Source organism: Molothrus ater, chromosome W (genome assembly GCF_012460135.2).
Source record: "Molothrus ater isolate BHLD 08-10-18 breed brown headed cowbird chromosome W, BPBGC_Mater_1.1, whole genome shotgun sequence".
NCBI lineage: Eukaryota > Metazoa > Chordata > Aves > Passeriformes > Icteridae > Molothrus > Molothrus ater.
This window is the reverse complement of record NC_050510.2, coordinates 2,534,784-2,823,141: the sequence shown is the minus strand read 5'-3', so window position 1 is coordinate 2,823,141 and position 288,358 is coordinate 2,534,784. Positions and strand designations below refer to the sequence as shown.

Genomic DNA, 288,358 nt, shown 5'->3' with positions numbered 1-288,358 from the left:
AGTTGAGGTGTTAGGGCATGGGTTGGACTCAATGACCTTGAAGGTTTCTTCCAATCTAGTGATTCTGTGTGATTCTGTGTGTGATATTTAAGGTCCCTTCCAACCCAAACCATTCTATGATTCTGTATGATTTTGTTTCATGAGATCTGGGACTGAAGAGTAGCCCATTGGCCTGTACCTAGCACTGAACATTATCTTTTAGGCTCGCTTCAGATGCTCTTTAAACGGAGTAATTGTTCTGCAGTGAGCTGTTAGGTAAAACCAAAAGCTTTATGTAAGATGTATGAATTTCTATCCATTTTCAGTATAAGGTGTTTCCCTTTAACTCTCCATTCCTAGTCCTCTCTTCAAATCAGAAGAGTTCCATTACTTTGTTTAAACTTCCAGCTTGTGTACTTTATTTATACTCCATTCTTGATATCTCTTTCCTAATCCATATACATTTACCTTCCCCAAATGCTTCCTCAGATATACTTTCTCCCATACTTCCTTCTGTTTTATTTTCCCTAATCTGTACTTAACATCTTTAACAACTTATGGGAAGCAAAACTAAGTGAAATGTGCCATGATCTGTTGGTTTTGATTTCTGGAAAACACTTCTTCCCAAATTTTACATTTGATCCTTATACGTGCTTACTGTAGATTAGTATTACTGGTTTTTTCAATAGTATTGCATTACAAGTTCATGTCCAGTTTCCTATAACAAGTCAGTGTACCTCAAAATTGTTTCTTCTTGATGGGAAGTGGAGACATGTCCATGTGATATAATCTATTGCCTTAGTTGTGTCATTTAACTTTATTTGCAATTAATCTCAACTAACAATAAACTAATTCTTGTGATACATTCAGGCCCTTTATAAGGTTTAATTTACACTGTTTTTTCAAACTTCTACATCAGGGACAGTCATTTGTCATACACTGTTTTGTTTCAGAAAATAAACTATTAACACGTTTGTTGTTTGCACTGTAATAATATTTTGTGGAATTCAGTGCAAGCATACAAATAAAATATTCAAACCATACACAACAGCTATATTTAGGAATCAACTACAGTAATAAAGATATCCTGACTTACTGTGAGAATCACACTGATGATGACTCATTAATAAGTCTTCTCTAGATTGCTAATGAAATTATTAAGTAAAAGGGTCCTAATACCCTTCACAGTGATAGCACCGGAATTTGTCAAAGATGGATTTCCAATTAATTCCCTGATATGAGTGTGTCAAAAATCTAACACACCTTGAAATAATAATTTATTTGCATAGAGTTTTTCATACAGTCTATATTAAAAATATTTTAGAGTTACGTAATCCATTTGCAAACACAAGAAAAAAAATAAAGCAGAAGGAAAAAGAGTGAGATGAACAGATATGGACTTTAGAGACGATCACCCTGAAAATGGATGATGAATCAACTAAGTGAACAGTTATGAGATGGTTAGTCTGGAGCTACAGAAGAATACACCATTTTTTCAATGTCACAGATGTAGGGTGAAGTGGCTTAGGGAAAGCCAGTATTATCAAAGCAAGAATTCAAGATCTTTTAGATGGGCTGCATTAGGTCAGTAATAAGCTTTAAGCTGAAGAAAGACGACTTCTAACTTGGATCCTAAGACAGCTATAAATTTATTTTAATAGAATCATATAGAACCATTTTCAGAAACTGATCACCTACAATGTGACATAAAGAAATATAAAAATAACATATCCATTTGGTTACTAAAGAAATAAATATACAAAAAAGGAAGCAACTGACTATTTAAAGTGCAATTTATGATAAAACCTTAGCATTTTCTAATTCTAAAACATCTTTCATCTCTTACTAGTCTCTCATAATTCTAAGGATAGCTAATTCTCAGCTCATTATTACTTTTCATGTAGTCTTACACTGAAATTATTGCATGTGCTAATGCTAGAATAATTCACAACTTTCATTATAATCTTCCTTTTGAGTATCTCAGATGAGTTCCTTTTCATCTGAAAACTCCTATGCTTAGTCTAAAGCCAGCAACAATTTTTGGAATAGTGGATTAGGTGAGCTCAGGTGTAATCAAAACATTCTTTAAAAAGCACCATAATATACTTTTCCCAAATAATTTGACTTAAGAATGGGGGAAAATGAATAAACTAATTTTGTTCTTATATTGTTTATTCTGTTGTTAAAATGAGAAAATGAGATTCAAGGAAGTTCCAATTAATGCAATACATTTCAAAGAATATCTGCTCAACTATTTTTAAGGTGTGGGTAATCTGACAGGGCTTGTTTTCAGTGTGATTTAGGATAAGCTGCAGAACAGCAAGGGTCACCTTTCAGCACTATGGATTTGGAGCTATTTAAGGCCTGAGTTTCCAGTCCTATCAAAGCTCGGAAGTCCGAATTCAGAGTTTAAACCCAGTTAAGCTTTGGGTCAGCCTCATCCAGAACACAGGTTTCACAACGGAGGTGTGTCTGTGCTGGCTGGTCAGGCCAGTGACAGAAGGACGGGAGCTCAAATGTAGCAAGTGAGAGCATGCCAAAGGGGGCATACTGCTTTTAGTAGACTGAGGTATCTGGCTTTATGCACAGTATAGAAACAACCCAGAAAAAACAATAAACCCACAATTATTCTAATTCCAAGAAAATTTTAGAGTGTGTTTCTGAAGTCTTTACTACATAAGAATGTTTTAACCTTTACTTTCCAAAGCACATTTAAAAGCTGAATACAAACTCATCTCAACATGATGATGGCACAGCCTGATAGTTCAGTGACACACAAGACCTATGGGAAGATACTGCAGTGAAAATGAGACCACTATGGCCTAGAACATGCATCAATGAAGCACATTGAGCATATTCTGTGGACTTGTAAATGAAATTTGGGTCCATTTCCTCAGAAAAAATGATGAATTACAGCAGGTGGAAATTTTGGTAGAAATACCCTAGGAGCATCCTGACCCACCACTTTGCAACACAATGTAACTTACATATTTATTTGGCACCTTCAGTGAATATAGGACAAGTTGCTGATGTGAACTGCTCACTTGATAATTTTTCCCTTCTGTCTAAATTAAGATGATACACTATAGCTCACCTGTAACTTTTGGAACAGAGAATTCCTCTGTGCCTGGAGCTCTCTGGCACTGTCGACTTCTTGTTTCAATCTTTCTATTTCCTAAGAGAGAAGAAACCTTGCTAGCAACACATTATCTAACTTGGACTCAGTGCAGGTAAACTGGCTGCTGCTTCTTCTCCTGAGCAAGCTATTGCAATGATGTAAAAACTGGCAGTTAGATACTGCCCATCATAGTGCATGAAGTTTAAGCATTGCTTCCAATATTCCTAAATCACAGTCCCAAAACAGCAATTCTGTTCTGAATAAACAATACAGATAAGTATTTTCTTTGCTATAAAAGTACAAGTCATTCTCTCCCACAGAAAAGATCTGAAATAATGTTTTCCTGGAAAATTGAGTCCTTGCAATTAGAGAAACAATTTTATACTTTAAATTCTATTATAAACTATTCTCCATTTTTTCAAGAGAAAAATACAGTTTTCACCTTTGAGCTGCTTATTATGTCACTAACAGCAGGGCTGACCATCAAAAGATTGCCTGCTTTGACCATTGATATCTGTAAAAAGAGAATCTAAAAGGAAAAGTTTCTTTAATTTAACAAGAAGAAAATATTAAAGCATAAAAAATGTAGATAAAATAATGAATGGAAGAGAAACCTGTTCTTAGCTTGCTTTCAACACACAAGAATAAAAATAGCTAATGAACCTAAAAGATATCAAATTTAAAACTAGTACATACTTTTCCCAAAAAGGACATAGTCACCTCACAGAACTCCTTTCAGAAAGATCTCTTTGCATCCAACAGCCCAGCATAATTCAAAAGCACATGGACACCAAAATGGGAAACATTACCAACCTGGGGCTAATCTCTTAAGTATGAGGTAGTTTGGAAAAGACTTTGGTCCATTTTGGGAAGATATTCTGTAACTGTTGCATCGTCTCATGCATCCTCCTCAGAAAAACCTATCAACAGCCCCACAGGAAGCAATACCCTGCAAGATACACTGCTCCTCTGAACATGCACACCAGTGCACACTGTGTCTACTGTGTCTGTTCAGAGGGATCAAGGGGTCTGGTCCTACAGAGGGCAAACAATCCTTCATACATGGCTCCTTGCACTTCCTTTTTCCCATACATAAAGGGGTGAGTCTTGATCGATCGTTCTGCAGCACAAATATGCTTTCCTTTGAGACCCATGCCAGAGCAGGTGTTACTCCAATTCCTTGTATTTCCATGCTGCTGGTCAAGCTCAAGGCAGATGGCCCAATAACTAATAAGTTACAGGCTGGGGTTTTTGGCATGTGTTTAAGAAAAGGGCTGATCTTGAGTATCATGAAATTCATCTATATTAACATAGCCTGAAAAACAAATTGGCCTGGAAAGTCATTGATCAATTACTTGCTCCAAACCTTGCTCTCCAGAAAAAGTAAAGTGTGCAATGACTGCTTCCCTTCTAAGTGAATTTGGACTGCATCACTGTGATGACTGCTCTGTAGAAACTACACATGCTTCAACTGCAGACCTAATTTTGCAAAGAGAGATGCTTGGTAAAAGCAAACATGAAAAAAATTATACTTTTTTTTGTTGTTCAGATACCCAGCTCTATACTGGACTAATGTAATTATAATGCACAGAAAAAAATATTAATCTTTCCAAAGAAGCTGAAAAATGGATTTTACTTTGTAACATCTATATGAAATAATACAGTATTTACCAGTCATCACAAATTTAATATTGAAAGCCTTTAGAAATTATGTAGCACAAATCCAAGAATAAATGTTAGCAGATACCTCTTCTTTTTTCTTCAGTGTAGACTCTAACTCCTGTATTGTCTGGTTTAATTCTGTTTTATGAGTGTGGACTTCATTGGCTTGACTGCTCATGCACTCTAGCTCAGTCACCTGTTGAAATAAGTAGAAGCAACATATACAGAATTTATTGCAACAAATTCAAGGAGGTACTATTACTTCTTTGCATTTAAAATATACCCTTAGTGCTGGGTGACATGTTGATTAAAATGGTTAAGGAGTTCTTAGGAAGTTAGCATAAAATTCCTTTAAAAATTGTTTTGCATAAAATGGTTGCTATGGGTTATCGTATTTGCAGGGAATGCCCCGATGAAGGCAGGAATGATGCATCTGACTCCATGTTCTCAGAAGGCTAATTTATTACTTTATGATACTATATTATATTAAAGAATACTATACTATACTAACTAAAGAATACGGAAAGGATACTTACTGAATGCTAAAAAGATAATAATGAAAACTCATGACTCTTTCCAGAGTCTCGACACAGCTTGGCCCCAATTGGCCAATGAGTCCAAACAATTCACACCAGAGTCCAATGAGGCAATCACCTGTGGGTAAACAATCTCCAAACATATTCCACGTGCGCAAAACAGCGGAGAAACAAATGAGATAAGAATTGTTTTCCTTTTCTCTGAGGCTTCTCAGCTTCCCAGGAGAAAAATCCTGGACGAAGGAATTTTTTCAAAGAATGTGAATGCCACTATAGATTTTAATGTTTACTGTAATATCTTGGAAATGTTAAATGTAGTATGGTGCTGGCTGAAAAAAAAATTAATCAAAAGTTATACTTACTGTTATAGATGGGTAATGTGATGGTTGGCTCTTGCAATTAAGGGATGAATATTATGTGTATGTTAAGAGAAGTTTTATTGATGTATAGTTATGTTATTGTGATTTGTTGTTTGGATGTCCTCTGTTCTCCCCATAGTCCCCTTCCCCCCCCCATATGGTTGCCAAGGGACAGCCTTGGTAGTCAAGACGTGGAAGGAGGGCATGTACTTGTGACCCTTGCATGGGGCATTTGGGAGGAGGGAAGTCTTGTTACTTGGAGGTGTGGCATGACAACACCTGACTTCCAATCAAGTTGGAAGAAAGTAGCCTCCACCAATAAATGGCAAAGAAGAGTTGACTGACAGACTTTGGGAGGGGCCAGGGTTGCCTGATGCAATCCCAGGGGTATAAAAGGCGGAGCATCCATCTTAAAGATGAGCAACCCATGTGGTTGGCAGCCAAGGTGGGGGTGTCCTCATCCCATCCCAGGCCTGTTTTTTCCTTATTTAGTCCTTTTGTTGTATTTTTTGTTAAGGTTTAATAAACCTTTTAAAATTTTTAAAGCGAGCCATCATTTCTCACAACCTTATTTTGCTTTAGAGCAAAACCAGCCTTCAGGACAACCTGCATTATCTTCTCCCCTTTCTCAGAAACTTCTGTTGTGTTGCCCCACATGATGATGTCATCAATATATTGCAAATGTTTTAGAGCCTCCCCCTTTTCCAGTGCAGTCTGGATCAGTCAATGGAAAATAGTGGGGCTGTGTTTTGAGCCCTGAGGCAGTTGGTTCCAGTTGTACTGGATGCCCCTCCTGGTGAAAGCAAACTGTGGCCTGCACTCTGTTGCCAAAGGAATGGAGAAAAATGCATTAGCAATGTTGATGGTGGCACCACTTTGTTGCCTTGGATTTAAGTTTGTACTGAAGTTCCGGCATTTCCAGGACAGCAACACTCAGTGGTGGTGTGACATCATTCAGGCCACAACAGTCTACTGTCAGTCTCCACTCTCCATTGGACTTATGAGATGGCCGTATAGGGCTGTAAAGGGGTGACTGAGTCTTTCTGACCACTCCCTGGCTCTTCAGTTCCATGAATCATCTCATGGATGGGGGTCACAGAGTCCTGGTTGTGTGGTATTGTTAATAGTGCACTGTGGTAGCGATTGGTATGTGTTTTTCTTCAACCCTGAGCAGTCCAAGAGCAGAAGGGTCCTCTGAGAGACCAGATAAGGTATTCAGCTGCCTACTTTCCTCTGTCTCCACAGCATTTATTTTTTTTTAATATTCTGCCACTTTATTAGGGTCCTGTAGCTGTTCAGGGGTGAACACTCCCAAGCCCTTGGAGCAGAATAGTCCTTCAAAGGTGGCTGAATTTCTCCCACATTCCATGCCAGTCAGGATTATACACCCTCTGGGCAGATCTCTGAATGACCTTCCTAGAAATCTCTTCTTTGACTCTAAACATGGTGTGGACCACACTGAGGAGACCTGGCAGATTTAGCTACAAGAACATGCTTTCCCTAAAATCTAAAGGGAATTCAAAATTCTCAAAAGCTGTTCTACCAGGCCTGAAGGAGGAAAAGGGGATAAAAGGCTGGAGAAATCCATCTTCCCCTGTGGATGTGACAGCCTGGTCAGAGAGAGAGAAAGCTAGAGAAGCTTTCCCATGAATCGGCCTGGGAAGCTTTAGGAAGCTGGAGATGAACAATTATATTCAAATATTAAAACAATCTGCAGGTGGTGTTTTTTAACAATCGGTTTTGCTGTTTTTCTCATAAAGTTGTTTACAGATGGGTGTCCTGGTTTAGGGCAAATTTGGGAGAAACCCTCCAACAGGGGTCCCCCCAGAAAACCAACACACACGGCCCCTCCCCCAACCAGTTTGGGAAAGAATTTCCTCGGAGAGAGGTGGAAAAAACCTGTTGATTTAAACAGGCAAAGCACTCCCCAGCACAAAAAATGAACAATACCTGATGACAAAGCTCATTCGTCACTGAAGAGATGACAAATTCAGAAAATCTCTCCGGTGGGTGGTTGCTCTGATATCAGTCCGTCCAGCGCTGGGAAAGGCTGCAGAGTAGGCCCTGGTAGGCCACAAAGTGCAAGCTCTCAGTGTTTCCCGAGGTCCCAGTCCGGAGAAGGTTCGAACAGTTCCATAAGAAAAGGGAAAGAAAACAGTCCAGGGAAACTTCTCTGCTTCAGCTAACTAAACTAACTAAAAAGCAAAGGAGTGCTGTGTTCTGTCCCGTCCGTGCCCAGACAACACAGTCCAGCAGAATGTGGAGGAGTGAGCGAGTGAGGCTGATAACAAAAAACTCTGTGCTTCTTCTCCCCGCCTTCGCTCTGAGAGCCAGTCTTGAAGGCACAGAATAGAATATCCAGCATAAACAGAAACACGACTGGGCATACAAGCATCATAAAGTCTCCCTAGGACAATGGGTGTCTTCTTAATTAGCCAATCATGTGAAATGTATTGATTAAATGACCAGTCAGGTCCACCTGTAGGGAACTAAGGCATAAAATAAGAGAGGAACAAATAAATGGGGCTTTTGCCATTTGCCTTCTGATATGACTCCGTGTCATCTCTGACTCAACAATGACATCTTGTGACCACGCCGTGGAATTGCATCTATCAACCCTTCGTGGATCATGGGACAGGCGGAAGTGCATCAGACCCCCGGCAGGACCTCGCAGCACCTGCGCAGTCTGCTTGCAACTGGACACCCTTTGTTCCCCCAGAGAGGTAACAGTGTCCTTTCCCTGCATCTTTCTGACGAGGACTCATCCCTTTGGGACTGCGGATTTGGCCTTAATGGCTTAAAAGCTAGGGCGGGAACGAGTTCCCCAGCAAAGCAGTCAGTACCCCAAGGTAGTCATGCTGGAGGTTGGGGACGGTGCCTTCACGATGGGAAGTCACCTCTCTACAGAAGAACATGCCGTTATTTCTGTGTGCAGAGACATGATTCCTTTTATTGGAATTTCTGTGTTGGATGACTCACTTTGCAGTCTGCTTCCCTGAGCCAAATCTCATTTTCCAGTAGATGTGGACACTGCTTTTAGTCCACAGACGTGGGATGAATTAGGCTATCATCTGTGGGAAGAGGTTGCTAGTGGAGATACGACTGTGGCTCGATTAATACCTGTGTGTGGAGTCCTGTCCAGAGCCTTGCAAGGCCAGACCCCGAGGGAAAGCAAAGCGGAAATGGGGACCTCGGAGGGCAAAGATGTTGTCTCTGTGGGCACTGACACCCCAGGGGCTGGACAGGCGGGCCGGGCAGTTGCCAGCTTTTCCCTGGCTCCACGCGAACACGCGGGAGACATGGGAGCCCCCCACAGAACCTATCTCTTGCCTACAGATTATGTTCCGCCAAAATATCCTCATCCCTATGATTCTGTGAAGCCAACATATCCTTCTCCTGCAAAGCTACCACCACTGAGGGCTATAGCCGCGTTCCGGCTGCGCCTGGGGGATGGCCCGTCTCCATTTGTGCCACTTTCGGCCCCTCCGGCACTGCAGGTGGCGCTGGGAGTGTCACTGCCACAGCCAGCAGATCGGGCTTTCCCTGCTCCGCAAAGAGCGGCTGGTGACCCTCTGCGACAGTTGGATCCGCTCCAGCCACCGGCGATGCCCATCTCTTCTACGCGGGAAGCAGCAGACGTCTTTGTTTTGGCCAGCCTCGCCCTGCCCAGTGAGGCTGCCTTTCACTGCTCCACAAGCTGCTTGGCCCTGCCTGCCAGCCCCGATTTCCCCCCCTCTGCAGTGAGCCGGGTACCGACTCTTTTACAGCCGGCAGGAGCTACTGCCCCCACCGCTGATTCCCCCTCCTGCACCGTGGGTGAGGGTGGAACCACCTCTGTCATTGGCAGGCTCCGCAGCCAGACCGACCGCTCCATCAGCTCCCTTGTCATCAGCTATGGAGCCTGCGCAGATGTACTGGTCACACGCCCTGCCATTGTCAGCGCCTGCCAGCGAGCATTTGTTCCAGCTAATGTTGCACCCCCCACTGGTTCCTCTCTCCCTCTTCTATGGCGCCTGCACAGATGACAGCAACAGCAGCACTGGCAGTGACAGCGACACTGGCACTGTCTCTCCTATCAGCAAATGACACAACAGGGGTTGTGATCTCTTTCGCCCCCCCACCTTTAGCTGTGGAACAACTGCCTCCTCCTCCTCCCTGCGCGGCGGGTGACTCGGCTGACTTAATGTCGTTTGCAGTTTTAACCATTGCAACTTGTTGCCACTCCAGATCCGGGAGAAGGGGCCACAGATGACAGTCAAATAGTTAATCCAGCATCCTAGGAGGGGACACAGGTGGTTCTGGGAGACAATGTTCCGCCACAAGGGGGAATCAAAGCCTTTCCCATGTATAAAGCTGTCCCAAATGCAGGACAAACTGACAGGCACAATGTGACTGGTGGGTTTTCCAAGATTTACAAGATAAGGTAGCAAAATTTGGCCTTGGTTCTACACAAGTTATGCAAGTTATCAGAGTACTAAACACAGACCTACTTGCTCCATTTGATATTAGACATATAACTCAAGTATTGTTCCAACCTGTGCAATTTAAAGGTTTTCAGGAAAACTGGAGGCAGGTCGCTCAAAGGGTTGCAACAGAGAACATGCAATTGCCTCAGAGGGATCCTAGGTATTACGTGGGGGTGGATGTTCTCATGGGGGAACATGCTCTTTCTAATCCTGATCCTCAGGCTACCTGGGACCCTGCCGTTCTTGAGCAGAGTCAAAGCGTATGGTTTTTAGCATTGCTAAAAACTATAGAAATGGCCACTCCCAAGCCACTATATGTAACAATAACTCAAGGAACAAAAGAACCATTTCTACCATTTGTTGAGAAAGTTGCAGCAGCCCTGGAGAAATAGGCTGAGGATGATAACTTGAGGCAGCTTTTATGGAAGCAGTTAGTGAGGGACAACACAAACAATGATTGCCAGAAGATCATAGATGCTCTTCCAGGTGACTCAACACTAACAGACATGGTCCAAGTATGTTCCAAAGTAGGTACTGTAGACTACAAAATGTCTGCTCTGGCAGCTGCTTTACAGCCAGGCCAAAAATCCTCAGGTTGGACAACAGAAAAAAGGAAAAAATAAGGGCAAGAAAAAGCAGGGAACACACAAGCAGACAGAAACTAATACCAGTTTCTTGTGCTCTAAGTGCCTAAAGACAGGTCATTATGCAACCCAATGTAAGTCTAAATATCATGCCAATGGCCAGCCTTTGGTAGGCCTGGGAAACGGAGGGATGAGCGCACAAGGGAACTGCGCTCTGACACAAGTGATTCCTCAAGGCACAGTACCGGTGTAGCAGGCACAGGGCCTGCAAGGCCTCCCTGCCAGTCAGTTGCCTAAGATAAGAAATGCCTAGTCATGATGACTGAACCTAAGAAACCCCTCTTCAACCCTCAGACCCTCATTATCTCTCTGTAAGATGATAGGTCATATTCGCCTTGACCCTTACTATTGGACTGTTTCCCAAAACTCCTATACCCTATATAAACCCCTATTTCTGCCCAGTTCAGCAGAAGAGCTGTCACTGGGACCCTTCGCAGAAGATACCAATAAAGACATCTCTGTGGAACCTCACACAGTGCTTCTCCTCTTTCTCCCTGTGTCTGCTGCGGCACTTAGCAAGCAAAGAGCTGAAATCACTAAAGAGCTGAAAATCACCAAAGAGCTGAGCTTGCTAAGATGCCCGGTGGCTAGGAACCTGTTTGAGGGGCCTGGACAGGTTGTGCTTAACTGGACTTCACTGTTTGGGACACCCACAGCAGCCGGGGTCGGGGAGACTCCGTAAACCCCAGAGCCGCATTATACCGGCACAGGCTTGCTCAGCCAGCTCAGGGGCGGCACCCATGGCTCCACCAGGGTGGATGTACATACCGCAACTGCAGTCACCTTAGAATCCTGTCGTGAATATAAGGTTCCTTTGGATGTGTTTGGACCTTTAGGGCAAAAACTGAGTGCACTGCTTGTGGGAAGATCTAGTGCCACCCTCCAAGGCATCTTTCTGCAGCCAGGTGTCATTGACTCTGGCTTTACAGGTCAAATTTGTGCCATGGTTTCCACGCCCACACCTGCTGTCACTATTGCGGCAGGGACTCAGATTGCTCAACTTGTGCCTTTTCAGTCATATGTCCTCAGAACTGACCAGAGGACTTGTGGAGATGGTGGCTTTGAATCCACCGGACCACCACAAGTCTTCTGGTCTGCAGATATTTCTTCTCAGTGACCACAGATGACATGTATCCTGATCCTACCTGGTGCCTGCCTGCTGAAGATCTGGCTTCGAGGTTTGATTGACACAGGGGCAGATGTGACAGTCATCTCCTTCTCTGAATGGCCTCCTCCTACATGGCCTTTGGCTTCCATAGGGTTGGCCATCGAAGGGTTGGGGGGTTCAACACAGACCTTTGTAAGCCAACAGTCTGTGTTGATCAAAAACATAGATAAGCAGATGGCTGCAGTTCGGCCCTATGTCACCACAGCTCTGATTAATCTCTGGGGGTGGGATGTATTAGCAGCCTGGGGGGGCACGAATTGGGATGGATTTTTAATTGGGGCCACTGCACTAAAGGGCAGAAAATATCCTACACTGCCTTTATGGTGGCTGGTGGACAGACCCATCTGGGAAAACCAGTGGCCCCTGACAAAAGAAAAATTGGTCGCCCTTCATGAATTGGTTCAGGAACAACTTCAATAGGGACACATTGAGTCCCTGGAATGCTCCTGTCTTTGTGATAAAGAAAAAATCTGGGAAATGGAGGCTCTTACAAGACCTCCAAAAAATTAATGCAGTGATGGAAAGTATGGGGGCATTGCAGCCTGGTATGCCCTCACCCACCAGGCTCCCCATGGGATGGGAAATCTTGATCATTGGTTTAAGGGATTGTTTCTTCACAATTCCTTTGCATCCTGATGACAAACCAAAGTTTGCCTTTAAAGTGCCTTCAATTAACAAAGCTGAACCTGTGCAGAGATACCAATGGAAAGTTTTGCCACAGGGCTGTCACAACAGCCTGACTATTTGTCAGTGGTATGTGGCTCAGGCCTTGTCCGGAGTCTGCGAGCAGTTTCCTGACACATATTGCTATCACTACATGGACGACATCCTGGTGGCAGCATCCACCCAGGATGAGTTGCTGAGGATACAGCCTCAGCTGTTTGCTGCTCTGCATTCTTATGGGCTGCAAGTGTCTTTGGAGAAGGTTCAACAGCATCCTTCTTGGAAATATCTGGGAGTCAAAATTCTGGACCAAACCATTCAGCATCAGGAGGTGCAATTCACAGATTCTATTAAGACTCTGAATGATGCCCAGAAATTGCTGGGTGTCATCAGTTGTTTGTGTCCTTATTTGGGACTAACCACAAAACAATTGTCCCCACTGTATGATACTCTAAAGGGGGACCCTGACCTGAGATCACCTCAGAAACTGACTCCTGAGGTGCAACAAGCGCTGGAGGAAGTCCAACATGCTGTTTCTGCTTGTCTGGTTCATTGAGTAGATCTTTCCATTGATATCACTGTCTTCATTACCAATCTAGATTTTCATCCTATGGGTATCATTGGCCAATGGAGTGACAAATGGTCTGATCCCTTGCCCATTTTAGAATGGGTCTTCTTACCCCATCAACCAAAAAAGCACCCACGTTGTTTGAATTGATCGCTCATTTGATAATCAAATGCCATCAACAGTGTGTGCAATTAATGGCAGCTGATCCTGCAAAAATTATTCTTCCAGTACAATGGAAAGACTTTGAATGGAGCTTTGTTAACAGTGCTCCTTTGCAAAGTGCACTGCAAAACTTTTCAGGGCAGATTGCCTATCATATGCCCAGTCATAAGTTATTGCAGTTGGCAAAAACAACCAATCTCTCTTTGCAGCCAAAAAGTAGTCAGGTGCTGGTGCGAGGACCCACTGTCTTTACTGATGGTTCCGGAAAAATGGGGAAATCCATTGTTACTTAGAAGGATGAATCTGGGTGGCAAATGTTGGAGGGCTGTGAGTCAGCCTTGGCCCAACTGTTTGAGTTCAAGGCCATTGCCATGGCATTCCAGAAATTTTCTCAGGTGCCCCTGAACTTGGTCACTGATTCTGCCTATTCACTTCTGAAGGAAGTCAATAACGCAGTTTTGTTTCAGTTACTGAAAGCCTTGTGGTGTGCAATTCAGGCCCGAGTTCATTCGTATTACATCCTGCACATTCGGAGTCACACCAATTTACCTGGTTTCATAACAGAAGGCAATGCCAGGGCTGACAGGTTAGCTAACCCTGCGTGGGTAGCGCCTCAGCCCAACAAGATTGCGCAAGCCAAAGTGTCGCATGATTTTTTCCATCAAAGTGCACATACCCTGCAGAAACAATTTCACTTGACGTTAACTGAGGCTCGTGACGTTGTCAGTTCTTGCGCTGACTGTCATGGACTTGCTGCACCTTTACTAGGGGGGTGAACCCCAGAGGCTTAAGAGCCTTGCAGCTTTGGCAAGCAGATATTACTCACATTGCTGAATTTGGCTGCCTTAAGTATGTGCACATGTCTATTGACACCTTCTCCTCTGCTATGTGGGCATCTGCTCACACTGGAGAAAAGGGTCACAACGTGATTGCCCATTGGAGAATGGCTTTTGCAATTTTAGGAATACCTTCTTGTGTGAAAACTGATAATGGCCCCACCTACATCTCACAGAAGAGGCAGCAGTTTTTGTGCTTGTGGGGAGTCTCACTCAAGCTTGGTATCCCGCACTCTCCAATGGGCCAGGCCATTGCTGAATGCACTCATGGTACCTTAAAGCATGTTCTGGATAAACAGAAAAGGAGAATGCCTGGAGAAACCCCGTAACAGTCGATTGGAAAAAGCTCTATATACAATCAACTGTCTTATAGTGCCACAAAATTCAGACAATCCTGTCATCCTAAATTGTTTTCTCTCATTGCACTCTTCAGGTGAGACACACCTGCCTCGAGCAAAAGTCTGGATATGGGACCTAACCACCAATAAGTGGGATGGCCCGTGTGACCTTATCATTTGGAGCCATGGGTATGCATGGGTTTCCACAGATACTGGGGTATGGTGGATACATGCAAGGTGTGTTCACCCTGACTTGTGACACCAAAAACAGAATGTGGCCAACAGGCAACCTAAGAACGATGATCAAGATGCCAACCATCAATTAGATGGCCCCTCTATGAGTGGGAAATGAACATACTATCTTTTCTTTGTTTCTGGAAAAGGGTTGTTGACAAGTTAGACTGCCAGTTCTTTGAGCAGACTAATGATGTTTTGTTACTGTATTAGAATTAGCATTGATATTGTATTAAAATAGGTAACTGATTTTAGGATTAATAGTGTATTTCTTGTAAGAGGGAACCGCAAGACTTGATGTTGGTAAATATGTTGGAAATCTCTCTGACCATTTTAAGTCAGTATCCAAATGAGGTTCTGATTGATAACTGGCAACTACTAGAGGAACCTCTGGAGTTGTGTTTGTTCTCCTTTCTGCGAGGGGCCCCACAGAGGATTACAAACACCACTTCCTCCTTTAAACAAAAAGGGGGACCTGTGGATGTGACAGCCTGGTCAGAGAGAGAGAAAGCTAGATGAGTTTTCCAATGAATTGGCCTGGGAAGCTTTAGGAAGCTGGAGATAAACAATGATAGTCAAATATTAAAACAATCTGCAGGTGGTGTGTTTTAACAATCTATTTTGCTGTTTTTCTCATAAAGTTGTTTACAAATGGGTGTCTTCTTAATTATCCAATCACGTGAAATGTATTGATTAAATGACCAATCAGGTCCACCTGTAGGGAACTAAGGTATAAAAGAAGAGAGGATCAAATAAACTGAGCTTTTGCCATTTGCCTTCTGATATGACTCCGTGTCATCTCTGACTCAACGGTGACATTCCCCTGTTCCCCAACTCCACAGGCTGCATACAATTATTAATGAATTCCCAGAGGTAGCAGCCAAAGCCAGGGCAGGAGAGCAGCTATGAATACTCGTCCCAAATGACCCTCTTTCCCCTTGATGTTGCCATGTCATAAACTGATATCACACAGTACAGGAACAAACCAACCCTGATCCCTCTCCCTGCTCTGAAAAAGAGCACCATGATCAGCACATAGCGCATATACGAGAACATATACAGGGTTAGTGCTACGAATGAGAGGGAATAGTTTAAAGAAGTACTGACTTTGACTCAGATTTCTATCAATAGCTTTGTTTGAGGTGGCCTGCACCCCAGATTGCTCTCATTTGAAAGTTCTTTATAATGGCCAATTAGGTCTATTATAAAGTGAATTATTTATTGAATAGACACAAAATTAACAGACATAAGACTTTAAACAGACTACTTACTACACAGGAATAAAACAGAAAGGACTATTCTCAGGACTTTTGCGTGTCAGAGTGACTTTGAGATGCGTTAGAAAGTCTCTTTTCTTAGTTTGGCAGTTGAAGAAGAAGTCAGGACTCTCTTGTTTTCGTTCTTAAGGTTGTTTATTGTTTCTTATCTATAAAATTCTTTCTTTGGTTTGTCGAGGTCTGTTTAGCAGGTCAGACAGAGGCACACTGACCGCCCTCAGGGCGGTGTTATCTTTTTATACTAAAAACTACATGTACATTATGTACAATGACTTCTTAATATTTATCACTTATGTTAGACAGTGAGTTTCTACTTTAAACTAATCTAAAACTGCTAGCATCACAGCAGAAGATGAAGGCTAAGAAGAAGAAGGAGAAAGGTTGGACACACTCAGATTTCTCTATCTTGCTTCTTGAACTTCTATTCTAAAAACTCTAAAAATCTATTTTTCACTTCATGACAAACTAACTATTATTTTACTTAGACTTTTGTGGCTTGCAGATCTTCATATAAGGTTGGTAATTTTTTTTATGGGTCATAATCAAAGTCACAGGTGTCGGGCTTTGTGCTAAGGTCTTTGAGCTTTTTGGCAGGGGTTCGAGCTATCTAGGACAGCTAGAGGGATGTCTGAATTCTGACAGACTACTAGTAGGTAAAATACAGTGCATGATAAAAGCACCTATGTTACAGCTAGTGAAGAAATAGTATAGATTAGGATTCAATGTAACTCACCACTGAACTGATGATGGAGTATACATAGAATTCTTTCACTTCTTGAACTCAGGCTTGGTGCTGTGACCACTTCCCTGGGGAGCCCATTCCAGTGCCCAACCACCCTCTGGGTGAAGAACCTTTTGCTGATATCCAACCCACACCTCCCCTGACTCAGCTTCATGCCATTTCATCAAGCCCTGTCCCTGGTTACCAGAGTGAAGAAATCAGTCCCTGCTCCTCTGCTTCCCCTCATGAGGATGTTGAAGACCATAATGAGGTCTCCCCTCAGTCTCCTCCAGGCTGAACAGACCAAGTGACTTCAGACACTCCTCATATGGCTTTCTCTCCAGACCCTTCACCATCCTTGTCGCCCTCCTTTGGACGCTCTCTAATAGCTTAAGGTCTTTTTTATACTGTGGTGCCCAAAACTTCACACAATATTCGTGATGAGGCTGCACCAGCACAGAGTAGAGTAGGACAATCACCTTTGACTGGCTGATGATGCTGTGCCTGATGCACCCCAGGACACATTTGGCCCTCCTGGCTGCCAGGGCACTGCTGACTCCTATTCAATGTGCTGTCAACCAGGACCCCCAAGTTCCTGTCCACAGTGCTGCACTCCAGCCTCTCATTTTCCCCAGTCTCTACACACAACCAGGGTTGCCCTGCCCCAAGTGCAGAATCTGGCACTTGCCTTGTTAAACTTCATTGCCCATCTCTCTAATTTGTTGAGGTCTCTCTGCAAGACCTCTCTGCTCCTCCCAATTTAGTGTTGTTGGCAAACTTAGTATTCCTTTGAATCCTGTGTCCCAGTGGTTAATGAAGATGTTGAAGAGAACCTGTCTGAGGATGGAGCCCTGTGGAACCTTAGCTGCATTGTCCTCTGGGTGTTTTTCAATACCTCCCAGAATAATCTTCATGATTTTACCAGGCACTGAAGTGAGACTGACAGGCCTGTAGCTTCTGAGGTCCTCCTTCTTGCCTGTCTTGAAAATCAGGACAATGTTCACCAGCTTCAAGTCAGCTGGGACCTCTGCAGATTCTCAAGACTACTCAAAAATCACTGAGAGAAGCCTTGTGATGACACCAACCAGCTCTTGGAGGATTCTCAGATGAATCCCATAAGGTCCCATAGATTTGTAGGGATCCAGATGGAGCAGCACTAGTTCAGGGTCATCTGGGAGTTGAACATTCTCTCAGTCATGGTCTTCTAGCTCAGGGCACTGACACACCCTTGGTCCATCACCCATGTTGAAGACAGAGGCAAAGAATGCATTAAACACGTCTGCCTTGTCCATGTCCCTGTTTGTGAGGTGACCATCCTCATCCTGTAACAAGCAGATGTTATTTCTACACTGCCTTTTGCCATTATTGTATTTGAAAAAACACTTTTTTTTTTGTCCCTCATGGTTCTACACAGCTTCAACTCCAATTGAGCCTTGGCCTCATTAATTTTCTCCCTATAGTGGTGAGCAGCATCACTGTATTCCTCCCATGTCACCTGACCTTGCTTCCACTTGGCATACACCTTCCTTTTTTGCCTTATTTGCAAGAGATCCCTGTTCAGCCAAGCTGACCTTCTACCTCATCTGCTTGACTTCTGACATCTGGGAATTGCCTGCTCCTGTCCTCTTAGAAGGTGCTGCTTAAAAAGTGACCAGCACTGATGGACCCCAGCATTTTCAAAAGCATTTTCCCAGGAGACCTTACTCACTAGTTCCATGAGCAGCCTGCAGTCTGCTCTCCTCATGTCCAGAGTTGAGGTTTTGCTGGCACTTTTCCTCCTGTCAACAGAGATTTTAGGCTCAATCACTTTTGGTCACTGTGGCCAAGACAGCCGCCAATCACCACCTCACTCACAAGATCTGCTCTGTTGACAAGCAGCAGATCAAGGAGGGCATCTTTCTGAGTCAGCTCCCTTGGAACCTGTTCCATAAAGTTGTTATCCAGGGTTTTTTTTAGGAATCTTCTGGCCCAGGTTGTACCAACTGTTTGATGCTCCCAGTTGACTTCTGGCAAGTTGAAGTCCCCCATAAGGACAAGGGCAGTTGACTTGCGAGTGTCCCTTAGTTCCTCAAAGGAAACAAGTTGGTATCATTGTCCTGGCTAGGATGTCTATGGTAGACTCCCATGGTGACATCTGCATTATTTGTTTGCCCATTGATTCTTACCCAGAGGTTCTCAACTGTGCCATTGCCAGCTGTGAGCTCCATACATTCTAATCCTTCTATTACATACAATGCCACCCTCTGCCTTTTCTGCTCTGCCTATCCCTCCTAAATAGCCTGTAGCCATCCAACATCACACTCCAGTCACAGGACTCATCTGATTGCATATAGGTAAAACCTTATAAAATAAGGGCCTTGTTAACCTTGTAAAATCATGGCTCAGGCCTGCTACTTTGGCTAAGTAGAAGTGGACTATGGGAAAGTGACTCAGATGAATTAGAGGTAGAAAAATAAGTTATATAACCATTACATGTTCACATCATGGTGTATGTAGGTTGGTTGGGTTATATTTGTTATGTTTTAAAACTATGTAAATTATAAAGGTCTAACTGCTTTAAAAGGCCTGGTTTTTGCAATAAAGGGCTGTCCTTTGTACCTGCCTGGGAACTCTGTGTTGCTCTGCTTTAACATCATCCCACCAGGTTTCGCTTATTACAGTGATGTCAAATCTCTGTGACTGGGCCAAAGCCTTGAGCTTCTCTTGTTTGTTCCTCATGCTGCATGCATTAGTGTAGAAACATTTCAGGTGAGGTTCATTGTAGCCAACAGCCCATGGAGCAGATTGAGGGATGTCACTAGCACTCAGTTCCTCAAGTTCTGGCACATTGTCCCATTGCTCATAACTGGCAAGCCTGGTTTTGCTCCTTTCCCCCTTCCAAGCTAGTTTAAAGCTCTATCAATTAGCCCTGATAGCTTCTGATTTGCAGAAAAAACTCCACAACTAGTAAAAGTCCTGAAGTAGGTATGTATCTTTATTCAGTGCTGGAGAACTGCAGGATAGCTCCTTAAGGAACATGAACACCCTCCCAAACTCCCCTTTGTCCCCCAACCTGTTGCATATGCATTAAGTTTTGAAATAGTTTTGCGAGCTACAGGCTTTTTTACAAGCACAGCAAATTAACAGACTAAACAAGTTAAACAATTCAAAAGAGCACACTCCACCTAAATCGGAAATGGATTTCTAACCCAAGTTCATTCCTAATCCCATGTCTTATTCCCCCCTTTTCTAAAGAAATGAGTAAATTTGTTTACTTAATGCAAATCTCTACGATAATATGTATCCCTCAATGCCTTACCATGTACATTTGACAAGGTGGTTAACACCACCACTTGCTGTAGTATTCTCCAATTCCAACTAAATCTGGATAGAGGTACCCTCTAATGCTAGGATTTCAATTGCAATTACACACAAAACAATTATCTTAATTAAACTCCTGCAAATAAAATTATTAACTATTCCTGGTCACAATATACTCATTCTGCTCAAGTAAGTTTTAGTTTCAGTTCATGGATCCAGGTGCCCTGCTCCTTGATCTTAATCATGGTGAAGTACTAAGAAGCACCTGGAATGACCCTTCCCACTGTGGTTCCAAAGTCTTTTCTGAAAGAGACTTAACATCTACATAATCTCCAGGCTCTATGTTATGTACTGATCCATATAGCCCTGTGCCCAAAGTTCCAGCCACATGTTTTCCCATTTCCCTGAGCTGTTTACTTAAAGCCACCATGTATATGGCCAATATCACCTCTCCAATGTGGGTAGACACTGATATTCCTTTTTGTAATCCATATGGTCTCCCATAAAGCATTTCAAAGGAACTCAACCTCTCTTTGGCTCTAGGTTTAGTGTGAATCCTCAACAATGCCAGTGGAAGAGTTTGGGACCAGTGAAAATTTGCTTCCTACCTCTCCAGGTTTCGGGCAAATTTGGGAGAGAATCTCCAAAGGGGGCCCCTCCCCCCAACCGGTTCGGGAAGAATTCCTTGGAGAGAAGTGGAAAGAACCTGTTTATTTAACAGGCAAAACACCCCCCAGCACACAAAATGAACAATACCGGATGACACCCATCTTTCACTGCTCTGAAAAAAGATGACAAATTCAGAAAGTCTCTCTCGGGGGTGGTCGCTCTGTTATCAATCCCTCCGGCACTGGGGCAGCTGCTGCAGGCCACAGGGTGCAAACTCTCTGTGTTCCCAGGTCCCAGTCCAGAGCAGGTTCGAATAGGTCCAAAAAAAGGACAGGAGAAACAGTCCAGGAAGAAATTTGGACTGTTTAGCTAAACTAGCTAATGAGCAGAAGCAAGAGCAAGCAGAAGCAAAGCAGAAGCAAGAACGAGAGCAAAGCAAAAAGCAAAAGCAAAAAAGCAAAAGCTGCACTATGCACTGCCTCATCTCTGTGTCCCGCCAGCCATGGGGGGGTGGCTGATAAGAAACCAAAACAAAACTTTCACTCTTCAGAGCCAGTCTTAAAGGCACAGAACATAATATCCAGCATAAACAGCACACACAAATGGGGATACAAGCATCATAACGTCACCCTAGGACACTGCCCCAGCATTACAATTTGCTGCTTAATCAAATAATTAATTTTCTCCACCTGGCCACTCGATTAGGGTAGTATTGATGCAGGGCGACCCCAAAGTAGGGAATAATGTGCTCTGACTCCATGATTTCAGAAGGCTGAACAAATGCTTTATTAAGCTAGGTTATATTACACTAATACTATATTAAAACTATACTAAAGAGATACTATACTAAAGAGTTACTATATTAAAGAGATACTAAAGGAAAACCGTGGGTGTCTCCAGACAGTCACAACACAGCTTTCATCCAATTGGCCAATCAATCCAAACAACCATCAACAAAGTCCAATTAATAAATCATTCTCAGTAAACAATCTCCATAACACATTCCACATGTGCCAAACAACAGGAGCAGCAAGTAGAGATAAGAATTGTTTCCCGGGAAAAATCCTGGGAGAGTGAATTATGTCTCTCTCTGTTCAGAGAATGTGAATACCACAGGGTGGTATGGGGTATGAAGTTCCCAATCTATGCCCAGGTGGCTGATAATCTGCTGCACTATTTTAGAAATAAAATGTGATCCTCTGTCTGAAGATATTGTGGTTGGAACTCTGAAGCATGGTATTATTTCTTGTAATAGCACCTAGGTGACCTCCTGAGATTCGGCAGTCCTGGGGGGAAAGGCTTCTGGCCATCCTGAAAATGAATCTGTCAATACCAAAAAATACCAATACTCCCCTTTTCTTGGGAGTTCTGTAAAGTCGATTTGCCACTGCTACTCAGGTCCATGCTCCCTCCCAATTTTGCCAAGTTATGGTTTGGGGATATTCTTAGGGCATCAATTCCCCAGTTGGTTTTCTGGTGTTCCTCCCTCACCAATGACCACAACAAATGAGAAGGAATAACTAGCTTCTTGTTAATAGTAGCCCACCCCTCTTTGTCAAATATCACTTCCTGATCTTGGATTAACTTTCTGTCTTTCTTATTATATTCTGGCTTACCTTCAAGAGCCATCTGGAATTAGGGCTCCCTCAGTGGCAATCTCACCTTTTGTTGATTCTTTTGCCTCTCTGCTAGATCATTTCCTTCCTCCAATTCTGAGCTCACTTTCTGGTATGCCTTGATATGCATTCTCAGGTAGCTGGAAAGCTTCTAACAGTTTAATTCTTTCTTGTGCATCCAAATCGCTGTGTGTATGCACAACCTCAAATGCATACCTTGAGTTTGCCAGTTCTCAGTCTTTTGTGCAGAGGTGTTTGTTGGTAGCATTCCAGACACTATTACCTCTCTGCAAGTGGTGACAGCATACTCAGCATGTCTCTTTTCACTGATGACATAACTGCTTCCATCGGTGAACCAGGTCTCTACATTATTGAAGGGGTACCCTTCAAAACTGGACAACTGGAGTAGGTAGCCTCAATAGCTTCCAGGCAATCATGAATCACTGGTTGTCCTGTATCCCACTGAGAAAAGTGGCTGGGTCCACAAGGTTAGTGACTACAATCTCTACATCATCTTGTTTTACTATTTAAGGGCAAGGCTCAATCAATCATTCAAGCCTTTGCACAGGAACACTAAGCAATGTACCGGTAATTAGGTCTTTTTTCCAGTAGAAAATGCAGACTGAGAAAAAAAGGCTTTGACCAATAACTGATTAAACAAGGTTCTTCTATTGTGTTATTGTAAGACTGACCTGACTTGCATATCTGAAAAAAAGTCAGTACTGTGGCTTTGTATTTGAGACTAAAAATGAAAGTAAATATTGTTCTTAGCTTCTGCTGCTTCATTTTGCTTTTATCATCCAGATAAAGACAATAATGTGAAAGGAATTTTTAGTGACTATTTAATGAGTAAAGTATCTAGTATATGGCCATTATTATACTTAACTGCATACTTCAGTGTGAAATACATCAGCCGAAATATGATGGCAAGGAAACTTGTTCTGGTAGAGCCTAGAACTTCCCAGTAGAAGCCATTTGAGAGTCTTCTAGAAATTTTGATCTAGGATACACAACCTATAAATAGAGGAGGATTTCAAGCAGAAGTCTTCATTGTAGCAGACAGCTAGCACACACTTGACTGCTGAGAAGACTGGGGGATTGAGGCTTTGGGCCAATGAAGAGTTACAAAGTTGATGTAAGCTTAAGACAGTGACTGCTCAGAGCTTCAGAAGACTGAAGAATCTCTCAAAGAAAGCAAACCAAAATGAAAGCACAAAGGAATCAAGGGAGGAGATTGCACAAAACCTCAACATAAAATACTAACTTCCTTGACATTCCCTTCTCTGCAATCTAATTCGCAAATTTTTTTTTCCCAGCTATCTGGACAGCTCATTAAATACATGCAATAGCAAGCACAGTAGAGATATGTCACCCTTTAATCCTAAGAATTTAACTCCAATAATTTCCTCATTCTCCAATGCACTTTTGGAATTATAAGATATATTTTATTCTACAGTGCTGTGACTACATAAAAATGTTATGACATGTTTGTGTAATTTTTTTAAAATTTTCAGATAAAAGGATCTAAAAGCATTTCTTAGGCTTTTTTAGAAAGATTAAGATTGGGAAGATGGATCCTACAGTGATTTTTTTCCTTTCACAGAATGACAGCAGTTTTTCTATTTATTTTTTATTATTTCTTTTCCAAATTATAATCTTGTATATGATGCTTTTATATCACCTCACATTAAGTGAAAACAGATACCTAGGGAAAAACCTAATGAAATTGTCTTGAGTCCTAAAAGCAAATCAAGGCAAATACAAAAAGACAGAAAGGACTTGCTTTCAGTTCACCATTCATACAAAAAAAAAGCTGAATTCACATTTTGATTTCAGAAAATAAAACTACCATAACCTAATTCACCTGCTATGCCTGAAAAGGGACTGTCTTTTTAGCAAACTGCAAGTAGGAAGTGACAGTTTGTTATACCTCAGACACTTAAATCCAGAGATTAAACTGAGGTTCCTTTACTCTAGTTTGGCACAATGAGAAACACCAATCAGATAGCCTCAAGAGGTCACAAATACACAAAAGTTTACTGGCAAAAAAAAAGGAAATTAAGGAACTTTGTCAAAAGATTAAATACAACACCAAATTCAACATAAAATGCTTATAACTTCACATAAACTTAGCATTAATTTAGTAGCAACTTCATTAACTTAGCATTTATTTAGCCTATTTAACCTAGAAACCTTTAAAACCTTGAGATGCTATGTTATCCAGAATGTTTTATGAAAGGGCTTTAAGAGAAGAAGAGAGAGAGAAAGACAGAAGAGATATACAAAACCACATTTAGCTACCAACTCCGAGGGTTCCAGCATGAATGAAAGGAACGAGGAATTTGTCTTTACAAACTGTGGGTCTGCTGATAAATAAAATTGGATACTGAGAGATAAAAGAAACATTGGGAAGAACCATAAATTTCATAGGAATTCCACTGATTGACACAAGGAAAGGAAAAATGGGGAGGGGGGTATACATTAGAAGGGGGTCGTAGGTATTAGGCGTTTGGAGAAGTCTGTACCTCTCAAGTACCTCAACCAATGGGGAAAGAGAGAGGGACATGTGCTCAGGAAATTAGGATAAAAAGGAGGCTGTGTCCTCTAAAAATTTGACAGACTCCAGGGGAAATGCCCCATGGCCTCTCCCTTTATTCAAATAAAGTTACAGGACTCCTCTGTCTCCTTTTTGGACATAAACCTCTGGTGTTTGTAGATTAATTTTCCTGACAATGAGTGAAATGAAAACTCAAAAAAACCTAGCAGGGTCCAACAGCACATGGTTCCTTCATGGGGGCTTTTAAGCCCCAGGGTCTCAGTGGGCCCACCCCTCAGGTGGGACTTCCTGTTGCTCGGCCTATCCAGGGCTGAGTTAGCAATGCCCCTGGTATGTGATTGATTGACAGTTCTTCCAGGCTGCAGGATCTGGGGGCGGGGCACTATCTCTCCAGCAGCAAGGCTTGAATCACCCCCAACCACACACACACACATATACATTGTTTCAAGACATCAAACTTATCCAGTCTCTGACACGGTTGAATCTTGATAAAGGCTAGATGTGTATTATTTATATTAGGAATCACACATAGAAAGGGAGCTGAGAATACATGGTAGATTTCAGAAATCCTGTTCTAGGAAATTCTCTGATATGCTAATGTCAAGACTGACAACATATACCATTTCAAAATTAATATGGATCTTAGAATAGCTGAAATGGATATTGGACGAGCAAAAATGTACATATGAGAGAAAAATACATATTCCCTGAAATAAAATGCTCATATTTTTTTCTTTGGTATCCCTTAATTCCATGCAAAGAAGGTAGTCAGCCTCTGCAGTAGCTTCTCTTCTCAAAGATTTTTAAAATATTATCCTAGATTTCTTTTTATTAGAAATTAGTTCCACTGTAAGAGGGATAACAGACCTCATGCAGATAATTGCAGCCTACTCTAAAACATAAACCCTTTTAAAAGGTGGGATTGTAATTTGAAAAATAGAAAACAAAGTCACTATATTCCCATGTCTTCTAAAAACTCAACTATTACAGTTAGAACACTTAGACTTTCCAAATCTTACTCTGTTGTAGAAAACCCTAATACTTCCCAGAACATCTCTCTTCACATTTGTTCAGTATTTAACATTATAACCTAATTTGGGCATGAACTGCTTTTTTTTTGCCTTTTCAGGAGTTTCTAGAGCAATGAGAATTTACTTGCAATTCCAGGGGAAAGGACTACATATGTAAAAATAAGGATTTAGTCATCCATTTTTTTGTGCACTCGGGATTACTCCATTGGCACAAACATTTGTTTCAATACATGCATAGACAATGCAAGCAAATGATAATCCCACTGTTAAGATTAAATTTTCAAACTAACCATATTTACCCTGCAAAATGCTCATCTGTTATCTTTATTAAACAAATGGTACCAAGCTACTATCTAGACACATGCTAATTACAATATCTTAAAAACGAAGTTATACTTGGATAATTTTCTTTAATCATTTAACCAAATTTAGACATAAGTTTAGATTTTTTTCAGTGGGGGTAGGAGGGACATAGTCTTAAAGGGAGGATGACAATAGATAGGCATCAAATAAAAAAGATACACTGCCAATACATGTTTTGATCAAGACACCAATCAGAATTTTATTTTACCAAACTTTCTGTCACCTTATTTCATAAATCCACTTTTAGAAAATATTCTTGCTTGGTCATATAAAAGCAGTTATTCACAATAGTCCCAAGGTGCTGCTAATAAGTTGTTCAATAAGCAATTTTTTAGCATGTAGGGAGCCCATATTGTGGGCTCTGATTCAGCAAACAATTTTATCACACATCTGCATGTTCAAAATTGAGTTTTGGTTATTTGATTATTAATGCAGCTGGTGGAAATGTGGAGGTGACTGCTAAGGGGTCTGCAAAGATTTTCTATAGATATTTTTTGGATAATCTTAGCAGACGGTTTATATGGCGTCTCATACTTCCTGTGGGCTTTCACTCAGAATCACAGAATCAACTAGGTTGGAGGAGACCTTTGAGATCATCAAGTCTAATCTATAACCTAACACCACCTTGTCAACTAGACCATGGCACTAAGTGCCACATCCAGTCTTTTCTTAAAGATCCCTAGGGATGGTGACTCCAGCACCTCCCTGGGCAGCCCATTTCAATGCACAATCACCCTTTCTGTGAAGAACTTCTTCCTAATGTCCAACCTAAACCTCCCTGGTGCAGTTTAAGACTATGTCCTCTTGTCCTATTGCTAGTTGCCTGGGAGAAGAGACTGACCCTTGTCAGGGACTGAAATGATTCATGCCTTAAACATTGTTATGAAAGAGTTTTGCCCATTATAAAAAAAAACAAAACTGTATAAAGAAGCGACAACCAAAGAAGCCTCCCTGAAGATACCTGACTGGAACTTTGGACTGTAAGTTAAACCACCCAGATAAGATAAAAGGGACACTATTGTTCAATCATCTCAGGCCTAGGGAAAAACAAGCAAGGTTGAGGGAAAGGAATGCATCCACAAGAGAACCAAATGCAGCAGAGATTGTCTCTTGGCTGGGTTTGGGGTGGGGGAGACCACAGTCCACAGAAGCCAGCTTTACTCCCCCCTAAATGGAGGGGGAGAAGGTTTTGGGTGTGTGATGTAGCCTCTGGTCAGAGGCAGTGAACACCCATCCTCCCTTACACAAACTGGCCCAGCTGTGGAACCTCCAACCCCACAGGCCACATCCACAGGAGCTTCATGTGAGATGCAGCTGAGGGCATGTCATAATTCATCAAAGACCCCTCAAAGCACTCCTCAGAGGTCTTGCACCACAGGATTGCACTTGATGCAACAGATCCAGAGTCCAGAGCCGCCCTCCCTGGCCCCCGGGGGGGGGGGACGGGCCCTGAACATTCCCACCTGGCCTGAGTGTATATTAACCCATCGGATTCTGTGCTTTTCAGGGGAACCTTCACCACCAAGAAGACCAGCTGGAGGGGATCAACAGAACATTGTTAGGATCCATGGAGTGGTGATATTTTCTTTATCTCTGTCACTCTCTTTCTGTCCCCTCCACCTATTTTCTATTTCTTTGTCTTCTGTCTCTCTTTTCTCTCTCTCGGTCTTGAATTTACTATCAAATAAAACCCATACTACTAACTTTGGCATATGGTCTTGTTTGCACCTTAATTCAGGCAGAGGTATTTCTAATAACTTTAAAACTAGATCATGACAACCCTCACCTGGCTACAACCTCCTTTCAGGTAGTTGCAGAGTATAATAAGGTCTTCCCTGAGCCTCCTCTTTTCCAGGCTAAACACCTCCAGCTCCCTCAGCTGTTCCTCATAGGACTTGTGTTCCAGACCCTTCACCAGACTTATTGCCCTTCTCTGGACATGTTTCAGCATCTCAATGTCATTCCTAAATTGAGGGGCCCAGAACTGGACACAGTACTCAAGGTGTGGCCTCACTAGTGCCGAGTACAGAGGAAGAATGACTTCCCTGGTCCTGCTGGCCACACTATTCCTGATCCAGGCCAGGATGCCATTTGCCTTCTTGGCCACATGGACACACTGCTGGCTCATGTTCAGCCAGCTGTCAGTCAGTACCCCCAGGTCCCTTTCTGCCTGGGCACTGTCCAGCCACTCTGTCCCCAACCTGTAATGTTGCATGGGGTTGTTGTGGCCAAAGTGCAGGATCCGGCACTTGGACTTGTTAAATCTCATATAATTGGATTTGGTTCCTGGATCCAGCCTGTCCAGGTCTCTCTGCAGAGCCGTCCTACCCTCCAGCAGATCAACACTCACACCCAACTTGGTGTCATCTGCAAATTTGCTAATAGTGAACTCAACCCCCTCATCCAGATCATTGATAAAGATATTAAACAGGACTGGGCCCACCCACAGATCCCCGGGGGACACCACTGTTGACTGGCCGCAAACTAGATGTCGCACCATTCACCACGACTCTCAGGGCCCAGGCATCCAGCCAGTTCTCAACCCAGTGAAGAGTGCACCTGTCAAAGCTGTCGGCTGCCAGCTTTTCCTGGAGTATGCTCTGGGAGACAGTGTCAAAGACTTTGCTAAAATAACTGTTTCTATAGATTTCTCTTTTTTTAAGTAGCACAGAAATAACCCAGTAAAATGACCATGGTTTATTTCTGCATGTTAATGCATTTTTCCCAAAATATCTACTTTTAAGTTTTATTTTGATAAGAATGAAAATAGGGTCCATTATTAAATTGAACTAAATATAGCAGCTAGCATTGCCAGTACAATTCTTCATTTTGGAGGCTGGTCTATTTTCTAAAACACTATGATCATGTAATTGAGAGTAACTATTCAATGTATGCATATCTACACACATTCTTCTTTTCCTGTGGACAAGATGCTGGGACAGTCAACTTTTCCCCATAAAACAACAACTACATCAAAATGGAATATGAAATTAATTTCCAAACTTTTGTTTTTCCTTGAAATAAAAGTTAGGAGCATTTCTATTCAGCTATTCTCAATAAAGGTTCTTTTGGATCAAACCACATTTTTCTTCTGAACTGGCAATAGATGTGAATTGCAGCATGGCAAAATTGAATTATGTATTAGGAAAAATAATTTGACAAGAAGGATGGTCTAACATTGTGTATTGGGTTTTCATGGCCTGTTTTTGGTAGTTGGGGGGCTACAGGGGTGGCTTCAGAGAGAAGCTGCAGGAAGTTCCCTCCATGTCCAGCAGAGCCAATCCCTGATGGATGTGCCGCTGGCCAAGTGAGCATGGGTTAAGAATTAACTTGAGTTAAAAATCCATTTCAGATTTCGGTAGAGTGTGCCATTTTGAATTGTTTAACTTGTTTAGTCTGTTAATTTGCTGTGCTCATTAAAAAGCCTCTAGCTTGCAAAACTGCCTCAAACAAGGTGAAAAGAATGCGAACTTCCAAGCTAGAGAAAGATAAGAGGAGCCCCTTAGACCTTAAAACAAGAAGCAAGCCAAAACTGAAGCTGCAAGAGACAAAGGGACAACCAGAGATCTCTCTGCACAAGAACTGATAAGAACGAATTGTAATGTGATGAATATGCATGAACGTCTTTTGAAACTTAATGCATATGCAACAAGTTAGAAGACAAAGGAGAGTTTACACTCTCTGGAAGGTGTGCACGTTCTTTAAAGAGCTACCCTACATGCACCCCTGATGCTGAATAAAGATAAATACCTACTGCATGACTTTTACAAGTTCTAGAGTTTTTTCCACAAATCACAAGCCTGAGCCAGTTAGAAATTGTGGTCATGCCTCTGTGATAACATATTTAAGAAGAAATCAAAACAAAAAGTTGGGGCACAGTTGCAATTGTGCTCTGAGAAGAGCAGAGTGAGAACGTGTGAAAACAACTATGCAGATGCCAAGGTCAGTGGAGGAGGGGAAGGAGGTGCTCCAGGCACCAGAGCCAAGATTCCCCTGCATCCTATTGTGAAGTGCATGGTGAAGCAGGCTGTACCCCTGCAGCCCATGGAGCTCCATGGGGATGCAGAGATCCATCTGCAGCCTGTGGAGGAGCCCCACGCCGTAGCAGTTGAATGCCTTAAAAAAAAGCTATGACCCTGTGGGAGATCCGTGGAGAGAGGGGCCCTGTTCCCATGCTGGAGCAATCTGTCCTTGAAGGACTGCACTGAGTGGAAGAGTGACCCACCCTGCAGCAGTTTGAGGGGGACTGTTGCCCATGGGATGGACTCACGTTGGAGAAGTTCATGGAGAACTATCTCCTGTGGGAGGAACCCCATGGTGCAGCAGGGGAAGGACTCCTCTCCCTGAGCAGCGGGGGGAAAAAACGAGTGATGAATGGACCATAACCCCCATTCCCTGTCTCCTTGCGCCACTGGAGGAGGAGGAGGGAGGGATGGGGGGGAAGGTGTTTGTAAGGGTCTTACTGTTGTGGTGTGTTTTATGTTTGTTCAGTTTCCCCCCCATTGTTCTCTCAGAAGGTCCTGCCCTGTTACCAGTTTGTGTCAATCCCCAAACCCCTCCCCAGTTGTCTTGGTTACTAAATGTATCTTTCTTGTTCCCCACCCCTGGCTGCCTGCCTGTCACTCGACACCCCTGCCTCTTTTTCTAGAAAGTTCGGGCCAGGGTGTCGGGTGATTGGGTTAGGGGCCAGGGTCCCCCCCACAACCGTGTTTGATTGGTTCTCCGATTATGCCAATCCTTAATGTATCCTTCTCTGATTTGCTATCTTTCACCCCTCCCACCCTCTTTAAAACACGAGGCTTTCCCTGCCTCGGGGCTCTCAGCTTCTTCCTCGCTACCCCCCGCATCCCCTACCAATAAAACCTCCTACCCCGAAGAGACTGAGAGTCGCCTCTTCCTTTCGTCCTGCGACCTTGGAGAATCCCAGCGGCCGACGTCCGCAAGGCTTGGCATCGCCTTGGGCACAAGGCCCTGACTTCGTGTTGGGGAAGTGCCTTACTGGCTGGAGGTTGGCTGGACACTCATCTAGCCTGGGTTTTTTGCCTTTTATTCGGCCACCGCTCCAGTCTTACTTTACTTCTCATTTTCCTGCTCTGATTTTCTTAGTAATAAATTCACTTCATCTCTCTAAGTTAAGCCTGTTTTGCCTGTGATGGTATTTGATGAGTTATCTCTCCGGGTCCTTCTCTCAACCCATGAACCCTTCTTTAAATTTTCTCTCCCCTGTCCAGCTGCAGAGGGGAGTGAGTGAGCGGCTTTGGTGGGTGTCTGGCATCTGGCCAGCATGTCACCCCATTTTTTTAAGTTTTTCTAAGCCTTCTGATGTTTACTTTCTTGTAACGAACTTCCTCACACATTTTATGTAAATAACACACTGTTTTGCATTCTTTTATGGAGGAGGAGAAATTTGATGGACTGTTGGTTTGTCTAGTGTCATTGGAGAGGTGTCACTTTCACCCTCCAATCCACTGTCACTTTTGGAAATCTATAAATGCTGGAGTCAGAAATTGAAAGTTCTCTTTTTTACCTTGGGAGACCTGCGTTTCCACATCATGTTATTTCGTGTCCCATAGCAACACCAGCATCAACCCACAACACATTGGAACAGGTTTTTCAGAAAGGCTGTCAGATGTCTGTTTTTCAAGAGTTGATTCACAGCCCTAAGTAACCTGATCCAACCCTGGAATTGGATCTAACTTTAAAGCTGGCCCCTATTTCAGTGGCAAATTGGACCAGGTAACCTCCAAAATTCCTCTCCATGATAAATTATTTTCTGATTCCATGAAATAAGGATGGGTGTTCTATGTGATATATTCCCCCTAACTCTGCTCTTCCCCCTTTAGTCCGCTCTCGTAAAGACCCTACCTGGAGTGCTGCATCCAGCTCTAGGGTTCTCAGCACAAGGACATAGACCTGTTGGAAGGAGTCCAGAGGAGGGCCATGAAGATGATTACAGGGATGGAGCACCTGTTCTGTGGGGAAAGGCTGAGAGAGAGTAGCTTGTTCAGCCTGGAAAAGAGAAGACTAGAGTGACCTCATTGAGGCCTTTCAATACCTAAAGGGGGGCTACAAGACAGAGAGAGGGACTTTTCACAAGGGTATGTAGTGACAAGACAAGGGGCAATGGCTTCATACTGAGAGTAGGTTTAGATTAGATATTAGGAATAAATTCTTTACTGTGAGGGACTTTAGGCACTGGTACAGGTTGCCTAGAGAAGTTGTGGATACCTCATCCCTGGAAGCGTTCAAGACCATATTGGATGGGGCTTTGAGCAATCTGGTCTAGTGGAAGGTGTCCCTGTCCACAGCAGGGAAGTTTGAACTAGATGATCTTTAAGGTCTCTTCTAACCCAACCCATTCTATGATTCTATAATTATATGATATCGGCAATCCCCAAGGTCACAGAAACATTTAATAAAGGCATGTAAAAGGTGATCAAAAGAGCATAGTGAAGATAATCCTATATTATTAGATTATGCGTTCCCTCAGCAATACAAAATAATTGCAGGAAATTTGTCAGGGAAGGGTTAAAGAAAATAATCAGATATTAATAAATGTAGCTACAAAGACTCAGTTACTAGTTCTGTTAACTGTAATATCAAGTACAAGGAAAGTGACATGCTAAGAATTTCTATATTCCTTGAATTGTATTTTCCAATAACTGATTTTAAATAAGATTTTACTAAGAGTGAGAGTAACATCAGGAAAAAGGGATCTTCTACCAGTGTCTTTTCCATCTTGTCTGACTGGGTTTCCCCTCAACCCAATTTTTGGGTAAATAATCCAGCTGCTATATTGTTTCAGCTTTGCAACAAAAGCTGTTAATACATTTTAGTATGAAGAATGTTACCTCATTATGTCCATGTTTAGTTCTTCAGTGTAAAAACTGAATTTGGTGATCAAATCAGCCTGTGCTTCTGTACTACAGTAATTATGATATCCGGTTATACTTTTAATAATTTTATCAATTATTACTTTTATTGTCTATTTACAAATCTGGAACACAGGTTAGAATTTCCACCCTTCCAGATGAGAAGCTTAAATGAGATGATAAAGTGAAAATCTCTCTCTGTACAAACACTCAAAACAAACTTCTTTCTCAATGGAAAATTTCTGAAGCAAAGTAATCTTGGCAGCAACTGACAGATTTTGAAATCAAAGCATTTTGCAAAAAGCATCAGTTTAATTACACTTCATGCATTTTTTCCAGCCAGCTCTGGCACATGTTACAGTCTAATGGGAATTGTCATTCTTCCCTATCAATTCATTTGTCTGGGACTTCAAGATCCTCATCTGCAAGTCAGTCTAGGTATAGGACAGACCCATCAATCTCCCATTTCTCCAGGTTTCTCAAGCACAGAGAATTCTTGCTATTTTTCCAGACCTCCAGTTTAAATGAAGTCTGATGAATTTCTCCTCCTCAGATCAATATGGTCCTTGTTCCTGGTACTAATACCCTCTGGTTAGACAGATGCAGTGTTGGGTTAACAGATATTGGTATAAGGAAAGAGTTAAACAGAGAATGATGGCAGCAGCGTCAGCAGCACCAGCAGTAAGTCTCTGAAACAGACTGTACCTGAGACAGAACTGGACAAACAAGTTTCTACTTCTATGTCAACATAGATGCACAGTCTTCATGCACACTCTTCACGTGCCATAACCTTTGGAGAGAACAATGGAAAATGTCAAGAGGACAGATTTATTGTAGGACTGTGATCACTTGGTTAAGTTGTAACCAAAAAAGCTCTTAGAAGTAAAGATATATATACTGATGCTTCCAAATAAACCTTAGATTCACTCAGAATCACAGTCCCTTTGCTGGTGGGTCTCAACTCTTCATGTATAACAATCCAGCACAGGTCTGAAAGAACATTGCACAATTTGCTGGATTTGGCTAACTGTAATTGCCATATGTTATTTCATTTAAGACAGTGTCCCAGCCTCCTGCTGAGAGCAGGTTTGCCCCCGAGCAGGCTGCACGGGCCGGATAGCTCAGTCCTTTATGTGGACAGACTGCCCGAAACCCAAGCAGCTCTCAGCTGCTGGCTACCTTTAGCAAGCATAAGGGATATCAGCTCTTTAGTGATTATCAGCTCTTTTGGGTTCAGCTCTTTTGCTTGCTAAGGCGCCACAGGCTGGCCGGCAGACGCAGAGAGAGGAGAAGGCTGCTCTGGAGTTCCACAGCAATGTCTTTATTGGGGGTCTGTGAAGGGTTCCAGCAATGGATCTTCTAACCAGAATCGGGCTAAAACAGCCCATTATATAGGGTAAGGGGGGATCAGAAATTGTCCAGTAGCAGGGGTTAAGGACAAGTGACCTATGGGGTTACAGAGAGATAAGCAGGGGTCCAAAAGGCGGAAGACAGGGGCTTGCCATGACTTGGCATTTCCTGTCTTTAGGCCTCTGCTCTCCACGGGGCCCTAGCAAGCCTGGAGCCTGCTACAACTCCACTTTCTGTTTTTAGAAAAAAGGCATTCCCCATAGTTCTTTTGAAATAGTGAACAAGGCATGAGAAAATAGCTAATACAATAACAACTACAAGGAGAATCCACAACATTCCCTTAACCAAAGATGCAACCCATCCCGTTAATCCCCATTGACTGAAAAGGTCATTAACCCAGTCTGGGTTTTTTTCTATTTCAAGTCCTTCACAAGTTTTTTCAGTTTCTGGATGTTTGCGTGGATCGATTCCGAGCGTGAAGAGAGATTGAAACAGCATATCCCTTCAAAGTCTTCACAGCTGTGTCCGTGGGCAAGCAGCAGGAAGTCAATCGCTGCTCGATTTTGGAGTGAAGCCTGTCTTGTGGTTTCTTCTTCCTTTAAGAGATTGCTCAGGGCAGCAGATGCAGCGCTAGCTTGTTTACTGAGCCAGCACCTGAGATGATTTATTACACCAAGGGCTTTAGCAGCAGCTACCCATGGTAAGAATAGGGAGACAGCAATCTTTTTTGGTTTGTTCAATCGTATAATTTAAGATCACAATTTTCATCAAATTCAGTGTAGGACCTTTTGTGGCGTTTTAATTGACTTTCTTTTTTCCAATTATGTAACAGGGTGATATTTGGAGTGAGGGTAGAAAGTTTTCCAAGGGTACAGGGGCCTCCCTGGAGTTGGGAGGGGATCTCAGCCCATACTCTGTCACCACAGATGAGAAACGTTCCCTTGGATAATACTTTGGGGTGGAGAGAGGACACAGAGATCACACGAGCAGTGTAATTACACCATTCTGGATAGTTATAGGCTTTGTTAATTGGTGATATCTCTTTTCGATATGTGTTTTTTGTCTGGTCCATTTCTGGCCAATTGTTTTTTGGACGTCTAAAGTAAAATTTGACACAGTATGTGGCCTTGGAGGACCCCAACAGGTCCAATTCTTGGCGTTCCTCTAGAGCAATGGGCAACATTTTTGTCCACTTGTCCCAAGTATCTACCAGGTTGGGTCTCTTACCTGTGGTGCGGAGGAGCTCTGAGTTATAGATGGGACAGTCATCTGCTACGAAGGGAATTCCTACTAGACATGTGCAAAGTGGGTTATCAATGCTTCCCATGGATAAGCACATGTTATCCTGTTTTAATGTCTTTGCTAAGGTTACCCAAACATTATGGCTAGGCTGTGGGCTAATCCAGCCTAAGGCATGCGGTATGGTGAAGAACATCCAGGCAGCAGTGAGGACAGCACCAACGGAGATATTTTTCATCTTTGGGCAGGAATAGGGCTTCTGATAGGGAATATAAGAAAAATTTGTTATCTTTTATGATGGGAGGGGAGGGTTTTCTCCCTTGTTCTTTTCTCTGTTCCTTCCCCTCCTCCCCCCCCCTTTTTTTTTTTTATTTCTAAGCTAAAGGAGGGGGATTTGGTATAAAGTTAAGGGGTTTTGAAAAGAGCTAGGAAAGGGAATAATAAGGTTTTTGGGGGTAAAAAAGGGGTAACAACATATAGTTCAGAGAACACTTTTGTGTTCAGGCTATCTTTGGCTTATGGTTTGATGCAGCAGAATGTTATTCAGCTTTCTATTTTGCCTGCTGTCGCGTGCTGGGGCAGTCTGTTCTTCTGTTTGTGGGTATTCGGCGGCGTCTTCGTCTCCAGGCAGAACTGGTTTGGTTTTGAGGAGGTCTTGTGTTTGACTCAGGGGAATTCTTGTCACTGTTGGTAGGAGTAGTGTTTGCAGTGCCTAGGTATGGTTTTTTGTTTTTTCCTGGGTACCATCTTGGACCAGATGGTAGTAGCACGCACGCATATCCTCTGCCCCAGGTAATCAACTGGAAAGGCACAGAAATTTGGTGTGTTTCAGGGTCCTTCACAAGCACAGATGGTTTCTCAGAGAGCTTTGCTTGGGTGGTATTTGCAAAGTGGCAAAGTATTGGTGGGTCAGGCTCTGATGCTGTACAGTTCAGGAAGCTGATGACATAGAGAGCCTTGCAAAGTCTTTCCATTGGAGATGTGATTCTCGTGTCTATGTTCTGTTGATTGAGGACTCTTTTGAGGTTTTGATGTGTCCTTTCCACATTGGATTGTCCTGTGGGGTTTGCAGGTATGCCTGTCTTGTGTGCTATTCCCCATTCATTGAAGAACTCCTTTAACTTACAGGAGGTATAGGCAGGTCCATTATCAGTTTTGATCTCCTTTGGTACTCCTGGGGTGGCAAAGGCGAGGAGGAAGTGTTTTATTGTGTGCTGCATAGTTTCTCCTGGATGTGATCATGCAAATACTGCACCTGAAAATGTGTCAACCGATACATGCACGTATTTTGACCTTCTAAAAGGTGTGAAGTGAGTCACATCTGTCTGCCACAGCTGGCAGCTGTTCAGACCTCAGGGACTGACTCCTGTCCCCATAGATGGTATCTGATAGTTTTGACAGTTCGGACATGTAGCAACAATAGCCTTTTGCCTGGTCTTTTGAAAGCTTGAACATTCTGAAAAGGGCAGGTACATTTTGATGAAAATATGCGTGTGACAACTTTTCCTGGGCAAAGATGTTAGGGACATTGGCAGTTTCTACTGCCATGGCTAATGCATCCGCTTTCCTGTTCCCTTCTGCGATGAAACCTGGGAGGTCAGTGTGTGACCTCACATGCATTATATGGTAAGGTTGCTTTTTGTGGGAGATTAAGTGTATTCATTTAGAAATCAATTGGTACAACTTTGGATTGGAAACCTCTTTGAGAAGAGCATGTTCTGCTCTCATAGCTATACCAGCAACATAAGCTGAATCTGTGACCAGATTAAAGGGTTCATTTTTGAACTTTTCAAAGGCTCTGACAACAGCTGCTAACTCCACAATCTGTGGAGATCCCTCCACTATTTTTATGTCAGATTCCAATTTTTTGTCCGAGGGTCTTTCCATGTCATTACAGACTTGTGGGAAGACCCTGAGCCATCTGTAAAGATGGTTAGAGCTTTGAGAGGTGTTCTACTTTGGATTAATTTTGGGGTCAGATGAAAGGTTACATCAGGGTTAAAAAGTTTGTGTTTTGGGATATGAACTGAAATTTGGACTGTGTAGCTATCTAGGGCAAACTGGAGATTTTCATTGGTCTGGAGCAAAATCTCCAAGTAATCAGTGGTCAGTGGCAAGTATATGCATGTGAACTCACACCCTGCAAGAGAGTGGAGGCAAGTTCTAGCCTTTTTTATTAAATATGCCATGATTTCTTGGAAGGTGGTAATTGTCTTTGTAGGTTGGTTGTTTGTAAAAAATCCATTCCAGTGTCAGCAAAAGGTCTTGAAGCTGAATCTCCCATTGGAAAATCAGTCCATAGAATCGAGGTGCTTTTCCCAGAAAGACGAACTGGAAAGGTAGCCTGGGCTCGAAGCAATGGGCTTTGCATGAAGACAGGGCTTCTTGGACCCTGGTGATGGCGCCTCTGGTTTCTGTTGTGAGACTGCATGGAGAGTCCAGGTCTTCATTTCCACAAAGAAGGTTGAACAGGGGAGCGAGGTCCTCTCTTGTAATTCCTAGCAGTGGATGTACCCAGCTGATGGATCCGCACAGGCTGTGTAAGTCTCTCAGGGTTTCTGGGTCATCTCGTGTGATGGTGTTCACAGGGATCTTAGGATGAGGGAAGAGACGAGAATGTTGACTCTGTGTTTCAGATGGTTTGATTTATTATTTTATCATATATATTATATTAAAACTATACTAAAAGAATAGAAGAAAGGATTTAATCAGAAGGGTAGCTAAGAATAGAAAAAGAATGATAACAAAGGCTTGTGACTGACCGAGACACTCCGGACAGCTGGAATGTGATTGGCCATTAATTAGAAACAACCACATGAGACCAATCACAGATCTACCTGTTGCATTCCACAGCAGCAGATAATCGTTGTTTACATTTTGTTCCTGAGGCGTCTCAGCTTCTCAGGAGAAAAAATCCTAAGCAAAGGATTTTTCAAAAAACATGTCTGTGACAGTCTCGGATGGCGAGCTGCTGGAGTACGATGGTCCTTTCCCGGATCTGGACTCCAAGGTAAGTCCATGGGTTGGTGTACTGGATTTTGTCCTCACAGATCTCAAATCCTGCCTTTTCTATGGTTTCAATAGTCTTTTTAACTGCTTTGTCTAAGTAAGCTTTTTCTGATGCACAAACCAGGATATCATCCATATAGTGGTGGATGATAGCATTTGGAAATAAGTTCTGAACGGGAGACAGGATGTGAGCAACGTACCACTGGCATATAGTGGGCAAGATTTTTAGTCCTTGGGGAAGAAAATACCAATGATATATTTTGAGTGGGGTCTCTCTGTTAAGAGAGGGAACAAAGAAAGCAAATTGCGGAGCGTCCTGGGGGTGCAGTGGAATGCTGAAGAAACAGTCCTTAATATGTATGATAGCAAGTGTCCAGTCTCTAGGCAGCATCGATGGGGAGGGCAGGCCAGGCTGGAGGGGGCCCATGTCCTAGATGACCTCGTTGATTTTGCGAAGGTCGTGAAGGAGCCTCCACCTGTCTGTTCCAGGCTTTGGTAGTACGAAGGCTGGAGAGTTCCAAGGGCTGGTGGTCTCGACGATGTGGCCTTTGGCGAGCTGTTCATCCACGAGGGCTTGTAGTGCACACAGCTTGACTTTAGAGAGGGGCCACTCTTCAATCCAGATCAGGTCATGGCGTTTCCAGATGAGATGAGGTGTATCTGGCAGTGCGCGCTCCTCAGTGGCCCCGATTAGAAATCCCGAGTGGGAATACGTAGGGAAGCCCCCCATTGGGATAGAACGTCCCTGCCCCAAAGGGTGATGGGGGCCCTTACCAGAAACAGGCGGATGGTTGCCAGCTTGCCTTCAGGCCCTTCCACGAGGATGTTGTTCTTGCTTCTCATGGACACTGTAGCTCCGCCAATCCCTGAAATCATGCCTGCAACAGGTTGTAGATCCCAGTGTGCTGGCCATTCTGAGCGGGCGATGATGGTCACATCAGCACCGGTGTCCAGCATCCCTGGCAGGTGGGTCTTCTCGCCTTTGCAGGTGAGGCCGCACTCGATGGTAGGCTTGGATGGTCCCACAACTTGTGCCCACGTAGCTGTAGGGTTGAGAGGAATCTGTTCCCTGTGATCCTTTGGGAGTAAAAAGGCTTGTGCTATTGGAGTTCCCTTTGAAAGAAAAAATGGTGAGTCTATGCAGTATACCTGGACAAGAATCTCTTGTCCTGGCTGCACTGTCAGCACTTCTGGAACAACGAAGATTTCCTTTGGGCTATGGAGAGTGTCACCTATAATTCAGATGTCAGAAGGACCACCTTTTGGCCTATATTTGCCTGTGGGAACACAATAAACATTCTCCTTATTAAAGTCAATGGACAGACCAGTTACCAGTTGGAGGCAGGTTCCCATCTGTATCACCCCGTGTGTTGGATCCTCTTCTTGTGGTCTGGAACCTCCTGGGATGGTCCGTGGTTGGGTCTGGGTGGCCTTTGATTTGTTGTCATAGCCCGGGTCTCCACCGGGCTGTGTGAGGCATTTCCTGAACGCTGCTGGTAGCGCTGCTGATTCTGGGGTCTTTGATAGGTGTTGCGGGGGTATCAGGTAGGTGACCTGTCTGGACGGTCCTTTATAAAATGTCCAAAATCTCCACAGTGAAAGCAGCGGGCCTGGTCTTTAGAAGCCGTTACTGCATATGCACCAGAAACTCCTTCAGCAATACCCTTAGCAACTGCTTGGGCCACTGTATTTTCAGTGGACAAGTGACGTGTACAGCATTCCAGCATTTGCTCTATGGTAGGTTCTGTATCCAAGGGTAGAGACCTCAGAATCGTTTTACATTGTTCGTTTGAGTTACTCATGGCAAGCTTGCATAAAAGTTCCTTTCTTGCCTCTGTGCTCTCTATCTGTTTTTCCAGAGCATCTTTAATTCTGTCCACAAATTTGATAAAGCTTTCATCTACTCCTTGTTTAATAGTAGAAAAATGCATAGTAGGCATTGAATTGTCGTGAATGAGAAGTAAGGAGGTTTTTGCTGCAAGTGCCACATCTTGCAGTGCCTCCTTGGACAGATTGTCAACTTGATCAGACGGTTTCTGTAAATCCCTTTCCCCAGCCGGCTGTTCGACCGTAAAATCTGTCTCATCAGCATCTACAGAATATGAATCTGATAATGTTTTTAATTGTTTTTTCCAATGCCTTTCCCATAACATATATTCTGCTGGGGAAAGGAGGCAGTGGGCAATATTTTTAATATTGTGGGGAACTAAAACATATGCCGAGAACATAGTTTCTAAGAAATTTCTAAAAATATGTGAGCTTCTGCCATGTTCTTTGGCTATATTTCTTAATTGTATGAGTTCCTTATTTGAGTTAGGTTCCCACATCTTTGTAGTAGATTCCCCGCCTTTTTTTTCCTTTTTATAGTCTACTGGGAAAGCATTAATCTTTTGCGCCATCTGCCAGTCACCGGCCTAAGTCGCTTCTATCTTAATTAGAGCTCATGGATCAATGTCCACTGAATCAGAGTCACTGGAAATGCTGTCGTCCTCCGAGGAGGAGTGAGAGCGAGCAGTCTGTGTCCTATGCTTTTTACGACGTGTTGAAGCGGGATTTTTCAGGGGCTTTGGGGGCTGTGAAGAGGCACATGGCATGGCTTGGCCAGAGGGAGACAGTAGTGGGACTGGGATGGCAGCACAGCATGCACAGGACTGGGGGAGTGGGGTGGTACCATGGGGGGTCTCTGGGATTCCGTTCGGGTGACATTGAGGGTGGGTTGGCGGCTGGAAAACCTGGGGGTGGGGGCAAGGGGGGAGCGGGGGAGCGAGGGCAGTGAGACCGGTCTGGGGTGCCGTGGATACAGGCTGGTGTGCTGGGGCTGTGGCGTGCCGGCACGCAGGGGGACCTCCTGCTATAATAGGCTCAAGGGGTGGGGGTGAGGGTACACGCGGGGACGGGAGGGACGGCAGCGGGGGTTGGGGCTGGTATCGGGGGACCGGCGGCGGGGGTGGGGGAGACCGGGGCAGGTATGGCGGGGGCCGGAGGGAGGGTGGGGGAAGCCACGGCCAACGCAGCGGGGGGAGCTGCAGCGGGGGCGGGGGAAACGGCGATAGGGGTGGGGTAGAGGCGGGAGGGGTGGGGGGACCCGAGCCAGCGGAAAAGGGTACGGATGGAGTGGTAGATAAGGGGGAGAATGCTGCGGAATTCGTGTTTGCCGCGTCCGGGGGGTTGGGCGGGGGAAGAAAGGACGGTGCAGACCCCACAGGCGGCGGGGGGGGGGGGGGGGGGGGGGGCGGGGGGGCGGGGCGGAGGGAGGACGATGCGACCTTTACAGGGAGAGGGACACAGGCTGCGGCAGCGCTAGGACCCAGGGAACCCGAGACCAGGGGACTGCATTCCAAGGAAGGGCTGTTATCAGTGTAATTAGCATTTGAAGGGACATCTGTCCTTGCAAAATGCGAACTACTCTCTCTGTTAGCTTTCTCTACCGTTTTAGTTATAATGTGAAACAAAGGCATATACTGAGTTACAGAGAAATCTTGGTTAGTTTGCAAATTATATATCGCGGTCCCAACTTTGTGCCAAAAGAAGTCTTTAGTGATAATATCTGTGTTAGTATCTGGAAACTGAGAAAAAATCAATTTTATAATTTTTTTAGGCTAGTTTTCGAGAGTTTACCTTTAGAGAAAGAAAAGTTGTTTGAAGATAAGATTTCTAGGATTAGTAAATATAAATCTCTCTCATTCTAAGATCGTTTCAAAGTAATAAGTTTTGACCCCATCTTATCCCGTCCCTTCCAGCAGACAAAAACAAGAAAAAAAAGAAAAAAATCAAAAAGGGAATTAGGACTCAAAGAAAAAAACGCACAATAGAGGCTGTTTTAAAACTTACACTTCTTCAGCCGTGGGTCAAGGTCTGCGGAAGGTGGTCTGCCTTGTCAGATTCCTCGAAAAATTTCATTCAGATGTAAATTTCTGAGGGTTGATCTGACACCGCCTGCAGAGAAGTCCTGCTAAAACAAAGGGCTCTCTCCACAAGGGCCGCGGCGTTCCGAAAGGCAGTTACAATCTTCTGAAGAAAATGCTGCTCTGAGTTGTCTCCTGTTCGGTGCACCACGTGTCTCGGCCTCCTGCTGAGAGCAGGTTTGCCCCCGAGCAGGCTGCACGGGCCGGATAGCTCAGTCCTTTATGTGGACAGACTGCCCGAAACCCAAGCAGCTCTCAGCTGCTGGCTACCTTTAGCAAGCATAAGGGATATCAGCTCTTTAGTGATTATCAGCTCTTTTGGGTTCAGCTCTTTTGCTTGCTAAGGCGCCACAGGCTGGCCGGCAGACGCAGAGAGAGGAGAAGGCTGCTCTGGAGTTCCACAGCAATGTCTTTATTGGGGGTCTGTGAAGGGTTCCAGCAATGGATCTTCTAACCAGAATCGGGCTAAAACAGCCCATTATATAGGGTAAGGGGTGTGAAAAATGCATGTATTTTATGATTGGCTTTTCGCAAATATTAAAATGAATATTATATGTGTTGTGTTAGAGCTGTATTAATTCTCTTAAGTACTGTGTTAAATATAGTTTTAGGTTATAAAAATTGTTAAAATAGAAACGATGCTATGTAGGATACTTTTTTAAAAAGAAAGGACTCGCAGCGAGATAGCAGCCACAGGACACCTAAATCTTTCAGAGAAGAAGAATTTATGGCCCTCTTATCAGAAGAAACAAACTTCTTCCCGCCTCGAAGGCTCTGTTAGGATTTGGAGGAAGAAGTTGACGATGACCAGACAGAATCCTGTGTTTGAATGGAATTTATGCATCATGTATGAATTGTATGAATATGCAACAGGCTATTGTTTTTAAGGGTTAATCCTTTGTTAACGGGTGTCCTTTTTCGGGCTCGTGCTGCCCAGAAAAAGGTACCCGGACGTCCGTAACTCTTTGTCTTTATTGTCTCATATTGTCCTAATCCAAATTGTCCAAATTATTATTACTCTAATTGTATTACTATTTTTATAACCATTTTATTACTATTAAACTTTTAAAATTTTGAAAACAAGTGATTGGCGTTTTTAACAGGGGGGATCAGAAATTGTCCAATAGCAGGGGTTAAGGAGAAGTGACCTATGGGGTTACAGAGAGAGAAGCTGGGGTCCGAAAGCAGAAGACAGGGGCTTGCCATGACTTGGCATTTCCTATCTTTAGGCTTCTGCTTTCCATGGGGCCCTAGCTAGCCTGGAGCCTGCTACAAGAGAGTACAATATATAAAACCAAATTGTCTGACATGTCTGCTTCTTGACTTTCACTCCTGTCAGCATATTCATTAAATCAGTCTTCATCCAAAAAAACTTATAGGGCTTTTGTTTGGTTTTATTTCTTAACTAAGTTCATGTCCTTGATATTTTCTAAGTTAACTGTAGCTGGGCATCTTATGCCCCACAAGAGCTTGTCTACTGTTTGCTAACCAGTCAGATAACTCAAGCAGAACAAGCTGTCTTTTAGTGAGTTATTTTGGCACAATGGGGTTAACACTCAACTGGCATCTCCCAACTGCCAATAAACACCTTACTGCTGAAGTGAGATCTGACAAGATAAGCTGAATTTCTGACTGACAGACACTCATTTTACAACTATAAAAGCCACACCAAACTTTCACAAAGCATAAATCTTCTGTACATTTTCCTGGAAATGTGTGGAGTTTCTTCCATGAATAGGGATGCCTATTCCGAAGTTACTCCCCAGGGCTTAAGTGAAGGTATCTGTGTACATTATCGTTATTTCAGTGGTAAGTTAAATTAGACTCCTAATCAATACTAATTCTTTTGCTAGATTTAATCTAGGTACCTTGATATTGTGCACTGTTTTATGCTATGCTGTAATCTACTAGTGGTTCTTTATTTTTATACTGTGTAGTAAGTAATTCTGATTGTTTTGTCTGTTATCTCTTGTCTGTTAGTTTGTCTTAATAAATAATTCATTTTTATATAAAAATACTGGATTTGCCATCATTAGAGCTTGCAGGACAAAGTGATTCCTTAAATTTAAACTGTTGCCAAAATTGGAGGCTAAGGAAGGATTTGTATTCATTTAAACTTCTTTCTATGAAGGAGTTTAAACACACGGAGGAATCCTTTCTGCACCTCAGATTAAGCTTCAGGGCTTCTTCAGTAAAATTTGCCTGAAGCTCCCACTGTCCCGATGACATGAACTTATATTAAAAATATTAATACAACTCCTTACTATATGTTTGCCTTGGGTTACAATGTAAGATCTAACTAAAGTATGTATTCTACTGCCATCTACATCACCTGTTAAAATCGTTGGAGCAGTGTTTCTTTATCTTTGCCATGACTCAACGTGATAACTCCCTCAGGGGAAGCAGCAGCCATGCTTGAGGAGGCCATCTCTGCTAATGGGCCATGAAGGACTCCCCAGAATGACTCATAGAATTACATCACCCCCCATTGTGAAATTCCCTGCCCTGGCGGAGGTACCAAACATTCCCACCTGTATATAATCTGGGGCTTGGGATACCACGATACTTCAAAAAGAGTGAATAGTCACCAGCACTTCCACTTTAAGGATCCTGGCTGTTTACTTCGACTTACTCGCTTATGAAGACGTTCCACTTTCTCCTGATATGCAGCAAGCTGTTGCTTCCATTGTTTTACATTGGCAGTGGACTCCAACAGGGCGGCAGTGAGCTTAGCATTATTACCCTTGAGTGTGGCCAGTTCTGCCTCCCAATGTTTGCTGATTGCCAAACTGCACAGACAGAAAGAGAATGGTCAGAGCCCTCTTTATATTTTTTTTTTTCTTACAATGTCTTATAATTTTTTTTAAATATCCAGGAAAAATAGAATTGTGAAAAAATCCTATGACTGAATGCTTAAATGAGAATCCAGGTGCTCAAATCATCAAAACTTTAAATTCAGAAAATATTAATGAACAGATTTTTTTAAATAGATATAATCCTTATTGGAAAACAACCTCTACCCTACCAGTTCAACAGGGTCCTTTTTTTAAATAAAATGTTCAGGATGATGAAATTCACATCAGCTTCCCAAAAGCAACAGCATCTAATTCTAGAATATGTATATTCTAAGTTATGATTTTAATATATCCATATGGAGAGCAAGTATTTTTTTAAGGTATTACTTTTTGAAATATATTGTAAATAAAGACTTGTCACCAGCCTGATGAAAGAAAGCTAATGCAGTGCTTTGGAACTACAGCTTAGTTGCCTAAATGCAAATCTTCTATGCCTGAAATATACTTTCTTTATTAAATACCATATTTAATTTCTACTTACAAATACAAAAGTCTTGAATTTCAACACCATAATACTGTCAATGTGGCTTTCTTCAGTAATATCAACAAAGAGACCAAAGACTGAGGAGCATAGAGATATTGCTTTAACACAAAGAGGAAGCTGATGTTGGGGTCTCTTGAAGTAGCCTATGGAGGACCAATCCTTGCATACACTTTAGCTATTCTCTGAGGAAACATGGGGGTTTATTTTTCACAGATATTTGGTCTGGCATCATCCAAAGACCCAATCTTTGCAGTCAGTATACAAGGGAAAACATCTTAGACACATCAGTTGAATGTATTAGCAGGCAAATAGTTCATTAATGTTTACTTGTATAATGTCAACAGCGTGTGAGCTGCACACCTATATGGAAAATACATATAAAAATAATTTTGTTTAATTAGCTTACTATTAAAGGCATCATTAGTGATCTGTGACACTGGCCAAAATAATTTTGTATATAGGTTTTTGAGTAGTAGTAATTAATATAATTATTTATTATAAATATATTTTACGCTGCTTTAATTACAAATCATTATTATTTTGTATGCAAGTTTATAGTTTAATTTGAATTTTGTATATATGAACAATTAAACATTTTGTACACCAAGTTTCTTTTGTCCACTTCATGCACATGCACAGCTCATTCCATAAAAGCATATTTCAAAAACATTGTGATTCCCATAAAAGTTCCAAAGGTGTTCAAAGCCAACTGGTCATTCAGGAACATTCATTACCAGTTTAGGTCATATCTACTGTTTCACCAAAACACATCTGATTCTTTTAAACTCCAGTATTTCCTTCCAAATACACCATTTCATGCCTTTGAACAGTGTGAAAAATGCATATTATATGATTGGCTTTTCACAAATATTAAAATGAATACTATATGTGTAATGTTGGAAAGTTATGTTGTATTCATCCTTTTTTTTTGTAGTGCTGTACTAATCTTTTTAAGTAGTGTGGTGAATATAATTTTAGGCTACAGAAACTGTGATGTAAGATACTTTTTCTAACTAGCTCAAGGAGAGATAACAGCAACAAGAGACCAATAAACCCAAGAAAAAGAATTCTTGCCTCCTTATCGGGAAGAACCAGACTTTGAGAGACCAAGACAATTGATTTACAAGATGGGGGGGGAAGTTGACAATAACCAGAAAACACCCTTTGTTTGAAAAGAATTTTTGAATCATGTATGAGATATATGAATATGCAACAGGCTATTGCTTTTAAGGGTTAATCCTTTGTTAGCAGACAGGCTTTTTTGAGGAAAGCATCTGGACATCCGTAATTCTTTGCTTTTTTATTGTCCTTTATTGTCCTAACTCTGATTGTCCAAATTCTTATTTCTCTAATTTGTATTGCTGTTTTTATAACCATTTTATTACTATTAAACTTTCAAAATTTTAAAACAAGTGATTGGCGTTTTTCACAAACAGGAATATAAATTCTTTCAGAAGAGGAATATGGGTTCTTTAAATTTCTCTAACATTTAATTATCTATTCAACCAATTATAAGTTCACCACTGGAAATTTTAAATCTTAAATGACTAAACAAAAATAATGATAATCCTATTTCCTCAAGGAACACTGACTTACATATGAAAAATAAGACAGTAACTGTGTCTTCTCTTCTGTTTCTCTGATCAGATTTATTTTTCATTTATAGTAACATAGCAGATCAAAAAATTCCATAAAATAACATGCTAAAAAATCTAGTGCATTATCATATTCACAATTCCTCATTGATGTTCTGATCCAGCAAACAAATATCCACACCAGCAATTTCATACACGCAAGTAATCCCATTTAATAGTTCTGTGATAGTAGGACTAGTAGCTGTGTGTGCATGACATTTATACATGTTTACAAAATGTGCCTTGATGCTAATTTTTCCTCAGAGAAAAAATATTTTATATTGATATAATGAAGCAGATCAAAAGCTTAATATCCAAGACAGTTACAGAATGAGAACTCTTTGGTCACTTAATATCCTAATTTAAGTTGCAAAAAGGATAGTGAATTGGGTTTTGTCAGTTTAATAGTTTATATACTCACAATGATACAAGGAAAACTTTAAGTCATGAAGATCACAGAAGTCAGACTGCTAGCTAGAGCTGAATAATAATGTGAGCAGGATTTGTGCAGTTTTTCATCTTCACCTTTGCCCAGTGCCTGACTGCCCAGCTAAGAAAACAGTCAGGAGCTCTGAAGTTGTATACTGGAATGTCATAATTAAATACAAAACATGAGCTTTCTATCACTACTATGGCTATCCTGGTTCTATCCTTGGGTGACTGTATGATACTGTATCCCCTATCATCTGCTTTATGCCCAGACAGGAGTCCTGTACCTTTAAGCTAGGTCCGGGGGGGAGAGGGGGGGAAGCCGGTGAAATTCTTTCAGCAGCCTGTGTTCAAAACACAGATAACTCCCTCGTTTTTTTTCACAGCTCTCGGCTCTTTTTTTCAGGAGAGAGTCAGAGAGTTAAAATGCTTTTAGCTAGCTTCTCGTTTGTTAGCTGAGACAAGAAGGTTCCCCGGGACTGTGGCTTTTTCTGGAACTCTTCAGCTTTGCTCCAGTCTGAAAAAACCAGACCAACACCAGGAGCCCAGGCCACAGCCGGGCGGGAAGACGCTGCAGGGACACCGCATCCCAGCTCCAAGCAGGACTCTAAAAAGATCCACCATCTTTCTCTACAACAAAAAGGTTTATTATTGTTAAAAACGCCAATCACTTGTTTTCAAAATTTTAAAAGTTTAATAGTAATAAAATGGTTATAAAAATAGTAATACAATTAGAGTAATAATAATTTGGACAAACTGAATTAGGACAATATGAGACAATAAAGACAAAGAGTTACGGACGTCCGGGTACCTTTTTCTGGGCAGCACGAGCCCGAAAAAGGACACCTGTTAACAAAGGATTAACCCTTAAAAACAATAGCCTGTTGCATATTCATACAATTCATACATGATGCATAAATTCCATTCAAACACAGGATTCTGTCTGGTCATCGTTAACTTCTTCCTCCAAATCCTAACAGCGCCTTCGCCTTCGAGGCGGGAAGAAGAAGTTTGTTTCTTCTGATAAGAGGGCCATAAATTCTTCTTCTCTGAAAGATTTAGGTGTCCTGTGGCTGCTATCTCACTGCGAGTCCTTTCCTTTTAAAAAAGTATCCTACATAGCATCGTTTCTATTTTAACAATTTTTATAACCTAAAACTATATTTAACACAGTACTTAAGAAAACTAATACAGCATTACTTTCTAACACAACACATATAATATTCATTTTAATATTTGCGAAAAGCCAATCAATAAATACATGCATTTTTCACATTATCTAACATTATTGTTTTTTTTTTCTTCTGCCTGTTTGCACCCTGCTTGTTAAATAAACAGGTTTTATTCACTTTCCTCCAAGAAATTCCTTTCAAACCTGTGGGGGAGGGCCTGCTGAAACCTGCCTTCCATTAGAGGACACGTTCATCTCATGAAACTTTTCCTCCTAACTTGTCTCAAAACGAGACAAAAGTTTAGAAGGTTTCTTTGAAGCTGGTTGTTTTTGGTTGTTTTCAATAGGATTGCACCAGTATTATTTCTCAATAATATTTTTATCCCTAAGACATCTACATAGTGGGCATGAACATGTCTGCTGTAATGCAGAGGTTAACTGTTTGCAGCACATATGTTTTATTTTTCTACAAATAATTCTCCTGTATTTTCTACTGATTTTACTATGGTTTCATAAAATTGAAATATATAATGTAAATTAGTCTTGTTTTGTATCTGATAATGCACGACTTCCAAACCATTTAGACTTATCCTGTTTATTCTTAGAGAGCTGCACATTCTCTGACATAAATGCAATAACGTGATGGATATCACACTGATGCCTATATAACTTAGGTCAAAGTTACAAGGTGCTTATATAGCTTGAGTTATAAGCTGTCAATATAACCTGATATATCTATATAACCTGATACCTATATAACCTAAATCATAGCTTTTTTATACCTATATAACCTGAATCATAACTTTTATACCTATATATCCTGATATAAATAACATTTTATATAATGTAATGGCTAGTATATGGTTAACTAGTTGCTTAATGCTGAATAGACAAAAAAATAAGAAAAAATTCACCAGGTGGATAGCTTTAGAGATACATAAATATAGTGCTAATAAAGAATTGGCAAGTGCAAAGCCAATTAGCCACAAAACAAAGAATTAAGGCCTGTGAAGACCAGACAGACCAAGGAACACCATAACTGCACATGCTCCAAAGACAAAGTTGAAAAGTTCAGATGCAAAGAAGACCTTGGAAGCCTTCATCGAAGACCCCTAATGACCCCTGAATTGGGGAGGTGCAAGAGCAGTGCTAAATAATTATCTAATAACCATGAGAACATGCAATGTAAATTAGTTCTGGTGTGTATGTGATGATGTTGTAGGGACATAGAGATACTGAGCATTACTTACTGCATAAATATACCACAGCACTTGACAAAGGTGGGTGAGTTAGGAGGAGAAATCCCCTTCACCATGAGCACTGCAATAAACAAATATCTGCTCTATAGACATCAGTTGTGAAAAATGCATATTTTATGATTGGCTTTTCACAAATATTAAAATGAATATGTGTTATGTCAGAAAGTTATGCTGTAATAATTTTTTTAGTGGTGTGTTAAATATAGTTTTAGGTTATAACATAATGTTAAAATAGAAACTATGCTATGTAAGATACTTTTTAAAAGAAAGGACTTGCAGTGAGATAGCAGCCACAGGACACCTAAATCTTTCAGTGAAAAAGAATTTATTGCCCTCATCAGAAGAAACAAACTTCTTCCTGCCTCGCTCAGCCATGGAGACGCTATTAGGATTAAGAAGAAGAAGTTGACGATGACCAGACAGAATCCTTTGTTTGAATGGAATTTATGCATCATGTATGAATTGTATGAATATGCAACAGGTTATTGTTTTTAAGGGTTAATCCTCTGTTATCGTGTGTACTTTTTCAGGCTTATGTTGCCCAGAAAAAGGTACCCGGACGTCCGTAACTCTTTGTTTTTATTGTCTCATATTGTCCTAATCCAAATTGTCCAAATTATTATTACTCTAATTGTATTACTATTTTTATAACCATTTTATTATCATTAAACTTTTAAAATTAAAAAAAAAAACAAGTGATTGGCATTTTTCACATCGGTCTATGGGGATTTATTTCCAGCCTATCTTTCGGGCATCAACACCATGAAACAAAGAACCAAAGATGTGAATTTTTGTTTCATAAAAACATACTTTGATTAAAATAGCCCATAACCAATCCTGGAAGTGCTGACTTACTTTTTTCAAATACTTTCTTGACAGACTAAAATTTTAAAAAAGAGACAAAATTATGCTTTGTGGATTATTTTGGTTAAAACTAGACTTATTTGGATTCAAATTAATTATTGCAAGGAACCAATTTAATTTTTATTTATGTCTTAACATAAATCCATTTTCTGACATCAGGTGAAAAATTACTATAGGGGCTGTACATGTGCTGGGAGTCTTAACACATGCCATATGTTAAGGAGGTGCCTAGGAGAAAATGGAGGGAGGCTCTTGTCTCTGGGGGGACTTCACCTGACAGCCAGTCAGGGGAGAGAAAACTTCCACGACTGAGCTGCAAGTGGCGCCCCCCTTGGAGGCGGGGATGAGAGACCCCCAGATGCCCGGGGAAAAATGGCCAGGAAATCAGTCTATGGGAGGAGTCTTAGCACATAAAAGTAGTTAACCGCGCCATAATTTAGCCTGTCGTTTTTGATTTCTTGGGAGCAGGGACTCGCCCAGAGGTTCAGCTTACGCCCCCGCCCCGCTCGCCTTTTTCTCCCTGCGGTCCTGCTTCTTCCTTGCCTTTCCTGTCTGCACCCCTGAGGGAGCCCGTCGCCGCGACAACCTAGTGCTCCGCTGTTTCCCCGACAGAGCAGCTGCCATGCCCCGACCTTGACAACCTGCAGCTGCTCCACAAGTTCGCCCGTAGCCACAGCAACCTGTTCTTCGCTGACGGAAGAGACACGCAGCTTGCTGCTGGTTGGAAATCGTGCCTAGCCACCCGCGGGAGCCACTCACATGCGAGGTGGCTGATTGCACACACACTCCATCTGCCGAGCAGACGCTGACAGGGCACTCTGGAGTTCTAGTGGTAATGCTGTCCCTGTCTTCCGTTTATCTCTCTGTCTCTCTTTTTCCCTCTCTGCTCCCTTTTCTATCCCTCTCCGGTCGGGACAATACCCTTTTTTTATTAATAAACAGTTGTCAGATATAATATTTGCTGCAATTTCCTTTATTTTTGTCCAAGAAATCTATAAAAAAAAAAAATCCCCCCCAACTCTCCTTACAGTGGGACAGGATAATTATCTTAGGACCAGATAAAAGCACACCTACAGCAGATTGTTCTTAGGCTAGACTATGTGCATTGATGCCTATATCTGTAGATCTACCTTTGTTCAAATTTATCAACAATTCTAAAGCAAACACTGAGAAACATATGACACAGGCACAATGTGGTAAGGACAGAATTTTACTCACTTGATAAGGATAATAAACAGAACAACATTTACTCTTATCAAGGACAGTAGAACACAATAGCACAGCCTTGGAGAAATAAAGGATGTAACTTAAATGATCCATCCTTCACACTAAACGAGGGAAGATACACCTGAAAATCTAGCATACAATCAAGTTGAAACATAGAAAGAAAAAAAAGACTTATAATGGAGAACACCAATCTGGATTTTCAAGCTTCAAAACAATTTAACTTTGTTATGAACTTTTGTTCTGCTCTTTTTTTTCAAAGAAGGAATCTGCAGAGAATTCAGATGTCCTACTCTAAAAAGCCTTTGCTGAGCACATTGAATTTGGTGGAGTTTTTTCCTTTTCCTCCCGTACACTTGTCTCTTGCCTAAAGTTCTACAGCAACAGCAGAAATGTAACATACAGATGAGACATCTTGCATTTTTAATGTCTTCCTCCTCATAAGGATAGCAGAACAGAACAGCACAGCCTTGTGGAAACAGATAAAGGATGTAACTTGGGCAAACAGAAGTCATGCAAAACAAGCAGGATGCCAGCTCAGCTCTGCAAGACTGACAAAGTAGAAGTTATGCAAAACAATGATATTGTGCTTACTCAAAAGTGGGGATTGAGGAACAGCCACCTAAAAAGGACACTGGACATTGAAGAGCACTGAAGAAACCCCAAAGAATCCTATAAAGACTTCCGATAAGGGGTGCAACTATGCCAAATGAAGTCAAAGCAAGTGAGGATAGCTAACGAATATGTAATCAGTGTGTACAATAAAGCTGTTTACTCGATGATCAGTGTACTTGAACAGAGGAAGGATCCCCTGAGTGCCCAGCACTGCAATAAAGAATGTCTAGTTTCTAATATTCTAAATATTGTTAGAAAGTTTCTGTCCAGCCAATTTTGGTATCAAATGAATATTCTTCCTCAGAAGAGAAGATGCTGGGGTTAACACCCAGGACTGGAAATGCACAGGTCTAGAAGCTGAAAGTCCACACATGGAGCTCCCAACAACTGCTAGAGCCCATGGTCAAAATTTTGATTGTGAAGCAGCTGCACTACACTTCCTCAGGATAGGTACAGGAGGGTCGAATGTAACTTTCTCTCTTTAGAGAGAAATTCCTGTTTGAACTTAATTCCTGTTTGAAAGGTTTTTGCCTAAAAGGAATTGATTTTGCCCTCAAAGCATTGGATTGTGTAATAGGAAATAAATGCACAGCTCTGTCAGGTTATTTTAACAGTTGTAAAGATCTAAACAAAACCCAAATAATTCTCCATGTCTTCTTAGATTATTTTCTCTAGGAAGCACATGAAATATGAATACTTATTTGGTGATCAAAATGATCCAAACTGCAATCCAACTTCTGCCAGAACACCTTTCAGTTTTATATCATGGCACAAAGAACAGAGCTGTACATATACATTGGGGGCACGTATATATATACACAGGCACACATATGTTTGCAGTCCTGCAGTGTGATAATGCAACTTGCACATGTATTTTATTTTGTTCTGAAAGCTATCTATCCCTTTGCTGGCAGTGTCATAATTTTAACAGTTATATCTTCAGCCCTGTCAGAATTAACATCAATTGAAGATGCAGCAGCCTGCTGGGGCATACTGACATTGCTGAGAGCTCAGTGTAGAAGAGCGGCTTGTCACATTTATCTTGACTTTGATAAAGCTTTCTGTTCTCTTGGGAAAGGTACATAGCAGAGGAATGACTACAGCCATAAACACCATGTGTGAATGTTTTTCTTTTACCACCCAGAACACTAGGAGGTGGCATGTTTGAGTGAATGGCTGATAAGGGCAAAAAACGTCTGTTCTAATGAATGCTTGGGCATGTAGGCTGTTTTGTCTTTCCTTTTGTGCTTTCCCAAAACTTCTCCAAGACTTTCCCCAAACTTTCCCATAGTAGAAACATATACATACTGAAGTGTGTGTAATAAAGATGGATTCTGCTAGAAGAAGCAGTGGTCTGTGGTGTTTTCCAAGCTGCTGCATCAATGACTGCCAGGCACACTCAAAGTTTCAAGACAGTCTTTCAAAAAAAGAGACATCCTTAACACTCCTATTTGTTGCCTGTTTATCAGCATGAAAAGCTCCACTAAGCTTTTAAAAATATCATATTGTGAGAAATGACTGCTTACTTTTTAATATTTTAAAGGTTTATTAAACTTTAACAAAAATACAACAAAAGGACTAAATAAGGAAAAATTACAGTGCTGGAAGCCCCCGTGATTATCAGCCACACATGCTCATCTACAAAATGGATGCTCTGCCTTTTAAATCCTTAGCTCTTTCCAAAGTTTTGCCAGTCAACTCCTTCTCTGCCGTCTATTGGTGGAGATTACTTTCTTACATCTTGATTGGAGGTCAGGTGTTGTTACACCGCAGCTCCTGGTAATAAGGTGGTTTTCTCCAAATGACCTGACTACTGAGGCTATTACAAGGGGGAGGGGAAAGAGGTCTATGGGAGGACATATTATAATAACATCACTATACATCTTAACACACACATAATATCTATCTCTTAATTATGAGACCAAACTATTGCATTACTTATCTATAACAATATCATAAATTCTGAGCATCTGAAAATAACAGAACAAGCTGCTTTGCAAACATCACTACATTGCTGCCAAATACAAGAGGGAGAATGGGCCTTGTTTGAATGAACACATACAGGTAACCAGGGCCACCACCAAGCCACCGTCGAAATGCAGAGTAGATTTATTTCATTACCTCACTAACAACGCTAGGTGGCAGAGATACATGTCACACGGGCTTCATTAGGCCTAGGTCATCCTGGTGGGCAGCCAGGGGGCCCACTGACAGCCCCAGTATATCAAAGGGCTTCACGCACATGCAATATACCACTAGACTGTGCTTTTATGATTTCTCTCCCTCCCAGCAGGAGGCTCAAGCATGTTTGAGAGAGTGTGTTATCTCTAGACAGGAATTCTATGTCTCAAAACAGGCAGAGGATAAACAACACTGGGCATAATAATGGTAGTTTTCCCACCCCACATCTACATTTTTTATCATTCCCAGATGAAGGTCACTTTGAGCGAAACTATTCCTCCCTCCTCCTTGACAAATCTTCTGGTTTTAACCCTTTCCTCCCAACAGGCCTGTAATGAATAACAGCAAAATATGAGTTTTATTGGTTCAACTGATCATGCTGTATAAAAAATACTTCCATAGCAGAGGTTTAGATAATATTACTTATGTGAAAAATTATCTTTACAATGGCAACTGTTCACAGGCAATAACACTCCCAAAAGTGAGAGACTTTAGTCCCAGCAGTTAAAGTCCCTTTGCAGTGGGTGTCCCGCTTGACTCCCTACACACCTAACTCACATGCAGTCACACCAGGTTTCCTTACTGGTTCAACCCCAGGTTTCCCATAGCAGAGTCTCAGATGTCTCATTCCAAAAAGCAATTTATTCACAGTGCAGTAACACAGAAACAGCTCGAGCTGGTGCCTGAACAAAGGAATCCCTGGACTTTTATACCCTCACAGTCCAAATGCCCACAAATCTTGTTCTTTGTCCCCAGTCTCCTGCTATGTCTCTCTATGTCCATCCACCTGACTGGTGCCACCAGTCTTCATGCCTTTTGTTCTGCAAAGGGTGACCAGTTCATGGCCTCTTGTCTTGGGCTCCCACTCTGAGCTCAATCTTCAGCTTGCAGACCCAGCTACCTGCACCAGATATATTCTTCAACATACACATAAGAATGTAAAGCAGTTCACCTGTAAATTCACACTTTGAATTGGTATGAATTAATTTTGCTGAGACCTCTTTGTTAACAAACAAGTTATATTTCTTTAAAAAGTAGCCTAGGGAGCAGTGGGGGGAAATTGCTGAGAAAAAATTTAAACCGTGAAGGGCTGGAGAGCTGAGAGGGGATGGAGAGGCACAGGGTTTGGAAATCAATGAAGGGTTTAGTCCGATAGCACAGACTTATACGGAAGACCCAAATAAAGTTGTGAAGGCACTTGATGCCTGTAGTATTGGATAAGTCGTTGGTAGGAATCTGAGTAAGTTGTTAGAAGCAGCATGAAAAGTGTACAATAATCAGGAGTGAAAGCTCATAGCTCCATTAGTGGAATGAAGCCCAAAAAGGGGGGGGGGCACTGCGGAGGAATTAGTATAGGCAGACACAGAGATTGGTGTGCTATTTGTAAAGAGAGGGGCCATTGGAAGCAGGAATGTGGGAGGGGGAAAGGGACAAATAGGAGCTGCTGGAACCTGCACTCTCCCCAGGGCTCCTGCTCAGACAGAAAGGCTCTTAATGTTAGAAGATGTACGATGGGGACCTGAGGTGTCATGCCCAGCTGAACCTCTGGTTACATTAACACCAGAGAGTGAGAAAATGGATTTCTTACTATGTGACAGTGTTCACAGGGGTTCTTGGATGAGGCAAGAGATGAGAATGTTGACTCCATGTTCAGAAGGTTTGATTTATTATATTATGATATATATATATTACATTATAACTATACTAAAAGAATAGAAGGAAAGGTTTCCTCAGAAGGTTAGCTAAGAATAGAATAGAAAAGAATGATAACAAAAGGCAGCTCTCTTGGACTCTGTCCGAGATAGCTCAGCCTTGATTGGCCATTAATTATAAACATCCAAGATGGGCCAATCACAGATGGACCTGTTTCATTCCACAGCAGCAGATAACCATTGTTTACATCTTGTTGCTGAAACTTCTCAGCTGGAAAAATCCTAATGAAAGGATGCTAATGAAAAGATGTCTGCGACATTACTAGATACTGGAGTGGTATATTGGTTTTAAATACATGTAAATGAAAATTTAGCCAGGAAAAGATTAATGCTGTTGGTGCCAGTGGGCAAAAGGAACGTAGGCCTTTCTTTCAACCATTAAAATCTGGAATTGGTAAGCAGCTGCTAGTCCGTCAATTTCTTTATATACCTGATTGTCTGTGCTGGTTTGAAGGCCAACCAGTAGGAGGAATTATCCCCACACAAATATCTTTCAAGAAATTCCAAGTCAGCACTAAAATTTATTAGGAAAGTTGCAATAAAGTGAATAGTACAGGAACACTGGCATAAATTGACAAAGTCAGAATATGACCTGACACCCTGTTGGTCAGGATGGTGGCAAGAGTCCAATTAAACGGTGGTTGCAGTTCCATTGGAGTGATGGATGTGGTCTTGTCAAAGTGGTGATCCTGTAGAAGGGTCTAGTCCTTCTCCAGAGGTCAACTGGTGGTTGTCAAGAGCTCTTGTCCTCTGGATATCCAGTGGTGGTATTGTGGTGTCCCAAGCCCCAGATTATATACAGGTGGGAATGTTTGGTACCTCTGCCAGGGCAGGGAATTTCACAATGGGGGGTGATGTAATTCTATGAGTCATTCTGGGGAGTCCTTCATGGCCCATTAGCAGAGATGGCCTCCTCAAGCATGGCTGCTGCTTCCCCTGAGGGAGTTATCACGTTGAGTCATGACAAAGATAGAGAAACACTACTCCACCCATTTTAACAGCTCATCAGAAAGTAATGTAGATGGTGGTAGAATACATACTTTAGTTACACCTTACACTGTAACCCAAAACATTATCCACCCCTTATTCTATACCATCTACATCATACCCAAATACCCTCCTTTAACTCTACTTATATATATATATATATATATATATACACAAAATGAAACATTACACACAGTTCTCACTTAAAAATAGGTCCCCTTGTGGTACACAACTGGTTTCCCCATCATTCTGCATTATCCACCATCTTAGGGATGGTTTATTATCCCATACACTTTTTGGGGTTTTTGATCTGTTCTATTTTGTTTGTGCCCAGGGTGACTGCTGTCCCCACCCCAACCTTCAACCTCCCTCGCTCCAGGACTATCGCAGTGTTTGGGAACCAAGCCAGAGTTTGTGGAGGGAATTGGGGGCAGAGCAAGAGGCTGCCCTTCCTCTTTTGGCATGGGCTGTTTGACTGGACACATGCGGCCAATATCTCTGACAAGGGATCCTGCTGTTCCTGTGGGTTTTGCCTGCTTTGACTGCTTCTTTTTTTTTTTTTTTTATTTAAACTTTGGCACTGTGAATGAGCTTTCCAGCTTGACTTCTTTTGCTCCTCTGCTGTGGGAAAACCCAGAGCCAGTGTATACCCTGCCAACACCCAGGAACACCCTCATTTCCCACCAGGGGGCTTCCCCCCCCAGCATCCATACAGCCCAGACCTAGGGACCAGCCAGCGTTGGTGAGAAGATTACGAAGAGTCTTTTCTCTACTGTGTCCCACAGAAAAATGTGCCAGGACAAAAACATGTTCTTCAATTGCCCTTCTCGTTGCCCAGACTGTGGTACTGTGTCAAATGTCTTGGATACAGAACAACTAATCCAGCAAGTGCTTCTCTCCTAGCACATTTTGCTGAACGAGAGCTCCATGGACAGTTTGGATGCTTCGAAACAGAAAGGATATGAGTGTACCTAAAGCTGAGGAAAAACTGTGCACAGCACACTGTGGATGTGTGCAGCACACACATGTGAAAAGCAGAAAAGCTGAATGCCAACGCTAGGCTTCAGTTCTGTCCAAATCACATAAGGTGAAGAATGAAGCAACAGAGCACCGGGCTTGTTTGCACAGTGTACCGAATTGCAAAAGTCCAGCAAAAGCTCGTTCTCAATCCAAATCAGTGTAGAATGCTCTTGCTGCTTGAAAAAGTAATATGCAGTTGTTGGACTTCATCACAAAACATGGAGAGAAGCTCTTACATCTTCACTGTTGCAGAATTCTGCAGAACAGAAGGCATTCTTAAAGTACCCCTTCTCCAAACAGCCTTAAAACCACACACAATACACTACCTCTCTGTACTTTCCTTCTCTGATGGACATGCCATCACAATTTCCACTCTATGTTGCCTACTTTCAGCAGCTGCTCACATAGCAAAAGGCTCTAGAAGTAAAAGCCAGTGTGAGGCTGCACTTTCCCCTTGCTCCATGTAAGCCGCAGCAAACTCACCCGCACACTGTGTCCTTCCCTTCTCTGTCACATCTACCATTGTGTTGTCTGCATCTTGGAGCCTAAAGGTAAGCACAATTGTTTCCACAGAGGGCTGGAAGAGGACTATGTAGCAGCAGTAGCAGCGCTTGTTGAACTGCCTACTTATGAGTGGCCACCGTGAATTCAGCTGGCAGGCCAGCAGTAGCCATGCTTGTCTTACATGCAGTACGCTGCACACAACAACCCGGTGCTCTGCAGCTTCATTCTTTGCCTTTTGTAACCTGACGCGCTTTCACTCTTCTGGAGGTGAATTGTCATCTACTTCTCACACAGAACACTCTGCTGGCAGTCAAGTGCTCCTAAGTATTGCTTCTGCTGAAACATGCCTGGGCCATGCACTTTCCTTCTAAGTGCTACGTACCATCCAGTGGTTACTTTCCACCATGGTCAGCATGTAGCACTTGCCTTGGCAGGTTTGGGGAAGGGTGATGTAGTCAACTTGCCATGCTTCCTGAAACCTATACTTTGACTATTGCCCACTGTACCATAGTAATGCCTTAAGTTTTAGCTTTCATATTTTTCAGATTCTGTACTGCATTAGTATATAACTCTGAACTTCATATAAATTGTTAGCAAGTTCTCTTCACATTTAGTTAGACAAAACAGTCCTTTTCCAGCCTGAGAACCAAGGACACTGTTGCAGCTTCAGGCCCAAAAAGTATAAAGAACAGCGAATTGAGGAGAGCAATCTGGGAGGATGGGACTTCATAACCTGAAGCTGTAATTGGACAATTAAGTCCAATATGTAAATGGACCAAAACTTATAAAAGTGTGTGAAAACTCTTGACCTGGTGTCCATCTTGGGTGTAGCCCTGGCCAGGCTCTTGTACTGCCCAAGGTGTATCCTTTGAAGGCCTTTTAAATAAATACCTACTTTAACTCTGTCTAGCCTCTGTTCTAGGTAGCCTCTCAAGGCATCAATAGAGGCTTCACCTGCTTGGCCTGCTTGATTGCAGAGCACATCTCACAGCTATGGATGACTTGTGCGATACTGTCCATGGTTGTCCACCCCTCAGTCATGATCCCATCAGTATGTCACATGTCTTCCCAGAGGCATCATGGGCCCAACAAGCTAGAAATAAATCTCCCTTGTGCTGTCAGTCCATATCCACCAGCTCATTGTTACAATGTTCTTCGTTAGCCCAACTTTTGGGTACATGCGCATCTACATGTCGGACCTTCACAGTCAGCTTCTTTACCCAGGCAGCGATGCCCTGCCGAATCTCAGCAGCCCAGATTGGTTTCCCTCTGTGCTGCCACTTGGCCTTTCTCCAACAATCCAGCCATCCCCACAGAGCATTAGCTACGATCCATGAGTCCGTGTAGAGATAGATTCTCAGCCGTTTCTCTTGTTCGGCAATATCCAAAGCCAGCTGGACAGCTTTAAGCTCTGTGACCTGACTCGATCCACCTTGTCCATCCGTAGCCTGTGCAACTTGCTGTGTGGGTCTCCATACAGCAGCTTTCTATTTCCGGTTAGTGCCTACAATTTGGCAGGAACCATCAGTGAAGAGGGCATATAATCTTTCAGTTTCTGATAGCTTGTTATATGGTGAGGCTTCCTCTGCACATGTCACTTGCTCCTCTTCTTCTTCAGAAGATAATCCAAAAGTCTTATCTTCAGGCCAGTTTGCTATGATATCCAGAATCCCAGGGCAATTAGGATGTCCTATCCAGGCTCGCTGTATGATCAGCACAATCCACTTGTTCCATGTGGCGTTGGTGGCATGATACATGGAAGGAACCTTCCCTTTGAACATCCAACCCAGCACAGGTAGTTGGGGTGCCAGAAGCATCTGTGCTTTGGTGCCAATTACTTCTGAGGCAGCTCGAACACCTTCATAAGGTGCAAGAATCTCCTTCTCAGTTGGGGTACAGTTGGTCACAGACCCTTTATATCCCCGACTCCAGAACCCGAGCAGTTGTCTTTGGGTCTCTCTAGATCCCTTCTGCCACAGGTTCCAGGAAGGATGATTCTCCCCGACTGCAGTGTAGAGCACATTCTTCTGATCCTTCCCTGTTCTGACTGTCCTGAGGGCTACTGCATGGGAAATCCCTACTGGAAATTGTTTCTCTCTTGTGTCATGAGATAAAGAGTGCTTACAATTGTGCTGTACTTCAGGATATGCATTCTCCAAAAGTCAACGGCTCCTAGAAAAGCCTGGGTTTCCTTCTTGTTGATAGGTGGGGACAGAGTCATGATTTTGGTAATTACCTCCATCAGGATCTGGCAATGACCATCTTACTACTTGACTCCTAGAAACTGAATTTCATAAGTAGGTCCCTAAACCTTACTTCACTTACTGGCAAAACCAGGTTCCAGGAGAATCTGGATAATCTTTTCTCCTTTCTCAAAGACTTCCCCTGCTGTGTTCCCCCATACAATGATGTCATCAATGTCCTGCAGATGTTCTGGAGCCTCACCCTTTTCCACTGCAGCCTGGATCGTTTCATGGCAGATGGTGGGACTGTGCTTCCCCGCCTGGGGCAGCCAGTTCCAGGCATATTGCACACCCCTCCAGGTGAAGGCAAACTGGGGCCTGCACTCTGCTGCCAAAGGAATGGGGGAAAATGCATTGGCAATATCAATGGTCGCATACCACTTGTCTGCCCTGGACTCCAGCTCATACTGAAGCTCCAGCATGTCAGGCACAGCATCACTCAGTGGTGGCGTGACTTCATTCAGATCACGGTAATCTACCATCAGTCTCCATTCTCCACTGGACTTACGCACTGGCCACATAAGGCTGTTAAAGGGTGAACAAGCCTTGCTGACCACCACTTGAATCTCCAGTTCACGAATCATCTTATGGATGGGAATCACAGTCTCGGTTGATGCGGTATTGCCGACGGTGCACTGTTGCTGTGGCTATTGGTACCTGTTGTTCTTCAGTCCACAGCAGTTCCACAGCCAAGGGGTCAACTGAGAGACCAGGCAGGGTATTCAGTTGTCTGATGTCTTCTGTTTCTAGAGCAGCTATCCGAAAAGCTCAGCTATGTCCTTTTGTGTCTTTGAAATACCCATTTCTGAGATAGTCTATGCTGAGGATGCATGGGGCCTCTGGGCCAGTCACAATGGGGTGTTTCTGTCACTCCTTCCCAGTTGAACTCACTTCAGCTTCCAGTACTGTCAGCTCCTGGGATCTCCCTGTCATCCCAGAAATAGAAATGTATTCCGCTCCCACATACCTTGATGGCATCAGGGTTCATTGAGGGTCAATGTCAACCAAAGCCATATACATTTGTGGGTGAGATGTGTCAGGCGATCCTATCCACACAGTCCAATAGATCTGATTGTCGCTTTCCTCTACCTGGAAAAAGGCAGGGGCCCTCTAATCCTTGTCATGGTACACCTTGCTCTCTTCCTATAAATATGTTCTTGAGGTCCTTTCAAGTGTACCAGTCATATTATCATTCCTATTCTGCCTCGAGTTCTGTCCACGAGAAACTGAAGCAGTGTTGACCCTACTTGAGCTTCTTGTGGTAGATGTTCTTCTTTTCAATTCATGTACCCTGGCTGCTAAGGTACCACATTTCCTCATGTCTTCTCCATGTTCCTGAAGGAAAAACCAGAGGTTACCTCGTGGCATGTATCCTTTCTCCTTGGCTGAGGGATGTCTTCTCCTAATGGCAGAGACTCTTGTTGGTTCTGGCAAGATGTAGTAAATTCCTTCCTTAAGCTCCTTTCTCAGTTTCTGGTGGCCCTCTTCAATTTCCTCTTCCAAGCTCCAGACATGGTCAGCCAGCTTTGTTTCCATGGGTGCATAACAGGGCGGTGACAGTGTCCTCCTATATTCTTAGTTTGTTGACCAACGTGCCCACTTCGTCTACCCCTTCCCTCCATTGCAGCATTGCTAGGTAACAGGACTATATCTCTGGTCCAAGACATACAAATCTCAACTACATTTGTGACGTGCACTGGACACCATCTGGGCTCTTCGGGAATCTTTTGTCTTCTGAAAAAATGTTTTCCAGCACAGCTAATTCCCTTAGGCATGGATTCCTTGCTCTATTATGTTCCATTTTCCTTCTTGCACATCGAGGTCCTCTTGACCAAGGTACCTATCCCTTACACTTGCCAGCAGTTGCCACCAGGGGCTGAGAGTTTTCTGAGTTCTCCTGATCTCCTGGTCAATGACCACATCCCAGGACAGGGATCCCAGTTACCTGGCCTCATTTCCATCCAGAATGGTGTCATCAGCTGTGGTGTCCCAGATGTGGAGCATCCAGGTCAGGATGGACTCATTCACCTGGCGGGTGAACACCCATCACAGCTCATGCAGCTCACCCAGGGCTAGAGAGCGAATGATGACCTCTGGCTCCATCTCTTCTGCTGGGTGCAAAGGTCCTGCTGCCTCCTCGTCAGCCACTATGCAGACTGATATGCTCTTCAATTTCTTTTTCTGAACAGGGGCAACTGCTACCTGCTGAGGCTGTCCTTCCAGCTCAGTGATGGTTTGTGTGGATGCAGTACCTGTTCCTTTGGTTTCTTTTCCCTCTGACTCAGTATGGGGCTACATGGACATAGTGCCTGTTGCTGATTTGCTTCCTTTCTCGTCCTCCTCCTGAAGATGCTGTACCACACCAAGTGCTGTCCTGACTACAGTCATGATGTAGATGGTGCAGGCTGTACAGAGAAGACAAAGCAAAACTAACAACAGGATTATGATGTCTTTGACATCCAGAGGGAACTCACTATTTTCAAAAACTGCTGTGTCAGGCCAGAAGGGCTAGAAAACACCATTCTCTACTCTTGCCCCCATGGGCTGGGAGAAATTATTAAGGAGGCCCCAGAGGGAGCAGCCCAGACTAGGACAGGTGAACAAAGCTGAATATATATACTGAATGAGGTTCATTGTCTCTGAAGTTATCATGTGATAAGACATAATAAAACAACAAAGAAATTTTCATATCACTCCCTGGTTTCAAATGGAGCATCACAACTGGCAAATACTTCTCCACGTGCAGAAAAATATAGAGAGCAAGCTACAAGACCCATGTAAACATGTCAAGCATCATGATGAATAGGCAGTTTCTGTAATACAATGCAAAATTGCAATCTTGACTTCTCTCAGGCACCAAAAATATGTGCTGGTTTGAAAGCCAACCAGTGGGAGGAATTATCCCCACACAAATACCTTTCAAGAAATTCCAAGTCAGCACTAAAATTTATTAGGAAAGTTGCAATAAAGGGAATAGTACAGGAACACTGGCATAAATTGACAAAGTCAGAATACGACCTGACACCCTGTTGGTCAGGATGGTGGCAAGAGTCCAATTAAACGGTGGTTGCAGTTCCATTGGAGTGATGGATGTGGTCTTGTCAAAGTGGTGATCCTGTAGAAGGGTCTAGTCCTTCTCCAGAGGTCAACTGGTGGTTGTCAAGAGCTCTTGTCCTCTGGATATCCAGTGGTGGTATTGTGGTGTCCCAAGCCCCAGATTATATACAGGTGGGAATGTTTGGTACCTCCGCCAGGGCAGGGAATTTCACAATGGGGGGTGATGTAATTCTATGAGTCATTCTGGGGAGTCCTTCATGGCCCATTAGCAGAGATGGCCTCCTCAAGCATGGCTGCTGCTTCCCCTGAGGGAGTTATCACGTTGAGTCATGGCAAAGATAAAGAAATGGGGATATTCTCAGTTCAGTCGAAGAAAGAACAGAGACAATTTCTCCCAGGCTGAGCCTGGGAATCTTAGACAAAAGAATTCAAACAATTATTATCTCTCTGTAACCATTGTTTATAGTTATGGTTCTCCACAGTGTGCTATTCATAGTCACCAATAATGTGAGATGTTTCTACTTTGAGACCAATCAGGTCCCACTTAGCAAGTGAGACTACAAAGCTCACAACTTCTTCTAATAAATTATTATTCATTAGCCTTCTGATCCACCTGAAGACTAGAGTCTTTCTTTCCATTCCTGACTCAACGGCATCAAAGAAACACTGCTGCACCCATTTTAACAGGTCATGTAGATGGTGGTAGAATACATACTTTAGTTAGATCTTACATTGTAACCCAAGACAGTGTCCCATACTCTTACTTGGAAGACGTGTATTGAGTAAATTAAATGCACAAATTACATTTGAAAAAAGAAAAATCCAAGCTCATATTTCTGAAGTAAAGGCCTTGGAGGCCCAAGTCACTCTGTTGTTTCAGAATACTGAACCTGAAGCAGAAATACCCGAGGAAGGGGACAGTACAATCACCCTGCTACTATAGGCCACTGGAATTACAGGACAAGGTCTGGATGCAGAACCTGTAAAGATCCTTTTAAAACATAATGCCAGACTGGTAAGACATAAATTATCCCCTTTGAAATTGGAAACTAGGAAAGGACTTGAATTGTTAATAGAAACTTTTCTTGAACACAAACTGCCAAGACTCAGTGGATAATACAAAAAGGAAGTATCAGAAATGGGGCTCATGAGGGCATCTTGCTGGACTTTTAGATAAAGGCAGGGTCATACAAGTGGCATAATCACCAGTACCAAGTTTAAGCTGGCTGTGGGCTCCTCTGTGCAATAAGCTGGTTGAGTTTATCCTGCAGCCAATGGAATCATGCAGCACTGAACTGGCAGGGCCTACTCAGGTTTCCTGGTTTAGGGAAAATGTGGGAGAGAACCCCCGAAGGGGCTCCTCTAGGAAAGCAGATTCAATCAGCCCTTCTCTCTAACCAGTATGGGAGAAAATACTTCCTTGAAGAAAAGTGGAAAAAACCTGTTTATTAAACAATAAAACCTAAACAATAATAATCAATAAAATCCTTTTCTGCTCCAAAAGAGATAACAAACTCCCGAAGTCTCTTCTTTGGGTTGCAGTTCAGCTCACTCAGTCTCTTATCAGTCTTTCTGGTGCTGGAAATGCCATGGCCCAGGCCTGGCCCGGTGGGCCACAGGTGCAAGCTGCCAGTGCTCTTCTGGGTGTTCAGTCCAAAGCAGGTTTGAACAGGTCCAAAGAAAAGGGGAAAAAAGGAAAAAAAACACAGTCCAGGGAACTTCTTTGCCTCAGCTAACTAAAACTAACTAAAAGCAAAGGAGAGCTCTGTCCCGCTGTCTGTCCATCTGCAGACAACACAGTCCAGGAGCAGGAATGTGGAGGAGTGAGTGTAGTGTCTGAAAACAAACTGCACGCTTCTTCTCTCCCCCCTTCACTCTCTGGAACAAGTCTTAAAGGTGCAAAACTTATTATTCAGCATAAACAGAATGAGATGATTGGGGATAAAAGCATTGTATAGTCAACCTAGGACATCAGGTTAACACATTATGTAGAAAGGCTTTACCTTGGAACTAGAAAGGTACTCACACTTTAGGAGATTTCCTATTGCACAAGGACAAAGGAGTCTCAGACAGGAAAGAGATGAGGCTATCTGTCAAACTCCTGAGTCCCTTTCTAAAAGAACAGTTAACAGAAAAGACATAGTCCTCATCTGGGCTCCTCAGGGCAGGAAAGACTTTCAGGAATTGAAACATGTTTTCATGATTGCTCCTGCATTGCAACTATTTGACTTAGAAAAACCTTTTAAACTGTGCATGAAAGATTCCATTTGACATTGGGGGTATTGAAATAACAGCTGGGATCCTGGGAGAGACCTGTTGCATACTTTTCTAAACTTGAAGATGTCAGCAAAACATGGCCATCCTGCCTTAGGGCAGTAGCAGCAACAGTCCTAATCCAGGAAGCAAGAAAATTAACCCTGGGACAGCAATTGATTGTTTTTGTGTCCAATACAGTTACAGTGGTGGTGGAACAAAAAGGAGGACACTGGTTATCACTAAGCAGGATGTTAAATACCAGGCAGTATTGTTAGAACAAGATGATGTGGAGTTAAAAGTAACTAACCATATGAATCCAGCACTGTTCTTAACAGTAGATCCAGAAAAAGGGGAACTGGCCCATGATTGTTTGCAGAGCATTGAACAGGTGTACTCCAGTTGAGATGACCTACAGGACATTCCCTTGGAAGAAGTGGATTGAGAACTCCTTGTGGATGGGAGCAGCTTTGTGAAAAATGGAATCCAAAAAGCAGGGTATGCAGCGGTAACTCAGCATGAGGTAATAGAAGCCAAAGCTTTAACCTCCAACATATCAGCTCAGAAAGCAGAACCGATTGCATTGACAAGAGCATTAGAGCTCTCACAGGATAAGACTGTAAATATATGAACTGACTCGAAATTTGGTTTTGGAGTGGTCCATGCCCCTGGAGACATTTGGAAAGAGAGAAGACTGTGAACCTCTCAGGCATCCCCCATGAAACATGGACAAATAATACAGAGATTGTTAGAGGGAGTGCAGCTACCTTGAAAGGCAACAATAATGCATCGTAAAGCTCATTACTTTGGAAAGACCCCAGTAAATATTGGAAATTGCCTGGCTGACAAAGGGGTCAGGGAGGCCGCTGCTGGGGACATTCACAGAATCACAGAATGACTAGGTTCTAAGAGACCTTCAAGATCATCAAGTCCAACTCATGCCCTAAACACCTTAATTAACCATGGCACCAAGTGCCATATCCAGTCTTTTTTTGAACACATCCAGGGATGGTGACTCCACCACCTCCCCAAGCAGGCCATTCCAATATTTTATCACTCTTTCTGTGAAAAACTTCTTCCTAATATCCAACCTATATTTCCCCTGATGCAGCTTGAGACTGTGTCCTCTTGTTCTGACAGTTGTTGCCTGGAGAAAGAGACCAACCCCCACCTGACTACAATCACTTTTCAGGAAGTTGTAGAGAGCAATAAGGTCACTTCTGAGTCTCCTTTTCTCCAGGCTAAACAACCCCAGCTCCCTCAGTCATTCTTCATAGGGCTTGTGTTCCAAGCCCCTCACCAGCCCTGTTGCTCTTCTCTGGACATGCTCAAGCATCTCAATGTCCTTCCCAAACTGAGGGGCCCAGAACTGGACACAGTATTCAAGGTGCAGCCTCACCAGTGCTGAGTACAGGGGAAGAATTACCTCCCTGCTCCTACTGGCCACACTATTCCTGATACAGGCCAGGATGCCATTGGCCTTCTTGGCCACCAGGGCACACTGCTGGCTCATGTTCAGTCTGTTGTCGACCAGTATCCCCAGGTCCTTTTCCGCCTGGGCACTGTCCAGCCACACCATCCCCAGCCTATAACATTGCAGGGGGTTATTGTGGCCAAAATGCAGGACTTGGCACTTGGACTTATTAAACTCCATCCCACTGGGCTCTGCCCATCCATCCAACTGTTCTAGGTCTCTCTGCAGAGCCTTTCTCCCTTTCAACAGATCAACACATGCCCCCAACTTGGTGTCATCTGCAAACTTACTAATGAAGAACTCAATACTCTCATCCACGTTGTCAGTAAAATTATTAAACAAAACTGGCTCCAGCACAGACCCCTGAGGGACACCACTGGTGACTGGTTGCCAGCTGGATGCTGTACCATTCACCACCACTTTCTGGGCCCAGCCATCCAGCCAGTTCTTAACCCAGCAAAGAGTGCTCCTGTCCAAGCCATGGGCTGTTGGCTTTCCCAGGAGCATGCTGTGGGAGACAGTGTCAAAGGCCTTGCTGAAGTCCAAATAGACAACATCAACAGCCTTTCCTGCATCCACCAGGCAGGTCACTTGGTCATAAAAAGAGACCAGGTTGGTCAAACACGACCTACCCCTCCTAAATCCATGCTGGCTGGGTCTGATACCCTGGCTATCCTGTAAGTGCTGCGTGATGGCACTTAATATAAATTGCTCCATTATCTTACCTGGTACTGAGGTCAGGCTGACTGGTCTATAATTACTAGGGTTCTCCTTTCTACCCTTTTTTGAATGGGCATCACATTGGCCAGCTTCCAGTCATCTGGAACCTCACCAGTGGGCCAGGACTGATGGAGAGCAGCTTCACAAGCTCATCTGCCAGCTCCCTCATCACCCTGGGGTGGATCCCATCTGGTCCCATAGATTTATTAACACTCAAGTGGCTCAGCAGTTCTCTGACTGCCTCCTCCTGAATAACAGGGGGACCATTCTGCTCCCTGATACCATCAACCAAGCCAAGATGGCAGTTTTCCAGAAGACAAGTCATCTTCCCACTAAAAACTGAGGCAAAGTAGGCATTAAGCACCTCTGCCTTCTCCTCATCTGCAGTTACTAAGTTCCCTCATGTATCTAATAAAGAGCAAAGACTGATCTTACCCTTCCTTTTATCGCTCATATATTTGCAAAAACATTTTTTATTATCCTTTACCAAAGTTGCCATTCTAAGTTCAAACTGAGCTTTGGCTTCCCTAATTTTCCTTCTACATGCTCTAGTAGTCCCCTTAAATATTTCCCGAGAGACCTGACCCTCCTTCCAAAGACGGTACATCCTCTTTTTATTCTTAAGTTTCTCCAAAACCTCCTTGCCCATCCAGGCTGGGTGTTTGCCTCATTGCCTTGTCTTTCAGCACACAGGGACAGTCTGTTCCTGTGCCTTCAAGATCTCTGTTTTGAAGCACATCCACTTTTCCTGAACTCCTTTGCTTTTAAGGACTACTGTCATTGTTGTCTTACTGTAAAACTTTCATACCTTCTTTGTGAGTTCTCATGGGCATCTCCTCAGGGCCAGCTGACTCCTTCCTCCTCGCCACAGCACCACCAACCAACTCCAACTCTCCCTCAACTAGCTAGTCCACCCTTTTATAACACTCAGCCTCATTGGCTATACCTGTGGCCTATGAAGGGCAGGCCTGTTCCTAATCCTTGGTAATTAGTACAGCTGCAACTCCTCAGGGGTGAGATTGCCTTTAGCACTATCTCTTGCTCTTCTACAATCCATCCTCCCACAGACTGCTTCCCAAGAAACTCTTTGAATAAGCCTCCTAAATAGGCCAAAGTCTGCCCCCCAAAAGTCCAGTATAAAAGTCTTATTAATGTTCCTCCTGACTTCACCAAATATCGAGAATTCTATAATCTCATGATCACTCTGCCCCAGGCGACCTCCAACCACCACATCTCCCATCAGTCCACCTCCATTTACAAACAACAGATCTAACATAGTCCCTCCCCTGGTGGGCTCACTCACCAGCTGCGACAAAAAGTTGTCCTCCACAAACTCTAAAAGTTTCCTGGACTGCATTTTTTCTGCTGTATTAAGTTCCCAGCAGATGTCTGGCAGGTTGAAGCCACCTACAAGAACAAGGGCTGATGATCCTGAAACATTCTCCAACAGCTTATAGAATAAGTTGTCCACCTCTTCTTCCTGGTTGGGTAGACTATAACAGACTCCCAGTAGGATATCAACCTTGTTGGCCTTGCCCTTAATTCTTACCCATAGACATTCAATTTCATCATCATTAGTTTCAACACCCATAGCATCAAACCCCTCCTTAATATAAAGGGCCACCCCTCCACCTCTTCTCCCTTTCCTATCTCTTCTGAAGAGTTTCTAGCCATCTAATGCAGTGCTCCAGCTATGTGAGTCGTCCCACCATATTTCTGTTGGTCTTACCCAAGAAGTATTGTCATTTGGACAAGGAGGCTGCTTGTTGCAGCCAGAATTGCTTCTAATAAAGTCCAGGGTAAGGAAACAAAAATGGCCTTTGCATGGTATCCACAAATGTTTAATTCAGACATGCAGTAAGATGTTCAGGGTCCAAGAGCACACTCATGGGCAGAGCCCAGGTTTCCCGAGAGAGAGAGGCAGGGACTGAACAGCGGCATCGTGGCAGTACAAACATGAGGGCCAATGGGGGAATAGGGAGGGAGGGGCTGAGGGACATAGGAACAAGGGAAGGAGCCAAGGGGGCCTTAACAGCTTTTGAGGGAGGCTTCTTGTGTCTCCCTAACCCAGGGAATGCCACTCACGGTCTCCAGAGTTGCTGATTATCAGGCTGAAGATGAGATATTGGCAAAATTGTTAGATGCTGAAAAGTGCTTTGAAGGATGGTGGATTACACCCAGCAAACAGGTAATAATTTGCCAACACCTTATGAGGAGAATCACAGAGGAACAACATAAGGTAACACTGGGGAATAGTCTATGGTAGAAGCATTGAAGCCTGAAGTTCTGAGCGTATAAATGACTGGTATCATAAAAAGCATTGTTAAAAAGTGTTAAACCTGTTTAAAGAACAATACATATCAAATTAGACAGCCTACACCCATGACTAGTAAGAAAAGAAATTGTCCAGGAGACTACTGGCAGATAGACTTTGCAGACCTTCCACAGCAAAAGAGGTGCAGATATTTATTGGTACTGGTAGATACTTTTTCAGGATGGCCAGAAGCTTTTCCATGTTGCACCAACAAAGCTAGGGAGGTGGTAAAGGTTTTGTTGAAGGAAATTATCCCAAGGTTTGGAATGCCAGTGGGAATGTCATCAGAGGTTCACACTTCATTGCTGAGATAGTCCAAAGCCCAGATAAAATGTTAGAGGTGAAATGGGACTTGCACACCCCATGGAGACCTCAGTCAAGCAGGAAAGTAGAGAGAACAAATCAGAGTATAAAGAGACAAATCAGCAAGATTTGCCAAGAATCATATTTAAAATGGCCAGATGCCCTTCCCTTGGTCTTATTGAGGGTATTAATTAGACCTACATCCAAGGAATAGGTAAGCCCAGACAAAATACTCAATGGGCGACCACATGAGGTTACAGAAAGCAAAGGGAATATCCAAATCATTGGGGGTCAGAGCCTAACAGAATACGTTATATCCCATGAGAAGGTGTTGTCTTCTCTCCACAGATACATTGTGCTAGAAGCACCCACAGCATTGGATGTCACTGTCCATCCGTACCAACTTGGAGACTGGGTATACCTCAGAACCTGGACTGCAGAACCTCTCTGTGAAAGGTGGAAGGGACCATATCAAGTGATCAAGTGGAAGATGTGTTTAAGTGGATGACATCATGAATCCCAAATTTAAGTGCGATCACAAGAAAACTGATTGGCATTGTTTTGATATTAATTGTTGGTTTATGGATTTATTCCAAATTTGCAAATTAGAATGTAACAAAATGTGTAGACCAGGTTGGTATAATAAGTGGATATGAAACTTTAAAGAAATTCTATTAAAGTCACAAAGGGGGGATTTGTTACTGAACAAATTATATTTCTTTAAAAAGGAGACTAGGCAGGAGTGGGGGGAAATTGTTGAGAGGAGATTTAATCTGTAATATACATAACGGATGACGGGCAAGCTATGGGTGATGTCCATGTGTTAGAAAAACAAATAAAAAGTTTAGGGCCTGACATGCTTCAGTGCTCTTAGACCTGTGAGAGAAATTTATTGTTGAGACCAGGACACCAAGAATGCAGAATTTATAAACTGCACACACATACATGTTACAGAAATCAGAGATGAAGAAGAAACAAAGACAATTACTAAGACTCTCCCTAACAGGGAAAAAGAGAATAAAAAGACTGAAAATGTGGACTAATTAGCATGAGAAGCGAGAAATTAATAACCAATAGTTAATAAAATGCTAATTAATGAAGAGAACTGAGTAACTTGTAAGCCAATGAACACTAATTTCTTGGTTTGCTAGGATGTATAAATATTCAAAAGTTTTGATAATTGAGGCACGTTTTGTGGAGCAATTCCCATGTACCTCAATGTTGAATAAAGTAATGTCAACTTTCTAACCTAACAAATTGGTTAGAGAGTTTATTTCCCAGTTTTCGGTGAAAACTTTGAGAGACAAAACCCTCTGTTTCTTTCAGAAATCCTACCTATAACAACAATTTATGTGTACATTGATACAATCCACTCTGTCAGCAATGAGGGAAGAGAGTATTTGACTGCCTTACAGTTCTCTGAACTTCAAACCTGCTGTGGTAGTAAGAAAAAGGAACAACTTTTTTCCCTGTGACCACATCTCCACCACTAAGTAAAATGGCCAAAAAGGCCCATGCTTCTAAAGGGCATACAGACTAGGGAGTTCACACTCTCCCCAAACTGCTCATGTCCATGCCAGCTGCCTGTCTTGGTTTGAAAAGATAGGTGTCTGCTAAGGAAGGCAGGAGCCTTTTTTGAAATGGAAAATGTAAACCCACTCTTTACGAATTATTATAATTTTGAAATTAATGGGCTCTCAGGCAAAGATATGGGAATAGGAATAACAGTTCTTTACTAGGAAAATTAAAAATATAAATGCAATAGTACAAAAAAAAACTATTGACAAAGTCAGAATATGACTTGATACCCTGTGGGTCAGGGTGTTGGTAGTAGTCCTCCTGGAGTGACAGATGTGGTTCTGTTGAAGCAATGATCCTGTAGAAGGGTGTAGTTTTCCTCTGAAGGTCCAGTGGTGGTGTCGATGGGCCTGGTCTTCCTCTAGGAATCCAGTGAAGAAGAAAGCTGCTCCTCAGGGAATCCATTGGGAAAAGGCTGCCTGTGGTGTTCCAAATCTCAGATTATATCCAGGTAGGAATGCTTGGCTCCTCCCTCTGAGTGGAGCATCTCACAATGGGATGATGTAATTTTATCAGTCATGCTGTAAGACTCAATGGCCCATTAACAGAAGATATCTCCCTGCAGGGAGAATTGGTTGTGGAAGTGATATAGAAAACTGCCCTACTTGGTTTTATTAGGTGGCCAAATTAACAGAAGATAACTGCCCACCTCTAACTGATGGCAATAGAATACACACCCTTAGCCACATTTTGCAACCTAAGGCACTGCCAGACAGATCCTGAGCAGACTTTGTACATACTCAGGTTTAGCAACCTTCCATCTCTACAGTCTTCCAAAATCACCCAACCAGGCTTTATGCAATCTGCAACCCTCCTATGTCCAGCTGAAACACTTCTGGGCATGCAATGCACATACTTGTTTTTGTGCCAAGAGAATACCACTCTGCTGGGTGGCAATGCAGCCCTCAAAACATTGCAGGCATTTGGAACTGGAAAAGAACTCCACACAAAACACTTACTGTGTTTTATGGCCACAAGGACACTGCATAGGCCCAGAAGAGATCCAGTGTTATTGCTATAATATGTAGATATGATTCAGACCATGGCCCTCCGTGACAAGTCCTGTTTTATTTTTCCATATAGATGTGACCCATGAGGCTGTTGCAGATACAGCTTGAGTCTATGGAACTCATCAGAGATCCTCAGCTTTGCAATGACAGACTAAAGACAGACACAGCTACAATCTGAGCAACTGCAGTCACATATAGAGCTGTGAGGTGGCTAAAGGGACCTCTCCCCCAACCCTGTAAATCTGACACACACCACATGTAAATGTGGAGATACTTGGCATGAGCCTCTTCTCTGCATTTCTAGGTTGTCATATTTTAAACTAGGGTGTGTTTTGCCTCTGATGAAGACAGCAGCTGTTACAATGGGTTAATGTGAGAGATTTACAAGCATTTTTTTTTAGATCTTAGTTGAACCTTCTGTCGGTGATACCACAGCATATGTCAGTCTCTAAGACCCCTTAATGCTGGCTCATCTTACTTTCATCACAAACACTGAATTTAGAAGAACAATCATTACAGTTGTGGCCTCACAACTCCATTATTGGAAACAGGAAGACATGCTATAGAATGTCCTACAGACATATGTGACGAAGCAGTTGCACAAAGACTCTGAATCATGACTATGTGGCCTCTGCCCAGCTAGTATATTATGCTATCTTATAATATCAAATAACTACTGGTACATTTCATTTTTTGCATTAAAATTATGAATTTGGAACTACTTGAACCTGCTCTGGACTGGGACCTGGGAAACACCAAGAGTTTGCACTCTGTGCCTTGCAGCAGCTACCCCCCACGCCAGAGGGAGTGATAACAGTGCGACCACTCCCAAGAGAGACTTTCTGAATTTGTCATCCTTTTCAGAGTGGTAAAGGGGGGTTGTTGTCATCCAGTATTGTTCATTTTGTGTGCTGGAGGGTGTTTTGCCTGTTAAATAAACAGGTTCTTTCCACTTATCTCCGAGGAATCTTTCCCAAACCAGTTGTGGGGAGGGGCCCCCTTTGGAGGTTTTCTGCCAAATTTGCCCTAAACCAGGACAAAATTTGGTGCCCAATGCGTGGGGCTCAAGAGAGAGTGGAAAAAACCCTGTTTTGAGTGCATTTTGGTTGCCATTACTCTGTGTTCATATAAAGCAGTTAATAGCCATGTTTTTTGAATCCATAATGTCTCTTGGGGTGAAGGCTTGCATGCATTTCTGGTCCCTAGGTTTCTTTGAGATCCTAATAACTTTATAGTCTAGTTTTATTTTCTTAATCAGAAATTGCTCTAGTATTGTCCCTAATATGTAGTTTTTACAGCAGAGGGGCAGTGACCAGAAGAGCTATCCTGCTTGGGCTTGGTGCTTGGACTTGTAAGAAGTTTATAAACATGCTGGGGTCTGCTCCAGGTATGAATGGTTCATGGCCATGGTTATGCACCCAGTTTGTTAGAGGAGGAGCAGGGGATGAGGCTTTTCAGCCTTTGCTTGCCTTCTTCTCCTCTGAATCTGTTACATCATTATTGGAGAATGTTCAGTTTCCCTTGAATGTTAGAGACCATCCTTCTGGTATTTAATCTGGTAAGCTTCCTCTATACAGTCTGCAGCTTCTCTCGAATGAGGGCTGAGATGTCCAGAGAAGCTGATGAGACCCCTGACCCAGAAGTAGACCCAGGCATGGAAAATCCTGAGTGGTGTGGGAAATGGGAGGATATGGGACAAATCCTGAATGAATTCTCTGACCCTATAGTCTGGGACTTTCCCATGAACAAATTCAGAACCCAGGTGAGATGGGGAAATACCTGAAAGAGAAGTACCAGGATGACCCTAAGGAGAAAAAGATCGTTGCAGTGAGTTGGGCCTTGGCATATGCTTATCGTACACTGCTAGATACTGTCAGGCAGGAGACAGAGGAAGGGGGCCAGGGAGTTAAATTAGCAGATATACCAATCACTCAGGCTGCAGCCAACACGCCAGGCTCGAAGCCAGCAGCCAAACCAGATAGTGAGCCGAAGCCAACAGCTAAACCAGACAATAAGCCTCAACAAATGGCTGTTGCTTCCAGCACTGGAAGTGGAAAGTGCACAGACAATACTGATTGACCAGTGGATGATGATGATGATAATGATGCAGGAGAAGGACCCTCAATGCTTCCTGGCATAAAATCAGGAGTCAAAACATCAGGTGCAAGATCAGAAGCAAATATTGAATCCTTTTCCCTGAAGGACCTTCGTGGCCTATGGAAGGATTACATTCGACGATCGAATGAATCCATAATTAGTTGGTTAGTCCATCTTTGGGATGCTGCAGGCGAGGCTACACTTCTGGATGGCACTGAAGTGAGGCATTTGGGATCCCTGTCACATGATCCTGTCATTGACCAAGGAATGATGAGGGGGGCTAGTCTCTGGGCACTGGTCCTAGGAAAGGTGGCACAAAGATATCTGTTTGCAGGCAATCTCTATATGCAGCAAACCCAGTGGAAGACTATAGAACAAGAGATCCAACGCCTGAGAGAAATGTCAGTGGCAGAGATTATCTTCTCAGATGATCTAAACATTATAAATCCAGACTTGGTACCATGCACGTCTGTGATATGGCGAAAACTTGTGCGACTTGGGCCACATGAATATGCTTCTGCTTTAGCAATAATGAAGCAGGATGACAGGGAGGAGACCGTGCTTAATATGGTGAAGAAGCTCTGAGCATATGCAGATGCCCTGCATGGCCCAACACATGCAAGAATCGCAGCGGTGGAAACACGTCTGCAGAAATTAGAAGACAAGATAGAGGAGAATGACAAGAAACTCAGGGAGAAGATTAGAGAGGGCTTTCTCCAAATCTTGGCAGTACAGATCAGAAGTTCTAGTACCAAACACAGATGTCCCCCAGATAGGGAGAGAAGGTATACCCCACAAGTTGAGCTGTGGTTCTTCCTGCGTGATTGCGGAGAAAACATGAGGAGATGGGATGGAAAATGTACCGCTGCTCTGGCACGACAGGCACGTGAATTGAAGGAAGACAGGGCTCAGAGAGGAGGTAGTTCCACCAAAAGGAAAGCAGCTCCAGTTGCCCGTAGCTGCACTGCCAGGTATGATGATGATGATGACATGTCTGATCCCCTTGAAGGAACCTCCTGGACATATGTCCAAGGAAAGAAGGATAACCAGGCTTAGAGGGGCCCTGCCTCTAGCCAGGTAGAGGCTAGGGAAAACCGTGTTTTCTGGTCTGTGTGGATTCGTTGGCCTGGCACATCTAAACCACAAGAATATAAAGCTTTAGTCGACATAGGTGCGCAGTGTACATTAATCCCATCAAGACATGTGGGGGCAGAATCTGTGTCTATTGCTGGTGTGACAGGGGGATCCCAGGATTTCAGTTTGGTGGAAGCTGATGTGAGCCTGACTGGAAATGAGTGGAAGAAACTCCCTATTGTGCCTGGCCCAGAGGCCCCATGAATTTTAGGCATCAACTTCCTTGGAAGTGGGTATTTCAAAGACCCAAAGAGACTCAGGTGGGCATTTGGAATAGCTGCTGTAGAGACAGAGGGCATCCAGCAATTGAACACCTTGCCTAGACAGTCAAAAAACCCATCTACAGTAAGACTCCTGAAAGTGGAAGAGCAACGAGTGCCGATTGCCACCTTGACAGTGCACCGCCAACAGTACCAAACGAATCGAGATGCTGTGATCCCCATCCACAAAATGATCCATGAGCTGGAGAGCCAAGGGGTGGTCAGCAAAACCCACTCACCCCTTAACAGCCCCATTTGGCCTGTGCGAAAATCTGAAGGAGAATGGAGATTGATGGTGACTACCATGCATTGAATGAAGTGACTCCATCACTGAGCGCTGCCGTGACAGAAATATTAGAGCTCCAGTACGAGCTTGAGTCCAAGGCAGCGAAGTGGTACGCCACTATGGATATTGCCAATGCATTTTTCTCCATTCCTCTGGCAGCAGAATGCAGGCCTCAGTTTGCTTTCACATGGAGGGGAGTGCAGTATACCTGAACTGACTGCCCCAGGGGTGGAAGCACAGTCCTACCATCTGCCATGGACTGATCCAGATCGCACTAGAAAAGGGTGAGGCTCCAGAACATCTGCAATATATTGATGACATCATTATGTGGGGGAACACAGCCACCGAAGTGTTTGAGAAAGGAGAGAAAATCATCCAAATCCTCCTGGGAACTGGTTTCACCATCAAAAAGAGAAAAGTAAAGGGACCAGCTCCTGAGATCCAGTTCCTAGGAGTAAAGCGGCAAGATGGCGGGCGTCAGATTCCGACAGATGTCATCAACAAGATCACAGCAATGTCTCCACCAACCAATAAGAAGGTGATACAAGCTTTCCTAGGTGCCATAGGCTTTTGGAGAATGCACATTCCTGAGTACAGACAGATCGTGAGCCCTCTTTACTTGGTCACCCACAAGAAGAAGAATTTCCAGTGGGGCCTTGAGCAGCAACAAGCCTTCACCCAGGTTAAGCAGGACATCGCTCATGCAGTAGCCCTTGGCCCGGTCAGGACAGGACCAGATGTGAAGAACATGCTCTAATCTGCAACTAGGAACCGTGGCTTGTCCTGGAGCCTTTGGCAGAAGGTGCCTGGGGAGACTCGGGGTCGACCACTGGGATTTTGGAGTCGAGGCTACAGAGGCTCTGAGGCCAACTACACTCCAACAGAGAGAGAAATCTTGGCTGCCTATGATGGAGTCCAAGCCACCTCAGAGATGATTGGTACAGAAGCGCAACTCCTCCTGGCACCCCAACTACCGGTGCTGGGGTGGATGTTCAAAGGCAAGGTTCCTTCCAGTCACCCTCCCACCAGTGCTACATGGAGCAAGTGGATTGCTCTTATTACACAGCGCGCCCGTATAGGTAAACTGAATCGCCCTGAGATTTTGGAGGTAATTACAAATTGGCCTGAAGGTGAAAATTTTAGTGTCACAGATGAAGAACAAGAACCAGTGACACGGGCTGAAGAAGCTCCTCCATATAACCAACTGCCCCCAGAGGAAACACGCTATGCTCTTTTCACTGATGGTTCCTGTCGCATCATAGGGATGAACCGGAAGAGGAAAGCAGCCATATGGAGCCCCACACAACACGTTGCAGAGGCCACTGAAGGAGAAGGTGGATCAAGTCAACTTGCAGAACTCAAAGCTGTTCAGCTGGCCCTGGACATTGCAGAAAGAGAGAAGTGGCCAAAGCTCTACCTGTATACTGATTCATCGATGGCAGCCAAGGCTCTGTGGGGATGGCTGGAGAGGTGGAAAGAGGCTAACGGGCAGCGTAGAGGAAAACCAATTTGGGCTGCTGACGAGTGGAAAGACATTGCTACCATGGTAGGGAGGCTACCTGTGAAGGTCCGCCATGTAGATGCTTATGTCTCCAAGAGTAGAGCTAATGAGGAGCACCAAAACAATGAGCAGGTAGACCAGGCTGCAAAGATAGGGGTGTCCAAGATAGACCTAGATTGGGAACACAAGGGAGAGTTATTCCTAGCTCGACGGACCCATGATGCCTCAGGTCATCAGGGTAGAGATGTCACCTATAAGTGGGCACGAGACCGAGGGATGGATCTAACCATGGACAGTATTTCTCAGGTTATCCATGACTGTGAGATGTGTGCTGCCATCAAGCAGGCCAAGGAAGTGAAACCTCTATGGTATGGTGGGTGGTGGTCCAAGTACAAGTATGGGGAGGCCTGGCAGATTGACTACATCACACTGCCCCAGACATACCAAGGCAAGCGCTACATGCTCACAATGGTAGAAGCCACCACGGGATGGTTGGAAACCTACCCTGTGTCTCATGCTACTGCCCGTAACACCATCTTGGGCCTTGAAAAGCAAGGCCTGTGGAGACATGGTACCCCTGAGAGGATTGAGTCAGACAATGGGACTCATTTCAAGGACAGCCTTATCAACACCTGGGCTAGGGAACATGGCATTGAGTGGGTGTACCATATCCCCTACCATGCACCAGCTGCAGGAAAAGTAGAGAGGTACAATGGACTACTAAAAACCCAGTTGAAAGCCTTGGGTGGGGGACCTTTCAAAAATTGGGAGCAGCATTTAGCAAAAGTCACCTGGTTAGTTAATACCCGAGGTTCCACCAACCGAGCAGGTCCTGCCCAGTCTGAGTCCCTGAATATAACAGATGGAGATAAAGTCCCAGTGGTACATGTTAGAGGTTTGTTAGGGAAGACTGTGTGGATCAATTCTGCCTCGAGTACATACAAACCCATTCGTTGGCTTGTCTTTGCTCAGGGACCAGGTTGCACATGGTGGATAATGCAGAGAGATGGAACAACACGATGTGTACCTCAGGGAGATCTGATTGTGGGGTGAGAATGATATGCAAATATCACTGTTTGTTGGATGTTACTGCCATTGTCTGTACATTAAAAACCATACAGACATGAGATAGAAGGAAATATGCAAGTGTTGAAGGTCTGAGCAAGTGAAAGATGAAGTTTTGAGTGAGTAAAATGAAAGTGGGGAGTCCTGCAGCTCTGTAGTATTGGGCCTGGATTCAGTGGTCCGGTGTGGGGATGTGATGAGGGCATGGTGGGTATTGCTTGTAATTTTTGGGGGGAACAATTGGAAGTTTTTACGTGAATAAAATGCATAATGAGTGGTAGTATGTTGACGATATGGAGATAAGTGGTGGAATGTCCTAGGATGATGTTATGATGCTTGTATCCCCATTTGTGTGTTCTGTTTATGCTGGATATTATGTTCTGTGCCTTCAAGACTGCCTCTGAAGAGTGAAAGTTTTGTTTTGGTTTCTTATCATCCTGCTCCCCCATGGCTGGCGGGACACAGAGATGGGGCAGTACATAGTGTGGCTTTTGCTTTTTGCTTTGCTTTTCACTTTGCTCTTGCTTCTCTCTTGCTTTTTGCTTCTGCTCATTACTTAGTTTAGCTAAGCAGACTGAATTTTTCCTTGTACTGTTTCTCCTGTCCTTTTTTTGGACCTACTCGAACCTGCTTCAGACTGGGATCTGGGAAACACCAAGAGTTTGCACCTTGTGGCCTGCACCAGCTACCCCCCACTCTGGAGGGACTGATAACAGAGCGACCACTCCCAGGAGAGATTTTCTGAATTTGTCATCTTTTTCCGAGCGGTGAAAGAGTGTTATCATCTGGTATTGTTCATTTTGTGTGCTGGGGGGTGTTTTGCCGGCTAAATAAACAGGTTCTTTCCACTTCTCTCTGAGGAATCTTTCCCGAACTGGTTGGGGGGAGGGGCCGTGTGGGTCTGCTTTCTGGAGGGGCTCCCTGTTGGAGATTTTCTCCCAAATTTGCCCTAAAGCAGGACAGCCATCCACTGACCAACCTGTCCAAGTGATAATCGTGACACAAACCAGAGCACTGGAGGGCAATTAGAGAATACCATGTTAAAATTAAGGAGGACATACTAAAATCTTATCAGAGGATGTCAAACAGCAGGATGGAGACACAAGAAGAAATAAAATATATTGACCTGATACCCATGATATCATGAAGATAAGCTGGAGTGTGAAGAAGGCAGACAAAGGACTTCCCAAAACATCAGAAAGTTTGAAAGAATGTTTGAATAATGCATGAAACACATGGATATGAATATGCATGTATCTTAGCAATGTAACAGTATAAAGACAACATTATCTGTATCGCACTCCCCCCCCCGGGATGTTCTTTGGCTGTTGGCCAGGAGCAACCCAGCGCTGGAAATATTGTCCTTTTTTATCCTATTACTATTATTATTATTATTAAACTTTTAAAAACTCTAAGCAGTGAATTCTGTTCTTCACAATTGCAAATAGGGAATCAATGCAAGTAGATTAAGTGAAAAAATAACTCTTTACTAACAATCAGAACAACGTCAATAAACAACAGCAAATAACCATCAGATACAAACTGTCCAAAATCCTGGAGACCCCCCCAGATGATGCCCAGGTTTTCAACTGTGTGGATTGGGGGGGGACAAAGGGAAAAAACAGTACCAGTCTTTTTCCACACTGCCCCTCCTCTCTTTTCTCTTATCCCTTGCTCTGCTTATGTCCTGATGGCTTCAGCTCCAACTGGAGTTCTTTCAGGCCCAGGGGCTGGAGAATTCATGGAGACAAATTCATTTTTCCTAGAGGCAGGGGTAGTTGAAAATGGGCGGCTGGGCTGGGTCGTCCCGGCTGGGAGCCCCTAATGGTGGCTTAAGTGGGAGCAGGTGTCGTCACCCTTTTCTTTTGGTGAAGGTGCCAGCAGTTTCCTGGAACCACAAAGAGGAGGAGAAATCGAGACTGTCACTAGAAAACGGCTTTTGCAGCTGTCCTCTCCCTGCAGGATGCGGGGACAGTGATGTTTCTGGGGCCGGGGGCTGTGGACACAGCGAGCAATGGATGCACTCGTTCCTCCTCCTCCTGTTGTGCCAAGCGAGAGAGCACTCCACCTCTGGAGCCGGCTCTGGTTGCTGCTTCTCCTCCCGCAATATCTCTGCCCCCCACCCACTGCAAGGGGTGAGAAGGGTTGCCTTGGCAGTTTTTTGCATGCACTGAGGACCAAGGCAAACATTTCCCCCCTGACACACACAAGGCTGCCAGCTGTGTGTCCTAGGGTGACGTTATGATGCTTGTATCCCCATTCATGTGTTCTGTTAATGTTGGATATTATGTTCTGTACCTTTAAGACCGGCTCTGAAGAGGGAAAGTTTTGTTTTGGTTTTCTTATCAGCCTGGCGGGACACAGAGACTGCAGCTTTTGCTTTTTGCTTTTGCTCTCGCTCTTGCTTGCTTTGCTTCTGCTTGCTTTTGCTCTTTAGCTAGTTTAGCTAAACTGTCCAATTTCTTCCTGGACGGTTTCTCCTTTCCTTTTTCTGATCATTTTGAACCTGCTCCAGACTGGGACCTGAGAAACACCAAGATCCTGCACCTTCTGGCCTGCAGCAGCAGCCCCAGCGCCGGAGGGACTGAGAACAGAGTGACCACCCCCCAAGAGAGACTTTCTGAATCTGTCATCTTTTTTCAGAGCGGTGTCATCCGGTATTGTTCATTTTGTGTGCTGGGGGGTGCTGTGCTTGTTAAATAAACAGGTTCTTTCCACTCCTCTCTGAGAAATCCTTCCTGAACTGGTTGGGGGGAGGGGCTGTGTGGGTTTGCTTACTGGAGGAGCCCTAATTTGGAAATTCTCCTCCAAATTTGCCCTAAACCTCGACACTGTGATATCTTAAAGATACAATTGTGATAGATGAGTAATGCAATGATTGACTCTCACAATTAACAGACAAATATCATGTATATAGGTTAAGAAAAGTTTTATAGATTTATAGTTATGTTTTACCCCCTTCCGTTGTTATCAAGGGACAGCCGGGGTTGGGACATCTGGGAGAGTCGGCTTGTCACTATGGTGACATCTGACCTCCAATCAGGATTTGAGGAAGTGATCTCCACCACGGGACAGCGAAGAAGGGGTCGATGGACAGAACTTTGGGAGGGGTTAAAGGGTTAAAAGGTGAAACCGCCATTGTGTGGGTGAGCACATGGTGGGGAAAATCCTTTGCTCCCAGCACCGTAACATTTTCTCTATTTAGTCTTCTATTGTATTTTTTTATAAGATTTAAGAAACCTTTCTAAATTTATGAAAAGTGAGAAGCATTTCTCACACAATGACAATTTTTTGGGCACAAATGATCATGGGAAACCTTATCATTATGGGTCACCCCCCCAAGACATTCCACCCCTTATCCCATATAATTTGAATAACGCCCAAATTAATACATTTCAACTGTAAACACTCATATCTATCCATATAACTATATACAATGACTATATACCAGTGGTCACTGACCATCTCCAGCATATGGATTGAGTTCATTTAGTTTGTGACTGATACAACTGGAGCGGTCCATTTTCATTGTTCATGGTAGTTAAAGCCATAGCAGTGACATTCAGCAACCAATGGTGCACAGGCATTCCAACATTACAAGCTGTTCTCACCCAAAATCAAATCCTCCTGAGGTACACAATGTGTTTCCCCATTTCTCTGCATTACCTACCAAGTGCAACCAGGTCCCTGAGCAAAGACAACCCCATGGATGAGTTTGTCTTTGCTTGAGGCAGAATTAATCCAAACAGTCTTTCCTAACATACCTCTCATATGCACCACTGGAACGCTATCTCTGTCTGCTGCATGCAGGTGTTATAGATACATATTATAATATTGGCTCTTTGCAAATATTAAAATGGATTTTATATGTGTGATGTTAAAGTAACTTTGTTATAAAGTTTGTATTTCTACTGTTAATTAAGCTTAGACATAGTAGTGAAATAGCTATGCTTGTGTTAAAATGCCTGCTCGAATGGGATAGTGTAGGAAAGACATTCTGAGCTGTCCTTGTGAGCTAGCAAGGCCTCCTGAAGATAAGGAGAAGCCCCATATCTCTCCTGAAGGAAGACCAAGGTTGTTACCATGGAGACGGGAGGAAGGAAAAAAAGTTAAGAGATATGGACTCTGGCTGGCTTGCAGAGTGATGTGGCTCCCTGGTCACCTACTGGGAACTTTGTTTCTCTCTTATGGCCAATGGGCACTGAATGTGTATGTTGGATGGGTGTAAATATCTTGAAGTATAAAAGCAACGTTGCTGTAATAAATCTCTCTCTTGCACCCTTTTGAGGGAGTTGTGTATTATTGTACTGTGTCGTGCTCTATAACGACAGGATAGCATCCAATGAACATAGGATGAGGACACCTGCTACAGATATGGCAACTATCCGCACTCACCATCTGAAGAAAGCATGGACCAAGGCCCAAAAACTGGAAGTGATAAGGAGAAGGAGCCAAAACCACAGCCAAGAAACACACATGCTCTAAAAAGGCAGATCCCAAACAGGGACCATGTAAAATAGTTCCTGGAAAATGTAAAACAGTTTATGGATATGCATAACGGTCTATGAATATGCAACAGGCTGATGTAATGGATAACGTATTTAAGGGGTATCCTCGAAGGTAACAGGGTGGTCTTGGCTAAGTGCCAAGATGCCACCCGGCCGTAATAACCTTTGCTCTATGGTCGTTGTCTCCTATTGTCCTTTATTAAACTTTTTAAATTTTCACAGGAGAGTGAACTTGTTTTTCACACGGGCGTTTGGATTGGGCAGGGCCAGCTCAGTTAGTGGAACCTCTGGTGTTAACTAACCATGTAGCCTTTGTTAAATGCAGATCCCACTGCTTGAAGGTCCCACCCCTTATTGCCTTCAGTGTTGTTTTTAAGAGTCCATTCTGATTTACCTGGTCTAGATTTCATAGAATCATAGAATGGTTTGTTTTGGAAAGGACCTTAAATATCAGTTAGTTTCAACCCACTGCCATCGGCAGGGACACCTTCCACTAGACCAGGTTGCTCAGAGCTCCATCCAGCCTGGTCTTTAACACTTGCAGGGATGGGGCATCCACAACTTCTCTAGGCAACCTGTGCCAGTACATCACCACCCTCATAGTAAAAAATTTGTTCCTAATATCTAATCTAAACCTATTGTCTTTTACTTTGAACCCATTCCCCTTATCCTGTCACTACATACCCTTGTGAGAAGTCCCTCTCTCTTTCTTGTAGGCTCCTTTCAGGTACTAGAAGGCTTCAATTAGGTCACCCCTAAGCCTTCTCTTCACCAGGCTGAACAATCGCAACTCTCTCAGCCTTTCCTCATAGGAGACATGCTTCATCCCTGTAATCATCTTGGTGACCCTCCTCTCGACTTGCTCCAACAAGTCCATGTCCTTCCTGTGCTGGAGATCCCAGAGCTGGATGCAGTACTCCAGGTGGGGTGTCACCAGAAGGCAGTAGAGGCAGCACTTACCTCTATCTGCTGACTGTGCTTCTTTTGATGCAGCCCAGAACATGGTTGCCTTTCTGGGCTGCAAGTGTGCATTGCCAGCTCATGTCCAGCTTCTCATCCACCAGCACCCCTGAGTCCTTCTCCCCAGGGCTGCTCTCAATCTGTTCATCCCCCACCCTGTATTGATAGTGGGGGTTGCCCCTACCCAAGTGCAGCACCCTGCACTTGGTCTTGTTAAACCTCAGGAGATTTTCATGGGCCCACTTCTTGAGCTTGTCCAGGTCCCTCTGGATGGCATCCTGTCCTTCAGGTGTGTCAACTGCACCACTCAGCTTGGTGTCATCTGCCAACTTTCTGAGAGTGCACTCAATACCTTTTTCTATGGCATTAATGAAGGTATTAAATAACACTGGTCCCAATATGGACCCCTGAGAGGCACCACTTGCTACTGATGTCCATTGGGACTCTGAGCTGTTGACCACTACCCTCTGGATGTGAGTGTCCTATCAATTTCTTATCCATCTAATAGTCCACTCATCAAATCCATCTCTCTCCAATTTAGAGAGAAGGATGTTGTGGGGCTCCATGTCAAAGGCTTTACAGAAGTCCAGATAAATGACATCTGCAGCCCTTCCCTTGTCCATTGATGGAGTCACTCCATCATAGAAGGCCACTGGGTTGGTCAGGCAGGATTTGCCCTTGATGAAGTTTTGCTGGTTGTCCCAGATCATGTCCCTGTCCTCCATGTGCCTTAGCATAGCTTCTAGGAGGATGTGATCCATGATCTTCCCAGGCACAGAAGTGAGGCTGACAGGTCAGTAGTTCCCAGGGTTCTGCTTTCTACTGTTTTTACAGATGGGTACAATGCTTCCCTTTTTCCAGTCACCTGGGATTTCACCTGACTGCCATGCCTTTTCAAATATCATGGAGAGTGGCTTGGCAACTACATCAGCCAAGTCCCTCAGGACTCTGGGATGCATCTCATCAGGTCCCATAGACTTATGTACGTTCAGGTTTCTCAGGTGATCATGAATCTTATCTTCTCTTACAGTGGGAGGGACTTTGTTCCCCAGTCCCCATCCTGCTGTCCATCCACTCAAGTGGTATGGGAAGAGAGGTTGCCATGGAAGACTGAGGCAAAAATGTTGGTTTTTACCTCAGCCTTCTCTTCATCTATTGTTACCAGTTTTCCAGCATTGTTTATCAGGGAGTTACACCTTCTTTGATATTCCTTTTATGGTTAGCACACCTGTAGAAGCCCTTTCTGTTATTCTTTGTGTCCCTTGCTAGGTTCAGTTCCAGCTTTGCCTTGACCTTCCTCACTCTATCCCTACACAACTGTACTTTATCTCTACACTCTTCCCAGGTCACCTGTCCTAGCTTCAACTCCCTGTGCATTTATTTCTTTTCCTTTAGTTTGACCAGAAGGTCCCTACTCAGCCATGCTGGTGTCTTGCCTTCCTTGCCCATGGGATCTAAGTGATCTTAGGTTTTGATTTGTGAGATCTAAGTGATCTTAGGTTTCCTTCAGCTTCTTTTCAGAATAATGCATAGGGCAGATGCTTTACAGTTGGACTCAGTGATCTTAAAAGGTTTTGCCAACCTAAATGATTCTATGATTTGGCTCATAAGTCAACTGAAAGTTAAAAAAAAAAAATTACAGACCAGTTCTTCCTAATTCAATACTGCATTGAAACAACAGTTTCAAATAAGAATATAAAGCTTTGGTCCCTGTTTGTCTTCCCTCCAGTTTACAGAACTCATCACAAACCCAACAGGGATGCCAAGAGTATGAAGTTACACACTGTCCTGGGGTGACTTTATGATGCTGAATTGTATCCCCATTTGTCTGTTTAGCCCAGAAATAAGTTTTGCACCTTCAAAACTAGATTTGAGAGTGAAGCGGGGGAGGAGGAGAAGCGGTGGAATGTCTGAGGCGGCTGTATTCAAAAACATAGAGATAAGAGCTTCAGCTTTCCTTCTCACAGTCTCTGTTGTCTGAAGCACAGACAGTGGGAGAGAGCTCTCCTTTGCTTTTAGTTAAGTTTTTTAGCTAGCTCAGCTAGAGTTTTGCTAGTTGTGATTTCACAGACAGCAGAACAGATGCTGATCTCCCATCCTTTCACAAGGTTATGCCTATGTACCACAGCACCATTAGAGCACATTTGTTTTCTAACATTGTGAGCTCTATTACACTTTCTCTGATAAGGCATCTAGACAAGGAAAAGGGTATGGCAAACAGCATGATGTGAAGACCTTTAAAGTCCAACTTTCCTGAGCCTACCACTGTACTGAATGTTAAATCCAGCATAAGTGATTCCTAAAGTGCTAAAATAGAATTAAACAAAAATACTAAAATCTCTGGAGAGTTTCAAAATGGAACCTTTTGTATTTCATGACAAGAGGGCAGAACATCATTGCACCACAGTGCCAGAGAGTAAAATCTGCAAAGGAAACAACCCTACAATGGAAGTTCTTCACAATGAATGGGCCACTAGTAATGTTTCATTATTGCGTACTTAAAAAACAGAGCCCTAGACATCCCAGACATTTTATTTCAGCACCTTCATCCAGCTCCAGTTTCCTTCATTTGCCAAATTGTTTAGGAGCTGATAAAAAAACCCAAAACACATCTTATATTCTACTTCATTACTGACAAAACTTGATGTCTGGTATCACTGTGAAATACTTCAATGCTGCTTATGAATTGCCACTTGTGACCAGGGTAGCCCAAAAATATCTATTGTTGTCCATATCTTTGTTAGGCCAATCTGCCCAAGATTGTTACTGTCCTTTTAAGACCTGGGGACCAGAAGTTGAACCAGAGTGTCTTGCCCCAGGTTCATGGAGGCATGGGGGGCCACAGTCCCTTTAATAGTCAGAGAACATTAATGCAGTCTCTTTCTCTTTTGTTCCCACCAGCTACTGAGAAGCTGAGGCAGCGCAAGGCTGAAGCTCTCCTTTGGGTTTTTTCCCAGGCTTTGGACTACTTGGCAACACTAGAGACTCAGGGGATGAATAGTTCTTTTCCTAGTAACTTCAGATGTTATTTGCTTTATGTTTCTGTAGACAGTATTTCTTTAAATGGGTGGCTGAAAAATATCTGTAAGTATACACTGAGGCTTCCAATCCAAACAAGACAAGACATTTGTACTCTTAAGTAATGTCTTTCCACAGATTACTTTAAAATAAAAATCAATTCCACAAAGTAGCTATTTCCTCTCAAAAATTTTCACTGTGCTTCTTTCTGGAGAACAGAGGATTGAGACCTATAGCATTTCTTTGGTTTCTGTTCTTGTTGAGCCTAATGACACTTCTCAATTTTGAAAAAATCTTTCAAAAGACTCTGGTGCAAGAGGTTTCTCTTATATTTGGAAATGCTGACCTAACTTCAGTAAAATTTATTGAGATTTCTAGTATAGTAAAGACAACACCTTGGACTCCATGGTGTTTGGGGAAAGTTCAGTTTGCAGCTTATCCTTACCTACTGGTTGAAAGGTTTCTTATGACTCAGCAATGTCAAGGACAATGAAAAATGGAAGTATGTCTGAAGAAAACATGAAGTATCAACTGTCTACATATGATATCCTATAACTATAATTTGAATTCTTATTTTTAAATGGTTGTGTATTTGAGTTTAGAGCTAAAAAAATAGCAAATATTCTAAATAATATATGTACAAATCAGCCCAAAAAAGAAAACTCACAGACACTGCTCACAAATTTAAACAAGAATAAACACCTGGTATCAAAATGCATTACAAAAAAAGTAAATTATTCAACTAAATTACTAGGAAAATCTAGAATAAAGAGAATAGGTCCTCCACCAATGCCTAAAGATGGCAATAAAAAGTCACTGTGTCACAAGACTAGACTCCTAAACGGCATAACACATTTGAGAAAACTGTATTATTGAAAATGCTTAACAAAATTCACCAAAACAAACCCAAACCAATATGCCCCACAGAATCTGATTTAATGTGATGTATCACATTTCCCAATTTATAAAGGCAATTATTACAGTTGCTGAAGCATTAAAACACAATCTTTTAATGTCATCCATATTTTGGATTGGTTGAACACTATGGATATATTCTTTTAGAAAATAAAAGTTCCTTCCTTATGCAAGATAGTTCATTTTTTTTTGTTTTTCTTAGGTTTTACTGTTTTTCTTTTAATTCTTATGCATGGGATTAAAGATGGAAATAATGACATGTTACAAGTTGCATGCTTTTTAAAATAAATTGAATATATTCCTTTTCTAAAAACATACTTGACAGATATGTTAGAAGAGTGCTCACTTGTCTCTGAGAGTGGTATTTTTATAATCTAATTTCAAACACCCAGTTTGCATTGTCTGAATCATCCCTTGGAGTTCTTGATAAACAAACAGCAGGAATTAGGCAATTCACATGTTCCAAACTAGAACTTCCTTAGATGCACTAGGGAGGTGGTGAAATTATTCTCTTAAGTGTTAGACTATTTTTAGTTTTGTCTCTCATCCATTGCCCCAGACATTAAAATTAGTTCTACTAGTTACAAAGTTGCTTCATTTTAAGATAAGCAACATGGTCCCCTTGACCATTCTTCTAATAGCACATATAATTCCTCTTCACCTCTCCTTCCCTTACTAGAGATCTCTTATGAAAATGTTACAGTATGAGCTGTATTTTGCTGTTTGACACAATAACAGTTTAAAACCATGTGATGGGCTTACTATGTTTCAGAGATTCCCTACACAATTTTCAAAACTTGTCACAGTCCGGAAAATCAGACATGAAAAAAATTTACATGAACACAAAGTAAGATTTTCCTTTCAAAGTAATAGTTTTCTAGAAAGAACATTTATTTTGAAGGATAGTCTACATGAGCTAAATCCCAGAAATTTGTGCAAAAGTGCAAGAGTTCAGGAAGCAGTAAGAAATAGAACAGGGAGGAAGAGAGGACAGAACAATCCATCTCTATGTACTTCTTCCTCAGACTAACAGGTTCTTGCTGGTGGAGCACAAGAGGCAGAAAAGCACGGTTAAGACATTCACATCAAACAAATGTTGGTTATGGGAACTCAAGAGCTACTTCCAAGTTGCAATATTAACCAGCTTTTGCTAACACTGACAGCAGGAACATATCACCTTTGAATTTCTTCTCTGAATGTACCTCAAGAAATAATCTTTTCTCAATAGAGTAATTGAATTTACTGGAGTTCCTCCAGTGTGCCATAAAATGTGACTGTTTATGAAAGTACTGTGCACTGTGAAGACAGTTACTGCCTTTTATGTTATAGAGAAACCTTTTTAAAAAAGCCTAGCCTTAGTCTCTCTTCTAGCTTAGAGCAGCCTGGTCTAATCTCATAGCTGACCTTCTCTGAGCAGGAGCTTGTATTAGAGACTTCCTGAGCTTCTTCACAACATGAAATTATCCAGTCATCAGACTAAATAGCATTCAAAACCAAGAATTAAAAAACCCCCAAGTAATTTACCACCATTTGGTTTGAAAGACAGGTGTCTGCCAAAGAAGGCGGGAACCTCCCTTAGAATGGAAAATATGATCCCTTTCCCTCCAAATTATTATAACTTTGAAGTTACAGGGCTTTCAGGTAAAGATATGGGAAAAGGAATAACAGTTCTTTATTAGGAGATATACATATATGTATAACAAAGCAAACAAACAACAATTGCAGCAACAACAAACAAAACCAGAAGCCCAATAACAGCTTTCTCTTGGCTATCAATCACTTTCCCCCTTGGTGTTGTTAATTGTCACAGTCGGCAGGGGTGCTGTTGGCTCCCAGCCGGGCAGGGCAGGTGTGATGATTCCCCATGGCTGCAGGGGGCACTGTGGCGCAAGCTCAGCCACCTTTTCTATGCGGTAATGGTGGGTGAGCTGGCGGGAGAGGTAGAAAAGGGGCTTCCTTTACAAACCTTCGGGGCATTCAGTCTCTGTGTCCCTCCAGATAGCAAAATGGGCTGTAGCAGGAACCTTGGAGTGGCAGCTGGAATAGCAGAGGCGGGCACACCTGGGGTGACAAGTCAAATGTGGCAAAAACTCCGAAGCCATAGCGGGAGCCACGGGAGGTCCAGGCAGACACGGGGTGTCGAGTTAAAGTGTAGCAAAAAGCCTTAAGCAGCAGCAGAAAACAGTGGGGCTGGGCAGTGGCAGCCAGGCTACTCTGTAGCAGCTGCTGCATGCAGCCAGGGAGATGCACCCTCTGGGAAGGGGAAGGGGTTCAGGATCCCAGGTTTTTCTCCGGAGGTACCCAAGTAGATGGTGAGGGTCCTTTCCAGTCAGATCGGGTGTTAGTTAATAAGGTCCCAGTTCAATGACTGCTCTTAGGAGCAAAGGCTCATTCACAGCAAGGCAGAAAGCAATAATGGGCTGGACTCCATGGTGGCAGCAAATTCTCCTGCTGTAGCAGGAGCTCAACCACTCCCCTCCGATCCCAAGAGCAAGAGACAGAGCCAGGAGTCGAGCCCAGCCCCTTGAACCCCCAGCCATAATCTCATGGTATCTCTGCACTTTCCAAGAGAAAGCCCCCACCTGCTAGGAGGGTAGTCAGCTGCACCCTTTTGAAGCACAGACAGATGACTCTTTAACTAATTAAGTTGAAAAGATAGTATATTTATTACAGTGCTGGACACATGCAGAATCATTTCCAAAGGCATGTGTAAAAAAGTCACAAATTCCTGCTCTCTATTCAAAACTGTTTTACATATTTAAATAGTTTCCAGGATGGTTTCTACAATGCTTATTACACAAACATTAGCTCTCACCTAGTATTATAATTAGCTGAATATCCATTACGGCTGCACAATTGGCCTCTTTATTGGGTCGGTGGGTTTCTGGGGAGGAAGTAAGACGTCTTCCTCATGGTAAACTCTTCATCCGTGTCAAGTTGGCAGGGCTCCTTGACTTGCTGGTCACAGTTCAAACCACTTCTCATTCTTAGAAGTCGGTGGTATTTATGGTTCCTGCACTCTTACAATGCTTCATATATCACCTGTTATTCCCAACCTTGTTTCAGTTATTCCCACCTGGTATAAATTAATTTCCTTGTTCTTTGCTAACTACATTTCTAACTTAACCCCTTGACTCACTTTCACCTCCTCCTGCTCCCAGACACTTCTTTTTTCCTCTTAAGTACTGGTCCTCATCATCTCTTAGGCAACAGACGGGACAAAATTCTCTGAGAGAAAGAAAAAAAAAGGAAAAATGCTAACCTCCAACACCCCCCCAGAACTTCTTGGTAAGGAAACTACACATAACACTATAAAGAACATCCAAATACTAAGATTTGAGTATAAATTTAAATTATAAAATGCTACATAAATTATTTACCCAAAAATGTTTATAGCCAACTTAAAAGTTCAACATGATTCACAAAGTATATTTACTGTAACATAACTAAAATATTTAAGCTTGTAGAATTGAGTAGTTGTAATACACAAAAAGAAAAATCTACTGAAGAGATTTCTGCATATAACTTTTAAGGAAAACTCAGTGTGGTGGGTTCAGTGCTGGCCAATCACCAGTGCACTTACTAGATTGTACTTACTCATTTCCTGCTGTGAGTCAGGATTAGGAGAAAGGCAAAGCAGGCTCAAAACTTTAAAAGGGTATAAAGAAAGTTTATTAACAGTAACTAAAAGAAGGAATAATAGGAATCAGAATAAAACTTTTAGAACACTACTCTTTCTCCGACAACCTTTTCCTTTCTTACTCACAATGCACAGGAACAATTCAGTCAGTTTAGCACTTCTAAAATAGTCTTTCTTCAGTTCACTTAGTAAATTAATGGAGACTTCTCCACAAGAAAACAGTTCTTTCGTGGCTTTTAATTTCCATTAATAGCAGCTGCCTGGCTATCTGCAATCGTGAAGTCCTTCCTATTTTTCCACAGCTTTTCCCACAGCTGTGTTTATGGGCTATGTTAGTTATAGGGCATTTCAGTCTATCCTAATTGATGCCATTTTATTAGATAAGTGAATATAAAGCGTCTGTTCTGTTTTGGGCTTTTGTTTCTTTTTAAATGCTGCAGTACTTAAGATTATTAAATCAGCATTTCTATGAGTATTCGTTTTGCAAAACTCAGTATTGGGTAATTGTTATAAATTAAAACAATAACATTCCTTTGTATAAATTAAGTCATATATTAAAGAAATGAGTAGCCAGGAGTTATGTACAAAAGGATCCAACAAGCATTGTTAAAAATGAAATGCAAATGTTACTGCGAATCTTGCTGTTTGAAATACCTTTGAAATAAATTTAACAAGACCCTTAGAATGTATTTGCAGGTTTACAAGTTAAGTTTTATAAAAAATCAAATCATGTCAAAGGAAATTCTATAAAGCAGTGCAAACAATGAACCTTTTTTTTTTAAGTTTTAATATTGAGTTAGAATTAGTCAGTGAAAATAAAAAAAGAAGATGTTAATTTACAGTAGTTAATTTACAGTATACATGGGCTAATCAACAATTCTAATTAATTTAAACATGGGTTTTGGGATGATTATGCATCTTCAATTAATATATTTCCTGCAGGACAAATCATTCTTGTTAATTGCAGGTTCCTGTTAATACTTTCTCATGTATAGTTTTTAACCTTTTTGTAATCTCAAATGACTTCAGTTTTGTGATTATTGCATCTGCATACTTAGCTGCAAAAACCCAACCTTAAAAGCCATGGTCATATTTATAGTAGAGGTGGCCTTTGAGTCATGGAAAAATGCATGTATTGTACTTGAATATCTGTATATAGGCTTTGCCCCGGAAGGTCCCGGTTGTCCTTGATGGGCTGCAGCTGCGATGTCCTTAATTGGGCTGCAGCTCTGACTAATGAAGATAACTGGGATAAAAGGGGGTGGGTTAGCCAGTCAGGGAGAGCATTGAAGGAGTCCTGAACTGAGAAAGAACAGTATGCAGAAGAAGGAGTCTGTGCTGTGAAGATCTACAGCTATAAGAACACACTGAGGAGGTATGGGACTTTAGAAATCTAATAACAACAGTATGGGACTCCAGAAATAGAACAACAACAATACAACAGTATGGGACTCCAGAAATAGAACAACACCACATATTTTGGTTCAAAAATAAGAAAACATGCAAATTAGTATTTTAGTGAGAGCAGTGATAGGCCTGCTATATTCAGAAACCTGCTATTGACTTCAACAGGAGTTGGCATGAGTGTTTAACTATGAATAAATATGAAAGGTAGTTGTTAGTGATTTTCAATGTGAAAATGACTTCATAGACATTGTAAACAGAAATGACAGATGGCAAACCTCCGGTCAGAAAACACTGCAACTGAAATTTGCTGTTGCAGACATATTTTATGAAAAATCTTTTCGTTAAGATCTTTTCTCTTGAGAAGCTGAGAAACTTCAGAAACAAAATGTAAACAATGATTATTTGTGGCTGTGGAATGCAACAAGTACATCTTTGATTAGTCTCATGTAGTTGTTTTCAATTAATAGCCAATCGCTGTCCGTCTGTCTTGGACTGTCTGGTCAGTCACAAGATTTTTATTATCATTCTATTCCTATTCCTTGCTAGCCTTCTGATGAAATCCTTTCTTCTATTCTTTTAGTATAGTTTTAATATATAATTTTCTTTTAATGTGATATATATAATGAAATAATAAATCAGCCTTCTGAAACATAAAGTCAAGATTCTCATCTCTTCCCTCGTCCAGAAACCCCTGCAAACATGACCACAATTTGCTAACGAAACACTTCTCTTCTACACCAAATTAGTATCTCTATGTTTGCTTTTATGAACTTAGAATGTTCTTCTCAGGACTTTTAAAACAAGCAGTGTCTTTGAATTCTAAAATTTCACAAATATTAGGAAAGTGTCCTGGTTTAGGGCAGATTTGGGAGAAAACCTCCAAAAGGGGCCCCCCAGAAAGCAAATCCACATGCCCCCCCCCCCCCCCCCCCCCCAACTGGTTCGGGAAAAATTTCCTCAGAGAGAAGTGGAAAAAACCCTGTTTATTTAAACAGGCAAAGCACTCCCCAGCACACAAAATGAACAATACCAGATGAAAAAACTCATTTGCCACTCTGAAGAGATGACAATTTCAGAAAATCTCTCCTGGGGGTGGTTGCTTTGTTAACAGTCCCTCCAGCACTGGGAAAGGCTGCTGCCCAGAATAGGCCCTGGTAGGGTACAGAGTGTGAGCTCTCTGTGCTCCCCAGGTCCCCAGTCTGGAGCAGGTTTGAACAGTTCCAAGAAAAGGGAAATAAAAAGCAGTCCAGGGAAAACTTCTCTGCCACAGCTAGCTAAACTAACTAAAAAGCAAAGGAGGGCCCTGTTCTTCCCTGTCTGTGCCCAGACACCACAGTTCCACAGAATGTGGAGGAGTGAGTGCAGGCTGATAACAAACTGAGTGCTTCTTCTTCTCCCCACCTTCGCTCTCAGACCCAGTCTTGAAGGTACAGAATATATTATCCAGCATAAACAGAACACCCGACTGGGGATACAAGCATCATAACGTCACCCTAGGATGAAAGTCTATGTCTCAGTGAAGCTGTCTTCTGTCTGATGTAGGAAGGTAACCACATGCACTGTCTTTAGACACTGCAATAAATTTTTTACTTTGTTCTACCATGCTCTAATATATTTGGGAAAATAATATTTATGCAAGCTTGTGTGTCAGTTATAGTTAATTATAGTGGTATCATGTGGATGGATATATGTACAAAGGTTTGAGATAGAAAATAGAAGTTCAGACTTTGTTAATTATTATTAGTGGATTAGGAGTGCTTTGGTTGATTTGATTTTGTGGGGTTGTGGTATCTCTTATTTTTAAGTCAGTCTATAGGATATAAACTCTCTACCCCACACATAATACCTTAAAATGCAAAACAACTCATACTTGTGAGTGAAATACAGCAGAGCACCTTTGTATATATTTCAGGTTATAATTTTGAGATGATTATTAGAGAAGACTGAATTCTATTTAATTTAAACTTTAAGTATTATATATGCATATAAATTAATATATAGAGCTGTATGTGACTGTTGAGACTTATTTTAAGGACAGCAGGTCTAGTAGAAAAGTTCACACATTTTCAGAATTATCAGGGTGACAGATAAGGAATGTTACTGATGCTATGTTAAACTTCAAATATAATAATAGACAAATATATAAGTGGCACCACCTGTATATACAATGCAGCTGATAATTTTCTTTAAGTAGGAAAAAAGCACTTTAAAAAACCACATCAGTTAATTTCTGCTTGAAAGGATAGCTTACAAATTAGAATTATTACATGAGCATCTATTCATAAAAAACAATCTTAAATGAAGGTTTGGGATAGTGGTAACACAGACATAACAACAGTACTGACTCCCTAAATCGTGAAGCAATCACCACTTGAATAGTAAAACCAGAAAAGTTCCACAGACTATCTGTAGAAACTACAGATTTAGCCCGCAGCTGCTTTTGCACAAGGCTGTGCAAATGCTGCAGATCCCGTGAGGACGGAATTTCCCATCCAGCCAGGTTTTATTTCCAGCACAGTATCAGCTCACAAGGGTCTGCAGAAGACGGGAACTCTGGCTGTTGCAGGAGTGGCTTGCAGGGCTCTGCCAGCGCACAAGATGCTGGCCGTGCTTCCCCAGGCACATCCTGCCATGTGCAGGGAGTAGGGACACGGCGCAGCCCCTGTCAGCACTGCCAAACTCTCTGGGTTGCTTCCTCAATGCCTACATGTAGAGAGTTGTGGACATCTTGCCAGACCCGCCCAGAAGGTGGCCTGCCGCTTGCTGCCATCTCTCAGTTGTGTCATGTGCTTGGCAGTGGGCGCTCACCATAGAGGCCCCTGTGACTCCCCGTTCCTGCCGCCTGTGCCACCTCCTTGCTCTTGCAGAGGGGAGGCTGAGAGGCAGCACCCTGCTAGGAAGGGTCCACCCAGCCCCAGCCTCTCATCGTGACACGGCTCTAGATGATGTTGCCTTGTGCAGGGAGGTGCAGGTTCTATTGTGATACTGTCAGGGTCCCCTCTAGTATTAAATGGATCAAGGGACCAGGGGCCATCTTCTGGTTCTCCTCCCCCAGTCCTGGCAGACTTACGGCTGTTCGCTGGCAGCACAGAAGGGGTCGACATGGCTGCTTTGGGGAAGCTTTCGGCAGTGGGCAGCCCTGCTCCACTCTGGAGCTCCCCATGGCTGCCCGTGGCCAGCAGGGCTCCCCAGCTCCTCAGGCGGTGACTGCTGTGGCATCTTTCAGGCTTCTTGAGCCCTGGCTTTGTTATGAAATGGTGTTCCATGGTTCTGGGTTTCAGCAATTTTTCACTGGCACTTTCGGGTTTTGGTGCGCACAGTTCCACACCAGCACTTCCAGCATCACACGCTGCTTCACTTCAGGCTCCCGCCTGCACGCTGAAGCTGTAAGTGGGCATGCCAGGCCTGTCCATGGTGATGAGGGGCGTGTAGCAAAGCAATGGTTTTTGCAGCTGAGGCACGGGTGGTCCCGGGCACTCTGAGGATGCCCCCAGCAGTGGCTCTACACATGGCATGGGCACACGCGGCACTGGGACAGCTCCAGTGGCAGGGCTGCCAGCTTCTCTTCCGGCTTCTGGCGCTGTGTCCTGGGGTGACTTAATGATGCTTGTATCCCCATTCGTCTGTTTAGCCCAGAAATATGTTTTGCACCTTGTCCTGGTTTAGGGCAAATTTGGGAGAGAACCTCCAAAGGGGGCTCCTCCAGAAAGCAAACCCACACGGCCCCTCCCCCTAACCCGTTCGAGAAAGATTCCTGGGAGAGAAGTAGAAAGAATCTGTTTATTTATCAGGCACAGCACCCCCCAGCACACAAAATGAACAATACCGGATGACAACACTCTTTCACTGCTCTGAAAATATGACAAATTCAGAAAGTCTCTCCTGGGAGTGGTCGCTCTGTTATCAGTCCCTCTGGCACTGGGAATAGCTGCTGCAGGCCACAAGGTGCAAACTCTCGGTGTTTCCCAGGTCCCAGTCCAGTGCAGGCTCAAGTGGTTCCAAGAAAAGGAAAGAAAAAACAGTCCAGGAAAATTCAGACTGCTTAGCTAAACTAACTAACAAGCAGAAGCAAAAGCAAGGGCAAAGCAGGAACAAAGCAAGAGCAAAGTGAAAGCAAAGCAAAAAGCAAAAGCCACACTATGTACTGCCCAGTCTCTGTGTCCTGCCAGCTGTGGGGGAGCAGGCTGATAACAGAACAAAACAAACCTTTGCTTTTCAGAGCCAGTCTTGAAGGCACAGACCATAATATCCAGCATAAGCAGAACAGACGACTGGGGATACAAGCATCATAACGTCACCCTAGGACACACCATTAAGACTAGTTCCGAGAGTGAAGGGGAGAAGAAGCACAGAGTTTGTTATCAGAAACTGCACTTGCTCTGCTGCATCCTTCTCCTAGACTGTGCTGTCTACAGATGGACAGGGAGAGACAGCTCTCTTTTGCTTTTTAGTTAGTTTTTAGCTAGCTGAGGCAGAGAAGTTCCCTGGACAGTGGTTTTTCTTTTTCTTGGAACTGTTTAAACCTGCTCTGGACTGAAAACCCAGAAGAGCACCGAAAGCTCACACCTGTGGCCTACTGGGGCCTGGCCTGGGCCACAGCATTTCCCAGCACCGGTGGAACAGATAAGAGACTAAGTGAGACGAGCTACAGCCCACTAAGGGGACTTTCTGAGTTTGTAATCTCTTCAGAGCGGCAAGAGGTTATATTATTTAATATTGTTCTCTTTTTTTGTGCTGGTGAATGCTTTGCCTGTTAAATAAAAAGTTTTTTCCCACTTTTTTCCCAGGAAGTATTTGTCCTGAACTGGTTGGGGGAGGGGCCTCTTAAATCTGCTTTCTAGAGGAACCCCTTTGGAAGTTTTCTCCCAAATTTGCCCTAAACTGGGACAAATACTTTTTTTGGTGCCCAACGTGCGCCTCGAGAAAGTGGAAAAACCTTGTACTGATTGCATTTTGGTTGTACTTATTCTGTATTGGGATAAAGCAGTCAGTAGCCATGTTGCTTAAATTCATAATGTCTCTCTGGGTGGAGGCCTTCATGTGTTTCTAGTCCCTAGGCTTTTTTGAGGTTTTCATACCTTTCTGGTCCCTAGGCTTATGTTCTTATCCAGAAATAGCTCCAGCATTGTCCCTAACATGTAGTTTTTACAGTAGAGGGGCACAGATTAGAATTGCTGGGCTCAGTGATAATGATTTATAGGGAGTTTACAAAGGTACTGGAATCTGTTCAAGATATGTATTGTTTATGGCTTCTTCGTCCTACCCTGCGTCCCAGTTCCAGTAGCATATTTTGGGGGTTTATTAGTAATTGCACCCAGTTTGTTAGAGGAGGAACAGGGAATGAGGCTTTTCAGCCTTTCCTTCTTCTCCTTTGAATCTATTAAGTCACTTTTTGAGAATGTTCAGTTTCCCCTGAATGTTAAAGATACAACCTTCCTCGTATTTAATCTGGTAAGCTTCCTCTATATGGTCTGCAACTTGTCTAGAATGAGGGCTGAGATGTCCAGAGGAGCTGATGAGACCCCTGACCCAGAAGTAGACCCAGGCATGGAAAATTTTGAGTAGAGTGGAGAATAGGAGAGAATGGGTCGAACCCTGAAGCAATTTTCTCATCTCCCAGACTGGGAATTTTCGCGTGAACAAATTCAGAACGCAGACAAGGTGGGGAAATATCTGGAAGAGAACTGCCATGATGACTCTAAGGAGAAAAAGATTATTGCAATAAGGTGGGCCCTGGCCTATGCTTATCGCACACTGCTAGATACTGTAAGGCAGCAGATAGAGGCAGGGGGGCAGGGAGAGAAATCTGCAGCTATCCCAGTCGCTCAGGTTGCAGCCAACACCCCAGCTACTCAGGTTGTAGCTAAACCAGACAGTGAGCCTAAGCCACTGGCAGTCACCACGGGAAAGAAGCACACAAGCAAACCCAGTAATCAACGATGATGATCTGGGGAAAGAACCCTCGATGCCAATTCCTGACACAAAATTCAGAGTTAAAGCAACTGACACAAGATCAGAAGTCACTATTGAGTCCTTTTCCCTGAAGGACCTATTGTTTAATATTGTTCAAATTTTTTTTTGTGCTGTTGAATGCTTTGCCTGTTATATAAACAGGTTTTTTTTTCCACTTTTCTCCAAGGAAATCTTTTCCTGAACCGGTTGGGGGAGTGGCCTCTTGAATCTGCTTTCTAGAGGAACCCTGTTGGAGGTTTTCTCCCAAATTTGCCCTAAACCAGGACAGACTGCAATGCTTCCGGGATCTGGTGGGCACCCTGGAGGGAGTCCCAGGTGCCACGGCAGGGGCGATTCCAGCTGCTGCCCCCACATGCCTGGCGTGGCATCTCCTCCCCATGGGCTGCCTCCCCTTCTCTGCCATTTTGGTATGTTTTAGCGGGCTGTGCCTGCCGCATCTCCACTGCTGTCCTTGCGTCCCGCTTGGCTTCCAACTTCCCCAGTAAGTCCAAAACAAGCCTCCATGGCTTTATAATGTCTATAGCATCCCTAGCGTCTTCTAAAGCCTGTTCCACAAGCCTCCAGGTTTTGATAACATCCATAGTGGCTTCCAGATCCTGTTGCTCATGCTTTACTCCCCCTTGAAGTAAAAAGAGGGTCCATACCTTCATAACTGGGTGTTCCACTGACATCCATCCTCCCATATTTACAGTGGCTGTTTTCTTCTATTTAAAAGGGTATATACAAAGGCAATCCAGACTTTTTGGCAGCTCTCCACACCATAAATGGTTCTTCTCACTGTATTTTTGGCAGCTTTTTCATTGCAGGCAGGCTCTACTCGCCCTATTTGGCAGCTTTTTTCGCCACAGTCAGGCTCTCCACACCTCCATTTTGGCAGCTTTTTTTGCTGCAGGCAGGTTCTACTCATCCACCCTCTGTGTCCCCGCTTTTCCCGCAGATGGCTGTGTCAATCACTTCGGGTTTCATGACTTATTACGTTAGGGTTGTAGTTTTGAAGACAGGCATACAACTGAACGCACTGAGATCATGAGACAAACAGCCAAGATTTATTATGGATGCAACCCTCCTAAAGGGGATTTAAAATTCCCGTGCTTGAACAACTGATTGGTCAGGGTCTCAGCACTGCCCAGCTCCCTGGCCAATGACATGTCTGCATTCAGGGTTGAATGGGATTGGCTGGGGTCCCCTGTTGATGTTAAATCCAACCTATCATTGTCTGATCCAAGGACTTGTTTACATCTAGGCTGGTCGAGTTTGGGGGTCTGTTATAGCCAAATTTATTGGTGCAGCTTCAGACTAGCTGCCACTGTGATATGCTGTGGCACCTCGTCCTGCCCACTGTCTTGGTATGAAAAGACAGGTGTCTTCTAAGGAAGGCAGGAGCCTCCCTTGAAATGGAAAATGTAAACCACCTCCCTCTGAATTATTATAATTTTGAAATTAAGGGGCTCTCAGGCAAAGATATGGGAATAGGTATAACAGCTCTCTGTAGCAGCCACAGGGCCTGCAAGGTCTCCCTGGTGGTCAGTTGCCTAACATAAGAAATGCCTAGTCATGATGACTGGACCAAAGAAGCCCCTCTTCCACCTTTGGATCCTCGTTATCTCTCTGTAAGACAATAGATCATATTTGCCTTGACCCTTACTATTGGACTGTTTCCCAAAACCCCTATACCCTATATAAACACCCACTTCTGCCCAGTTCTGGAGAAGAGCTGTCACTGTGACCCTTCGCAGAAGCTGCCAATAAAGACACCTCTGGAACCTCATACAGCTCTTCTCTCTCATCTCTGCATCTGCTGAGGCACTTAACAAGCAAAGAGCTGAAATAATTAAAGAGCTGAATTCACCAAAGAGCTGATGTCACTTAGGAGCTGAGCTGCTTGCTTAGATTGCCTGCGGCTGGGAGCCTGCCTGAGGGACCCAGACAGGTTGTGCTTAGCTGGACTTTGCTATCCGGACACCTATGGCAACCAGGGTCGGAGAGACCCTGAAAACCCCCGCTGTAATAAAAATTTGGCACACCAAACTGCTTGCACCCTAGCACAGCAGAGGAGCAGCATTTGTCTTGAATAGTTTCTGCCTCAGCTCGCTACGCCCTGCTGAAGAGAAGTTCTCCGTTATAGAAGAAGTTATCTGAAAAGGCATCCAACAACCCTCCACATCGACATCTGGGACGAGATCCTGAGGAGTCGGACACGGCAGACCACACACCAGCAGTTTTTGACCCACATTCAGCTGAAGAAGTGTAAGTTTTAAAACAACCTTATTTGCGTGCTTTTACCTTGGGTCCTTTTGGGGTTTTTTTTCTTTTTTTTTTTTTCTCTTTTTGCTGCTGGAGGGGAAAAGGGACTGGGATCAAAACCTAGTTAATTATAATTATCCTAGAACGAGAGAGACTTATATTTACAAATGCTAGAAATCCTATCCGCTAAGAGCTTTTCGTTCTCTAAAGGAAATCTCTAAAAACTAACTTGAAAAGATTTATAAAATGAATTATTCCCCAGTTTCCAGATACTGACACACACACTATCGCTCTAGATTCTTTTTGGGACTCAGTAGGGTCAAGACTATACACTCTCCAAACTAATGAAGATTTTTCTGTAACTCGGTTTTTACCTCTTTTTCATTCTATCACCAAAGCGGTTTAAAAAAACGAATATAAAGAGCTCAATTTCTTTGCAACCTTCCCCTGCTGAGGGCATTCTGACCTTATCTCTCCCACCAGTCTCTCTTCAAATGCTAATAACATTCCTCCCCTCTCAGCCTCTGAATCCTATCCTCCGCTTTCTCTGGGTCCAAATGCCATCTCTGGGGCCGCTCCACCCTCAGGCCCCCTTCCTGAGACAGGGAACACGGAATTTGCGCTGCGCCCACCCACCCTCTCAGCGCCCGCAGGGTCCGTGGGGCCCGCCCATCCTTCAACTCTCCTCCGACAAGCGTGGATTCCGCTCTACCGGTTAAGCAACCCACATCACGCTGCTTGTACCTTCCCCCCGCGCACACACCTTCGAGTGTAACTGCGCCGGTTTCTATCAAGTTTGCTCCCCCTCACCCCAATATCTCAGTGCAGCCCGCTGTGACCCCCCCCCCCCCCCCACCCCTGCCACTGCGCCCCCACCCCCAATCCCACGCCTCTCACCCCTGCTACAATTCCTGCCACAGCAGGAGGTCTTCTCCCTGCCTGCCTACCAGCCACTTCTCCCTGCCTGCCTACCAGCCACAACTCCAGCAAACCACGCTGTACGCCCCGTTTTGCCAGCTGTGGCAGCAGCAGCCCCTCCAAATCCCACCGCCTCCTCTCCCCCACTTCTCCCTTGCCCGCATCCCCAGGCTTTGCAACTACCCACCCACCCTCAGGGTCCCCGGAACGGCACCTCCAAGACCCCCCCACAGTGGCACCCCACTTCTCCACGTGCCTCAGTCCTGTGCAGGCTGCACCACACATGGCGCTGCTATTGCCACTCCACTGCTGCCTCCCTCTAGCCAAGCTCTGCCATGTGCCCCCCCCCACACCCTCTTCAGTCCCCTACATCCCTGCAAACTCGCTCCAACACACCAAAAAAAGCATACTGCATCACCTGCTCACTCTCACTCCTCCACTAAAGACAGTAGTGACAGCAAGTCTGATTCTGATACAGAGGACATTGATCCATGGGCTCTAATCAAAATGGAAGTGACTCAGGCAGGGGACTGGGAACTAGCTCAGAGAATTTCTGCCTTCCCAGTAATTTATATAAAGGGAAAAATAGATGGTGCCACCACTAAAACAATGTGGGAACCTAACACAAATAAAGAACTTGTACAACTAGGAAATATAGCCAAAGAACATGGTGTAAGTTCACATATTTTTAGAAGTTTCCTAGAAGCTATCTTCTCGGCACGTGCTTTAGTACCTCACGATGTTAAAAATATTGCCCACTGCCTTCTTTCCCTGGCAGAATATATGCTATGGGAAAGGCATTGGAAAAGACAATTAAAAACATTATCAGACACCTATGCTAAAGATGCAAATAGGCCAGATTTTACAGTCGAACAGCAGGCTGGAGAAGGGGATTTACAGAAACCCTCTGACCAAGATAACACCTTACCTGAGGCAGCACTACAAGACTTGGCTATTGCAGCAAAAACCTCCTTACTTTTTACCCCAGATGACTCTATTCCTACCCAACATTTCTCTAATATTAAACAAGGAGTAGATGAAAGCTTTATCAAATTTGTGGACAGAATTAAGGATGCTCTGGAAAAACAGATAGAGAGCACAGAGGGAAGAAAAGAACTGTTGTGTAAACTTGCCATGAGTAATGCTAATGAACAGTGTAAAACAATTCTGAGGGCCCTAACCTTATGTCACAGACATCCTTTCACTAAAAATCCTTTCTTAGGATTTTTTCCCTTCTGAGAAGCTGAGGCCTCAGAAACAAAATGTAAACAATGGTTATCTGCTGCTGTGGAATGCATCAGGTGTGTCTGTGATTGGGCCATCTTGAATGTTTACAATTAATGGCCAACCACAGACCAGATAGCTTGGACTCTCTGTCCAAGCCACAGATCTTTGTTATTCATTCTTTTCTATTCTATTCTTAGCTAGCCTTCTGAGGAAACCTGTCCTTCTATTTCTTTTTAGTATAGTTATAATGTAATATATATATATCATAATATAATAAATCAAGCCTTCTGAACATGGAGACAACATTCTCGTCTCTTCCCTCATCCAAGAACCCCTGTGAACACTGTCACACCCTTAGATACAGAATCTACCATAGAGAAAATGGTGGAAAGCTGTACACGTCATTTATCCACTGAAAACACAGTAGCCCAAGCAGTTGCTAAGGGTATTGCAGAAGGAGTTTCTGGTGCATTTGCAGTAGTGGCTTCCAAATATCAGGCCCGCTGCTTTCACTGTGGAGATTTTGGACATTTTATAAAAGACTGCCCAGACAGGTCACCTACCCAAAACTCCTGTAACACCTACCAAAAACCCCAGAATCAGCTACCAACAGCGTTCAGGAAACTTCCAGTGCAGCACGGTCAGGCCCCGTGCAAAGACAACAAATCAAAAGCCGTCCAGACCCAGCCACACCTCAGCCCAGGAGATTCCAGACCACATGAAGAGGATCCAACACATGGAGCAATACAGATGGGAACCTGGTGCCAGCTGGTAACTGCTCTGTCCATTGACTTTTATAATGAGAATGTTTATCGTGTTCCCACAGGCAAGCATGAACCAAAAGGTGGTCTTTTTGACATCTTAATTATAGGTGACACTCTCCATGGCCTAGAGGAAATCTTTGTTGTTCCAGAAGTACAGTGCACCCGGGACAAGCAATCTCTGTCCAGCTGTGCTGCACAGACTTACCATTTACCTTTCACGGGGAACTCCCATCGCACAAGCCTTTCTACTCCCAAAGAATCACAGGGAACAGCTTCCTCTCAACCCTACAGCAATGTGGGCACGAGTTGTGGGACCAAGTAAGCCTACCATTGAGTGTGGTCTATCCTGCAGAAGAGAGATCTACCGACCAGGGATGCTGGACACCGGTGCTGATGTGACCATCACTGCCTGCTCAGAATGGCCAGAAATCTGGGAACTACAACCAGTAGCAGGCATGATTTCAGGGATTGGTGGAGCTACAGAATCTATGTGAAGCAAGAACAAGATCCTCATTGAAGGGCCTGAAGGCAAGTTGGCAACCATCCTTCCACTTGTGGTAAGGGCCCCCATCACCCTTTGGGGCAGGGATGTTCTATCCCAATGGGGAGCTTCCCTACGTATTCCCTGTTGGGATTTCTAATTGGGGCCACTGAGGAGCGCACACTACCAGATAACCCTCGGCTCACCTGGAAACGCCATGACCCGATCTGGATCGAACAGTAGCCCCTCTCTAAAGTCAAACTGGGTGCACTACAAGCCCTCGTGAAAGAACAGCTTGCCAAAGGCCACATCGTTGAGACCACCAGCCCTTGGAACTCCCCAGTCTTTGTCCTGCAAAAACCTGGAACGGACAGGTGGAGGCTCCTCCATGACCTTTGCAAAATCAAAGAGGTCATCGAGGACATGAGCAGCCTCCAGCCTGGCCTGCCTTCATCATCGATGCTGCCTCGAGACTGGACACTTGCCATCATAGATATTAAAGACTGTTTCTTCAGCATTCTGCTGCACCCCCAGGATGCTCCAGGGTTTGCTTTCTCCATTCCCTCTCTTAACAGAGAGGCTCCACTCAAAAGATATCATTGGTGTTTTCTTCCTCAAGGAATGAAAAACATCCTGACTATATGCCAGTGGTACATTTTACACATTCTGTCTCCCGTTCAGAACTTATTTCCAGATGTAATCATCTACCACTATATGGATGATATCCTGGTCTGTGCATCCGAAAAAACTTACTTAGACAAAGCAGTTAAAAAGACCATTGAAACCATAGAAGCGGCAGGATTTGAGATCCGTGAGGACAAAATACAGTACACCAACCCATGGACTTATTTTGGATTCCAGATCCGGGAAAGGACCATCACCAGCTCGCCATCAGAGACGACCCAAAAACCCTGAGACTTACACAGCCTGTGCGGATCCATCAACTGGGTATGTCCCCTGCTAGGAATTGCAACAGAGGACCTCACTCCCCTGTTCAGCCTTCTCTGTGGCAATGAAGACCTGGACTCTCCACACACTCTCACAAAAGAAGCCTGTGACACCATCACCAAGATCCAAGAAGCCCTGTCTTCACACCAAGCCCATCGCTTCGAGCCCAACCTGCCTTTCCAGTTCGTCATTCTGGGAAAAGCACCTAGACTCTATGGACTGATTTTCCAATGGGATCCTCAACTTTGAGACCCTTTATTGATACTGGAATGGATCTTTACAAACAACCAACCTACAAAGACAATTACCACCTTCCAAGAAATCATGGCACATCTAATAAAAAAGGCCAGAACTCATCTCTGCTCTCTTGAAGGATGTGAGTTCACATGCATATACTTGCCACTGACCACTGGGGACCCGGAGCATTTGCTCCAGACCAATGAAAATCTCCAGTTTGCCCTAGATAGCTACAGAGGCCAAATTTTCATCCATCTGCCAAAACAGAAACTTTTTAATTGTGATGCAGCCTTTAATCTGACCCCAAAATTAGTCCAAAGTAAAACACCTCTCAAAGCTCTAACCTTTTTTAAAGACGGCTCAGGATCATCCCACAAGTCTGTAATGACCTGGAAGGACCCTAAGACCCAAAAATGGGAATCTGACATCCAAATAGTGGAGGCATCTCCACAGATTGCAGAATTAGCTGCTGTTGTCAGAACCTTTGAAAAATTCAAAGACGAACCCTTTAATCCGGTCATAGATTCAGCTTATGTTCCTGGTATAGCTATGAGAGCAGAACACGCTCTTCTCAAAGAAGTTTTCAGTCCAAAGTTACACCAATTGATTTCTACATTAGCACACTTAATCTCCCATGGAAAGCAACCTTACCATATAATACATGTGAGGTCACACACCCACCTCCCAGGTATTATCACAGAAGGGAACAGGAAAGTGGATGCATTGGCCATGGCAACAGAGACTGCTAACGTCCCTGACATCTTTGCCCAGGCAAAGTTGTCACACGTATTTTTTCATCAAAATGTACCTGCCCTTATCAGAATGTTCAAGCTCTCAAAAGATCAAGCAAAAGCTATTGTCGCCACATGCCTGAACTGCCAAAACTACCAGATACCATCTATGGGGACCGGAGTTAATCCCTGAGGCCTGAACAGCTGCCAGCTCTGGCAGACAGATGTGACTCACTTCCCACCTTTTGGGAGGTCAAAATATGTGCACATATCGGTCGATATGTTTTCTGGAGCAATATTTGCATCAGCTCATCCAGGAGAAACTACACAGCACACCATTAAGCACTTCCTCCTTGCCTTCGCTACCCTGGGAGTGCCAAAACAGATCAAAACAGATAATCGACCTGCCTATACCTCTCGTAAGTTAAAAGTGTTTTTCAGTGAATGGGGAATAGAACACAAGAAAGGTATACCTGCAAATCCCACAGGACAATAAATTGTAGAAAGGACACATCAAACCCTCAAAAGAGTCCTCAATCAGCAGCAAAGAGAAACAAAAATCATATCTCCAGTTGAAAGACTTTGCTAGGCTCTCTACATCATCAACTTCCTAAATTGTACAACATCGGAGCCTGAACCCCCAATACTTTGCCACTTTGCAAATACCACCCAAGCAAAGCTCACTGAGAAACCACTTGTGCTAGTGAAAGTCCCAGAAACACATCAAATTTCTGGGCCTTTCCAGTTGATTACTCACAAGGGGATGATGTAATTTTATCAGTCATGCTGTGAGACCCAATGTCCCATTAACAGAAGATATCTCCCTGCAGGGAGGATTGGTTGTGGAAGAGTTAGAGTAAACTGCTCCACTTGGTTTTAATAGGTGGCCCAATTAACAGAAGATAACTGCCCCACCTCTAACTGATGGCAATAGAATACACACCCTTAGCCACATTTTGCAACCTAAGACACCCACTAAGCTCCAACCTTTGCCCAATGGCTGCCTGGGCTCCTCCCAGATGGCCCCACACATGCCTTTCCCTGTGCTCCAGCCTACACTGAGTACCACTCCTTTTGAACCTTTACAGGGTCAGCATGTACTGTCATGCCAGAGCAGAATATAGTTTTCCTAATCATGAAAGAAATTCAATTCTTATGCTAGTGTTATTTCAGTGAAGTATAGCCAGCCTCAGAAACCAAGAAACACTTTAGCCTGGTACACCCCTCTTATCTACTACTAGTTTTTCAGGTGGGCAACCATGAAGTCCAAACTAGAAGTCTGAGGACAATCAAAAAGGACCTCAGGATTTGGGGGCAACTGGCTGAGGGATCTGGAGCAAAAAGAATGTTCTCTTCTATCCTGCCTGTTGCAGGGAATGACGGGAGTAGAAACAGGAAAATCATACAGGTCAGTATCTGGCTCCAAGCCTGGTGTAGCCAGCACAATTTTGCATTCTTTGATCACAGGTTGGTTTGCACAACACTGAGCCTGCCGGCAACAGATGGGCTATATCTGTCTCTAAGGGGGGAAAGGATCTTTGCACAGGAGTTAGCAGGGTTTATTGATAGAGCTTTAAATTAAATTTGAAGGGGGATGGGCATAAAACCAGGCTAGCTAGAGATAAGCTTGGAGGCAGTAATGATTGAGGGATGGTATGCTAGTGAGGTCCTCCAGTCTGCCACCTCAACGGAGGTAGAGGATGGAGATCCATGTGGCTGCAAAGATGCAAGGGTTATTGATGTATTAGAAACTATAGAAGCATCTGAGAAGAGTCGCACGGGAATTAGGGCTACTTCCCCAATAAAGGTGGCAGGAACAATGGCCCAACTGAAGTGCATCTACACCAATGCACGCAGCATGGGAAACAAACAGGAGGAATGGGAAGCCATGGTGCAGATGGAAAACTATTACATAGTTGCCATCATGGACACATGATGGGATGAACTGCACAGCTGGAGAGCTGAAATGGATGGCTATAAACTCTTCAGAAGGGACAGGCAAGGAAGGAGAGGCAGTGGGGTAGCCCTATATGTTTGAGACCATTTCAATTGTCTGGAGCTTAATGACACTGATGATAGGGTTGACTATTTATGGGTAAGAATTGGGGGGAAGGGCAGATATCCTGGTGGGAGCCTGTTATAGACCACCCAACCAGGATGAAGAGGCAGATGAAATATTCTGTAAACAGCAGGGGTAGTCTCACAATCATTAGCCCTTGTTCTTATGGGGAACTTCAACTTACCAAATGTCTGCTAAAAATACAACATAGCAGAGAGGAAACTGTCTAGGAGGTACTTGTAGTGTGTGGAAGAGAACTTCCTGACACAGCTGGTGATTGTGCAACTAGGAGAGGCGCCCTGCTGGACCTGCTGTTTGTGAAATGAGAGGGACTGGTAGATGATATGATGGTTAGAGGTTATTGGGAGGAAAAGGTTGAAAACAAAAGATTGGTGAGGAGAAAGTTGTTTTCAGAATTATTTTTGCTCAAGATAACCCTGCAGCTGAGGGATGCTAAGAATATTCACTGCTTGAAATTTCACATTGTTTTCTGTCATGAGAAGTGGAATTTCTGTAGAAGATAACAGAATACTATAAAAGACCTATAAAGCAGTCTTCACTAGGCCTAGGATCCCCAGTAGGGGATGGGGGTGAAGAGATAGGGAACTCTGAGCTTGTAAAACACAGCCTTGTGAAGATTTTCGTTTATGCCAGGCGTTTTTGATATGTGACCTGGAAACAGTCCAAATGCTTTTTGCCCCCGCTAAGATGAAATAAGCTTAGCAGTGTATGTATCCCTGTTTTGCCAGTGAAATAATGGAATAAATCTTTCCTTCACACTTGAACTGTGGATCATGGCCATCTTGGTGTTACCTGCATATATTTGGTTCACACATTTGGCATAGTCAGGGACTACCAAGAACAACCATGGAAAAAGCTGGGTACTGGGGAGGCCATGACAATGACTTCCCGCATTTTGGGATGGCCCAGCACTGAGTGCTGGACTCCTGTGGCCACTTTCCTAGTGACAATGGCTCTGCTGGACTCATGGCTTGAAGCTGATGATGCAACAGCAGTTACTCTGCAGAAGATCAGATTGGCTATGCATCAATTATCGTGGAAAGTGAAAAGCAGCATGTAAGTCTGCTCACAAGTTACCAGGGAGATTGGAATGGTTGTTAGTCACTGGATTCATGGCTCTCAACTATGAAGTTACAGCCTTAGTGGTCAAGGGGGAGAGCTGAAAGAGGGTTGCTTTAGGGATGCAAAGGAATTTGTGCAAGAAGTGTTTACTGCTCAAAAGGAGTAGTGTTGTCAGCAGCAACGCACTATAGAATGGCTGGTGGCGCATATTGCTAATGAACATAGGCAAAAATATGGGAAAAGTAAGGTCTCGGATTCCCAGGTTCGTGCTCTTATTAAGAAACCTTCATGGGATCCAAAGGAATGGTATGGATATATTTGGATGGGGTCCTTGGACTTCGAGATTGAGTTTGAGCCAAACTTGGCAGATAAAGAGGTGGTAAAAGCAGGACCCCTCATGCAAATGGAGACTCAGCAGGATCTGCTGGATGGAGGGGTACAGGTCACACAAACCTACATGCCACAGGAGTTAGAGGAGTTTTTAGAATCTTATTGGCAGAAGAGTAGGGAGAGCATACTGGCATAGATTTTACGAGCTTGGAATGGTGGTACTGTGTTTATTCACTTATTAGTGGGTGAAAAGGATCTATTAACTTCTTTAGCCACTGATAATAAGGTCCAACAGGGGTATGCTTGGCTACGGATTACCAGAGGTCCTGATGGATGGGATATTGTTGCACTTAAGCTATATCAATGGCTGTGTACAGCAGTTTTAACAGCACACGAAAATGCTGCTGAGTCAGTGTCATCCCTTGGGAACTGGTGTACAATGGAAGAAGGTATTGGCTTACTGTGGCAGATGGAGGCAACTCATGCCCTGATCACAGGAACTAATCCTGATGAAGTAGTAGTAACAAGAAGTATTAAAATGCAGTTTGTGAAGGGGGCACCTAATAAATGGAAACCCCTGGTTATATTAGCAGTCACATATGCTACTGGTAATATAGGTGCCTTAACAGATGCCCTGAGGGACATTGGAACTATGGCCTCAGAGCCAGCTGTTAGGGTATTGAGAGAGAATAAGTCAGCAAAGCCAAAACAGCAGGAGCAGCTGCATGGCGGGTGCCCCGAAATTTCTGCCACTGTAGCCTCTCATCAGGAGGGGCCATGACGCCTCTGTGTTCCTCTAACTATAAAGTGACAATCTGGAGGGACTTTGCATGTGTCAGCTCGGGTGGATACAGGCACAGAAGTGACCATATCATATGAAGCTCCTAATGAAGCTACTTTGCAGACCTGCAGCTTGGGGGAGGTGGTTCCACCCCTATCCTCCAAGCTAAGGTTACTTTAACAATAGGAGATGCCACCCCAATTGTCATGCAGATGTTAATTGCCCCAGTTGAAGAATATATCTTGGGCATTGATGTGCTGGCAGGGTGAAAAGTTGAAAACACTGAATGACCGTTTTGGGACTCTATAAGTGGGATTTGCCATTCGATCTGTAACTGTTCTGCATGGGTTCCCAAAGTGGTATCCTGCTACGTTGCCAGCACCTGGCAAGTTGGTAAATGTAACGCAGTATCATATTCCAGGGGGGAAAAGGAAATTACTGAAATGATTCAGGTACTCCAAGGAGTGGGAATAGCTAGAAATACCACTACAGCTTTTAACAACCCTATTTGACCTCTCTGAAAATAGGATGGTACTTGCAGAGTGACTGTTGATTACAGACAACTGAATAAAGTCTTCCCTCCCACTTACAGTTGCAGTACCAGACATAGTTGCCCTCATGGGAAAAATTAGCCAAACTTTACATCCCTGGAAGGTGGCAATGGATCTTGCTAATGCTTTTTTTTCCAATAGCTATTGTTTCAGAGAGTCAGGACCAGTTTGCCTTTACCTGGCAAGAAAAGCAGTATACCTTTCAGGTATTGCCTTGGGGATGTAACCACAGTTGCTCCATTTGGCACCAAATGGTGGCAACTGATGTAGTGCTGTGATTGGGTGCTATCACTGTTCACCATTATATTCATGATCTAATGCACGCCTTGGCCGGGTTTCGGGGTATCCCCGGCTGGCTGTCGCAGGTCCGGATAGCGCAGTCCTGTTCAGCACAGCCTGCCCAGGCTCTCAGGCAGCTCCCAGCCGCAGGCAACCTTAGCAAGCTCAGCTCTTAAGTGAGATCAGCTCTTTAGTGATTATCAGCTCATTTGTGATTTCAGCTCTTTGCTTGCTAAGTGCCTTTGGCAGCCGCAGGGAGAGAGAGGAGAAGGCTGTGTGAGGTTCCACAGAGATGTCTTTATTGAAGTCTTCTGCGAAGGTTCTCAGGGACAGCGTCTTCTGCCAAACTGGGCAAAAGTAGGGGTTTTTATAGGATACAGGAGTTTTAGAAATTGTCCAATAGTAAGGGTGGAGGCGAATGTGACCTATAGTCTTACAGAGAGATAAGCAAGAGTCTGAAGGCAGAAGAGGGGCTTCTTAGGTCCAGTCATCATGACTAGGCATTTCTTAGGCTGCTGAACGCCATGGAGGCATTGCAGGCCCTGTGCCTGCTACAATGATATATTGATTATGGCAGAGTCGCAACAAGAAATTGAGGCAGCTGCTGAATCACTGAAAGCCCACTTAGGGGAGCAAGTCTGGGCAATTAATCCAAAGAAAATAAAGAGCCCTGGTGCTACTGTGCATTTTTGGGGGGTAGCTGGGCATGGGCAGTTTAGAGAAATACCAAACAAGGTACAGCAAACAGTCCAGCAATTCCCTGTACTGAATACGGTGACTGTGGCAGGACTTCCCCCTTACCACAGAAAAGCTCTTCTGTTCTGTCCATCAGCTGGTGCAATAGTTCTGTGCATTCTCCCCCTCACATGAATGGATTAAATAACCCAGGCCAGATAGGTGTACAGTAAAGGAGTTATCTCTGACACCAGAGAGATGAGATACAATAAACATCCCTGCTGACAAGGAACAGCTTGCCTTGAGAACAAGATGTGAGGAGATAAGCTGGAATTTCTGACTGACAGATACTTCACTTTTCAAACTATAAAAGCTACACAAAACTTTCATGGAGGCAGAAGTCTCCTACACACATCCTAGAAACATAGGGCTTTTCCCTGAAGTTTGGATGAAATTCCTCAGATACTTACCCGGGAATTGAGTGAAAGGACTTTATGTGTACTCCATCATCAATTTGGTGGTAAATTACATTGACTCCTAATCTATACTATTTCTTTGCTAGCTGTAATATAGGTACCTTTTATAGTGCACTGTATTTTTTTATCTACTAGTAGTTCATTTTGTTTTATCCTGTGTAGCAAGTAGTCTGTTTAAAATCTTATCTTTGTTAATCTTATGTCTATTCAATAAACAATTCATTATCTAATAGACCTAATCAGTCAGTCTTAAGAACTCGGGAGCAAGAACCATTTGGGGTGCAGGCTGCCTCAAACAGAGCTACTGCCAGAAATCTGAGTCAAGGGCAGGACTTGTCTAAGCTCTCATCTCCATTCGTAACAGTGACACAGCTGCAAACTTTCCTGGGGCTTTCAGGGTACTGGAGAACTTCCATTCCACACTTGGCAGTACTGATGTGCTCTCTGCAGAAATTGACTGGGAAGGAAGTTGTTTAATGCCTGCAAGAATGCTTTGATTGAGTGTGCCTAATTGTACATAGCTGCATTTAAGGGCATTACATAGGCCCTGGGGGAAAGTAAAGTGGGGTCAGTGGGCTTTGATCACTTGGCAGGTTGTTTACATTGGCCCCCTGTTCTCATCAAGGGGGTGGTGATATGTATTCACTACTGTGGATACAGTGTCAGGATTGCTCTTTTCTAAAACCACCAAATATGCTACATGCTCTGTTAATATCAAATTCTCAAGTTCTTGTATTTCTAGTATCTTCAGCAAATGCTCAGGCCTTGTCTAAAGGGGACAGATTTGGAACTCTCTTATTGGTGCCACGAACCCCTCACCAAGGTGAAGCTCAGTCTGAAAGGGTGCAAACCAAACATCTTCAATCTGTGTGGGCAATCATCTTGTCTCCAGCTAGCAGGCCTGGAGTAATTCTAGCTGAAGAAGCTGGAGTCACAGCATAGGTATTACTGGAAGAAGATGACACACCTATTTTTCTTCATTGTCACAAGTTGGCTTGTTGTGCTTTATAGACTTGCACAACATGCAAACATTTCTGGATGTATCTTTGCAGTATTACTATGTACATCCTTGTGTGTGATAACCTTTTTCCTTTTTCCTCTCCACATAAAAAATATAAGGCACTTGAGGTATGCCTTCACCTGAGGTGAATAGGACATTGAAAGCAATTGTTACCCAGAATGCAGGAGTAACTGCACTTCACCTGGAACCTTTACCATTCCAGCTAATGATGAACTATCTCCTGTCTCAACATCACATATGCTGTGCTGAGTTTGATGACATGTACTGCTTCAATGTGACTGCTGGATCAACTGCCTTGACAAGAGGACTAGGACATTTAGAGCATTGATTGTTTGTTCCTTTGTTCATGTATACTCCATTAAGTGCCTCTGCAAATTACCCTGTCCTACTCTTCCATGCCAAGCAGGAGTGGTCTTTTGAGTGAGGAGGTGGAATATTGGAAGAAAAGGGTTAAAATCAGAGGACTGATGAGGAAAAAGAGTTGGTTTTAGAATTATTTTCACTCACAATGACCTTGGAGCTGGGGCATGATAAGAATATTCACTGTTTGAAATTGCATTGTTTTCTGTCTGTCTTGAGAAGTGGAATTTCTGTGGAAGATAACAGAATGCTATAAAAGACCTATAAAGCATTTTTACTAGGCCTAGGCTGCCCAGTGGGGGTGGGAAGGAGAGATAAGAAGCTCTGAGATTTTAAAACACAGCCTTGTGAAGAATTTTGTCTGTGCCAGGTGTTTTTGATATGTGAGCCAGGAATGGCATGAGGACTTTTTGCCCCTGCTAAGATGAAATAAGCTTAGCAGTGTATATATCCCTGTTTTGCCAGTGAAATAATGTAATAAATATTTCCTTCACACTTGAACTGTGGATCATGGCCATCTTGGCGTTACCTGTATATATTCAGTTCACACAGAGGCCATCTTGGACAAAGCAATCATGAAATTATAGTTTTTTGGTTCTTGGAGAAGTAAGGAGGGAGGCCAGCAGAGCTGCTGCCTTGGACTTCCAGAGGGCAGACTTTGGTCTGTTTAGGACACTGGTTGACAGAGTCCTTTGGAAGGCAGTGCTGAAGGGCAAAGGAGTCCAGGAAGACTGGATATTCTTCAAGAAGGAAATCTTAAAGGTACAGAAACAGGCTGTCCCAATGTGTATAAAGACAAGCTGACAGGAAAGATGACTGGCCTGGCTGAACAGAGATCTTTGGCTCAAACTCAGGGAAAAAAAGAAAGTATATCACCATTTGAAAAATGGGCAGGAAACTCAGGAGGACTACAAGGATGTTGTGAAGTCATGCAGGCAGAAAATTAGAAGAGTCAAAACTCAAGTAAAACATAATTTGGCTACTACCTTAAAGGATGTAGTGGGTTGACCTTGGCTGAGTGCCAGGTGCCCACCAAGCAGCTCTATCACTCCCCTTTCCAGTAGGATAGGGGAGAGAAAATAAGATGGAAAACAACTCATAGGTTGATATAAGGCAGTTTACTAAAGCAAATAAAAAAGACAAGTGAAAGTTTGCAAGCGCATAAATTAAGGGAAAAGTTAATCTCTACTTCCCATCAGCAAGCAATGTTCAGACACTTCCTGGTAAGCAGGGCTTCGACACATGTAGCTGTTCCTCTGGAATGCAAACATTGTAGAATAACGAATGTCCCCCGTTTCTCCTCTCTCTGTTAGCTTTTACACCTGAGCTGACATCATATGGTATGGAATAACCCTTTGGTTAATCTGGGTCAGCTGGTCTGGTTGTGTCCCCTCTCAGGATCTTGCCCACTCCCAGCCCCTTGATGGGGGAGGGAGGAGGATGTTAGAGACAGCACTGCTCAGCAGTAGCCAAAATGCTGGTGTGTTCTCAACACCCTTCCAGCTACGAATGCAAAGCAAAGCACTGTGAGGGCTACTAAGGAAAAAGGAACTCTATCTCAGTCAGACCCAATACAAAGGACAATAAAAAATGTTTTTACACATACATCAGCAGCAAAAGAGGGACTCGGGACAATCTTCATCTTTTATTGGATGCACAGGGAAACATAATGACAAAGGCTGAGAAAAAGGCGGAGGAACTTAAAGCCTTCTTTGCCTCAGTCTTTAACAGAAAGATCAGTTGTCCTCAGGGTACCCAGCATCATGAGCCAGTAGACAGGGATGGGAAGCACAATTAAACCACTATATTCCAGGAATAAAATGGTCAGTGACCTGCTATGCCACTTAGACACCCATAAGTCCAGGGGACCAGATGGGATCAACCCAAGGATACTGAGGGAGCTGGGAGAAGAGCTCACTAAGCATCTTTCAATAATTTTCCAGCAGTCCTGGTAAAGTGGAGAGAGCCCAGTTGACTGGAAGTGAGGAAATGGAATGCCCATCTATAAGAAGAGTCAGAAGGAGGATCTGAGGAACTACAGGCCTTTCAGCCTGACCTAGGTTCCAGGGAAGGTCAGGGAGCAGATTATCTTGAGTGCAATCATATGACACGTGCAAGAAAAGGGGATCAAGCCCAGCTAGCATGTGCTTAGGAAACGCTGGTCCTGCTTGACCAACCTGATTGTCTTCTATGACAAAGTGACCCACTGAGCGGATGAGAGAAAGGCTGTGGATGTTGTTTACCTAGACTTAATTAAAGCCTTTGACATTGTCTCCCACACCATTCTCCTGGAGAAAATGGCTGCTAATTGCTTGTATGGGTACACTGTTCACTGGGTAAAAAACTGCCTGGATGGCTGGGCCCAGAGAATGGTGGTGAATGAAATTAAATCCAGTTGGTGGCCAGTCACAAGTCCTGGTCCTCAGGGTTCAGTATTGGAGCCAGTCCTGTTCAGTATCTTGATCAATGATCTGGATGAGGGGCTCTATTGCAACCCTCAGTAAGTTTGAAGATGATACCAAGTTGGGTAGGAGTGTGGATCTGCTGGAGAGTAGGAAGGCTCTGCAGAGGGATCTGGACAAGATGGATCAATGAGAAGAGGCCAACTGTTTGATGTTCAATAAGGCGAAGTGCCAGGTCCTGCACTTGGATCACAACAACCCCATGCAATGCTACAGGAATGATGAAGAATGTCTAGAAAGCTGCCTGGTGGAACAGAATGTGGGGGCACTGGTCAACAGCCAGCTGAACATGAGCCAACATGTGCCTAGGTGGCCAAGAAGGCCAATGGCATCCTGGCTTGTATCAGAAACAGTGTGACCAGCAGAACCAGGGAAGTGATTGTCCCCTTGTACTTGGCACTGGTGAGGCCGCACCTTGAATCCTGTGTTCAGTTTTAGGCTCCTCACTACAAGAAAGACATTGAGGTGCTGGAGCATGTCCAAAGAAGGGCAGCAAATCTGGTGAAGGGTTTGCAGCACAAGACATATGAAGAGTGGCTGAAGGAGTTGGGGTGTTTAGCCTGGAGAAGAGGAGGCTCAGGGGAGACCTCATTGCTCTCTACAACTACCTGAAAGGAGGTTGTAGCCAAGTGGGGATCAGCCTTTTCTCCCAGGCACCCAGTGTCAGAACAAGAGGACAAGACCTCAAGCTGCACAAGGGGAGGGTCAGGTTGGACATGAGAAAGAATTTCTTCACGGAAAGGGTTGTTAAACATTAGAATGGGCTGCCTAGGGGGGTGGTGGAGTCACCATCCCTGGAGGTATTCAAGAAATTACTGGATGTAGCACTTAGTGCTATGGTCTAGTTGACAAGGTGGTTATCGATCAAAGGTCTCTTCCAACCTAAATGATTCTGTGATTTTCTTCTGTAATTCTTGCTCTCTACAACTATCTGAAAGCAGGTTATAGCAAGTTAGGGGTTGGACTGTTTTCCCAAGTAACAAGTGACAGGCCCCAGGTTGTACTAGGGGAGCTTTAGATTGAATATTAAGAAAAATTTCTTCATTGAAACAATGATCAGTTATCGGAACAGGCTGCCCAGGGAAGTGGTAGAATCACCATCCCTGGAAGTGTTCAAAAGGCATGTGGATGTGGCACTTGGTGACATGGTTTTGTGCAAAACACAGTGGTGCTAGTTTAAGAATTGGACTTGATGATCTTAGAGGACTTTTCCAGCCTTACTGATTTATGATTCCGTGATCTTACCTTTTGAAAAGCACCTAGCAATTGATAAACAGCTCCAAAAAAAAGGCAAATATGTGTAAAAAGCATTACCATCCACAAGAAAACACTCACATGCCTTCCAGCATTTTCCTTCACACACAGAAGCACTGGTTAAACTTTATTTTTGCTGAAACACAGGGCACAGAAGAGGCTCAGCAATCGGCAGAAGTTACCAAGGCACACAAGGAAGGTTTCAGTGTGGCAACTTACAGGCGGAGTGTGGACTAGTTTGAAAGCAAACCAGTGGGAGATCTCAAGCCAGAATTACAATTTATTAGAAAAATTATGATAAAGGCAATAATACAGAAAAACTGGCTTAAACTGACAGAGTCAGAATACAACCTGACACCCTGTTGGTCAGGGTGGTAGTGGCAGTCTGATAAAATGGTGGCTGCAGTCCTATTGGAGTGATGAATGTGATTCTGTCGAAGCAGTGATCCTGTAGTGAAGCTTGTTCCTTTTCTGGAGGTCCAGTGGTGATTATAGAGCTCTTCTCCTCTGTGAATGCAGTGGGTAGTGCTGTTCATGGTGTTCCAAATATCAGATTATATCCAGGTGGGAATGCTTTGTTCCTCCCCTTGGGTGGAGCATTTCACAATGGGATGAGTCATGCAGTGAGACTTGATGGCCTGTTAGCAGAAGATAATCCCTGGAGGGAGTTATCAGGGATGTCATGGAAGAGATAAAGAACACTACCCCACCTATTCTTAACAGCTTATGAAGATGGCAATAGAATACATACTTTTGGTTACATCTTACATTGTAACCTAAGATATTATTGACCCTTTATTCTATTACCATCTACATCATACTCAAATCAATACCCTCTTTAAACTCTACTTATATACATATTCACAATGAAGCCTTACACACAGTTCTCACTTAAAACTAGGTCTCCTTGTTGTACACAAGGAGTTTCCCCATTTTCTGCATTACCCACCAAGTGTAACCAGGTCCTTGAGCAAAAACAATCCCACGGATGGGTTTGTCTTTGTCTGAGGTGGGACTAATCCAGTCTTTCCTAAAATACCTCTCATGTGTACCACAGGGACTTTATCACCACCTACTATGTGCAATAGTTCAGATTCGGCAAGACTAGCTCAATTGATGGAGTCTCTGGTGTTGACCACCCAGGTGGTCTTTGCTAAATGTAGCTCCCAGTCTTTGAATGCAGCTCCTAGTCTTTGAAGGTCCCCCCACCAAGAGCCTTCAAGGTGATTTTATGCAGTCCATTACACCGTTCAACTTTCCTTGAAGCTGGCGCATGATAGGGAATATAATATACCCACTTGATACCGTGTTCTCTGGCCCAGGTGTTTCTAAGGCTGTTCTTGAAATGGGTCCTGTTGTCCAGCTCAATTCTCTCAGTGGTGCCGTGTCTCCACAGGACTTGCTTTTCCAGGCCCAAGATTGTTGCGGTGCGATGTCATAGTTTGCCTCAGATACCTTGGGTTTCTCCCGGTAGATTCCTTCCCCAGGTGTCAATCACCTCTCCTTTCCCCCACCCTGACCCCTGCTGAGTGCTGTCTGTCAATCCTGGCATTCCAGAAGGGCGTTGAGTGATTGGCAGAGTTCAAAAGATGCCTTTCAGCCCTGGAGGGACATTGGGCCATCCAGGTGTCATTTGTCCCCTGAGACTTTCCCCCCCCTTACCTGGTTGGTGAGATCCCTACCCCTTCCCTCCCCCTCTCCCTGGGGTTAAAAGACACAGCAACCACGTGGTTCAGCAAGCTCTGTTAGAGCTGTTGCTGGATTCAGAGGCTTGTGGGCCAGGAATAAAGCTCTGGATCAAAACCCTCTATCAGAACCTGACTCCTTTTCCTTCACCTTGCCTTAAAGCTTCTCCGCCAGAGGTAAACCTGAGCTCCTGCATGCCTGGACTTGTCCCAAGTGCCCAGCTGCAACATCCAGCTAGCCAAAGGTGTCTCTGAGGTGAAACCACCACAGTTGCCGCCTTTGGTCAAGCAGCAAGGGCCAGACGGGCCCAGGCACGTTCCATCCAGCTATATTGGCTTTAATTCCAATATATTGGCGCCCAAACGTGGGGCTGCTTCGACCCTGCAGCCCCGAGAAGACACTCCGGGGCTCCCAGAACCTCAAAGACCATGCAGAGACTTTAAGGCAGCTTAGCATCCACTGGCAGAGCTTTGACAGCATAGCTCTCCAGCAGAGACTTTGGGACTTATCCCACAGAAGCCTCGAGGACGTTTTGCGCCTCTGGAAAGTGCAGCTCCTTTCTGGTAAGTGACTTTCCAGAGGGAGAATAGGGTAGCCCCTTCTGCCCTGGAGGAGTCCTAGTCAGGTGAAGAGAAGACCCTGCTAGACCACGCCACCAACAGCATCGATTTGGGGTGAGTATATTTGCTCCATAGAGGAGTAGAAGCTCAAATACAGTCTGCTGAGAGATCTGTTCTTTTTAGCTCTTATTTATAGCACCAAAAGGCTGCGCAGCCCCGTGGGGGGGGGGGAGTGATAGTGCATAGGGCATAGCCAACAGTGGTGTGGCACCACGGATTTTAGAACTCTCGTGGCAGTGGGCTTGCACCACGGTGCCAGCTAAGAGGAGCAGGGAGTCTCTCCCTGCCCCTCCCCTTCACGGCGACATGGCGCCAGCTCAGCTTTCGGGCTTTCTTGGTGCGGTGCGGGGCGGCGCGGCTCGTGCGGCTCAGGGTTACAGCACGGCGCGGGGGGGCTCTCGGCGTGAGGTGGCTCTGGTATCAGGTTTACTGTGCGGTGCGGGCCAGGGGGAGCTCTGTCTATACCCCGGCGCAGCGTGGTGAGATCCGATTCCGTGCTGCTGCCAGCAGCACTTTTAAAAGCACTACAAGCAGCTGCGTTGTGAAAGGCTAAAAGTCTCCATGTCTTCACTTCTTAATCACGGTTTTTGGAAATCGGTAGCTGATTTGGGTTTGTTTTCGGTTGGCGGGAGATTGTACTGTGCCTTTTACATCTAAAATGGGCTCTAAGTTAAGCACAGAACAAAAAGGAGTGTATTATCATATTGTTGGAATTTTAGTTAGTGCAAATGTAAAGTTCTCTAAAGGAAAATTGAAACAGTTTATAAGGTGGCTTTTTCTACACTTCGCACAAATTTGTCCTGAGGAAGTCCACAATATCCAATTCTGGGACAAAGTTGGGCATGGATCGATAACCTTGGGAAAGTCCAAGGACACGTCCTCAGCTAAATTTGTGTTTTGGAGCTTACAAGTTCTATCAGCCTTGCTCAAACAAAGGGAAGTGAAGGAAAAGCCTAATAACAAGGAATTTCCCTCTGCTCTTCCTGTTTCTCCCCCCCCCAGCTCTGAACCCTGTACTCCAAAACTTGGTATTTTAAAGAGAGCAGACTCTGCTCACGCCCAGGGAAGCCAGCTCCCTGAGCTTGTTAAAATGCCTGAGTTCCCTTGTCCACAAGGTCCTAGCCAGACTGCGTGGAATTGTCCCCAAACCCCTGTGTCCCCTGCTCTGAAACCCAGAGCATGTGTTAGCTTTTCAGAGAGCAGTGACCCCCAAAATGGCTCCCATACCCCAGGAGCCCAAGAAAATGGAGGATGCCACATGGCACCATCCCATACCTGGTCTCCTTCTTCCCATGATTCCCCTAAGCATCCCAAAAATCCTTCCCCATCCCCCACCCCCACCCCCCCCCCCCCCCCCCGATCCTCGTGATACCTTCCCTCCCCCCACATTACCTGCTACTCCCTCCCCTCTGCCCCTCTACCCCTCCCAGGGGGCATCTGCCAACATGATGTCACCAAGTGTCCCCACCCCCTGTTCCCACGGTGTCCCCGCCCCCTCCCCGAGTTCCCAAGGTGGGGCCACGCCCACTGCTTGTCCCCACAGCTGTACCTGTGATCCCAATGCTTCCGATTCAAAGGATACAGGGCAGGGAACTGCAGACCCAATACAGGGTCCCACTTTGTCATTCGCCCCTGTTACATATCAGCATGCAGGGCAAGGGGGAGGAGCCACAACTGCTAATTGGAAAGTTTTTTTGCAACAAATATTGAAAGAGGTCTGCAAAGCACACAAAGAGTATGGCCCACATAGCCCATACTTCCGTGGCCTTTTAAATGCCGAACTGGGTAGGACTGTAGTAGTCTCACATGATTTAAAATAGCTTTTTTCATGCCTCATGACCTCTACAGAATTCAAATTAATGGAATTGGCATGGAAACAACTGCTAAAAGAGGCTGTCCCAGACCTGCATGCTAATCCAAACACAGCAAAAGATGCCAATGGCATGCCAATCACCATTGAGCATCTCTCTGGTGAGGGCCAATGGTCCTTAGCCCCAATCCAAGCTACAGTAATTCCTGTAGAAGCACTTGAGAGAGTCAAAGAAGCAGCTGAAAAAGCCTTCTTTACCCTCCAACCTGAAGGCCCATTTGAGCCATATGGTAAGATCAAGCAGCTACCATCAGAGCCTTTTTTGAAATTTGTAGAAAGGTTAACTAGAGCTATTGAAATACAAATTAAAAAAGAGAATGCAAGGGAAGAGGTTTTAGACGAAATGGCATTTACAAATGCAAATGAACAGTGTCAGGCAGCAATTTTAGGCTTACCTCTAGAACCCCCCGCCTACACTAAAAGAACCCCCCCCTACACTAAAGATATGCTTCTAGTTTGTAACAGGTAAGTGCCTCTGATGAGTGTTGCTGAAGACACCAGACCAAGGCTGCTGACAAGACCACCACAGTGAATTGCTATTGCCAGCCCTGAGCTGATTCCCTCAGCACAGCAGTACCCTGGGCAGCAGCGAAGACCAGCAATGGTTGACCCCACAAAGCCATGCCTGCTTTGTAACAACCTTGGGCACTGGACTAACCAGTGCCCCCTGAAAAAGCAATTTGATGAATTTAAAAATAGCAGAGGAGGAGAACTAGATGCACTCCCAGGGGGTCAACAACAACAAAAAAACTGAAAGGGGAGTGCCGGCCTGCCAGGCGCACAGACACAAAAAGAGCAGGCCAAGGGAATGAGGGAAACAAAAAAGACCAAGCGCATGGTAATATCCCTATTTCTCTAAGTGAAGCAGATGCTTCAAAGACCACTTCTGCTGGTCCACCACTGAAAGTGAAACCAAGTAACCTTTGCTATGACTTAGGTGAACCTATGTTCACCACAATTTCTGTCAATGAGCCTTACAGGTTGCAGCTGACAGAACCACTACACCTGAAAGACACTGACTGGCATTTTGTCTCTGTCAACCCACAACAGCAGGGTACTTGACACCGAATTTGCTGTAAGTACACCGTCATTGGGGACCCCAAACACACACCACAAGAGATTGAAATTGCTCCAGGAACGACAACATCAGATCCTGAGCAATTAGTTCTTGGGCTGCACTGTTTCCACCCACCCCTGTTTCTTCCCAAAGGACAAATCGTTGCACAAGCTATCCCGGTGCCGAGTTTGCCTGAAGGCACCAAAAAACAAGGGCCCACAGTCGCCCGGGTCCAATCTATTGAGAAGGACAAACCCAAAATCTGGTGTAATGTCAGTGGGGGTGGGGAGTCAAAACACATTGAGATGCTCATAGACATGGGTGCAGACTGCACAGTGATCCCAGTACAAGACTGGCCTGCACATTGGCCTTTGCAAAATGTGGCTGGTAATGTTCAAGGTGTAGGGGGCATGCAATTGGCGAGACAATCCAAGAGTGTCATCCAAATCAAGGGGCCAAACAGACAATTGGCAAATGTACGTCTGTTTGTGTTAGATTATCCAGAACCATTGTTAGGAAGAGATTTAATGGCCCAGTAGAGTGTCACAATTGACATTCCAGATTCTCCACAGGATTTTTGGGCAGCGGACACTGAAAAGTGCTCTCCTCAAAAACTGAATTGGAAAACAGGCACACCAGTTCGGGTAGAGCATTGGCCGCTCAGTAAACAAAAACTGAAGGCGCTCGAGGAGCTAGTGGAAGAGCAACTGAAAAAGGGTCACATTGTAGAGACCTCGTCTCCGTGGAATTCTCCAGTGTTTGTTATCCAGAAGGTTGACAAAAAAAGATGGCGGCTCCTCCACGATCTCCGACAAAATAATAATACCATTGAAGATATGGGCTCTCTCCAACCTGGTATGCCATCCCCAGCAATGCTCCCCCAAGATTGGAAATTGGCTGTTATTGATATAAAAGATTGTTTTTTCCAAATTCCCCTGCACGCATTCTCGGTCCCCACCATCAACAGGGAAGCCCCGATGAAAAGGTACCATTGGACAGTTCTTCCTCAAGGACTAAAAGCCTCACCATCGATCTGCCTAAGGTATATCTCTTCCCTGCTGTCCCCAGTGCGTGCAGCTGCAGAAAAGGCCATCATCTATCATTATATGGATTATATCCTTGTGTGTGCCCCAATGATGATTTACTCACCCACGTGCTTGACCTAACGATCGATGCTTTGATTGTTGCAGGGTGCGAGCTCCAGGAAAGGAAAATTCAAAAGATGCCACCTTGGAAGTATTTGGATTTAGAAATTGGAAAGAGGACCATTGTTCCTCAAAAATTAGAAATCAAAACTAAGATCAAGACCCTTGCGGATGTCCACAAGTTGTGTGGGCCTTTAAATTGGGTAAGGCCCTGGCTAGGTCTGACCAATGAAGACCTTGCCCCTCTTTTAAATTTATTGAAAGGGGGAGAGGACCTGAGTTCTCCTAGGGCTTTTACCCCAGAGGCACAGAAAGCTCTAGAAAAAGTTCAGACAGCAATGTCCACAAGACAGGCCAACCAATGTCGGCCTGACCTGCCATTCAAATTTATCATCTCAGGTAAGTTGCCACACCTCCATGGAATCATTTTCCAGTGGGAGAAAAAACAAACACCTAAGGCAAAGGAAACACCTAAAAAGGGCCAGGACCAGAGGGACCCTCTCTTGATCATAGAGTGGGTTTTCCTCAGTCACCTAATGTCCAAGAGAATGACAAAGCCCCAAGAGCTGGTAGCAGAACTGATTCAGAAAGCTAGGACCAGGATCAGGGAGCTGGCAGGATGTGACTTTGAGTGCATTCACATTCCAATTGAGTTAAAATCAGGCCAAATTACTAAGAAAATGTTGGAACATTTGCTTTAGGAAAATGAGGCGTTGCAGTTTGCTCTGGATTCCTACTCAGGACAAATTTCTATCCATCGGCCTGCCCACAAAATTTTCAAACAAGATGTTCAATTTACTCTGAAATTGAGAAGTGTTCCAAGTAGGAGACCTTTAAAAAAGGCTCTGACTGTCTTTACAGATGCGTCCGGGAAGTCCCACAAGTCCATTATGACTTGGAAGGATCCTCAAACCCAGCAGTGGGAGATGGAAATCACTGATGTAGAAGGTTCACCTCAAGTTGCTGAGTTGGCTGCAGTTGTTAGGGCCTTTGAAAAGTTCTCAGAACCATTCAATCTGATTACAGACTCTGCATATGTGGCAGGAGTAGTATCCAGGGCAGATCAAGCAATACTGCAAGAAGTGTCTAACATCGCACTTTTCAAATTGCTCTCAAAACTTGTAAAGTTGGTTTCCCACTGAGAGCTACCATTTTATGTGATGCATGTCAGGTCACACACCGACTTGCCAGGGTTTATTGCTGAAGGCAACAGAAGGGCAGATGCTCTTGCTGCACCTGCAGTGATGGCCACTCTCCCAAATGTTTTTGAACAGGCAAAAATCAGCCACCAGCTTTTCCACCAAAATGCACCTGGCCTAGTTCGTCAGTTTCACATCACTCGAGAACAGGCCAAAGCGATTGTGGACACATGCCCAAATTGCCAACAACATGCACTCCCTACAATGAGTGCAGGAGCAAACCCAAGGGGGTTGAACAGTTGTGAACTGTGGCAAACAGATGTTACACACATACAGTCATTCGGACGGCAGAAATATGTTCACGTTAGTGTAGATATCTTTTCTGGAGCAGTCTATGCTTCTGCCCACACAGGAGAATCATCTTACGATGCCATAAAGCACCTCTTACAGGCTTTTTCTTTCATGGGCATCCCCAAGGAGTTGAAAACTGATAATGGCCCCACTTACAAATCCAAGGAATTCGGGAGCTTCCTGCAGCAATGGGGAGTAGTACACAAAACTGGCATCCCATACTCCCCTACAGGTCAAGCTGTAGTAGAAAGGACTTACTGTGATATTAAAAGAGTCCTGGACCAGCAACATCAGGTCCTGAAAGTGGAACGTCTCCACATCCGGTTGTCCAGGACGCTGTTCACAATCAATTTTCTGAACTGTTCTTTTGACAGCCAGAATCCACCCATCCTACACCACTTTGGGGGGAACAATCAGATGCCAGTGAAAAAAAAGCCTCCAGTCTTAGTAAAGGACCCTGAGACTTGGAAGACAGTGGGACCTTACAGATTGGTTACGTGGGGACGTGGATACGTCTGCGTGTCCACCCCCTCTGGTTTAAAGTGGGTTCCTTCCAAATGGGTAAGGCCCTACGTCTCCAAGGACTCAGGGAAGTCGACAGAAGCGCCCCAGGTTACTGATGCTGCCTGGCAAAGGAAACGCCATACGTGTTCCCTGGAGGAAATTCCATTTAAGCCTCCTATCTGGAATAGTTTGTAATATATGTTCAAGTTCCTTGTACCAGTTAAGATCCCGCTGTTTGTGTGCAGTCTCGAAACACCATGAGAGCGAGTCTGCTCCTCGTCCTACTCGTGATCGTTCCACCAGCAATCTCCTGGATAGTCCCTCAGCCCAAAGTAAACGTATGGATCACCTTGGCCAAAGCCCTTGGACAAGATCACATCTGTCTCTCCACAGACAAGATGAAAACCATGGTGAACGACATCAAGAGAGAAACCGACGACTGGCTGAGTGGACTGTTCAAAGGCTGGGGACTCCCCGGCTGGTTGGGATCTATTCTGAAAACTGTGGTTTTAGTACTGTTTATTCTAGTTATTGTTATTGTAGTTGTTAGCATTGTTTTTGGGCTAATCAAGCGCATGGTGTACAAACTAATTTCTAGCTCATCTTCCCCTCCTGAAGTCTACCATTTGGAAGCCCTTAATGCTCCAATGGATGACATGGAAGCCTCAGTGGAAAACACTGACCCTCCTGAAGAGGAGGAACCAATTTACCAACCAAGGTTTGGCAAGCATTCTGCACCCCAAACCCAATCCTCTTCATTTTAAACAAAACAAGGGGGGGATGTTGCGGTGCAATGTCATAGTTTGCCTCAGATACCTTGGGTTTCTCCTGGTAGATTCCTTCCCCAGGTGTCAATCACCTCTCCTTTCCCCCACCCTGACCCCTGCTGAGTGCTGTCTGTCAATCCTGGCATTCCAGAAGGGCGTTGAGTGATTGGCAGAGTTCAAAAATGCCTTTCAGCCCTGGAGGGACATGGGGCCATCCAGGTGTCATTTGTCCCCTGAGACTTACACCCCTTACCTGGTTGGTGAGATCCCTACCCCTTCCCTCCCCCTCTCCCTGGGGTTAAAAGATACAGCAACCATGCGGTTCGGCAAGCTCTGTTAGAGCTGTTGCTGGATTCAGAGGCTTGTGGGCCAGGAATAAAGCTCTGGATCAAAACCCTCTAGCAGAACCCGACTCCTTTTCCTTCACTTTGCCTGAAGCGGTCCAGATGGAGAAGAATTGTCCGTCTCAGACGTCCCAGCTAGCTATCCAGCACCGCTAGCAGTAAGGGGGCACTATCCCGATTTCCGTGGTTCGGGACAGCGCCTAAGGCAAACGCTCTGTGCTATGACAGCAGCGCTACCTTGTGGTAGGACGTGGCTTGGCTTATGGCTACAGTCAGCAGAAATAAGAGAGTGCTCTCCAGCTGTGGTGAATCCAGGTTTATTGGGTCCCAGGGGAACCGACAGCCAAAGAGAAAGAGGGAGGGGTTGCAACAGTTTATAAGGAGGGAGGGAAACAGGGGAGGAGTCAGTCCTTGGATGAACAGAGTTTCAGAGGGGAGTGGGATACAAAAGATTGATTTAGGGAAAGCCCCAATGGGAATAACTTGAGGGTGGGGCCCTGGCCTCTGAGCCAACCACTCAACGCTCTAGCTGGAAGTTTCTAGAGAGTTCTAGATAGAAGGGTGGGAGCGCCGAGTGAGGGACAGGGCACCGGGGAGGGATTTGAGAAAGGGTACCTTAATCTCCAAGGCAACTGGGGAGGAGTTGGGATAACTGGCAGCACAAGCGAGGGAGGGGGGAACCAGGGCAGAACCATTACATGATAGGGGGGAACAGAACAGTCCAACTTATACAGACACAACACAACACTTGCCTTAAAGCTTCTCCACCAGAGGTAAACCTGAGCTCCTGCATGCCTGGACTTGTCCCAAGTGCCCAGCTGCAACATCCAGCTAGCCAAAGGTATCTCTGAGGTGAAACCACCACAGTTGACACTTTTGGTCAAGCAGCAAGGGCCAGACGAGCCCAGGCACGTTCCATCCAGCTATATTGGCTTTTAATTCCAATACAAAACTGTGTTCCATGCAGTAGTATGAGGCACAGGGTAGGTCTCCAACTGTCCAGTGGTTGCTTCCACCATGGTCAGCATGTAGCACTTGCCTTGGCAGGTTTGGGGAAGGGTGATATAGTCAACTTGCCATGCTTCTCCAAACCTATACTTTCACCATTGCCCACTGTACCATAGAGGCTTCACCTGCTTAGCCTGCTTGATTGCAGTGCATGTCTCACATCTGTGGATGACCTGTGAGATACTGTCAATAGTTAGATCCACCCCTCAGTCATGAGCCCATCAGTATGTTGCATCTATCCCCTGATGACCAGAGCCATCATGGGCGATGTCCTGCCAAATCTCAGCAGCCCACATGGTTTTCCCTCTGTGCTGCCACTTGGCCTTTCTCCAACAATCCAGCCATCCCCACAGAGCATTAGCTACCATTCATGAGTCAGTGTAGAAATAGAGCCTTGGCTACTTCTCTCATTTGGCAATATACAAAGCCAGCTGGACGGCTTTAAGCTCTGCAAGCTGACTCGATCCACCTTGTAACTTGGTAGCTTGTGCAACTCACTATGTGGGGCTGCATACAGTAGCTTTCCATTTCCAGTTAGCACCTACTATTCGGCAGGAACCATCAGTGAAGAGGGCATATAATCTTTCACTCTCTGGTAGCTCATTAAATGGTGGGGCTTCCTTGGCACATGTCACTTGCTCCTCTTGTTGTCCAGAAGATAATCCAAAAGTCTCCCCTTCAGGCCAGTTTGTTATGATTTCCAGAATCCCAGGGCGATTAGGATGCCTTACCTGGGCTTGCTGTGTGATCAGAGCTATCCACTTGCTCCATGTGGCGTTGGTGGCATGATGCATGGATGGAACTTTTCCCTTGAACATCCAACCCAGCACAGGTAGTTGGGGTGCCAGAAGCAGCTGTGCTTTGGTTCCAATTACTTCTGAGGCAGCTCGAACCCCTTCATAAGTCACAAGTCTCCTTCTCAGTTGGAGTATGGCTGGCCTCAGATCCTTTGTATCCCCGACTACAGGACCTGAACAGTCGTCCTCATGTCTCTCTAGATCCCTTCTGCCACTGGCTACAGGAAGGACGATTCTCCCTGGCTGCAGTATAAAGCATATTTTTCAAATCCTGCCCCATTTTGTTCAAGGGTCCACTGGATATCACTTTTCTTTCTTGTGTCATGATAAAAAGAGTGCTTACAGTTGTGCTGTACTTTGGGATATGCATCCTCCCAAAGCCCACACCTCCTAGAAAAGTCTGGGTTTCCTTCTTGTTGGTAGGTGGGGACATAGCCATGATTTTGGTAATTACCTCCATCAGGATCTGGCAATGACCATCTTACTACTTGACTCCTAGAAACTGAATTTCATAAGTAGGTCCCTAAACCTTACTTCACTTAATGGCAAAACCAGGTTCCAGGAGAATCTGGATAATCTTCTCTCCTTTCTCAAAGACTTCCCCTGCTGTGTTCCCCCATACAATGATGTCATCAATGTCCTGCAGATGTTCTGGAGCCTCACCCTTTTCCACTGCAGCCTGGATCATTTCATGGCAGATGGTGGGACTGTGCTTCCCCGCCTGGGGCAGCCAGTTCCAGGCGTATTGCACACCCCTCCAGGTGAAGGCAAACTGGGGCCTGCACTCTGCTGCCAAAGGAATGGGGGAAAATGCATTGGCAATATCAATGGTTGCATACCACTTGTCTGCCCTGGACTCCAGCTCATACTGAAGCTCCAGCATGTCAGGCACAGCATCACTCAGTGGTGGCGTGACTTCATTCAGATCACGGTAATCTACCATCAGTCTCCATTCTCCACTGGACTTACGCACTGGCCACATAAGGCTGTTAAAGGGTGAACAAGCCTTGCTGACCACCCACCACTTGAATCTCCAGTTCATGAATCATCTTATGGATGGGAATCACAGTCTCGGTTGATGCGGTATTGCCGACGGTGCACTGTTGCTATTGGTACCTGTTGTTCTTCAGCCCTCAGCAGTCCCACAGCCAAGGGGTCAACTGAGAGACCAGGCAGGGTATTCAGTTGTCTGATGTCTTCTGTTTCTAGAGCAGCTATCCGAAAAGCTCAGCTATGTCCTTTTGTGTCTTTGAAATACCCATTTCTGAGATAGTCTATGCTGAGGATGCATGGGGCCTCTGGGCCAGTCACAATGGGGTGTTTCTGCCACTCCTTCCCAGTTGAACTCACTTCAGCTTCCAGTACTGTCAGCTGCTGGGATCTCCCTGTCATCCCAGAAATAGAAATGTATTCCGGTCCCACATACTTTGATGGCATCAGGGTACACTGAGCACCAGTGTCAAAAAAAGCCATATATTTTTGTGGGTCAGAAGTGCCAGGCCATCGAAAAAAGCCCAGGGAGTTTCCAAGGATCAGGGTGTATGGTTTTGGGGCTTGTTTTATTTTTTTGTAAATCAGGGGTAGACTTTCTGAAGACAATACACTTCCAGACAGCACAAGCAACTAGCTATGTCTACCTAGTTGCCAATTTAATATGGTGAAATGCCTCAAAAAACTATAACAATTTAACCAGCAGGAGCACAGTCCTGGAGGCTTCACTTGCCATCTCTTTGATGCATGTGTTGCACAGTGCCATTTTAGAGAGCCTTCATTACAGCTAACAATTAAATCAAATCAAAGCAGCTGATTCTCAAACTAAATTTTGTCATAATTTTGAAAAACAATGGTGCCTGGGAAATAACTGGAATGTTTTGCAATATACATTTATTTAAATGGTAGTTTCCCTCTGATTGAGACAGCGTTCCTTGACACTAAGACATACAAAAGGATTCTTTTCTTCTATTAAAAAAAAATAAAAAATCAGAAAGCACCTGAAAGCATTTTCTGTCTGGCTTAAATAATAATATATAATGTCCTCACTTGAGCTTTTCATTATTAAAAAAACCCCAAACTAACCCATATGAGTTTTTTCTTTCTAATAAAACCTTATCAAGTCCAAATTCAATTAATTTCAAAGGGTTTGAACAAATTTGCATTTTTTTTGTATTAGCTCACTTATAAAGTTGATGCTGCCATTGGCATGACAAATGATTCTTGTGAGAATCATCATGAGAAGTAACCTTTGAAATGTGAATATGAATTCCAGCTAGTGATACTTAACAGGACAGTAAACTAAAACAGGGCACCCATATTGCATACATGAAGTAAATATAAAAATGCAAAGCATGTAAAAATTTTTGTAAGCTCTATTCTACACCATCAAAAATTACACCTGGGTAGTTTCAAAATATATCTTCAGTCACTGTTAATGCATAGCAAACATAGTTACTATACTGGCATACCAGAAAACATATTTACATGTCCAAACTGAGAGGGAAGACCTCATTAAAATAAAAAAAAACCAACCAAAAACAACAGCAAACACCAGTACTCCTGTCTGGACTTTGTCACAACTCTTTTTCCCAAAAATATTGATAGATAATTCCAAGGCACAAACAGTAAGTTTAACTTGTTACAGGACACTAATGTGTAGCATTTTTGATACTTCTTCAACATGCACAGAGTTTTCTTACAAAGCACCAAATCTTGTAAAACATGCAATAGATGCACTGGTCACAACTGAACTATAAAAATAAATACAATCACTCAGCTTAAAAATTATTCATTTTTTCTCATTTGTAAATGTAAATTATTTTTTCCAGATATGTTTAATAGTATTATTCTTTTACAAAAAACATGAGAAGTTTTGAACAATTACATCTCTGTTCATTCTTTATTATTTGCATGACATATCCGACATCTTAGTGTTCCCCAATCTTTGATCAAGAGCCCTTAAACTCTATTTAAACTGATTTAGACCATACTTAAAAAAAGTAAATCTAGTATTTCTAACTTAGAGAAGTTTATTAAATATTTAAGTTACTTTCCATAATCTCAGTACATAATGAGTTTTATTGAGTGTCCCATGTACAGTCATTTCTGATAGGTGAGTGTTGGTGATGAAATCAAATGCAAAGAAAAAATCTTAATGTGAAAAATCAAGATGTCAGAGATGAAAGCACGATAGTGTTGTAGTTTTTGAGTTCCACAGGGGGTGTTTTTTTCTCTTCCCCTTCCTTTTCCCTCATGTGAGCTCCCTTTATTATTGTCCACTACAGATAAACAACCATGCTCTAATTGGACCCTAGAATCTCTGCTAATTTTGTAACACAAAACATGTCTCAAGCATGCCATTCATGTGACTGTCTTCGGCCAAAGTAAGTCACACACACATACAGCTGTTTTCCATTGAAGTGATTTCTCACAGCACACTCAGCAAACACACAGATTAGCAGAGCCTTTAGGGTCAACATTCTCTTGTTCTAATCTTGATTTAAGATGCCAGGTGTTTGGTACTGTTCCCACAGGTGAGATATGCCCATCCTTTCTTGTTGCAGTGTGAGGCCATCTCAGGTGTGCCAACCTTTCCCCTCCCCCTTTTTCCCTCCTGCTAAGAGCTGTCCATCAATCTTAACATTCCAGCAAGGGCGTCTGTGTGGTTGGCAGAAGTTCAAAAGATGCCCCTCAGGTCCGGGCTCAATGGCCTGTCCAAGCGTCTATATCCCTTGAGCCTTCCCCTCCTCCCACCTGGCTGGCTCACCTATCCCTTCCCCTCCCCCTGTTCCCAGGGCTTAAAAGCAGATGAGACCATGCGGCCGGGATTTCTATTGTGAGCTGTTACAACATTCAGAGGTCTACCATTCTGAAATAAAACTCTGGATTAAGACTCTACAATAGAATCCGCTCCTTTCTCTCTTCACTGTCGCCTGAACCTGTTCCACCGGAGGTAAACTGAGTTCCTACTATGCCTGGATTTGTTCCGAGTGCCTAGCTGCAGCATCCAGCCGGCCAAAGGTATCTCTGAGGTAAAACATCACAGCTGCCGCCTTTGGTCCAGCAGCGAGGGCTAGACGAAGCCAGGCACGTCCTACCCGGAAATATATGGGATTAATATTCCATACTTTCTCATTATTTGTATCATTATAAGATCTAGTTTTCTTAAATAACAGAGTACAATATTCCTAATGCAATGATTTAAAATTCAGTCTGAAGCAGAACTACACTTCTCTCATTTTTCAAAAAGAAGTTGAAAATGTTTTAAACTCTCAAAGAACTGTTTAATTTGAGGCTGCTTTAAATTTTATAATTCATAAGTGTTCTAAGAGTCCCTTTTCTTCCAACAACTAATCCATGAAAGGCTGGCATCCAGTCCTATAATTAATTTAAAGAAAATGCGTGCAAAAATAATTAAATTTGAATATTCTAAGAAGCAATCAAGTTTACTAAGCTCTCAAACATTGAAATAATGCTTCCTGTTAAAGGGACACCTGCACTAACCAGTGTTTAAGGGCTTGCATTCAGCTGATTAAACTACAAATCAATGCCCACCAAAATGTTACTTAAAGACATTTCCTCTTTTTTTTTTTTTTGCAAAAACAAAGATTATAATGTAAATCTGAAAGCAAAACTTTATTTTTTTTAATTATGTAATTTAATCTTTAACTTTGCTAGTTGGAAGCCATGACACAGGAGAAGGTCCCTTTAACAAGGAAGGAGAAAAGTATCACTTAATCAGGATGTGGGAATGGAATCTGTACCTATGAGTAAATGGCAATGCACTCTGGATTGGCTCAGCCCTTGATTCTGAGTTCTGCGTCACTTCCGCCATCACTCTCTTGTCATCTGTCCCATTAATACTTTCTGGCGTTAAAGGAAACTGAATATCCCCTCCAGCTGATTCCTTAAGTAAAACAAACAAATGACATATTAGAATTACTGAGTGACCTGCTCAGGAAGGCTGTGTGTATATAAGCACTATCATTAATTTAATTCTTATATGAGATATGAACTTTAGACAGTATTAATGTGAGGCTCACAGATTTCCTGCATCACTCATGGCAATATTTCATCATGTGAATTTAATTTAGAAGTGTATTACTATAGGATTCAAATTATCTTGCACAAAACACAACTGACCTATGATTTATTTGCAAGTGTCCAGCCTCACGCTTATCACAGACCTCACTCTCTTACCTGATATTTTATGCAGCCCTCAGCCAGCTACATAACAGGCAACTATTGACACCAAGGATTCTTATCTCTTGTTTTACATTCTAACATGGTGAAAAAACCAATTCTGATATTTGTTTCAAAATCTAGCTTTCATTCTATGTATTAATGAAAGTGAACAGGTGCATTCACAGTTTTGCCTATAAGCCATCTGTAAAGAAAACTTCTTCAGCACAATCCACGCAAAACTTTCATAGATGTTAGCCTGGCCTAGCTCTTGCTGGTCATGGTATCATCTGGGAAGGAGAATACTCCAGTTATATCCAGGCAGCTATACCTGAAAAACTTAGTGGCTTTTTTCCTAGCAGAAGGCACTGGTAAAGTTTTAACCAGCCCTCGTTATGTCAACACATACATTTATGTTTTGGCCAACAAACACTATTTTTCAATTTCTAGTCACTGAAAAGTGCTTCTTTAAAAAAAAAACAAACAAAAAAACAAAGTACATTGTGTAGCCCAAATCCTAAGTTGGAACATTTTAGGTTTTTCAGTCCCTGTATGTGGTTTAATTTTAATATTTTCTTTCCTATTGTAATAAGTAGCAATACATTTGTTCAATAATTAAATCAATAGCTAAATAATTATACAATATAAAAGCAATAACTAAATAGCTAAAACCGCTTGATTCTTAAATGTGCAGCCACATATGGTTGCTTGGCTTGCAGGAATTGTATAGTGCTTTGGGAATTCCATGGTAAAGATATACCTTTTAAGGAAAAGTTCACCCAGAGGTCACAGAGGAAGGCTGTAACAACAATCCCTAAACTCGCAAGAATTGCTTAGGCTTGCAGGAATCGTATAGTGTTCTGAAAATTCCACTGTATAGATATGCCTTATAAGGAAAAGTTCACTCAGCGGTTAAAGAGGAAGACTTGGAGCCTTCATCCCACGGCCACCAGAAGGCAGAAAAAGACCCCCTAGCAACTGAACGAGCAAGCGCAAAAGACTAGACCACGTCATCCCTGGACCCGGGAGAAGAAGGCAATAAAAGGTGAACTTTGGGGATAGGAACGGTGCGAGCCTAGAGGAGTGGAGATTCCCGGCCGCCCAGCGCTGAACTTTGCTTATTCTTGCTTGCATAATAATAATAATAATAATAAAATAATTGTATGATCCTTAAATCCAGTGAATTCGTTTATCACACTATTATATTACGTCATATAAGCTAAGTAGCTCATTTCAATTTCAAAATGTCTTAGTAGGCTTTTAGTAATCAAGTGTTAACATTTAACTCTAAGATAGAGTTTCATGAATAGAGTTCAGTGGATGTCATGGAGGGGTGACTATCCAGCAGAGGACTGGTTGAATTACAGTATTTCCAAAAGGTAAGCACCTTCTATGGCCACAGAGATTTTACCATCTGCATGGAGAAGAGATAAAACTACTATTAACTGTGTTAAACTGGTGTCATAGTTTGACACGGGAAGAATTTCGGAAAGTGAGGCAAAAGCTTTTTGTGTAACAGTCTGTTAAAACACTAAATACTGGACATGCCTCTGTGAAAAACACATGTTAAAGACAAAAAAACACCCTCAAAAACTTCCTCTTTCTTTTCTAGTCGGCAAAAAGGTAACAAACCCCGGCCCCCGTCTCGGCCAGGCCAGCCCGGGCAGCCCTGCCACGGGCTGGGCCCCTTCTCCCGGGCTGCCCGCTGGCCCCCCATCAACTCCGTTCTGGCCGGGCCGGGCCGGCCCCCCAGCAGTAGCCAGGCAGGAAGGGGGGGGAGGCTGCGGAGCCCAGGCCGGAGCAGGGCTGGCCGAGGCTGTTAAGATCTTACCGTCAGGTCCCCTTCCCCCAGCGCGGTTGAGACCAGAAACAGCCCTGAAGCTGTGCAAAGTGGCCCTGCGGCTAGAAGTAAATGCAGAAAAAACAAAGACCAACCATGAAACCAATCCTAACACAACTCAGCCGCAGCTCCCACTTCAAGTTACCTGCAGGTCAAGGGCCCAAGCGACATGTTAACCCTTTCAGTACTTCAATCCTCCCTTGAGTGAGAGAAAGGAACAAGATACAAGCATGTTAAAGAACAACATAAAAACATCAAGATCAGTAATGAAGAAGTCAAGTCCCAGATGGGAGGGATGAGGAGATGCCTTAGTCTTGAGACTAAAATCCTCTTGTAAACTATGGAAAAAAGACTCTTTCCCTACAACACATAAAACTACAGGGAGATGAAGAGTTCAAATTAATATCAAGCAAAGCCCTCCATGTTAAAGTAAGCAAATGTTAAAGTAACTGTGATCCCATGAGAAGTTTAAACAGAGAAAATGAGAAGAATACCGTCTCCTGTGCCCCCAGGAGAAGAAGAAAATCTCTATTCCCAGCAATGAAGATGATTTTAAAGATAGATAATGAGAACTTTTACCTTTGAACAGCTCATCTTTAAAACAATACCCCATAAGTTAACATGGCCCATTGACAAGCTCTAAGAAAGCTTATAGAAAATTGGAGGGGTTTCATGATAACAATTTCCCCCTGGCAATTGCTAGTTGTGAAAAAACCGCGAGAAAACTTTTTTTCCTCTTGTAGAGAAGTCTCCATAACCTTAACAAGAGGGACTTCTCTCCCTAAGTAAACTGAAGAAAAACTATTTCAGAGGTGACAAACTGACTGGAAATTTTAGGTTTTGTTTCTTTATATTGTCAGTGAAAAAAAAAAGGTTGTGGGGGGAGAATAAGTGTTCTCAAGAGTTTGTTTTAATTCTTACTACTTTTTTCCCTCTTAATTACTGTTAATAAAATTTTCTTTATACCCTTTTAAAGTTTTAAGCCTTCTTTACCTTTCTCCTAATCCTATCTCACAGCAGGAAGTGAGTGTATGAGTGATTAACCAGCAGTAAAAACCCACCACACTCATCTGTACATTAGTTAGGAAATCTCAAAATTGAAGAAACCTTAAATCAGAGAACCAAAACCACTACAACTGGAGCACAAGCACAGTCTCTGGAAGGCCAGCAGCTCCTCTTCCCAGTTCTTTGACACTGTGTAGAAAACTGAAGAACAGCAATCTCAGAAGAAATTGCAAGTATCTGAAGATGGTCATGATCTTACAAAATATGGGTCTGATTTTAAGCCTCCACTTGTAGCCTTCAACTAGTTTACAAGGATAAGGCTTTTTGAAAGCCAGTACTGAATCTGATCCTATAAGAAATGTTGCCCTTGACTTTGAGAATTGACCAGATGGAAAAACTAAATTCTTTTAAAGAAAATAAGATCTGGCTGCCATTATTTCCTTCCATAAAGCACTGGTGTCACTTAACCAACAATATTGTTCAACATTGTCATTACACTTTAAATTATATTAATAATTGGCAACACAACAATTGTCAAAATTTTGCTTTTATTCTACTATATTTCTCACATAGTGAGAGACATATCTCACTCTACAACTTGAATTACTGAGTAATACCGAGTTATACAAAAAAATTTTAATAATGACTTCAAGTTCTATTATTCTACCTGGTTCCATCGAACCAAAACCGCCACAATTATATTTAGCATTCCTCAAGTTATACAATGCACATGCACAAGTGTCTTCATTCTGCATCTTATTAAATTCCTACTGATTAAAAAGCAGAAAATAATTAGCTTACACTGATTTATTCCCCAAAGTTTTATTTATAATATAAATGTAAATTATTTATTTTATGAATGTAAACTGTTACCTACTTTCAGGAAGAAAGTATTTATTTTATAAACAAAACTATTACTTTAAATGTTACTACTTTAGATGTCAAAATTAAATATTTTTACAGAACAATTTTACTGAACTAAAACTAATTTGAATTGAAATTAAAGTGTCAAAGGAGTGCAGATCTGGCAAGATAATCAAGCACATTAATTATTTTACACAAATTATGTGTGTTTGTCTATTATTAATCCTCTGATTTGATAAAGGTTTTTTCACTGCCATTAAATGAAAGGCATTATGAACCCAAGAGTTTCTTTATTTCCTCCTCTTCCCAAACTACGCTAGATGTTCTAAAATCATATACCATATCTGCACTGTATAAAGGAGCCCTGGCCCTACTAAGTATCCAGGACTGGTGATGCCAAGCAGTATAAGAATGACAGTTGTCTACAACATACAAACTAAGCACAATAAAGGGGAATCAATCAAAAGATGCCTTAAATTTCAAAATCTTATTAAGAAAATGCATGCACTCATAAAACAGTCTCTAAAGTAAAACAAGCAGACTTCACAGCACAGATCAAACCACCTTTTAATGGTGACTGTAAAAGAAGAGTTCAGACCCTAGGTTCTGAGGCAGTTTATTTCAGCTCAAGTTGGGTGCCTCCAGAGGGACCCCAAACAAAAAATCCCTGGACCTTCACACCCTTACAGTCTGTGCACCTGATCTTCACATGCTCTGCACGCGCCTCTTTGTCCTATGGTGATTTGTGGTCTGGGGTCTTCTCATTGGATTCTTCCTCCATGTCCATGTGGGCAGGACATTAATTGCTCTAATCTTCCAATTTGGGGAAGCCTTGGGGCCCTTCAGCATCTCAACCCTTTCTTTTTCCTCCCCTGGTCAGCCATTCATGCTGACAGTTCATTTAGAGTTCACCTACGGTAACTTTTAAGCAGGGCCCACTCATGCTAAGCTGTAAGTTACAATTAAACCTACACAACTGATTTCTTATATTCTATAAGTAAACTTATTTTAATCTCCAACAGTGACTAAATATGGAATAAAAGAAAAGAAGGATTAGGTAATTCAAATCCATGAACAAAACAAACCAAAAGAATTACAGCTTCTTTTTTTATTAAGTATTGTATTGGTTTCCGATTAAGTATTCCATACATTTCCCTGGCATCATTCTTCTTCATAGACTGGCAATGGCATAAGACTGCCTGCTAGTGATTCAGATACCATAATGTCTGAAACATTTGTTCCAGTATAGCAATTCACACAATATCACATTTTTTCCGCAAGGTTCAGAAGTAAATTGAGTACTTCAAAGAAAAAGCTGAAAGATGATAAAACCATGACCATTTTGCCAAAACCAACCCCTTCATTGCACTATAAAAATGTTGTGATACTAAAATTTTTCAGGCAATAGCTATTCTTAATATTATAGGAGTGTGTCGGAAGCACAGAAGAAAGAACTGGATTATTTTTATTTATTTGACTACTTTTATTTACTTACCACACAATTTCAGGAATTAACAAAGTTCCTAATCTGATATGACCAAGGTCAAAAGTAATAGCTGAAGAAAGATTCTGGCATAGGAAAAAAAAAAAAGAACTGAGGTTCAGACTCCAGTTCTTCAGCTGGTTGTAAGACTGATGGGGTGAGGGTGCAAACCCCACAACTTGCACTATTTAGTTCTGTACTTGAACCTAATTAACATTAGTTTAAAAAATAAAGGAGGAAAAAGGTGGAACACAGTTTTCAGCCTATTGATTCATGCTTTTTTTTACAGCAGTACCATTAGAAATGTAACACATTTTATGTAAGTTTTAAAAGTATATTTTACAGTTTTTATATGGAGTATCTTCCTACCTATTATTAATTTAATGCAGAATGATATCTACAAGTTCAAGACAGCAGAGGGATTGACACTTGCAGCTAACTGAGCTACTGCTCACTACTCACACACTACCTCCCAATGCCTTTCCTGTCAAAACTTCCTTTAAAACCAAGTTCTTACAAAGTCTTGACTGGCCACTGAAAATATATCTTCTTCCTCTTTTTCCTTCCCCTCTCTGCAAAGGATCACTACGTAAAAGGGAAAAAAGTAAAATGATTGAGAAAGGCAACACTGGAATTACGTGCCCTGCAGCCACTTCTTGGCACATAATCAAAATAAGAGCAAGTACTCCTTCAAACATCTCTGGAGTCCCACCTTCCCTTCCCAGTACCAAGCACCCGTCTTTCCCCTAGACATAAATTTCTTCAAATAAGCTCCAGCTCTATGGAAGTGCTGGAGTCTGTAGTAAAGCCATCACTTCTCATCTTCTCAAAACTCTCTTCTTTCTGGAGAACTAATGAGGAGCATTAATTATGTGAAGACTACTATGCTGATGTGTCAGCACTTGCACTAACTGTATCTTTTGGAATAACACACTAACTTATTAACACAGCTAAAAGCCAAGAGATGAAAATTAATGTGGTAATCACATATTCTCTGAACAGAGAAAGACTTAATTCTCTCCCAGGATTTTCCTGAGAAGCTGTGAGGAAGCTCAGAAAAAACAGTTCTTATCTTAATCTCTGCACCTGTTGTTGTGCACATGTGGAATGTGTTATGGAGATTGTTTACCAAAGAGGGATTTCTTAATTGGACTCTGGTGATGGTGTTTTGATTAATTGACCAATTGGATCCACATGTGTATTGAGCTGTCTGGCAAGGGCGAAGGGTTTTTTGTATAGTATAGTATAGTATAGTATAGTATAGTATAGTATAGTATAGTATAGTATAGTATAGTATAGTATAGTATAGCTTATTAAAGCAATTGATCAGCCTTCTGCAATCATGGAGTCAATGCTTATTATTCCCTGTTCGGGGGCCTGTTGCCACAATAAAGTAAGGCCTGAATATGAAATTATTCCTAAGCATGCAGTAAATAAATTGCAGTTCTCAATGTGTAATATACAATTGCTTGAGATAACATTTCTATAGCTGACAACAGTATAGAATGCTAGGCTTTAAGTACAAAGGAGCATCTGGAAAATAAACAATATTAATAGCTCATATAGATTAAGAAAAAGCTTTAATCCTGGGAAACTGTTAGACAAAAGCATCTTGTCTCTGAATAAGTAGCTCAAATTTATGTCCAAACCAAATAAGTCACTCCATTCAACAGTTTCAGATTTAACTTCTGAGTGCAGACTATTAATCATCATATTAAAAGAGAAACAGAGTAGTTGTTCTACCCATAATATTGAGTAACTAGAGGCCTGGCTGAAGCATTTCACTGTTTCTAAAGTCCAAGTGTATACTAGGTTATAATACTTCCATTATTTATGTATTTATTAGTGGAAATTATGAGAAGTTTAGAGACAGTCAAGAAAACTAATAAAAAATTATGCCTTATTTTCTCCTGTTATAGTAAAGCAAGCAGTTTCCCTTTAAGAGCAAAAGCCAACCTAGCTCTTGGGCAAAATGTGTATTAGGAAAACATGAGGTTGGTTCATTTTGTATTCCTGTGGTTTCTACTGACTTCTCTTGGAAATACACCTGATGCAGCTTTCTGATGGCAATAAACCTATTAATATAGCATCTTGCAAACTGCCTGCCATCCTTGTTCTGTCAAAGACCATGAGCATACTGCAGTGTAAAGTACTCAAGACATGCACTGATTCAATGAATGAAGATGCACTCCTGTTGGAGGTTAGGATTTTTCCCTTTTTTTATTTATATCATGGAATTTTTCTCCCATTTTTTGCCCAAGAGATGAAAAAAAGCAAATACTTAAGAGTGACAAAAGATGTAGCCAGGGAATGGAGAAGGGGTGCAGTTTGTTGCTGTCTCTTAGCTGGGGGGTTTTCTCTCGGGAAAGGCAGAGATACCACGAGATTTTGCCTGATGGGTGAGGAACTGGGCTCAGCTCCTTGCTCTCTCTTAGGTTTGGAGTGGAGACAGGTGCAGTTTTGGTGATGGACTGTTGCTGCCCGGAGGATTTGCTGCCACTGCAGACTTTTTGTCCACCCACTGCATCTCCTTATCGTGGGTGAGCCTTTGCTCGTAAGAGCAGCTGTTGAACTGGGACCTTTTCAACACACAACCTCACTGAGAAGGGGACCTTGGCCCCCAACCTCCTCTGGAGGAAGCATCTTCCGACTGCTTGCAGAAGCCCATCTGCCACTGCCCAGCCCCGCTGTTTTCTGCTGCTGCTTTGGGCTTTTTTGCTACACTTTAACCTGACACCCCATGTCCACCTGGCCTCCCCATGGCTCCTGCTATGGCTTTGGAGTTTCTTCTACACTTTGCTTGCTACCCCAGGTGTGCTCGCCTCTGCTGTTCCAGCCTGCTGCTCCAAGGTCCCTGCTACAGCCCATTTCACCATCCAGACAGGCACTGAGACCAGCTGCCCCTGTGGGTTTGCAAACGAAGCCCCTTTCCTATCTCTTCTGCTGGCTGAGCTGCCATCAAGTGTGTGGAGAAGGCAGCTGAGCTCACCCCACAGCGCTCCCTGCAGCCACGGGGTAATCATTGCACCTGCCCCGCCTGGCCAGGAGCCAACAGCACCCCTGCTGGCTGTGACAATAACTACACCAAAGGGGAAAGTGCTTGACAGCCCAGAGAGGCTGTTATTTGATCTGTTTTTTCCTGTTTCTTGTTGGTGCTGTTGTTGGTGGTGGTTTTTAGCCTTGTTTTTTTTTAATATATATATATCTCCTAGTAAATTCCTTTCCCTATATCTTTGCCTGAAAGCCCCATATTTTCAAAGTTATAATAATTTGGAGGGAAGGGGGTCATATTTTCCATTCCAAGGGAGGTTCCCGCATTCCTTGGCAGGCATCTTTCTTTCAAACCAAGACAACTTCCCAGAAAAAAAAAAGACTCAGTTGTATGAATCCTACTTAGCTCAGGAACCCCTGCTGTAGTTTTAAAGCTGCTTCATCCTCCAAGAGGAGAAACTATTTTTATCTTTTCTATTGCTTAAAATAAAGCAAATAGCTACACACGCAGACAGAAACACCAGAGGGGGGGGACATAAAAGCCTCATGAAATTTATTTTTTCAAAGTAATTTCAAAGCATCCATTTTCAAGTAAATTAATTTTAGTCATAACTAATGTACATTTGACTATATTAATTTATTTTCCAGTTAGGTCTATATTAACTCAGTTAATATTTTGAGATATCTTTTAGAAACTCTTCTGTTACAACATGGCTAACAATAAAACCCCAGAATCCACATGTGAGTCTGCCATCTTCCTTCAACACATTTCACAAATGAATATTACAACAGGAGGAAATAAGTAACTATAATTTGCTGGTTTAACTTCATTTTTGTTGTAATGAGTGCATTGCCTGAGATTTCATAGCTACAATAAGAAAAAACATAAAAGGTCTTTACTATATGTCACAGACATCCTTTATGGAAAATCCTTTCCTTAGGATTTTTCCTCCTGAGAAGCTGAGAGGCCTCAGGAACAAAATGTAAACAATGGTTATCTGCTGCTGTGGAATGCAACAGGTGGATCTGTGATTGGTCTCATAGAGTTGTTTCTAATTAATGGCCAATCACAGTCAGCTGGCTTGGACTCTGGGACAGAAGCTTTTGTTATCATTCTTTCTTTTCTTTCTTTTTCTATTTTTAGCTAGCCTTCTGATGAAACCTTTTCTTCTATTCTTTTAGTATAGTTTTAATGTAATATATACCATAAAATAATAAATCAAGCCTCTGAAACATGGAGTCAGATGCTCATCTCTTCCCTCATTCAAGAACCCCTGTGAACACTGTCACAACTATAGACTTACATAACTGCACACCATCTTTACTCATATTTTCTGAGGAAAGCTCAAAGAAAGGGATGGGAATAAACAAAAGGACAATTTAATATTAAAGCAAGCCCCTTTGACAGTTTTGCAAAGTATATTAAATGCATTCTTAGACTTCTTGCCACTTCTAGCTGACTGATGAGGGGATTCAAGGAAACTGTGAAGTACTCTGTTCTTTTTTAAAACAATGTGTGAAAGATACAGTAATTAGCACAGACTATGAAGTACTAGGCTTGAATCAGGGAATAACACTCACTTGAGAGGGTGTACTTGTTAGCTCCATCTTTTCCTGGGATTTTTCTTTTGCTAGTCGTGCAGCGTCTTTGAATTCCTGAAATTTTTCTGCAAACTGAAGGTATAAGTTAAAAAAAAAAGGAAAAAGAGAAAGAGTAGGTGGTAAGTAGCTATACTACATGCAGAACAGAATGCTGTACTTAATATTTCACAAAGTCAGATTCTGTCAGTAGAATTTTTAAATTTTTTATCCTTGTTAGATTTTTATTTAGGATAGCTACTCAGTGACATACCTTTCAGACATAATGTACTCTGTTTATATGACAGGAAATTTATGATGCAACAAAGTTTAATTTGTTGCTGATAGTGTTTAAAAAACCACCTCATATATGGCATACATGTTGCCTTCTTGTGAAGGCCGCGGTGACCTGGTTTCGGAGTCCAGCACGGCGATCCCCTCCTTGGGATCCCTCGGGGCCAATAACGGACGCTGACACCAATGTGGTGGACGGTTAAAGGCGTTTATTGAGGGGTCTCGAGGGTATTTATGGACTAAGGGGCTTCTCTACGTCAGACGGGGGTCTGGCTATGCTTTCTAGGGTTAGTATGGAGTGGAAAGTTACTGGCATGCATATGTTAGGGGGGCTACACGTCTGGCTACATTCCAAGGGTGATCCTTATCTATGGGGAGAGGGGTAGAAGGATTCCTGTAATTTTCCGTCACAGCCCGAAATCTTCCGAACGCCTGTCCCTATGCCTACTACACATACAATCATGATAAGCTGCCTTGCACAGCTACTTTCAGATTCGGGTTTTACCGTTTTCTTGACAACAAATGATCTGGTTCTGAAAGCCACCATGGTCACTATCAGCCTAGAGCCTTCAATGGGCTTCATTTTTTCATGACTGAAACAATACCAATTTCTTCCCAAAGTTTTACAGCATTTATCATTTTGGTAGCTAATTTAGAAAGCAACATTAGGAATATTGAGTCAAGTTCATTTCTTGATTGTTCATAGACATGAATCAAGTTAACAAATTCATTGAAGTAAGCCCTCAAATATACTAAACACTAAATTCAAGAATTTCACATTGAACTGCCATATGAAGCTTGATTTCTCTGCTACATGTACATCTTAGACAAAATAGCTAAAGCGGCAATTTAGAAATACATGCTGTCATGGTTTTGCATGGGAGACGTTTAGGGAAGTGATGCAAAGCTTCCAGCCACTGAAAAGCTGGACATGCCTCTGTGAAAAACACTTGTTAAAGATGAAAGAAACCCGGGAACTTCTTCTTTTCCCTCCGGTCTGGGAACAGGTAACAAGGCCAGGCCGGCCCAGCCCGTCTCGGCTGGGCTGGGCCGGGCCGGGCCGGGCCGGCTCTGCCGCAGGGCCGGGGCCCTCTTTGGAGAGCCTGCTGAGCCCTGGCTGGGCCAGGCAGGGAGTGGGGAGGCTGTAAGGGGCCCTGGCTTTTAACATCTTGCCACTAGGATCCCCTCCCCCCCAGCGCAGCCACCGCACGAGATCATGCGCCTCAGGCCAGAGGCAGCCCTGCAGCTGGAATTGAATGCAACAAAAAACAAAGATCAGCCATGCAGCTGATCCTGACACAGCCTCAGCTGCAGTTCCCTCCGAAAGCACCAAAAGCACTGCACCGAGAGACCATCTGCAGGCCCTGGGTGAGATGTTAACACTTTCAGCGCTTCAATCCTCCCTCGAGTGAAAGGAACAAGATGCAAGCATGTAAAGGAGCAACATGAAGACATCAAGGTCAGTGAAGAAGTCAAGTCCCAGATGGAAGGGAGGAGGAGATGCCTTAGTCTTGGGACTGAAAATCCTCTTGTAAAAGCTATGGAGAGAAACTCTTTTTCCCTGTAACACATGAAAGCCATGGGGAGATGAAGGGTTCAATTTGATATCGAGCAAAGGCCTCTATGCCAAAGTAAGCAGATGTTAAAGTAGCTGTGATCCTATGAGAAGCTTGAACAGAGAAGGAGAGAAGAGTGGTCCTGTGCCCCCAGGAAGAGAAGGGCCTCTGTTCCCAGGGATGAAGATGATTTTAGAGATAGATAATGAGAACCTTTGCCTTTGAACAGCTCATCTTTAAAACAGTACCCCATAAGTTGACATGGCCCATGAACACAGCTGTGGGAAAAGCTTGTGGAAAATGGGAGGAACTTCACGATTGCAGATTTCCACAGGCGGCTGCTATTCATGAGAGAGCCACGAGAGAACTGTTTTTTTTCCTCGTGGACAAGGCTCCATAACCTTAACGAGAGGGACTTCTCTCCCTAAGTAAACTGAAGAAAAACTATTTTAGAGGTGGTAAACTGACTGAAATTTTAGGTTTTGCTTCTTTACATTGTCAGTGGGAAAGAAAAGGTTGTGGGGGGAGGAAGAGTATTCTGAAGGTTTTGTTCTGATTCTTATTACTCTTTCTTTATATACTGTTAATATTTTTTTATACCCTTTCAAAGTTTTGAGCATGCTTTGCCTTTCTCCCAATCCTATCTCTCAGCAGGAAGCAAGTGCATTGGCCAGGAAATCTCAAAATTGGTGAAATCTCAAATTGGTGAACCAAAACCACTATAAATGTACTCTTAAAATTGATAAATTAAATCAATTTATTAAGAATAGGGCCTGGGTTCTCTGGCTAGAGAAAAATTTGGCTTCATAGATCTCAGTTTCACACTACACTAACTGCTATAGTAACTAAACATTCATTTTGGCTTCTACTGCTTTTATATATACCTTGATCTTATTATGATCAGCTCAAGACTGAAATTATCCTGTAAAAACATTGGAAACTTCACCAACACCTTCTAAATCTCTCCAGCAGCAGCATACAAAGAAATTAGTTTGCACTGCATGTATTCAAAACAGATGAAGGCTACCTTTGTGTGACTCAATCTCCTCAACTATTTTCAATCAGAAATTCACCTGCTATTCAAGATCTAAAAAACATTATTGTCTTTAAACTACTTCTCCTGGTAGGCTACTAGTTTTTGAGGAAGTATCATTTCTAACCACTGGTATCCTATATTTCATCTGTAAGGTTATTTAAAAGCATGTTTCCTAAATATAGGAGACAAAATATACCATCCAGAAAATCTAATTAAGTTATCAAGAAAAGTCTCAAAACAGATAATAAAATTGGCCACAGATGACCAGAACTGGATGATACTGAGGCAGAGTGGAAATTTTCCAGGGTAGAAATCCATTTTGATTTAGGTGAAACGTACATCTTTGAGTTAAGTCTGTAGCTTGCTGTTTAGTCTGACTGCCTGTTCTCGCGAAAAGCCTGTGCTTGGAAGGACTGCTTCAGCCAAAGGACAAGAGATAAGGGGGGAGGAGGGGGGCAGACAGAGCAGGGCAACCTGACCCAGGAGTTCTTTCTGAAGAATTAGTGGCAAGTGTCACACAAAATCAGTGGAATGAATGTGTTTGAACCTATTGTAAAATTGCATGCATATGTATTTGAGAGGGAGATAAAAGGAGATCTGGAGTTCCCAGAGGTACACATGTCATTTTAGGGGAACGATTCCCACATGCGTCCAGCGCTGTAATAAACATACCAGCTTTACAACTTTCACACAAGTTGTGGAGTTTTGTTTATCTCCACAAAACAATACTTATTTAAGAGTTGTAGATAGACCACAAAATCTTATGTATAACCTATTATTTAAATCAGCTTTAGGACCTGATGATTGGTAAGTGAGCAAACATGATGCTAAGATTTAGAACGGCTGAAGACATAGAAGGCAGTAAATAGGATCTTCTGTATCACAGTAGTAGAAACTGTTAAAAAAAATTATCAGTGTATTGGGTTTTCATGGCCAGGTTTTCAAAGCCAATGTCAGATGGCTCCAGGACAGACCCAGACCTGGCCAGAGCCAAGCCAATCAGAAATTATGGTAACGCTTCTGTGATAACATATTTAAGAATGTAAAAATGTTATTGCATGGAGGTAATTGCACTCAAAGAAGAGAGGACTGAGAATACGTGAGATGAACTCTGAAGACACCAAGGTCAGTGGAGGAGCGGGAGGAGATGTTCTAGGTACTAGAGCTGAGATTCCCTTGCAGCCTGTGGTGAAGACCATGGTGAAGCAGCTGTGCTGCTGCAGCCCATGGAGGACCATGGGGATGCAGAGATCCACCTGCAGCTTGTGGAGGAGATCCATGCTGGAGCAGATGGATGCCTGAGAGAGGGCTGTGAACCTGTGGGAAGCCTACACTGGAGCAGACTCCTGGACAGGGACCTGTGGACCCATAGAGAGAGGAGTCCACACTGGAGCAGTTTTCCTGGTAGGACTTGTGACCCAGTTGGGAGACCCATGCTGGAGCAGGCTGTGCCTGAAGGACTGCACCTCATGGAAGAGGAACTCACATTAGAGCAGTATGTGAAGAACTGTAGCCCATGGGAAAGACTCATGCTAGAGCAGTGGGATGGACTCACGTTGGAGAAGTTCATGGAGAACTGTCTCCTGTGGGAGGGACCCCATGATGCAATAGGGGAAGGACTCCTCTCCCTGAGCAATGGGAGAAACCACAGGTGATGAAGTGACCATAATGCTTGTTCCTTGTCTCCCTGCGCTGCTGGCATAGGAGGTAGAGCTGGGAAGGAGGGAGGGGTGGGTGGAAGGTGTTTTCAAGGGTCTTATTTTACTTTTCATTATCCTGCTCTGATTTTGTTAGTAATAAATTCAAGTAATATCTCTAAGCTGAGCCTGTTTTGCCTGTGGTGGTATTTGATAAGTGATCTCTCCTGGTCCTTATTTCACTCAACTCATGAACCCTTGGTTATATTTTCTCTCCTCTGTCCCATTGCGGAGGGGAGTGAGTGAGTGGCTTTGGTGGTTGTCTGGCAGCTAGCCAGGGTCAAATCACCACAAATAGACAGAGAAATAGATAACATTCAAAGAAAGAGCTAACAAGTCTAATGTAGTGGAAATATTTAAAAAATTACTATAATTCCTTGAGGCAATCTCTTGATAAAATTACTAAACAACAATGATATCTCATTATATGAAAGGAAGGGTTCTCTGGAGGATTAAAAATTTAAGGAAAAGGTGGAAAAATTGTGGAGGGAGACTACAGGAGGATCTCACTAGCACCTGTGCTAGTCCTTTTGGCACAGAGGTGTTACCAACTGTTGTATTGCACTAAATAGTTTATTTAGTTGTTGTTTTTGCACTGGGTATTTGGTAATTTGCACTGATCACATGGTTTGTTCCATTCTCCTCTTTCCCCCCTTCCCCCTTCCCCTCCCCCCCTCCCCTCTCCCCTCCCCCCCCCCCCCCCCCCCCCCCCCCCCAAAGCCCCATGGTGGTGGTCTCTTCCTGATTTACTCCTCCCCTTGCCCCTCCCCTCACTTGTATCCCATTGGCTGTGGTCCCTGTCCTCCGCCCCCCATTCCCCTGGATTTAAAATCTCCTGGGACAAGACCCTTGCCCTCTTCTTCTTTGCTCTTTCCCATCTTGGACCCCCTGGAGTAATTCCACAATAAAGCTGTGGGATTTTTGGTCCCGAAGAGAAGAGCGCCTCTAGTCTTTTACTTTTGTCCTTGTAAAGGCTGCAAGGAGCCAGGGGTCCAGAGCTAGCCAGATTGGACCCTCAAAGGCCCCAGAGAGATTAGAGAGATTAGCCTTTACAACCAACCTCTCATTGGCCCAGTTTTGGCCAGCAGCATGTCTATCTTCAGGGCCATCAGCCATTGGCTCTGCCGGACATGGTGGAAGCTTCCAGTAGCTTCTCACAGGACCCATCTCCCATCTTTGTACCCCTCTCCCAACCCCCCCCCCCCCCCCCCCCCCCCCCCCCAGCTACCAAAAACCAGGCTGTGCCAAACCAATAGACATACACATCAATTTAAATAAATGACAAAATTTCTGGGTTCACTAAAGCAATGACGTGCACAAATGCACATGCATATACTCAATATCACTCAGAATTTCTTCTGTGTGTGATGCTTCTTAGAAATCAAAGCAATTGGATTATAAAAGGAAGAAGTCTTACAAGTATATCATGCTGTCCAAATAAAGCAGATTTACTGATTCTTTTTTTAATGGTTTTCTGACAGGCCCATTCTCATGCTTAGACAATAACAATTACTTTCTCAAAAGGGCCAGTATGATTTTTTTTTTATTTAAGGCTTTTTAATAAAAAGCCAATCATTATTCTTTACTCAAACATTTATTATACATTCATTTTTATCGCATTTGTGTTGCCAGATCTTTTGTGTATTTCAAAGATGAAAATTCTCTGCTTAATGTAGAAACATGTTTTCAAACTGAAAATGGAATTCCTCATCTGGAGAAAAACAACACTGATTTTTGCAGATTCTTGGACTCATCTACCAAAGTGCTATCAATAACAATAGGAATTGTAGAAAGGGTGCTCACAGTGAACCCTACCATGACTTTCAGTAAAAGGAGTTACTGCTTTCCTTGGATTAAGGTGGACTTCCCTCCTGCACAAGCAGACCAGAAAAAAACTCATAGGGAACTGAGTTTCCTTAGAAAAACTGTCAACATTTGTACTCCAACAAGAAAATGTAGTTTTCTTTTACATTGAATATTTTTCCCACTAGTTTTACTTTAAGCTTGCACATGTTGTAATATCTGTAATTTGATGAACTACACAGCAAAAAAGTCTAAGTGAATGCAGCTTAAAAGACAAAAATGCATTGGAAAACTATCAGTAATTGTTTTCTAGATCTAAACATGGAAGAAACACTACATAGTCTATTCCTTTAAATTCTATAGTGAAAAACTGTAATGAAAGAACAACTTGAAGGATGAGAAACTTAAAAAACCTAACAAATGAATACCGGGAAATAATTAACAGCATACACTCTGATAACGTGAATATCCCTACTCTCCTATATCAGTTAAAAGAAAATTCATAGGCAACAAAGTGTTATAACAATTTTGTCTTGTCTTTTTACATTGTAAGAATGGATACAGAACATTTATTGTAAACTATTTTCAAACAATAGTAGTGAGCAGCGTCTAGTTACAACCAGCAAAGGTATTTGATTCTTAAGTTGTTTGGCCAAATAGTTGTTATTGGTCATACTTACTTTTGAAAGGTGATGTTCAGATGAAAATCCCAAACCATAGACTGTATTTGCTCTGCTGTCTGCCCATTGGCCAAACGTCTGGGATGTTTTTGTAAATGTCATGTTGGGGGTGATAGTGCTATTTATTATTGCCTGAAAAAAAAAAGGAATAGTGGTAAAAAAGGGGCTCTGTGGTTTTGATTTTTTAAAAAGTTTTCTCAATAATTAAAAATGCCAGTATTATAGACAAGTATCTGTGTACACTGAGACAAACTTGCAAATAGAGAACAATTTCTAATTCAATTACAGCTAAAATTATAAAGCATATATTGGCATACATTCTTTAAAGGGAGTAAAAGGGGAGAGGCATCTGTTTGCAATTGCAAGTAGTCATTGAATAGACAGCAAATCTAAAAAAAGACCTATAAAGCATCCATATAGGCTAATAAGATCAGAATAGAAGAACTAGTGAGGTTATCTTGTCTCACAAGTGTATTTCTTTATTCCCTAAAGCAATACCTCTCAAGATCTATTGTAAGTTCCACAGTTGCATTTCCCCTGTTGCATATGCAATACTCACTGGAAAACATGCAATAAAACAAGAAGCACAATTTATTTTTAAGTTTTTGTATTGCACAAACCTGTTTTATAAGGACACATATGGGTTACATTTAAGAAAAAATTTATTGCTATTACAGTTATAACCAGCCAACATGAACAAGAAAGACTAGCCATAAAACCCAATATATGTACTGGAAGTGAAATGTGGGCATGCTTTCTCATCTGTCTGGTGCTACTAAGAGTTTCAGTCACATTTGTTAAATAATTCACAGCCCTTTTAATAAAAGACTGATTAATAGGTGCTTTGTAAAACCCATGTGAAAGAGAATGTCCTTAAAACTTCCCAGAAAATAGCATACACTGTGAACACAACAGTTCAGGAAGAACATTTCTTACATGCTGTTGTGGTTTAACCCCAGCCATCATACTAAGTACCACAGTTCCTTGTTCTTCATCTCCCCCCCCCCACCACCACCCTGGTGAGATGGAGAAGAGAATTAGAAAAAGGTAAAACCCAAGGGTCAAAATAGAAACAGTGTAAAAATTGAAACAAAATATTTTAATTTTACTACGACTAATGATAATAGTTATAGATGAGTAATGAGATGGTTGGCTCTCACAGTTAAGGGGTGAATATTATGTATACATCAAGAGAAGTTTTGTAGATGTATAGTTGTGGCAGCAGTTCTCTGGCCACAGAGAGCAACACCTAACATTCCCAGGCATTGTCCTGGGGAAGGCTGTGAGAAGATCAGAGAAAAGAATGATAAACAATTCTTATCTTAGCTTGCTGCACCTGTTGTTGCGAACATGTGGAATGTGTTATGGAGATTTGTTTACCAAAGGGTGGTTTCTTAATTGGCCAATGGTGATGATGTTTAGATTGAAGGGCCAATTGGGTCCACCTGTATCGTGACTGTCTGTAAGGGTGATGGGTTTCTTAATAAGTATAGTATAATAAAGTGATTGAGAGGAAAGGTGCATTTGTCTTTACAAACAAGCTGTGGGTCTTCTGGTAGATAAAACTAGCACTGGGAGATAAAAGAAACAATGGGAAGGATTCCACTGATTGATGAATGGAAAAAGATATTTGCCTTTACAAATAAACTTTAGGTTTGCTGATAAACGAAATTAGACATTGAAAGATGAAAGAAACAATGGGGAAAACTCCTAAATTCCATAAGAATTAAAAATTAAAAGGGAGGGTTATACATTAGAGGGAAATCTTCAGTATCAAGCGTTCCGGGAAGTCTGTACCTTTCAAGTACCTCAGCCAATGGGGAAAGAGAGAAGGGAAATGCGGCTGGGAAATTAGGATAAAAAGGAGGCTGCGTCCTCGAAAAGTTTGAGATCCCAGGGGAATGCCCCATGGCCTCTCCCTTTATTCGAATAAAGTCAAAGGACTCCTCTGTCTCATTTTTGGACATAAACCTCTGGTGTTTGTGGATTAATTTTCCTAACACTATGGAGATCATGGTAAAATATTGTTATTTTGTGTGGCCAGAGTATGAGTTGCCAAAGGGGCTGATATGGCCACCTTATGGAACAGATAGAATTCATTTGTGTCAAATTTTGTGGAGGTATTTAGAGGAGAATTGGAAAGGATGGATTAAAAGGGAATGTGGATTTATGTGGATTTATATGGATTAGACAAACAACAGGAGAAATCTGTGTTAAGAAAAATGGGAGAAGAGGAAAAAGGGGAGGAAGAGGAAAACAGTGAGGATTGGGATATTTTTCAGCACCTTCCCCTGTCTTGTCCTGCAGTGTTGCCAGCTGACCCAGAGCCAGCTGTAGGTCCCCTGTTATCCTCAACTCCCAGAGCAAGGGGATCAGGGAAATGCTGTTCCTACAGCCCCACCTGAGAATAATGATGGTGTGGGGGGGAGGGGAGCAGCATATAGTTTCTCCTCCTAGAATTAGAAGAGGAACTCAATTTAGGACATCAGAAGCCCCCCGGCCCCAAGAGACAGTACACCAGATGCCACTCTGCCAAGTTCCTTTGGGGGGTCAAGGGGGAGGGTTTGGGTTTGTAATTGTACCACTTACTACCCAGGATATAAGAGGGTTGAAAAAAGAATTAACCCCATATTTGAATGATCCCATAAGGGTGGGGGAAAAGATAGAGGAATATTTGGGAAATGCAGATTATACATGGAAGAATTGAGATTTTCTTTTGGGGATTTTGTTTGGGCCATCAGAGAAACAAATGATTTTGCAGAAAGCTTGGCAGCTGTGGGAGGATGAACATTGTCATGGTTTGACAATGGCGCAATGCCAGTGCCCCCATGAAAATACATTCTCCCTGGTGTCTGCTGTGAGATGTGACCAGGAATAAGCAAAGCAGGCCCCCACTTAGAAATAAAGAAAAGAAAACTTTATTAACTAAGCTACAACTATATGTAACAAGAAACACACAGGAAAAACGAAAACCTTCCAAAAACATTTCCTCCTCCCCCTACCAAATTTCCAATACATCCATCCCTCAGATCACCAACTCTCGGTCCATCACCACCCTTTAGATAATCAATTCTCAGTTCATCAAGAGGAGAGGAGTCCTTCTTGTGCCATAGGCTTCCCCAGGAAACACAGTTGAAACCTCTTGTGTTTCCATGTCACACGTGGCACCGCCCGGACAACATTGGCCATTGTGACCTTTTCCTTCCATGCCCAGTGCTCTCTCCACTGCACATGGAACAGAGCTGCCTCTAGGGTTTTCCTTTTAAGGATGCTTTGTCCCGTTCTAAAAAGAGCACAGTCTCTCACCTTTGGGACACCTGTCCCCCCCAAATTTCACCCCCTGAGGCCGAGGGGTCTCAACACTGAACCCTCTTGGCTCTGAGCCATTGCCTCCCCCTGGATGCAGTCTCTGTGTCACAGGAAACATGGTTCTGTCCATGGCTATACAAGAAAAGTCCAGCTAAGGCCACTCCATCATCTCTTCCCACCTAAGATTCTTCTCCACTCTTCTGACATCTTTCACTTGCACGGATTTTCATCACACTTGCCCATTTCCTCCTCCATTTCATCTCTATCTCTCTTCTAGGAAGGCTAATGTTCTGCAAAGTTTTCATTGTCCCAAAAAGGGTTAAAATCTTGGGTTCTGCCCGCCCAGAACTCCCACAGTGGCCGGACACCTTCTCGATGTACACCCCCCCCCCCCCCCCCATCCACATCCTTCTCAGCCGTGCTGCCGGCACATGTTATCAAGTTTCAAGGTAGCACAGTCACAGGCACAGGCTCTCTCTCTCTTTCTCTCTCTCTCTCTCCTGGGAGGGGGGGGGGGAGCTGCCCGATGCCTCTTGGCGCTTCTCCACTCTTCCGTCCTCAAGGGCCTCTTCACCTCCCATCTCTGTCCAAGGCCCCGGCCTACCTCACCCGGCCACATGGCTTCCCCTCCCCCGCCCAGCAGCAGCAGCTGGGCTGGGAGAGGTCCGAACTCTTTCCCCACTGGAACCCAAGAGAGCTTCCCCCTGGGAGTGCTCTGCTTTTAACCCCCTGAAGGTTGTGGACAAACATTCACAAGCAGCAGGGGGTGCTGGACCTAATATACCTACAGTGGATGATGCCATCCCACAGGCTGATCCCCAGTGGGACCCAAATAACCAGGTTAGTCTTGCTCGCCTCCACGTTTACTGTGCCTATTTGATTAGGGCAATTAAATCAGCTGCTCCCAGAACTAACAACATAGCTAAGGCTATGTCATTAAAACAGGAGAAACATGAAAGCCCTTCTCATTGGTTGGAAAGGATTAGGGATGCCCTGCGAAAGCATGGGGGGATGGATCCTGAGGGACCAGCCTTTAATACATTGCTGAACGTACAATTTGTTACTAAGGCTTTGCCTGATATAAGGAAAGGAGTACAGAAAGATGAAGAGTGGCAAAATAAGCCTCTAGAGGAATTGGTTAGAAAAACATAGGAGATATATGTAAGAAGAGATGAGGAAAAGGTTAAAGCTAAGGCAAAGATGATGGCAGAATATTTGCAGCCCTGGAGAAATAAACCACAGGGTCTAATGGGTCCCCCGGGACAGAGGGGACGGGGTCGGCAACAACTAAGTGGCAGAGGCATTCCCTCCTTGGCCGGGGAAAGCCAACCCAAACAGCAGTTAGGGAGAAACCAGTGCGCCGTCTGCCGGGTAGAAGGGCATTGGAAAAGGGAGTGTCCTCAGAGACAGCTGGACCTTCAGGAGGAGGAAGTCCAAAAGATAATGGAAATGGATTATTAGGGGTGTCATGGGCTCCTGTTATATCAAGGACCCACCACTCTGGAGCCCTTGATAATGTAATATATGTTATGAAATAATTCATGCTTTAAGAGAGAATGTATTTTATACGATTGTAAAATCCAAACGAGTTTCTGACCACAAGCAGCCCAGAGGCAGATGTCTACTTCAGAATGTCAAAATTCCTGAAGTCGGCAGGAGAACAATACCCCCAGTTTACCTATGAATAGACATGGCCAGCGTGATGATCGTGATGATCGCTGCTCTCCAGAGCAATCAAAAGATGCCCAAGAACGATCTTCGCCCATCTGATACCATCGATGGAGATAGCAGAAGTCACCAGAAAGATACATCTGAATACACGACTTCTGACATGATCAACACCGGCCACTGCTCAGGAAACAGCAATTGTCCAGCTCTGCACAGTGAAAGAAACTTTCATGCATATGCAGAGTAACAAAAGAAATCGGGACTCCTCTGCCTCAGGCATAAAAAACTGTATAAAATAGCCTTGCTGGAAGCTACGCTCATGAACAGAGGGAGATCTGATGTGATAGAGGTCAGATCTAGGTTCACCCAGTGCCGATCCCGGGCTCGACGATCCCAGGCTCGACGCTCTCTCTTTGGCTGTGGGTTTTTGAGGACTGTATTTTGGTCGCAGAAAAATAAAATCTTTTCGCATTTTGATAATTTGGCTCTTCGATTGATCATTTATAACAATAACTTTTAAGGTGGGTCTGGATCGGAAGGAGGTGTGTTTTCTGGTAGACACAGGGGCCTCTCGATCCACCTTGAATTTTATACCTAAGGGAGGGAAATTGTCAAAAAGATCATTGGTTACTCAAGGAGTGAGTGGGAAGGATGAACGAGTGCATTTTATTCAACCCCTATAAATAGATGTGGGAGACATGTTTGAAATGCATCAATTCCTGTTTGTTCCTAATTGTGATTGTAATTTACTGGGAAGGGATTTGATGGCTAAAGTGGGAATGCAAATTAGTATTGTAAAAAATGACACAGAGTCCAACACTGTGATATCTTTGTGTAAAATGTCTGAGAAAGCTTATGCTGAAATAAATCTGGAAGTGTGGGCAGCCCCAGGGAAATATGGAAAACTAGACATAGACCCTCTCCAAATTACTTTGAAACAACCAGGATAAGTGGCATCTGTTATAAATAAACAATCGAGAAGCCAAATTATCAAAAATGCAAAAAGATTTTATCTTTTTCCGCGACCAAAATACGGTCCTCAAAACCACCACAGCCAAAGACACAGCATCGAGCCCGGGTTCGGTGCTGGGTAAACCCTGGATCTGACCTCTATCACATCGGACCCTTCCCTGTTCACGAGAGCCACTTCTTGCAGGGTTGTTTTATACAGTTTATTATGCCCGAGGCAGAGGAGTCCCAGTTTCTTTTCTAACTCTGCCTATTCATAGCTGATTCTTTCCCTGTGCAGAGCTGGACAATCGCTGTTTCCTGGTCGAGCCGGTGTTAATCGAGTCTGGAGAAGTCGCGTATCTTTATGGTGACTTGGCTATCTTGATTGATGTTATCAACAGGGTGATGATTGCTCTTAGGCGTCTTCTGATGACTCGGGATAGCGGTGATCATCGCATTGGGCACGTCTTTTCATAAGCTAACTGCAGATTGTTCTCCTGCCGGCTCCAGGAATCTCGGAATTCAAGTAGACGTCTGCCTTTTGGGCTGCTTGTGGTCAGAGACTCGTTTGGATTTCACAATCTTTATAAAATACATTCTCTCTATAGCATGAATTATTTCACAACATATATTACAGCGTCTAAAAAGCAATACCCTCTTTCAAGGGAGGGAAAGAAGAGGTTACAGCCTGTCATTGAGTCCCTGCTAAAGGCAGGTCTCTTGGAGCCATGTATGTCTCCCTATAAGACCTCTATCCTGCCGGTTAAGAAACCAGATGGAACCTACAGAATGGTGCAGGACTTAAGAATAATAAATGAAATTGTTAATCCAAGGCATCCCACAGTTCTGGATCCCTATACAATCCTGAATCAGATCTCTTCTTTACATCAGTATTATTCAGTACTGGATTTGAAGGATGCTTTCTGGGGGTGTCCGATTACAGAAGATAGTAAACAGGGTCGAACAATCTAAACTCAAAGATAAAGTCCAGTCACAAACACTTTTTCCCACATATGTTTCCTGTTATGTTTAGACAATAAATGCCACTTTCAGAAGAATGAAACTGCCATGGACTTCGTTTTTCATCCCAGAATCCTGTTCCATTATGGACCTCACTCAGGGTTGCTGACTCACCATTTTGGCTCGAGTGGGCTGGCCACCCATGGCCAGCTTTCAGATCCCCTTGGCCCTCCGCAGACCCAACAATTGCTAAGGTTAAAGGTTTTTGCTTCTTCTCCCAAAGTTCAAAAAATTATTTTCCCACTTTTGGCCCCAACCTAACAGACAATATAAGGGCAAGTTTCTTAAGAGAAACATTCTAATGGTGTAATCTAATCTAATCTCCTAACCTAATTTTCACTTTTACGTTGTTTTCCACACCACCTGTGGCGAGAGAAGGCACAGAAACAGCTTAACATAAAGAAAACAAGGACAGCGAGGATTGGCCCCCAATGACTGGAGATCCGAGAGGAGGGATGCCCACACAGACTATTTCAGCAGGCAGTCTGTGGGTAGGCACACAGGTCTTCCCCCGATGTCGACGCATGGGGTACTGCTCCAGTCCACCCCTGTGGAGTGTCAGTCACGGCTTCCCATCCTTCTCCTCCAGCTGAGATGCCCAAACTTCCGGGGCCTCAGAGACCTTGACACGAGTGTGATGGGTCCACCTGTGTTCAGCTGTCTTGACAGCTGTTTCTGTGGTCAGTAACACTTGGAAAGGTTCACGCCACTTCGCCACCAGAGGTGCTTATTTCCACTCCTTAACTAGGACCCAGTCTCTTGGCTGGATGTTGTGAACAGCAAACTCCAAAGGCAGGGTCTGTGTCAGCTGAGCCTCCTGTCAAAAAGATTTCACAAGAGACAGTATCCTGACTAGATATGGTTTCAAATATACATCACTTATCTCTACCCCCCACACTAGGCTGAGAATTAGAAGGGTAAGGAATTCCAAACATCAATTCAAAGGGAGATATTCAATTATCTCCCCTGGATCTGGCCCTTATTCTTGCCAAAGCCAGTGGCAAGAGCCATTCCCACGGCATCTTAGTTTCTATCACCAGCTTCAGGAGGTGTTTCTTAATTTCTCCATTCATCCTCTCAACCCGGCCCGAACTCTGGGGGTGCCAGGGGTTATGGAGATTCCATTGTATTCCTAAAGCAGTCATAACTCCTTGAAGAATCTTTCCTGTAAAATGAGTTCACCTATCTGAGTCTATTGCTTCCCCAATCCCATATCTTGGAATTATTTGTTCCAAAAATACTTTAATAACTGATCCTGTAGTTGTTGAAACGGCTGGAAATGGTTCTGGCCACCCTGTTAACTGACATACTATTACCAGAAGATATTTGAATCTTGCCACTCGGGGCATTTCAGTAAAATCCACCTGGCATCTCTGGAAGTGATGTACAGCCCAAGGTCTCCCTCCCCTGGCAAGTTTCTTTGTAATTCTGTTATTGGTTTTAGCACAAATCAAACAACCCTCAATAGCTCCCTTAGCCAGAATAAAAAGACCCACAGCAGCATACATTTTGAGGAAGGCTTCTGCCAGTCCTCGGGAGCCCCAATGACTCCCTTCATGAAGTTGTTTTAACAATTGTAAGGCCAGAGCTTTTGGTATCCACTGCTTACCATCCCTTGTAAACCAATTACCCCCTCTTTCCTCTGCCCCACTCTTTATTTACCTCAAGTTTCTCTGGTGGAAAAGACAGTTTCTCTGGCAGCAGTGCAGTTACTGGGAGCAAAGGGGGGATCTTAGAAATTTTTGGCAACAATGCAGCTTTCCGAGCTTCTTCATCGGCCAGTCGGTTTCCTATTACCTCCTCTGAGCACCCTACCTGGTGCCCCTTGATGTGCATTATTGCTAACTTTTTCGGTAAGTTCACCACCTCCAATAGACGAGAGATTAAGCTCTCATGACCTAATGTGTAAAATGCGTATTTTATAATTGGCTTTTCGCAAATATTAAAATTAATATTATATGTGTAATATTAGAAAATTATGCTGTATGAATTTTCTTAAGTAGTGTGTTAAATATAGTTTTAGGTTATAACATAATGTTAAAATAGAAACTATGCTATGTAAGACACTTTTTTAAAAGAGAGAACTTGCACCAAAATAGCAGCCACAGGACACCTAAATCTTTCAGAGAAAAAGAATGTATTGCTCCCTTATCAGAAGAAACTAACTTCTTCCCGCCTCGCTCAGTCCTGAAGGCGCTGTCAGGATTAATAAAGAAGTTGACACTGACCAGACAGAATCCTTTGTTTGAACGGAATTTATGCATCATGTATGAGGTGTATGAATATGCAACAGGCTATTGCTTTTAAGGGTTAATCCTCTGTTAACGTGTGTCCTTTTTCAGGCTTATTTTGCCCAGAAAAAGGTACCCGGACCATCCATAACTCTTTGTTCTTATTGTCTCGTATTGTCCTAAATCCTAATTGTCCAAAATTTTATAACTCTAATTATATTCCTATTTTTATAACCATTTTATTACTATTAAACTTTTAAAATTTTAAAAACAAGTTATTGTGGTTTTTCACAGCTAACATCTTTCCCCTGCAGGTTAATAAACCTCTTTCTTCCCATAATTTCCCAAATGCATGTATCACCCCATATACATACTTGGAATCAGTAAAAACATTCACTGTCTCATCCCGGTATAATTCACAGGCTCTCACAAGTGCACATAGTTCCACTGTCTGAGCTGACCAGGTGGGCGGTAACCTCCCCCCTTCCTTTAATTGCTTTGCATTCACAATAGAGTATCCTGTAAATAGTTTTCCTTCTATCATCCTTGAAGACCCTTCAATAAACACATTTTCTCCCTCAGGCCAGGGAGCATCCTGCAAATCCTCCCTAGCTTTTGTCTGGAGATGTTACCTGAATACAGTCATGGGTTTTTTCCTGCCCCCTCTCTCCCGGGCCCTTCAAACAGGAGGCTGGGTTAAACCACTCCCCACTTTTAAATTCTAAATCCTCCTGTTCCATTAAGCAAAATTCATACTGTAATAACCGAGCACTGGTCATCCACTGAGAGGCTCTTTCATTTATCAAAGCTTTCATCTGATGTGAAACTTTAACAATCACATACCCTTCCCTTATCAGCTTTCGGGCCTCAGCCACCACCAGAGCTGTGGCTGCACAGTTCTGCAGACAATGGGGCCAGCCTCCAGCCACCAGCTCTAACAGCATAGTAATAAGCAACAGGCCTTTATGTTCCACCCTGCTCTAACACCAAAATTCCTTTAGCATGACCTTGTTTAACATCCACATGTAGTTCAAATTCCTTTTCTGAGTCTGGAAGAGCTAAGACTGGGGCCTTAACCAATCTGTCTTTTAATTTTTAAAGCTTTGCTCTCCTTCTGGTGTCCACACCACAACACCAGGGCTATCCTTGGTTAAAAAGTCACACAAAGGTCTGCCCGCCACAAAAAAAATCTTCAATCCATGCTCTGCAGCACCCCACCAACCCCTAAAACCACCACAATTCCTTTCCTTGTCTGGGGTCATGGTACTTGTAAAATCCCTTGTATTCAGACACTCTAAATCTTTTGGGGTTTTTTTGTTGTTTTTTTTTTTTTTTTTTCTCAGCTTTACAGTAGCCTCCTTCATCACCTTTTCTTGTTCCCCCGATAAAAGCAAATCATCCATATAGTTCAACAACATAACTCCTGAGGGTGAAGTAAACTGTCTTTACATTTTCTGCAAAGCTTGCCCAAACAAAATCCCCAACAGAAAATCCCAGTCCTTCCAGTCCTTCCATGTGTAATCCGCATTTCCCAAATATTCCTCTATATTCCTCTATCTTTTCCCCCACCCCTATGGGATCATCCAAATATGGGGGTAATTCATTTTTTTCAACCCTCTTATATCCATGATAGTAAGTGGTACAATTACAAACCCAAACCTTTCCTTTAAATTTTCTTTCTTAACACATAGATTTGATGCCGAATTTTGCCCCAAAAGGCGAGAAATTACTGCTTAAAAGACTCAGTCAAATAAGCAGGAGGTATTTTATTACGACGTCGGAGAAATCCTAAAATGGGATTTCTGAATCCTTACAGCAAAAGCGTACCTTTTATACAGTTTTAGGTTTGGGATTACATCATATTCATGCATATACATATGGGGAGTGGTGTAGGCGGAGTGTGGGCGGGGACTTCTCTTTTGAGGATCTTCTCAGGGGTCGTTCCGGTCGGCCTTCATCAGCTTCGAGGAGTCTTCCTCTTTAAACTTTTGAACCTCTCCCCAAATTTGGTCAATTCCCGGTGTAGTTGGCTTAGTCTCCAGGCCTTGGCAAGGGTCTCAGGGTCAATTTGACATGTTGGCCTTAAACGTGCCTTACCCAGCAGTTCTTCTTGGCTCTGAAATGCACTGAACTTATCACTGTCTGTCCTTATCTCTTCCCTGTCATTGTGTTCCATACCTTACCCAATTTATTGCTCTATGTGATTTCCTAACATTGAATATTTCCCATAACTGCTTTATATTCTATGCTTTAACCCATCATCTCTTGAAAGTAACTGTTTTAGGGGCTTCATTTCCCTCCTTTTCTTATAACTTACGAATTCTTTCGTCAAGTTCTAATCCTTCGGGGCGTTGATGCGCCCGCACCATCGCCCAAATCATTTGGATCTTACTCATCAAGGATTTCAGCCTCCACCACAAGCATAGGTTCATAAAAGTCAGTATAAGCATTGCTATAGTTAAAATTAGTATCGGGTGCACCAGGTAATGAAAGACCTGTGTTGCTGTTGGGGAAAATCCTGTGAAAACGTCTCACCAGTGATGTTGGCCTACTTGTTCTACTTCAGTCAGGATGTTTTTTATTCTTTCTGAGTCGTGCTCTACCTGTAGGACCATGCGCTTAACTGTTTGGTTCACTTTTTGCACCAGTCTTCTTACTTCTGGATGCACGAGCATCGCCTTAAGAACCTCGACATCCATACCTATCTGTAATTTTGGCAACTCATGATACAGGTCGTAGTCTGCATTAATTAGCTGCTGGGTGGTTACAGGAGCGGTATAGTTAAAATCACAACTTATAATCTTGGTAAAATTACATACACAAAAGTTAGTATTGTTAGTTTCCTCTTGGCAACTATCTACAGTTACGTTACTGCAAGCTGTTCTGACGCAGGCGCATCCATTCCCTACATAATAAACCTGCGACCGTGCTCTATTGTGTGGAAGCATTTCAAAAGTGCACACACTATTTTCAGCATCTAAGCATAAATCTTCTGTTTCTACTATAGCATTTTCACATATGTATCCTAGTTGCCTCCTAGGAATACATGCTTCTGTACTAACAGACTGCCACTTATTTTTGGCGTCATCATAACTCGCTCAAACATTATGATCTACTGGCCTAACAAGGACATTCTGATGTATGGTCCCTAAGGTAAGGATAGGGAAAATCGCCCTTTCCTCTGCAGCACTGATGGTAAGAACATAGGCTTCAATGTGCTCATGCTGTGGTACATAAGTAAAGTTTACTAATTGCCACCAGGCTTGATGGTCCCTTTCAAATTGTGTAGTATGACTATCTTTTAGTATCGTTTCTCTTATTTCCTGGGACAGCGTTCCTGACGTTCCTTCTCTTATTATCTCTGCTGCCACTGACTGTACTCACTGTTGTGTTTGTGTGCATTGGATAGCAAGCGCAATTTCCTTGCTAATGTCTCCTGTATAGCCGGCAATTCTAGCAAAATCTTCCGCAGTGTGATTTGCTACCAGGGTTAGTAGCCTAACTACCAGTGATTGTGTTTCTGCCAATGTAAGCATGGATGAACTCAGGGGCACTTTAAGTTTTCCTAAGTTGGTGGTGACAGTACTCAATTTGTTAACCAATACTTCTTGATCTATGGTATTCAGTATTCCAAATCCAGTGCCGACCCATCCACTTATATCCCTTTGCGCTCGCCTGTGATAAGACCTAGTAGCTAGCCATGCCTCCCATCCTTAAGGCTTTGTTGTATGAACGGTTGACAGTCTTTTTGCAGATGGGTAATGTTAGTCTGAATATTCATCTACACCTTTTTCAGAGAGTACGTGGGGTCTAGCAGCAGTTTCAGTTCATCTGACCTCCTTACTACCTGGGGCCCGATAAAGGTTAAGTTATGCACCTTTCTACATTCAATTGGTGGAGTAATTTCTTGGGGCAAGTCTAAATTTGGATATAAGGAGATCACGTCTTCCGGTGATGCTACTTCGTATCTGGTAACACGTCTGGGGAAACTAGTACCCTGTTCCAGCGTTTTCGACTCCCTTTCACATGCGAACGTCATCGACTGATCTAATCTAAATGCCATCTCACACTGTGCTTTCCTTTCCTCGGGACCGCTAGATGCTACGATCTTTCCCACAGGAAAGAGGAGAGGGTGAGGGTCAAAGGTTATATTTTGAGGATGTAGTTCCCCAAGTGAATCTTCTCTATAAATTACCGAGTTTTGGGGTTGTGATCCAGGTGGGTCTTCCCTGAAGTCACTCCACAGACATGAAATTGGGCCCTTTTGCTGGATCTAAACGGTGGGCTTGCCCATTTTCACTGGACTAAAGGTAATCAGATTATGTTTAAAAGTTGGCATCAAGGGTTGGATTGTTAATACTAGCCGCCTTGTTTTTCTTTCTACTGGGTCAAGTTCTCGGCACCTAATTTGGATTTGATCTCCCTTCTGTGCCACTAGGTATGTCCGCTTATCCCATTCCTCTTTTGGGTATGGCTGATTGTTACGTAAGGCATAAACCTCGAAATAGGGCCCCTTCATCCCTGACTCCGGGTGAATACACTGGTGTGCATTGGACCATGGGTCTATTGGGGCAGAGTTTCGAGGAAAAACTACATTCTGCCCGAATTGTATGGATGTTAGATAAATAACTATCATAAGTATGGTTTCCCCCATTGATCTTCCTACCATTTGTATTTCCTTAGTGTGGGTGGTGCTGGATTCTCTCGTGATCCCGAGGGGTCAGCTGATTCAGAAGGCTCTACATCTAAGGCAGGTCTTATCCATTTAGCTGGGATCTAAAGAGAACTTGGCTGGCATTCATATGGAACCCCAAGGGTCTGATGATCAGGATAGTAGGGGTCTGGAGTGGAATCCGGGTCACGGTGTCTACTCCTCTTGTTTACTCTCCGGTGCTTTCTTGACCCGTGAGTAATGGATCCACGTAGGTCGCTCCTTGATTCGAACCGCGGTGAAGGTGGTCAGCAGCACTTGGAAAGGTCCCTCCTACTTTTCTTGTAGGGGTTTTCCTAAAAGATTCTTAACATACACCCAATCACCGGGATTAAAAGGATGCAACTTACAGTTAGGTTGTTTAGGTTGGTGGTCAATCACCACCGCAGCATTCTTGTCAAATTGCTTCCCCACCATAATCACATAGTCATGAATATACTGATTACCTATTTGATCTACAGCGTCCCCATTTACAGTTTGCATAGCATAAAGTCTGCCGTACAGAATTTCAAATGGGCTTAGCCTTTCTTTCGATCTTGGCTTGACTCTCAGTCTAAGCAGAGCAATAGGCAAAGCTTGATACCAATGCAAATTAGTCTCCTGGCATATTTTGGCAATTTGCTGCTTAATAAGATGGTTCATCTTTTCTACCTGGCCGCTGGCCTGTGGGCGATAGGGCGTGTGTAATTGCCATTTGATTTGTAGTGCTTTGCTTATTGCCCTTACCACTTTTGCACAGAAATGTGTACCCCTATCCGAAGAAATGCTCTTCGGTACCCCAAACCGTGGAATGATTTCATTCAACAGTACTTTGGTCACTTCTCTTTCCTTATTTGTTCTGCAAGGGAATGCTTCAGGCCACCCAGAAAATGTATCAGTTAATACCAGCAAATATCGAAACCCTCCTTTTCTTGGGAGCTCAGAAAAATCAATTTGCCACACTTCACCTGGGAATTTACCTCGATTTATGGCCCCTGGATGTATCTTAGTTCTTGTATTCGGGTTGTTCTTCAGGCACCTCTCACACTGGGATGTGACATGTTTTACAGTGGTGAACAATTTTGGTCCTGCTATCTGAGCCTGCAAATACTGGTATAGCGGGTCCAAACTCCAATGGGCTTTCTCGTGTTCTGCTTTCACAAACTGCCACATCGTATTCCCTGGTATTATTAACTGTCCCGTTTCCAATTGACCCCAACCATTCTCTAACATTTTACCTTTATTTCTCTGAATCCACCTGTGATCTGACTCCTGATATTCTGGCCGAAAATTTGTGTCTAACTCACCTGGTACTAGAGCTGCTACTTTTATTTCTTCAGTTCTTGCAGCAGCTAATTTAGCCTCTGCGTCTGCTTTTCTATTCCCTATCTCCGGGATAGTGTCTCCCTTTAAATGTCCCTTACAATGCATTATGGCCACCTGTGCTGGGAGCTGGACTGCTTCCAGCAGTCGCAGGACCTCTTTTGCGTGTTTGACTGTTTTTCCTTGAGCAGTTAACAGTCCCCTTTCTTTCCAGATGGCCCCATGAGCATGTACGACGGAAAAGGCATACTTAGAGTCTGTCCATATGTTGATCCGCATGTTCTCCGCCAATTCCAGGGCTCGAATCAGAGCTATCAGTTCTGCCTTCTGGGCTGAAGTCCCTGCGGGTAAAGGGTTCGACTCAATTACCTCTTCTGCGGTGGTAATTGCATAGCCGGCCATTCTCACTCCCTGCCTCACGAAGCTGCTTCCATCCGTGAACCAGTCGTCCGCGTCTTCGAATGGTTCTTCTTTGAGGTCCGGGCGGCTGGAGTAGACGGCCTCAATTGTTTCCAGGCAGTCGTGCTCGATCGGCTCTGCTGGGGCTCTCCCTTCTAGGAATAAAGCTGGGTTCACAATGTTAGTGACCTGAATAGTCACGTCATCTGACTCAGCCAAAATGGCCTGGTATTTTAAAAATCTGGAAGGTGACAGCCAGTGGTTACCTTTCTGCTCCAACACAGCTGAGACGGTGTGAGACACCAGCACCGTTACCTTTTGGCCGAGCGTGAGTTTCCTGGCCTCTTCTATATTAATGATTACTGCGGCCACTGCTCTCAGGCAGCCAGGCCATCCCTTGCTTACTTCATCCAACTGTTTGGAGAAGTAGGCCACAGCTCTCTTACGTGGTCCTAACTGCTGTGCCAGGACTCCTAGGGCCATCCCCTGTCGCTCGTGGGAGAACAGCCAGAATGGTTTTGATACATCTGGGAGACCTAAAGCTGGTGCTCTCATTAGCTCCTGTTTCAGCTTTTTGAAGGCCCCCTCTGCTTCAGGAGTCCAAACTAGGACACTCTTGGTTTCTTTCAACAAATCATACAGCGGTTTAGCGAGCATCCCGTACTGGTAGATCCATAGCCGATACCAACCTGTCATCTCCAGAAAGGCACGCAGTTCTCTCACCGTCTCTGGTTTAGGCATCTGGCAGATGGCCTCTTTTCTGGCTGCTCTCAGGGATCGCTGTCCTCTGGAGACTTCGTATCCCAGGTACACCACTTCTTTTTGCACCAGCTGCGCTTTCTGTTGGGAGACTCGATATCCACTTAAACCCAGAAAGTTTAACAGGGAAATAGTCCATGCAATGCACTCTTCCTCTGTCACTGTTGCTATTAGGAGGTCGTCTACGTACTGTAGGAGAGTGCCATCTCCCAGCGGCCTTTCCCACTGCTCTAACTCTTTGGCTAACTGATTCCCGAAAATCGTGGGGGAGTTACACCATCCTTGGGGCAATACTGTCCACGTAAGTTGGGTCTTTCTTCCTCTATCCACAAATTCCCACTCAAAGGCAAAAATCTTTTGACTCTCAGGAGCTGAAGGAAGGCAGAAGAATGCGTCTTTCAAATCCAATACGGTGAACCATGTCAAGCTATCTTTCAGTTTAGTTAAAAGCGTGTATGGGTTAGCAACTACCGGATGTAATGTCTTGGTTATCTCATTTACTGCTCTCAAGTCTTGGACTAATCTATAAGTTCCATTAGGTTTCTTTACTGGCAGAATTGGGGTGTTAGAATTTCTAAGAACCTTTTAATTATGGGCTCGATTCCCTTTCTATCCTCTAACCTCAGTGGGTATTGTTTCCTAACCACCGGCCTTGCTCCAGGTATAAGTTCAATAATGATAGGTGTTGCTTGTTTTGATTTCCCAGGTGTATCAGTAGCCCATACTAGTGGGTATACTTCACTTAGGATTTGCCTGATGTTATGGTTCTCAGGCTTTGGTTCCACACAGCTGATTGTCAGGCTTAGAGCTGTGATCAGCTGTTCCTCATTTACTTGGAATTCCAATTTGTCTTTGTTGAACTTTATTATAGCTCTCAAATTCTCCAATAGGTCTCTCCCCAATAAGGGCTTTGGCGAATTTGGTAAATACAGGAACTGATGAATTCCCATTTGTTTCCCAATTTTGTATTTGATGGGTTTCAAAAAGTAAGCTTTTTCTGGTTGGCCTGTTGCTCCCACAACTTGCACAAATTCATCACTTTTAGGTACTAATTCTTGATTTAGAACCGAAAAGGTTGCTCCCGTATCAATCAAAAAGTCCAATTCCTTTTCACTTTCCCCTAGCTCTATTTTAACCAGTGGGTCTGCTAGGGAACGGCCCACCGGTCCCCCTCAGTCGTTATCTTGTTGTGTGGCCGTAGTAGTGCCCAATAGTCTCTCCCTTAACTGGGGGCATTCCTGCTTCCAGTGTCCCATTTTCAGGCAGTACGCACACTGGTTTGGCCCCACTCTAGTTGGGTGGGGTTGGAGTCTCCCCCCCCTTCTTGCCGGATTGCCTCTACTTCTTCCCCTGGTTCCAGGTCCCGAGTAACCTGTATTCTGAGCTGCCACGGCTACAGCCACCACTCGAGCTATCCTCCTGTCCTCCTTTTTCTTCTCCTCAATTTCCCTATTATTATACACCTTCCATGCTTCATTTAGCAGTGTCTCCAGGTTTTTTTATTTGCTGGATGCTCAAGCTTTTGCAATTTCTTCCTGATGTCTGGATTACTTTGTCCCATCATTAATCCTAACAGGTGTTGTTTCCCTTCTTCCGTCGCTGGGTCCAGGGGTGTGTATTGTCTCATGGCTGCCCTAAGTCTATCCAAGAACTCTGATGGGGTCTCATCCTTTCCCTGCCTGATGTCATATAGCATTGACCAATTGATAGCCTTGGGGATCGCGTTACGCAAGCCCATTGCTATCAATAGCAATAGTGCAGTTGCTCCCTGCCTCGCTCTCGCATGTCTCATTACTGTTCTCTTCACCGTATCTCAATTTGGGGACATCACCTCCCGGTGAGTTGCTTTCGTCCCCAGTCTTTGGTGTACTGGTTTCTATTTTACGAGCACTTCTATTCTTGGGTGTGCTACCGTCTCCATACAAGCTTAGTTCGGGGGGGGCTACGCGTCTCCCCTCGGCTCTCTGCTCCCGGCGGACTACCTTCTTCTCTCTCAATCTCTAATCTAGGTGGGCTTCCAGCATCTCTGTAGCTTCCCGACCCCTGCAGACTATCCAATCCCTGTGGGCTGCCTTCTCCCCTGTTATCTTCCGACCTTAACGGGCTAGCCTTCCCCCAACTCTTGTCTAACTTATCAGGGCTGCACTCAAACTTAGATTTCCACCATCGTTCCAGTTCTTTTAATGGGGTCGGATCTTCTCGTTCCTCTCCTGGTTTGGGGAGGGGCCCTGGATGGTATTCTCACAGGCTTATTTCACTCTCTTTTCCACTGTCTCTCTTTGTTAGCTTAAGACATCGCTGCCCAATGCTACATGCATCGCAGCAACGTTCTTTAGGTTTTGAGCCTTTCTTATCCTTTTCCAGGGCTAGTACCAGAGGGTCTTGAGGGACTGCATTAATTCCACACTCCTTTTGCCACTCAGGTTTATTCCTCAGGGTGAAGAACATGTCTGCATACATCACTTCATCCCATTTATTGAGCCGGCGGAGGAAGAGCATTAGTTGTAAAATGGTATTATAATTAATTGTCTCCTCTGGTGGCCATTTCTCACCATCATCCAATTTATACAACGGCCACCACTGCGTGCAGTATTTAAGGAGTGTCTTTTTACTTATATTTCTTCCTGGAATCTCCCCCAAGTCCTTCCAATGCTTCAGAATACATCCTAAGGGGGTTTTCATATTTATATCTTTGCTCGGTTGACTCCCCATTGCTATTTTCTGGGTCGGTGTTTCTTATCCCACCAAGTAAATCTCCTTCCCACAAGCACTATATACTAGTTTATCTTAGCACTTCATTCATACAATATCCAAGCGCTTCGTCCTTTTCTGACCTGGCCTCTCACGAGGGACAGGAACTGCAGAGCCGGACTCCCACTCGCTTCGCAGCCGGGCTGCGTCTCAGACACACTCTCTCATACACGGTGCCAATTCATTCAAACTGTCCTACCTTTCCGTTCTATCAGAATACACTGCTTTACCGTAAGATGTCGCCGGCAGACTGTAAGATACCGATATTGGTCGGCTCCAGGCCGTCACACACTCGCAAAACTGTAAATCAATAGTACTGTTTTGCCGATAATATCACAACAAATTTCAGACAACATAAAAACCACTAAACTCGTCCCTTTGCAAAAATCTTACAGTCAATACATAAAAGCATACAACAGGGTTAAACAAAGGTATAAAATGTATACACTCCTTCCAAGTTCCTCCAAGGGAGTGGAGAAAATTGGACCGAGTCCCGGAATTTAGTTCAGTTCAGATAAAAACAAAAACTGACCACTCTTTTTAACCCTTAAATCACAGTTTCAAACAAACCAACAAGATCAATACAAGAAGAACAAGTGCATCAGAGTCTTGCCTCTTTTTTTCTTACTCTCCTTATTATATTTTTTTTTTCTATTTTTTTTCTCTTTTTTTTTTTTTTTTTTTTTTTCTTTTTTTTTTTTCTTTCTTTTCTTTTTTTTTCTTCCAATTACCAAAAGGTACCCACCAAAGGCATCAATTACTGGTTAGCAAAGACACCAATTACCAAAAGGTACCCACCAAAGGCATCAATTACTGGTTAGCAAAGACACCAATTACCAAAAGGTACCCACCAAAGGCATCAATTACTGGTTAGCAAAGACACCAATTACCAAAAGGTACCCACCAAAGGCATCAATTACTGGTTAGCAAAGACACCAATTACCAAAAGGTACCCACCAAAGGCATCAATTACTGGTTAGCAAAGACACCAATTACCAAAAGGTACCCACCAAAGGCATCAATTACTGGTTAGCAAAGACACCAATTACCAAAAGGTACCCACCAAAGGCATCAATTACTGGTTAGCAAAGACACCAATTACCAAAAGGTACCCAAAAATACCAATTAGGGATTCTTTACCAGAGCGTCCTCTGGTTTACCCTCCGGTGGTCACGTCTGACCCCGTGTTCCCACAAAGCGCTTTACCCTAAAACCAATGAACAATGATAAAAAATACCTCTTTAATTTGGAGCAGGAGAAGCAGGAGATGCAGGGAACCCTTCGTCCACCAAAGAGCGCTTGGTCCGAGGGGGAGTCTCTTCTGACAAAAAGTCGTCAGGGGCGCCCAGAGGGTCCCAGCCCCGGACCCAGCGAGGGGACTCCTCAGATCCTGGATCCCCTGCTTCGTCCCACCTGGGTCGCCAGAAATGATGCCGAATTTTGCCCCAAAAGGCGAGAAATTACTGCTTAAAAGACTCAGTCAAATAAGCAGGAGGTATTTTATTACGACGTCGGAGAAATCCTAAAATGGGATTTCTGAATCCTTACAGCAAAAGCGTACCTTTTATACAGTTTTAGGTTTGGGATTACATCATATTCATGCATATACATATGGGGAGTGGTGTAGGCGGAGTGTGGGCGGGGACTTCTCTTTTGAGGATCTTCTCAGGGGTCGTTCCGGTCGGCCTTCATCAGCTTCGAGGAGTCTTCCTCTTTAAACTTTTGAACCTCTCCCCAAATTTGGTCAATTCCCGGTGTAGTTGGCTTAGTCTCCAGGCCTTGGCAAGGGTCTCAGGGTCAATTTGACATGTTGGCCTTAAACGTGCCTTACCCAGCAGTTCTTCTTGGCTCTGAAATGCACTGAACTTATCACTGTCTGTCCTTATCTCTTCCCTGTCATTGTGTTCCATACCTTACCCAATTTATTGCTCTATGTGATTTCCTAACATTGAATATTTCCCATAACTGCTTTATATTCTATGCTTTAACCCATCATCTCTTGAAAGTAACTGTTTTAGGGGCTTCAGATTTCTCCTGCTTCTTGTCTAATCCATATAAATCCACATTCCCTTTCAATCCATCCTTTCTAATTCTCCTCTAAATACCTCAACAAAATTCAACACAAACAAATTCCATCTGTTCCTTAAGGTGGCCACATAAGCCCCTTCGGCAACTTAAACTCTGGCCACACAAAATAACAATATTTTACCATGATCTCCCAAGTTACCTCTGGGTGAATGTATAATCTGTTCCAAGACCTCAGCATTCTCTCCAAGGGACTCTCCGAGGGTATTATGGGGTCGTCATCCCTTTTGGCAGGGCCCCTTCCCAGCTTTACCCTTGCAACCCTCCATGGGTGCCCTCCCATGTTTACCTGTGCTACTCTCCATGGGTGCCCTCCCAGGTTTGCCCCCCGAAGATCCCATTTCACTCACCAGTGAGATTTTCAGTGTTCCTTCCCAGTGAAGTCTTCACGGACCCCCCTGGTCCACCACTCGTCTGTCTCCTGGACAATCTTGGGAACCCAATCAATCGCCGGGAGCCAGCTACCACCAAGGGGAGTTGATCACCCAAACTGGGCGAGGTGCGCCTTCAGCTCCGCTCACTGCCCGTCGCCCCGAGCGGTGGAAAGATCCCAGAGGAGCCCGCAGATATTAGGAAAACTAAACCACAAACACCAGAGGTTTATATCCAAAAAGGAGACAGAGGAGTGCTTTGACTTTATTCGAATAAAGGGAGAGGCCGTGGGGCATTCCCCTGGGATCTCTCAAACTTTTGGAGGATGCAGCCTCCTTTTTATCCTAATTTCCCAGCCACATTTCCCTTCTCTCTTTCCCCATTGGTTGAGGCACTTGAGAGGTACAGACTTCCCAGAACGCCTGATACTGAAGATTTCCCTCTAATGTATGACCCTCCCTTTTAATTTTTAATTCTTATGGAATTTAGGAGTTTTCCCCATTGTTTCTTTCATCTTTCAATGTCTAATTTCGTTTATCAGCAAACCTAAAGTTTATTTGTAAAGGCAAATATCTTTTTCCATTCATCAATCAGTGGAATCCTTCCCATTGTTTCTTTTATCTCCCAGTGCTAGTTTTATGAACCAGCAGACCCACAGCTTGTTTGTAAAGACAAATCTGCTATTCCTCTCATTTGTTTGACTTCTTCACACTCCAGCATGACATCCTGGGTGTCAGGCCAATATATTTTAATTCTTCTTGTGTCTCCATCCTTCTGTTTCACATCCTCTGATAAGCTTTTAGTATGTGCTCCTTATTTTTAACGTGGTATTCTCTAATTGTCCACTGGTGCTCTGGTTTGTGTCATGGTTATCTTATCACTTGGACAGGTTGGTCAGTGGATGGCCTTACACTGTTTTTAGTTACACAAAAGCCTTTTTCACATCTTATTGTGAAAAACAAGTTCACTCTCCTGTGAAATTTTCAAGAGTTTAATAAAGGACAATAGGACACACGACCAGAGAGCAAAGGTTATTACAGCTGGGTGCATCTTGGCACTGAGCCAAGACCACCCTGTTACCTTCAAGGATACCCCTTAAATACTTTTTCCATTACATCAGCCTGTTGCATATTCATAGAACCTTATGCATATCCATAAACTGTTTTACATTTTCCAGGAACTATTTTACACGGCCTCTGCTTGGGATACACCTTTTTAGAGCATGCGTGTTTCTTGGCTGTGGTTTTGGCTCCTTCTCCTTATCACTTCCAGTCTTTGGGCCTTGGTCCATGCTTTCTTCAGACGGTGAGTGCTGATAGTTGGCATATCTGTAGCAGGTGTCCTCATCTTATGTTCATTGGATGTTATCCCATCCAAGCAGGCATTTTAACACAAGCATAGCTATTTCACTACTATGTCTAAGCTTATTTAACAGTAGAAATACAAACTATATCTTTATAACAAAGTTACTTTAACATCATACATATAAAATCCATTTTAATATTTGCAAAAAGCCAATATTATAATATGTATCTATAACATTGTTTTGTTAAGGCCTATAACACAGTACATTCATCACACTATTATTTCCATAAGTGATAAATAGATATTATATTCATTACACTACTATTTCTATGAGCAATACAGTGTATACTTAAGCTGATAGATTATATTATACTAACATGCAGCTAAAAGGAGTTATAATTGATACTATTTCTAAATAGTTATAATCACTAACAACATGCATAAGCTAATACGTAAATGCGAAAGCCAATATTATCTGGTCATTTTTCACAACTAGAAAGGACCCTCACCATCTACTCGGATGCCTCAGGGGAACCTCTGGGACCCAGAACCCCTCTCCACCTCCGAGGGAGCCTCTCCTGGCTGTGTTCGGGAGCCACGCTGCTGCTGTCCAGCCCCACTGCTTCTCTGCTACTGCTCTGGGTTCTTCAGTACACTGCAGTTAAACCAGTTAAACCACAATGGCAGCCTAAGCCAATAGCAGTCACCCCTCAGCCAAGACCAAATCCATTCACCCAGTGAATGACAGTGGGGAGGCAGGACCCTCACAGCCAGCAGAGGAATCAGAACCAGAAATAAACACCACCAAATCTTTATCCTTAGAAAGTCTCCGCAATCTGAGGAAAGACCTTACTAAACAAACAGATGAGTCTATATTGAGCTAGTTGATCTGAGTCTGGGACTGTCTCAGTTTAGAGACAAGTTTAGGAGAACATGCTTTGTGTTAAGAATGGGACCAGACTCCCGGTACTAAAAGTGGTTTCAGCATTTATTATAATAAAAAGAAAAGGCCTAAAGCAAGGGGGCCCACAGGCCGAGCAGGAGTGTTCCTGTCAAGGATGCTGAAGCGCCGGCGCTGAGTCTTCTTCAGCAGCAATGTCCCCAAAGTTCCAGGTGGAGCAGCACAGCTTCCCTGGGTCAGATGCCCCTTTTTATCCTGTTTTTTGTCCCTTTGGATTGGTTTCTTTTGGGATCCTTCATTTGCATGAAGGTTTCAGGGGCTTGATTGGCCCATTACAGTTCTGTCCAGGTTGGCTTGTTTTGCTTGGGGAGTGGTGCACTTTACTAAGGTGTAATACAGTACATTGAGTACCGTATTTCTTATCACTACCCATTTAACCCCTTTTACAATATGACAACCAAACTAGTGAAATAGAGATTTTTGGAGTTCACTTAAGTTAGCAATATGAATTAAGCATTTAAAGTTTAGCCTGTAGAACTATGTATTGAATTTTAAGCTTTTTACTCAAGAAACCTCTGCCATGGTACAAAGGGCATAGGAAAATGCAAATTTCTGAAGCTTCTTGCATAAAGAACAATACCAGAGGAGACCAAGGGATGCGAAAAACTCAGATAAAGGGACTCCTCCATCTCCAAGCTGATCAAGGCTGACAAACGTACTCCGATAAGCACCAAGAGACCAAAAGCGCACGTGCGAAGGAGAAAAGTTCAAAGTTCAGTCATGAGGAAGACCACAATCTTCAGCCTCAGAGACCACTGAGAGACCCCCGTGCGACCACCACAGCAAACAACGCATGCCCAGAAGGTCATAGATCTAATTACCATGCGAGGTGAGGACAGGCAGGGCCAGAGGTTGAATATGCATGGAAAGGTTGTGCAACGTATTGCATATGGAATACCTTTGTGAATAAAGATATGGGTCAGACTGAGGCTTGGGGCACAAGTTTTCATAAGAGCTATCTCGCTTGTGCTGGGTGCTGGCATACATACCCACTTCATAACTATATCTAGTTGTGGAGTCTATTTATTCCGCGTATTGCTTCACTAACAGTACATGCTTAACAATTATCAACTATTTTACAACAGTTTCTAACCTATTTTTAACACTCTGGAATGAGTGTTTCCTCTAAAAGAGGGTTCCAACAATCCCTTTCTGCCAATGAGAGATTAACACTAGTGGATGAAAGTGAAAAAAAAAAAACCAACTGTTTATTGACAAAGAGGGCCAACATGGCACAGGAAAAAATGGTGAATAAATGCCAGATATTGAACTGTCAGGCCTTGGCCCCACCCACACACACACTGAAACAAGAAACCCCCAAAATTCCAGGGAAAGAGAAAAAAAAAACCCAACAGCCACACCGTGGTGGTGAGGAGAAAAAAAAAATGGTGCCAGCTTTTGTCTCAGGGAAAGAAAAAAAAGAGTTCACACAGAAGCTGGGGCAAAAACAGATGGGAACCTGGTGAATCTCTGAAGTTGGTCTCCTCTTCACAGCAGATGAAGCTGGTCAATTTGTGTGTCTTTCTTTTGTTGGCTTGGCTGTTCCAAGGTCTTGGGCTGGGATAGGGCAGCTCCTTGGCTCCCTGCCCATCCACAGCTGATGCCTCTCCTGCCGACTCTCTGATCTCGGACCAAACCCAAACTGAACAGTTCAGGAAAAAAGACTGCTGAAGGATTGCTGTCGCAGTCTCCAAGGCCAGGGAAAGGGAAAAAAAAAAATCTTCTTGCCAAAGCTAACAAAACCCAAGCTAGCCAGGCAGCAAAGTAACACTGTCCACACTGCACCACTGATGCCTGAGAGTGAGGCTTTGAAAATCCCCGTGCAACAGCCCAAAGGTTCCCCCCCTCCCCTGGACCTACCTTAAAGCTACAGCAACCATTTCTGGCCATAGAGCAGATGATCAGAGAATAGGGTATCATCATAAAATCACCCCAAGACAGGGATGTTGCATGTGATGGTACAGTTTTTGACGATACTTAAGTGAGGCACTTGGGATCTTTGTCGCATTATTTGACTATTGACCAGGGGATTGCAAGGAGGCCCAAACCTCTCAGCTTCTGGATGCGACTCTTAGCAAGTGAGAAGGAGAGACACCTTCGCCAAGATGATCTCCAGATGCAGCAAGGCCCTTGGAAGACCATGGAGCAAAGAACCCAACACTTGCATGAATTTGATGTAATAGAGATCCTTTTCTCAAATAATAACCAAACCACTAAGACTCCAGACCTGGTAAAATGTACAACTCTGATGTGGCTCAAACTAGCATGACTCAGGACACAAGTATACTCCCACTTCCTGGAGATGCTGCAAAGGAATGAGGGAAATGAGACAGTGGGCACTATGACAAGAAGGCTCTGGACATGCAAAGATACTGCCCACATCCTGACATGAGTGTGTCTTCACTGTGAAAACAGACTTGACAGAGTGGATGCGGAAATTGGAAGAGACAATTGAAGAAAGCACTCAGAAACTCAGGAAATAGATTCAAGAGGACCTTCTCCAAGTTTTGCCAGTACAGACCAGAGGCCCTGTGTCATGGTTTGACACTGGCCCAACGCCAGGCACCCAGGAGAGTCACTCACTCACCCACCCCCCCCACAACAACTGGGCAGAAGAAAGGGAAAAAAAATAATGAAAGCTTAATGAGTGAAATAAGGACCAGAAGAAAACACTTCCAGGTCAAAAAAAGCTCACCTTAAGGTTGAAAAGTGAAATTTATTACTAACAGAATCAGAGGAGGATAATGAGAAGTAAAATAAGCCCTTAAAACACTATTTCTCCCCCAGCCCCTCCCCCCTTCGCACTGACAGCGCAGGAAGACAGGGCCTAGGGGTTTTGGTGAGTTTATCACTGAAATTTTCTTCCACTGCTCTGGGAGAGGAGTCTTTCCTCTGTGAGACTGTGGGGTCCCTCCCACAGGAGACAGTTCTCCATGAACTTCTCTGGCATAGGTCCACTCTCACAAGCAGCGGTCCTCCCAAACCACACCTGCTGCAATGTGAGCCCCTCCCACAGGCAGACAGTCTTCCCAAAACTGCTGCGACATGGGTCTCTCTTTCCATGGGCTGCAGTCCTCCAAGGACAGGCTGCTGCAGCCTGGAAGCAGGGGCCCCCTCTCTCCATGGGGTCTCCCACTGGATCACAGCCTCCTCCAGGCATCCACCCACTCTGGCATGGGCACCTCCCCCATGGGCTGCAGGTGGATCTCTGCATCCCCAGTGGACCCATGGGCTGAAGGGGGACAACCTGCTTCACCATGGACATCACCACGGCCTGCAGCAGAATCTGGGCTCTGGCACCTGGACCACCTCCTCCCCCTCCTTCTCCACTGACCTTGGTGTTGCCATGTTGTTTTCCCTCACATATTCTCACCTCCTCCTCTTCTCTGACTAGAAGCAAAACCTGTGTGATTTTGTTTTGATTTTCTTCCTAAATATGTCATCACAGAGGCATTACCAACCTCTCTCATTGGCCCAGTTTTGGCCAGCAGCATGTCCATCTTCAGGGCCATCAAGGATTGGCTCTGCAGGACATGGTGGAAGCTTCCAGCAGCTTACCACAGGACCCATCTTTGTGGCCCCTCTGCTACCAAAAACCAGGCCATGCAAAACCAGTACACCCTGTTATCAGAAGCAAACATTACCCAGCTAGGGTGAGGGCATACACCCCAGAAGTTGACCTGTGGTTTGTCCTGTATGACCATGGGGAAGATATGAGAAGATGGGATGGAAAGCCCACTTCTGTCCTAGCAGCACAGGTGCATAAGATATAAGAAGAAACTACTAAGAGAGGGAACTGAAGGAAGGAATGTAGCTTCAGTTTCCTGACACCGAGCTCCTAGGCATAGCAGAAGGGAGTATGATATGTCTGATCCCCTCAAAGGGACCTCCATAATGTGTGCTCAGGGAGGGAACAATAGTCAGAACTAGAGGAGCCCTAGTCTATTGGACTGTGTGGATCCAATACCCTGGCACATCAGAACCTCAAAAATACAAGGCTTTGGTTGACACTGGCACTCAATGCATTCTGATACCATCAGGATATGTGGGGGCAGAATCTGTTTCCCTTGCTGGGATGACAGGGAGGTCTCAGCAGTTGAGTCTTTTGGGAGCTGAGGTAAACTAGACTGTTACAGTGACTGACTGGGGCCTCACTCAATCACACCTCTCCCAAGGCTGCAGCAGATATATATTGTCCAACCCCTTCCCAAAAGCGTAAGTTTAAAGCAGTCCCTTTGGATATATTTAGTTCATGGGTCTTACACCACATGAGCAGAGTTTGCAGAGCCCATTCATTGTAATAAATCCCTCTTTTTTTAAGAAAGAACATCCATAGCTTCAGGATGAGGTATTCTGTTGAAATTCAGGCTCCCATGGTCTCAATAATGATTCTAGTCCACAAAAACAGAGTTTTAAGCCACATAGCACTTTCCTTTGTCTGCCGAGGGGATTTTTTGCCACAGTTTTCCACTGCCCGCAGTAGATTCACCGCAATTCTGCTGTCTACCCAGCGAAGTCCCAGTTTTACATCGTGCTGGCTCTCCCACCGTTGTATTCCAGTTCCCACACCGATTCCAGCTCTCATGCTGCTTGTATTCTGGTTCCCACACTGATCCCAGCTCTAACTATGTAATAATCCCAGCTCTAAATACTGTACCGGCTCTTACACCGTCTGTCTCCTTTGCTCTCTGCCAGACTATGGCTGCTGAGTCCTCATCACTTTGGAGGTCACCACATGTGAGTGTTACGTGGTGGGGGAGCGGGCAGGAGACAACGACCACTCATCCCAAAGTTGATGTGGCAACAGAGAACGTTTATTCCCAAGCCCTTCCTTATAAAGGGCATTTGAAAAACCCGGTCTGGATACTTTCATTGGCTATAACTCTACTCTCCTTCAGGTTCTGGTCAGTGAGATGCCTGCAGCCTTGGGAGAGGTGTGATTGGGCGAGGCCCCTGTCAGTCATGGTAACACTTGACTGGGAAGGAGTGGAAGAACTGCGGCAGGATTTCTCTTCACAGAGAAAAGCAAGGCACAACTTCCCAAGAATATTTCTGGGAATCGCAGCAAGGAACCTCAGACAAAGAAAAAACAATTCTTATCTCAATTGCTGCGCCTCCTGTTGTTCACAAGTGGAATGCATTGTGGAAGATTGTTTACCTGAAGGGAATTGGTAATTGGATTCTGGTGTGAGTGTTTTGATTCATTGACCAATTGAATCCACGTGTGTGTGTTGGGACTGTCGGCTGATAGTCACAAGATTCTGGGCAGTTCAGTGGAGTTGAATGCTTGTGCAGATTCAGTTTAGATGTAAAGTAATATAGTATAGAATAATATAGTATAATAAAGTAATTAATTAGTCTTCTGATACCAATGGAGTCAGATGCATAATTTCTCCCCTTCGTCGGGGTTGCCCTGATTTACTATAGAAGAAACACTCAATTGTGACTGGTTCAGAAGCCCCATGTATTCCTGGCATAAATCACCTCAAGGGTGGGTCTTCCAAAGACCCAAAAGGACATCACTGGGCTTTTGGGATAGCTGATGTGGAGACAGAAGGCATTAGACAGTTGAACACCTAGCCTGGTCTCTCAGAGGACCTTTCTGCAATAGGACTCCTGAGGGCTGAAGAACAACGGGTACCTATCCCCACCACAACAGTGCATTGTTGTCAATACAGCATGAACCAAGACTCCGTTATCTCCATCCATAAGATGATCCATGAACTGGAGACCCAGGGAGTGGTCAGCAAGACTCACTCAGCCTTCAATAGCCCCATATGGCCTGTGCGTAAATCTCATGGAGCGTGGAGACTGACAGTGGACTATTGTGGCCTGAATGAAGTCACACCATCACCGAGTGCTGCCCTGTTGGACATGCTTCCACTTCAGTATGAACTGGAATCCAAGGCAGCAAAGTGGTGCCACCACTGACATTTTTATTGCATTTTTCTCCATTCCTTTAGTAGCAGAGTGCAGGCCACAGATCGCGTTTTCTTGGAGGGGTGTGCAGTACATGTGAAACCAGATGCCCCAGGGGTGGAAGCACAGCCCCATCATTTGCCATGGACTAATTCAGGCTGCACTGGAAAAGGGTAAGGCTCCAGAACACTTGCAGTACATTGATGACATCATCTTATGGGGGAACATGGCAGAGGAAGGTTTTGAAAAAGGGGAGAAAATCACACAGATTCTCCTGAAAGTGGGTTTTGCCATCAAACAAACTAACGTCAAGGGACTTGTCCGGGAAATTCAGTTCCTAGGAGTGAAGTGGCAAGATGGATGCTGACATATTCCAACAGAAGTGATCAATAAGATAGCTGCTATGTCCCCACCAACCAGCAAGAAGAAAACACAGGCTTTCCTAGGTGCCATGGATTTTTGGGGAATGCACATCCCAAAGTACAACCAGATTGTAAATCCTTTCTACCTTGTGACATGAAAGAAAAATTACTTCAAGTGGGGACCTGAAGAACAGCAAGCCTTTGAACAGATCAAACAGGAGATTGATCATGCAGTAACCCTTGGACCAGTCAGGGCAGGACAGGATGTGAAGAATGTGCCCTACACCACAGCCAGGAAGAATGGTCCTTCCTGGAGCCTTTGGCAAAAGGTATCTAGAGAGACTTGAGAATGACCTCTGGGGTTCTGGAGTTGGGCATACAGAGGATCTGAGGCCAGCTACAGCCCAAATGAAAAAGAGATTCTAGCAGGTTATGAAGGGGGTCGAGCTGCCTCAGAAGTGATCGGTACCTAAACACAGCTCCTTCTGGCACCCTGACTGCCAGTGCTAGGCTGGATGTTTAAAGGGAAAGTACCTGCAACACATAATGCCACTGATGCCACGTGGAATAAGTGGATTGTTCTCATCACACAGTGAGCTTGAATAGGAAATCCAAATCCAGGGATCTTGAAAATCATAATGAACTGGCCTGATAATGAAAATTTTTGACTGTCATCAGAAGTGGAATAAGAGCAGGTGGCACATGCTAGAAGGCCCCACTATATAACCAGCTACCATAAAGTGAGAGGTGATATAATAATTTCTGTGGCAGGATGTCTACCCCCCCCCCCCCCCCCCCCCACCACAGACAGATGGTGCATGAAGAGCTAACCTGGGCTGATAGGGGTCATCTCTGGTGACAAAAGGGCTCAGGCCTCAGCTAAGAATCAACATCTTAGTCTGGAGAGCAGATGTGGGAAGAGATAGAAGAAATATTCTTGACTAAGAGACACTCTTTTACAAACTATAAAAGACACACGAATTATCACAGAGGCAGAAGCCTTCTACACGCACACCCTGAAAGTGTGGAAGACTTCTCCCTGGAGTCTGGACGCAGGTTCCGTGGTTATTTCCCTGAGGATTGAGGGAAAGGATCTCGATGTGTGCCTCACCAACCATTGGATGGTAAGATACATTGAATCCTAAGTTATATTATTTCTTCGCTAGCTGTAACATTAATAGGTACCTTTAACCTCACGCTGTACATACCTACTAGTAGCTTCTCTTTTTTGTCCTTATTCCTGTGTAGTATTGGTTAAAGTCTTATGTCTGTTAGTTTTCTGTCTATTAAATAAATAATTCATTCTATAATAGACCGAATCAGCCTTTACTAAAGAACTTGTGAACGAGAGTGGGTTTTGGGGTGCTGACCACCTCAATAAAGCTACTGCCTGCTGCCAGAGGCCTGGACAAAAGGCAAGGACTTATCTAAACCCCCACATCCTTTCGTAACAACTTCTTGCAGTATCATAGAGACAAATAGAAAATAGAAAGCAGCTGTATGGAGCCATACACGGAGAGTTGCGGAAGCTACCGAGGGGCAAGGTGGATCAAGTCAGACTGCAGAGCTGAAAGCTATCTAGCTGGCTTTGGACATCGCTGAGCAAGAGAAGTGGCCAACACTCTACCTCTACACTTACTCATGGATGGTAGCAAATGCTCTCTGGGGGTGGCTAGAATGATAGAAAAAGATTGATTGCCAGTGCAGAGGAAGACCCATATGGGCTGCCAAAGTGTGGCAAGACATTGCTGCCTGAGTAAAGAGGATGACTGTGAAAGTCTGTCATATCCATGCACATGTGCCTAAGAATTGAGCTAATGAGGAGCACTGTAACAACTAACAGGTGTATCGGGCTGCCAAAATCGAAGTGTCGCAGGTAGATCTGGACTGGCAACATAAGGTGAGATATTTATAGCTCAGTAGACCCATGATGCCCCAGGTCATGAGGGAAGAGATGCAATATACAGATGGACTTGTCACTGAGGAGCGGACTTAACTACGGATACTATATCCCAGGCAATCCATGACTGTGAAATGTGTGCTGCGATCAAACAAGCCAAGCAGGTAATGCCCTTGTGGTACGGGGGCAGTTGTCTAAATATTAGTATAGGGAGGCCTGGCAGGTCGATTACATCACACTCCAAATCCACCAAGGCAAGTGCTATGTGCTTATAGTGGTAGAAGCAACCACTGGATGGCTGGAGACATAACCTGTGCCTCATGCCACTTCCCAGAACACTGCCTTGGGCCTTGAAAAACAAATTCTGTGGTGACACATCACCCTTGAAAGAATTGAGTCAGATGATGGGACTAATTTCAAAAATAGCCTCATAACATCTAGGCTCGAAAACACGGTATTTAGTGACTGTATCATATTCCCTATAATGCACTAGCCCCTGGGAAATTGGAACGGTGCAATGGACTATTAAAAGCCACACTGAAGGCAATGCGTAGTGGGACCTTGAAATAGTGGGATCTGCATTTAGCAAAAGCTACCTGGTTAGCCAACTCCAGAGGTTCTACCAACTGAGCTGGCCCTGCTCAATCCAAATCCCTGCATACAGCAAAGTCCCTGTGGTGCATATGAGAGGTATGTTAGGAAAGATGGTTTCGATTAATCCCACCTCAAGCAAAGGCAAACTCATCCATGGGATTGTTTTTGCACAAGGACCTGGTTACACTTGGTGGGTAATGCAGAGGGAGGGGAAACATGTTGTGTACCATGGGGGGATTTGACTTTGGGTGAGAACAGCCTGTAATGGTGAATAACATATATAGTAATTCAAGGCGACTCCAACGTCTGGGAATGATTGGCATCTGACTCCAAGGCTTCAGAATGCTGAACATTTGCTTTATTAGAACTATACTATATTACAACTATATTAAAGAGAGATACTATACTATACTAATCATACTTACTACTCACTAACTAACTAGCAAACCTGTGACTCTCTGCCTGAGAGTCTCGACACACACACGTGGATCCAATTGGTCAATGAATCCAAAACACCATCACCAGAATCCAATCAAACAATCACCTTGGGTAAACAATCTCCACAACACATTCCACATGGGCACAAACACAGGAGCAGCAAATGAGATAAGAATTATTTTAATCATTCTTTTCTGTGCTTCTCTCACAGCTTCTCTCTGTTCAGAGGGCATGTGAATACCACAACATATGTAACACTGGTTGCTGAATGGCACTTAGTTCTCCTAGGACCCTCACCCAGGAGGCGAGAACTGCACTGGAGTCCAGGAGACAATGTCTGCCAGGCAGGCCCACAGGTGCCAGCAGGGCCTGCCCTTCAAGTTCATCATCTTGGGTAAGTTACCACACCTCCATAGAGTGATCTTCCAGTGGGAAACTGCCCAGGCAGGGAAAAGCAACCAGGACAAGAAGGACCCACTCTTAATCATAGAGTGGGTCTTCCTCAGTGACAACAGGGCCAAAAGGATGACAAGGCCACAGGAGCTGGTGGCAGAACTGATCCGGAAGGCAAGGATTTGGATCAGGGAATTGTCAGGGTGTGACTTTGACTGCATCCATATCTCCTTAAAATTGAAATCAGGCCAACTAACTAAAGTAATGTTAGAACAATTGCTTCAAGAGAATGAAGCCCTGCAATTTGCGCTGGACAGCTACACAGGCCAAATTTCGATCCAACGACTGGCCCACAAAATTTTTAATTTGGACGTTCAATTTACTTTATCACTGACAAGTATTCAGAGCAGGATGCCTCTAAAGGCACTGACAGTTTTCAGTGATGCATCTGGAGCATCCCACAAGTCAGTGGTGACTTGGAAAGATCCTCAAACTCAGCAGTGGGAGGCAGATATTGCCAAGGTGGAAGGATCACCTCAAATTGCTGAGTTGGCCGCCGTCGTCAGAGCCTTTGAGAGTTTCTCCGAGCCTTTTCATTTAGTTACTGATTCAGCTTATGTGGCAGGTGTAGTGTCAAGGGCAGAGAATGCTGTGTTGCAAGAAGTCTCCAACATTCCTTTGTATAAGTTGCTCTCAAAATTAGTAAAAATAATCTCCCACCGAGAACAACCCTTTTATGTGATGCATGTCAGGTCACACACAGACCTGCCGGGGTTCATTGCAGAAGGTAATCGTAGGGCTGATGCCCTTGTGGCACCAGTCAAGATGGCCCCACTCCCAGACATATTCCAACAAGCAAAGGTCAGTCACCAGCTTTTCCATCAAAATGCACCCGGCTTGGTTCGGCAATTCCACCTGACACGCGAACAAGCCCAGGCCATCATAGCCACGTGCCCTTCTTGTCAACACCATTCACTACCCTCCCTAAGTACGGGGCAAACCCTAGGGGTTTGCAGAGCTGTGAGGTGTGGCAGACAGATGTAACCCACATCTCGTCATTTGGCAAATTTAAATATGCCCATGTCTCTGTGGATACTTTCTCTGGTGCCATCTACGCTTCTGCCCACACAGGGGAGAAGGTCTCTGACATAAAAAAACATTTCATGCAAGCCTTCTCCACGTTAGGAATCCCTAAAGTCATCAAAACAGACAATGGTGCAGCGTACAAGTCCAAGGAGTTTTGGAGCTTCCTGCAGCAATGGGGAATAGAACATAAGACAGGTATCCCCTATTCCCCGACAGGCCAAGCCGTGGTGGAGAGGGCCCACCAGAGCCTAAAAAAGGTCCTTCACCAACAACAGGAGGCTATTTAGGTGGAGTCCCCTCAAGTCCGGCTGTCCAAAGCATTGTTCATGCTGAATTTTTTAAATTGCACCTATGAGAACCTTAACCCACCCATCATGAGGCACTTTAAGACAACAGTCAGTACAACCTGAAAGCCCAGCCACCTGTCCTCATAAAAGACCCTGAGACTTGGAAAACAGAGGGGCCCTATGAGCTCATAACCTGGGGTAGGGGATATGCGTGCATATCTGCTCCCTCAGGCTTGAGATGGATCCCCTCAAAGTGGGTAAGACCATACATTCCGAAAGTGTCAAAAAATAAACCCACGGCACAGGTAGCCAATGTCTGCTGGAGGAGGAAGCACCGTCAGACTCTTTAAAGTTAAGTTGCTATTACCTGAACCTTATTCCTAACATTTTTTATCTTCAGTTTTTTCAGTGTTTCCCCTTGATCTAAACTCAGCCCCTGTACCATCAGAATGAGCCCCATCCTTCTGCTGCTCCTGTTGTCAGCCGTCCATCCAAGTCAGATGTGGATCGTTTCTCAGCCTCAGGCGAATGTATGGACCACTCTTGCCGGAGTCCTCAACCAAGATCACATTTGCCTGTCCGCCTCCTCCGTGTCTGACCTGATGTCTACCTGCCTTGTGGGGATCCCATCTAAATCCAGTGAGTTTCCACCAACAATAGCAACCCCCTTTTTTCCAGTATATAATCCGTTAGCCCCTTGGGCCAAATCCCCACCCTGGCTCTCTGTCAATCACTCAGCATCCCATCCCCTCCATCTAGAACTTTCGGTCTAGGACGTCAAGTGATTAGCCAGAGGCTAGGAGTCAACCCCCCAAGTGTTTCTCCATATGCTGACCTAAATGTCCATTTCTCAGTATCCATACCTTATTTTTTCTTATTGGTTAGTAAAATGTTATCTACTTTAGGTTTCCACCTCCCTTTAAATGTAACCTTGGCACCTCTCCCGGGGCTCTCAGCAGGAGGCCTCCTGAGGTTTAGGGGCTCCCCGGAGCTCCTGAATAAAACCTTGGATTAACCCCTGCTAAGAGTTGGCCCTTTTATCCTCTACCGATGTCTCTAGCATCTCTTCTGCTGCAAATGCGACTAGCCTAGCTGCCTTCAGTACCCTTGGGGCACAAGAGAGTGTGTCCCCGCTGTCGGCCGAGTCAGGGTTGCCCCCCTGCTGTCTGCTGAATCGGGGCTGCCCAGGGTTCCTGAGGGGCTTCCAGAGAGACGGAGACAGCTTGGCGAACACCGTGGGGGCCTGAGAACACCCCCCCAGATCTCATGGATGGGGCTCGGACATTCTTTCAGACTGTTCACCAAAGCCCTTGGCCGGCAAGTTACCTCAGTGAGAACACACTCAGTTTTAATGAGTTGCTCTTCTGCGGATGAGACTGGTAGCTCTTGATACACCCCAAGAGTCAGTTTCAGGTAGAGGAAATCATACCAGGACCATCCTCTTTCCTTTTCTACAGCTGGATTGGTAAGTTTACCTTTTTCTTGTTTTTCTCCCCTCTTTGGGAGGAGGGATGTTTTCCTGCCTTTGTTTTTACGGCTCTCTGCGGAGTGCCAAGTTTTTTCCTATTTTTGGCAGGCTGCCAGCTGCAGGTGTTTGTCTCTTTTCTCTCCCCCCCCCTTCTACCTGGGTTGGTGAAAGTTATTTGAGATACAAAACTTTAAATCACAGCCACAATGGGTGTTAGGCTTTCTGTATATCATAAAGGTGTCTATTATCATCTTTTAGATTTTGTTAAGAGTGAGGAAATCTGATTTTCAAAAAGAGATGTTAAACAATTTGTTAGATGGCTGTTCCCTCATTTCCCCGATGTATCAGCTGAGTATATTCATGTCTTGGCATTCTGGGACAAAACTGGCAATAAGTTATTGAGAGCAGGGAAGTCAGGTGATAAATCTCTGTCAAAATTTGCCTTTTTAGCTATGCAGATCAGAAATATTGTAAAATCCAAATCAGAAATGCAGGAACAGCCATCCGGAAGCAATTTGAATGCCTCTGCTTCCCAGAAACCCGATCCATCCCCCCCAAATTATGTTCTCCCTCTCCTAGCCCTTTTTCCTCACCCCCAGCCTTGAGACAGGGCAATCTGAAGAAAGCTACACTTCCTAGCTTCCCTCAGAAGCTCCCAGTCTCTAATTCAGAGAGTTCTGGCCAAACTCCCCGGGATTCTACCCTTCCCCATACTTCCCCAGTTCTCAATACCCCGTCCCAAAAACCTTCAGCTCGTTTTGAGCCTCCCAATCCACCTCCGGAGCCTTCCCCAGAGGTCCAAGATGGCCACGGCCACATGGTAGCTCCTGTGTCTTCTTCTTCTCCCCATAATCCCTTTCACTTGTCCAACCCATTCAAGTCAGAAAACCCCTCCCCTGAAACCCTCCCTCCCAGCACCCTTCCTCTTCCTCTTCCTCTTCCTCTTCCTCTTCCTCCTCCTCCTCCTCCTCCTTCTCCAGCTCCACCCCCCTCCACCCCCTCAGGGGCATGCCCATCAGCTGTCCCCTCCCTTCGCCCGTCCCACACCCCACCCTCCAGCTCCCACGTCAGAGAAACCAGAGATGATGAGCCTGGGAGCCAGAACCCAGAAACAACACCAGTCCTCTCTGCAGCTCCTGTATCATACATATCGGATTTGAGAGGTGGAATTCAGCCGTATTGGACTCCTTTTTCCTTTCAATCTACCAAAGAAATAGTCAAAGCCCAAAAAGAATTTGATAGAAACAGTGAATATTTCAGAGGACTTCTTAAAGCTATGCTTTCTGCTAATGCCTTAACCCTTGCTGACATCAAACAGCTTTTTTCCTGCCTGTTATCCCAAACTGAATACCTCTTGTGGGAAGCAGCATGGAAAAAAGAAGTGAGAGCCAGTTTACCAGCCCTGTGGGCTGATGAGGTCACCACCACTGATGGTTATGGTAACATGATATGAGTAGACCATCTCTGTGGACAAGGGGAGTGGGGGGATGGAGCAAGTCAGGCAGAGTGCATTCCTAGAAAGGCTCTCAAAGAAAGTGTTAAAGCAGCTGAGAGAGCTTTCTACAGGTTGCGTCCTGATGTTCCATTTGAGAACTATTTGAAAATAACACAATCTTCGTCTGAGTCCTTTTTGAGTTTTGTGGAAAGGTTGAGAAAAGCTGTGGACTTGCAAATTCAGAATGAAGGAGCCAGGATTGAAGTCCTCACCGAGATTTCTAAGCAAAATGCCAATGAGAAGTGTAAAGCTGCCATCCTGAGCTTGCCCCTCGATCCAACACCAACACTACAAGCAATGCTAGAAGTGTGTGCGAGGAAAGTTACCATCACTCCTGCTGATCAGGATGAGAGACCGAAACCACTGAGGAGGATTGCAGCTGTGGACGCCCCTGATCCACCATCCACCAGCCAGCTTCAGCGTGTCACGATGCCACAGGAGAAAATCTCCAACTCTAACCGACCCTGCCACCTTTGTGGGAAATTAGGGCATTGGATGCCCGACTGCCCTCTGAAAAAACAGTTTTTAGATTTTAAATACAATAAGCTTAAAGATCAGAATTCCCCAAAAGAGAACCTTCCAAAAAACTAGATGAAGAGCGCTCTTTTTCCCGGCGCTATGACAAAAATAGGGTCAGTCCAATTCCAGCATGGGGGGGGGAACATAAAACCAAGTTTAAGAGACCTACCTGTGCCAAGTCAGACACTTGCATTGGACAGGACAAAACATTAATTTAACTGCGACAATCCCAGACCAATTCTATCTACCAATTCTCCCCATAACCCTTTCAGATTGGCACTGACAGAGCCTCTCCATCTCAAGGACACTAACTGGCATTTCATAACTGTTAACCCTGAACAGCCAGGTACTTGGACACAGCTTTGCCAGAAAAGTCACAGAAAATATGTCGTCCTTGGGGACACAATACACACACCCCAGGAAATTAACATTCCTCCGGGTCTCATATCATGAGACCCGAAGCAGTTTGTCATTTGGCTCCACTGTACTCACCCACACGTGTACCTGCCCAAAGGCCAAATAATAGCCCAAGCCATCCCAGTGCCTGAGCCTCTATGGAACCAGGAGCAGGCAGACACCCTCAGAAATAAATTCCATCCCAACGTCTGCTGGACTCAGGTACTAGGAAGAGAAAAACCCAAGTTATCATGTGGGTTGCACCGGAATGGGGAGTACAAATCTATGCAAGGACTTCTAGATACCAGAGCAGATGTTATGATCATTCCCTCCAGGGAGTGGCCGTCACATTGGGAATTGCAAAACGTGGCAGGACACGTGCAAGGTGTAGGGGGCATCCAATTAGCAAGACAATCAAAAAGCGTTGTCCAAATTGAGGGACCAAAGGGCAAAGTGGCTTCCATACGCCCATTTGTTTTAGACTACACAGAACCCCTCTGGGGCAGAGATCTGATGGTCCAGTAGGGAACCACAATTGACATCCCAGAAACCCCACAGGTTTTTCGGGCGGCGGCCACTGAAGAGTGCTCTACCCAAAAGCTGATTTGGAAAACTGATTCTCCAGTGTGGGTAGAACAGTGGCCGCTCAACAAAGAAAAATTAAAGGCGCTTGAACAGCTCGTAGAGGAGCAGCTAAGAAAGGGTCACATCATGGAGACCACATCACCATGGAACTCCCCTGTCTTTGTCATTAAAAAACCCAACAAAGACAAGTGGCAACTCCTCCATGACCTCCTTCAAATCAACAACGTTATTGAAGACATGGGCTCTCTCCAACCAGGGATGCCGTCAGCGACCATGCTCCCACAGAATTGGAATTTAGCTGTGATTGACATCTGTCACAATCCATCCTTACAGATGTGTTTTGTGATGGTTTGTGGATTGATCTCAGGGTGCAAAAAACCAACATGGCACAGGGGATTTGCAGTAATAATCAAAACAAATGCACCTTTATTAAATGACCACAGCAAAATGCGATAGAGAGATTAAGGAAGAGAAAAATATAGAGAAAGAGAGAGAAAGGAGAGAAAGAGAGAGAAAAAGAGGGGGATATAGCTAACAAACGTAGGGACGAAGTCCTTTGGTCCAGTCCAGTCGAGGATCCGCCTGTTACATCGGGGAGATCTCAGAGGCGCAGTTCATCTGGACCCCAATTATACTCTTTTTCGATGGGGGAAGGGGGAATGGATTTTGCAACCGAATCAAAGGTAGTTTATTGTATCTTCGGGGGGAAAGAATGGTGTTTGGAAAAGGGGTACACACAGTCCATGTTTGGCAGTGGGCGAGAGCCATTGTTTTCATGGTCCACTGCCTGCACCTGAAACATCCATCTTGCTTTGGGCAGCTTTCCTCCCCCCCGCACACCTCCCCTGGGTTGGGGGTTTCAGTCCCAGCCCCTGGAAGAAGGTGAGAGGGAGCCTTCTCACATAGGGATTTCATGTCTCAGTCTCTTGATGAAGAGGCTTCTTACATCTCAGTCTGTCTGTCACGATGGTTGTTAAGCAGGTGAGGGTCTTCTGTGGGAGACCACCCGAAACTCAGGAGAAGTCCAGCCAGGCCAAGAGGTGGGACAGCTTCCAAGGCTACTGTTGCAAAAAGGGCACGGTGCCCCCTTCTTCTCATTGGGCTCAATGTAGCATACAGCAAACAACACCTGTGAAAACAATAACTTAGCAATGCTCTCAGGTCTCAGGGCCTTGTTGGCATGTGACTTTCTCCTTCAGAGCCAGAGATTTTAGACAGGGGGGTTCTTCTCTTCAGTGGTCCCTAAATGACGATCGTGAGGCAGATGAGAGATATTTTGGACAGACTCTCACAACATCAGACTGTTTTTCAAATTCCCCTGCATCCTGACGATGCCCCTTGTTTTGCCTTCTTGGTTCCCACCATTAACCGAGAAGCCCCAATGAAGAGATACCACTGGAAAGTACTCCCACAAGGTCTCAAAGTCAGTCCTGTGATTTGCCAGCGGTACATCTCTTCCTTGCTGTCCCCAGTCTGTGTAGCTACAGGAGATTCCATCATCCTGCACTACATGGATGACATCCTGGTGTGTGCCCCAACAGATGACATGCTTACTCACACACTTGACCTGACAATCTGTTGCAGTGTGTTTTGTTAAGTTATTAGGTTGGTTTGTTCCAATCCCCTTCTGTCTGAAAATGGTTCTGCCCCAGTTCTCCCTTCCCGCCTTTGGAGCTGTCTGTCTTCCTGGCTCCACCCCAGCCAACAATGTATCCCCTAAACTCCGCCCTGGTTTCCCTGGAAACCCTTGTATTTTTTCTTCTGATCCCTCCCCGGTACTCCGCCAATCACTCTCACTCCCCACCCTTACTGCTAGAATGTTCCAGCAGGGGAGTTCGATGGTTGGCTGAGGAACCGGGGCCCCTCCCCAGAATGTTTCCTGTTAGAGTTACCCACGTGTCAATCCCTTGGACCCCACTCCCCACTGCACCCCCATTGGCCCAATGCCTGGCACCTCCCTACCCTTAAAACTTGCTGTCAGCCCCCCCCCCCCCCGCCCCCCCGTCTTCTCCTGTCGGTCCCTCCGGGGTTCATTAAAGCCTGGATTAAGCCACAGTTGGAGTCCGCCGTCTTCTTTCCGCTGGTTGCAGCCTTTACTAGACTCCGTCCTGCACAAGGTGTGCCTACAGCCGCAAGCTGGGCACTGCCTTAGGCGCTATCCCGAAGCCAGCTCTCGGGAGAAGTGCCCCCTTGTGCTGCTAGCAGTGCTGGAGCTAGCCGGACGCTGACAATTGAGAGCCACTGCTGCAACAATCAATGCATTGGTTGCTGCAGGGTTCGAGCTCCAGGAAGAAAGATTTAAAAGATGCCACCTTGGAAGTACCTGGGTCTGGAAATTAGAAAGCAGACCATTGTGACGCAAAAATTAGCCATCAAGAACAACATCAAAACCTTAGCAGATCTCCATCAATTGTGTGGGTCTTTAAACTGGGTAAGACCTTGGCTAGGCATTTCCACCGAGGACCTAGCCCCCCTATTCAATTTGTTAAAAGGGGGTCTGGAAGCCCCTCAGGAACCCTAGGCAGCCCCGATTCAGCAGACAGCAGGGGGGCAACCCTGACTCGGCCGACAGCGGGGACACACTCTCTTGTGCCCCAAGGGTACTGAAGGCAGCTAGGCTAGTCGCATTTGCAGCAGAAGAGATGCTAGAGACATCGGTAGAGGATAAAAGGGCCAACTCTTAGCAGGGGTTAATCCAAGGTTTTATTCAGGAGCTCCGGGGAGCCCCTAAACCTCAGGAGGCCTCCTGCTGAGAGCCCCGGGAGAGGTGCCAAGGTTACATTTAAAGGGAGGTGGAAACCTAAAGTAGATAACATTTTACTAACCAATAAGAAAAAATAAGGTATGGATACTGAGAAATGGACATTTAGGTCAGCATATGGAGAAACACTTGGGGGGTTGACTCCTAGCCTCTGGCTAATCACTTGACGTCCTAGACCGAAAGTTCTAGATGGAGGGGATGGGATGCTGAGTGATTGACAGAGAGCCAGGGTGGGGATTTGGGGATGATCTCAGCAAAGGAAAGGGATTACACAGGTAGAGGGAGGGGGTAAAATCTGGGGTAAACCATTTGGGAAAAATACGGGGATACAAAAATCTATTACAAAGTATTACAAAGTATAAAAACACACTACAACACTGTGTGAGACACTGGAAGGATTGCTGGCTCCAAACATTTCAGGTGCATGTGTAGGGGAAGGGGCAGGTCAGGTCTTGCTCTGGTGAGGCAATGCCCTGCTCCGCACACCCCATCCCCCCAGGGCTATATCCCAACCCCTGCCCTGGCTGCCAATCCCTGGCACACTGGAGGCAATGCTCCCCACTCCACCCCTGAAGCTGCAATCTAGCCCCAGAGTGGCCATATGACCAGAAGTCCTACCTGGAGGAAGAGCCCAGGAAAGCCAAAAGGTACATAACCCAGAACATGAGGAGAGCAGTTCCTGACCCTACCTTTCCTTGGATTATAAAACGGCTGAGACACTACTGCAACCTAGGAGTGGTAGCTATATTCATTCTTTTCCATATCTTTTCTTTCTCTCTCTTTTCCTTCTTCTAATTCTCTAGTCTCAGAGTTTTTAGTAACTTAAGATTGTATGGGCTTGGAGTTTGCTAAGTTGAATAGATTAAGTTAGTGTTTTGTGAAATGTTTTATGTTGATTGAATGCTGCTCTAAACTTTTACCAAAATTCTCTGATTTTCTGAAGTTGCCAGCAAAGATTTTTTTCTTGTTTTGTCCTCTTGAGAATATCTTGTTGGTATTTCTCCCATGCATCTAACTCAGGTTGCATAAAAAACTGTAAGCCCTTTTAAGAGGGTCATCAAGCCAGTTTTCAGGGCCTTATACACTGCATGTCATAAATACCATGGACAATGAGAATGGACTGCTCCGGTTATACTGGTCATGAACCAAATTATCTCAAGCCATATCCTGGGGGATGGTCAGTGGCCACTGAAATAATAATTGCATTTGTATATAGCTATATGTCTATAGCTGAAAGATAATTTGGGCATTAGGGAGATGATAAGGGGGGGGATAATGTCCTGGGTAACCCAAAATGCTATTGTATTACATATCTATCTGTTCCCAAAATTGTTAATGTCTTTTTAAGACTCAGTGGGCCAAAATGGAACTGCAGGGCCAGCAGGTGCAAGTCTTTTAAATATTGTGGTTGCTGAGGCATCAGGCTCTTGCTCTTTTCCTTTTGTTCTTGCAGAGAGAGAGAGAGAGAGCTGAGGCAGCACAGGCAGAGGCTCCCCTTGGTTTTCTTTTGGGTTTTTCCCAAGGGAGTTACTTCAGGCAGATTTTCCAAGAGGTTGTGTTTCACGGTCCTAGACTGCTCCAAGGTAAATGCCACAAACACCTGTCTACAGCCGTGACATTGCACTGAAAAGAATCGAACAGTCTCACTCCATACGGTTGTTTCAACCAGCCAGCAGTGCCAGGTCAAAGCAGGAAGGCACAGAGTCTGAGTCACCCTAGCCAGCTGCCTGCTGCTTCTGCCAAGGAGAAGACGAAGTCCCTCCATGAGTTCCAGCTGCTGACCGAGTTCCAACTGCTGGAGTGTTTCTGCTGCCTTTCTCATCAGAGCTGCTGCCACCAGAGAGATAACAGGGGCATTTCACTGGTTTTGGACTCCAGGTTTTCTTTTTGTTTTGTCCTTGTTTGCTGTTGGTTATTGTTTGGGGGAAGAGGGAGATTTTTGTATTTGCAGATGTTCAGTATTCTGCATTGGATTTTCTTTTTTCTCTCTTTGTTCTCTTTCTCCACATGTAGCTGGAAGAGCGGGGAGGGCTGCTGCCATCTTTTTTTTTTTTCTCTCCACACACAGTGTTCTGTGGAGGGTGCCATCTTGGGGCCCTCTCCTCTCTCCAGCTGAAGTTGCCAGGGTTTTTTTTCCCCCCTTCTTGAATATGTTGTCACAAAGGTGCACTGTCACTGACTGGCTCAGCCTTGGCCAGCAATGGGTCCATCTTGGAGCCAGCTGGCATTGACTTTATTGGATCCGGGGGAAGCTTCTAGCAACTTTTCATAGAAATCACTCCTGTAGCCCCCCTGAAACAGAGTGGAAATTTACCAGGGTGGAAATCTATGGGTGATATTTTTGCCCGACGTCCGGGAGAAATGATGATGAGGACTCCATCTTATCAGAAGGCTAATTAATTACTTTATTATACTTTATTATTCTATACTATATTACACTATATTACATTACATCTAAACTGAATCTGCCAAGCACTCAACTGCCCTACATCTCGGGACTGTCAGCCGACAGTCCCGACACACACACATGGATTCAATTGGTCAATGAATCAAAACACTCACACCAGAATCCAATTACCAATTCCCTTCAGGTAAACAATCTTCCACAATGCATTCCACTTGTGAACAACACAGGTGCAGCAAATGAGATAAGAATTGTTTTGATCATTCTTTTCTCTGCTTCTCTCACTGCTTCTCTCAGGTTCAGAGAATGTGAATCCCACAGAAATCCATTTCAGATTTAGGTGAAATGTGCTGTTTAAAAAAAACTGCCTCAGCTGAAGGAAAAATGCAAGAGAGATAAGAGGGACCCCTTGAACTTAGACAAAAACCAAAGTTGAGGCTGGGGAGACAGGGCAAGATGACTCAGAAGTTCTTTCTGTACTTTGTAATAAAAAAAATTAGCTGCAAGTGTAATGGGAAACCAGTAAAATGAATATGTATGAACCTATTGTGAAATTCTATGCATATGTATCAGTAAGGGGGATAAAAAAGGATCTGGAGTTCTCAGGGGTGCGCATGTCCTTTAAGTGGACAACGATCCCCACATCCATCCAGCGATCCCCACATGCATCCAGCACTGTAATAAACAGACCGGCTTTACAACTTTTACAAAGTTGTGGAGTTTTTTTTCTTTCCACAAATCACCCCCACCCCCAAAACCGTGCCACACAAATCCAATACACTCTCAGACTTTACTTACTGCATACTGAGTGGACATATACATAAGTTGCTATAACTTACTGTCTTTCTGCTCAGCATCTGAGCCACTGCAAGTGAACAGACCCATGCATGTCATTTAGCAAATTAATGTTTTTCAGTTCTGAATAAATAGCCAAGAAATCTCTGTGAATACTACTAGGGTCTAGGAAAGTATTTTAGTTCCAACCATTGTGAATTGACACACCCCCATAAGTTAAAGTCTCCTGAAAGGATTATGTGATTACACTGTGTACATTAATGTCCCTACTGCAGAAATTTCTGACATGTCATTTGTAAAGTTACTGCTTTTATACACACTTGACTTAGAACCTAAGAAATAGTCAAATATTTTCTCCCAGTCTTCTAAATTAATTTCTTAAACAAGGTTTTTTACAATAGCAGCTCAACACATTATCTTTCCTAATAAAAAAAAAAAAAAAAAAACCCAAAAAACAAGCCAATAAAAAAAAACCCAACCCAACTGAGTTTTGATAAAAGCTTACCATGGAAAGCTTTATTAGGAGGGAATCACCACATTCTCTACAGCAAAAATTGGAAAATTATATAACAGAGGTCTGGTGGAAGAGGTCTCCGCCCAGAGCAGTGGGGTTGAAACTTGATGATCTTTAAGGTCCCTTTCAACCCAAACCATTCTGTGCTATGATTCTATGATTTACTAAGTGATTATGGGCTCTAAATGCATCTTTCATAATCCTGAAGCCAATGATAGTGATAACAGTATTGAATGTTGTCCTAGGGTGACATTATGATGCTTGTATCCCCAGTCGGGTGTTCTGTTTATGCTGGATATTATATTCTGTGCCTTCAAGACTGGCTCTGAGAGTGAAGTCAGCACGAAGAAGCAGCATGGAGTTTTGTTATCAGCCTGCTCTCACTCCTCCACTGTGTTGTCTGGGCACGGACGGGTCAGAACACAGCGCTCAGTTGTCTTTTAGTTAGTTCAGCTAGCTGAGGCAGAGAAGTTCCCTGGACTGTTTTTCTTTCCCTTTTTTTGGAACCATTCGAACCTGCTCTGGACTGGGACCCGGGGAAACACCGAGAGCTTGCACTTTGCAGCCTGCCAAGGCCTACTCTGGGCAGCAGCCTTTCCCAGCGCCGGAGGGACTGATAACAGAGCAACCACCCCCAGGAGAGATTTTCTGAATTTGTCATCTCTTCAGAGCAAAGAATGAGTTTTGTCATCTGGTATTGTTCATTTTGTGTGCTGGGGAGTGCTTTGCCTGTTAAATAAACAGGTTTTTTCCACTTGTCTCCAAGGAAATTCTTCCTGAACTGGTTGGGGGGAGGGGCTGTGTGGGTTTGCTTTCTTTCCCCTTTTGGAAGTTTTCTCCCAAATTTGCCCTAAACCAGGACAAATAAGGAGATGAAAACAGGTTTTTGTAACCCTAATTGTATTTTTTAGTTCATCTCACGGGGAATACTTTCTTAGACTGCTCAGTATATTAAGTAACAGGTCATTGCCTAAATTCAGCATAAGATTTATCAAAGTAAATATGAATGCATGGAAAATAGTATTTTTCAATAAACACCTAAAAATTAAAATGAAGTAATGCAACCATTTTAACATTTCCATAATGTTACTGAACAAAAGCATCTCATAAGATACATGAAGGACATTAGACTGGAAAATAAAAAAGCCAATCAGCAAGCAAATTCTCAAAATTAAAGCTTACCTTTGAGCCATCTAAACTGATTATCCTGTAGATATTTCTTGTGCTGTCATAGAAGTAGGATACAGTAACAGCATGCTTGCTGGTGGGAACCCAGTTCTTCTTAGTGTTTGGGTCAATCTGGAAGACATGAGCTCGGGTGCTGAAGATGGGTTTTTCCCTGAAGGATAGAGAGTAAAAGTAATTAATCTGATTTGTATGTAATACTGTTGCACACAACTTATCTGTCAGTTGTTCCCACTGAAATGTACACATTTCACTTTACATGATAATTTTTTCCTAAGGACTTATGTATGTGTTCCTGCACAGGGCAGGCAAGTGCATTAATATACATTTAAAGCAAAATGCAAACCTTCTAAAGCAAAAATCAGCACCCAGCTGTGGAGTCATATAAAGACAGCTACCTCTTAATATTGATTCAGCCCTGTCCCACAACCTACCCAGTCCTCACCCTCCATCTATCCCTTTAAACTGCTGGGCATCAATACATGGTTAGCTTCATCTTGTTACACTGCATGTTGCAGGATGTGTACTACTTCAAACACCCATCTTCTCAAAAATCTTTTAATACCCTGATTATTCTAAATTAATGTGTCATGGTTTAACCCCAATTGGCAATTAAGTACCACACAGTTGCTTGTTTACATTCCCCACACAGCCTGGTGGAATGGGGAAGAGAATCAGAAAAAAAGAAAGTAAAACTCATGAGTTGAGATAAGAACAATTTAATAATTGAAAAAAAGTAAAATATAATATTAACAATAAAGACAGAGAGAGAGAGAAAACCCAAGAAAAACAAGCGATGCACAATACAATTGCTCAGCATCGTCTGACTGATACCAAACCCACAAACCCATCCCCGAACCACGATCACCTTCTGGGTGACTCCCTCAGTTTATACACTGGGCATGATGTTTTATGGTAAGGAATATCCCTTTGGCCAGCTTGGATCAGCTGTCCTGGCTATGGTCCCTCCCAGCTTCTTGTGCAGCCCCTAACTGACGGAGCATGAGACACTGAAAAGCCCTTGACTCAGCGTAAGCAGTGCTCAGCAACAACCATATGTATTATCAACATTATTCTCAAACTAAATCCAAAACATAGCACTGTACCAGCTACTGAGAAGAATATGAGCTCTATCCCAGCTGAAACCAGGACACAACCTTAACTCATAACCTCAAACTGAACTGGCTGATTCAATCCAATTATTCTAAAACTAACATTAATTAGTTAGGAACATGTGGTGTGAAACTCTCACTCTTTGGAGCTTCACATCTAAACATTTTCCTAGCAACAGTAAATATGTATAACATGCATGGTTCAAAATTAACTGCTTAGCAAATAAAATCACTTAAGGTAAAAAAAAATTACTGTACTTTGGAATTTACAACTTATTTTTCCACATGATCTGTACCAAGTGTATTGGTTTGTCATGGCCTGGTTTCTGGTAGCAGGGGGGGCAACAAAGATGGCTCCTTTGGGAAGCTAGTGGAAGCTTCCCACCATGACTGGCAGAGCCAATGGCTGATGTCTCTGAAGATGGACATGGTGCTGCTGGCCAAAACTGGGCCAATGAGAGAGGTTGGTGACGCCTCTGTGATGACATATTTAGGAAGAAAATCAAAACAAAATCACACAGGTTTTGCTTCTAGTCAGAGAAGAGGAGGAGGTGAGAACATGTGAGGGAAAACAACATGGCAACATCAAGACCAGTAGAGAAGGAGGGGGAGGAGGTGGTCTGTCGCAGACATCTTTCATGAAAAATCCTTTCTTAGGATTTTTCCTTGTGACAAGCTGCAGTTCAGCAACCAAAGTAAACAATGGTTATCTGCTGCTGTGGAATGCAACAGGTGATTGGTCTCCTGTGGGTGTTTGGATTTCTTGACCGCTCATGGCAGAGCTGGCTCTTGCTCTGTCTGAGACACAGATCCTTGTTATTCATTCTTTTCTATTCTTAGCTTAGCTAGCTGCTGAAGAAACTTTTCCTTTCTATTGCTTTTTAGTATAGTCTTAATGTAACATATATCATAAAATATTAAATCAAGCCTTCTGATCATGGAGTCAACATTCTCGTCTCTTCTTCATCCTGAAAACCCTTGTGACCACAGTCACAGTGGTCCAGGCATTAGAGCCAAGATTCCTCTGCAGGCCATGGTGATTACCATGGCAAAGCAGTCTGTCCCCCTTCAGCCCATGGGTCCACTGGGGATGCAGTGCATTTCCCCCACAGCCCATGGGGGGGTGCTCAGCCAGAGTGGGTGGATGCCTGGAGGAGGCTGTGATCCAGTGGGAGACCCCATGGAGAGAGGGGGCCCCTGCTTCCAGGCTGCAGCAGCCTGTCCTTGGAGGACTGCAGCCCATGGAAAGAGAGACCCATGTCGCAGCAGTTTTGGGAAGACTGTCTGCCTGTGGGAGGGGCTCACGTTGCAGCAGGTGTGGTTTGGGAGGACCGCTGCTTGTGAGAGTGGACCTATGCCAGAGAAGTTCATGGAGAATTGTCTCCTGTGGGAGGGACCCCACAGTCTCACAGAGGAAGGACTCCTCTCCCAGAGCAGTGGAAGAAAATTTCAGTGATAAACTCACCAAAACCCCTAGGCCCTGTCTTCCTGCGCTGTCAGTGTGAAGGGGGGAGGGGCTGGGGGAGAAATAGTGTTTTAAGGGCTTATTTTACTTCTCATTATCCTCCTCTGATTCTGTTAGTAATAAATTCACTTTTCAACCTTAAGTTGAGCCTTTTTTGACCTGGAAGTATTTTCTCCCGGTCCTTATTTCACTCATTAAGCCTTTGTTATATTTTTTCCCTTTATCCCTCTGTGGAAACGTGGTTGGCTGGGATAAATGGTGGTTTAGCCTCAGGAGCATATACCAAAGGCATTAACCTGAGACCATGGGAAACAGGATACTGTAAAAGAGACACCTAGCCAGGTCATGGCAAGTAGAATGTGGTCATGGGAATTAGTAGTATGCTAATAGAACTATCATATATTTGGTCAGGTTTCTGGTTCTTGTTCTCAGATGGTTCGGACCCTGTTACAAATAAGGTCAATGTCCTAGGGTGACGTTATGATGCTTGTATCCCCATTCATGTGTTCTGTTCATGCTGGATATTATGTTCTGTGCCTTCAAGACTGGCTCAGAAGAGTGAAAGTTTTATTTTGGTTTCTTATCAGCCACTCCCCCACGGCTGGTGGGACACAGAGATGGGGCAGTACATAGTGCTGCTTTTGCTTTTTTGCTTTTGCTTTTCGCTTTGCTCTTGCTTCTTGCTTCTGCTCATTAGCTAGTTTAGCTAAACAGTCCAAATTTCTTCCTGGACTGTTTCTCCTTTCCTTTTTTTGGACCTACTCGAACCTGCTCCGGACTGGGAACACCAAGAATTTGCACCCTGTGGCCTGCAGCAGCTATCCCCAGCGCCGGAGGGATTGATAACAGAGCGACCACCCCCAAGAGAGACTTTCTGAATTTGTCATCTTTTTCAGAGCGGTAAAAGAGTGGTGTCATCCGGTATTGTTCATTTTGTGTGCTGGGGGGTGCTGTGCCTGATAAATAAACAGGTTCTTTCCACTTCTCTCCAAGGAATTCTTCCCGAACCGGTTGGGGGGAGGGGCCGTGTGGGTTTGCTTTTGGAGGGGCCCCCTTTTGGAGATTGTCTTCCAAATTTGCTCTAAACCAGGACAGTCATGTTCTGAGTTTGCGTCTATGATTGGACTCTTGACCTCAGAAGACTCCTATACCTTGTTGCGTTTGCCATGCCCCCCATTAAAGTCTTTATGTTTTGGACAAGGCCACCATCATACCTGTTCCTTATTTTGCCAGTTCCCCCTGACTAAGCTGAACTATGGGTCACAGCAAGCAAAGCAAAGACTGCGATGGTGGGGGGGGAGGAGAATGAGTGAGTGGCTCTCGTGGGTGCCTGGCATTGGGCCAGCGTCAAACCACAACACCAAGACATACAGGATTGCATAGAAATCTAAAAATATTTACGTGTCACTAAGATGGCTGTAATTTTAAATTTAGCTGCATTTTACTGACAAATAGATTGCTGTATTCTTCAGGGAATGCTGCCATCATCAAATCCCAAAGATATTAAGTACCAGAATTTGAAGTTGAGTTTATCTTTGAAGGTTTTTGAACTCTTTTGTTTTCTCCCATTTCCAGATGTGAAGAAACATATCCTTTGTCCCTGCCTTCATCTCCCTTTAAGTAAGAAGCAAATTCTTAATACATTTTTCTTCCTAAAATAAAAGCAAAGAAAAAAAAATAGGATTTGGGGTACTCATAGTCAAAGGGTTTCAATCTGGCCTCATTACAAAGGGGTACATGTGAACTCTCAGAAACATGCTTGGCAGCAAGAGCAGCCGCAACCAGTTGATTTCAGTAGCAGAATCATATTATTCAGCTAGCAGTTAAGGCTTCTTGAAGCCCATATATCAGAAGATGTGATGTTCTCCTGTGTTGGATATTAGATGCAATACAGATCAGACTAATGAGAGCACTGTTTCAGTGAAAGCTAAAGGCAGAGGAAGGTAGGCCAGGGGAATCAGTGCACGTTAGTCCTCCATACAAATGTCACTGTACCCTTAGCATCAACACATCTTCTCCCTCTAAATCACCAAGCTATAGGAGGTTGGGTAGCTGTTTTCCTGATTCCAATCCCTTGCACAAACACAAAGGTTATGCAAAGGTGACTTTTATAGCCCTTTTGTTTAACATAACATTTACACTAATTCTTATCACTCTTCTGAGTCTCGACAATCACTTCTTCAGTCACACCTAAACTTTAGTTCTTGTCTTCAATATTAGATACATTTTCCATTTACCTCCCAATTAAGCATACCCAAATGTAATTAGAGGCATATTAGCACAACAGAACCAGTTCATTAAGTCTGGAAAGGTAAAGAGCCCATCAAAACAAAAGTCATAGAAGCCTGACTATTATTTGAATGAATATCGATATTGGAAGAAGAAAATAAAGGCTCTGAACACATTAACTAAAAAGACAAGAACTGAATCACAGATGTGTGGTTAATGAATACACGTTTGACCAAAATTACCATTCAGCTGTCACAGCACAGTATGTCATATAACTGAGGCTTTCAACATGTCAGAGGTGTGATGCGTTTTGTCTAGTATAGAGTTAATTTTCTTCACAGTAGCTAGTATGGGACTATGCTTTGGATTTTCCCTGAAAACAGTACTGATGATGATGCCTAAAGATTTTTAGGTTTTTTAATATTTTTGTAACTTTGTAGATTTTTAATACATAGTTTTATGGCTTTTAGCACTTTCTTACCCTTTTTCACACTTTAGAACAAACAGTAGCTATGTCATATTATTGAAATTCTGTTTAGTCTTATTTTCAAGAAAATAATTTCTAACAAGGACACTGTTTTGCACCAGAACTTAGGAGACATAACAAGAAATAGGGCAAAGAAGCCCCTGGAGAGTCTCCAAGGGGTAGACCCAGGGGTGGGTTACCAGGGCAAGTGTTCTATTGGATGCATCTGCTAGATATACTAATTATTTAATCTTATAGAAATTGTAGAAATCCTGTACCATGTGTGTGCATAGCTATATTTTGTGCACCTGAAAGCCTTCATTAAAGAACTGCTTTTTATATTGCTACTTTAATATTGTTTGGAAAAGTTTTTCTTCTGATTCTGGGCAACAGGGATACAAGAATGTTTTCATTATTGCTGAGCAGCGCTCATACAGAGTCAAGGCCTTTTCTGGGACAGTTGACCCCAAAGAGATATTCCATACCATATGACATCATAATCAGCATATAAAGCTAGGGGAAGAAGGAGAAAGGGGGGAACATTCGGAGTAATGGTGTTTGTCTTCCCAAATAACTGTTAAAACATGATAGAGCCCTGCTGAACACAAGATGGAGATGGCTGAACATTCGCCTGCCAATGGGAAGTATTGAATATATTCCTTGTTTTGCTTTGCTTGCATGTACTGCATTGCTTTACCTCTTGAACTGTCTTTATCTCAACTCATGCGTTTTTTCACTTGAACTCTTTGGATTCTCTCCCCCATTGGACTCAAGGGGGAGTGAACAAGCAGTTGTGTGATGCTTAGTTGCCAGCTGGGGCTAAACCAAGACAATAGGTTACGATTTTCATACGTAAAAGGTAGACAAAAACTATACAACTAAAGCAAGCATGAGTGTCCTGGTTTGAAAAGGAAGTGAGTTTTTTGGAATGCTGTGGTCAAACCAATAGGTGCTCAGATTTGAATATTGGCACCTGGTGTGGCCACTGAGGACATGGATACGCCTCCGAGAACACAGGGGGTTAAAAGCAGGGAACTCCCAGGGGGAAGCTTTCTTGGGTTCCGGTGGTCCGTGAAGGAAGTAAGACCTCCCCTGCCCAACTGCAGGCTGGGCGGGGGAGGGGAAGCCATGCGGCCGGGTGAGGTAGGCCGGAGCCTTGGACAGAGAAGGGAGGTGAAGGCCTTTGCAGGATGGAAGGGTGGAGGAGCACGGAGAAATATTGGGCAGCCACCTCCTCCCTGCCGCCCCCCCCCCCCCCCGCCTGCCGAGAGAGAGAGAGCTGGTGCCTGTGCCACCTTGAAATTGGATAGCATGGCCGGCCGAGATGGAGAAGGGGGGAGGGTGTGGCGAGAAGGTGCCCGGCAGGGCCGTTTTTAGAGTTCTCGACAGGCAGAGCCTGAGATTTTTACCCCTTTCCTTGGATGATGGAAACCTTACAAATGCTGATCCTCCTGGAGTTGAATGAGAAGAGAGATAGAGATGAGATAAGAGGAAATGGGCCACGAGAGAAGTTGAGAAGAATCTTGGGTGGGAGGAGATGATGGAGTGGCCTTTGGCTGGACTTTTCTTGTATAGCCATCGACAGAACCATTTTTCCTGTGACACAGAGACTGCATGCAGGGGGGAGGCAATGGCTTGGAGCCAAGAGAGTGCAGTGATGTTATTTGAAAGAGTGCGTGAACAGAGACGACAGGTGAGGAGGGTGGTGGTGTCCTCCATCTTCAGGGAAGAAGAAGATCTCTGTTCTCGAGACCCCTCGGCCCCAGGGGGTGAATTTGGGGGGAACAGGTATCCCAAAAGTGAGAGACTGTGCTTTCTTTAGAACTGGGCAAAGCATCCTTAAAAGAGGAACCCTAGAAGCAGCCATGGTCCATGTGCAGTAGTGAGAGCACTGGACATGGAAAGAAGATGTCAGGATAGCAAATGTTCTCCGGGCAGTGCCACATGTGACATGGAAACACAAGAGGTCTCAACTGTGTTTCCAGGGGAAGCCTATGGTACAAGAAGGACTCCTCTCCTCTTGATGAACTGAGAATTGATTATCTAAAGGGTAGTGAGAGTGAGAGTTGGTGATCTGAGGGGTGGATGTATTGGAAATTTGGTGGGGGGGAGGAGGAATGTTTTTTGGAAGGTTTTCATTTTGAGTTCTGTGTGTGTTTCTCTTTATATAGAGTTGTAGGTTAATAAAGTTTTTTCTTCTTTATTCCTAAGTTGGAGCCTGCTTTGCTCTATTCCTGGTCACATCTCACAGCAGACATCAGGAAGCATATATTTTCATGGGGGGCACTGGCATTGTGCCAGCGTCAAACCGTGACACAGTAGAAGTCCGATTGTTCAGCCTTGAGTTGCTACTCTCCTTTACTGTCAATACAACAATCTACTATTGCCCCACCTAATATAGCCTCAATTTGTTTGAGGAGATGGCTTGCATATTTCTGCTGATTGCTCAGCAGTGTTTCACAAAGATTTTTGCAGGGTATATATGTGTATCTGGCATAGACATTACAGTTAGGTACAGAACTCACAGATATATTTTATGAAAAATCCTTTCATTAGGATTTTTTCTCCTGAGAAGCTGAGAGGCCTCAGAAACTAAATGTAAACAGTAATTATCTGCTGCTGTGGAATGCAACAGGTGCATGTTTGATTGGTCTCATGTAGTTGTTTTTAATTAATGGACAATCACAGTCCAGCTGTCTCGGACTGTCTGGTCAGTCACAAGATTTTATTATAATTTCATTTCTTTTCTTTCCTTTCCTTGCTAGCCTTCTGATGAAATCCTTTCTTCTATTCTTTTAGTATTGTTTTAATATAATATATATCATAAAATAATAAATCAGCCTTCTGAAACACGGAGTCAAGATTCTCGTCTCTTCCCTCGTCCTGGGACCCCTGTGAACACCACCACACAGAACAGCATTAATAAAGCTTACCTGCACTTTTTTATCACTTCTAATAAAGCAGTTAGTCTTTTCTTGACATGTTTTAACTGAAACTACAGCTTTGCTGAATAACAAGTTGTCTATACTCTGTGGCAAAAAAACAACATAGCTGCCTTCACTGAACTAGTTGGAGAAATCATAATTTTGCCTAATTGCTGGGGTAATTAGAAGTTTTTTCCAATAACTATTCTAAACTTCAGATGGCTATTGAATTAAACCAACTAGAATACATTTTGACACTTGATGATGAACATTTGACGCTGGCACAATGCTAGTGCCCCCCTGAAAGTATATTCTTTCTGGTGTCTACTGTGAGATGTGATCAGAAATAGGGCAAAGCAGGCTCCAGCTTAGGAATAAAAAGAAAACCAAAACTTTATTAACCTACAACTATATGTAAAGAGAAAACACACAGAATGAAAACCTTCCAAAACATTCCTCCTCCCCCTACCAAATTTCTTATACATCACCGTAGGACAAAACCTTGGATTCAATTCAGTTACCACCCCTCAGATCATCAACTCTCAATCCATCACTACCCTTCAGATAATCAACTCTCACTTCATCAAGAAGAGAGGAGTCCCTCTCATACTATAGGCTTCCCCAGGAAACACAGTTGAAACCTCTTGTGTTTCCATGTCACATGTGGCACTGCCCGGAGAACATTTGCTATCCTGACATCTTCTTTCCATGTCCAGTGCTCTCACTACTGCACATGGACCATGGCTGCTTCTAGGGTTCCTCTTTTAAGGATGCTTTGCCCAGTTCTAAAGAAAGCACAGTCTCTCACTTTCGGGGCACATGTCCCTCCCAAATTCACCTCCTGGGGCTGAGGGGTCTCAAGAACAGAGATCTTCTTCGCTGAAGATCGAGGGCAACCACTACCCTCCTCACCCGTCGTCTCTGTTCACACCACTCCTTCACATAACATCACTGCACTCTCTTGGCTAAGTCATTGCCTCTCCTTAAATGAAGTCTCTGTGTCACAAGGAAAAAATGGTTCTGTCGATGGCTATACAAGAAAAGTCCTGCCAAAGGCCACTCCATCATCTCCTCCCACCCAAGATTCTTCTCAACTCTTCTGACATCTTTCACTTGCACAGATTTTCATCACACTTGCCCATTTCCTCCTATTTCATCTCTATCTCTCTTCTCATTCAGATCCAGGAGGATCAGTATTTGTAAGGTTTCCATCATTCAAGAAAAGGGTTAAAAATCTCAGGCTATGCCTGCCCAGAACTCTCACGATTGCCGTGCCGGGCACCTTCTCACTGCACCCTCGGTGCACCCCCCCCCCCCCCCCCCCTTCCCCTTGTCCTTCTCAGCCGGCAGTGCTGCCAGCACATGATATCCAATTTCAAGGTGGCACAAGGACAGGCACAGGCTCTTTCTCTCTCTCTCACGGGGGGGAGGCAGGGGGATGCCTGATGCCTCTCAGTGTTCCTCCATCCTGCAAAGGCCTTCACCTCCCTTCTCTGTCCAAGGCTCCGGCCTACCTCACCCGGCCGCATGGCTTCCCCTCCCCCGCCCAGCCTGCAGTTGGGCAGGGGAAATCTGACCTCTTTCACCCACCAGAACCAAGAGAGCTTCCCCCTGAGAGTTCTCTACTTTTAACTCTCTGTGTTCTCAGAGGCATATCTCTGTCCTCAGTGGCCACACCAGGTGCTAATATTCAAATCTCAGCACCTATTGGTTTGACCGCCAGACTCCCAAAAAACTCACTTCCTTTTCAATCCAAGACACTACTGGTTTTTTTTAAATGGAAGTTACACACCTTATGTCTACAGGATGAAATGTGTTATAGAATCAGTCACTGATTCACTACTAAAGCCCTTCAAAGTTGCTGTACAAATAACTCATCTGTACTTTTCTGTGGCAACACATTATAGAGCTACATAAATTTTAGATTTACTAAAACATTCATAAACAAGCAAAAGTTATTATAAAAATATCTACAAGATTTACAACTTCAGCTAAACAACCTTTATGAGCTTTTTTTTTTCCTTATTCACCCAGAACATGATGCCCTCCCAGTCTGGAAGTTTTGGTTAACTCAGCTGAAAAGGTATTAATTATATTAAATAAGAGACATTTCTTTTTTCCCTTGCTGAGTGCTCAGACATATATATATATAGACCTAAGAATATAAATGCACTTATGCCTATATAGAGCTGAGAGAGAAAGAAGAAAAGAACAACTTTAAATAAGAAAAAACAATCCTGTAAAAACAGCTATCAGTTCCTTACTCTTCCTTCTTTTCCTCTTACAGCTTTCTGTTACCATTCCTTCACTACCATAAAGTATTTAGTGTTCATTAAAAACAATAGGATAGGAACTGACAAGAACTTGTCACTTATTACAAGAAGTGATTCCTTTTTCCAGACATATCCTGATGCTGAACAAAAAGAGAAAAAAAATAACAATGCCATAGTAGTAACACAGTCTGACTATTAGAAATGTCTGCTCAAGCATGGCAGAAACAATAAAGCTAATATGCTGTTCTTAATTCACCTTGACCATTGTAACGTTGCAGTCTAATGTAGACTATAAAGATTTAAGTGCTAAGTCCGCCTTGACTTAAGTGGGAATGCGAGTACTAAAGAAGGATAAGAAGTACCAGTTAGGGAGGTAGTCACACCAGTTTTTGTTATTGATACAGAAATCCATTCATTGATACATAATCAGTCCTAGGTTAGGCTTAGGAGAAATGACTGCATACTAACAGCTAAATGAAAAGTGTTTTCAACTCCTCTTTCCGCTTCATTTTAACACATTCTTTTCAAGAAAATGTAGACTACCTAAGGGTTTCTTTCTCTACATGTGAGATTAAAGATTTCATAAAAACAGCTTACATTAGTAGAGGTTAGTGTCCTAAGTTGACTATATGATGCTTTTATCCCAAATCATCTTGTTCTGTTTATGCTGAATAATAAGTTTTGCACCTTTAAGACTTGTTCCAGAGAGTGAAGGGGAGAGAGAAAAAGCACACAGCTTGTTTTCACACACTGCACTCACTCCTCCACATTCCTGCTCCTGGACTGTGTTGTCTGCGAATGGACAGACAGCGGGACAGAGCTCTCCTTTGTTTTTAGTTAGTTTTAGCTAGCTGAAGCAAAAAAGTTCCCTAAACTGTGGGGTTTTTTTTCCCTTTTCTTTAGACCTGTTTAAACCTGCTCTAGACTAAACACCCAAAAGAACACCGGCAACTCACACCTGTAACCCACCGGGCTGGGCCTAGGCCACAACATTTCCAGCACCGGAGGAACTGAAAAGAGACTAAGTGAGCCAAACTACAACCGAGAGAAGGGACTTTTCTGAGTTTGTAATCTCTTTTAGAGCAGCAAGAAGTTTTATTGATTAATATTGTTTAGGTTTTATTGCTTAATAAACAGTTTTTTCCACTTTTCTCCAAAGAAGTATTTTCTCCCGAACCAGTTGGGAGAGGGGTTAATTCAATCTGCTTTTCTAGAGGGACCCCTTTGGGGGTTCTCTCATAAATTTACCCTAAACCAAAACAAATACACCTAGTGGTGCCCAACGTGTGGCCTGAGAAACTAGAAAAATCTTTATTGATTACATGTTGATTGTGCTTGTTCTGTAGTGGTTTAAAGCAGTCAGTAGCCATGTTGCTTGAACTCGTAATGTCTCTCGGGGTGGAGGTCTTCATGTGGTTCTGGTCTCTAGACCTTTTTGAGGTTTCAATACCTTTCTGGTCACTAGGATTATTGTCCCTAACATGTAGTTTTTACAATAGAGGGGCACGGATTAGAATAGCTATTGTGCTGGGCTTGGTGATAAGGATTTATAGAGTGTTTACAAAGATATGTGTCCTGGTTTAGGGCAAATTTGGGAGAAAACCTCCAAAAGGGGGCCCCTCCAGAAAGCAAACCCACACGGCCCCTCCCCCCAACTGGTTCCGTAAAGATTCCTCAGAGAGAAGTGGAAAGAACCTGTTTATTTATCAGGCACAGCACCCCCCAGCACACAAAATGAACAATACCAGATGACAACACTCTTTCACCGCTCTGAAAAGGATGACAAATTCAGAAAGTCTCTCTTGGGGGTGGTTGCTCTGTTATCAGTCCCTCTGGCACTGGGGCAGTTGCTGCAGGCCACCAGGTGCAAACTCTCGGTGTTTCCCAGGTCCCAGTCTGAAGCAGGTTCGAGTAGGTCCAAAAAAGGGAAAGGAAAAACAGTCAAGGAAAAATTCGGACTGCTTAGCTAAACTAATGAGCAGAAGCAGAAAGCAAGAGCAAAGCAGGGGCAAAGCAGAAGCAAAAAGCAAGAGCAAAGTGAAAGGCCAAGCAAAAAGCAAAAGCAGCACTATGTACTGCCCCATCTATGTATCCCGCCAGCCGTGGGGGAGCAGGCTGATAAGAAACCAAAACAAAACTTTCACTCTTCCAAGCCAGTCTTGAAGGCACAGAACATAATATCCAGAATAAACAGAACAACGAATGGGGATACAAGCATCATAACGTCACCCTAGGACATTCCACCCCTTATCCCCATATCGTCAACATACTACCACACATTTGTGGTATTCACATGCCCTATGAACAGAGAGAAGCTGTGAAACAAGCAGAGAAGAAGGAAAACACAGTTCTTATCTCCCTTGCTGTGCCTGTGTTGTGCTAAAGTAGAATTTAATATGGAGATTGTTTACCCAAAGTGAGGATGTTTTGTTCACTTGGCCTATCAGGGTCAAGAAGTGTGTGTGTGTCAGACTGTCATGGGACATGCACGAGAGAATCAGAGATGAGTGCAGTTCTGTGCAGTTGTGAGCAAGAGTGAGTGCATGGCAGATTCCGTTTAGATACAATGTATATAGTATAGTATAATAAAGTAATTCATTAGCCTTCTGATGATGGAGTCAGATGCATCATTCTCTCTCCCCTTCATCAGTCGCCTTTCATTTACAATACACATTATGCATTTTATTCATGTAAAACTTCCATCTCTTTCCCCCCAAAATTACAAGCAATACCCATCATGCCCTCATCGCATCCCCACACCGGGAGTCTGTTTACGATATGTATAGTTTATGGTTTCTTCGTCCTACCCTGCATCCCAGTTCCAGAAGTATGTTTTGGAGATTTATTAGTAATTGGACCTGGTTTGTTAGAGGAAGAGCAGGCAATGAAGCTTTCCAGCCTTTCCTTTACTTCTTCTCCTTTGAATCTGTTATGTCACTTTTTGAGAATGTTGAATTCCCCCTGAATGTTAAAGAGACCATCTTTCTAGTATGTAATCTGGTAAGCTTCCTTTATATAGTCTGCAACTTCTCTAGAATGAGGGCTAAGATGTCCAGAGGAGCTGATGAAACCCCTGACCCAGAAATAGACCCAGGCATGGGAAATCCTGAGAAGTGTAGAGAATGAGAAGATATGAGACAAACCCTGAAGCAATTTTCTGACCCTTTAACCTGAGATTTTCCACGTGAACAAATTCAGAACCCAGCTGAGGTGGGGAAATACTGGAAAAAGAAGTGCCATGATGACTCTAAGGAAGAAACGCTCATTGCAATAAGCTGAGCGCTGGCCTATGCTTATCACACACTGCTAGATACTGTAAGGCAGCAAATAAAAGCAAGGGGGCAGGGAGATAAATCAGCAACTACCCCAATCACTCAGGCTGCAGCCAACACCCCAGCTACTCAAGTTGTAGCTAAACCAGACAGTAACCCTAAACCACTGGCAGTCGCCATGGGAAAGAAGTGCACATGCAAAACCAATCAGCCAGTGACCAACGATAACGATCCGGGAGAAGGACCCTCAAAACCAATTACTGATAAAAAAGCCAAAGTTAAAGCAACTGACACAAGATCAAAAGCCACTATTGGGTCCTATTCCCTGAAAGACCTTCATGGCCTAAGAAAGGATTATACTTGAAGACCTGATGAATATATATTAATTGGTTAGTCCCTCTTTAAAATGTTGCAGACGAGGCTACGATTTTAGACAGTAGTGAAACGAAGCATTTGGGATCCCTGTCACATGATCCCGTCATTAACCAAAGAATGATGAGGGGGGCTAATCCTCACAACCTCTGGGCATGGGTCCTGGAAAGTGTAGCACAAAAATATATGTGTGCTCACGATCTCTATATACAGCAAACTCAGTGAAAGACCATAGAACAAAGAATTCAGCACTTGAAGGAAATGGCAGTGGCAGAAATTGTCTTCTCAGATGACGTAAACACTGTAAATCCAGATTTAGTACCATGTACATCCATGATGTAGCGAAAACTTGTACGACTTGGGCCACAAGAATATGCTTCTGCTTTAGCAATAATGAAGCGGGATAACAGTGAGGAGACTGTGTTTGATATAGCAAAGAAGCTCCAAACATATGCAGATGCTGTACATGGCCCAACACATGCCAGAATCGCAGTGGTGGAAACACGTCTGCAGAAATTGGAAGGTAAGATAGAAGAGAATCACAAGAAACTCAAAGAAGAGATTAAAGAGGGCTTTCTCCAAATCTCGGCAGTACAGATCAGAAGTTCTGGTATCCAACGCAGACATTCCCCAGATTGAGAGAGAAGGTACACCCCACAAGCTGAACTGTGGTTCTTCCTGCGTGATTGAAAAAAACCCATGAGAAGATGGGATGGAAAATCTACTGCTGGTCTGGCACAACAGGTGCGTGAACTGAAAGAAAGCAAGACTCAGAGAGGAAGTTCCACCAAAAAGAAAGCAGCTCCAGTGGCCCGTAACTGAACTGCCATATATAATGATAATGACAATATTTTCAATCCCCTTGAAAGAACCTCCAAAACATATGCCCAAAGAAAAAATAATAACCAAGCGTAGAGGGGCCCTGCCTCTACCCATGTAGAATCTAGGGAAAACTGTGGTTTTTAGACTCCGTGTATTCATTAGCCTGGCACATCTAAACCACAAGATTATAAAGCTTTAGTCGACACTAGTGCGCAGTGCACATTAATCCTATCAAAACGTGTGGAGGCAGAATCTCTTTCTATTACTATTGTGACAAAGAAATCACAAGATTTTACTTTAGTAGAAGCTGAGGTAAACGTGACTGAAAATGAGTAGAAGAAACACCCTATTGTGACTAGCCCAGAGGCCACATGCATTTTAGACAAAAACTTCCTCCAAAGTAGGAATTTCAAAGACCCAAAAGGACTCAAATAGGCATTTAGAATAGCTACTAAAGAGACAGAAAGCATCAAGCAATTGAACACCTTGCCTGGACTATCAAAAAACCCATCTGCAGTAGGACTCATGAAGGTAAAAGAGCAACGAGTGCTGAAGTGCTGATTGCCACCTCAACGGTACACTGCCGACAGTACCGAACAAATCGAGATGCTGTAATCCCCATCCACAAAATGACCCGTGAGCTAAAATGCCTAAGAGTAATCAGCAAAACCCACTCACCCTTTAACAGCCCCATTTAACCTGTGCATAAAACTGAAAGAGAATAGAAATTGATGGTGATCTACTGTGCACTGAATGAAGTAACTCCACCGCTAAGTGCTGTAGAGAGCTTTTTGGATAATTGGTTAGCTGAGAAAGGACATTTCGATGTGATGCCGATGGATAAGGATAGGGGAAACAAGCTGGGAATTATGTAACCGGTGTCCAATCACTGGCAAAGGTCATAGTGACCTTCGCTGAAACGGGAAGACGGGGGAGAAAATCGCTTGCCAGAAAATGTAGTTATCTTAGGTAGAGAAGCTAGAAGAATGCAAACATAGAAACAAAATAATCATTAGAGCATAGAAGTAGGTGTGGTTGATCTAAGTGTGCTTTAACCAATAATGAGCTCAGCTTTTGCAATATGTATAAGCTTCATTAACACCAATATAAATATGTGTGAGCTTTCAATAAACTTGGGGATTTGTCATTCACGCATATTGTGTGCTGCAATTCCTCCGCCGTATCTCGACAAATGGTGAACCCCGGACGCGATTCAACGGTAGCCACGGTCGAGCGGCGTATGAAGTTCGGGTCCTATCGCAGCTGAGGACTACAAAAGCACCGCTGAAAAAGGGAAGGTGCCGTGCCCTGGGGACCTCATCAGAGACCCCGGCCGATACGTGCTGCCGACGCCTTGAAGGGCTGCATGAAGCGCGCTGTTATCTTCAACACGGATAAAGAAAGGCAAGCAGCATATGATTTATTTCCTAACTTTTTATAAAAGTGTAAGGTTAAGGGTATAGATTTGCAGAAAGAGCTTCATGGGTTGTTAGCTCATGGGTATGCTCAAGGACTTTTTCAGACTCCTCACACAGAGCATAGGTTATCAGACTGCCGTATATTTGGGGATAAGTTGTGGCAGGCAGTCATAGATGATGATAAAGCCGCGAGAAAGTTGGGAAATTTACGGCGAGTCGTGCATGCTGAATTCTTGAAATACCAGGCAGAGGAGAGAGCTGCCCAGCAGGCTAGCGCAGCCCATGAAAGAAACAGGAGTTATGGAGACTGGTTTGGGTCCCCGCCGACGCTAGTTCCTGCTCTAAACAGCAGCTCCCTGCAGCTATCAGTTCCTGCTTCGGGCAGCAGCCCCCCCGCCCCCGCGCGTACTCCAGCAGTGCCGTCCGCGCCGCCTGTCCCGGTGTTAAACCCTACACCACCTCAGCCTCCCCGCCGCAGCGCGCAGCCCGCAGCCACCCCGCCGGAGAGGCTCGTGCCAGCCCCGGCCCTGGGCGACTTAACAGCTGCAGCGCGGCCGCCTCCCATCCCGCTCCGCTCCGCAGCCGCCCCGACCCCCGAGCCGGGGGGGTGGCAGGACGGGCCTCCCACTCCCCATGGGGAAGCGGGCTCCGGTGAGTCCACCCGCCCCGTGGCTGCCTGGCGTGGTTCTGCTTCCCGGCCACCAGCCGCCGCGCCCGGACACAAGCAGCAGCCACAGTAACCCTGCTGTCTACTCACCCAGAAAAGATTCCAACTGGGGTAAAGGGACCACTCATTGTTGATGGATTACCTATGGGAGCTTTGCTTTTAGGACGTTCCTCGGCTACTATGATGGGATTATTTGTTTTATCTGGAATAATAGACGCTGATTATACAGGGGAGATTTCCATTATAGTGCATACTCTTTTTCCACCTATGCGAATCGAACAATGAACTGTTAGATGAACTTCGACCTTTGTTAAAGGGAACTGATCCGGCACAGCCTGTTCGTATAACCCCTGAACAGGTTGAGACACTGCAGCAGATATTGGACTGTGTCACACAAGGCGGTGTTTGGAGACGTGATCTTGATCTCCCTGTACAGCTGACAGTTTGGTGTGGACCAAAATTTTTACTGGGTGCACTTAGCATAACAGAAAAACGGGGGAGATATGGGCCTTGGAATGGATATCTCCTCCACTTCAACAACATAAAACCCTTCTTCAGAAAATTGAAATTTTAGCTGATTTGCTCAAAAAGGGTCGTGATAGGACAATGGGGTTGGATTCAATGTCCAAAGAGATCACCAAAGCCCTTATCGGATGCTATAACTGTCTACACAGATGCAGGAAGAAAATCCAAAACTGCTGCAGTGACCTGGCGAGAAAAGGGACAATGGCACCATCATATACTCCGAGCTACTGAGTTGGACACTTTGCAAACGATGGAGCTATTGGCTGTTGTATGGGCCATGATGCATTTCTCTGGACCTCTTAACATTGTAACAGATTCTTTGTATGTTGCAGGCATGTGTGAGCGAATAGAGGATGCCTCTATAAAAGAGGTTCAGAACAGGAGGTTACATGAGCTGTTTATGCAACTGCAGAGAGCAATTAAGCTAAGAAAGCATTCCTTTTGTGTTATCCATATCAGAAGTCACAAATGGGATATTGGTCTGGGAGAAGGTAACATGCGAGCAGATAAATTAGTCTCAATCACACAAGCAACTCCGATTCCCAAACAAACCATAGCCAGGGAGGCACACTACATGTTCCACCAGAATGCAAAAGGCCTCCATAGAGAATTTCAAATACCTATGGAGGAGGCACGGGCAATAGTCAAAGCCTGTCCTATATGTAGTCATCATAATGGAGGCTGTGGCTTAGGTCTGGGAGTTAACCCAAGAGGGCTGAGCACAAATGAGACCTGGCAAATGGATGTCACACATGTGGCAGAGTTTGGGAGATTGAAGTATGTACATGTTACCATAGACACTTACAGTCATTTTATATGGGCCACAGCACAGACTGGTGAGAAAGCAGGGCAGGTAGAGAGACATCTCAGCAGTTGTTTTGCAGTAATGGGAGTGCCACAGCGCATCAAGACAGATAATGGGCCTGCTTACTGTAGCAAAAGAATAAAGCAATTTTTGCAGATGTGAGGGATAGAACACATAACAGGCCTCCCCAATTCTCCTACAGGGCAAGCGATTGTGGAGAGAGCAAATGGTACCTTGAAAAGATATCTGAGTAAATATATGGATACCAGAGAGCCACAAGAAAGATTGTTAAAGTGTTTGTTTGTTTTGAACCACTTGTGTGTTTTTGGGGAAAATAAGGTTCCTGCTCTGATTCGTCACTATGTACATGAAACAGATGGTGTAAAGAAAGATGTATGGGTGAGATACAGGGATCCCAAAACAGGACAATGGCAAGGTCCTGCTAAGGTGTTATATTGGGGCCGCGGATATCTTTGTGTTTCTACCCCTACAGGATCTCTGTGGGTACCTGCTAAATGAACCCGAGCAGCTGTGTTTGATGGAAACGTTATGTTATTGCTTTGTTAAATTTTTACTTCTTTTGGGGACAGTGTAGACTATCAGGCATGGGCCCCACCTCAGCCCAAGACTAACATATGGGTCACCCTGGCAAGCTTGACTAAACAGGAGACTATTTGCCTGTCATTGTCTTCTCCTGGCAATCCATTCACAACCTGTTTGGTTGGATTACCAGCAGATCCCTGGCCGTGCCCTTTACGTGTACCAACTTGTAAGGTCAGCAATGTCAGGATGAGTGTGGATAATTGGGATCAGTGGATTTCCCACTTTCCTATAGCACCACAGGAACCCCAAGAGTTAGAGTTGCTAGGGTCAGTGATGGCAGATGCATGCATTCATTTTAACCATAGAAGCCTGCTGTCAGTCAAGAACCACTCTAATGTTGTAACTTCCAGCATGGCTGTCTACCGGAATGCATCGTCCTGGTGCAATTATACAACAAAGAGAGTGTCAGTCTCATCCAATGACCCTATTCAATTGCCAGCAGGATATTTCCTGATATGTGGAGACCGTGCTTGGGCCGGTATCCCATCAATGCTGCACGGGGGACCATGTACACTTGGACGGCTGTCTCTACTTACACCTAACATGTCCATGATACTAAACATGAGCCGTCGCCATCGTAGAAGCAAGCGAATGGCTCATGCATTTGCAGCTGACTGCCGAGACGATGTAAAGTTTTGGTCCCCAGCGGCCATAATCGCAGCATCTTTCTTAGCCCCAGGGGTATCAGCAGCACGTGCTCATGCTATTTTAAATAGGTTAGGGTGTTGGCTTGCTAAACAGACAAATGAAACTTCTTTAGTGATTTCTAGTCTTTTGCTTGATGTAGATTCTATTTGCCATGCGACACTTCAAAATAGAGCTGCAATTGATTTTCTCTTACTTGCACAAGGCCATGGCTGTGATGAATTTGAAGGCATGTGTTGCATGAATCTTTCTGATCATGCACAGTCTGTACACTCACAGCTCTCTGAGTTACGGAGGCTAACTGGGAACTTACAGGTAGAATCAGGCCTTGGTATTGATGGATGGCTCAAATCTTTAAACTTAGGATCATGGTTACGTTCTGTTGTTAAGGTTAGAATTGTAGTGGCTATTGTAGCTTTGTTGTTAATATTAGTCTTGCCTTGTTTTTGTATATGCTTGCAGAATATGGTGCGAAAGATGATAACTACCGCATTTAATCAAACCATGCTTGTTCAACAGAAAAACGGGGGAAATGTAGAGAGCTTTTTGGATAATTGGTTAGCTGAGAAAGGACATTTCGATGTGATGCCGATGGATAAGGATAGGGGAAACAACCTGGGAATTATGTAACCGGTGTCCAATCACTGGCAAAGGTCATAGTGACCTTCGCTGAAACGGGAAGACGGGGGAGAAAATCGCTTGCCAGAAAATGTAGTTATCTTAGGTAGAGAAGCTAGAAGAATGCAAACATAGAAACAAAATAATCATTAGAGCATAGAAGTAGGTGTGGTTGATCTAAGTGTGCTTTAACCAATAATGAGCTCAGCTTTTGCAATATGTATAAGCTTCATTAACACCAATATAAATATGTGTGAGCTTTCAATAAACTTGGGGATTTGTCATTCACGCATATTGTGTGCTGCAATTCCTCCGCCGTATCTCGACAAAGTGCTGCTGTGCCAGACATGCTAAAACTCCAATACAAGCTAGAGTCCAAGACAGCAAAGTGGTATGCCACTATCAATATTGCCAATGCACTTTTCTCCATTCCTTTGGCAGCAAAATGCAAGCCTCAGTTTGCCTTCACCTAAAGAGGCAAACAGTACACCAAGAACCAACTGCCCCAGGAGTAAAAATACAACCCCACCATCTGCCATAGACTAATCCAGATTGCATTAGAAAAGAATGAAGCTCCAAAACATCTGCAATATATTGATGACATCATTGTGTGGAAGAAGACAGCAGCAGAAGTGTTTGAAAAAGAAGAGAAAATCATCCAGATTCTCTAATAAAGCCTCAGTGGCGTTATTATAAAGCAGAGCAACAGGGCTCAGGAGCTCAGTCCCTGAGTAAGGACCGGGTGCCCGAGGCTAGCTTGCTCATGCCAACGCCGCGAGGCTACCATCTAGCAAGCATGGTGATTATCAGCTCTATAGTGATTGCAAGCTCTTACGATTTCAGCTCTGCTTGCTAGGTTGTGGTGCCCTGGGCTTGAGGCTGCAGCAGACGGAGAGAGAGGAGAAGGAGAAGGCGCAGGCTGTTCCACAAAGATGGCTTTATTCAGGGAGGTCCATGAAGGGTCTCTGCTCTTCTTCTTTCTCTCCTAATGGGGTACAGTATGCTTCTTTTATAGGGTTGGAAAGGATCCAAGCTTGACCAATGGGTAAGGGGTTGACATGACATTGCCTTATAGGGTTACAGAGGTAGGTTAAGGGCAGAGGACAGGGAAACAGGAATTTGCTTTTGCTGTTTCAGCATTCCTATTGTTCATATCCTCCATGGTGCTTTTCCTAAATCTATGGGGTTTACTACAACTCCACTTTCTGTTTTTACCAAAGGGGCGTTCGCTATAGTTCTTTTGAAACAGTGAACAAGGCACGAGAACATATTTAACACTATAACAACTACAAGGAGAATCAACAACATTCCCTTAACCAAGGATGCAGCCCATCCTGTTAATCCCCATTGCCCGAAAAGTTCATTGACCCAGTCTGGGATTCTTTCTACTTTCAAGTCCTTCACGAGATCTTTCAGTTTCTGGATGTTAGCATGGATGGATTCTGAACGTGAAGAGAGGTTGAAGCAGCACATCCCTTCGAAGTCTTCACAGCCGTGTCCATGGGCAAGCAGCAAGAAGTCGATTGCTGCTCGATTTTGGAGCGAAGCCTGTCTTGTGGTTTCTTCTTCCTTTAAGAGATCACTCAAGGCTGCAGATGTAGCGTTAGCTTGTTTACTGAGCCAGCACCCAAGGTGATTTATTTCACCAAGGACTTTAGCTGCAGCTACCAAGGGTAAGAACAGGGAGACAGCAATCTTTTTTGGTTTGTTCCAATCGTATAATTTAGGATCGCAATTTTCATCAAATTCAGTGTAGGACCTTTTTTGTCGTTTTGATTCGCTTTCTTTTTTCCAATTATGTAACAGGGTGATGTTTGGAGTAAGGGTAGAAAGTTTTCCAAGGGTACAGGGACCTCCCTGGAGTCGGGAGGGGATCCCAGCCCATACTCTGTCACCACAGATGAGAAACATTCCCTTAGGTAATACTTTGGGATGGAGAGAGGACACAGAAATCACACGAGCTGTGTAATTGCACCAATCGTGAGAGTTATAGGCTTTGTTAATTAGTGATATCTCTTTTCGATATGTGTTTTTTGTCTGGTCCATTTCTGGCCAATTGTTTTTTCGATGTCTAAAGTAAAATTTGACACAGTATGTGGCCTTGGAGGACCCCAACAGATCTAATTCTTGGGGTTCCTCTCGAGCATCTGGCAGAATTTTTGTCCACTTGTCCCAAGTATCAGCCACATTGGGTCTCTTACCTGTGGTGCGGAGAAGCTCTGAGTTATAGACAGGCCAGTCACCAGCTACAAAGGGAATTCCTACTAGACATGTGGAAAGTGGATTATCAATGCTTCCCATGGACAAGCACATGTTGTCCTGTTTTAATGTTTTTGCTAAGGTTACCCAAACATTATGGCTAGGCTGTGGGCTAATCCAGCCGAAGGCACGCGTTACGGTGAAGAACATCCAGGCAGCAATGAGGACAGCAGCAACGGAGATATTTTTCATCTTTGGTCAGGAATAGGGCTTCTGATAGGGAATATAAGCAGAATTTGTTATCTTTATGATGAGAGGGTTTTCTGCCTTGTTCTTTTCTGTGTTCCCCTCCTCCCCCCCTTTTTTCTTTTAATTTCTAAGCTACACTAAGGGAGGAGGAGTGGGTAGAAGGTTAAGGGGTTTTAAAGGTTAGGGAGAGAGGATAACAGGTTTTTTTTTTCCTTTTTCTTTCTTTAAATACAAAAAAAAAAAACAGTGTAACAACATATAGTTCAGAGAACACTTTTGTGTTAAGGCTATCTATGGCCTGATGCAACAGACTGTTGTTTAGCTTTTCAGTTTTGTCTGCTGTCTTGTAATGGGGCAGTCTGTTCTTGTGTTTGTGGGTATTCGGCGACATCTTCGTCTCCAGGCAGAGCTGGTTTGGTTTTGAGGTGGTCTTGTGTTTGCCTCAGGAGAGTTCTTGTCCCCGTTTGCAGGAGTAGTGTTCGCAGTGCCTAAGTATGGCTTTATGTTTTTTCCTGGGTACCACCTCGGACCGGATGGTAGTAGCACGCACGCATATCCTCTACCCCAGTAATCAACTGGTGAGGCCCAGAAATTTGGTGTGTTTCAGGGTCCTTCACGAGCACAGGTGGTTTCTCAGTGAGCTTTGCTTGGGTGGTTGTCATGGTTTGACACTGGCACAATGCCAGTGCCCCCATGAAGATACATTCTCCCTGGTAGCTGCTGTGAGATGTGACCAGGAATAAGCAAAGCAGGCACTTACTTAGGAAAGAAAAGAAAACAGAACTTTATTAACTACTCTACAACTACAAATAAAAAGGAACACACACACACAGGGAAAATGAAAACCTCCCAAATGCATTTCCTCCTCCCCCCACCAAATTTCCAACACAATACCTTTGTTCCTCAAATCACCAACTCTCGGTCCAGCAGCACCTTTTAGACAATCAATCCTCAGTTCATCAAGAGGAGAGGAGTCCTTCTTGTACCATGGGCTTCCCCTGGAAACACAGTCGAAGCCTCGTGTGTTTCTGTGTCACTCGTGGCACCGCCCGGAGTACATCTGCCGTTGTGACTTCTTCCTTTTCATGTCCAGTGCTCTCACCACTGAACACGGACCAGAGCTGCTTCTAGGGTTGTCTTTTAAGGATGCTCTGTCCCGATCCAAAAAAGGCACAGTCTCTCCTTTGGGACACCTGTCCCCACAATCTCTCCTTTGGGACACCTGTCCCCCCGATATTTTTCACCCCCTGGGGCCGAGGGGCATCAATACTGAGCAGTCTCTGTATCACAAGGAACATGGGTCTGTCCATCTCTCTTTTGGGACACCTGTCCCCACAATCTCTCCTTTGGGACACCTGTCCCCCCCATATTTTTCACCCCCTGGGGCCGAGGGGCATCAACACTGAACCCTCTTGGTTCTGAGGCCATTGCCTCCCCCTAGAATGCAGTCTCTGTATCACAAGGAACATGGTTCTGTCCATGGCTATACAAAAAAAGAGTCCAGTAAAAGCTACTCCATCATCTCTTCCCACTAGGATTCTTCTCTATTCTTCTACTATCTCTCACTCGCCCAGACCTCTCTCACACTGGCCCATTTCCTTCCTCATCTTCCACTCTATCTTCTAGGAAAGGTCAATGTTCTGTAAAGTTCTCATTCTCCAAAAAGGGGTTAAAAGCTCCTACAAGCGGCCGGCTGAACCCCCCCTCTTCTCCGTCCCAGCCGTGCTGCCAGCACAGGCCCATGTTTATCAAGTTTCAAGGTTACAGTCTCAGGCAGTGGCTCTTTCTCTCTCTCTCTGTGTCTCTCAGGGGGGGCTGCCCGATGGCTCCCGGTGTCTCTCTCTCTGTCTCTCTTCCACCCTTCCACCCCGGGGCTCAGGCCTACCTCTCTCGGCCACATGGCTTTCCCCTCCCCCTGCCCAGCCAGCAGCTGGGCCGGGGGAGAGACCCGAACTCTTTCCCGCCGGAAACCCAAGAGGACCCTCCCAGGGGAGAGCTCTGCGTTTAACCCCGTGTTCTCAGAGGCGTGTCCATGTCCCAATGGCCAGGTTAAATGCCAATATTAAAGTCTGAATATCCATTGGCCAAAAACACAGCATCCCAAAAAACACATTTCCTGTCAAACCACCACAGTGGTATTTGCAAAGTGGCGAAGTATTGGTGGGTCAGGCTCTGATGCTGTACAGTTCAGGAAGTTGATGACGTAGAGAGCCTTGCAAAGTCTTTCCACTGGAGATGTGATTCTCGTGTCTCTGTTCTGTTGATCGAGGACTCTTTTGAGGGTTTGATGTGTCCTTTCCACGATGGATTGTCCTGTGGGGTTTACAGGTATGCCGGTCTTGTGTGCTATTCCCCATTCGTTGAAGAACTCCTTTAACTTGCGGGAAGTGTAGGCTGGGCCATTATCTGTTTTAATCTCTTTTGGTACACCCAGGGCGGCAAAAGCGAGGAGAAAGTGTTTTATTACATGCATGGTATTTTCTCCTGCATGTGATGATGCAAATACTGCTCCTGAAAACGTGTCGACTGATACATGCACGTATTTTGACCTTCCAAAAGGTGCGAAGTGCGTTACATCTGTCTGCCACAGCTGGCAGCTATTCAGACCTCGGGGGTTGACTCCCATCCCCATAGATGGTATCTGATAGTTCTCACAGTTCGGACACGTAGCCACGATAGCCTTTGCCTGATCCTTTGAGAGCTTAAACATTCTCATAAGGGCAGGTATATTTTGATGAAAAAACACGTGTGACAACTTTGCCTGGGCAAAGATGTTAGGAACATTAGCAGTTTCTGCTGCCATTGCTAATGCATCCGCTTTCCTGTTGCCTTCTGCAACAAAACCTGGGAGGTCCGTGTGTGACCTCACATGCATTATATGGTAAGGTTGCTTTCTGTGGGAGATTAGGTGTATTAATTTAGAGAGCAGTTGGTACAACTTTGGATTAGAGACCTCTTTGAGAAGAGCATGTTCTGCTCTCATCGCTATCCCAGTGACATAAGCTGAATCTGTAACCAGATTGAAAGGCGCATTTTTAAACTTTTCAAAGGCTCTGACAACGGCTGCTAATTCTGCGATCTGTGGAGATCCCTCCACTATTTGTATGTCAGAGTGCCAATCTTGTGTTTGGGGGTCTCTCCATGTAATCACCGACTTGTGGGAAGACCCTGAGCCATCTGTAAAGAGGGTTAGAGCCTTGAGAGGTTTTCTACTTTGGATTCATTTTGGAATCAAATGGAAGGTTACATCAGGGTTAAAAAGTTTGTGTTTTGGGATCTTAACTGAAGTTTGGCCCGTGTAGCTATCCAGGGCAAACTGGAGGCTTTCATTGGTCTGGATCAAATCCTCAAAGTCTGTAAGAGTTATTGGTAAGTATATGCATTCGAACTCACAACCTGAAAGAGATCGAAGGCAAGTCCTTGCCTTTTTTATTAAATGTGCTATGACCTCCTGGTAGGTGGTGTCTTTGTGGGCTGGCTACTTGTAAAGACCCATTCCAGTATCAACAAAGGGTCTCGAAGCTGGGAATCCCATTGGAAAATCAGTCCATTGAATCGAGGTGCTTTTCCCAGGATGATGAACTGGAAAGGCAGACTGGGCTCGAAGCGATGGGCTTTGCGTGAAGACAGGGCTTCCTGGACTTTGGTGATGGCACCTCTGGCTTCTTCTGTGAGAGTGCAGGGAGAGTCCAGGTCCTTAGGTCCACAGAGAAGGTTGAACAAGGGAGCAAGGTCCTCTGTTGTAATTCCTAGCAGTGGACGTACCCAGTTGATGGATCCGCACAGGCTGTGTAAGTCCCTGAGGGTTTTTGGGTCGTCATTTATGGTGATCTGCTGGGGTACGATGATCCTTTCCCGGATCTGGACTCCAAGGTAAGTCCATGGCTTGGTGTACTGGATTTTGTCCTCATGAATCTCCATTCCTGCCTTTTCTATGGTTTCAATAGTCTTTTTAACTGTATTGTCCAAGTAAGCTTTGTCTGAAGCACACACCAGGATGTCATCCATATAGTGATGGATGATAGCATCGGGGAATGATTTCCGAATGGGAGACAGGATGTGAGCCACGTACCACTGGCAAATAGTGGGACTGTTTTTCAGGCCTTGAGGAAGATAACGCCAATGATACCTTTTGAGCGGGGCCTCCTTGTTAAGAGAGGGAACAGAAAAAGCAAACCGTGGAGCATCCTCAGGGTGCAGAGGAATGCTGAAGAAACAGTCCTTAATGTCTATGATAGCAAGTGTCCAGTCTCTAGGCAGCATTGATGGGGAGGGCAGGCCAGGTTGGAGGGGGCCCATGTCCTCGATGACCTCGTTGATTCTGCGAAGGTCGTGGAGGAACCTCCACCTGTTTGTCCCAGGCTTTGGTAGAACAAAGACTGGAGAGTTCCAAGGGCTGTTGGACTCCACTATGTGGCCTTTTGCGAGCTGTTCTTCCACGAGGGTGTTTAGGGCACGCAGTTTGGCTTTATTGAGGGGCCACTGTTCAATACAGATTGGCTTATGACTTTTCCAGGTGAGACGAGGTGTTTCTGGCAGCGCGCTTAGCTCAGTGGCCCCGATTAGAAATCCTGAGTGGGAATACGTAGGGAAGCTCCCCACTGGTATAGAACGTCTCTGCCCCAAAGGGTGATGGGGGCCCTTACCACAAATGGACGAATGGTTGCCAGCTTGCCTTCAGGCCCTTCCACAAGGATGTTGTTCTTGCTTCTCATGGACAGTGTAGCTCCACCAATCCCTGAAATCATGCCTGCAACAGGTTGTAGATCCCAGTGTGCTGGCCATTCTGAGCGGGCGATGATGGTCACATCAGCACCGGTGTCCAGCATCCCTGGTAGGTGGGTCTTCTCGCCTTTGCAGGTGAGGTCACACTCGATCGTAGGCTTGGATGGTCCCACAACTTGTGCCCACATAGCTGTAGGGTTGAGAGGAATCTGTTCCCTGTGATCCTTTGGGAGTAAAAAGGCTTGTGCTATTGGAGTTCCCTTTGAAAGAAAAAATGCTAAGTCTATGCAGTATACCTGGACGAGAATCTCTTGTCAGCACCGTCAGCACTTCTGGAACAACGAAGATCTCCTTTGGGCTATTAAGAGAGTCACCTATAATTAAAATGTGCGAAGGACCACCTTTTGGCCCATATTTGCCTGTGGGAACACGGTGAACATTCTCATTATTAAAGTTGATGGACAAAGCAGTTACCAGTTGACGGCGGGTTCCCATCTGGGTTGCCCCGTGGGTTGGATCCTCTTCTTGTGTTCTGGAACGTCCTGGGATGGTGCGTAGTTGGGTCTGGGTGGCCTTTGATTTGTTGTCAGCGCCCGGGGCTCGACCAGGCGGCGCAAGGAGTTTCCCGGATGCTGCTGATAACGCTGCTGATTCTGGGGTCTTTGGTAATTGTTACGGTGGTATCGGGGGGGTGATCTCTCTGGGCAGTCCTTTATGTAATGTCCAAGATCCCCACAGTGATAGCATCTAGCTTGGTCTTTAGAAGGTATTACTGCATATGCCCCAGAAACTCCTTCAGCAATACCTTTGGCAACTGCTTGGGCCACTGTATTTTCAGTGGACATGTGACGTGTACAGCATTCCAGCATCTGCTCTATGGTGGGGTCTGTATCCATGGGTAGAGACCTCAGAATGGCTTTGCATTTTTCATTTGAGTTACTCAAGGCAAGTTTACATAAGAGTTCCTTCTTTGCCTCTGTGCTCTCTATCTGTTTCTCCAGAGCATCTCTAAGTCTATCCACAAATTTGATAAAACTTTCATCTGTCCCTTGTTTAATAGTAGAAAAATGCATTGTTGGAATTGACTCATCATGCACGAGAAGTAAAGAGGTTTTTGCTGCGAGAGCGATGTCCTGCAGCGCTTCTTTATTCAAGGTTTCCAATTGGTCTGCTGGTTTCTGTAAGTCACCTTCACCAGCTAGTTGGACTACCGTAAAATTCCTCTTATTAGCATCCGCAGAATATGAATCTGATAATGTTTGTAAATGTCTTTTCCAATGCCTGTCCCATAACAAATATTCTGCTGGGGACAGCAGGCAGTGTGAAATATTTTTTATATCGTGGGGAAGTAAGACATGTGCTGAGAACATGGCTTCTAAGAAATTTCTAAAAATATGTGAGCTTCACCCATGTTCTTTGGCTATATTTCTTAATTGCACTAGTTCCTTATTTGAGTTAGCCTTCCATGTCTTTATAGTGGACTCGCCACCATTACGTCCTTGCTTATATTCTACCAGGAAAGCATTAATTTTCTGTGCCAGCTCCCAATCTCCACCCTTGGTTGCTTCTATTTTAATAAGAGCCCACGGATCCGTGTGGATCGTATCAGAATCAGATTCACTGCAAGAGCTTTGGTCCTCTGAGGAGGACTGGGGGGGTTGCTATCTGTGACTTACGCTTTTTTCGTTTAGAAGCGTTTTTCAAAGGTTTCAATGGCTGGCGGGGGGAGACATGGTATGACCTGGCTAGGGGGAGGTGCCACTGGAGCTGGGATGGCAGCACAGCACGCACAGGACTGGGTGGGGGGGGTAGCACTGTAGGGGGTGTCTGGGATTCCGTTCGGATGGCATTGAGGGTGGGTGGGGGGTTGGGGGGATGCGTGATGGGGGCAGGGGGGCTGGGCGGGGTGGGGGTGCGGGCATGGGGGGAGTGAGGGGAGGCAGGCAGTGGGACCAGTCTGGGGTGCTGCACTTACGGGGTGGGTTGGTGGCACTGCGCTTGTGTGAGGTCCCCTTGCTGTGGCAGGCAGGGAGCAGGGGGAAGGGGCGGGGATGGACACGGGCTCGGAAGCGGCGGGGGTGTGGCTCGGGGAGCCCTCAGCAGGGGCCGGGCCGGTCGGAGCCGGGGCGGGGGGACCAGGGGCGGCGGGCGCGGCGACGGGAGGGATGGTGGGGGAGACCAGCGCGAGGGTTGGGGGGTACGCAGTGGAGTGGGACAGAGCCGACGCAGGGGTGGAGGGGGCGGCAGAGGAGGGGGGCAGAGCCGACGCAGGAGTGGAGGGGGCGGCAGAGGCAGGAAAAGGGACCCCCGGGACCGGAAGCAAGGAGGAAGCCGAGCTGGGGGTAGGGGGGATGTGTGGAGTTATAGATAAGACAGGCAGCGCAGGTCCAGCAGGGGTGGAGGATGTGGGAGGGGGAACCATGGTGGGCAGTGTAACCTCTGCTTTAGGAGTAACAGAGGCGAGAGGGACTTTAGGACCTAAGAGGTGATGTGACATATGCATGTGACCTTCCTCTGAGTCCTTATCAATCTCGTTAGTATTTGAAGAGGAAGTGTCTGTTACCTGCTGCAAGATTTTTTTCTCTGTTAAATCTTTCAATGGTTTTAGTTATTATATGGAATAAAGGCAAATAATTAGTTACAGAGAAATCCTGGTTTGTTTGGGAGATATATATTGTGTTCCCGATCATATCCCAAAATGAATTTTCAATGACAGCTTTCTTATCAGTATCAGGGTATTGCGAAATAATCCAAATTTTTTACAAATTTTTTAAGGTTAGTTTTTGAGAGCTTGCCTTTAGAAGAGGAGAAGTTGTTAGCAGATAAGATTTCTAAAATAGTTAAATATATCTCTCTCTCGGTTTTACTTAGTTTTAATGTACTAAAAATTGTAACCATGTTAATGGTTAGCCCTTCCAGCAGAAAAAACGTGAAAAAAAAGGAAAAAAAAACCAAAAAAAAAGTTTTGGAGCCCCGAAGTTAATGCGCGCAACATTAGCTAATACTTACAGTTCCTGGGGTCCAAGATCTGTGGAAGGGGTCTGCTGCGTCAGTTCTTCTCGGAACTTTCTCTCGTTCAGATGTAAGTTTTGAGTGTCGAACTGACCCTCCTGGGGAAAGGATTTTCTAAAATGAAAAGTCCCTTCACAGAAGGAGCGGCTTCCCAAACAGGCAATCACAGAAAACCCCGGGGGGGGTTCGTTGCTCAACCGACGGATATCGCCTCTGGGGGGCCCCACATTGGGCGCCACTTTAATAAAGTCTCAGTGGCGTTATTATAAAGCAGAGCAACAGGGCTCAGGAGCTCAGTCCCTGAGTAGGGACCGGGTGCCCGAGGCTAGCTCGCTCATGCCAACGCCACGGGGCTACCATCTAGCAAGCATGGTGATTATCAGCTCTATAGTGATTGCAAGCTCTTACGATTTCAGCTCTGCTTGCTAGGTAGTGGTGCCCTGGGCTTGGGGCTGCAGCAGATGGAGAGAGAGGAGAAGGAAAAGGCGCAGGCTGTTCCACAAAGATGGCTTTATTTGGGGAGGTCCGTGAAGGGTCTCTGCTCTTCTTCTTTCTCCCCTAATGGGGTACAGTATGCTTCTTTTATAGGGTTGGAAAGGATCCAAGCTTGACCAATGGGTAAGGGGTTGACATGCCATTGCCTTATAGGGTTACAGAGATAGGTTAAGGGTGGAGGACAGGAAAACAGGAATTTTCTTTTGCTGTTTCAGCATTCCTATTGTTCATATCCTCCATGGTGCTTTTCCTAAATCTATGGGGTTTACTACAATTCTCCTGAAAGCCAGCTTTGCCATTAAGAAGAGCAAAGTCAAAAGACCTGCTCAAGAAATCCAGTTTCTGAGATTAAAGTAGCAAGATAGACAGCGTCAGATTCCCACCAATGTCATCAACAAGATCACAACAATGTCTCCACCATCCAACAAAGTGCCATAAGTTTTTAGAGAATGCACATTTCTGAATACAACCAGATTGTAAGCCCTGTCTACCTGGTCACCCGCAAAAAAAACCCACTTTCCACTGGGGCCCTGAACAACAACAAGCCTTTGCCCAGATCAAGCGAGAAATCGCTCATGCGGTAGCCCTTAACCCAATCAAAACAAGACCAAATTAAAAACCATGTTCTACTCTACAGTTGGGAGCCATAGTTTGTCCTAAAACCTTTGGCAAAAAGTGCCTAGTGAGACTCGAAGCTGACCACTAAGATTTTGAAGTCAAAGCTACAGAAAGTCTGAAACCAACTATACTCCAACAGAAAAAGAAATTTTAACAACCTATGAAAGAGTCCAAACCACCTCAAAAGTAATAGGCACTAAAACACATCTTTTCCTGGCACCCCGACTACCAGTGCTAGAGTAGATTTTCAAAGCAAAAGTTCCCTCTACCCACCATACCACCAGTGCTACATAAAACAAATAAATTACTCTCATCACACAATGCACCCACATTAGAAAACTGAATCACCCTAAAATTCTAGAAATAATTATAAACTAACCGAAAAGTAAAAACTTTAGTCTCGCTGATGAAGAAGAACGAGAAGTGACACGTGCTAAAAAAGCAACACCATATAACCAACTGCCAGCAAAAGAAACACGATATGCTCTTTTTACTGATAGTTCTTGCTGCGTTGTAAAAATAAAATGGAAGTAAAAAGCAGCCCTATAAAGCCCCACATGACAAGTTGCAAAAGCTACTAAAAGAGAGAGTAGATCAAACCAACTTGCTAAACTCAAAGCTGTTCAACTGACCCGGAACATTGCTGAAAGAAAAAAGTAGCCAAAACTCTACACTAATTCATAAATGGTAGCCAATGCTCTGTGGAGATAGCTAGAGAAGTAAAAAGAAGCTAATTAGCAGTGTAAAAGAAAACCAATTTAGGCTGCTAATGAGTGGAAAGACATTGCTACCAAAGTAAAGAAGCTACCAGTAATAGTCCACCACCTAAATGCCCATGCCCCCAAGAGTAGAGCTAATAAGGAGCACCAAAACGATCAGTAAGCAAACCAAACTGCAAAAATAGAAGTGTCAAAAATAGACTTAGATTAGCAACACAAAGAAGAGTTATTCCTAGCTCAATGAACCCATAACACCTCAAGTCATCAAAGTAGAATACCACCTATAAGTAGACACAAAACTGAAAAGTGGATTTAACCATAGACAATATTTCTCAAGTTATCCATGACTGTAAGACGTGTGCTGCCATTGAACAAGCCAAGCAAGTAAAGCCCCTATAGTACAGTAAGCGGTAGTCCAAGTACAAGTATAGAAAAACCTAACATATTAACTACATCATACTACCCCAGACATGCCAAAGCAAGCACTATGTGTTCACAATAGTAGAAACCACCACAAGATAGTTAGAACCCTACCCTGTGCCTCATGCTACAACCCGCAACACCATCCCGAACATTAAAAAGCAGGTCCTTTAGAAGCATAGTACCCCTGAAAAGATTAAGTCAAACAATGAGACTCATTTCAAGAACAGCCTTATCAACACCTGAGGTAGAAAACATAGCATTAAGTGGGTGTACCATATCCCCTACCATGCACCAGCTACAAATAAAGTAGAGAAATACAATAGACTGTTAAAAACCACCTTGAAAGCATTAACTGAGAGATCTTTCAAAAATTAAGAGCAACATCTGGCAAAAGCCACCTAGTTAGTTAACACCCAAAGCTCTACTAACCGAGTGGGCCCTGCCCAATCTAAACCTTTGCATAGAGTAGATGGAGACAAAGTCCCAGTAGTGCATGTCACAAGTTTGTTAGAGAAAACAGTTTGAATCAATTCTGCCTCAAGTACAGACAAACCCATTTGTAGAGCTGTCTTTGCTCAAAGACCAAGTTGCACATAGTGAATAATGCAAAAAGATGGAAGAACATGATGTGTACCTCAAGAAGATCTAATTGTTAAGTGAGAACTATGTATAAGTATCACTGTTTGCTGAATGTTACTACCATTGTCTGTGTATAGCTGTATACTGGATGTATAACGTATGTGTTTGTAGAGTTAGAATATATATTAGTTTTAGTAGTAAGCTGACGATATAGGGATAAGGAGTGGAATGTCCTAAGTTGACTATATAATGCTTTTATCCCCAATCGTCTTATTCTGTTTATGCTGAATAATAAGTTTTACACCTTTAAGACTTATTACAAAAAGTAAAAAAGACAAAGAAACGCGGGCAGTTTATTTTCAGACACTGCACTCACTCCTCCACATTCCTGCTCCTGAACTGTGTTGTCTGCAGATAAACAAACAGTGAGACAGAGCTTTGCTTTAGTTAGTTTTAGCTAGCTGAAGCAAAAAAGTTCCCTAAACTGTGGGGTTTTTTTTCCCTTTTCTTTAGACCTGTTTAAACCTGCTCTAGACTAAACACCCAAAAGAACACCAACAACTCACACCTGTAACCCACCGGGCCAGGCCTAAGCCACATTTCTAGCACTGGAAAGACTGATAAGAAACTAAGTAAACCAAACTACAACCGAGAAAAAAGATTTTTCCGAGTTTATCATCTCTTTTAGAACAACAAAAAGTTTTACTGTTTAATATTGTTTATGTTTTATTGTTTAATAAACAGTTTTTTCCACTTTTCTCCAAAAAAATATTTTCTCCCAAACCAATTTAAAAAAACCCCAATTAAATCTACTTTTCTAAAAAAAACCCTTTAAAAATTCTCTCCCAAATTTACCCTAAACCAAAACAGTTAGAAAGAACCTTCCTTGCTAATCCATAATTAACATTTGCTTTTAAAAAAAAAATTCTTTGATGTGTCTGATACATCCAGATCATGCCAACACTAGTGCTCAAGACCTCCTTACTTCATCCCAACATGGTTTACCATGACTCCAAAGTAATTTTCATTGACATAATAGCTACAATTTCTCAAGGCTGGGATTCTGTTGTCTTAGTTATTGTAAAAAGACTAAGGCTACTGAAAAGAAGGTACAAACTTTTATAGTATTAGTTGATGCCCTACTTGCTTCCCCTTTTGGTGTGCTAATGATGCTAAATAAATAAATAAATTACACACACACATATTGGGATAAATTGACAATGTTTTGGTAGTGAGGGTGCTGCACTGTGTGGGAGAAAGTCAGAGACAACCTTATGCAGACACAAGAACAGAGCAGGATTTGGGCTAGGAAAAAAAAAGACGTGTTGGAGCAAAGAGCTGCCTGAGCAGGAGCAGATGTGGGAGCAGGTTCAGCACTGTGGAAACTGTGGCCTGTAGTGTAGTTGTGCTAAAAAAAAAAGACACCAGGCACTGAGCACCATCTCTTAATTGTCACCTGGGGCAAGGAGATGGGAGATCAGGTTGGGCACAGCAGGTCCTGCCATGTGGTAGCCTGCACACTCAACACATGCACTCTGGCAGTCCCAAGGACTGCAAACTCTCAGTAGGTATCACACACACACTTTTGCAGGTAGTAGTTATGCACACAGTGAGTTCTGAGCCTCTATATTTGTCATTCAAGTTGATTTCTCCCTTTATGAGACAACATGAATCCACTGCATGATCTCTTAGGCATTTGCTGATTATCCTCGGATTTAGGACAGGATAAAGACCTTTTTGCTTTTTCAAAATGACAACACACCTAGACTACAGATTTCTCCCAGTGCCCAGCTACAGCCTAAAAAAAGACTCTCCCTAACTTGTTTTTAAAGCTTTAGCAAGCTTTTGTTACTCTATGTGGCTTCATGAGGGATCCCTGGAAAGAAATAAGGAGAGTGAATAAAAAATGCAGCTATGGTCAAAACTAATTTGTCAACTATGGCATCCAAACATGATCAATGGTTTCACAAGAGTCTGAGTAATCAAACTCTGTAAACACAATTCAAAGCAATAGAAAAAAATATAGAATTTTCCTTATTCCTAAAAATGCTTTGAAGTCTGATAAATGCTATATGCAGTAGCTTGTGGGACAGTATTGCATAACATTGGCTTCTGTTATGGTTTTGTATGAGAGGCATTTAGAGAAGTGATGTAAAGCTTCTAGCTACTGGAAGGTTGGCTATGACTCTGTGAAAGACACATGTTAAAGATAAAAGAAACGTGGGAACTTCTTTTTTTCATGGCTAGTAAGAAGGTAACACACTCCGGGCCTGCTGGGTGCCATCCTGGCCAGGCCCAGGAAGCCCACCAGGCCCTGTCCTGGGCTGGGCAGGGTCTGTCACAGGGGGCCAGGCTCCTCTCCGAGGGCTCCAGGGGACTCTGAGCCCTGTCCTGGCTGGGCCGGGCTCCAGCAGCTGCTAGGCAGGAAGGTGAGGGAGGCTGCGGAACCCTGGCGGGAGCAGGGTTGGCCGCGACTGTTAAGATCTTACCATCAGGCCCCCTCCCTCCAGCATGGCTGAGACCAGAGGCAGCCCTGCAGAGTGGCTCTGCAGCTAGAATTGAATGAAGAGAAAACCAAAGACCAACCATGAAGCTGATCCTAACACAGCCCAACTGCAGCTCCCGCCACAAGTTACCAGCGGGTCAGGTGATCATTTGAAGAGCCTAGGCAACATGTTAACTCTTTCAGTATTTCAAGCCTCCTTTGAGTGAAAGGAACAAGATATAAGTATGTAAAGGAACAACATGAAGACATCATAATCAGTGAGGAAGAAGTTAAGTCCCAGATGGGAGGGATGAGAAGATGCCTTGATTTTAGAATTAAAATCCTCTTGTAAGCTATAGAGAAAAGATGTCACTATTGAGTAAAAAATAACACAGACTCATCAGAAGGCTGATTGGCATAACATGCCGTGTATTTGGAACTGTTCCTTTTTATAAGCTGTTCGGATCCAGGTAGATTTGATTGGCCATTTAGTTAATACATTTCACCTGATTGGCTAATTAACAAGACACCCTTCTTATAAACAATCTTTGAGAAAAACAAGAAAACAGAGAGTAGGAAAGCAACACCTGCAGGCTGTTTATAATAATAAGCTATCATTGTTTATCTTCAACTCCCTAAAGTCTCTCAGGCTGATTCTGGGAAAACTTATCTAGTTTTCTCACTCTCTGACCAGGTTGTCACATCCACAGGTCCTTTTTATTTAAAGGAGGAGGCGGTGTTTGTAATCCTCTGCATGGCCCCTTGCAGAAAGGAGAACAAACGCAACTCCAGAGGTTCCTCTAGCAGTTGCTAGTTATCAATCAGAACCTCAATCGGACGCCATTCTGAAATGGTTGGAGACATCAAATCTTGTGATTCCCTTTTACAAGAAATACACTATAAATCTTAAAATGAGTTACCTATTCTATTACATTACCAAAACTAATTCTAATATAGTAACAACTTATCGTTAGTTTGTTCAAAGAACTGAGAGTCTTAATTTGTCAGCAGTCCTTTTCCAGAAACAAGGAAAGGATAGAATGTTCATTCCCCACTCGTGGAGGGCCCATCTGATTGATGGTCATCATCTTGATCATCATTCGGAGGTTGCCTGTTGGCCACATTCTGTTTTTGGTGTCGCAAATCAGGGCGAACACACCTCGCAGGTACCCATCGTACTCCAGTATCTGTGGAAACACATGCATATCCACAGCCCCAAATGATAAGGTCACACAGGCCCTCCCACTTATTAGTGGCTAGGTCCCATATCCAGACTTTCGCTCGAAGCAGGTGCATCTCACCTGAAGAGTGCAATGAGAGAAAACTATTTAGAATGACAGGATTCTCTGAATTTTGTGGCACTGTAAGATTATTGATTGTATATAGAGCTTTTTCCAATTGACTGTGTGGGGTTTCTCCAGGCATTCTCCTTTTTTGTTGGTCCAGAACACACTTTAAGGTACCATGAGCGCATTCAACAATGGCCTGGCCCGGCCTATTGGAGAGTGCACGATACCAAGTTTGTGTGACACTCCCCATAAGCACAAAAACTGCTGCATCTTCTGACACAGGAAATCCCTTATGACAAATCATGTCCCCACACTGTAAGGGTTACATGTTCTGGCATAGAAATCCAGATGCCCATTTTAAAGGCACCTTTTCCCAACCGCAAGCCCACCCCGGGTTGCAGGCAGTACTATGTTGGGAAAACTGTTCCCCGCCCCAGCTCTTAGGCTACGAGGGCAAAAACACGGTGTAGCAACCACAGGGCCTGCAAGGCCTCCCTGGCAGTCTGTTGCCTAAAATAAGAAATGCCTAGTCATGATGACTGGACCAAAAGACCCCTCATCCACCTTGGACCCTTATTATCTCTCTGTGTAAGACCATTGGTCATATCCACCTAGACCTTTACTATTAAACTGTTTCCCAAAACCCACATACCCTATATAAACCCCTGCCTCTGCCCAGCTTGGCTGAAGAACTATCCCTGACACCCTTGGATGAGGCTGCCAATAAAGACACATCTGTGGAACCTCACACAGCTCTTCTCTCTCATCCCTGTGTCTGCCGAGGCACTTAGCAAGCAAAGAGCTGAAATGGCTAAAGAGCTGAATTCACCAAAGGGCTGATCTCACTTAAAGAGCTAAGCTGCTTGCTAACGTTGCCTGTGGCTGGGAGCCTGCCTGGGACACCTGGACAGGTTGTGCTTAGCGGGACTTCGCTATCCGGGACACCTACGGCAGCCGGGGTCAGACAGACCCCAAGAACCCAGACCATAATACCAAGGGACAGATCTTCTCCAGGAAGATGCGGGGAAAGGTCATGTTACCTTTCTGGGGAAACAGAAAGTGTCCAGTTAGAAGCAGGCTGCACAGGGCATTGAGAGGTCCTAGTGAGGGTCTGACAGAGTGCCAGCAGAGTCCCAGTGGGGTCCCGAGGCATCTCCACCCTTCCTGCAACTCCATGAAGGGTTGATCAATGTAACACACAGTGTGGTCACCAATTGTCACCGTGATGGGCCCCCAGCCAGGTAATAATTAGCATTGACTCCATGATTCACAGAAGGCTGATCTATCTCTTTATTATATTCTTATTATTAAAAAACCCATTGCTTTTATAGACAATTACAATACACCTGGACCTAATTGCTCCTCCAATCCAAACACCATCACCATTGGCTAATTAAGAAACCACACTTTGGTAAACAAATCTCCATAACACATTCCACATGTTCACAATACCAGGTGCAGCAAGTGAAGATAAAAATTGTTTCTGATTCTTTTCTCTGATCTTCTCACAGCCTTCCCCAGAAAGGCCTGGGAAAGTTATATGTTGCTCTCTGTGGCCAGAGAGCTGCTGCTACAAAAAGACTCTTTTTCCCTATAACACATAAAACTATGGGGAGATGAAGAGTTCAAATTAATACCGAGCAAAGGCCTCCATACTAAAGTAAGCAGATGTTAAAGTAGCTATGATGCCATGAGAAGTTTGAACAGAGAGAGAAGAGTAGTCCTGTGACCCCAGGAGAAGATCTCTGTTCCCAGGGATGAAGATAATTTTTGAAATAGATAATAAGAATTTTACCTTTAACCAGCTCATCTTTAAACTAATACCCCATAAGTCAACATGGCCCATAAACAAGCTGTGAGAAGGCTTGTAGAAAATAGGAGGGACTTCACGATAGTAGATTTCTTCCTTCCAGGTGGCTACTATTCGTGACCAAATTAAAAACCACGGAAGAACTGTTTTTCCTCTTGTGGAGAAGTCTTCATAACATTAAGAAAAATAACTTCTCTCCCTAAGTAAACTGAAGAAAAACTATTTTAGAGGTAGTAAACTGACTAGAAATTTTACGTTTTGTTTCTTTACATTGTCAATAGAAAAGGTTGTAGGGGGAGGAGAAATATTAGGAAGACTTTCTCTTGATTCTTACTACTTTTTTTTTCTTTTAATTAGTGTTAATAAAGCTTTCTTTATACTCTTTAAAGTTTTGAACCTACTTTACCTTTTTCTAATCCTATCTCACAAAAAGAAATCAGTACATTAATAATTAACCAACACCAAAACATACTATACTCTTTAGTAAATTAGACCAAAAAATCTTAAAATTAAAAAAATATTAAATTAGCGAACCAAAACCACTACAGCTTCTTGTATGGAAACTGTTCTGAAATAAAACAATTATTTTCTGGACAGAAAGTGACTGACAACACAATCAAAACATACTCAGCATACTTGTGAAATGAGTACATATTAAGAATTTACTTTCTATACTACATGCACATAATAAGAACTTTGATGTCTTAAAACAATCAAGCAACCAGATCAAAATCCTTTCCATACCATCACCAGTTTATCTAGTTTTGCACTTACATTCTTAGACTTGCTTTTGCTGTTGTTTGGGTTTCCGTTGGGTTCACTCATGGTCAGTAAAAGCTTAGGAAGTGTTTCCTAAAAAGCTTGGAAGTTTTCTGTATTCAATTAGAAGTTAGTAGATATATACATCTATTTACATATAAAGTTCAATTCCTTAGTTTCTAGAATATGGATTATAGCTACATAATACTGCACAAAGCAATGCCTTCAAGCTGTTTCCTAAACTGTTTTGTTCTCATTTAACAATCAGCCTGTAGCATTAGACCTTTGACCACTTCTGAGTTAGTGTACCATCACAAAAAATATCAGCAATTTTTCAGGAGCTGAGGGGAGAAAAATGGGCTAGAACCTTTCATAAAATCTGTAAGGTTAAGAAAAAAATACAAAAATACATTTACTTTTGTCAGTGTCTTGGTTTGAAAGACAGGTGTCTGCCAAGGGAGGTGAGAACCTCCCTTGGAATGGAGAATATGACCTCCTTCCCTCTGAATTATTATAACTTTGAAATTAAGAGGCTTTCAGGGAAAGATATGGGAAAAGGAATAACAGATCTTTACTAGTATGTATAACAAGGCAAACAAACAACAACAATGGCAGCAACGACAAACAAGAACAGAAAACCCAGTAAGCAGTCTATTCCCACCCTTTAAGCACTTTCCCCTTTGGTGTAGTTATGATCACAGCAGGCAGGGGCACTGGCAGGGGCACTGGCAGGCTCCAAGTGGACAGGATGGGTACGATGACTCCCCCTCGGCTGCAGGGGGCGCTGTGGGGCGAGTCTGGCAGTCTTTCTCCATGTGGATAATTGTGGACACAGTCGGCAGAAAGGGGTGGAGAAGGGGCTTCTTTTATGAAGCCCCAGAGGCAGCCGATCCCAGTGCCCACTCTGGATAGCAAAAGGAGCTGTAGCAGGGACCTTGGAGTAGCAAGGGTAGAAGGCAGCAGAAGACATAACCCCGCAGTGGTAGTGAATTCTTCTCCCAGTGACTGCAACCTCTTTCCCGTCTGAATGCCGAGAGTGCAATAGAAATAGGAGCTGCACCCAACCCATTCCACCAGCCCAATTCTCACGGTGTCTCCACTCCTCCACAAGAAAAACCCCAGATAAGAAAGAGAGTAGCCAGCTGTACCCCTCCCCAGAGCTGTGGCAACTCTTTTCTCTCTGTTAAGTACCCAGTCATTCTATCCTCTAGCAGCACATATGGGACAAAATTCCAAGAGGCAAAGGAACAAAAGGACAAATCCTAAACCCCAACAGACAGAAACATCATTACATACTGTATGTTAGATTTTCAAGTGTTGTGGTTTAGGGCAAATTTGGAGGAGAATTTCCAAATTAGGGCTCCTCCAGTAAGCAAACCCACACAGCCCCTCCCCCCAACCGGTTCGGGAAGGATTCCTCGGAGAGGAGTGGAAAGAACCTGTTTATTTAACAAGCACAGCACCCCCCAGCACACAAAATGAACAATACCGGATGACACCGCTCTGAAAAAAGATGACAAATTCAGAAAGTCTCTCTTGGGGGGTGGTCACTCTGTTCTCAGTCCCTCCGGCGCTGGGGCAGCTGCTGCAGGCCACAAGGTGCAGGATCTTGGTGTTTCCCAGGTCCCAGTCCGGAGCAGGTTCGAAATGATCAGAAAAAGGAAAGGAGAAACAGTCCAGGAAGAAATGGGACAGTTTAGCTAAACTAGCTAAAGAGCAAAAGCAAGCAGAAGCGAAGCAAGCAAGAGCGAGAGAGCAAAGCAAAAAGCAAAAGCAGCAAAAGCAAAAGCTGCAGTCTCTGTGTCCCGCCAGGCTGATAAGAAAACCGAAACAAAACTTTCCCTCTTCAGAGCCGGTCTTAAAGGTACAGAACATAATAGCCAACATTACCAGAACATATGAATGGGGATACAAGCATCATAACGTCGCCCTAGGACATCAAGGATCTGAAGTTTTGAGCAACTGAAGTGTGTCAGCTTGCAATCAGATATCATGCAGTACTTTATGGACATAAGATACAGCAAGTCAAAATAAAGTGATTTAGACATCTACTCATATTTTTATTTCTATGAAATTTATGTATTGTTATGCATGATCAGAAAACAAGGCCTTCCTGATATGCCACAAGACAGCTGTTAGGCCTGCTGGATTGATCAGCTTTGGCCAGCTCCAATACTTTGCTTTTCTGAGGGTAAGTTGTAGCCCATGTTTTCACCATTTATTTTTATAATTCTAAAATAGACATTTTGATACTCAGTATTGCCTGGTTTCAGGAAGGAAAGGTTCAAAGCCCAGCCCATCAACTCTGTCCCTTCCCCTTTGCCCACACTAAGGCATCTATGTTTCATCCACATTTGTTCTTTGCTCATTAACTCTGGTCTTACATGTGAACAAGGAAACTTCAAAGACAGCAGAATTACAAAGCATGACCTGAAATAATACAAAGCCAATGAAATTACAGATGGGACATTGAAAATACCAAATAGCTATTCAAATATTAGATTTTTAAAGTTCCTTAAATGACAAATAACTTTAGAAGACAATGAGGGTATATAAATAACAAAAAGCATGCCTGGACTCCCCTCTAAGTCAACCTGAACAATGCTGACACTAATGTTAAATGGACTGAGTCATAGCTGGTTTTAGAATTCAAATTGACTTAATAGCTTTAGTCTACTGAATGGGAAATCACAAAATGCTCTAAATTGCTGTCCAAATTGTAAAAGTTGCTAACTATTTGAAATTATTCTGTGACTGGTTCATATAGAAGTCCCTGGAAAATATCTCTCCTGGTTTTGGCTGGAATATAGTAAATTTTCTTCCTAGTAGCTGGTACAGTGTTGTGTTTTGGACTTAGTATGAGAATGATGTCAATTGCAACAACTAAAACATCACTGCTCAGTCAGCAGGTGGTGAGCAATTGTATTATGCATCACTTGTTTTTTTGGGTCTTATTTCCCTCTCTCTTTTTCCTTTTCACTATTATTATTATTCCTATATTGTACTTTATTTCAATTATTAAACTGTTCTCTGTGAGAAGATGCCAGAAACTTCCCCTATTTGGATAGAGCCAATGCCAGAAAGCTTCAAGATGGACCCACCACTGGCCAAGACAAAGCCCATTAGTGACACTGGTAGCACCTCTGTGATAACATGTTTAAGAAGGGGAAAAGTTACCACACAACAGCAGCCAGAAACAGGAGTGAGAATATGTGAAACAACCCTGCAAATGAGACATGAGGTTAGGAATTGAATTAACTTGGAGTAGAAATCCATTTCAGATTTAGGTGAAGTGTACTGTTTTGAATTGTTTAGTCTGTAGCTTGCTCACATAGATGAAGTGTGTTGTTTTAACTTGTTTAGTCTGTTAAATTTGCTGTGCTCCAAAACGCCTGTAGCTCGCAAAAACGCCTGTAGCTCACAAAACTGCCTCAAACAAGGGGAAAGGAATGTGAACTTCCAAGCTAGAGGAAGAAAAGAGGGGCCCCTTGAACCTTGAAACAAGAAGCAAACCAAAACCAAGGCTTCCAAGAGGCTGCCAAGATACCAAGAAGACAGACAACCAGAGAGCTCTCTGCACAAGGACTGATAAGAACTAATTGTAATGTGAAACAGGACTAGTAAATGAATATGCATAGACTTATTGTGAAACTTAATGCATATGCAACAAGTTGGGGGACAAAGGGAGGTCTGAACTCTCAGAGGGCGTGCATGTTCTTTAAGGAGCTATCCTGCATGCCGCTGGTGCTGAATAAAGATACATACCTACTTCACAACTTTTACGACTTGTGGAGGCTTTTTTCCACAAATAACAGACACCAAGGTCAATAAAGGAGGGGAAGAGGTGCTCCAGGTGCCAGGACAAAGATTCCACTGCAGCCCATGGTGAGGCAGCTCTGCCCCTGCAGCCCATGGAGGTAAACAATGGAGCAGATATCCACATACAGTCCATGGTAGACCCCACAAAAAGGCAGGTGCATGTGCCTGAAGGTAGCTGGGACCCCATGGGAAGCTCATGTTGGAGCAGGCTCCTGGAAGGACCTGTGATCCCATGGAGAGAGGACCCCATGCTGGAGCAGGTCTTTTGGGAAGACTTGGGACCTTGCTGGGGACCCACAGCAGAACAGTCTGTTCTTGAAGGACTGCACCCTGTTGAAGGGACCCATGCTGGAGAAGTTTGTAAAGAACTGCAGGTCATGGGAAGAGCTCATGTTGGAGGAGTTAGTGAAGAACTGTCTCCCATGATGGGATCCCATGCTAGAGCAGGGGAAGAGGGTGAGGATGAAGGAACAGCAGAGAAACATGTGATGAACTGACCACAACCCCTATTCCCTATGCCCCCGTACCACTCAGGTGAGGAGGTAGAGAGTCCAGTTGTGAAGTTGAGCCTGGGAAGAAGGGAGGGGTGGAGGGAAGGTGTTTTAAGATTTGGGTTTATTTCTCATTATCCTACTCTGATTTGATTGGCAATAAATTCAATAACTTCCCCAGGTTGAGTCTGTTTTGCCCATAACAGTAGTTGATGAGTGATCTCCCTGTCCTTATCTTGACTCACAAGCCTTTCGCCATATTTTCTCTCCCTTGTCCAGTTGAGGAGGGGAGTGATAGAACAGCTTGGTGGGCACCTGACGACTAGCCAAGGTCACCCCACCACAAATGTCATGTCCCTATAAAAACTAGTTGAAATATTAGTTGATATATTCAGGCAGGAAAGTGTTGCAGTGTGATTTCCTGTTTCACCTATCCCAACCCCCCCAGGTGTGCCAACCTTCCCCCTCCCCCTTTTGCCCTCCGGCTAAGAGCTTGTCAATCAATCTTAACATTCCAGCAAGGGCGTCGTGTGGTTGGCAGAAGTTCAAAAGATGCCCCTCAGGTCTGGCCTCATTGGCCTGTCCAAGCGTCTATATCCCTTGAGCCTTCCCCTCCTCACACCTGGTTGGCCCTCACCTGTCCCTGGGGCTTAAAAGGACACGAGACCATGCGGCCCAGAGTTCTATTGCGAGCTGTTACCACATTCAGAGGTCTACCATGCTGAAATAAAACTCTGCATTAAGACTCTACGATAGAACCCGCTCCTTTTCTCTTCACTGTCGCCTGAATCTTTTCCACCAGAGGTAGACTGAGTTCCTACTTTGCCTGGATTTGTTCCGAGTGCCTAGCTGCAGCATGCAGCCGGCCAAAGGTATCCCTGGGGTGAAAATGCCACAGCTGCTGCCTTTGGTCTAGCAGCGAGGGCTAGACGAAGCCAGGCAGGACATGCCTGGAAACATCGGGATTAATATTCTATAGGAAAGTGAACAGTTACACTGCATTTGCATACCTTAAAACCCTAGGTTGGAAAAAAAATTTACATGGAAGTCAGAAATTATGAACTTTCATTAGTAGAAAAACTGTCAACTTATGGTTGTTTTTATCAATGAGTAAAAATCTCTGTATGACACAGCAGGCAAGTCAGGAAAGCAGATAACTTTAAATGTAAGGCAGAAAAGATGTTTTTTGGCACATTCACTGGTGTGGATGAACATGCAATCCTATAAAATAGTCCATTCAGGGTAAAAATTAACCACTATATAGATGCTAATGTCAACTAAATGTTCAGGAATCCCATACATAAGATGTTCCAGAGAGGGAACCAAACCAGTTATACCAATTCAGCTCCATATTTGGGAAGTAACACCAAGTTCATCAAACTTTGACATTGGTGACCACCAAGGACCACCAGAGGGATCTCTGGGATAGGAGGAAGCATGAGCCAATGGCAGGGAAAATATGTTCATGGATTCTGAGAAATTATCATATGTATGTTTTTCTGGGAAAACCAAGGAATATGTATGCAAAATATAGTATATAAACATCAGATTTTTCTGTACTTGATATTCACAATAGGAGGAAATAATCACTCATGCATCCAGCATTGAATCAATGCCTGCTTCTTAATGCTACATTGGTGTTAAGGAGTTTATTCTACCAATTTCAGTAACATCAACAACACAGAAGCTGTCAGAGTTGCAAAGCACAGGACAAATCAGTGCCCTGGCTCTGACTCTCCACAGAGAACAAGAAAAGCCAAACAAGAGCTGATTGTCAGGACAGTGGTGGTGGCAGGAGTGGACATTGCTAGTGTTGGCACCTCCAGGTACCCAAGAATGAAGGGAATCTTAGACTAGGATCCAAGTGACCTTGCTTTGATCTGTCTCTCAGACCTACCTTCCACCTGCTTCATTGCAAGTCATTCATTTGACCTGACCAACTCTGCCTTGGCACCCTCTCTCTAAGAAAATGCACCTTTCCGATCTATTTCACCACTACTTCTGTTCAGGCATCTCACTGACTGTGAAACCCTACAAAACAGCAGGAACAGAGGTCCCCTACACAGCCGTCCTCTAAATATTTGTCTCTGATACTCTTCTTTGTCCTGCTTGCCACCACGGCCTTAGGGTCCCATTCATTTTGATATGCTCAGATTAGTGTTTTTACATATATACATATACAAATACACCTCTAAGATATTACACATGAAGTATTAAACATGCTATACAGACAAAACCAACCTATTTTTTTCAAATTTCTTCAACAGCAAAAAGGACATACAAAATTCAAAATAAAGTTGTTCACCAATTCAGTTAGCATACTTTGAGCGCACCAGGACAACAGGCTCTGCCCTCAACATCTTATATTAAGAATCCCCTCCTCGCAGCCTTCTTTGGCACTGACGACATCACCAGGCACAGATGAAGCTAAAGTGCTCAGAAGACAAGAATTGTCCTGCATCTTATCCTCTCTTCAGATGCCTAACATCAGGTAGGGAAGGCTTTAACATGTTATCCTAAAATTCACAAGACTGATGGAACAAATTATTTTGGGAGGTATTGTGAGTTGACCCAGGCCGGATGCCAAGCAACCACCAAAGCCTCTCACTCCCCTCAGCAGCTGGACAGAGGAGAGAAAATTTAACAAAGGGTTCATGGGTTGAGATAAGGACCAGGAGAGTTCACTCATCAAATACTATCACAGGCAAAACAGGCTCAACTTAGAGGTATGAACTGGATTTATTACACTAACAAAATCAGAGCAGGATAATGAGAAGTAAAATAAGACCCTCACAAACACCTTCCCCTCACCCCTCCCTCCTTCCCAGCTCTACCTCTTACCCCAGCAGCATAAGGAGACAGGGAATGGGCACTATGATCAGTTCATCACCTGTTGTTTCTCCTGCTGCTTAGGGAGAGGAGTCCTTCCTCTGCTGCACCATGGAGTCCCTCCCACAGGAGACAATTCTCCACAAACTTATCTAATGGTGAGTCCATCTTGCAAGCAACAGCTCACTGCAAACTGCTGCAAGGTGAGTCCATCCCACAGGCAACAGTCCTCCCAAAACTGCTGCAGCATGGGTGACTTCCACAGGGTGCAGTCCTTCAGGGACAGGCTGCTCCAGCATCAGAGCAGGGCCCCTCTCTCCACGGGCCTCCCACTAGATCACAGCCTCCTCCCAGGCATCCCACTGCTCCAGAAGGGGGCTCCTCCATGGGCTGTGGGTGGATCTCTGTATCCACATGGATCTCCATGAGCTGCAGGGGAACCGCCTGCTTCACCATGGGCTTTGCAATAGGCTGCAGAGGATTCTCAGCTCTGGTGCCTGAAGCACCTCCTCCCCCTCCTTTTGCATTGACCTTGGTATCTGCATAGTTGTTCTTCTTGCATGTTCTCACACTGCTCTTCTTTGGCCGCAACCATTTTTTGTTTTTCTTTCTTTTTAAATATGTCATCACGAAGGTGTTACTACCATTTCTAATTGGCCCAGCCTCGGCCAGCAGCACATCTATCTTTGGAGCTACCAGGGATTGGCTCTGCTGGACATGGAAGAAGCTTCTAGCAGCTTCTCACAGAAGCCACCCCTGTAGCCCCCCTACTATCAAAACCAGGCCATGCAAAAACAGTACAGTAGGTCAGTGTTGACTTCACTACATGACAGGTACTGAAATCAGATGGGTCTTACTAGATATGCTCAATGTCCAGATCAACAGCAAAAACTCACATTTTGCTTTCTCACAAATCAGAAAAAGCAAAAATTGAAACAAAAAATAGATGCACATTCTTCAGAGAAAGAACATGACAGAGTGCACAGGATTCTGCAATAAAATTCAATTTAGATGTGAATCATAATGACACCTGTAGCTCAGGCATTTCATCTTGTCATCTAAGTAGTATCTCAACAGTCACTTGTTCCTGCCATACTGAACCTCAGCTAGAAGTCTGTCTCTTGACTGCACAAAACAGCTTGTAGTTTAGCACTGCTATTTTCTGGGGCTCCCCAGAAGATAAAGGCACTTTGGGGGAAAGAGAGGTGGGGAAAAAGAGGAGGGAGGTGGGGGAAAGCAAGGGTAGGGACGAAGGGGCCCAGCAGCCATCTCCTTATCAGAGGATGAGGAGGAAAGCTCTAACAGAACATGATTTTCAATCTCCTGCAATCTACAGAATGCAAGCCTATTCCCACGTTTTCCTTGTCATGTTTCACAGACACTCAAATTGGTTCATGGACTCTGAGATATAAAGTTCAGTAGTTTCCTTTGCAAAACAATTTTCAGACTGTGAGAAGGGCTGTTGCTGGCAAATGACTAGACCAACTGATGCTGACTGATACTGAACAAGATGAGAATTAAGCCTGATTGGATGGGGCTACTTAGGTGGTGTTGCTGAGGCATAGATGGGGAGAAATAGTACCCTGCAAACACATGAAAACTCTCTGATGGTAATCATGCTGTTTGGTGGGATACAAGGGTCATAAGACAATGGTGGTAGAAGTACCACCCACAGTAGCGCATTCCAACAATTGACAGACAAAATCCCTGCTTTGTCCTGACATGAAAGCATGAGACTGTCCAAAAATCAACACCCACTGTTCTAAAGTTTGATTAGATCAATTTAGTTCCTGTAATGAAATCCTTCAGCAGCATCAACAAGTGCCACTGCACAGCTAGTGCAGCAAGGAGGAACGAATATTTGAGGGCTGGCACTAGGACTGGTGCTGTATTTCACAGGTATATGGCAACAGAGACAAAGCTGAGGCATTTGGCAACAGAGACAGATGAGAATTTTGGAACCTAAAAAGTAATAAAGGTAGACAAAATCATAGAATCAATGTTTAAGTGTTTCCAGTGAGATAAATCAACAACTATATTGTAAACAGTGATAATATTTTTAAATAGTATTTTTAGATGAAGTTTAGCTGATGCTTTTCAGATCATCTTTGAAAGAAAACACTCAACTAATACTAGTCATAATTTTATGTCTTGGGGTGACTTCATGATGCTGAATTATATCCCCATTCATCTGTTTAGCCCAGAAATAAGTTTTGCACCTTTAAAACTAGATCTGATAGTGAAGGCAGGGAGAAGGAGAAGCGGTGGAGGTGGAATGTCTGAGGCAGTTGTATTTGAAAACACAGAGATAAGAGCTTCAGCTTTCCTTCTCACAGACTGTGTTGTCTGCAGCACGGACATGCAGGAGAGAGTTCCCCTTTGCGTTTTAGTTAGTTTTTAGCTAGCTGAGGCAGAGAAGTTCTTCGGACAGTGGCTTTTCTTCTTCTTGGAACTGTCCAAACCTGCTCTGGACTGAAAACCCAGAAAAACACTGTGAGCTCACACCTGTAGCCCACCAGGTCCTGGGACGCAGCATTTTCCAGTGTAGGAGGCACTAATAAGAGACTGAGCAAGCTGAGCTACACCCTACAAAAAGGACTTTCTGAATTTGCCATCTCTTCAGAACAGCGAGAGGTTTTATTGTTTAATATTGTTCATATTTTTTATGCTTGTGAATATTTTGCTTGTTAAATAAACAGTTTTTTTCCACTTTTCCCCAAGGAAATAATTTCCTGAACCAGTTGGGGGAGGGTCTGCTTGAATTTGCTTTCTAGAGGGACCCCATTTGGAGGTTTCCTCCCAAATTTGCCCTAAACCAGGACATTTTGCTATTCTAAAGACTAGAACTCTCAGCAACTTTTTCACAACAAAAGAAGCCCTCAAGGAAAAACTCTCAAGGAATAGAGATCTTCCTTGTTTGTTATACAACACTTGGGATTTGTCACTAAGATATTTCTGTAGCAAAATATGGTTTCCTGATTAGGCACCACAGTCGTTAGCAAACTCTCCTTGTAATGATTCTTACTACCTTGCTCTTATTACCTTCTTTATTGGCTTTAAGCTTCCATTTACTTCCTTTCAGGTCTTCATACCGAAATGATCACACCCTCTTGCTACTACTCACTCCATCAACCAAGTTCACCTCATCTTTCTCTGCATATCCAAGTTACTAATTTTGACATGCCTTCTACATGTGAAAATGCTTTTTATTTTAGTGGGCCTGGGACTTTTGTCATTCCTTTAATTTCCAGTTTAAAACCCACAAACCCCTTATTCAACATTAAGAAGTTGTCAGCAGTTTTGAGAGCTTTTACACATCACCCTCAAAAATAAACACTTTAAAATAAATTATTAGCACAACCTGCACTTTGACTGCAGACAGCACAAAGCTGAAGTCCTGCCTTCACCAGAACCAGGGGAAGTATCAGAACTTATATATAGAGCAAGTGGAATGAACCACACTGAATAAACATGCATTTTATCACTATTACCATCAACTGATTTTTAGACAAATCTCAATCCCTTCGAGACTGCTACAGCTGCATGCTAAGTTTCAACCAGAATCATTAGTCCACATCACAAGATGAGAATTTAATTATTTCATTTGTAGCAAAGAACTGAATTAGATTCCTAGAAAGGTAAACAAAATAATTTTATCTTCATAAGCAACAAATCAAGTTGAAACATCCCACTGATCACTGCAGGAACTATAAAGCCTCTAATTAATTTTGAGTATGCTATTACCGTACCAGCAATTTGTCACAGCATATGTCACAGTTGCGACGGCCACAATACACCAACTATCATCATACAATTTCAGAAAGCTTCAACCCATACAGAGTAACACCATACCACATCAGAAGGCTTCAGGTGTCTGCCCATACATAGTAACATCACTTCAGAAGGCTGTAAGCATCTGCCCTTCCTGTTCTTTAGCCCAACCTTTTATACCCCTCATTGTTCAAGCATTGCACCTGTGTGCCGTCTGTTCTCTTTTGTGATTGGTCAGTACACCTAGGCACTCCATGTCTCATTGCTTTTGATTTGCAGAAAAAAACTCCAAAACTCGAAAAAGTCATGAAGTAGGTATGTATATTTATTCAATGCCAGGCGCATGCAGGATCATTCCTTAAAGAACATGCACGCCCTCCTGCCCGTTGCTACCCTCCCCCCCTTCACTCTTTTCGAGCCCAGACCCCCCTTTTCTCCTAACCTGTTGCATATGCATTAAGTTTCACAATAAGTCTATGCATATTCATTTACTAGTCCTGTTTCACATTACAATTAGTTCTTATCAGTCCTTGTGCAGAGAGCTCTCTGGTTGTCTTTCTTCTCGGTATCTTGGCAGCCTTGGTTTTGGTTTGCTTCTTGCTTCAAGGTTCAAGGGGCCCCTCTTTTCTTCCTCTAGCTTGGAAGTTCACATTCCTATCTGTCCTAGGGTGACGTTATGATGCTTGTATCCTCATTCATGTGTTCTGTTAATGTTGGCTATTATGTTCTGTACCTTTAAGACCGGCTCTGAAGAGGGAAAGTTTTGTTTCGGTTTTCTTATCAGCCTGGCGGGACACAGAGACTGCAGCTTTTGCTTTTGCTGCTTTTGCTTTTTGCTTTTGCTCTCTCGCTCTTGCTTGCTTCGCTTCTGCTTGCTTTTGCTCTTTAGCTAGTTTAGCTAAACTGTCCAATTTCTTCCTGGACGGTTTCTCCTTTCCTTTTTCTGATCATTTCGAACCTGCTCCAGACTGGGACCTGAGAAACACCAAGATCCTGCACCTTCTGGCCTGCAGCAGCTGCCCCAGCGTCGGAGGGACTGAGAACAGAGTGACCACCCCCCAAGAGAGACTTTCTGAATTTGTCATCTTTTTTCAGAGCGGTGTCATCCGGTATTGTTCATTTTGTGTGCTGGGGGGTGCTGTGCTTGTTAAATAAACAGGTTCTTTCCACTCCTCTCCGAGGAATCCTTCCCGAACCGGTTGGGGGGAGGGGCTGTGTGGGTTTGCTTACTGGAGGAGCCCTAATTTGGAAATCCTCCTCCAAATTTGCCCTAAACCACGACACTATCCCCTTGTTTGAGGCAGTTTTGCGAGCTACAGGCGTTTTTGCGAGCTACAGGCTTTTTGGAGCACAGCAAATTTAACAGACTAAACAAGTTAAAACAACACACTTCATCTATGTGAGCAAGCTACAGACTAAACAATTCAAAACAGCATACTTAATCTAAATACTAAATGGATTTCTACCCCAGGCCCATGTCTCACTTTCAATACTGTTCACCTGATTTTTACAGTTGTAGCCCATTAGGGATGAGGCTCGGCAGCAGCCCCACTCCCAATTATCACAAACTGTGTACCTACAGCAAATTCCTTCCTTTTGATAACTTACAGCCTAGTAAACATTATTGAATTTTGGAAGCAGTGGTTGACTCTATATTGAACTATAACTGGAAGCGACAGATCTCCGTTTCCTTGATTGCTCACACCACATGTATGCCAAATATGTTCTGAGATTCCTCTTAAGGCTGGACACCCAAATCCTGTCCCTGATGGGCCTCTGGAGCAATTTCATTGTCAGATCACTCAAGGAATTTTTAGGACCACTCCAAATCCCATTTGCCCCAACTATTTCCCATCATAATGGTGAGATTCAGAGCAAGCACACAGGGCACAATCCTTTTCTGGATATATTAGTATGACCATATGTCTTGGTTCAAGGCAAATTTGGGAGAGAACCCCCAAAGGGCTCCTCTAGGATAGCAGATTCAATCGGCCCCTTCCCCCAACTGGTCTGGGAGAAAATACCTCCTTGGAGAAAAGTGGAAAAAAACTGTTTATTAAACAATAAAACCTAAACAATATTAATCAATAAAACCCCTTGCTGCTCCAAAAAAGATGACAAACTGAGAAAGTCCCCTGCCCGGGTTGCAGCTCAGCTCACTCAGTCTCTTATCAGTCCCTCTGGTGCTGGAAATGCTGCAGCCCAGGCCTGGCCCAGTGGGCCACAGATGCGAGCTGCCGGTGCTCTTCTGGGTGTTCAGTCCAGAGCAAGTTTAAACAGGTCCAAAGAAAAGGGAAAAAGGAAAAGCCCACAGTCCAGGGAACTTCTTTGCCTCAGCTAGCTAAACTAACTAAAAAGCAAAGGAGAGCTCTGTCCCGCTGTCTGTCCATTCGCAGACAACACAGTCCAGGAGCAGGAATGTGGACAAGTGAGTGCAGTGTCTGAAAACAAACTGCGCGCTTCTTCTTTCCCCCCTTCACTCTCTGGAACAAGTCTTAAAGGTGCAAAACTTAATATTCAGCATAAACAGAACAAGACGATTGAGGATAAAAGCATCATATAGTCAACCTAGGACACCATACCATGTGCTTGGAGCAAATTATGCCCTGCACAGCTTGCTACAGAGGCTGACATGGGAATAGGTACACAGTGTCACATTGCAGCTGATCTGAAACTGTCCCCTAAACTCAACCAGCCTAGAAGAAAACAAGTCCCCAGATAAGGCGGGGATAGGTTGGATTCAAACCCAAGCAAAGACCTCAGCCAACCCTGTTCAAGCTTAGATGCAGGTACACCACTGGCCAGAGATCTGGGTGGAGAGAGAACCCATCCAATCAGCTGAGTTAAGACAGAAGATTCAAACCCTCTATATAAAGAGGGTCCGAACAATAAACAAGGCTGTTTGTCACAAGGACCTTTAAGAGTTCATGTCATTTGTATGCCTCCAATGAACGACCCCCACCGTAATACACAGGTCTGTGCAGTAAATGTCAGCCAAAGGATTTTGCCAAGTACTAGCCATAGAGACTGGCCTCGACTGCTGAAGAAGAATGGCCATACCTAAACTAGACTGTCTCACTGATGAGCAGCTCATGGGGAGGATGACCATGCTGAAAGCAGAATGGCTGCATCAGTACTACCCTTGGGTATTGCTATCCAATTTACAAAGAAACATTTCCTCACTGACAGATCATGCCCTTGCTTTGATTGTACTGGTGGAGGCTGGAAAAAACAAAGTATATGTTTGTTGTAGTGGAAATACATTAGCAACTAGTTGGCAAAGTATATTTTTAAATATAGTTTATACTTCAAAAAGGCACCTGTATTACTATAGTTCTAGCCCCAAGATAGCAGATAGGTATCAGGGCTTCACCCAGATGGAAGTTAATTTACTTGTTGGGAGTGCCATCACACAGCATATACAGGACAACCAAGGAATCAGACCCAGTGAGAAGGGGTTTAGGAAGGGCAAGTCCCTGCCAGATCAACCTGATCTCCTTTTATAACCAAATGACTCGCGTAGCGGATGAGGGAAAGGCTGTGGATGTGTCTACTGAGACTTCAGCAAAGCCCTTGACACCATCTCTCACATCATTCTCTGGGAAAAACTGGCAGCTCATGGCTTCAATGAGTGCACGCTTCATTAGGTTAAGAACTGTCTGGACAGCCGGGCCCAGAGAGTGGTGGTGAATGGTGCTGCATCCAGTGAGCAGCCAGTCACTAGTGGTGTCCCCCAGGTATCAGTGTTGGGCCCAGTCCTGTTTAATCTTTACTGATGATCTGGATGAGGGGATGGAGTGAACCCACAGTAAATTTGAGGATGACACCAAGTTGCGTGGGAGTGTTGATCTGCTGGAGGGTAGGAAGGCTCTGCAGAGGGATCTGGACAGGCTCTATCGATGGGCTGAGACCAACAGTATGAGGTTCAACATGACCAAGTGTGGGGCCCTGGCACATCAGAACCACTGAAGTATAAAGCTTTAGTAGATAGTGGTACACAGTGTACAGATGCCATCAAGACACAGATGTTGTCATCTTACTGCGAAGCTCCCATACCTTCTCGGTGATTTCTCATGGGCATCTCCTCGCAGCACTGACTCCTTCTTTTTCTTCTGGTGTAGTAAACCCCATAGATTCAGGAAAAGCACCATGGAGAATATGAACAATAGGAATGCTGAAACAGCAAAAGCAAATTCCTGTTTCCCTGTCCTCCACCCTTAACCTATCTCTGTAACCCTATAAGGCAATGTCATGTCAACCCCTTACCATTGGTCAAGCTTGGATCCTTTCCAACCCTATAAAAGAAGCATACTGTACCCCATTAGGGGAGAAAGAAGAAGAGCAGAGACCCTTCACAGACCTCCCCAAATAAAGCCATCTCCGTGGAACAGCCTGCGCCTTCTCCTTCTCCTCTCTCTCCGTCTGCTGCAGCCTCAAGCCCAGGGCACCACTACCTAGCAAGCAAAGCTGAAATCCTAAGAGCTTGCAATCACTATAGAGCTGATAATCACCATGCTTGCTAGATGGCAGCCCCGCGGCGTTGGCATGAGCGAGCTAGCTTCGGGCACCCGGTCCCTACTCAGGGACTGAGCTCCTGAGCCCTATTGCTCTGCTTTATGATAAGGCCAAATCAGAGACGCTTTATTATTCTGGGGATTTTTTTCTCTTTTCTTCTTGTTTAGTTAGTTTTGCGGTTCTAAATGAAGATTGCATGTTGAATGCAGTTTTAATGATAATTCCTAAATATATGATTCACAGAGGAGAAAGGTGGAATGTGTTGGTTTCACACAGCCTGGTTTTTGGTAGCAGGGGGGCCACAGAGGTGGTTTCTGTGACAAGCTACTAGAAGCTTCCACCATGTCAGGCAGAGCCAATCCCTGATGTCTCTGAGGATGGACATGCTGCTGGCCAAAGCTGGGCCAATTAGAGAGGTTGGTAACATCTCTGTGATAACATATTTAAGAAGAAAAGCAAAACAAAATCACACAGGTTTTGCTTCTAGTCAGTGTGGAAGGGGCTAACAGCAAGCCTGTTAGCTAAAAGAGCGAGAAGCTGAGAAGTAAGAAGAAGCTGATAAAGAGCTCTCTCCAAGGCTGTAACCAAAGAGACCGAGAGAAGAAAGATTAAAGAACTTTGCAGCTAAACGAAGCATTTTTAGAAAGTTAGTTGTCACTATAACTTCTCACCAATAGTATTATGTTGATTTATTGTAGCCAATAGTAAAGATAGAAGAAGCATAAACAATTAGAAAGTGTATAAAAGTCAGCCATGTTCAATAATAAAGTGTTGCCAACTGAGACTGCTTGTAGTCTCTGCTTTATGTCGTGACCGCTTCGACAGCGACAGTCAGAGAAGAGGAGGAGGTGAGAACACGTGAGGGAAAACAACATGGTGATGTGGGATTCACATTCTCTGAACAGAGAGAGACAATTCTCTCTCTCAGGTTGTCCCCTGGAGAAGCAGAGAAGAGAATGATCAAAACAATTCTTATCTCATTTGCTGCGCCTGTGTTTGTGCACAAGTAGAATGCATTATGGAAGATTGTTTACCTGAAGGGATTTGGTAATTGGATTCTGGTGTGTCTTGTTTTCTTGACCAATCTCTGGAAGCTGTGTCCTGACAGTCGGTCAGGAGACAGTCACGAGATTTTGTTCAGTTGAGTTCTTGTTCAGTTTCAGATTAGATGTAGTGTAATATAGTGTAATATAGTATAATAAAGTAATTAATAAGCCTTCTGATATCATGGAGTCCTGCTCATCATTCTTTCCGCCTGTTGGGCAACATTACACCGATATGGTGACACCAAAGTCAGTGGAGAAGGAGGGGGAGGAGGTGCTCCAGGCATCAGAGCCAAGATTCCTCTGAAGGCAGTGGTGATGACCATGGTGAAGCAGACTGTCCCCATGCAGCCCATGGAGATCCATGGGGGATGCAGAGATCCACCCGCAGCCTGTGGGGGGGGTGCTCATGCCGGAGTGGAGGCTGTCGTCTGGGGGGAGACCTAGTGGAGAGAGGGGGCACCTATTTCCAGGCTGGAGCAGCCTGTCCTTGGAGAACTGCACCCCGTGGAAGGGTGACCCACGCCGCAGCAGTTTTGGGAGAATTGTTTGCCCATGGGAGGGACTCAAGTTGCAGCAGCTTTGAGAAGACACTGCTCATGAAATTGGAGCCACGCTGGAGAATTTCACGGAGAACTGTCTCCCATGGGAGGGACCCCATGGTCTCACAGGAGGACTCCTCTCCCTGAGCAGCAGAAGAAAACCTCAGGTGATGAACTGACCAAACCCCCCCACATACCGTCTCCCTGTGCTTTTGGTGGGAAGGAGGGAGGGGCTGGGGAAAGGTGTTTAAAGGGCTTATTTTACTTTATAATATCCTCCTCTGATTTTGTTAGTATTAAATTCACTTTGTACCTTTAAATTGAGCCTGTTTTGCCCTTGGAGTGTTTTCTTCCGGTCCTTATCTCAACTCATGAACCCTTTGCTAAATTTTTTTCTCTCCTCTGCCCAGCTGTGGCAGGGGTGCATGAGTGAGCGACTTTCGTGGGTGCCTGGCGTTTGGCCAGTGTCAAACCATGACAGGCCAAAACAACCCCCTGCAGTGCTACAGGCTGGGGGTAGAGTGGCTGAAAAGCAGCCCAGTGGAAAAAGACCTTGGTGTGTTGGTTGACAGCCAACTGAACATGAGCCAGCAGTGTGCTCATCTGGGCAAGAAGGCTAACAGCATTATGGCCTGTCTCAGGAATAGTGTGGCCAGCAGAACTAGGGGAGTGATTGTCCCTCTGTGCTGGGCACTAGTGAGGCCACACCTTGAGTCCTGTGTTGTCTTGGTTTGAAAGACAGGTACCTGCCAAGGAAGGCAGGAACCTCCCTTGGAATGGAAAATATTACCCACTTCCCTCCAAATTATTATAATCTTGAAATTAGAGGACTTTCAGGCAAAGATATGGGAAAAGGAATAATGGTTCTTTACTAGGATATATATAAAAACAAGGCAAACAAACAACAAAAGCAGAAGCAACAACAAACAGGAAAAAACAGAGACCCAAATAACAGCATTCTCTGGGCTGTCAAGCACTTTCCCCTTTGGTGTAATTATGGTCACAGCTGGCAGGGGTGCTGTTGACTCCTGGCCAGGCAGGGCAGGTGTGAGGATTCCCCCAGAGCTGCAGGGGGCGCTGTGTTGCGACCTCAGCTGCCTCTCCATGTGGTTAATGGTGGCTCAGTCGGTGCAAGAAAGATAAAAGGTACTCCCTCTGCAAACATGGTGGGGCAGCAGGTCCTGGTGCCACTCTGGATGGCGAGATAGACTGTAGCAGGGACTTCAGAGCAGCAGGTTGGAACAGCAGAGATGAGCACACCTGGGGTGGCAAACAAAGTGTAGCAAAAACACTGAAGCCATAGGAGGAGCCTCAGGAGTTGGGCGGACAAAGGGTGTTGGGTTAAAGTGTAGCAAAAAGCCCAAAGCAGCAGCAGAAAACAGCGGGGCTGGACAGCAGCAGCTGGGGTCCCACAAACAGCTAGGAGACACTCCCTCAAGAGAGGCTCAGAGTCCTGGGGTTTTCCCCAAGGCACCCGAGTAGATGGTGAGGGTCCTTTCCAGTGAGATAAAGTCCCAGTTCAACAGTTGCTTTTATGAGCAGTCTCACTCATGTCAGGAGAAGTAGTAAAGGATGGAACTTTGCAGTGGCAGCAAATTCTCCCCGCAGCAACCCGACTGTTCCCCTCCAGTCCTGAGAGTGAGAGAGAGCACGGAGCTGAGCCCAGCTCCTCACCCCCCAGCCAAAATCTCACACATGGCATCTCTGCACCTCCCAAGAGAAAGCCCCAAAGCTAAGAGAACGCAGCCAGCTGCACCCCTTCCCCCCATCTTGGCCACATCCTTTGTCTCTCTTAAGTCTCGTCTTCCACTCTCTAAGGCAATAAATAGGAGAAAAATTCCATAAGAGAGAAAAAAAAAAAGGAACAAATCCTAACCTCCAACATGTGTCTAGTTCTGGGCCCCTCAATTCACAGAGGACATTCAAGTGCTGGAGCGAGTCCAGAGAAGGGCAACAAAGCTGGTGAAAGGTCTAGAGAGTAAGTCTGATGAGAAGCAGCTGAGGGAGCTGGGGGTGTTTAGCCTTGAGAAAAAAGAGGTTCATGGGTGATGTTATTGCTCTCTACAACTATCTGAAAGGTGGTTGTAGCAAGATGGGCTTCAGCCTCTTCTCCCAGGCAACTAATGACAGGACAAGGGTCATACCCTCATGCTGAACCAGGGGAGGTTTCGGGTGGACAGGAGGAGGATATTCTTCAAAGAAAGAGTTGTTAAACACTAGAATGAACTGCCCAGGGAGGTGGTGGAGAAAAGACTGGACTTGGCACTTAGTACTGTGGTCTAGTTGAAATGATGGTGTTCCATCATAGGTTGGACTCAATCATCTCTGAGGTCTTTCCCAACCTAATTCATTCTGTGATTCTGAGTGTAATTATAGGACATTATTGTATCTCAGGAATCTTCCTGGCATTTTGACAAACTAAACAACAAAATGCACATCTTAAATTTTGTGCATAAGTGTTTGCTCAAGTGCCTGGGTGACAGATAAAACTGGAATTTTCTTTTTTCACACAAAATTGGAATTGCGTACATTAAAAGCCTATATTTCATAGATTAATAAAAATATTCAATACATGTTACTACAGTTAGGAAGCATTCAATCAAAGGCCAGGAAACAATGCTTTTTAAGACCTAGTTAGTTATTTCAGTATGGCATCTTTTTATGAACAGGAACTATTTTCCTTACATGGTACCTGAATGAACTGTATGTGACACTGTGTCCCTACCCCCCACCAACCTGACTCTTATTTCCTGTAACTTCTCCAGTGATAACCACCAGTGGTGGTCTGTCGCAGCATAGGGTTTGGATGGTAGATGCTGCTACCTATACTTATTCCCCAATAAGCATCTCCTGTGGAAAAGCCACTTGGGTAAGCATTCAGGCAAAGCAGTCAAGTCCACAAACCACACTCACTATGGCTAGCTCAGCGAAGAGAGGCAGAAGGGCCTTTTGTATGATTCTGTTACATCAAAGGTTTATTGCAGTGCGCCAAAGGGAAATCAGGGACAATAGACGAGGCCATATGGTCTGCACAAGGTTAAGTATGGGAGGGCACGGGGGCGGTACAAAGGGCAGGGCAAAGGGCATTAGCATACAGGGAAGACGGGGCCAGCCACCAAGGATACCACAACCAATTAGGAAACAGGGAAAGGAGAAACCACTAGAATTTGGGACATATGGGGAAAGAAACTGGGATGGATCATGGTGCTGAGCAAGGCTCCATGGGGTAGTCTTTTCTGTCTGCAAAATTCTATGGTAAATTCTTCCAAGGCAAGGCACTGGGGATTTCCCTGATGGGGAAAGATTCAGAGGATTCCACAGCAATTGGGTCATGTTGGGAGAAATGGATTAAAAGGGTGTCCTGGTTCTGGTTAGAACAGGGTTAATTTTTGCAATAGCCAGGAGGGGGCATGGCCAGAACCCAGAGGTTATTCTATACCACCTTAAGTCATTGCCAGGGGAGGGGAAATGGACTCTCTGCTGGGGAAAAGGGGTTCCTTCCAGTCAAGTAAATGTGGCAGACGGGAGCCATCTGGTATTGTTTATTGTTGCAGGATCTGCAGTGAACATTTTTGCATGTGAATCACTTTCTCATTTGTATGATTTTGTTATTAATATTGTTGCTGTTACTCTTGGTTTTCTTATTTCTGTTTCCAGTAAATTGTTCTTATCTCAAACCATGATCTTTGCCTTTGGGGCTTCCAACCAGGTGGGGGGGTGGGGGGGGGGAATCAGTGTTTGGGGTTATTTTAGTGGGAGGACTAAATTGGAGAATATGATTCCTAAACCACAACAAAGGGGAAGACTGTTGAGGAGGATTGTAAATACACTCAAATGACCTTGCAGCTAGGAATAATCCTTGATAAACTTGTGTGAACAGCATCCAGTGATCCTCTAGCATGTAGCATGGACTGAGTTAAACAGTGCCTGTATCTCCACTTATGTGCCTCTGACTGGGTGTTGCTTCAGGAATCCCTTGGTTATTGAGGTAACAGAAATAGATTTACTCTGTGGTTTAGGCATGGGTTTGTGACAAGAGTAGCAAGACAAGCAAGAAGGTGAAGGAAAAGGCAATCTTTAAAAGATCTAAACATGGGTCCTATCTGCAACATCTGAGTTAGTGCAAGTGATTAGAAGATTACCGTGAGCACTCAAGATGTCCTGGTTTAGGGCAATTTTGGGAGAAAAATCTCCTAAGAGGTTTCCTCTAGAAAGCAAATTCAAGTAGCTCCTCCCCCAACTGGTTTGGGAAAAGATTTCCTTGGAGAAAAGTGGAAAAAACTGTTTATTTAACAGGCAAAGCATTCACCAGCACAAAAAATGAACAATATTAAACAATAAAACCTCTTGCCACTCCAAAAGAGATGACAAACTCAGAAAGTCCCCTTTGTGGGCTGTAACTCGGCTCACTCAGTCACTCAGTCTCTTATCAGTCCTTCTGGAGCTGGTGCTTGTCCCAGACTGCAAGGCAAGATGTATTCTATTCCACAACCACTCGTCCCGGGGGGGGGGGGGGGGGGGGGGAGGAGATGGGGACATCTGCTGATAATATGCTATTGAATGTCACTGCCTGACTAAGAGCTATAGCATCCCATTGTGAGATGCTCCCCCCAGACCCAGAGGGAAGAGCCAAGCATTCCTACCAGAGATATAATCTGGAGATTCTGGAATACCAGCATAGTTTCTCCACTGGATTTCCCAGAGAAACAGCAGCTGCCTCTTCCACTACTGGATCTTCAGAGGAAGACTACACCCTTTTCTACAGGATCCCTCCTCCAACAGAACCACACCTGACACTCCAGGAGGACTGCAGCCACATTTCCAATTGGATTGCTACCAGCACCCTGACCAACAGGGTGTCAGGTTGAGTTCTGACTCTGTCAGTGTTGTTTTATTTTACTGCATTGTTTATTATATCCTTTTATTTTCTCCCCTATTAAAGAACTGCTATTTCCTGCTCCCATGTTTTTTGCCTGAGAGTACCTAAATTTAAAATTTATAGCAATTCTGAGGGATGGGGGCGGGGGGGGGGGGGGGGTGTTTACATTCTCCATTTCAGGGGAGGCTCCTACCTTCCTTAGCAGGCACTTGTCTTTCCAAACCAAGACAGTGCTATTCTGGATGTTCAGTCCAGAGCAAGTTTAAACAGGTCCAAAGAAAAAGAAAAACCACAGTCCAGGGAACCTCTCTGCCTCAGCTAGCTAGAAACTAACTAAAAGCAAAGGAGAGCTCTGTCCCTCCATCTGTCCGTCCGCAAGCAACACAGGAGCAGGATCATGAAGCAGCGAATGCAGGACACAAGAGCAGCAGTATTCTTTAAATACAGGATGTAAGGATGTTACTGAGGAGCAGAGAAAGACACTAAATTTATTTTCATGCTAAGTAAATACAGTGCTTTGTAAGAAAAATTGGGCTAGCAGATTATTTTCTTTTGTTTAAGAACTTAGCTCCAGAATTATATTAATTATCAAATCCTGCCAGTAATAAGTTAGTCACAAATGTGATAGAAAAGGTCCCTATAATGCCTTTCAATTCATTCAAATAAGAGACATATTCTAGCTTTTGTTCCAACCTGATTTTAAAAAATCATAATTAACGTGCAAAAAAAGGGATGATCTTTTTTTAAAAGCTGTATGTAACATTTAAGGCCAGTAAATACCTAATTACTTGTAAAAATTATCTCATATCTTGGATGGCCCATTATGATCTGTTGTAAGAGACATGGATAGCATTTGAATTGTTGTGAGGTAATGTCCTAGGGTGATGTTATGATGCTTGTATCCCCAATTGTGTGTTCTGTTTATGATGGATATTATATTCTGTGCCTTCAAGACTGGCTGAGACTGAAGGTGGGGAGAAGAAGAAGCAGAGTTTGTTATCAGGGACTGGACTTGCTCCTCCACATTCTGTGAAACGCTATTGTTGTCTGGGCACAGATGGGGCAGAACACCGCACTCCTTTTGCTTTTTAGTTAGTTCAGCTAGCTGAGGCAGTCCCAGTTTTCCCTGGACTGTTTTTCTTTCCCTTTTCTTGGAACCATTCGAACCTGCTCCAGACCAGGACCCGGGAAAACACCGAGAGCTCGCACTTTGTAGCCTGCCGGGGCCTACTCTGGGCAGCAGCCTTTCCCAGCGCTGGAGGGACAGATAACAGAGCGATCACGCACCAGAGAGACTTTCTGGATTTGTCATCTCTTCAGAGCAATGAATGAGTTCTGTCATCTGGTATTGTTCATTTTGTGTGCTGGGGAGTGCTTGGCCTGTTAAATAAACAGGTTTTTTCCACTTGTCTCTGAGGAAATTTTTCCCAAACCAGGTGGGGGAAGGGGCCGCATGGATTGGCTTTCTGGAGGAGCCCCTTTTGGAGATTTTCTCCCAAATTTGCCCTAAAGCAGGACAGGTAACTAGGGAATCTAGAGTTTAGCACTCACCTTTCACAGAAATCTCATCAAAATGGATCATTGCTTAACCATGTGCTTGACCACCTGTGTCTTCTTTCCAGAAAATTTCACAAAGATCCTGGGTGTTTTAATATTGTGCATAATCAGACATGCTGCAGAACAAGGCCTCAAACCAGCAAGACACCACCTTTTTTCCTGAGCACAACCAATCATTTCCTGGTAGGAACCCAATTCCTTTGTATGTCTAGATGCATAGAGCTCTGGATGTCTGGGTAGTAGGCTTGTTAAAGCAGGGAATCCTTTTATGTTTTGTAAAATAACAAGAACAAATATTGACATGGAAGGGACATATACTGTGATGCTGAAAAAGCACTTAGAAAACAGCATTTAGAAGCTTAAAATAAGTCAAGATAAATTGACCTTCTGTAATTGCCAGTTAACTCTTTTAGTCACACACAAGTCCATGAAAAATACAGCTAGTGCAAAAGCACAGGTCTCCCAATTTCAAAGTCAATTAGCCAAGTAGCTGCTTAGAGCCCTAGTTACTGTAGGCAATTTTTTGACAACAGAGCTACATAGCATGCATTATTTCATATGCCTATTTTTGTTGCCATGAAAAACACTTCATACTCTATGAAGTCCTGAAATGGCAGCACACTCCACAGTAAGTTATACTGGAGAAAACACTGGTTTCTCCAATATCATACAGTACATTCCTTTAGCTTTTTGTACAAAGCCAAGGCTAGCAGACTACTGGAAATGAACAGGCACACAAAGTAGGTATTGCAAGAACACATGACAAAGATTATTTATTTCATCAACACTTCACTGTAAAGCGTTGAGCATTTAAATATCATTCTTCAGTTTTCAAAAATCACAGATCTCATTACATATCCTGTTACAAGAATAGCTTTGAGATTAACTGGACTCAAGACTATAGCATACTGTTTAGAGAATAAGTAATGTAAAAGCATTTTAGAAACCCAAACTCTAAACTCTGGCAATATTACCTATTATGGTTTATACTATGAGAGACACCATAAAAAGGGGGGGAACGTCATTTCTTGACAAGCTGAGACTCAGCTTAGTTAACAGTCTCAAAAGGAACTTTCCTGAGTTCAGTTTCAAAAATGAGCAGCAAACTTGGACAAGAATAGCTATGAGACTGGATTTTTTATTTTTAAAACACTTTCTGCAAAGTTAAACAGACACTGTTGTAGTAAAGGTAGATCTATCCCACCTGTAATGACACTTCCCTTGTGCCAACTCTGTACAGCCATGCAGTCAGCTAGGTTACAGTACTGATGCAGCTCACTGCAGTCAAATGTTTGTGCTGCAGTATAGACAACAGGAAAAAGCAGCCCCCATCTTCTGTTGTCCGCACTTTTCAGTGGCAAGCTCAGTGAAAACTTAATGATCAAGATATTAACAAAGAATGCAACCACAAAGATGGACAAAATGGTACCTGTGAATCATTTGCAAGTATATGGAAGAAGAAGAACCTGAGAGGAACTGTATATTTCAAGTGCTTCCCTCTTTATTCAGGTAAAAGCCATTAGTCAAAACCAGTGATACTAAGTTAGTTAACTTCATATATGTAGCTAGAAAAAAAAATCCTTACAAGATAATGAAAATGTCAATATATGCTTGTACCTGGCAATGCAGCATGATCTATTGCATGCTTAAACACTGTTTCCCTAGAAAACTTTTTAAATGATGACTGGCATTCACCACTATTTGCCACCAGAAAAAAAAATGTGTCAGAATGCAGTGTGTTGCCAGAAGCATATTTCTGATGCTGTTCCAGAAACTCAATACTGTATTCAAACATGGTTCAGTTACTTTGCAGAATGGAGTAGATTACATTAATACTACTACCACAGCTCTGTGTAAATGCAACAAAGAAAGACCAACACTAAGTATGCTTACTTAAGATCTATTTCTTAAGGATCTTTAATATAATCAAACCTCTGCTCAAAGATAATCAATTGTGCAATACTGACAAATTTTGTTTCTCAGTATTGGCAATACAAATGAGACACATTATGAACTATGGTAGAACATACTGTGAACATCTTATTTACACAAAAATCAATGTTTTCCTATTGAAGAATGCTATATTCAGTGTGGTCTGCACAAAAAAAAAATGGTATATTACTCAACAATGGCTATTGATAACAACTTGTCTTTATGCAATAGGAATGAGGAACTAGGACAGAGGAAGAGAGACTGGCAGATAGACAATCAAGAGTAGACATCCTATGCTAGAGTGCCTGGCCTGTATAATACCCCAGGGCTTGATTTGTTTACTTTCTTCTGTGATATGAGAGACACCCACAGATATATGAGAGAAAGCACTTAGAAGAGTGGCTTCTAAACTGCTGAACACTATAGACCATTCTCAAGATTCTGAAAACAAATTTAATAGCATCACAGCCTCAGAGACCAGTCACACGTGTCCTGGTATTCACAGCATAAGCAGTGCATAATTACTTGGCTTACCTGATGGTATTTAATGAGCTTAGCAGGCTGAACTACTCTGGCAGAACAGTGAATTCTTCACTATACAAATAAGATTAGGCCACTGCTGGTTTGGTAGGCCATTTCCTCTACCCAAGTTTTCTGTGTTCTGATTATTGGAATGGGTAAATTCTCCACCAGCCAGGTACTACAAGCTCAGTGTACAAGCTTATGTAGGATAGCACTACCCATTAAATAATAAATATAGTGCCATGACCCTCATGTGGCCAGGTACATGGATTATCAATCATTTTGCAACTTGCTTCTAGAGCACTTAATATTAGGACCTTAGTAGAGCATCATAAGACTATTTTTATAATTCAAATTGTGTATCATGGTCTAGAAATAGTCTGAAATCTATGGGCAATTGCATTTAAATACTAATACAAAATAATAACTGAAATAAGATCTCTGCTCTGAACATTAGCAAATGTCTGTACTTAACCACAGATTTAGAGAGCTGGCACTGGCTCTAGCTTGGATTCGTTCCCTCAGTCTCAGAGAACAGAGAGCTTATCAGTAACACATACCTACATTGCTGGTTTTGACCACCTTGTTAAAAGACAGTCTGCAAAGGAATGTTATATTGCCATATCCTGGTGTATATTATCTAAAGAGTCTTCAAAATATTTGCAAGTTTTGTCATTTTGACCTTAACATGCCAAGATACTATTTAAGAGTCATGACACCAACTTTACATCCTTTCCCCAAATATTTTTATAGTCCTTCAGTATTTAGAATTATTTCCACTCCCTCTACAGGGACTCTTCATTAAGAAGCTACCATGCTAAGACACTAACAGTACTGGAGTTTATGAAATGGAGAAATTAAGGATTTTTTTGGGTAAGTCAGCTTTTTGTTTCAGAAGTGCTCAATTAAATTCTGTAGAAAGTACAAATTTACTCCTCTTCAACCATTTTCTGTATTTGTAATACAAAACAACTAACGTATCTAAAAACACAATACTGATTTTAAATAAATTACATGTTGTCCATTATTTGAATTTTAAAAAGCTACATAATTCTGTGTCTGCTTAGCAGTTTAAAGAATATATCCCAAAACCACTTGTGAGAGTCTGTCTGAATTTTCCCTCATCTGCCTCACAATCGTCATTTGGGGACCACTGAAGAGAAGACCCCGCCTGTCTAAAATCTCTGGCTCCATAGGAGAAAGTCACATGCCATAAGGCCCCAAGACCTAAGCACAGTGCTAAGCTATTGTTCACAGGTGTTGTTTGCTGTATGCTACACTGAGCCCAATGAGAAGAAGGGGGCACCGTGCCCTTTTTGCAACAATAGCCTTGGAAGTTGTCCCACCTCTCGGCCTGGCTGGACTTCTCCTGAGTTCTGGGTGGTCCCCTGCAGAAGACCCCTCTCACTTGTTTGCAACCACCGTGACAGACAAACTGAGATGTAAGAAGCCTCTCCATCAAAGACTGAGACATGAAACCCCCATGTGAAAAGGCCCCTCTCCTCCTTCCAAGGACTGGGACTGAAACCCCTAACCCAGGGAGGGTGTGTGGGGGAGGCAAGCTGACCAAAGCGAGATGTTTGCCTTCAGGTTGTGACCATTGGACCAAGAAAACAATGGCTCTCGCTTACTGCTGCGAACATGGACTACCTGTTACATCTATTCCTTATTGTATCTGTTTCCCCCCCCTTCACAATTTTCAATAGAGTTATCATAATAAAAACCTCTGAGTTAGCTAGAGATTTCGAAATCTCCCCAACGTAACAGGCGGATCCTCAACTGGACTGGACCGAAGGACTTCGTCTCTACGTTTGGTAGCTATATCCCCCTCTTTCTCTCTCTCTCTTTTCTCTCTCTATCTTTTTCTCTCCCTTAATCCCTCTATTGCATTTTGCTGTGGTCATTCAGTAAAGGTGCATTTGTTTTGATTATTACTGCAAATCCCCTGTGCTGTGTTGGTTTTTTGCACCCTGAGATCAAATCCATGAACCATCACGAAACCCATTGGCAAGGACGGATCATGACATCAATATAACATCATTTAGCCTTTTGGCAGGTTTTTGAAACACATTATCACTTTCTTGACTATGCAGACAGCTGCAAGCTTGGTTTTTTCTGTTTGGGGTTTTTTTTTCCCAAATGTAAGGGAAAGCAACAGGAAAAGAAAAGCTATCCTAAGAAGTCATTCCTTCCTACATCTTGTACAGTGAGCCCCAGTGACTAGGACAGAACCAAGGACTCAGCTGTTATCACTCTACATTAAAGGAAGTTAATAAATTGGAAAATTCCAAGTGTCCTTAACAGCTTGAGGAAACAGACACTTTTAACTTCCACATTGCAATATCGATTTCACATTCGAATTCCTGAATGACCAAAGTGCAAAGTACATGAGTTATAACTTTTATACTCTGAACTATGTCAGTCTTAGAAAAACAGAATCTTGTTAATGCATCAGAAGTCTGCCTCCACCTTGCAGTTAGACAAATTATACTGTGTTTCTGTTTCCTTTGAACATGGATGAGTTTTCATTTAATTAAGATGTTATCAGGCAAGCACGAGGTTTCTTTTTTCATTTCGTTATACAAATTACTACGAATACAACTGTGGAAAGCTTTTACAGGTATCTATATTACTTTTATAGCTACTAAATTAGATGTGATCAGGTTAATATTAAAGATTTTATTATTTCTAATTTCCTTAAACCCTCAAGTGGATATCTCAATTCACTTGGGGGACCTGCTGTAAAGCAGATTTCTTTAGAGCCTACTTCATGTTATCGGGAAATTCACACCTCGTTTTGTATCCTCTGAAGACTCCAGAAGAGTTAAAACGAGCCTTCTTAAGTTTCACCTTATCACACTGAGCTTAAAGCAGTCGTTTTAAGGACTGACCACCCTTAAAAAAGACATGGAGAAGGCCCTCAAGGTGGGGACCTGGAAGCTAAGGGGGCCCTTTCCAGCGATTCAATGTGGCTACGGCAGAGATAAACCTCTGCAGATCACAGGTGCGCCCCGCTTTTCTTTCATCAGGTCATCGATCGCAGCAAGATTCAGGCTCCTTATGCACCCAGCCAGTAAAGCCACTCGCCTGCATGTACATTCAGCAACCCTTGCTTGAACAGCAACAGCTCTCGCTGGCATCCGCTTCCACCCCCACTTCGGCACCGCCCGTGTCCCCGCGACATTCTTACCCCATAGCGGCTGGCAGAGCCGAGCACTGGCGGTGCAACGTCCCCAGGGCGCTCCTTGCCGCAACAGCAGCTCCGTAGCCCCGTGGCGGCTGCAGTCCTCTGAGCTGGAGTCGCCGCGCCGCAGGCTCACAGCTGCCGGGCCGAGAGGAGCCGCCCGCGCGCTACGGCTGTCGGCCTCGCCAGGCCCCCGCAGGCAGCGGCTGTGGCCCTCGGGCGGGCGACAGCAGTAGCTCCGGGGGCAGACGGTCCCCTCCTGAGGACGGACGGGGAGATGCTCGCCGCCTACTCGAGGAGCTGACGGCGGCTGCGACGCTTCTTGCCGGGAGGTGAGTGGCCGCCGGAGGCTCCGTGCGACTCAGAGGCGGAGCGGGATGGGGCAGGCGGTGAGCACTGGGCTCCACGCCGCCGCTCTCCCTAGCATCCCCGTCAGCAGCGTGGCGGGCACCAACGCATTCTCACGAAGAGACAAAGAGAGCAGCGGCACTGGCGCTGTCATCGGGCTCTCGCCGTGCGGCGGGGAGTGAAGGCCGCGCGTTCCCCGCGGGCATCGGGGCTACGTGCTCCCTCGATCCGCCCACCCTCGGCTGCAGAGATGGGGAGCCCCGCTCCGCGTTCTCGGGGCGGCGGGCCAGCTCGTCGCCGTCACGCTTTCTACGACGAGCGGAGGAGCATCGTCCTGGGCCGCAGTGGGTCGCTCACTGCCAACGGGAGGGGCCGCCCAGCCCGCGCTCCTCTGCGGGGGGGCCACGGGCTCAGCTCCACCCGTGGGACGAAATGAAGGAAAGAGCAAGCTCCGTGTCAGGCGGTCGCCGGCTGCTCCAGCAGCTCTGCCTCGGGCCGCTCGCATCCGCCGCCTCACGCCTCCGCCTGCCTGTACCCTCGTGATAGGCAAGGGCAGTCGCCACGCCTTTAGCCCACGCCTCCGTTCCGCTCCCCTGAAAGGAAGGGCAGGGCCCTACAGTCCGCCTCCACAAGCAGCCAGCTCACGGCAGCACCTGTTCGCTCCGTCTCCATCGTCCACCCGGGGAGCTTCAACTAGCATAAATCACGGCATTCTCCTCACACTGACGTCACAGCCCCCGGTGCTGACGTTACGTGCGGGGGATGATGTCAGAGTGGTCCACACCACCGAAAGCGCTTCTATAATGTGGAATGGCGGCCGGAGCCAGGGTTCGAAGCCCGCCCCAGCGCGGCTTCCTCCGTGCCACCTCTCACGGGCGCCGGCGGCACATGGATCGCCTCCTCCCTCCTCCACCCACTGCGGGCACCGTCTTCACTGCAAAGCCGCGCGCGCTCCATGCCGCGCCCTGCGCCCGCCCGGGTGCCCTGGAAGCAGGAGTGCGCCCTGCAGGTCGGCAGAATGAATCGGGTGTGAGCTCCTGCGCCCAAAAGCCACATGTAAAGATGGAGCAGAGCCCACCGCGGAAGGCGGCTGCGACAACTTTCTGGCCCTCTGCCACGGGTGAGGGAATGGCAGGCTGCCCAATTCCAAAGGCAACTGGCTGTGTCAGAAACACATGCCTGCATCCCCCTGCTTTGCAAACATGTCAAACCCAACAGCATTACTGGCTAAACAAGAAAGAAACACAGCAGACACTCTAAAATTGAAAATATAAAAAGTGTAGATTCCAGAATATCCATGCTAGTAATGACGCCTCGGGTTTTAGCTTTTTTTTTTTTTTTTTTCCAGATTCTGTGCTGCTTTGGTGTATGGGTCTGGGCTTCATATAAGGGGATAGTAAGTTCTCTTCACAGAGTAGGTAGACAAAACAATTCCTTCTCTAGCTGGGGACCCAAGGACAACTGATCCAGATCTCAGGCCCGAGAGCATAAACAACAGTGGACTGAAGAGAGAAAAACAAGAAGGATGGGACTTCATGGGCTGGAGCTGTAATTGGACAATTAGCTCCAATATGCTAATGGACCAAAACTTATAAAAATGTGAGATCTCATAAACAAGCCCTCTTTTGCTTCCATCTTGGAGCCATCTGGGCAGAGCCACAACTGTAGCTCTGGTACTGCCAGGGTGTGGCCTTTGAAGGCTCTTCAATAAATATCCTCTTTATTCCCCTTAACTCTGTCTAGCCTCTGTTCAAGCTCCTTAAGGCATCAGTAGTATTGAAAAGAAACAGCCAGCACCATGAGCTTGACAGATCCTGCTATTTTTGGCTCAGTCCTGAAAGGAATAAGATGAATGTGTCTTTACAAACAGATTGTGTGGATCTTCTTGTAGATAGGGCCAGGGACTTGTAGATAAAGAAGTAACAGGAGAAATTATCAATTTCAGAACATATTACTAATTGACACAGACTGCTGCTCAATCAAGGTTGTGCTAAACTCCTGAACTTCAAGAATGTCACGGTTTGACGCTGGCGCAATGCCAGCGCACCCATGAAAATATATGCTCCCTAGTGTCTGCTGTGAGATGTGACCAGGAATAGAGCAAAGCAGGCTCCAACTTAGGAATGAAGAAGAAAAGCTTTATTAACCTACAACTATGTATAGAAAAAAACACACACAAAACTCAGAATGAAATGAAAACCTTCCAAAAAACATTCCTCCTCCCCCCACCAAATTTCCAATACATCCACCCCTCAGATCATCAACTCTCAGTCCATCACCTGTTGCCGTTACGGCGTGGCGACCTGGTTCGGGAGGTCCAGCACGGTGACCCAAGGCCCAGGGTCACTCGGTCCAATGCTACATACACCAATGTGGTGGACAGCAAATGGCGTTTATTGAGGGGTCTCAGGGGTATTTATGGCTTGGGCAGTCTGTGTCACTTCCCTCTGCTCACGTCCGGCTGGGTGTGGCCGGGTACGGAGCAACGGTCAGACTGCAGGGTGAGGGGGGCCTTCTTATCTACCCGTACAGCCCGAGATCTTCCGCATGCAGATCCCTAGCTCTCCACAATCACCACCCTTTAGATAATCAATTCTCAGTTCATCAAGGAGAGAGGAGTCCCTCTTGTACCATAGGCTTCCCCTGGAAACACAGTTGAAACCTCTTGTGTTTCCATGTCACACATGGCACCACCCGGAGATCATTTGCCATCGTGACATCTTCCTTCCATGTACAGTGCTCTCACCACTGCACATGGACCAGAGCTGCTTCTAGGGTCCCCTTTTAAGGATGCTTTGCCCAGTTCCAAAAAAAGCACAGTCTCTCACTTTTGGGACACCTGTCTCCCCCAAATTCACCCCCTGGGGCCTAGGGGTTTCGAGAACAGAGATCTTCTTCTTCCCTGAAGACTGAAGACACCACCACCCTCCTTACCCATCATCTCTGTTCACGCCACTCCTTCACATAACATCACCTTCACTCTCTTGGCTCCAAGCCATTGCCTCCCCCCTGCATGCAGTCTCTGTGTCACAGGAAAAATGGTTCTGTCCATGGCTATACAAGAAAAGTCCAGCCAAAGGCCACTCCATCACCTCCACCCACCCAAGATTCTTCTCAACTTCTCTTGTGGCCCATTTCCTCTTTTCTCATCTCTATATCTCTTCTCATTCAACTCCAGGAGGATCAGCATTTGTAAGGCTTCCATCATCCAAGGAAAGGGGTAAAAATCTCAGGCTCTGCCTGTCGAGAACTCTAAAAACGGCCCTGCCGGGCACCTTCTCGCCACACCCCCCCTTCTCCATCTCAGCCGGCTGTGCTATCAAATTTCAAGTTGGCACAGGCACCAGCTCTCTCTCTCTCTCTCTCTCCCAGGGGGAGGGGGGGGGAGGCTGCCCGATGACTCTCCAATGTTCCTCCACCCTTCCATCTGGCAAGGGCCTTCACCTCCCTTCTCTGTCCAAGGCCCTACCTCACCTGGCCGCATGGCTTCCCCTCCCCTGCCCAGCCCGCAGCCGGGCAGGGGAGGTCTGACCTCTTTCACCACCGGAACCCAAGAGAAAGTTTTCCTGGGAGTTCTCTGGTTTTAACCCCCTGTGTTCTCAGAGGCGTATCCATGTCCTCAGTGGCCACACCAGGTGCCAATATTCAAATCTGAGCACCTATTGGTTTGACCACAGCATCTCAAAAAACTCACTTCCTCTCAAACCAGGACAAAGAAGAAGAACAAAGACTTAATAGGGTTATGAATATTAACTTCCCCACCCAGGGTGGAACTAAAGCTAATTTTTTTGGTTCTGTATCATATGTTACACAGGGGAGTACATATTGTGCTGAAAAATCACGCTATGAAAAGCCAGTATTCATAAAGGAGACTGTGAGAAATGACGCTCACTTTTAAAATTTTAAAGGTTTATTAAACCTTAACAAAAAATACAAAAAAGGACTGAACAAGGAAAAATTACAGTGCTGCAAGTCTCCATGACTAGAAGCCAGGTGCTCGTTTACAAAATGGATGCTCTGCCTTTTATACCCTTAGCTCCTCCTAAAGTTTTGTTAGTCAACTCTTTCTCTGCCATCCATTGGTGGAGATTACTTTCTTACATCTTGATTGGAGGTCAGGTGTCATCATGTTGCGCCTCCTGGTAATAAGCCGGCCCTCTTCAAATGCCTTGACTACTGAGGCTATTACAAGGGAGAGGGGAAAGAAGACTATGGGAGGACATATTACAATAACATATCTATATGTTATAAATGATCAAATCGACCATCAAATTTATAAGAAAATTTAGCAATGATTTATTAGATTGTCAGCGAAACAGAATTTCAAGGAAAAAACCATCACAGCCTCGGGCAGCATCGAACCCGGGATCGGCGCTGGGTGAACCTGGATCTGACCTGCAAAGTGTCAGAGTCTCCCCCTCAGTTCACACCGACTGCTTCATGCAGCGAGCTTATATACAGTTTATTCTGCCTGAGGCAGAGATGACCGAATGTTCCTTTGTGTCCCTTCACATGCAGAACTGGGGCCATACATGTTCAGGGATAGACAAAAGTGATTCCAGGTGTCTAGATGTTGTCAGTACACTTTGGAAAAATCCGCATTCACATGTAGCAGGGTGGCACCGGGTGCTTGAGTGTAGTAGATGCAATCTTCGAGGTGCAAGATCACTCCTACATTCCAGGGAAGTGTTGATCATTGCCCAGGAAGGTCCCATTCATACGTTAACAGACTTGATATTATCTGAATGTCAGGGAACTAATTGAATAAAAATAGGACTCCTGCTCCCGGCTGGGGTGGTCAAAAGACATAGCTTGGAGTTTACAATATTTTATACATAAACAGCATGAATTATCTCTACCTTATACTACAATCCCTCCCCATTTATTTCACTAATTTAATTCATGCTTATAAATTGCTAAATTTTTAATTTCCTACATCTACCCATCACCATTAAGGGTTCCTCACAAACAGAGTACTCCTTTACACTATTCGGTACTCCCCTTGCGGGATGCCCTGATACCCTACATTATTCATTTTCACATTTGCTTGTTTTTCAAATTTTGTCAATGCCTCGGCAGCATTGCTGGCATACTTCCTTTCTCCCAATCACATGATCTTAGATTTGTTGCCTCTGGAAGCTCCCTCCGAATCCACGGGAACTATTGCAATCTGCATTCCCTGGACCACAGAGTGAATCAGTCTGATAAAGCATGGAATCAGACAAGGGAGGAATAGGATTCCAGCTACTGAACAGAGCACAAGAAACATCACTTTGTTCCACCATGCCCCATGAAATAGTTTGTCCCACCATTGTCATGGTTTGACACTGGCACAATGCCAGTGCCTCTATGAAGATACTTTCTCTCTGGTTTTTGCTGTGAGATGTGACCAGGAATAAGCAAAGCAGGCTCTTACTTCGGGAAAAAGAACCAGAACTTTATTAACTACTCTACAACTACAGATAAAAAGGAACACACACAGGGAAAATGAAAACTTCACAAATGCATTTTCTCCTCCCCCCACCAAATTTCTAACACAATACATTTGGTTCTTCAAATCACTAACTCTCGGTCTAGCACTACTTTTTAGACAATCAATCTTCAGTTCATCAAGAGGAGAGGAGTCTTTCTTGTGCTATGGGCTTCTCTTGGAAACACAGCTGAAGCTTCGTGTGTTTCTGTGTCACTCGTGGCACCGCCCGGAGTACATCTGCCGTCGTGACTTCTTTCTTTTTATGTCCAGTGCTCTCACCACTGAACACGGACCAGAACTGCTTCTAGGGTTGTCTTTTAAGGATGCTCTGTCCCGATCTAAAAAAGGCACAGTCTCTCTTTTGGGACACCTGTCTCTACAATCTCTCTTTTTGGGACACCTGTCCCCCCTATATTTTTTCACTCTCTGGGGCCGAGGGGCACCAACACTGAACTCTTTTGGTTCTGAGGCCATTGCCTCCCCCTAGAATGCAGTCTCTGTATCACAAGGAACATGGTTCTGTTTATGGCTATACAAAAAGAGTCTAGCAAAAGCCACTCCATCATCTCTTCTTACTAGGATTCTTCTCTATTCTTCTACTATCTCTCACTCGCTCAGACTTCTCTCACACTGGCCCATTTCTTCTTCATCTTCTACTCTATCTTCTAGGAAAGGTCAATGTTCTGTAAAGTTCTCATTCTCCAAAAAGGTGAATGCGGCCGGCTGAACCCCCTCCTTCTTCTCCGTCCCAGCTGTGCTGCCGGCACAGGCCCATGTTTATCAAGCTTCAAGGTTACAGTCCCAGGCAGCGGCTCTCTCTCTCTCTCTCTGTATCTCTCAGGGGGGGCTGCTCGATGGCTCCCAGTGTCTCTCTCTTTCTCTCTCTTCCACCCTTCCACCCCCGGGCTCAGGCCTACCTCTCTTGGCCACATGGCTTTCCCCTCCCCCTGCCCAGCCAGCAGCTGGGCCGGGGGAGAGACCCGAACTCTTTCCCGCCGGAAACCCAAGAGGACCCTCCCAGGGGAGAGCTCTGCTTTTAACTCCGTGTTCTCAGAGGCGTGTCTATGTCTCAATGGTCAGGTTAAATGCCAATATTAAAGTCTGAATATCTATTGGCCAAAAACACAGCATCTCAAAAAACACATTTCCTGTCAAACCACCACAACCATGAAGACTGTAAGATTGAATTCCATTTTTGAACAGGAACATGGGCCACCTTTTTGATTTCGGCCACGAAACCTCTTATGGTTTCCCCATAATCATAGATTTCAATACAACATTCTGATTCATTGAACTTTCCACACATTCCCCCTTCTTCGGCCAGCAAATAGTCTAAAGCTATCCGATTCTGGTACACAAATGCCCGTACCTGGGTGTGCTGCCGACTCAGTAAATCCAGGGCTTCAGAGGTGTGATTCCACACAATTTCCACCACTGCCTGCAGCCTAATCAGTCTGTTCAGCAGATAAATTGGAGTCCTATACCCGTAGCTTCCATCCTGGGCCCACGTGGTTGGCCCATAATAATCAATTATTCGTGCCGTTGGCCACTCTTCCTTCCCCCAGGTTTGTTTACTGCTTATCACCAGTATTATCTTTTTCAAGCTTCTTCTCTCCCTTCTCAGGGTCTCGTATAATGGAGCCCCAAACAGATTACTTTTTGTCCTCGGGAGAGTAAAGAAAACTGGTCGGATCATGCCTAAAGTGCATGATCCCTTCCACCTTGGGGGTAACTCACTGTATGCCTTCTTCCCACAGATCCAGGAAATTCCATCAGGGGCTTTCCACTTAATATTTATTTTCCCTGGGTCTCCCCAGTATTCCCTCATACCTTCCAAGGATTGGAAAGGGTTGGCTCCTGGATTTTTGACCCAGCATAATCCCATCCTTTTGTCCCATTCACAATTTGTCTCGTTCCTCTGGCTCCAGTATCCCAAAAGAGGGGCTGGGTGCCAGACCTTGCTTTTCGTGTCTGAGTTCACCATCAGGGTAGATGCACACGGAGTGTATCCCACCATCTCAGTCTACTCCCTTCCTTCCCAACGCACGCACATTGTACCAATTACCCTTTGGTCCAAAATCCACCCCTCAGGTCTCTGCGCCAATTTTGAGACCCTCGGATTGTCCCACTTCAAGAGCTGTTCCAGAGTCAAACCTTCCCCTTTCCAAGGCCATTTTTCTGCAGACTTCAGCCCCCCCACAAATCCAACAATTTGACAATCCCAATTCAATTGCAATCTCTCCTGTTCAACTCTTTTCTTCCTCATTTCTGACTCCCTTCTCCTCAGTTCCTGAGTTATCTCCCTCATTCTCCCCTCAGGATCCTTGTCATTTTTATTTTTTGTGAAATAAACAACCCGATCATATTGCAGCCACACCCTGTCATCATTTGCCGATACCAGGTCCAATATGAGTGGGTCTTTGTTCAAGGTAAATTTGCTGTCAAATTTAGCATTTCTCGCCATCCAATACATTTTCCCATTCATCATGCATATCCCCAGCCTTGCATTGTTGTAGCACAATGGGTTCACCTGCTGATATGCGATAAAGATAGATTCTGTCTTTCCCCCAACCCACATGGTCCGGTTACATTGGTTACAAATGGGGATTGACATTGTTTCCACACTTCCTTTCTCATTTGATGCTTGTGTTCATCTGACTGCCCATTCCTTAGCCCTGCCTCGGGATTGATACACCAAATCCCGGTTTGCAATTCACACAATTTCACCCGAGTGCCATTCTTCCAACAGTACCTGCCAGGTTCCGAGACATTCCCTTGGGGCTTGGTATGCTGAGTGTCCCTCGTCCCCTGCAACCGGGACCACCTGAGTGCAATTTCCACACTCGTCTGCGGAGCTCTCGTTTCCGTCTCTCATCAGGACCTCAGTGCGCAGACTCTGCGTCCCGCACACGACTAGGCTCAGGCCGATCAAGATTCCCACCAGGCGTACTCCTCTGCCTTTGCCTCCGCCCCCTGGGGTGCCACCAGCAGCGAGGAAGACCATCTTCATGGCAGCAGGAGTATTCTTCAGGGAACATGCCCTCTGACCTAGCCGCATACCTCCTCTTAGAGGCGCCCCACCATGACACTCTGATTGCATCGGAACTGCACGGTACCCTGATGGATTTCCGGCACTCCACATCCAAAATTTTTCTGCTTGAAATCCAAGCTTCCCACGCACCCTGTTTTGAAAAATGCGAAACCACTCCTGTGAGTCCAATTCAATGATCCCCAAATTGGTGGCTAAGGTCAGGATACGGTCAGTCAGTTCAAGCTCTTCCTCTAAACACTGGGTACACAGTCCCTTTGGCCTCTGTCCCCTTCTACAATGAATAACAAAAACCCCTTGACAATATTCACACTTAAAGTGTACAAACAGATAGCATACACAATCTGACAGTATACAACTTATCCGCTCGCCGTCGGTCATTTACAAGGACGTTGGAGTCTGATCTTCAAGTCTCCGGGGGAAGAAGTGACCCTCCACTTGGGTGCTTCCTCCTGCGGTTCGACTTTCTTCACTCTAGACGCGTGCGTCCAGCCTTTCTCCGCTCTGCGAATGGCCGTGTCTGTTGTCAGGAGCACAAGAAAAGGACCTTCCCAGTGAGGGGAGAGCGGCATCTCTTTCCACACTTTCACAAACATTTTGTCACCCAGTTGGATTTTGTGAATAGCGAACCCCAGAGGAGCACTCTGGGCCACTATTCCCTGTTTTCAGAGTTCCTGTAAATTCCTGTTGATTGCAACCAGATATGGTTGAATCTGACCATCCTCAAACCTGGGGTGTCCCACCGGCATTCCATGTCTATATGGCATTCCATATAACATTTCGAACAGTGAGAGCCCCGTCTCCGAGTGAGGCATGGTTTGGATATTAAGCAGTGCCAAAGGCAGGGACTTCAGCCAGGACATCCATGTTTCTCAAATCAATTTAGATAACTGCTCCTTTAAGGTCTGATTCATTCTCTCCACTTGTCCTGAACTCTGGGGGTGCCACAGAGTGTGGTACTCCCATCGGATGCCCAGTGCATCAGCCATCTGCTTAATAACCTTCGATGTGAAATGTGTTCCTTGATCTGAATCAATGCAATTCACCACCCCATAATGGGGTACAATTTCCTCTAACAATTTTCTGGCCACGGTCTGGGCCATTGCCCGTGAGCTGGGGAAGGCTTCTACCCAATGAGTCAATTTGTCCACAATTACCAGTACAAATTTGAACCTTCCCACTTTTGGCAATTCCGTAAAATCAACTTGAATTCTTTCAAATGGTCAGTATGCAATGGGGCAACTCCCCAGGGCAGCCTTTTTGGCCCTTGATTTGTTTGTCTTTTGACAAATCAAACACCCCTGTACCTCTTGTCTCGCCAATTCATAAATTCCCTTGCACCCGAAAAATTTCAGAAATTGCTCTGCCAGGGCTTGTGCCCCCCAATGCGTTTTCTGGTGCAATTTCCGCAAAATCCTTCTGGTGAAACCTCTGGAAACTATTTCCCTCCCATCAGGTAGCCTCCACTTACCTTCCTTCAGTTTTCCTCCGATCTTTTCATAACATTTGATCTCTTTTTGGGAAAGCTGAGGGGGATCGTCAGGGGTTTCTTCCCTTTCGATCTCTGGGGTACTTACCATCATCAATGCCGCGGTTTTGGCCCCTGGTCCGGAACTGAATTCCTGTCTGGTGTCCCTTCACATGGACCACCGTAATTTCCTCCGGCCCTCTTAGAGCTTCTAAAACTTGCCAGATTAACTCCCCCTGCATCAGTCCCTTTCTTCTTGTGTTGATCAGTCCCCTTTCCTCCCAAATTTTCCCAAACGTGAGAACTACCCCAAAGGCATACCTTGAATCTGTAAAAATTGTCCCCTTTTTCCCTTCCAGTCCCTTCAATGCTCTCAGAACTGCGTACTGAAGCTGTGGCTGTTTTTAAGGGGGGCCCGGCTGAAGGGATTTAGAGAGACCAGCCACCTTCAGTTACACCGGCACTCCCCTGGCACGAAGCCAGAGGCATGTGCCGACCGTGGGTGGGGCGAGAGGAAACAGTCACCGATATTAAAGCAACCGCGCCGCAGGAGTGAAGAAAAGAGACGGCCCTCCTCTGCTGGGTGAAGTAACTTGGTTTAATCCAGGGTAGGGGAAGTGCAGGGTGGCCACCCAAAGGTGGCGAGCGGAGGAGGAGCCCCGAGCCCCTCCAGGGACCGGGTCTTAAAGGGAAGGGGTGGGTACACAAGAAACCAATCATAGAACGAAAATTTGGATACATTGAAGACTGATGGGTGGTGTGGATCAATGGGGATAGGTCAGGGGAGGAGCCCAGGCCTACCAGCTAATCACTCGGCACCCTAGCTGGAAGATTCTGGAACTTGGGGTGGGGTGCCGGTGACTGGCAGAAGGCCTGGGGAGGGGATACAAGGACAAATAAGGGATAATGAGGGAAAATAAGGAGGGGAAAACCGTGACTGGCATAACTGGGGGTTTGAGCCAGACCAACTTGCCAAGCTAGGAGAGGGGAGAACGGAACAAACCAAACACAAACCACAACATCTCCCCCTTTTTTGTTTTAAAAAGAAAAGGAAGGGAGAAAACAAACAGTCCCTTATACTCAGGCGGCAGTTGTCTCTTGTGCTGTTTTAAAGTCCAGGCTTCCACCGCTCACGCTTTCAGAGTCTGAAGTCGAGGCAGGGTCCTCCTCGACACCTGAAAGCTCCAGATGGTTTATGTTGGCCGCTGAGGCATTCAGCAGAAGTCTCTTAACCAATCCCCACATTAGGGAGCAGGCGATGACAATTACGAATATAACTAAAACAAAATATAAGACGGACCGAACTATGGACCCGGCCCATCCTGACAGTCCCCAGCCCTTGAACAGGTTCCCCAGCCAGTCCGATGTCTCATCCTTAACCTCGTGGACGAGCTCTTTCATCTTGCATATGGAGACCCTCGCATCTTCTGCCTTGGATGACAGATTTAAACAGCACAGGCCCTCGAATTCCTCACAGCTGTGGTGGTGGAGTAGCAGGAGGAAGTCAATGGCCGCCCGATTTTGCAAGGTCACCTTCCTAGTTGTTTCCTCGTCTGCGAGGAGGTCAGTCAAGGCAGCCGAGGTAAAATTTGCTTGCTTTGCCACCCAACACTCCAGGCGGCCCAATTCACCCAGAGACTTCGCGATCAACACCCACGGCAAAAAGAGAGTGAGCGCGACCGATTTTGGTTTGGCCCAATGTTCAATTTTGGAGTCGCAGTCCGGGTCGAAATCACGAAGATCTCTTTTGGCTATTGCCAATTTAGACTGCGATCTCTTATATTTCCAATCCCTAATTTGAGTGACGTTGGGGTTAAGCAGCGTCAGCTTGCCAAACGTACAGACGCCTCCGGCCAGACGAGGGGGGATGCCAGCCCACGCCCGGTCTCCGCAAATGAAAAATGTTCCTCGGGGCAGCGCCAGCAGTTTGGTGCCTGAGGTAGATGCAAAGGGCAACCGGATGGTGAAATTGCACCATCGCGCTGCTTGGTACTCCGGGCTAGGCGGCCCGATGTTGGAGTACCTCGAGGAACCGAAAAGGGGGGAATACTGAAACCAGATACAAGCCGATGCTCTAGCGGAGCCGACTAGATGGAGCTCTGGGGGGTCGGACTGCAGGGGGGTCAATTTCCTGAGCCCGTCCCTCCAGGCGTTCTGGGCGTCTAATGAACCTAAAGTAACATTAAAGGGGTAGGGAAACTCAAAAAGAGGGAGAGGGATCCCCACTAGGCAGGACGACATCGGGTCTTCAGCAGAGCCAAGGTCCAGGCAGATGTGCTCCTGCCCCATGGCTTGAGCGAGGGTCCTCCACACGTTCGCCTTTGGCTGGGGAACTATCCAGGGGTTCGCAGGTGGTGGTAGAGTCTCGATAAGGAGGACTGTCAGGAGGGTAATGATGGTCATTGGGTCCATGCAGGCGGGAGATCAACTAAAAAGAAACAGAAATGTAAATTAAGAAGGTCTGGCTCGAGAGGGGGGGGTCAGGACCGTGGTCAATGGTGGCTCGCCCACCAGTTCCTCCGTTTCCGCCGCCAACACGCCTCTGCTACCTGTGGGACCGGTTCTGGTTTTGCACCCCGCTTAGGGCGGAAGGGCTTGACCCACTTTGATGGAATCCATCTCGGACCTGAGGGAGTGGACACGCAAGCGTATCCCCTAGCCCAGGTCACGAGATCAAATGGCCCTTCCGTTTTCCAGGTCTCCGGATCCTTAATGAGGACCGGGGGCCTGGCCCTAGGTCGCAGCTCCTCGTGCTTCCCGAAGTGTCGCACTATGGGCGGGTTGAGATTTTCAAAGGAGCAATTTAAAAAGTTGATAGTATACAACGCCTGTGCGAGACGGATGTGAGGGGACTCCACCTTCACTGCCGAATGCTGTTGCTCCAAAACCCTTTTAAGGCTCTGGTGGGTCCTCTCCACCACGGCTTGGCCTGTCGGGGAATAGGGGATGCCGGTCTTGTGTTCTATTCCCCATTGCTGTAGGAAGCTCCGCAGTTCCTTGGATTTGTAAGCTGGGCCGTTATCTGTTTTGATTACCTTAGGGATGCCCAGGACCGCAAATGCCTGAAGCATATGCTTCCTGCAATCCGCAGCCCTCTCACCTGTGTGGGCAGAGGCAAAGACAGCACCAGAGAAAGTGTCCACAGAGACATGTACAAACTTAAAACGGCCGAATGATGGATAATGGGTTACGTCCATCTGCCACACCTCGCAGCTGGACAAACCACGGGGGTTAGCTCCGAGAGGGACGGAGGGGAGCTGGTGGGACTGGCAGTGAGGACATGTAGCCACAATGGCCTTGGCCTGTTCGCGCGTCAGATGGAACTGCCAAACCAGGCCAGGCGCATTCTGATGGAACAACTGGTGGCTGATCTTGGCTTGACTGAAGAGATCAGGGAGCGGGGCCGCTTGAACAGGGGCGGCAAGGGCATCGGCACGCCGGTTGCCCTCCGCTATGAACCCCGGCAAATCGGTATGTGATCTCACGTGCATGACATAAAAGGGTTGCTCTCGGTGGGAGACCAATTGAACCAATTTGGAGAGCAAGTCGTACAATTTTGGGTTTGACACCTCCTGCAGCACAGCATTTTCAGCTCTGGACACTACACCTGCTACATAGGCCGAATCCGTAACTAGATTGAAAGGTCCAGGGAACCTCTCAAAGGCTCTGACGACTGCGTCCAACTCGGCAATTTGAGGTGAACCTTCAACCTCGGTGACATCGGACTCCCACTCCCGAGTTTGGGGATTCCTCCAAGTCATGACTGACTTGTGGGATCTCCCGGACGCGTCTGTAAAACTGGTCATCGCCTTTAGAGGAGTTCTGCTCTGGATCGATTTAGTCGACAACACGAATTCTTGGTTAAATAATTTATGGGCCGGCCGATCAACACTAATTTGGCCGGGGTAGCTGTCTAGAGCGAACTGCAAAGATGTATTCGTTTGCAGGAGGCTGTCAATTACCTTTTGTTTTAGGTGGCCCGAATCTAATTTAAGAGGAATGTGTATGCACGCAAGATCAACACCTGCCAGCTCTCTGATCCTCAGCCTAGCTTTCCGGATCAACTCTGCCACCAGTTCGGCGGGCTGCGTCATTCTCTTGGACCGATCGTGGCTGAGGAACACCCACTCTATGATTAAGAGGGGGTCACTCGAGCCCCGGTCCCTGCCTTTGGTGGCGTTGTCCCACTGAAAGATCACCCCGTGGAGGTGTGGTAGTTTGCCGCAAATAATGAATTTAAATGGCAGGCCCGGATGACAACGGTGGGCCTGCCTAGCCGAAATGAGTCTCTGGATTTTCTCCAGTGCAGCCCCTGCCTCTGGGGTAAGGGTCCTGGGAGAACTTAGCTCCTCTCCCCCTTTCAATAAATTGAAAAGGGGGGCCAGGTCTTCTGTTGGTATGCCCAGCCAAGGTCTTACCCAATTCAAAGATCCACACAGCTAGTGGACATCCGCCAAGGTTTTAATAGTTGTTACGATAGCCAATTTCTGAGGAACGATGGTCCTCTTAGTAATCTCCAGGCCCAGATACTTCCAAGGCGGCACCCTTTGAATTTTTTCCTGCTGGAGCTCGAACCCTGCAGCAACCAGCGCATCGACTGTCAGGTCAAGGGTGTGGCCAAGTATGTCGGCGGTCGGGGCACACACCAGGATGTCGTCCATGTAATGGTAAATGATGGCATCGTTTACCACTGCACGTATTGGGGACAGCAAGGAAGCGACGTACCATTGGCAGATCACTGGGCTGCACTTTAGGCCTTGTGGAAGGACCCGCCAATGATAGCGCTTGCTTGGGGCTTCACGGTTGATGGCAGGAACCGTGAAGGCGAAACGCGGAGCATCGTCCGGGTGTAAGGGAATTTGAAAAAAGCAATCCTTTATATCGATCACAGCCAATTCCCAATTTTGTGGGAGCATCGTTGGGGAGGGCATCCCTGGTTGGAGAGGCCCCATATCTTCTATAATGTTGTTGATCTGGCGGAGGTCGTGGAGAAGCCGCCACCTGTCCTTATTGGGCTTTTTGATGACAAACACGGGAGAATTCCACGGTGACGTGGTCTCCACGATGTTGCCCTTAAGTAGCTGCTCCTCGACGAGCCCCTTGAGCGCCGCCAATTTCTGTTTGTTGAGCGGCCACTGCACTACCTGGACAGGCTTATCTGATTTCCAATTGAGCTTCCAGGTAGGGCGCTCATCAGTGGCCGCTGCCCGAAAAACCTGGGGAGCCGCTGGAAGGTCAATTCGGGCTCCCCACTGGGCTAGGAGGTCTCTCCCCCACAGGGGCTCCGTATAATCTAAAACGAATGGGCGTATAGAAGCCAATTGCCCATCCGGCCCCGTAATTTGCACGATGCTCTTAGATTGTCTCGCCAATTGTAAACCCCCAACCCCACGGACGTGTCCTGGCGCGGTTTGCAACTCCCAATGTGACGGCCACTCCCGAGAAGGAATGACCGTGACATCCGCCCCAGTGTCCAACAGGCCTTTTAGCTGTTTGCCTTCCCCCCCTTTTGTAATATAACAGTCGAGGCGAGGTCTTTCGTGCCCCAAAACCTGGGCCCAAGCGATGGTTGGCGTGGTGTCTCCTGGTGTCTGATGTAACTCCCAGGTTATTTCAGGCACTGGTATTGCCTGAGCTACAATCTGCCCCTCAGGCAAAAAGATGGGGGGCTGGACACAGTGCAGGCCGACGGCGAACACCCCCGGGTCCGATGGTAAGAGGCCCGGGATAATGTTCACCGTCGGTGGTGTGTGCTTAGTGTCACCAACCGCAACATACTTGCAGCGAATCCGTCCCCAGTTACCTGGGCACTCCGGGTCGACAGCAACGAGTTGAAAGTCGGAGGTCCTCAGGTGGAGAGCCTCCGAGAGCCGCAACCTATAGGGTGCAAAAGTAGAAGCGGTCGTTAGTACAGGTATTGTCTGGATAGGAAATGCAGAAGTCGGATCAGATTGATATGAGTCATGTCCGGTTGGCGGCAGTCCCTGGTCTCCCTTCCCCCTACGCGACGGTGGTAAGCGGCCCGCCTGATTTTTGTCAGCGCGCAGGGGGGCACTGCGCTCCGATTTCAGTTTTTTGGGGGGTTGGCCCCCAACTGTCCCTGCTCCCTTTTAAATTTGTAAAATTCTGCCCGTAGGGGGCAGTCCGGCATCCAATGTCCAGTCCTCCCACACAAGTGGCAAGGTGCGGAGGACTTCGACGAAACAGCTGCTGCAACACCCTGCTCGGTGGAGGGCTCTTCTGCCGCGGCGACCCGGGGAGGTTGAGTCCTCCTCTTTTCGCTGTCCCTGGTGGTCAATAGCGGGACCTTGCGCGCGCACACTTCCAACATATCAGCCATCTGCGGTGCCGGGTGGAGGGGCAGGCTGAGGATGGCATCCCTGCATGCCTGGTTGGCATTTGAGGACGCCACCTCCCGCAAGATGGTGCTTCTAGCTCCTTCGTCCGACACCTGATGTTCAATGGCCTTCCTCAACTTCTCCACGAAGTCGAGGAAGGCCTCGTCTGGACCCTGAAAGATTCTAGAGAAGGCAGTTGTGGGCGCGCCCCCCGGCAGCAACAAAAAGGCTTTTTCTGCGGCGGCTGCCGACACTTTAAGAGCCTCCCGGGGAAGGGTACTTGCCTGGGAGTACCCATCTTCCCAGTCCCCGGTCCCCAGGAGCTGGTCGATGGCCAAAGGGCGACCCATGAAATCAACTCCCGATTGAGGTTGACTCCACAGGCTCGGGAGGGCTTCAGTCACCCCCCTCCTCCAGGCGGCTTCCCACATTGCCTGCTCGGATGGATTCAGCAGGCAATTGAAAAGCCGCCGGACATCGAAGGGGGTGATTTCTGCTTCGGAGAGTGTCGCTTCCAACACTCCCCGGAAGTATTCACTCTCCCGGCCGTACTCCTTTTGGGCTTTGACCAGCTCCTTAATTTGTGAATGACTCAATGGGACCCATTGGCGACGCACTCCCCCACCCGCTTCTGGCTGGTAAACAACCGGAGCTGCCGATGGTACAATGGCCGGCTCCGGTTCCCGGCCCTCGACCCCCCCCCCCAGACCCCGAACCGTGGGAACCGGAGGGAGGGGCGTGGGAACCGGAAGAAGGGGAGGAGGGGGCGTGGCGGGAGACTGGGTGGCCCGATGACGAGGGGCCGTCCCCGGAGGCGGGAGCAGGAGGCGGGGCACAGTGCCAAGCGGTGGGCGGGGAAAGGGGCGGGATTGTGGGAGGAACGATGGGAGGAGCTATCATGGGAAAGGGAGGAGGGGAAACGAGATGGGAGGGGTCAGGTAGAGGGTGGAGCTGGGGGGAGGTCGGGAGGGAAGGGGCGGGGAAAGGGGAGTGGCCGAGAGGCAGGAAGGGGTTGGAACTTGGAAGAAAAGGGTTGTGGGAAGAAGATGGGGGTTTTCCCGCCATCTCGACCATGCGGTCGCCTCCATTTTGGGCTGCGCCGCGGCCATCTTGTGAAACCAGAGGCGACCAGGGGCAAACTGGGGATTCAACGAATTGGGGTACATAACTCTGGGATTTGGGGACAGGAGCAGGGAAGGCAGGACAAGTCGAGGAGCCCCCGAGAGTTTGGCCAGAACTCTCGGGGCGGGGGGACCGGGTATTCTGGAGAGGGCCAGGGGATGATGGAACGCCCTGCGCCTGGCTGGTCTGGCGGGGTGCCCCCTTCAGAATCCCGGTTTTAAGTTTGGGCGTGCGGGAAGGGGTGTTAGGGACGGAGGGCAGGGAGACTGAACTAGGGCGCAAAACGGAACTGGGGCAACGTTTAACTCGAACATTGGCCTGTTCTGAGCTCCCTTCTTCTTTCAATATTCTTCTAATTTGGGCAACAAGCCTGGCCAATTGTATGAAGGAAGCGTCGCCTGGCCTGATCAACTCCGAGAGTCGAGTTTTGACCCTCCGCCAAAAGGCAGGATCTTTGATCAGGTCAGGCGAAACCTCCGGGAACTCAGAAGAGACCCATTTTATTAACTTTTTAACAACGGGTTTTTCATAAACAATTCCCCCCCCAACAAGGATTCCCTCAACTTGGGTTTTGAGTCTCTTTTGGGCAATAGACAGCCTAGCACCCATGGCTCTAAAAGACTTCCCACGAAGTCAGATGTCTACTGCCACGAACTTCGCGCCCAAGCCGCCGCGCAAAAGGGAAAACAAAACTAAAAGGTGGCCACCCACCGGCCCCCGCCTGTAAAGCTGAGGGAGGGCGACGAAACACCCTGGGGACGGGGGAGAGCGGCAGGGAGAATGGCGGAACACTCACGTGTCCGGTGGATGGTCAACGAAAAGCGAGGCGGAGTGGGTCCTGCGGCCGGACGGCTCCGGGTGCTCGAGTTCCCGTCCGGTCCCCGGGGAGCGCTGCCTCAGAGGGCCTGCTCACCTCGGGGTGCTGCTGCGTCCAAAGGACGGAGTCCAAAATCCGTAGGGTCCTTGCGAAGATTGTAAGTCCAGGCTCTACTGGTCCCGAATCCGACCAGGAGCAGGCAATCGATGCAGAGGGGCCCGACGTTGGGCGCCAGCAACTGAAGCTGTGGCTGTTTTTAAGGGGGGCCCGGCTGAAGGGATTTAGAGAGACCAGCCACCTTCAGTTACACCGGCACTCCCCTGGCACGAAGCCAGAGGCATGTGCCGACCGTGGGTGGGGCGAGAGGAAACAGTCACCGATATTAAAGCAACCGCGCCGCAGGAGTGAAGAAAAGAGACAGCCCTCCTCTGCCGGGTGAAGTAATTTGGTTTAATCCAGGGTAGGGGAAGTGCAGGGTGGCCACCCAAAGGTGGCGAGCGGAGGAGGAGCCCCGAGCCCCTCCAGGGACCGGGTCTTAAAGGGAAGGGGTGGGTACACAAGAAACCAATCATAGAACGAAAATTTGGATACATTGAAGACTGATGGGTGGTGTGGATCAATGGGGATAGGTCAGGGGAGGAGCCCAGGCCTACCAGCTAATCACTCGGCACCCTAGCTGGAAGATTCTGGAACTTGGGGTGGGGTGCCGGTGACTGGCAGAAGGCCTGGGGAGGGGATACAAGGACAA

The 288,358-nt window shown here is 44.4% G+C and overlaps 2 protein-coding genes across 2 annotated transcripts; both read right to left on the bottom strand.

Annotated features, from left to right (window-relative positions):
• Window positions 1-133,754: 133,754 nt before the first annotated feature.
• On the bottom strand, window positions 133,755-270,007 carry LOC118701501 (homer protein homolog 1-like). The gene is made up of 6 exons (XM_036406146.2): window positions 269,002-270,007; window positions 200,331-200,487; window positions 153,409-153,540; window positions 146,346-146,438; window positions 136,164-136,306; window positions 133,755-135,493 (listed from the first exon to the last, which is right to left on the bottom strand). The coding sequence occupies exons 1-6, from the start codon at window positions 269,004-269,006 to the stop codon at window positions 135,394-135,396; spliced, it is 630 nt and encodes a 209-aa protein (XP_036262039.2). The 5' UTR covers window positions 269,007-270,007; the 3' UTR covers window positions 133,755-135,393.
• Window positions 270,008-280,283: 10,276 nt separating this feature from the next.
• LOC129047000 (uncharacterized) lies at window positions 280,284-281,997 on the bottom strand. Its single transcript, XM_054517779.1, has 2 exons — window positions 280,509-281,997; window positions 280,284-280,478 (listed from the first exon to the last, which is right to left on the bottom strand). Exons 1-2 carry the CDS (start codon window positions 281,743-281,745, stop codon window positions 280,414-280,416), a joined length of 1,302 nt encoding a protein of 433 aa, XP_054373754.1. The 5' UTR covers window positions 281,746-281,997; the 3' UTR covers window positions 280,284-280,413.
• Window positions 281,998-288,358: the final 6,361 nt, after the last annotated feature.

Bases quoted from the DNA above. Each gene is read 5' to 3' on its own strand.
- LOC118701501 (XM_036406146.2), bottom strand. The intron at 153,541-200,330 runs GTAAGCTTTAAT...TTTTTTTTTCAG, and splicing joins TCAGTTTAGATGGCTCAAAG to GCAATAATAAATAGCACTAT. The intron at 135,494-136,163 runs GTACAGATTCCA...ATTTCCGGGTAG, and splicing joins GCATTGCCATTTACTCATAG to GACGTGCCTGGCTTCGTCTA.
- LOC129047000 (XM_054517779.1), bottom strand. From the start codon at position 281,745: ATGGACCCAATGACCATCATTACCCTCCTGACAGTCCTCCTTATCGAG. The intron at 280,479-280,508 runs GTGTCGAGGAGG...CCTCGACTTCAG, and splicing joins AAACCATCTGGAGCTTTCAG to ACTCTGAAAGCGTGAGCGGT.